The sequence below is a fragment of the Hyperoodon ampullatus genome (assembly GCF_949752795.1).
Source record: "Hyperoodon ampullatus genome assembly, chromosome: 1".
NCBI classification, from domain to species: domain Eukaryota; kingdom Metazoa; phylum Chordata; class Mammalia; order Artiodactyla; family Ziphiidae; genus Hyperoodon; species Hyperoodon ampullatus.
The window spans coordinates 141,145,838-141,434,195 of record NC_136914.1 but is presented as its reverse complement, the minus strand read 5'-3'; the positions used below and the strand labels follow the sequence as shown (position 1 = coordinate 141,434,195).

General features: G+C 35.5%; 1 protein-coding gene across 2 annotated transcripts; it reads left to right on the top strand.

Annotated features, from left to right (window-relative positions):
- Positions 1 to 89,689: 89,689 nt before the first annotated feature.
- Positions 89,690 to 261,144, top strand: FAT4 (FAT atypical cadherin 4; the record flags this gene model as incomplete). 2 transcript variants are annotated; one of them, XM_079714012.1, is made up of 17 exons in its annotated part: positions 89,690 to 96,366; positions 162,811 to 162,942; positions 173,873 to 174,134; positions 175,992 to 176,342; positions 182,521 to 183,443; positions 184,312 to 184,486; positions 210,525 to 210,705; positions 218,222 to 218,466; positions 220,483 to 224,832; positions 234,313 to 234,417; positions 238,796 to 239,103; positions 245,340 to 245,425; positions 246,643 to 246,822; positions 250,106 to 250,230; positions 252,137 to 252,354; positions 256,395 to 256,656; positions 259,280 to 261,144. In XM_079714012.1, exons 1-17 carry the CDS (start codon positions 91,192 to 91,194, stop codon positions 261,142 to 261,144), a joined length of 14,943 nt encoding a protein of 4,980 aa, XP_079570138.1. In that variant the 5' UTR covers positions 89,690 to 91,191. The 2 variants fall into 2 exon arrangements, with proteins under 2 accessions (XP_079570138.1, XP_079570137.1); XM_079714011.1 differs by having other exon boundaries at positions 218,216 to 218,466.
- Between the last annotated feature and the right edge of the window lie 27,214 nt (positions 261,145 to 288,358).

The following is a 288,358-nucleotide window of genomic DNA, read 5'->3' as shown; positions in this document are numbered from 1 at the left end:
GTAAATCTGTAATTAAAAATTACAGTGAGTATCATGAAAAAAAAAAAAGGAGTGTTATTATAAAGATTAAAGGGAAAGAATGTTAATCTACTTTAAATTGTTTGGTCTAGAATGGCCTATTTAAAACAGTGAAATCTGAGGTAATACCTGAAGTATGACAGGAAATATTCCTACAATAATTCAGGGAAACAGCCTTCCATGCTTAGGAAATACATTGAGCAAATGGCCTAAGACAGGTGTGACAATCAGAGTGATGCTCTTTTGAAGAGCTGCCCACCTGTTGGACTATTCCAACCATCAATGCCTTCAGAGTCTACCTCAACTTCAATGAGCCACCCCTCCCAAAGTCCATCTCCTTTGCAGGGCATACCATATATTGCACATCAAACTCCATCTTAACATCTACTTCTGGAGAACTCAACTTGTACCAGTTGGTACCAGAAAAGGTCCAAGAATTCAGACTATGGGTATTACTATAGCCCATATATTGGAAGACATGAAAGCTGATAGCTTTGAGTGGGACCCAGGAGCAAGTGTCTCTATAGCAAGTCTAGGCTACAGTACAAGCAATCTGTGGTTTGGGCCATAAGATACATAAGACCCTATGTTGTTGGGAAAAGGTGACCATGGGGAATTTATGGCAAACTCAGGTGAGAGAATTAGATTGGCCACTGTGATTCTATACCAAGGCCATGATATCTGGATCAGGAAATTATATATGTTTTGAACAATAGCTGCTGGCATATTACCTGGACCTGATAGCAATGGAATGTCTGACCAAGAGACATCAAGTGACCATGAATCCAGAACTGCTCTCCATATATTGGTCCCTCTCAGACCCATCAAAACATAATCAAGAAGATCCAGCAACAATCCAATGGAAGACGGAAATGGAACATTAAATAGTGAGGAAAAATAGGAATAGAGCACACAGGCAAGCTGTCTGAGGAGGAAGATGGGGCCCCATGACATACACCACCATTGCTGAACTCAATGGATCTCCCTCAGCTCATGCCTGTGGCTGTATAATGGACCCTATACAACCAGCTGGGAGAGGAGGAAAAGGTCAAGCTTGTGTTATAGATGGGTCACCTTGGCATGTGAGTACAAGCCAAAAATGAACAGCAACTACACTACAGCCTGGTCTTGAAAGCTAGCAGCAAAGGAAAATCCCCCAATAGGCCAAGCTGTGGGTGGCACACTTGGTCATACACTTCGTGTGGATATAAAAGTAGCCTGAGGTTAGAATATATATGGCCTGGCTGGATTAATTATTGCTTCAGTTCATAAAATATAATCAAATATAACTATGACTTTAAAAAAGAACATTGATTGTTTTAACCTCCAGGCTAATTCACCATTTCATATTGAGAAAGGTCTAACTTTACTATGCTATATTATACTATACACAATATATATATATATATTATACATGCTAGTATAACATATATACTATACATATGATACTATACTTACCTAATTTACTGTGTAGGTTGAGAGTTAAATTTTGCATAAAAATAAACATATACATGAGATGCATGCACAATTTAAAAAGAAAATACATGATTAAAATTGATCAATTTATGAGCCCTTTGAATTGAATAAATTCTTTGAATATGGCTGATTTGGCAGTAGAACATATACTTAACAATGTTACTTTTAATAACTGTAGCAAAATATCATTAATTTTTAAATGATTTAATGTTAAAGAAAACATTAGTGCTGATAAGTGTCATTCATTATTAGTGTTTTGCTTTGAGCATATAGTAGTATTAGCTATTACTTTTTGCACTCTCATTATATGCCAATTAGTTAGGATTTTATTATTCTTGTTTTACAAAAGAAGAAACTGAGACTTAAGAAGAAGTTTCCCAAGATTACACAGCTAGAAAATGGTAGAACTGAGACTGAAATATGGTCGTCTTTGCCAAAGCCTGTGCCCTCATGTACTGTGCTGTTCAGTGCTAGTGCCGGGAGTTTGAATGGATTTAAACTAATATAGTTTTTAGAACAATAAAGTAAATTCTCATCAAAGACCTAATTATCTAAATAACTCCAAAAATTGTAATGTTTAAACAGATGGTATAACTCTGTAATAAAATTAATGTTTTCTCATTATACTTGTAAATTTATAATTAGAAGACTAAATATATTGGTATAAGTGCACCTTCAAAAGACCTACAATATGATTAGATTATTTTTCTGTCCTAATAAAATGGGGCTTTGATAGGTTTTATTGTGGCACATTTGTGAGTTTTGTAATTTGTCATAAGTTGTTCCACATTTCTCTTTGGCGTTTGAGTCTTGTTTGTTTCAGGAGAGAATGAGACTGTACTTCACACTGACTAGAAGACTATTGTGTTTAGTTTCCCTGAAGGGCAAAGTATCCTGTACCATAGTAGTCACTGTAAGAAGGCATGGTAAGAAGATCTAATGGCTGTTTCCACCATTGTTTCCATTTAAATGGTTGTAGAAGGCTCTGATTATCCACCAGATGCTAAAAGCTGTCAAGGTGCTAATGGCTTACCTAATAAAAGCATCACATAGAAAACTGAAATATATACAAGCAAAATTCCTTGATATTTTCATGAAGGTTGATTGTTTTCTTAGCAACCTTTATAGTCATCCCTAAACTTACTTTTTTTTTGTAAGGTTTTTTCTAAGCTAAATAACATAATTGTTTCCAGATACACCAAAGACTTAAGCAGAAAACATGTCCACACACAAACTTGAAAGGTAGTAAGGAGTTCTGATTCATTAGAACATATCTGAAAACATACCCAAGACTATCTCTTTTGTACCATCTCTTCTGGCACTTCTGGAGTTTTGAAACTATGCTGATCCATCACTTCAGAGGAGAATATTCGAAGTGGTGGGTTTTCTTGATAATAACTTTTCAATGTGACTCAAAAAACCTCTAATACAAGGTGTAAAAGACATGGCTCAGTAGTGGTTATTTGTAATATAGCACAATGTCTTACAAGGAATCTTTATCTGTCCTCAACTGAGCTTGAGAAATTTGTGAATATGAATCTTATCCAAACTTTTGCAATGATATCCAACTCCTCTGTAAGAACTATGAAAACTGTGAAGGTCTACATGAAGCAAACTGTCCGTAAGACAGCACAGGCTTCTTCCCTTTCCAAACCAGAAAGAGAGATCGATTTTTTAGTGTTCACATCACAATGTTATATATGATCCCCTTTTACACTGAGTCAAGAACATCTAGAAGATTGAAAAAAATTCATTAAGGCCACGGCTCCACCTCATATCTTTTTTCATTGTTATTGCTGGAGTAGATTTACTAGAATTATGAGTTGCATAAAGATGGATTCTTGCAGTTATAACTGGGGACACAAAACCTTTGTAATAGAAGACCAGAGTAAACTTGAGTCAGTCACTAAGTAAGAGAGGGATTTTCAGGATGATGGGATACATATAAAACCCTTAGAAATATATCTGTGTACACTAGTAATGGCTTTTGATTATGCATGATGCAGTGTTACAAAAGAACTATTTCTTCTCTGATAACTCTGGGGCAAATTCTGAAAATGTAGGTACTTGATTTCTATATCTATTACTTATAACAAAGAAATGGCTTTGTAAATGTTTAAAGAGTTTGCTTAGCTAAGCAGAAATACTAGTTTACAGTACAGGGATTCACAACTAGAGCTCTTTTTGTTTTTTTGTCATGGTTACTTTGTTGTTCGGTTTACGGGTTGTTTTATAAGTTATATTGTTTTAAGTGTGGTTTATTTTAGAGTATTAGTTGTAACAACAAAGCATTTCTTTCTTCAAAATTGATCTTGTTCTGAAGTCAATTCCAAATAGTATCTATAAAGAAACATTGTTAGTCTTTTCGGGAGTGCTATTTTGTGAGTATCTTAAGGTTAAAGATTCTGAACATACCTTTAAAAATAAATTTGTGAAACTTTCACTTTGAAAAAAAATCATTTTATATTCACATCATCTGTTCCTGTGTTAGAAGCGGAAAGCCAAGCTGAGTAGAAGAAGCAACCGTTGAAAATCAACAAATTATACTTGATTTCAGAATCAGAATTTTCTCAACCCATTAGTCAAAATTCTAAGAAAATATTTGTCACATATTGAAATACTCATTGGAATTTGGAATATGTCTTCAGTTTGAAGCCAACCCACCACTTTCAATATTAATGTGTTAACAGCTGCTATAAATCTAGTAATACAGACACTGAGAGATTTTGAAATAATTTTATAAAGTTGAAATAATATTAATAACATAGAAATTATATATCTTTGGGACACAGATAAGTTTGTTTTAAGTATAAAGATAGATTAGCTTTCTTTAAATATTTTTTAAACTGAATTCAATAAAATGTCTCTTAAAACTTATCCCATCACATACTTAATTTTTTATTTATGCTGAAATCTTCATGCAGATTTATAATTCAGAAGGAGAAGTGTAACATTATTATTATGGGTCTTGAAATCCCTCCTAAAGCTTGAAATTTTGTATAAGAAAATTTCTCCTGAACAGAAAGGAATTATTCTTTTAAGACTATGTGTGCAATGCATCCAAAGAGGAATGTGTAATCTACTATTGTGCTACCATAGTCACCTGCAGGTCTTAGAAAGAGGGAATTCTAAAGGCCATCTGCTCTTCTTGATATTCAAGTTCATTTACTTAAGTATATCTCTGAGCATAAATCACATAGCCTCTCACAAACTTTTAAATAGAAAAGGAAAGGCATGAGAAAAATGTTTATTTCTCTGGTAGCCTTGAGGAGTGAAAAGTTCAATAGCGTTTCTAACTTCTGAATCTTAGTATTTTTGTTGATTTTTCTTGAATTATTAATGCAATAATATTTAATTTTATGTCTTTCTTCTTTCCCAGACTGTGTGTGTATGTTCCACCTGTACCTCAATACCAAGAAACCAAAAAGTGTTTAATTTTAGAGATAAGATGAGATACATTTCCAATCTCTATTTGTATACTTATGTCTATTTTCAACAAGTGGCTTCTAAAAAGCTATTATCACCTTCATAATATGAAGGTGTTCCAGTTCTCTATTTTTGTACAATAAACCATCTCAAACATAGAAGCTTACACAACAATGTATTATCATCTTTCATAGTTTGAAGGATTGACTGGGCTCAGCTGGATGGTTCTCACTAGAGGTCTCTCATGGTGTTATATGCAGGTGGAGGGTAGGGCTGGAGTTATTTGAAGGTGCACTGCATTAAAGATTCAAGTTGTCTCCTTCGCTCAAATGTCTGCATCAGAACTGAGATAGCCGGAAGAGTCAGGGGCTGGCCAGTCATATCTCTAAGTGGCCTTTCCAGATGGCTAGCTTGGCCTTCCTCACAGCATGACAGTTTCAGGGTGGTAAGAATTATTACATGTCATCAGCTAAATTCTCCCAAAGCTAGCTTTCTAAGAGACTTAATGCAGAAGATTCAAGGCTTCTTCTGTCCTTGCCTTGGAAATCACTCAGTATCATTTTCCCCATATTGGACTGGTAAAAAAAAAAAAAAAAGTTACAGAGTCAGCCCAGACTTAAGGCAGTAGAGGAGAGCACACAGATGAATACCAGAAGGTAAGATTTGTCGGTGGAGATGAGCTACTACACAGGATATAATAAAATTAAAATCAGATCCTTAAAAACCATTAAGAAACTCAAAATAGGGGCTTCCCTGGTGGCGCAGTGGTTGACAGTCCGCCTGCTGATGTAGGGGACACAGGTTCGTGCCCCAGTCTGGGAAGATCCCACATGCTGCGGAGCAGCTGGGCCTGTGAGCCATGGCCACTGAGCCTGCGCGTCCGGAGCCTGTGTTCCACAACGGGAGAGGCCACCGCAGTGAGAGGCCCGTGTACCACCAAAAAAAAAGAAACTCAAAATAGCTTAATTACTTTCATAATATCCAATTTGACTCATTAAAAGAAAAAAATATTACCTCTCCCTATTTTATCAGTGATAACTTGTAGCCAAGAAGATGAAGTGATCTACTGAAATCAAGGTAGAACCCAGTTTCCCACTCCTACATTAAGGATTTAGTTGAATTCACTAAAAAAAAAAAAAAGTTTGGTGTACTTTAATTTGTTTTTAATTTAAAAAAGAGTTTGTTAATATTTTGAATTTAATTTATGTATTCATGTGGCTACATGCACCTTTTTTTATTTTACAGGGATTCCTTTACAGGGATTTTACAAGGATTACTGATCATGAACTTTATCTTATTATGAGAGTGGGCAGCTGCTAGATTCAATCAGTTGTTACTTAGCACAGGAAAAGATGGAAATGTTAACGGAGATTCTCCCTCTCTTCCAGGGCTCTGGACTAACCACCACCTGCTCAGGATAAACTAAACTCACTTCAGGTTCAATTCTGTGTTCTGGTCATCAGATGAGAGAAAAATGCCAGAGTGCCAAACAGTGAAACTAAACTCTCCAAGTTGGCCATTCCATTTTCTAAAATGAAAAAGTAATGTTTTTACATAACAGAAATGTGTTGAATAATAAATTTTGAACAGCTCACTAAACACATCAATCATTGTGAAGTAAGAATATTAACTTAAGCTTTTAATAACCAGAGTAAGTGGCAGAAGTAGTCCTTTTCAAAAAAAAATTTTCCCCTCCAGGAAATCAGAGGTAATTAAAGAGACTTGAATGATAAACAAGTGAGCCTCAGTTCATGTACATGTTATGAAGGGTGGAAAATATTGGAAACTGTTTCTACATCTTCTTAATCCTTGGATGTAGATTTTCATGGGAGAGAATGATGAGCTTTACAGTTGAAAACCATAAGAGTCCACCAAGAAAAATAAAAGACTTCAGTCACCATGATCCCAGGATAATTGCATGGCTAGTGGCTTGCCTCTGAGATGAGAAGGCTGAATACTATGAAACTTTATGGTATTATGAAACTCTGCTTTCCTAATTCAACTCAAGAAGGTTATAAACTTAACCTTTCCAAGTTTTAATTTATTATTTGATTAAATGGAGCTAGAAATAATACTGCAGTTAATAAAATAGAGCATGTAGAGGAGATTCGTGCGATGACTAGAAGAGAGTTTATACTAAATAACTGGTTGTAGCAGTTATAGGATTAATTAATTAGTTCTTCTAAAAAAGAGGCTGTGCTCTTAAAGAAATATCTATTTTAGAAAGCTGTATGTTGAAGACCTGTGAAATACCCATCAGTTGTAGACCAAAGGAAATAAATTCATTTAAAAAATGTTATTCATTTGTCTAGTATTTGTTGAATGACTTCTTTGTGCTAAGCAGTGCACTTGGTAAGTAAAACAAATTCCCTTCCCTTTTGGAGCTGAAGACAATGAGTAAACAAAAAACCAGCTGTAAATGCCCAAAATCTATGAAGGATGCAGATTGTCCTGAAAGAGTAATAGAAGGAGGGTTTTTTTTTTTTTTTTTTTTACTAAAAGTGACCAAGGAAGTTTCCTTAGAAAGTGATATTTCACCTTATTCAGTGATTTGACAGTTGCCTAACAATAGTTAATTGAAATAAAAGCTTTTACCAAAGTAAAAACTGTATTTTCAAAGGCTCTAACAAGAGAAATAGCTAGTACATTTTAAGAAGTAAGCAATGTTTATGCAGAAGGAATGTGGAAAAAGGGAAAATAATATGAGATTGGATAAGTTAAGATGAGCCAGAGGAGCATTCAGGGTCCTGAATGCCAATATTAGAAATTCAGATTTTCTCTGAAGGAAAATAAAAACCATTGGTAAATTTTACTAAGATATCGTATGGTCCAATTTGTATTTTTTAAAAAAAATATTATTCCACAATTGTTTGAAGAATGAGTTAAATAAAAGCAATAGAGGTAGGGCTTCCCTGGTTGTACAGTGGTTGAGAGTCTGCCTGCTGATGCAGGGGACACGGTTTCGTGCCCCGGTCTGGGAAGATCCCACATGCCACGGAGTGGCTGGCCATGTGAGCCATGGCTGCTGAGCCTGCGCATCCGGAGCCTGTGCTCCATAACGGGAGAGACCACAACAGTGAGAGGTCCGCATACAGCAAAAAAAAAAAAAAAATAAGTAATAGAGGTAGAGTGCAGAGACATGAGAGGTGACTAGGGCCATGATGCTGGGAATGATGGAAAAATGTATCAGATGTGAGGTATAGTTTAGAGGAAGAAATTACAGGACTTGATAGATTGGACATGGGAATAAAAGTAAAAAGAAGAACAATTCCCAGGTATATTGATTTTGGAACTGAATAGATGGTGGTTCTATTTGCTAAAATACAGTAGATGAGACTTTAAGAGTAAAAGCAGAAATTCGGTTTTAGAATTTTAATTTTGAGACCCTAGTCTGACATCCAAGGAAATTTTCAAATATATATAATTACCTGGGTCTGGACTGCAGATATAAATTTGGGGATCATTAAACTACAGATGGTCTCTAAACCCACAGGATTAGGACAGCTCAGCATAGGAGAGGATATACGGAGGAGAAGAGACCTAGTACTGAGTCCTGAGGGACTGCTTGCTGTATTAGGGAGAGGGGATGAGCTCAAAGGTAAAGAATAACCAGAGAACTGGAAGAAAAACTGGAAGAAAATGGTGTTATAGGATCTGAAAGAGAATGGTGTTCCAGAAGGAGGGAGTGGAGTGTTCCAGAAGGAGATCAAAAGACAGGAGGACAGAAAGAGAAACATACCTACTGAATTTGACAACAGGCAAACCAGTGATGATGGGTGCAAGTCATAGAGGCCCCCAAATGGACTCCCGTGTGGCTCAGGCTCATTTTAATTACTCAATTAAAGACATTGTCAAGTTGCAACAATAATTAAAAATCTTGAAGCGAATTTATATAATATTAAAGGATATCCAATTTATAACCTAAAATGAAAGTTCATAAAACCCCATTTTTCTCTCCATTTCCACTCTCTCACACACCTGAACTTTCTCACATCCTCACATCGGCTGCTCATTTTCTCATACTCTCTGTCTCAGTTCTTTTTTTACTTTAATAGATAAAGGAAAAAATCTCTGAATTTTTGTTGATTTTCTTGTGTGTGTGGTTGTTGTTTTTGTTTTGTTGACTTTATGTTTTGAAAGAACAAAACTTTACTTTTTCCTGTTCTTTGTTTTCTATTCCCATTTTCTTTTTTCTTTTTCTTTTTTTTTTTTTTTTTTTTGTGGTACGCGGGCCTGTCACTGTTGTGGCCTCTCCCGTTGCGCAGCAGAGGCTCTGGACGTGCAGGCTCAGCGGCCATGGCTCACGGGCCCAGCCGCTCAGCAGAATGTGGGATCCTCCCGGACCAGGGCATGAACCCGTTTCCCCTACATCGGCAGGCGGACTCTCAACCACTGCGCCACCAGGGAAGCCCTCTATTCCCATTTTCTGCAATAAAGGAAGGCCTGGGCAATATTGCAACAAATAATACTATTATAGTCTTTCCAGCTCTTTCTTTGATCTTATCTTACCCTGATAACATGTTTTTACTTAAGGCCACCAAAAGCTTGGGGTGTAGGCTGACAAGAACAGACCTTTTCTCAGAGGACAATGGGAGAGTAGTAGAATGAAAAGCCAGAGGAACAAAGACAAAATTCATACCATTACAGAGGAGGAAAGCCTGTAAATGTGTAGAAGTTAATAAATTTTGTGATTGTCACATGACAATCATAGAGATTTGCTACTGTAGGGTGACCCAACCTGCAAGAAGCATCAGTGTCAAACTTGCTTCAAAGAGCCAATTTGTTGCCAAATTCAAGGGAAGAGGAGAGACACGTGATCTTTCCTTATAACTCATTTTAATGGAGTGCAAATTATAGCTTATTACAAGAACTCTTGCACAGTTAGTTGATGGTCTTAAGGCTGAGTGATGGCATAAGTTATTTAAGAAAAAACAAAACAGCAGTGTGGCAAGAAAAGTATAGCCTAAAACTAAGCAATCATATTTAGAGGGGTTTCATAAACTCAAAAGTTAGAAAGCCAGTATTTGAGATATATTCAAAGACTAAAAGCATCCTGGCATTCAGCTTTTCGTTTTATGTGTGTGTTCTAGAATACTGAAACTCTCGGAGCAATGACAAGCCACACACTTAGAATATGATCCACTGCTATAAAAATGGGATTTACCTGGAGAACTCCAGACCACTGCCTCTGGACACCAACTTAATCATCAAAAATAGTATCCTAATGAAGGTTATCAAGTGGAGTAAGCTGTGGGTGATTTTAGATTCAAAACTGAGATGTATCAAATATCTATTTTGACACATCATTAGAAATAACATATTCTCCAAACCAAAGATTTAAAACATTTATAGTTTTCTTTCTCATTTTACAGATAACTAAGACATATTAAAGATCAATGACTAAGAAAACAAGCTTTCAAAACAAGAAAAGTGTTAAAAATGTTCAAGTATTCCTTAACTAAAAAAAAAAATGATTAGTGAAAAATAAAACCCCAAACAGAGAAATCTTACATGATTATTGCATCCCTGCAGCCTTTATGAATGGGAATTATGAGAACTATGGAAACTAGTAGGTTGGAATTTTTGATTCTTCTACACATATGTTAATTCCTTTTTTGTAGTTAACTAAGGTAACTTACTAATGATGTTCCCAGATATATAATGGCTCTTATCATAAGTTACTTCCTAGGTGTCTACTATTTTATTATTCTAAGTATCTTAATTTTATTCCTATCCTCATTGATTAGAATTTTGAAGTTCTTTTGGCCCTGATTTTCTTCAAAAGCTTTCAGATGGCAATATGACTCTAGCACTGACAGAGATATGGATTTTATACCTTGTAATTTTGAATTTTTTCATTTAACTCAGTGAATATTTTATCATCAGTAGCCCATCATTTCCATATATAGGAAAAACACAGAGAGAGGGGATTTGATGGCAAAAGGAACTATTCTAGGAAATAAATTGCATGTTATCTGAAGTTCTGTAGTTTTTGTATTTTTAACTAAAATTTGTGGAAAGGGAAAGAGACAGGAAAATGTGACTGTTAATTAAGAGAAAAATATAAAATAAAAGCAGCTCCATGGATAATCCAGAGAATGGATTTAAAAGTCAAAGCCTTTAAAATAATTATAACTAACATATTTTTTAAATACAGAAAAAAGGAGCCGGAGGAAGATGGCGGAAGAGTAAGACGCGGAGATCACCTTCCTCCCCACAGATACATCAGAAATTCATCTACACGTGGAACAACTCCAACAGAACACCTACTGAACGCTGACAGAAGACCTCAGACCCCCCAAAAGGCAAGAAACTCCCCACATACCTGGGTAGGTCAAAAGAAAAAAAGAATAAACAGAGACAATAGGATATGGACGGGACCTGCACCAGTGGGAGGGAGCCGTGAAGGAGGGAAGGTTTCTACACACTACAAGCCCCTTCGAGGGCGGAGACTGCAGGTGGCGGAGGGGGAAAGCTTCGGAGTAGCGGAGGAGAGCACAGCAACAGGGGTGTGGAGGGCAAAGCAGAGAGATTTTGGCACAGAGGATCGGTGCCCTCTGGCACACACCAGCCCGAGAGACTTGTCTGCTCGGCCGCCAGGGCAGGCGGGGCTGGGAGCTGAGGCTCGGGTACCGGCTTTCAGTCGGAGCGCAGGGAGAGGTCTGGGGCTGGCGGCAGGAAGAGACCCTGAAGGGGTTAGTGCTAGCCCGGAGGGAGTCCGGGGAAAGGGTCTGGAGCTACCGGAGAGGCAAGAGACTTTTTTCCCTTTTGTTGCCTGGTGCGCGAGGAGAGGGCATTCCCCTCCCTCCCCTCTGCCTGAGTGAGCCAGAGCCCCCGAATCAGTGGCTCCTTTAAACCCGTCCTGTCTGAGCGAAGAACGGACGCCCTCCGGCGACCTACGCGCAGAGGCGGGGCCAGGTCCAAGGCTGAGACCCGGGAGCTGTGAGAGCAGAGACAGGGAAATCTCTCTGTGCAGCCTCCGAGGCAGCGGATTAAAGCTCCACGGTCCATTTGATGTGCCCTGCGTCTGTGGAGTGCATGAATGGACAGCGAATCATCCCAAATTGAGGAAGTGGACCTTGAGGACAAGATTTAAGACTTTCCCCCCCTTTTTTTTCCTCTTTTTACAAAGAATTATCTCAAATTAAGGAGGTGGACTTAGCAAGATTTCAGACTTTTCGCCCTTTTCCTCTTTTTACAACGAATTATCCCAAATCGAGGAGGTGGACTTGGAGAGCAAGATTTTTGATTTTTCCCCCTGCTCTCTTTTTGTGAATGTGTATGTGTAATCTTCTGTGTAAGATTCTCTCTGTATAGCTTTGCTTCCACCATATGTCCCAGGGTTCTTTCGGTCCGTGTTTTTTTTCAATAATTACTTTTTAATTTTAATAACGCTACTATATTTCATACTTTATTCTATTTTACTTTACCTGCTCTTTCTTTTTTTCCTCACTTCCCTTCCTCCCTCTCTCCCTCAACTCCTCCTTTCCTTCTTTCTTTTTCTTTCCTCCATCCCTCCCTCCCTCCCACCCTTCTTCTTTCCACTTTCTTTTTCTTTCCTTCCTCCCTCCCTCCCTCCCTCCTGTCTTTCTTTCTTTCTTTCCTTCCTCCCTCCCTCCCTCTCTTCTTCCATTCACTCTTCCTTTTGCTTTCATTCCTCCCTCCCTCCCTCCTTTCTTTCCTTTCTTTCCATCCTTCCTCCCTCCCTCCTTTCTTTCTTTCTTCCTTCCTTCCTTCCTTACTTCCCTTCTTCCTTTCTTTCAATCTCTCTTTCTTTCTTCTACTAATTATTTCTTTCTACTTTTTCTCACTGTTATTCTGAGCCGGGTGGATGAAAGGCTCTTGGTGCTGCAGCCAGGAGGTAGTGCTGTGCCTCTGAAGTGGGAGAGCCAACTTCAGGACACGGGTCCACAAGAGACCTCCCAGCTCCACATAATATCAAGCAGCGAAAATCTCCCAGGGATCTCCATCTCAACACCAGCACCCAGCTTCAGTCAACGACCAGCAAGCTACAGTGCTGGTCACCCTATGCCAAGCAACTAGCAAGGCAGGAACACAACCCCACCCATTAGCAGAGAGGATACCTAAAAACATAATAAGGCCACAGGCACCCCAAAACACACCACCAGACGTGGACCTGTCCACCAGAAAGACAAGATCGAGCTTCAACCACCAGAACACAGGCATTAGTCCCCCCCACCAGGAAGCCTACACATCATACTGAAACAACCTTAGCCACGGGGGACAGACACCAAAAACAACGAATCTGCAGCCTGCAAAAAGGAGACCCCAAACACAGTAACATAAGCAAAATGAGAAAGCAGAAAAACACACAGCAGGTGAAGGAGCAAGATAAAAACCTACCAGACCTAACAAATGAAGAGGTAATAGGCAGTCTACCTGAAAAAGAATTCAGAATAATGATAGTAAAGCTGATCCAAGATTCTATTTCCCAGATCCAAAATCTTGGAAATAGAATAGACAATATGCAAGAAACAGTTAACAAGGACCTAGAAGAACTAAAGATGAATCAAGCATCGATTAAAAACACAATAAATGAAATGAAAAATACTCTAGATGGGATCAATAGCAGAATAACTGAGGCAGAAGAACGGATAAGTGAGGTGGAAGATAAAATAGTGGAAATAACTGATGCAGAGAAAAATAAAGAAAAAAGAATGAAAAGAACAGAGGACAGTCTCAGAGACCTCTGGGACACCAACATTCGAATTATAGGGGTTCCAGAAGAAGAAGAGAAAAAGAAAGGGACTGAGAAAATATTTGAAGAGATTATAGTTGAAAACTTCCCTAATATGGGAAAGGAAATAGTTAATCAAGTCCAGGAGGCACAGAGAGTCCCATACAGAATAAATCCAAGAAGAAATACGCTAAGACACATATTAATCAAACTGTCAAAAATTAAACACAAAGAAATCATATTAAAAGCAGCAAGGGAAAAACAACAAATAACACACAAGGGAACCCCCATCAGGTTAACAGCTGATCTCTCAGCAGAAACTCTACAAGCCAGAAGGGAGTGGCAGGACATAATTAAAGTGATGAAGGAGAGAAACCTGCAACCAAGATTACTCTACCCAGCAAGGATCTCATTCAGATTTGATGGAGAAATTAAAACGTTTACAGACAAGCAAAAGCTGAGAGAGTTCAGCACCACCAAACCAGCTTTACAACAAATGCTAAAGGAACTGCTCTAGGCAAGAAACACAACAGAAGGACTATACCTACAATAACGAACCCAAAGCCATTAAGGAAATGGGAATAGGAACATACATATCAATAATTACCTTAAATGTAAATGGACTAAATGCTCCCACCAAAAGACACAGAGTGGCTGAATGGATACAAAAACAAGACCCATATATATGCTGTCTACAAGAGACCCACTTCAGACCTAGAGACACATACAGATTGAAAGTAAGGGGATGGAAAAAGATATTCCATGCAAATGGAAATCAAAAGAAAGCTGGAGTAGCAATTCTTATATCAGACAAAATAGACTTTAAAATAAAGACTATTAGAAGAGGCAAAGAAGGACACTACATAACGATAAAGGGATCGATCCAAGAAGAAGATATAACAATTGTAAATATTTATGCACCCAACATAGGAGCACCTCAATACATAAGGCAAATACTAACAGCCATAAAAGGGGAAATCGACAGTAACACAATCATAGTAGGGGACTTTAACACCCCACTTTCACCAATGGACAGATCATCCAAAATGAAAATAAATAAGGAAACACAAGCTTTAAATGATACATTAAACAAGATGGACTTAATTGATATTTATAGGACATTACACCCAAAAACAACAGAATACACATTTTTCTCAAGTGCTCATGGAACATTCTCCAGGATAGATCATATCTTGGGTCACAAATCAAGCCTTGGTAAATTTAAGAAAATTGAAATTGTATCAAGTATCTTTTCCGAACACAATGCTATGAGACTAGACATCAATTACAGGAAAAGATCTGTAAAAAATACAAACACATGGAGGCTAAACAATACACTACTCAATAATGAAGTGATCACTGAAGAAATCAAAGAGGAAATTAAGAAATACTTAGAAACAAATGACAATGGAGACACGACGACCCAAAACCTATGGGACGCAGCAAAAGCAGTTCTAAGGGGGAAGTTTATAGCAATACAATCCCACCTTAAGAAACAGGAAACATTTCGAGTAAACAACCTGACCCTGCACCTAAAGCAATTAGAGAAAGAAGAACAAAAAACCCCCAAAGTTAGCAGAAGGAAAGAAATCATAAAGATCAGATCAGAAATAAATGAAAAAGAAATGAAGGAAACGATAGCAAAGATCAACCAAACTAAAAGCTGGTTCTTTGAGAAGATAAACAAAATTGACAAACCATTAGCCAAACTCATCAAGAAAAGAAGGGAGAAGACTCAAATCAGTAGAATTAGAAATGAAAAAGGAGAAGTAACAACTGACACTGCAGAAATACAAAAGATCATGAGAGATTACTATAAGCAACTCTATGCCAATAAAATGGACAACCTGGAAGAAATGGACAAATTCTTAGAAATGCACAACCTACCAAGACTGACTCAGGAAGAAATAGAAAATATGAATAGACCAATCACAAGCACTGAAATTGAAACTGTGATTAAAAATCTTCCATCAAACAAAAGCCCAGGACCAGATGGCTTCACAGGCAAATTCTATCAAACATTTAGAGAAGAGCTAACACCCATCCTTCTCAAACTCTTCCAAACAATATCAGAGGAAGGAACACTCCCAAACTCATTCTACGAGGCCACCATCACCTTGATACCAAAACCAGGCAAGGATGTCACAAAGAAAGAAAACTACAGGCCAATATCACTGATGAACATAGATGCAAAAATCCTCAACAAAATACTAGCAAACAGAATCCAACAGCACATTAAAAGGATCATACACCATGATCAAGTGGGGTTTATTCCAGGAATGCAAGGATTTTTCAATATACGCAAATCAATCAATGTGATACACCATATTAACAAGTTGAAGGAGAAAAACCATATGATCATCTCAATAGATGCAGAGAAAGCTTTCGACAAAATTCAACACCCATTTATGATAAAAACTCTGCAGAAAGTAGGCATAGAGGGAACTTTCCTCAACATAATAAAGGCCATATATGACAAACCCACAGCCAACATTGTCCTCAATGGTGAAAAACTGAAACCATTTCCACTAAGATCAGGAACAAGACAAGGTCGCCCACTCTCACCACTCTTATTCAACATAGTTTTGGAAGTTTTAGCCACAGCAATCAGAGAAGAAAAGGAAATAAAAGGAATCCAAATTGGAAAAGAAGAAGTAAAGCTGTCACTGTTTGCAGATGACATGATACTATACATAGAGAATCCTAAAGATGCTACCGAAAAACTACTAGAGCTAATCAATGAATTTGGTAAAGTAGCAGGATACAAAATTAATGCACAGAAATCTCTGGCATTCCTGTACACTAATGATGAAAAATCTGAAAATGAAATCAAGAAAACACTCCCATTTACCATTGCAACAAAAAGAATAAAATATCTAGGAATAAACCTACCTAAGGAGACAAAAGACCTGTATGCAGAAAATTATAAGACACTGATGAAAGAAATTAAAGAGGATACAAATAGATGGAGAGATATACCATGCTCCTGGATTGGAAGAATCAATATTGTGAAAATGACTCTAATACCCAAAGCAATCTACAGATTCAATGCAATCCCTATCAAACTACCACTGGCATTTTTCACAGAAGTAGAACAAAAAATTTCAAAATTTGTTTGGAAAAACAAAAGACCCCGAATAGCCAAAGCAATCTTGAGAACGAAAAACGGAGCTGGAGGAATCAGGCTGCCTGCCTTCAGACTATACTACAAAGCTACAGTAATTAAGACAGTGTGGTACTGGCATAAAAACAGAAAGATAGATCAGTGGATCAGGATAGAAAGCCCAGAGATAAACCCACGCACATATGGCCAACTTATCTTTGATAAAGGAGGCAGGAATGTACAGTGGAGAAAGGACAGCCTCTTCAATAAGTGGTGCTGGGAAAACTGGACAGGGACATGTAAAAGTATGAGATTAGATCATTCCCTAACACCATACACAAAAATAAGCTCAAAATGGATTAAAGACCTAAATGTAAGGCCAGAAACTATCAAACTCTTAGAGGAAAACATAGGTAGAACACTCTGTGACATAAATCACAGCAAGATCCTTTTGGACCCACCTCCTAGAGAAATGGAAATAAAAACAAAGATAAACAAATGGGACCTAATGAAACTTCAAAGCTTTTGCACAGCAAAGGAAACCATAAACAAGACCAAAAGACAACCCTCAGAATGGGAGGAAATATTTGCAAATGAAGCAACTGACAAAGGATTAATCTCCAAAATTTATAAACAGCTCATGCAGCTCAATAGCAAAAAAACAAACAACCCAATCCAAAAATGGGCAGAAGACTTAAATAGGCATTTCTCCAAAGAAGATATACAGACTGCCAACAAACACATGAAAGAATGCTCAACATCATTAATCATTAGAGAAATGCAAATCAAAACTACAATGAGATATCATCTCACACCAGTCAGAATGGCCATCATCAAGAAATCTAGAAACAATAAATGCTGGAGAGGGTGTGGAGAAAAGGCAACACTCTTGCACTGCTGGTGGGAATGTGAATTGGTACAGCCACTATGGAGAACAGTATGGAGGTTCCTTAAAAAACTAAAAATAGAACTACCATATGACCCAGCAATCCCACTACTAGGCATATACCCTGAGAAAACCATAATTCAAAAAGAGACATGTACCAAAATGTTCATTGCAGCTCTTTTCACAATAGCCCGGAGCTGGAAACAACCTAAGTGTCCATCATCGGATGAATGGATAAAGAAGATGTGGCACATATATACAATGGAATATTACTCAGCCATAAAAAGAAACGAAACTGAGCTATTTGTAATGAGGTGGATAGACCTAGAGTCTGTCATACAGAGTGAAGTAAGTCAGAAAGAGAAAGACAAATACCGTATGCTAACACATATATATGGAATTTAAAAAAAAAAAAAATGTCATGAAGAACCTAGGGGTAAAACGGGAATAAAGACACAGACCTACTTGAGAATGGACTTGAGGATATGGGGAATGGGAAGGGTAAGCTGTGACAAAGGGAAAGAGAGGCATGGACATATATACACTACCAAACGTAAGTTAGATAGATAGTGGGAAGCAGCCGCAGAGCACAGGGAGATCAGCTCGGTGCTTTGTGACCGCCTGGAGGGGTGGGATGGGGAGGGTGGGAGGGAGGGAGATGCATGAGGGAGGGGATGTGGGAACAGATGTATATGTATGACTGATTCACTTTGTTATAAAGCAGAAACTAATAAAAAATAAATAAATAAATAAAATAAAATTTAAAAAAAAATAAATAAATACAGAAAAAAGATACAAAATAGATGAAAATAGAATTTCAACAAAGAATCAAAATGTACATAAAAAACAAAAACAAATGGACATCCCAGAACTGAAAAATTCAGAATTTAAAATTAAGAACTCAATGGAGGGGTTTAAAAGGAGAATAAATAAAACAAAAATTAAATTAGTAAACATATGACAGATTATAAGAATATATTTCAACTGAGAAAAGAGAAAAAGCTTTAAAGAACCAAGCCTAAGAGATATGATGATCAGTCAAATGGTCTAATGTATATTTAATTGGAATTCCAGAAGACAAAAATAATGAAAATGGGACAGAAACAATATTTGAAGTAATATACATGGAGAATTTTTCAAAATCGATGCAAGGCATTTGTCAATCCATGAATCCAGAAGTTTTGCAAACCTCAAACAGGATAATTACAAAGAAAGCAAACCCTAAGTATGTTGTAGTCAAGTTGCTATAGCCAATTGAACATGAAAAAAAAAATTCAGCTAGAGAAAAAAGAACCATTAACCTCATAGAATAATAATGGGTGATAATAGGTTTTTAATGAAAGCCTAAAAAAGTGGAATATTAGTGTTAAAATGCTGAAAGAAAGAAATATAAATTACTAGCCCCAAATTCTATTGCCAGCAAAAATATTGTTCAAAAAGTAAAGTAAAATAAATGTTTGTATGCAAACAAAGGCTTATGCAATTCATCACCAAGATCTGCAGCAGAAGAAATATTAAGGGAAGTTAATTCAGGCTGAAGGTAAATAAACCCAGAAGGAAACACAAAACTTCAAGATGGTTATGGTGAGCAGGTGAACAAGGGATGTGCTACAGAAGTCTGGTTGAAGTTGCAAAGTTGCTTGCCTTGAAGAGGAAGTAAGGGGTCATGAGTCAAGAATCTGGGCAGCCTCTAGAACTTGGAAAAGGCAAAGAAACAGAAGCAGATACTCCTGAAAGGAATACAGCTGATGCCTTGATTTAAGCCCAGTGAGACCATATCAGACTGCTTTTTAAAACTGTTAATTGTATAGTAATTTGTTAGAGCAACAGTAGAAAACCAATACAGAAAGGCAAATTGAAAATACAATAAAATACTATTACACACCCACCAGAACTGTTAAAACCATGTTTTGGCAAGAATGTGGTATGACTAAAACTGTCCCATTGCTGGTGCCAGTATAAAGATGGCACATGTACTATTGAGAAGTTTGGCATTTTTCTCCTAAAGCTAAAGTATAACGAAGTTATAACTTAGCAATTTCATTTCTGAGCATATATCAAAGAAAAATAAGTAAATATATACACAAAAAAAGTGCATATTATCAGTCATTTACAATAGCCAAAACCTGAAAGCTCATCAACAGAAGAATAGATAAAAATGGAAGTATACCCATAAAGTGGAACACTACATAGCAATTACAAAGAATGAGCTACTTATGTACACAATAACACCTCTCTCTTTATATATATGTATAAATATATATATGTGTGTGTGCATGCTTGTGTGTGTGTATATAAAATCAAGGTGAAAACTTAAGATCAGAGCACTTTATGCACCTTTTTGTATTTTATCCTTCAATAAAAATACAATGGCCTATGGAATTATAACTTACACAGCGATGAAATAAATAGCAATGAAGGAGAGTGAAATTTACCACCCACCCCCAAAAATATGTCACTTTAGCATGTTGATTATTTTGAATTAAATTTACTTAAGAAACAGCTAGTATGCAAAGGACACTCTGACCCTCCTTTGTCTTTCTGAAAGCAGGAAATAAATCCCCCATGTGAAGGTGCCCTTCCTATACCAGGAGGGTAGAAGGCATCCTTATCACCAGAGATAGGGAATTCAAGGCTGAAAAGGCTGTATAAGCAACTTTGTTACTTCTTTATTGATTTGCTACCACAAACCCAAACCCCTTTGTCAACTCTTCACAAATATTTGTTTGTCTAAAATGTATAAAAGCTTCCTGCTTTGGTCACTTCCTTGAGTTTCATAGTTTTATAGCTCCATATGTACAAAATTAAATTGGTTGTTCTCCTGTTAATGTGTCTCATGGCCATTTAATTATTAGACCAGCAAAGAACCTAAAAAGAAAGAAGGGAAAAGTTTTCCTCCCCTACACTAAAAACAGCAAAAAGGGCAAGAGACAATGCATGAATTAAATCATGTTAAGTTTCTTGCAGAAAGCCATAAAAAACATTTAAGGTAGATTGTACTATGTCAGGGGAATACATTAAAGTATAGAGAAATCATTAAGGGTAATCCAAGAATAGATTACAAAAAGGCTAGTTCAAGGAGAAAAATAGAATAAAGATACTTGCTTAACCCAAAGTAAGTCAAGAAAGGTGAAATAAAGAAACAAGTAACAAAGTGAAAAAAAATTGTCAGGTGATAGACATGAATTATTACATCATTATTATATTATTACATTGAATGAGAAGAAACTAAACAATCCAATGGATATTAAACACTTTTGAATGAGTAGAAGCTGAAAGTAGATTAAAGTTAGATATAAGCACATAGCACAGGAAAACTACTCACAACAACAACAAAAAATATCATCATCATTACAAAGTTGAAGACAAGGGCATTATTTTAGTAGTTTAGTAGGATAATGTTAAACAGTATTATCCTAGACAAAAAATACAGAATTAAAACAAGAAGACAGGAGAGTTTTCCCTCAAAAGAATCATTCAAGTGGAAATCAAATTAAGGTTCTATAAAATGGTAATTGTAACTAGGCATCCATTATAGTTTCATTTCTTAAAATAGTTTTGAATACCAGCTCTGGCTTTCAGAATTGCCTTCATTGGCCTAACTTTTGTAATATTGCTTTTTCAAGAATTAAATCTTATTAAGGATATGAAAAAAGATATTACTCCCATCTTATTCCATATGTCTTTCTTAAACAGATATTATATTTATTTTAAATTATTTTGAGAGAAATATCCCTTTGACATCATGAATAGGGCTATATCCTTTAGTGATAAATTAGTCTACTTTGAAGAAAGGGATTAATCTTAATGTCAATCAACCAATGTCATGTGTTGAGATGGGAAATTGAAACATACAATTCAGGTCTTATATACGTGTGCTGAAGGGAACCTATTTCTCTTTCTGAGACTCTTTCTCTTGGCTCTAGATTTTGAAGAAGTGGCCAGGTTTTAAATGGCTCATAAAACCTTTATCATATAAGGGAGGCTAGCATCCTATAGGAGAAATCAAGTTTAAGATAATAGAGCTTTATAGTTAAGCTAATAATCTAGTTATATGTTTGTTCTATGTTCATCTTTATGGTAGTTAACCCTACTATTCTTTGGTAATAGCCATTTTATTTCCAATTATTAGGCTTGTGTCATTTACCTCCCTGGAGTAATGTGAGTGATGGCAGAAATAAGTAGAGAAAGCCACATGAAAGCTGGGCTCTGGAAATCAAGCACTGGATCTACAAGCTTCAAATTACCCTCCTGACATGCAAATTCTCTGTCCATTACCAACCACTGAGAAACAGGATTTGATTTCAGGTAGAAATATACTGGTTTTCTTTGCAGGATAGACAAAGGAGATTTTAATTAAAGAGTGGAGGTTGATGAATGATTCCACTTAACCCAAATTGAAAATTTTATTTTTGAAGGAAATAAAGTTCTTCCTCTGAGTCATCTTGACTAAGATTTATAAAATTGTCAAAGGTATACAAAGGGAGACTCAGACACAAAATATGGGGTACCTGAAAGCACTAAGACTTGGTTCCTAACATTTCCAAATAAAGAGCAGGCACGGATGAAGAATGGATGAAAGCAGGATACAGAGACTGATTTAACTGTAAATAGACTGACATCTGTTGCTCTGTGAAAGTTAATGTTTGATATTATACCATTGACATAGAAAGAGCTGGAATGGATAGCTTTTGCTGAGATGAGTTAAAATAACTTTACCTTAAAAATTAAACATCCTGTGTGATCACACTCTCATGCCAGAAAAATCTGCCGACTCTATAAAATCCATAAAATTAATTCACTAAGAACATCTTTCTCTATTCCATGTTTTCCTAAATAAACACAGTCAGATTTAGTTTATTGAGTGCCTTTGCTGTCATGTGCAAAAAAATACGTCAGCTACAAAATTTATTAAGTGTATTTTATGATTTTATAAATGCAAGATTTTACTCAAAATATATTTTAAATTATGGGAAATCATTTCTTTTCAAAATGAATAGCATAAGGTCATTATAAGATAAAGGGATGACTTCTAGAATGAAATATAGGCTTCCATATAACATTATAAGCTTTCATTTTAAAATAAGGGACCTAAGATCTAAATAAGCTATGTGATTTATAAAAGATAAAAAACTAAATAAACTAAAATCTACATCTTCTGATTCACAAACATGTTTTTTTTTTTTTTTTTTTTTTTTTTTTTTTTTTTTTTTTTTTTTTTTTGAGGTACGCGGGCCTCCCACTGTTGCGGCCTCTCCTGTTGTGGAGCACAGGCTCCGGACGCGCAGGCTCAGCGGCCATGGCTCACGGGCCCAGCCGCTCCGCGGCATGTGGGCTCTTCCCAGACCGGGGCACGAACCCGTGTCCCCCGCATCGGCAGGCGGACTCTCAACCACTGCGCCACCAGGGAAGCCCCACAAACATGTTTTTAAAAAACGACTATACTGTGTTAACATATTAAATTGTTTTTTATAAGTAATGACAAAATATATGCTAAGACCCTGGGAATTCCTATCTGCTCCTCCTCATGGCCCTTGAAGCCTGACTATCCCTCTTAAATATCGTGCTCAGGCTGCCCTGTAACGTTTCTCAGAAATTCTTTTTACTCTCTCAACTGATTTCATCCCAGCTTGCTTAACTCACTCTTCCTTCCCCAAAATCTGAACTCTAACCCCAATGTGTTTGTCTTTAATCACCTTTCCACATGCTTTTCTCCTTGACACATCTGTTGGCATTTTGGCTTCATCTTTCCCCCAAGTCTCTTTGACTCAGCTCTAATGCCAGCATCGTTGGCTGTCTTGGTTTAGGACTCCCAGTTTCAGCCTAATAAACCCCTATGGGCTCGTGATAAACCTTCCAATCTGTGGAATGAGAACATTAAGGATAGCAGCAAGTGACTGTTTACTGATTTAGGCACAGTGCTACTTTGATAACGCAGGAATTTCTTCTGAATAGTTTGTCGTTTCTGCTTCACTGGCAAGTCCTTAAGGGCAGGGCTCTCATCTGCATTTTTTGCTTTTGGAGCCTCAGTGATTAGAACAGGGCCCAGCACAGAGTAAGCCTTCAATACGGTATTAGTTGGTGTAAATCTTCGGGTGTTATTATCTCCAGTTTTACTCACTAGCCATAGAGAAGTTAAGTAGCTTGTTTGACTTCTCCAAGTTGCCTTTGGACTATAAGCCATGCTTCCCAGGTCATTTTTGGGACAACTACTACATCCTTCTAAAGATGTCCTTCTAGTTCTTCTAGTGCTTAGGGAGCAAGCACGCAGTGGAGAATAAGACAAAGTTCCTGTCCTGTGGGGTTTGCATAAGCAACAGACAGATAAATATGTATAATATAAAATGCCACAAAGTCATATGTTATACCAGGGCAATGAAGGGTGTGCCATTAGAAATGGGGTGGTCAGAGAAGTGATGGGAAATGGTACTGTATAATTATAACTAAACCGCCGAGTTAGCAGTACCTGTAACCCATGTCAACCAGTTAATCATTTTTTTACTTTTTTGTAACTGAGGCCAAAACATAAGGATTTGATTTAAGAGCTCCATCCTACCTTAAGGCATATGCCAGAATAACTCACTTTTTGTTGACCTCAAGGATAAAAATCAACTTTCCATGAATAAAAGTTAAAGTGGTGATTAAGGAATATTACAAAAAATATTATTCATGTTTTTCAAATGATTGATTTATATACCAGTGTTATATAAAGTGAGTAGTGAATTAATTTTAAACCTACCAAATTTGTGTACACATAGGAACCACTATACTCTGAAGGGAAGCAGTGACTTTTTGTGTACCACTGAGTTTACACTACCAAAAAATGACCTACTTAGAGCATGTTTTATAAAATTATGGGTAATCAGCATAAAATTATTGACCCTAAAGTTGAAAAGGACCACAAAAGATCAACTAGCTAGAACTTGTGAAGGTCTGAAAGATTTAGCAACATACTCAAGGTGACAAGCACCTAAGTAGTTGGGAATCATCGAAGGGAAATTGTCGTAGACCCCTAGCATCTTCCCTTTTATTGTGGAGTCTTAGAACAAGCGTAATCCCATACCAGCCATATAAATTGGCAGGAAATTTTAGTTGGAGATACAATGAAAGTTACTGCAAAAGGCTAAGGAAGACACATTCTTAAAGGCTCTTGTTTTGTTTTGTTGCAGTATGTTTTTGTATTTTGTTTTTTGGTTGAATGATTACGAGAAATCCTATTTCTTACTCTGTTCAAGGACATTCTGTTCAGGTGGTGCCTGCTTTAGATTCATATCCCTTCTTCCTCCTTGCATTGTTCAAATTCAGTTAAAGTATCTTTTCATGCTTAAGCAGCCTACTTATCAACATAGCTCAGTGCTATACTGAAAAAATGCTAATGCACATTACTCACAGAGAAACAGTACTTTTATTGTTTTTAGGAATCAAACAGATCTTTTAAAAATAGGATTCTAGTTTTTATTTCATAAAAAGTGAACATTTTAGGAGTTAAATGAAGTTAGATCATAATCTTGGGTGTTACAATGTTTCCCTGGACATTTTATTATATTGATATATGGAATTTTTCCAAGCAAAATAATTTATTGTGTAGCACATTTCATGAAACTATAATATATAAATGCAAAAAAATAAGCCTTCACTTATTTAAAGTATTAGATATTATTTATGAAAATACAGAATCTCATAAATTGGCTGTTAATTAGATATGAAAAATAATCCCTAGTATTGCTTTGGCAGTGTATTTGCAGGCTATGTGGAACATTTCCTTTCCATCTCTTTTTACTGAAAACTCAGAGATCCATTTTTCTATGACTGAATGGGGTCGCTCAGCGCTGCACTGTGGTCTGGAGGGAAAAGGTTTCAGACGGAATGGCTGAGCAAGCAACAGCTGCTCCCCTGCACTGGCTCCATCTCCGAGGGTCACATGTCAGGGTCTTGAACAAATAATGCACCATTGTCCACATTTACAAAACTGAGGGTCTGGCCTTGGGAGGTAGCGGGGCATTCGAGCTTAAGGAATTGTGCTCACACACACCAGCATGCTATTCAATGCCTCACTGATGAACTTTAAGGAGGAGAAGGAGAAAGCAGTCAAATCCCTCCTAAAAGTCCACGCTTGAGCTGTGTTGTTACTTTCTTTGCTATTTGGCGTAGTAATTTTTTTTTTTTTTGTATCATGGAAGGTAGCTAATAAACATCTTTGTTTAATTGGTTTGACTTCAGCAATTTTTCTAATATTTGTAGAGTAGTTTAACAAGCACAATCTTTAAGAATGATCCAAACTAACTACTTCATTCATTCTACTTTTCTATCTAGTCCAGTGTTTCACACACAGTCACCACCAAATGGATAGCTGGAGGAGTGCGACTTCCATTCTTTTAAGGATGGCATTTAGCTGTTGATAATTTAGGAAACAGACTTTATCAATTTGACCTAAAAGTCTCTGTAGCTATATGACAGAAACTCCTGCTGACTGGCTATATGGTTTTAGAAGCGTGTGCTACAATTATTTCTTTTGTTTTCAGAAGCTCATGCAAAATTTGATATTCACAGCTGCTAGGCATCAATTTGGTTGAGAAACAATCTCACCACAAAAAAACAAAAGTGACTGATTCCAGATTATTGCCAGATCATGCATTGTAGTGCTGGAGAGGATTCAAGTTTAAGTGCTACAAAAGTAACCATGACCCAGGTGGGCTATAAGGTTTCGGTTAGTCATGCCAGACTCCTGTCTGCTGATACTGCTTGATAACATCTGGGAATTCCTAGGAGTGGAGTTAAGTATGGTAGCTACATTTTTTTTCTCCTCAGAATGACTATATTGAAGCAGACAACTGATAGAGGAATTACAAGATTGAAACTAATACACATTTGTTTGCTGAGAAACTCAATCAAAATTCCTATTTACAATATTAATAAAATTGAGACTGGACATTACAGCATGAAACCTATAAGCAAGCATCTTTTCTACAAACTGACCTGAACTAAGTTAAGAAACCACATATAGAGAGAGCCCTGAATACAAAGCAGGAACATTGTTTAAAAAGCATTTTTATTGTTATTTTAATTGCATCTCTTTAAATACATTAGTTTGAGCATTAGTTATCAGTTTAAAAGAGGAACAGTTATACGAGAAAATCATCCTAGCCTCATACAAAGGTGGAAAGTTATAATGACAAACAACAAAAAGGGGGGAAAAGTATTTACTGCACTCTTTGGTATTACAATAGGAATTCTTACCAATAACTGTTCAAGAATTAGGTTCGTTTTAGGGATTACTCATGTCCAACAGTATGCGTAGTGTGTTTGTTGTACAAAAGAATTATTGCTGTAAGATAGATTAAACATACTAAAAATAATAAATATAGTTTAAAATATCAAACTTTTAAAACTTTAAAATACGCATTAATTTAAATGAAAGCATTACTGAAAATATTTCTACATAAAAATTGTTTTGTTTTTGTTCAGTATGTGTCCCAGGCCCTTAGGAGAAGATATCTACTTCATTTTCTGTCCTTCTGTTGTTACACAGAGATTTCCAAGCACCATCATTACCATTTCCACATGTTTATGGACATTATTTACATGCATTTCTTGTGCTTCCGCTCCCCACCCCCATTCTAGGCATGTATGATAATAAATTCATTAATATAAATTATTATATATAATAAATTATTATATATAATAAATTATTATATATAATATATTATATAATATATTATATATTATATTTATATAGTATAATATATAATATATTATTATATATTATTATGAATTTATTATAAATAAATTCATTCCAAGAAAGATTTCTCTTGAAGCAAAATAAGCATTTTTAAACTCTCTATGTGGCCTTTTTTCAGCCATCTACCTATCAAATACAGGAATGCTAAAAATATCCAGAATAAGAAATATTCAGAAATGCTGAATCTAGATTCCCAAACTCTGCTGTGCTGTGTCCCTTGCTTTAATGGAAGAGTGATATTTTAAATAAAATAAAATGAAAGAGGGACTTCCCTGGTGGTACAGTGGTTAAGAATCCACCTGCCAATACAGGGGACACGGGTTCGATCCCTGTTCCAAGATGATCCACATGCCATGGAGCAACTAAACCCATGCTTCACAACTACTGAGCCTGTGCTCTAGAGCCCAGAAGCCACAACTACTGAGCCCACATGCCACAACTACTGAAGCCTTTGCACATAGAGCCCGTGCTCCGCAACAAGAGAAGCCACCGCAATGAGAAGCCTGTGCACCGCAACAAAGAGTAGCCCCCGCTCACCACAACTAGAGAAAGCCCGCGTGCAGCAACGAAGACCCAATGCAACCAAAAATAAATAAGTAAATAAATAAATAAATTAATTAATTAATTAATTTAAAAATGAAAGAGTACGTGGTTAGAGGAATAGGAAATCAGGAGCCGAATTTGCTGTGTGCTGGAAGCAAGTCAATTTCCTTACATGAATCTTCCATGACTTATATGTAAAATAAGGAAGAGAAAACTATGGTCTCTAAAGTCTTTTCCAAATCTAGGGTGCTGGATATCATTAATTCAACAAACATCTTTATTTACACAGCATTATCATGAGTTAGAGAATTCAAAGATGAATAGGATTTGGTCCTGCCTTAGCCAAGCTTTACATATAGATAGATATAGATATAGGTATAGATACAGATACAGATATAGATGATATAGTTACCTGTGTTGTTTTGCCTTTTCTCCACTAGGTTTCTATTAAACATCTATTCTCTCTTTTCTCTTTAATGAGACATATGACTGTACTCAGGTTTGTGATGTGTCCTGTTAAAATTCTTAGTTCCCAAAGCCTCCTTGTTCCTAAGGATAGCTGTATGACATGATTCTGAGCAACAAGATTTAAGTTGAAGTCAGTCAAATGGGGTTTTTTGAAAGCAAATTATTTTTTATATTAAAAAGTGACAGGTCTAGCTAGGAAATGTCACCTTTGCAATCCACTTTCCATCTGGGGTATGTAATCAATGTTTGGAGATAAAGCAGCCACCTTGCACCGATGAGCAGGGAGTGAGGTGGAGTCTGTATCTCAGTGTCTCCTCTTGGATGGCTATCCAGTCCTGGACTACCTACAATTTGGACTTCTTCTATGAAATTTAAACTTACAAGTGGTTTCTATATTTTCTATTTCTGATATTTGCAGCCTAAGCAAACCTAACTGGTATATTTTTTGTCATATTTTTCAAGCAGAAGTAGTTCACGTTCTGTGTACAAGCAACATATTAGGTATTGATAGATTCTTTAGAAAACTTAAAATCTAAGCATATACACACAATTTTTTATGCTTTCACTAAGTTAATAGCTTTTTTATTGCTCTAGAGTGTCTGTCTTCATCCTGTTAGTTGCTCTTATATTATTTGTCATATTTTCGTTTCATTCAATAATCATGTTAGAATTTCTAATTATCTTATCAAAGAACTTCATTAGGGAATTACTATTTTATTTACATGTTTATCAAGTACTATATCTGTTTCCTCAAGGAACAGATGGCTGTGAATTTCCTATGCTTTGTTATCCATCACTTTCTTATTCTATTGATTTAGTATAATACCTCACAAATGCATTTGATTTGTTTAGCATCTCAATGTACACTTTATCCTAATCAAAGAATTATTCATAATTTTTTAAAAATTATTTCCTTATGCTTTATTTCCAACCTTTATAATCCTTGGCTTTTATTTTTCCATACTGTTGTTTCTTTCCTGTGTAATTGTCACCTGTGTTCTCATTTCCCTTTGAAATTATCTCTGTGTGACTCTGATCATCTGCATATATGGCCATATTTTTCAATTTGTCATTTTGGACTGTCTTTATTATGTATATTGTGTTTTAAGACAATAGATGAGCCGAATGTACATGAACATTCTCTGTGGCTTATGTACTAAGGAGGGAGCTCTTGTCCATTATAGACCTTTGGTGAGTAGTACATAACTTAAAAGGATTGTTGTGGTTTTCTATCCTGGAACCATTCCTAAAAAATGTTGATAAGAAAGACGGGATTATCTAAGTTATATAATAGCCTAGAAATTATGTCAAATGTTAGGATACGTATCCTGAGAACTATAATAAAACTCACCAAAATTTATTAGTATGTTCTAAAGTGTAGCTATTGATACAAATCAAGCTTAGTATGAAGCAACACTTTGGAGAAGTATTAGAAATTATTTTATAGTGTATACACATTTAATTTTTAATTTAACAAATTTAATTAACTCCTCCTATCTTCCAGGTGCTATACAAAACTCTGCAGATCAGAGGGTAAGCAGGACAGATGAGGTCTCTGTCTGCATGACACTTAAGTTTAGATGGGGTATGTAAGTTAAAATGCTGTGATTGGTCTAATTCAAGGATAGGTAAACTATAGCTCACATTCCAAATCCTACCTGCTAGCTGTTTTTATAAGTTTTACTGAAACACAGCCATACTAATTAATTTACACATTGTCTCTGACTGTTTTCATGCTACAACGGCAGAGTCAACTATTTGGGACAGAGACCTTATGACCCACAAACCTAAAAATACTCAGTATCTTGTCCTTATAGAAAAAGTTTGGGGACGTCTAATCTAATCGTTCATTCAGTAATTAAATAACAGTAAGTGGCTATTTTAGTCAGCTGTTTAAAATATGATCAGCATGTGTGAAAGCAATGGCCATTGAAGGTTGAGGTAATCAAAAAGTCATACCAGCTTGTACAACAGCCTTTATTCGGTGCCACCATTGCTGCATTACTTTGCTCATAAATATGCAACATCTCTCCCAAATATGCAACATCTTCAGTCTAAGGATCTTACCAATTTTATGATCCTCCCATTGAGGTGCAGACACATTACTGTAATTAACATAACAGCTTGTACTTATAATCATTATATTAAGTATCCTGGAGAAATATCCAATAAGGTTACTGTGTCAATAGAGCATCTTAGAAGAATTCTTTTTCTCTTAGAACTCACAATTACTTTGAGGTGTTTTAATCTGTAAAGATAAGAACATTTAGGGACCTATTTTTCATTGAGCAAATTTGCTGATGTTTATGGGACCTTATAGATTCTAATTGTAAAATATGATTGACAGGAAAATAGCCCTTTTATGGAATGAACTCTAAACTCCCTCAGATTTTCAGGAAGTCCATAGACTAAAGCACATTCTTCTTCCTTCTCCTAGTAATTAGCTACTTAAATAGCACTGATAAAGCCTCCCAGGTGTCCCATCACCTCCTTATCTAATTTTATAGCAGGGTTTTTTGATAAAAGGTGTACAGGGAATAATCAATTATTCCTCTTGTTTTCAAACGAATGTATGTTTCTAGCATTATTTAATCTTATGTCACATTAGATTTCCAAAGAAGTAAACTTATTCAATTGATAGAAAACTTGCATGGAAATAAAAAATAGTTATATCTTTACCATCATTAACTAACAGGTAAAAAATCTCTACTCCCAAAATGATAAATTTGTAGTTGACTCTCCACTCTTTCAAAGATATAGCTGGTGAAATAATTTTGAAGTATGTTTACTGATACAAAAAGAAATGACCTTTCCATAAATATTTTAGAATAGCTTAACATGGTTATATTTCTTTCTTTCATCATTTAGAGTGCTGCTGTTAATTATATTATTTAAGGTCCTATATTCTCTTTGTGCACAAGATAGTATATGTGAAAGCTATAGAATTACCCTGGGCTACAAAGGCATCATAAAAATTGATGTAAGGGGGATGGCAAAAGAAACAAGAGTAGCTAACACTGACTGATTTCTACGCAGACTTCTATATCCATAATCTGTGTTATTTCATGTGATGAAGACAATTTTATCTTTCCCACATCTTCACTCGATATTTTAAGGATAAGAAAGAAATGGAGAAAATTGAGATTCAGAAATATAAATACCAATATTTTTGATTAGTAAATGGCAGAGCTAATGTTGCAACTTTTATTTTAGCACTATATTTTTCCCTCTACAGTATGATGCTACTCTAAATTAATTTAAAATACTTGAATGAACAGGTTTCAGTATACTTGTATTATATGAAAAATAAATTTGGACAATTTTCATGCAAAGAATGGGTGGTGACTTCATAAGTATATTTGCAGGCACATCTTCCTCTCTTAATTATGTGGACAAATAGAAGAGCAAATCCTCAGGGTTTCTGCTAATTACAAAGATCTACAGTTTCTCAAAAAAATTAAGTTCACAATTGAAATTTAATAACTCAAGAAGTGGAATATTGTAATTTTGATTAAAAGTGAAAAGTCTTTCACTGTACAAATGTATATTGAACAATAAAATACATATTCTCTTTACCAGTATGTTAATTATATTTTTAAAATTCCAGAAAAACTCTTCAATAATACTTTTAAACTTTATTTTCCCAGGATAGATGAAGATAAGCATGACTTGAGCAACCCAATGTCATATAACTAATATTTGATATTTGGGATTAGATCCTGCCATTTATGTTTACCATAAAGAAAGATAAATTAGTATGGATTTGGATAACATGCTTACGTTATTGATTCCAGTATTAAGTTGCCACTATCTAAAATTTATTCTATTTTCAGTTATATTCTCTGATTTTTGAATTTTAAGGACATTTTGAACTCCATTTGTGAAGTCAACTTTCTTATTCTATGATTTTCAGTAAAAGTCGATGTTCAGAATGTAAGATAACGGTAACGTAAAAACATTATTTCTTTTGCAAAATTATTAATAGTGATTTCAAATTATTTTATCTTGAAAACCACTTTTTAAACTATTGAGAATAAAACTGTTTTAAGAAAATACTACCAGATTTCAACAAATAGATAGTTAAAAGTTAAATCTACTTTACAAAATAAAATCAGAAACAATTTTAATGAAAAGATGTTCAGGGGCTTCCCTGGTGGCACAGTGGTTGAGAGTCCGCCTGCCAATGCAGGGGACAAGGGTTCGTGCCCCAGTCCGGGAAGATCCCACATGCCGTGGAGCGGCTGGGCCCGTGAGCCATGGTCGCTGAGCCTGTGTGTCCGGAGCCTGTGCTCTGCAACGGGAGAGGCCACAACAGTGAGAGACCCGCGTACCACAAAAAAAAAAAAAAAGTTACTCATCATCACTAATTATTAGAGAAATGCAAATTAAGACAACAATGAGATATCACCTCATACCCGTTAGAATGGCTATCATCAAGAAGTCTACAAATAACAAATGTTGAAGAGGATCTAGATAAAAGAGAATCCTTGTCTATTGTTGGTGAGAATGTAAGTTGGTGCAGTCACTATGGAAAACAGTATAGAGTTTCCTTAAAAAACTAAAAATAGAACTACCATATGATCCAGGAATTCCCCTCCTGGATATATATCTGGAAAAAACGAAAACACTAACTCAAAAAGATACATGCACCCTAGTGTTCATAGCAGCACTGTTTACAATTGCCAAGTGCCCATCAACAGATGAATGGATAAAGAATTATATATTTATAATATATGGTCAGAATGGCCATCATCAAAAAATCTACAAACAATAAATGCTGGAGAGGTTGTGGAGAAAAGGGAACCCTCTTGTACTGTTAGTGGGAATGTAAATTGATACAGCCACTATGGAGAACATTATGGAGGTTCTTTAAAAAACTAAAAATAGCACTATCATACGACCCAGCAATCCCACTACTGGGCATATACCCTGATAAAACCATAACTCAAAAAGAGTCATGTACCACAATGTTCATTGCAGCACTATTTACAATAGCCAGGACATGGAAGCAACCTAAGTGTCCATCGACATATAAATGGACAAAGAAGATGTAGCACATATATACAATGGAATATTACTCAGCCATAAAAAAATGAAATTGAGTTATCTGTAGTGAGGTGGATGGACCTAGACACTGTCATACAGAGTGAAGGAAGTCAGAAAGGGAAAAACAAATATTGTATGCTAACACATATATATAGAATTAAAAAAAAAAAACGGTTCTGAAGAACCTAGGGGCAGGACAGGAATAAAGACACAGACATAGAGAATGCACTTGAGGACACAGGGAGGGGCAACGGTAACCTGGGACGAAGTGAGAGAGTGGCATGGACATATATACACTACAAAATGTAAAATAGATAGCTAGTGGGAAGCAGCCTGATAGCACAGGGAGATCAGCTTGGTGCTTTGTGTCCACCTAGAGGGGTGGGATAAAGAGAGTGGGAGGGAGACACAAGAGTGAGGAGATATGTGGATATATGTATATGTATAGCTGATTAACTTTGTTATACAGTAGAAACTAACACACCATTGTAAAGCCATTATACTCCAATAAAGATGTTTAAAAAAATAGACAACAAGGATATACTGTATAGTACAGGGAATTATAGCCATTATCTTGTAATAACATCTAATGGAGTATAATCTGTAAAAATACTGAATCACTATGCTGTACGCCTGAAACTATAACATTGTAAATCAACTATATTTCACTTAAAAGTAGAAACAATTTTAGTGGTATTATAGCTGCTAATATTCATAAAATCAAGGAGAAAGTTTATAAATGCAATTTGTCTTTGATACGTTGTACTTGATATAATGTTAAAAAATATTGGGACCTTCTCATATATTAGATTTTTCTAAAACTACATCTTAAATAATTAGATGAAATAAAATTTCTATTTTGAGGTTATGAAAATGTTCTTAACACAAAAAAATTACCTGCATAATGTAGGCACTGAATAAATATTTACTGAATGAATGAGAATGTAACAAGACAGAATGGGGAAAAAATCAACCCATGCTGAGACTGCCAAGCAAAATTAATACAGACTATGAGAAAGTCACAGAAATGCATTTGAGGGAAATACATTTATCTTTGTCTTGCTTTTACAGCACTGCATATATTTTCCATTCCTCCATCCTTTGAGGATTGAGGAGTAAGCCATAAAAAAGTGTAAAGTAAAATAAAATATAAAAAAATAAAAACCTCTTTTTATCAACAACGAAAGATGACTGTTTGGAGAGGCAATCTGCCGTAGGATCTGCATGTTCTTGCTGGGTATTCTAAGAATTTAACACCCTGACAAGCTCTTTACCTGAGTCATTTCTCAAGGAAGTGACTGCAGCGAGAAACCTTGAGAGATGAGGTAGCACCTCTCCCTCGGCAGAGAGCAGGCTTGTTCTCACATGCTATAAAAGCAGTAAATCCCCCAAGTTGGGTATTCCTCTGCTATATGCAATCCACTGCACGTGCAGGAATCCATGAGATCTGGAGGGCATGGGGAAACTGACACAAATATGAAGCTCTGGTTATTGCTTTTGCTGTGAGTAATAAGGTCTTTTGTCTCTGACCCAGGAGTTTCATGTTTTCTGTCAGCATATATTAAACAGTAACAGGTTAATTTTCTAGCAAGTAGGGTAAAATCTCAGACCCTGTACAGCAGAGGATATCATTATCAAATTTGTGTGTGTGTGTGTGTGTGTGTGTGTGTGTATACACATACAATTCTATACATATAACTTCATATACACTTATATATATGTACAGCTATATCCCACGTCTAATTTTTTTTTAAGGTAGCCTTTGTAACATAATGTTAATGGCATACAATCTTTGGTCATTTATTTAAACTCTCTGCCCCCTATTTTCCTCAACTATACATTGAGAATACCATTGGTAGATAACTCACAGGGCTGTAATGAGAACTAAATGGTGTAATGAATGTAATATTCTTAGAACAATATTTGGCACTCAATAACTTTAACCATACTATTTTACCTTTGATGGATCTTTTAGAATCCATCATTTTTCAAAGATATTTCACTGAACGTAGGTTTATAATCCTTCTATAATTATTGAAGAACATTGATTTTGGGGAAAACAAATATAGTGTGAGGAGTAACATCTATATTTGTCATTTGGTATAAATGACAATTTTTAAATAAAGATTTCACATTTTGCTTTGAGTATTAAGAATCATATTTTATTTCAAATAGGCTGACTTCACAAAAGATAATATACATTTTTCTCCTATTTCTAAAATCTATTGCTTTTGAGTTACTCAGACACTGTATTTAAAGACTTCCCTAGTTACGAAATATATTGAAGAGACAACAGTGGCCTCTAGTGATACAAAAACTAAAATAACAGGATGGAAATCTAAACCATTCAAAGGAAAATAAATTTAAATGATTTACTGAAATAGTCGAATTGATGAGAGCTTAATATAGTCTTCACAGAAAGTCTCTTCCCTCAAAAAATAACTCCTTACACACTGATAAATTAATGTACACACTTTTTCACTCAAACAGAAACTGGCATCTTCACTTCGACTGTTTATAAGGGACTATAGATTCATACATAGATAAATTATACATAATCACAAGAATACTAATTTACGTGTCAAACACATTTGATCAGCAATAAGTTAGATCTTGCTTGTAAATAGTAGTATTGCACCAGCATTTGGAAACTCACCTAAGATTTAATCTAAGACTTGTTCAGAAAAAACTGTCATGGAGGTCCAATCATTAACTGTTTATATAGATTTAGAGTCAAATAAATTTATCATTATTTTGTCATATGTAAACATATGCACATGTATCATGCAGGTATATATACAAGAATCATATGCCTACATGCTATATACTTGCAGATGTACTCATGTATCATATCGATAACATATTCATGCAGAGGTATAAATATCTTTAATAACTATAAATCACTTTGTGAGAATTAAGAAATACTTTCAACTTTTCCAAGAATTATTCTATAAGATACCTGGAAGTTAACATTTACTCCTTCAGCAGAAGAGTTTCTAAAGGAAAAAAATAAATAAAAACCTATGGAGGAGAATGAATATTTGATGCATATCTAGCCAAAAACTAGACCAAAACAATGCCTAGACTAAACAATAAATCAGCATTATCAATATTTTTATTTTCCTTTTAACTGTTCTAAAATTTATTTTCCACTCACTGTCTTACAAAAATGAATTTTTATTTTTTGTCATTCTTTATTTTTTAAAACAGTAAAGTAAAATTGACTGAATCTACCCTCTAGCTAGACCTGAGAGATTTATATAGCCTGAATTTCATTTGGATAATTGATACAATAACTATTTTTTGGACACATTCTAGGCGCCAATAAGTAGGTAAATAAAAGATCAAATGGAGTATGTTCAGTGTAATGGTCTTTAATCACCCAGAACACCTGAACACACAGACTGCTAAGCGCCAACCCCAGAACTTCTGATTCAAGATGTGGTGGGGCACGAGGTCTTGCATTACTAGCACGTTCCAGAGAAATGTTGATTCTGCTGTTCTTGGGAAGACACTTCCAGAACAACTGATTGAGTGTGTTATATTGGTAGGGCTTAGCAACGGTGCTGTAAAATGGGCGTTAACCCAGACTTGGAGAAGTTAGGGAAGAATCCATAGAGGACCTGAACACTGAATCTTGAAGAATGGTGAACAAAGCCAGATGAAGCCAGGAAAATTTTACTGTTGCAAGAGCCCTATTGATAGCTGAGTTTTAATAGCCTACTAATCCAGACCAAGCCGAGTCTTCCACTGAGCTGGGAATTTTATTCACTTAAAAAGAATAGCACATCCTTTTCTGACAACTGCAGTTTCATTGAGGTTGAAAGTATGCATGATAGGTGTAAATGGAAATCTGATCTCATAAGCTTTGGCTAAGCTGGGGTATTTTTGGTCTCAAAGAAAATGTAATACTCAACTTTTCTGAGAGTTGAAGTTCCAAAGGGCTAAACAGGACATTTGACCTTAAAAGAGGAGGCTTTTATGTCTCTGAACAATAATTTGCTATGTTTCCTCAAACAAAAACATTATCAAAATAGTGTTATTAATAAATTAATTAAGTCAACCATTTTTTTCATACGTTTGAACAATGCAATGTGTAGCACATGTACAAGTCACTAAGGCAAAATAGATAGGAACTAATATAAAGGCAAATATGCAAGATACCAAAGAACTAGAAAAGATAAAAGAATTAAGATTAGCAATTTATTTGGTAAATTTCTTAGCCTGTTCTTAGCACAACTCCTAAAACCATTGGAACTTCCTGTGATGAGAGGAAGAAAGGTTTCTGTTGTTATGTTAATGAGGTGATCTTTGGATTTTGTCTAAGGATGGGGGCTGGTTGCCTGGAGAATCAACCTGTGATTAGGGGGCTGGAATTTTCAGTCCCACCCCTTGACCTCTGGGGAGGAGAGAGAGGCTGCAGGTTAAATCCATGCCCAATAGCCAATGTTCTGATGAGCCATACCTTTGTAATTAAGCCTGTACAAAAATAACAAAAAGAAGGGGTTCACAGAGCTTCCAGGTAGGTGAACATACATGGAGATTTGGAGGGTGGCACACCAGGAAAGAGCATGGAAACTCTACCTTTTCTCATTCCTTGCCCTATGCATCTCTTCCATCTTGCTCTTCCTGAGTTATATCCTTTTATAATAAACCAGTGATCTTATAAATGAAATGTTTCTCTGAGTTCTGTGAGCCACCCTCTAGGAGGGTGGAAGGGTCAGAATGTCAAGGGAACCTCTGATTATAGCCAGTTGGTGAGAAGAACCAGTAACAACCTGGACTTGGAACTGGCATCTGAAGTCCAAAGAGGGGGTTATTGGAACCGCCAATCTATAGCCAGTCAGTCAGAAGCACAGGTAACAACCTGGGTTTGCTATTGACATCTGAAGGGGGGGCAGGGAGAGAGCAGTCTTGTAGGGCTGAGCCATTCACCTGTGGGATTTGATGCTATCTCCAGTTGGGTAGTGTCAGAATTCAGTTGAATTGTAGGACACCCACTCGTGTCACAGAATTGCTTGGATGTGTGGGAATCCCCCCCCCACCCCCACGATTAGAATTGGGTGCAGAGTCCTTACCTTGTTATTCTCATGTAGTTATAGTATCCAATTCTGAGTTTCAGAAATTCAACTTCCGAAAGACCAAAGAGGAGGCCAGGCACTGAGTTTGGCAACAGCCCAGGGAATCACTGTCAGAGAGAAGTTGTACCTAACCTTTAAGTTTTTGTCCAATACTCAGAGTCCCTGATTCTATCTATTACAACTTCCTTATTTTCTATCACACATTTTTATTCTTTAATTACCCATGAAATTTCCCATGTATTTTATTAATATAATCCCTCTTTTTATCAATATAAAAGTATAAGTACCTGGAAAACATTAAAGGGAAAATAACCTCAACATCTTAAACAGAGTTCTTAGCCAAAACTAAAGTCTCAATTATTTGAGTGGCTCTGGACAAACTATACCAAAGGAAAATAAAGATGAAATGTTTTGGCATGAATTGTTGATAAATCTGAACAAATAATTTATTGAATAAGGTAACATGTGGAGTAAATACCCATGATAAACATCTGCTCATTAATATCTAATAATCTTACTGGGGAGAACTCACTAATAGAAACCATAATACATTTTTTATATATGATTTTAAAACCTCCATATATCAAATACTACAATAAATAAGCTTAAAGGGGGGGGGAAAACGTTGAAAAATGCTTATATACACAGTTAAAATTTATCAACATTAACATATAAAAAGATTTTTATTAAGCAATACAAAGATAACCACTCAATTGAAAAAACGAGCAAAGGATGAAAAATGGAGTTTCATATAAGAAAAACAGATGGCCAACTAAGATTAACCTTAATAGTAATAAAGACATACATAAAACAAGATATTCCATATATGGACATATTTTTCAAAATTAAAACTCAATGTCGGTGAGAATATAGAAGAAAGGCATTCTTCAGCCCTGTTGGTAAGAGTGAATTAAAGTGAAAAATTTTGGAGGAATTTGTCAAAGTATACTAAAAGCTAAAAAGATATATCCTTTGGCATAAGTAATTCTAATGTTAGAAATTTATCCTAACGGAAGTAATTGGACAATTGTACAAAGATTCAGGCATATTTATCATAATATTGCTTATATAAAAATAATTAAAGCATTGTAAATGTCCAGTTATAATGGATTGGTAAATAAAATTTGATGCATGCAATATAAAAAAGAATCTAATTATCTTCATTTTATATTTTTAGATGCTCAATCTGTTGCATTATTTTGAATTTTGTATACAATAATTAGTCTAAGGTTTTAAAACAGATTTCCATGAATTCATTTGAGGTATATCTGGACTAAAAAAGATATGAAAAGAATATCCTCAAAGAAGGTGGGGACTATATATTCCTCTCTTCATTGAGCAAGTCTAGTGTTGTGATAGCAAACAACCCTCTTCTTTCCTAGAAGAGACTCTTGGGATTACTACTGATAATTTACAATTGTATCATGTGTTAAATTTTCTAGAAGATCTGGGGCAAGAATGATCTCTTTAGAGTAAACCAAAATACACACACATACTTAATTTTGAAAACATGGCCTGATTTGTCTCATTGTTTTATTAAGATATGTGTTGTTTAGAAACCTGAGCAAGCACATGTTTAGTCATTATTCGTATACACTTGTCTCAAAATTTGTTATAACCTTTTGTTCTGATCTCCAGGAAGCACGTTTCTTTACAAACCTAAGTGAAATAACTAAAACTTACTTTCAAAAACCTTATCAGTATGTAAATTCTTATCTATAAAAGAATAATCTATTTTACATTTCAATATTATGAGGAAATATTTTATATCTTAAGTTTCTTCAAGTCTGTAATTTAGACATGAGATACTAACATCCATTCTAGTATTTTATTCTTTGTTTGCTATCAGCCACCTTGTTTTCAGAACAGCTCTTCTGATTTTCCAGTATTTAACAGAGATTTAAAAAATTAGTTTTTTCTTCAAAATGCATGCATTCCATTATTTATCTATACAATTATTGAAAGCCTATCTTTGTAAACACATAGTAGTATGATAATGGAGGTTTACAGATATAAACTCTATCCCTAAGGAACTTCTTATTCATTTAGAATGAAAAGTAAGACATGCATAAGTAATTTAGGACTGTAAAAGGCAGAAACTAATAAATGCTAGATGGAGATCTTGATAAAACACTGTGAGAGTTTAAAGGAGGGACAGATAACATCCAGCTGAAAGAATCAAGGACGAGCTCATGGAGGCCATGATATTTCATACTGGACTCAAAAACAATGACATTTGTATAAGCAGTTGAAATGGAAACTCCAGGTAGAGATAACAATGTAAGAAATAGCAGTAGTGAAACTATACAAAGAAAAGAGAAGGGAGCTGCATCCAGCCAGTACATTTTGGTAATTATTTTACATTCCCCATCAGCTTGAAATAATATAGTTTCAATGCCTATGGCTACAGCTCTATAGAAAGGATTCAAGTGGCAGTCAAGAACACTATATATGCCCGGAGAGAGAACTTGGCCCTTTGTCTATTCGTCTACCACTACAACTACAACTATCTGTCTGGGGCCATCTGCCTTGGGACCATCAAGACCAAGACCTTTACTCACTTTTCTCCTGTTTTTACAGATAACCTCATAATTTGCAAGTCTGATGGGTAGGGTGACCATATAATATAATTTGCGTGAGATAGTTCCAGTGTATGCTTATTATCATGGTGTAATTATTATTGGGGTTTCGTTTTAGGTTTTGATAATAAATTATATGGTCTTGTTGCAGGAAAGAAAGTGGGGTGCAAGAAGATGGTCAAGTCCCAGGTCTCAGGCGAGTCCCTGAGACAGCCACAAAGTGTTGGTTCTTGGCTTCACACAGGAAAGAATTCAAGAGCAAGCCATGATAAAGTGAAAGAAGGTTTATTCAGGGAGATACACGCTCCATAGACAGACTGTGGGCCATCTCAAATGGCAAGAGGTCCTGAAATATGGCACGGTTAGTTTTTATGGGCTAGGTAATTTCAAAGGCTAATGAGTGGGAGGATTATTCCAACTATTTCAGGAAAGGGGCAGGGATTTCCAGGAATTGGGCCACCACCCACTTTTTGACCTTTTATGGTTAGCCTCGGAACTGTCATAGCACCTGTGGGTATGTCATTTAGCATGCTAATGTATTATAATGAGAATATAATGAGGCTTAAAGTCTACTGGAAGTCAAATCTTCTGCCATCTTGGACCTAACTGGTTCTAACCAGTGTATGTGTGTACTCAATGGCTGTCATTCTCTTAAAAGTTGTGCCTTGACCACTTCCTGTCTTATTCTTGCTACTCCTAGGTTCTATAAATAACACTTCTGGCCTCATTTCCCATACCTCCCTAAACTCCCAACACTCCCTTGATACTTTCTGGTTAACCAAGGTCAATTACCTAAAATATCCCCTCAAATCTTTCTCTGAATGCTCTTTTCCTCGTTTGATCTAACTAAAACCAGGCTCACCCCTGAGTATATATTTCCAATAAAGTCCCCTCCACTGGTGTGGTGTCAAAGGCATCCTTCTTCATTGTTGTGTCCAGGCCCTTCTCTCTTATTCTTCCCTGAAACCATCACCTCAGAATTTTATGATATAGGATTAATACAACAAGACTATCCCTCATTGTTATAGTCATTTACCAACTCCTGGTTCATTTTCCCTTTTTCCTTAAAGATTTAGTGTTTTGTTTCCTTATACATATCTACAGTCACAATTCAGGGAAGGAATCCCCCAAAGCTTGACTTCTCAGTTTCTGTCCTCTCTCCACAGATAATCTTTCTCCCCCCTGCCCCCCACACTTCAGCCACATACTCTCTTAGTCATAACCTAGACCTTGTCAATTTTAGCAGCTATAATCTCTCCATAGCCATGATCTTAAGCATCCTAAACTTCAACCCAATCTTCAGTTCACTTTCCACAGTATGCTGGCTCCAATAATTTGTTAACCCCACTGGGGCTTTGACACTGCCATCTTTCATTGTTTCTTACTCCTTTCATGTTCTCATGTGCTCCTTACCTAGTTTGTCTCATGATCAAGAATTACAATCATTGTCTTACTTATACCCCAATGCATGTTCTATTTATCCCCTGCCCACACACCTATGATATTTGGGATAAAGGAAGCACACACACACACATGTTGACTTGTCCTACCTCAAATTTGTGACCACTGACTCAGATTGCACCCTAACAATATGACAATCAAGTTTTCCTAATCTACCCACTCCCCTCCCCTAAACAACAACTTCATATTTACTCCCCATTTCTTAGTTCACCAAATGATCTGGCTTCCTGTTTTGATTAAACTCTCTGAAGCCTCAGAAAAGAAGTACAACAATCAAATATCTCCATCTACCTACATCTAGCCACATTCAGTTGCTATCTCTCTTGTTGCCATATAAGAACTGTTGATGTTCCAATTTACAGAAAAACCTCCTCATGTGTACACTGTCCCATTAACCCTCATCACCATTCAAGGGCATTTCTCCTGCAATTCATGCTTTCTCCTGCATTGTGAAGTTCTCCTTCTCTCTTGCATCTCTCCATAATATGCCACAACTTCTCTCTTTAAAAGAAGAAAACTAAATAAGACAAAAACAAATCCCTTCAAATCCACTTCCGTCTTCAACAACCACTTCAATTCTCTCATTCCTTTTAATAAAATTCTTTGAATCCAGTTTTCTACATTCACTCTTTCCAATTCCTCGCCTCCCCTTCTTCTTGGAACACTTGACCAGGCTTTCACCATTGTCTTTCTCCTGTAACTGCTCTCATGAAAGTCCTGAGTGACCTCCTCATTGCCGGCCCCTCAGTCAATTCTCAGTCCCCATCTTACTTGATCTGTCAGCAGTATTTGATGTAGTCAGTTACTCTTTTCTCCTTTGAAACACTTTCTTTTCTTGGTTTCCAAGACATGACCCCTCTCATGAATTTCCTTTCAACTCACTGGCTGTGTTTATTCTTTTTCTCTATGAATGAGTTACCTCCTTCACCTGCTAGAGTTGAAATGAATCATGCCTTAATCTTAGGTCTCTTTTCTCTTCTATCTACACTCAATTCCTTGGCAATCTCATCTTCTTTCTATATGCCAATGACTCCCAACTCTATATCTTCTGTGTAAACCTATCCCCTAAATTCAAGACCCAGGTATCCAACTGTTTACTCAATATCCTCACTTGCGTAGGCATCTCAAATGTAAACGTCAAAAAGTGAGCTGCTGATTCCCTCACCTTCAAGACCTACTTCTTTTTCAGCCTATATCCTATTTCACTTAAAGTCAACTAACTCTTTCATGTTGCTCGGTCAGAACTTTAAAGTCATTTTTGATTCTTGTCTTTGTATTTCTCTCATTCAACAAATATGTGTATCATGTGCATTCTAAGTTCTAGCTATTCTATGTGCTGAAGCTACAGTAGTGAACAAATTAGACAAAAATCTTGGTCTCACAGAGCATATATACTAGTAGAGAAAATAAAATTGTAAAATATAGTACTTTATATGTTACTGGTAGCATGGAGAAAAATTATTAAGGATGGGGGATCAAAAGTGTTATGGATATAGTTTGAAATTTTCAATAGGATACCATGGAAGGCTTCACCAAGAAGGTGACAGCTGAGTAAGGATTTGAAAGATGTGAAAGATTGAGGCATGTGAATATTTAGGAGAAGAACATTCCAGTAAGAAGAAATACTAAGTACAAATGTTCTGAGTCAAGAGTGGTCCATGTATTTTCTTGAAACAGCAAAGAGGCCAGTGTGGCTAGAGCAGTGGGATCCCAAGGAAATGAAGGTAATAAATTAGCTCAGAGCTAGATCACGTAGGGACTTACAGGCCACTGCAAAGACTTCAGTGTTTACAGAGTGAGATAGGAAACTACTGGAGGGTTTTGAGCAGAAGAAAGGCATTATTTCACTTCTCTTTTAACAGAATTACTGTCTCCTCTTTGGAAAGAACCTATATGAGGGCAATGGTGTAATCAGACAGATGTGTTTCACAGCTACTGCAGTAATTTTAACTTTATATAGTTCACTTTATTGAATTATAACAACAACTTTTTGGAAGGAATATTATTTTTCAAGAATCTAGTTGAAGGAATATTCAAAACATGTAATAAAGGGTTAGTCCCAGGCACTTACTAACTGTAAGAGTCACCAGTCTTAATCATCTAACAGAGCTGTGCCATGCAAATGAGGTAAAGACCAGCCCCACTTGGCTGAATGTAAAAAGTATGGCCTCCTAAATGAAAGAGATTGGAGCTCCTATTCTGTAATACTTATTAAAATATTTTTATTGTATGGCCTTAAAATATATAGTCAACCTCAGTTCATTGCATAAAAGTTGAGCTTTCAAGACAATTCTATAATCTCTAGAAGTTTAAATGTCCCATATGTGCTAAAAAACTAAATCAATTATAACACAGAGGCAGGGCATTTAGCAAAATTATTAATTTTTAAAATTCATCAGCCACTTAACAGATTTGAGATCCTATTCTAAATAAGTTTTTAACATTTAGTTTCGTTAATTTTTTAATACTCTATGCTATTTTATATACATATCACTAAATGAGAATTTTAACACACACTGCACCATACACCATGATTTTAATGACTTCAGAGAAGGAGGATTTATTCTTCACAGGCTAAAATTCCCTCGATCTAAATATCATTTCTATATTTAGTTAAAGTAACTTATTTTGTCAGCAAAAATAGATGAATATCCCTCCTACATTTTAATTACTCTCTTTGCAACGTTAATTGAGTTAATACATTTTTGCACCTAAATGTTAATCACACATTTTGTGAATTTCTTGCCTCACCAGAGAAGTTAAAGCAACCCTAACTACATTCTTGGCTACAAACTATCTATAAATAGCGAGGTTGCTATAAACCAAGCATGTGAGGTCAAAGTTTATGACACACTCAACAAATCCTACTTTATTTTTTAATCTTCCTATTATATTGTGATGATTTAAAATTATATTTTACAGCTGTCTTTTGTGCAGACATACTTCTATACATTTTCCCATGCTTATAACAAAATAAAAAATGTAGCGATGCAGGTGATTTTTTCCACAGAAATGAGATTATACTATTCATGTTAATCTGAAAATTTATTTTTTTTCCCTTTACACAATATATCACAGTCATTTTTCCAGGTCAACACTTACAAATCTAACCTAATATTTTAAATAGAAGCAGAACATTTTCTATAGATATTCAGATTATTCCTTTTTAAAATTTACTTATAGGTTTTCAATAACTTATTTGCAATTCCAAAATTATTTTTTTTCTAATTCATTTCTTGGGAAACCTGATTTGAAGCAATATGAGGATATTTATAATCTTTAGTTAAGCTACTTAATTTGAATATTCTTACATTTTGCTGCAGAAATATAAATGTATTTGATTATGAGGAACTGCCCTAGGCACCCTAGTGGTATTAATAATATATGGGGGGCTTCCCTGGTGATGCAGTGGCTGAGGGTCCGCCTGTCAATGCAGGGGACACGGGTTCATGCCCCGGTCCGGGAAGATCCCACATGCCACGGAGTGGCTAGTCCCATGAGCCATGGCCGCCGGGCCTGCGCGTCCAGAGCCTGTGCTCCACAATGGGAGAAGCCACAATGGTGAGAGGCCCGTGTACCACAAAAAAAAAAAAAAAAAAAAATATATATATATATATATATATATATATATATTTATTATTGTTATAAAAATCCCTAAACGTCAGAATTCTTAAACAGATTTGGCCCCAAGAGTTTTAGTTAATTGTTTTTACATTTGTATAGAGAATGATGCAATAGACATCCTCTGACCCATCCAATTAAAGACTGGGATTTTTGTTTTTATAAATTAGATTTCTAGAAGTGAAATTACTGGATCATAAAATATGCACTGCTTCAATTCTTACATGCCCTAAATTGCTTTCAGAAATGTTGCAATTCATACTTATATCAAATATGTGTTAACATGTTTCTATTTCTCATGGCTTTACTGGCAAAATATTTTGACAAACCTTTAATATAAAACTTCATTGACTACCTTAATTTGTATACTGCTATTTCCCATGGTGAATCTGCCCTTCTAGAAGTACCATGCACAACATTTCATAAACAGTCCTGATACACCACAGACAATTTAAAAGAGGCAACTCAGGATGCGTAAAGCATAAAAGGTCATTTGTTTTAGTAGTTACATTACAAAGAGGTTTTTCTAACCACTTCCAACATCTGCTTGTTACTTCATTTCATTTATTTTTATGCCCTGGATTACTGTCCTTTTAATGCTGTTGTCTGTTAACTGTGAGACTAAATACTAACCCATATTAGTCGGCTGTCTCTTCTTCCCTCCCACTTCTCTCCCTTCTTCATTTCCATTTCATTTGGAGATTACCATTTTTCCAATGCACCTTAACTGTTGATGTTCCCTATTCGCTTCCCCAGTGGTCTCGCTATGTGAGCATTTTCACTTACTATGATACAGAGCTAATAAGCCCATATTTATTTCTCTAGAGTGAACTATTCTCCCTGTTTCACACAATATTGCTATAGGATGTACAGTAGAGTATGAGTGTTATCTATGCTATTAGAATATCCCACAGGCATTTCATACCCATCTTTCTCTCAGCATCTGCCTTCCAAAAATGCCCGTTTTACTCCTATGTACTCCAAGAGCTAGCACTGCCTGGCATGTAATGAACTCAAGAAATGTTTAATAAATGCATAAATAAAAAACAATACTGGTTTAAACACTTTAAAAACGATAGTGGTTTAAACACTGTGAAAACATTTTCACAGTCATAATTAACATTAAAAACACAATCCTAGGGCTTCCCTGGTGGCGCAGTGGTTGAGAGTCCGCCTGCCGATGCAGGGGATACGGGTTCATGCCCTGGTCTGGGAAGATCCCACATGCCGCAGAGCGGCTGGTCCCGTGAGCCATGGCCGCTGAGCCTGCACGTCCGGAGCCTGTGCTCTGCAACAGGAGAGGCCACAACAGTGAGAGGCCCGCATACCGCAAAAAAAAAAAAAAAAAAAAAAAAAAAAAAAAAAAAAAAAAAACAAAAAAAAAACACAATCCTAATAATTCTTTGGTAAAGGCAGAATGTAATTTCAAAGAAGTTAAGCAGCTGGAAAAAGGATATAAGATGATGCCTTTTGTGTTCATCTGCCTGTGTAGTATCTAGTGATTATGTGGATATAAGTATCAATAGATGGAATTAATTTTTCAAAGAGAATATATTTTATTGTATGCAGCATAAGCTTGCAAAGAAATACCGCTTTATTCTTATGACTGGTACATATGAATCAAAATCAGTTCTCTGAATTTTTTCAAAGAGGTCAAAATCAATCCAAGGATACAACCTTTCCTTATTTCATAATATTCCTGAACGTGTATGACCAGCAGCCATCACTGTGCCTGTTTCCACATGTGGGAACTCTGCATCACATCCAGGAACCAGTTGTTTCTTGTTTCTTCCCTACATTGGCAGAATAGAATTTTCCCACGCTGGTTTTCTTCAGATGACTCAGTAAATCTTTCAGCTCATCTATAAAGCTCTCTTACACCACCCCCTCCCCAGAGTGTACAGAATGCACACCTGTGGTGCATACATGTTAGGATTTGATCAAGAAGCTGAAAATGGCTCTGTGCCTGGTTGTATTTTATAGTCACAACAGACATTGGGCAAAACCATTATTCTGTAGACTTTTTACCTGCCTGGAGTGTCATGCCACTTCTGAGCTCACTGGAGTTCCAGCGAACTCCTTGGCCTTTCTGACTTCTTCTCAGTCTCATCCAGATCATTATTTCTCACTGCATTTTTAGAGATATTGCTTATTAACAACCTTTTAAAAAATCAGGGAACTATAAAGATCCATAATCCCTTCAGCAAATCTAACAGAAACTTATCTGAAGATAAAACCTAACCTGACTAGGCATGAGGTTACTTATGATTGTTATCCTCTTTAATGTGACTATGCATTCAGGTCCCTGCAGAAATATGAATTTGTTTGATCACGGTGCCCCCCAAGACATAATGGGAAATGCTATAATAATATACCATATGTGTAACATAATACCTTTCCAAAATTAAAAAGAAAATCTGAAATTCAAAACACATCTAGTCCCAAGGGTTTCAAGTAAAGGAGTATGGACTTACACATATATATTGAGTTACATCTATGTACTAACCTGAAAACATTATCATGATATATTAGATTTTTAAAAGTCTTTTAAATGTATGGCATAATCCCATTAAAAACAAATACATATGTAACTTTGTGTGCATAGGATGTATGTATACATATAAGTATGAACAGATAAATGACTAGAAGTACATATTATTCTATAGTATATCTTATTTTATATTGTTTTATGCAAATCAATATCTTCATACGCAAGTACAGAAAATTTCCTTAACCTTGGATCAGGTTAGCAGGGTGGTGTGCAAAGGGGTGAAGGCAGTTACACAATATTCTTTTACTACAAATATATTTCTAATTCTGCTACTGTTAGCAAAAACATTTATGAAGCACTTACTATAAGGCAGATGTTAGAATAAGCATTTGCATTGATTATTTAGTATTCAGTACAAATTTTTAGAATAGGTACTATTATTATTCACATTTCATTTATACACTTTTTACTTTCTGAACTTCTTAGAGGCGACCAAAAGGCATAGGACCTACAAACTGGCAGAAATGTCCATTTTGACTGTATAAAATTTAAAAAATTGTTTATTATTTTAAGGTGCTTTGGAAAGATATTTAAATTTTTAAATGCAACATGTGGCACATATATACAATGGAATATTACTCAGCCATAAAAAGAAATGAAACTGAGCTATTTGTAATGAGGTGGATAGACCTAGAGTCTGTCATACAGAGTGAAGTAAGTCAGAAAGAGAAAGACAAATACTGTATGCTAACACATATATATGGAATTTAAGAAAAAAAAAATGTCATGAAGAACCTAGGGGTAAAACAGGAATAAAGACACAGACCTACTTGAGAATGGACTTGAGGATATGGAGAGGGGGAAGGGTAAGCTGTGACAAAGCGAAAGAGAGGCATGGACATATATACAGTACCAAACGTAAGGTATATAGATAGTGGGAAGCAGCCGCATAGCACAGGGAGATCAGCTCGGTGCTTTGTGACCGCCTGGAGGGGTGGGATAGGGAGGGTGCGAGGGAGGGAGACGCAAGAGGGAAGGGATGTGGGAACAGATGTATATGTATGACTGATTCACTTTGTTATAAAGCAGAAACTAATAAAAAAAGAAAAAAAAAGATCTATTGTCCTGTAAGAACACATTATCTAATTTTGCAATCTATTTCAACATCTTTTATTCTTCTTCTTCTCCTCCTCCCTCCCCCCACGCCTCCTTCTTCTTGGCTTTATTTTGCTTTGTTTACTTACTTTTTTGTTTTTCTTTGTTGGACGGCAACATTCTTTTTTTCACTGACATTATATCAATCTTTCCTATTCTTTGAACTAGCTTTACCAATCTGCTGATTCTCTCATTAATGAGTTAAATAAATCTTTGCCACATGCTTATTCTACTATGAAAAAAAAATTGGGGGAGATGGGTGTGGAATTCTGCAACTGTAAATGTGGAATTGTTGGTTTCTCCATTCACTCTATCAGTTTTGCTGCAAATATTTTGTAGCTCTGTAGTTTGGTACATACATATTTAAGATTGCTATGTTTTCTTGGAGTATTGAACCATTTATCATCACATAATAATGTTCCTCTCTGTCTTTGATAATTTTCTTTTTTCTGAAGTCTGCATTGTCTGATATTAATATAGCCGCTTCTGCTTTCTTTTGATTAACGTTTGCATATTATATTTTTCCATACTTTTATTTTCAGTCTGTCTAGGTCATTATATTTGATGTGGGTTTCTTGTGGACAGCATATAGGTGGGTCATGGTTTTGAATCCACTTTGCCAATCTCTGTCTTTTGGTTGGCGTATTTAGATAATTTGCATTAAATGTGATTATTCATATGTTAAAAAAATGCAATAAATCTTTCTTAACATATTTATCAGAAAGTATTCATAAATAAGAGTAATAAGTAGTAATGTTTAACAACCAGCTTGCAGGGTGTTTGGGGAGGGGGTGGAGGAGGAGAAGGTAAGGGAACCCTTATACATTGTATTTTTTCATTTATGTGGTACAAGTACTCTCATTACGGTCAATTTCAAGCTATTTCAACATGACACCACTGAACATAGAGTTGCAATGAGATGTGAATAATCTCTTGGGACCCAGTGCAGCCTGACTCTAGTGCTCCTTAGAAGGATAACTCAATAACCCTAGAGATGATGAAGTTAATTTTACAGCATAAATATAAATGCCAGGGTTAAAATGTTTTAGATGTGTTCATTAAAAAGGAAAAAGAGATACAAGTAAGACAAAGCAAAGCAAACAAGGACAAGCAAGATTATTCTACTTAAGTTCATTATATTTTTTAACATACAAATAGTTTTTAGACAAGAGTTTTTAAAAAAAACAAACTAGGAGCTATAATTATTGAATATAATTGCATCTATCTGAAAAGTCAGCATGATTAACTATGTTAAGGGGTTTTAAGATGTGGGTTTCTTTGTGGTAACACTATATACTTCAGTTCACAGGATTCAGGGAGTGAGCACATACAAACCATGTCACTTTAACAGCATTTTCAAAGCTCTGATTCCTTAGGCTATTGCTTATAAAGTTCTGAAATATGTCACCTAGTTTATCCATAATAGACATTTGGAAGCTTCTTTCAAGTAGAGTGAATGAGAAGGTTAGGAAAGAAAAGAAATTCTGGCTGTCATATAGACTCCTTAAGGTAAACATAGAATTGCTTAGATCTTTAAAGTACTATGGGATGAGTCATGAATTTTAGAATCCAGGTAAATTTTTCAAGAGAATTGGTACATAATTATTAATGAGATACATGAAAAATAGAATTCCCTTATCCAGAAATTACTTATGAAATATCAGATTAGTATATATAGATTTCTTCTAAATAATAATTTAGATATAGAAATATTCGTAAGAAATAACACTTATGAGAGTTAACATTATGTGTCAACTTGATTGGGCCATGGGATGCCTAGGCATTTGGCCAAACATTATTCTGAGTGTGCCTTTGAGAGTATTTCTGAATGAGAATAATGTTTGAACCGGTAGAATGAATGAAGCAGAAACGGCCTAATGTGGGTAGACCTCATCCAATGAGTTCAAGATATGAACAGAACAAAAAGACTGAGTGGGGAAGAATTCCTCCTGCCTGACCCTCTTGGAGCTGTTACATTGGTTGTTCTTGTCTTCAGAATCAAACTGAAACATAATTCTCCTGGATCTCCAGCTAGCTGACAGCAGCTTTGACTTGTCAGCTTCCATAACTGCCTAAGTCAATTCACTTTATCTATGTATATATTCTATAGGTTGGTTCTGTTTCTCTAGAGAAACCTGACTGGTAAAATATTTAATTTATTTTGTTTGAAAAAATATCAATGCAGAAGATTAAAGTGAAGATGAAATCCAAAGTCCTTACTATGGCCTACAATGCCCCACATGATTACCCCCTTCCACCTTGTTAGCTCTCTGACTCCATCTCTTCATTCTTCCTTTTGTTTGTTTCACTCCTGCCACATTGGTTTCCTTCCTTTCACTCATGCCAATCAAGCCATGAAAAGACATGAGGAACCTTAAAAGTATATCACTAAGTAAAAGAAGCCAATCTGAAAAGGCTACATACTATATGATTCCAACTATATGACCTCTGGAAAAGGTAAAACTATGCAGACACTAAAAAGATCCATGGTTGCTAGGGGTTGGGGGGAGGGAAAGATGAATAGGCAGAACACAGAGGATTTTTAGGACAGTGAAGCTATTCTGCATGATACAACAATGATGGATACATGTCATTGTATATTTGTCCAAATCCAGAGAATGCATAACACCAACAGTAAACCCTGAAGTAAACTATGGACTTTGAGTGATTATGACTTACCAATGTAGGTTCATCAGTTATAACAAATATACCACTGTGATGTGTAATAATAATAAGGGAGGTGGTGCTTGTGTGGGGACAGGGGTACATGGGATTTTTTGAACTTCCTCTCAATTTTGCTGTGAACATAAAACTGCTCTATAAAATAAAGTTTACTGAAAGAGAGAGAGAGGAACTATTGAGAAACCATATATGAAAATATTACCATTCGAGTTTCAAACAGACACTCTGCTATGAAGATTGTTCTGTATTTGTTCTTTTATTCTCACTTTCCTCATTTCCTGTTCCAAGAAACCAGAACTATTTCTAAGCCTCTGTTTTGTCTTTTAGTATATTGATAGTAAACTTACATATATTCAAACAATTTCCTCCATATTTTTTCACATATTAATCTGTGTTGTATATAGCCTAGTAATTCAAACACAGCCAATATCTATTAAATAAGTATTGATTGATTTTTATAAGAGATATACACACATTCACTGATTCCATTGCTTGATACTAAATTACAAGTTCATGCTCGAGTATATTCCCTACTGTGATGGTTTTACCTTACAAAGTACATTTTAAAATATTAGATTTAAAAATAAATCTTTACCTGTATCTGAAGATCTCCTTATTTCTTTAAAACAGCCTCAAATGAGGGTCTTTGTTTAAATTTTCTAGGCCTTATTTCTAAAATTTGACATCACCAACTCCAAGTTGCATTACATGAGTTTGAAAGATACCCCAATTTCTACAATGATATAATACCGTGATAATAGAACACTTCGCATTCATTTCATTTTAATTAAGCAACTGAAAAATGATGATTTACTTCACAAGGCACCATACCACGCTTCAGGATCTGTGAATTCTAAAATCGGTTCTTCCACTTGCTAGCTGAATGGTTTTGGTGCATTGCTTTACTTTTCTCTGCCTTACATCTTTCATATGTTGGATGGGAACAGGTTATTTCTAAAGTTCCTCCAATGTTAATGCTCAATTATTCCAGCTTAAGAGAATGGACATTTCTAGGTACTAGCCTGCAAACTATGTTAAAATACCATCAACCCAACGTAATAACATGTATTCACTAGGTTTAAACAGCCCCAAGTTTTTACAAAAGTCATTTTCTTGTCTTTTGTAACTTTCCAGGATTTACAAATTCGGCCTATAGCAATGTAAAAACAGTGCCAGAGAAATTTTAAAAGTGCCTTGTAACTGAGCAATTTTCTTCCTTGGCGTGTTTGCCTTTATTTGTCTTGCTAAGAGCCTCGTTTTTCTATTTTATTACCTACAAACCCTATGCCCTCTATTCCTGGTTTACTATCATTACTTGCTAAATGTTGCTTGTTAAAATTTTTGCTGGATTATTTTTGGGGCCTTAAGGTAGTAAGAATTAGAGAACTACAAGTATGGTTCAAATAAAGATGTTTGCCTTTGTCTTAAAGAATATTTGAACCTTAAAAATCTGTAAATACTGTGGGTCTATAAACAAAGAGAAATAAGTCCTTTTCAAGGCAGCGAATTTTTTACAGAAATTTCTATTTCTAATAGAAAATACTGGTCTAACTGTTATAACCAAATGGCTATAAACAGAGACCATCATTCGTATAATCCTTATTAAAAATATATAGTGAGCTTCTTTCTTGGGAATAATGTTACTTGACAATGTATTAAACAACAAAAAACAGATATGAACTCTTCCCATAAAGAAAACATAGTCTGACTGGTTGATGGAACATTAAAAAAGTTAAGTAACAATACATGCACAATCTTAGAACAGCAAATAAGTATTAAGTACAAATGAGTATTGTAGATATGATATAATGTTAAGCATTGGGAAAGAGACTTTTCACAGTTGTCTTGACTTCGGTCCTTTAGAAAGTAGACCCTGAGGCTTAGATGAAGTGTTGACTCCTTACGTATTTGGGAGCTGTAAGCCCAGACAAATGAGGTTGATGGAAAAACAAACAAACAAACAAACAAAAAAAACAAGACAGGGAAAGATGAAAAGCTGTATAGTATGATAAGAAGCATTACAGTACCAGCCCCTCCTTTAAGACAATCTCTGGGACACAGCAGCTGCTGTCAGGCATGTTCACACAGCACATGAGACACTGGTAAAAGAACCGTAAAATGCAACTACTCCTCAGAGGGGTCCACAGGAGAGAGAAAGGAAGAGGAATTTATCTCCTATTTTCACCGGTCAAGGTTCAACCCATGGGGAGCCACTCCCTACATGACTGCCTTGCTCAGCAACCAGTATCCCAAGCTCCTAGGGGTCTACTTCCTTCACATCTGCAAGAGGAGTGACTCAGCTTGGATGGTGTGCCGACTGAGAGAGAAAAAGGAAGACATTAAAGAGATAAGCCTGAGAATACAACAGGTTTGAAAGGTCAGGGAAAATTTATGGTCTTAAATATGGGCTTTCAGATGAGAGAAATTTGGATAATTAAGGAAAAGAGAGAATGTGTTTAGTAGGGAAAACAGTTCAAACTAAGTAGGAAAGAAAAGAATGCACACATGGAACATTATAAACACACTGAGTATGGTAGAGAGAGAGTTTTGGATAAAGATATGACTGGACGGGGTGTTTGGTAGAGTTTGGACAGTATTGCGTGTTAGGCTAAAACACTTAAATTTGACTCAGGCCAGGAAGGCACCACTAATTCCTAAGTAAGCTAAGCTAAGCTAAACATGTGGGATGCTTAGAACATCAATTTGAAATAGCATATAGGACCAGTTTGAGGAGTGAGAGCATAGTTGCTGAAGAACAATGAAATGGAAATATTTTTAAAACCATCATTGATTTATTAATTTATTTATTTTATATATATATATATATATATATATATATATATATATATATTTTTTTTTTTTTTTGCGGTACGCGGGCCTCTCACTGTTGTTGCCTCTCCCGTTGCAGAGCACAGGCTCTGGACGCGCAGGCCCAGCAGCCATGGCCCACAGTCCCAGCCGCTCCGCGGCATGTGGGATCCTCCCGGACCGGGGCACGAACCCGCGTCCCCTGCATCAGCAGGTGGACTCCCAACCACTGCGCCACCAGGGAAGCCCACCATCATTTATTAAATGTGCTTAATGTGCTAGATACATGTTAAGTACTATTACACATTATCTCATTTAATTCTATACAGCAAACATGTGAGGCAATTCCTTCTTACAGATGAGGAAAATGAGGTTCTGAAAAATTAAGTAGCTTGTGCAAGGTCACACAGCTAATGATCTCACTCTGCATTCAAACCTAGACAAACTACAAAATTTATATTTTCGCTACTACATTAATGGTCTAAAATTTTTTTTTTTTTTTTTTTTTTTTTTTTGCGGTACACAGGCCTCTCACTGCTGTGGCCTCTCCTGCCGCAGAGCACAGGCTCCAGACTCGCAGGCCCAGTGGCCATGGCTCACGGGCCCAGACGCTCCATGGCACGTGGGATCCTCCCGGACCGGGGCATGAACCCGCGCCCCCTGCATCGGCAGGCAGACTCTCAACCACTGCGCCACTAGGGAAGCCCTAAATTTTTTTTTTTTTATTGCACATCATTTTTAACTTAATAAAATCCTAACATGTATACATAAAGTTTAAATATGAAATTTCCATTGTATTATGATTTCATCAAAGTCCCAAATACTGAGATCAATAAAACAATTCCTCAAAACCATCATATTCTAAAGTGAGATCATAAACCACCTACTCAGAACATTATGAATTTATTTTTGTCACATCAGCCCATTACCCACACCTAGCCTACAGAAGAGAAGGTCAAGAGTGAATGTGAAGTTCATTTGAAAAAGCCCTTTGTGTCTTGCCCTCCCCAGTCCCCTACCCACCGTGGAGAGAAGGGCAGTATGCATTTTACCCTAGGCTAAGCCAGAAGGAGAGCTTGACATGTGTGTCCTGGAATTTGAGTAGGAAAGAGACAGATCTGGAAAGTCTGAAATCAAAGGGTTGTTTCTGGAGTGAGTGTTTCAGGAGAGCTTTCTCTGGGAGTGAGCTATACTTCCACTGACAGAGAGCCAGAGGCACATTCTCCATGAGTCTTACGTGGACATCTGGATGAAGCAAGTGTGCTTGAATAGGATGCATGAAGAAAGTTTTCCTGATGGGAGGGGGGTGGCCTCAGCAGAGAGGGCATGCACATTGAGATAATGGGGCAGGGATTTGTAAGTGAGAAGCCAGAAAAGGCAGCACCCACAAGAGAGCTTCACTTGGAGGCCACAGCAGGGAGTCCCTAAGGAGCCCTGAGAAAGAGTCAGCTGTGGACCTCTGTCACCTCTGATTACAGTTCTGCCCCTCAAGAAGACTTTTTCTGTCCTTCACTGCTGTTTCTCCCCACTCTCCAAACCTGGAGATGAAGAAGCACAAATAGAGTTGAATAAAGAAACAAAGAAATTGTCAACGACAACCCTCTCACCGCACTGCAAGCACTTTTGAGGCAGGCCCAAGGTGGAGCAACAAAGGGGCTCTAAATTGGTAGAGAGTCTAAAGATTTTATATTAGACTGGATTGAACTTGAAAATATCCACACCTCTGCAACTCATCAAGATTCTATCCAAATGATTGAGGAAATAGTAGACTGCAGATGGGGTCCATGGAGTGAGCAGATATGAAAAAGAATAAAGCTGCCTTCTGCTGGAGCCCCTCAGAGACCAGTGCTTTCAGTTACTGGCTAAGATGTTTATTTACTTATACTGCAGTTACTTCTCTAGTACTTTTAAAACCAACTAACATATAAAGCATAAATAATATATGTCTTCAATATATTAAAGATAAGACTAAAAGTAGTAGAAATTCTAACATTGTAATTCCACTTTGAAAGTCCATCAGTTGTAATAATCCTTGTATATATTGAAGTATGTAAAATATGTTGTAATAATCCCTATATAAGACAAGGATATTGTATATATGCAGGGGGGTGATGTGCAATGAGAGAGAAAGAGATGGTTGTTACATGCATATGAAAGAAAATACTAACGGTTAGGGAAAATTACTTTGATGCGGCAAAAGACAAAAATCTAGGCGAGTAGTAGATTACTACTAGAATATAGTGTGATATATATCACATGTGTGTTGAGCATTTTAAAAACTTTTTAATGAAAATGAGACATTAGAGAGTATAAGTACTCAGATTAATAACCTACTAGTCTTTGTGATTTTAACCCCAATATTCATGTTTTTACACCCATATTACAATTGATCTTTCCTCTTAGGCATAACCTGTCTCTACCTGGTCAAAAGAAGAGATTCAGAGGAGAAAAACTATCCAGTGAAAGGAAAGACCCATCTCTTCCACTCTACAGGGCAGCCTTTGGGGAGAGAAAGAGGCCCCCTATCTGATACCAAAACAAAACTCTCTGATACATGAAATTATATTTCTAGGTTTTTAGACTATAAAGATGAATAAGATATAGTGCCTTCCTACGTTTAATTTTGTAAACTTTTGTCTTTTACAATTTGTCTAAAGCAAAATATGATATTGCAAATGATTTTTAAGAAACATTTGTCCCTTTTTGGTTAAAGGCTGCCACCAAGTGGCTAATTTAAAAAACAACATTTTCAGAAGTGATTTTTCTTAAGCATTTAGATCTAGAAGGGGAAATAGGAGGGTATGCAATACACAGTGTGCGCTTCTGTCTTTGTTAATCTAATTTAATCAACAGAACATCCGTTTGTGGTAATATTATTACCATGCAAAACATTCCACATAAGTTATTTATTTCTTCCTCACTACCAGCCTTTGAGGTAGATACACAATACATCTCTATAGTCTGCAAGTATTATTTCTGTCACCTCTCATAGAGTCCTGACACAAGCCCAGGACAGAACCTTCACATTCTAGATTGTTCTCTAATGTCAATGAACTGTATCTATAGCATCACTTGACTATATGTGGCAGAACTGGATTTTAACCCACTACTGTCTGACACTGGAACTATATATATCAGGACCTAAACATTTTTTCCCCATGTCTTGAAGCTTCTAGCTGTTTTTTAGAATATTAATTACATTTTTCAAATAAAAAAATATCTAAGCTTTACTTTGTACTAGGATGACAAAATTAGTAATAGTACTAGTATTAGTATAGTGTAGCACTAATAGTGAAAGGAAAAAATTATCATCTTATTAAGAATTCGTGCCTAAGTATTTCAATTTTTTTCACATTATGGCAAACAAACCACAGGGAAAAATAAAAATAACACTCATGAGCTAAATAAAAATGGTATCAATAAATACACATAGAATGCTTGTTTTGTGATCTTCTTACTGAAATGAGATGAAAAATTATTATCACTATGTGAAGAAGTGTAACTAATTTTACATAAGAGCAATCTATAACAATATACTTTGATTAAGGATTCTTACTAATTGTTGAGATTTATGTTTTGGACAAAAAAACAAATTTTGTAAAGGCAAGGTCACCTACTTCTTATCCTCATAATTATTCATACCACAATGGTGTCTCTCCTCTCGTATAATCACATGGAAAAAAAGAATCTATTTCTATACAAACTAATTGTATATGCTTTACATTTCATTGTAAAATTATTTCAGTTGTTGTATAATTTAAGTAAAGGATCAGTCAAGGAAAAGATAATTTACAATTCCAAATGCTTTTCCTTTCTTCTTCTTTATAATGTTATAGCAGAAAGGCATAGAGAATAGTTACCAGTCTGCTTCACTCCCTCTTAAAAATTATAGGTTGAGGGACTTCCCTTGTGCTCCAGGGGTAAAGACTCCACCTTACAATGCAGGTAACACAGGTTCAATCCCTGGTCGGGGAACTAGGATCCCATGTGCTGTGGGGCAACTAAGCCTCTACTAACGAGCTCACGCACCTCAACTAAAGAGCCCGCGTGCCGCAAACTACAGAGCCCACGCACTCTGGAACCTGCGTGCCACAACTAGAGAAGAGGAAACCCTCATGCAAACTAGAGAGAAGACCACACACAACGAAATATCCCGCATGCCTCAACAAAGATCCCGCGTGCTGCAACTAAGACCTGATACAGCCAAAAATAAATAATAAATAAAACTTTAAAAAAATTATGGGTTGAGGAAAGTCCAAAACGTCTTACATAAGGGTTTAGAGTTTTTTGTTGACCCCTTGCCCCAAAAAAATCATTGACAAGAACTGTGGACTCCAGAAAAAATATCTGAAAAAATTTGAATACATTTTTTCATAAGTCACAGTGAAAAATCACCAAATCTAAGACTTACTGTTCTGATTTGATTTTTCTCCACTTTTTTAAGCCTAAAATTTACACTTGAAAAGTTAAGGTACAACTCTGTTGCTGTTAGTATTTGCTATCTCAGGATTGAAGTTGATTTGGCTCTAGAGACATCAGTTGCCAAAGCAATCCTGAGGAAAAAGAACAAAGCTGGAGACATAAGCCTCCCAGACTTCAGACAATACTACCAAGCTACAGTAATCAAAACAGTGTAGTATTGACACAAAAACAGACACATGGATCTATGGATCAAAATAGAGAGCCCAGATATAAGCCCACACACCTATGGTCAATTAATCTTCAACAAAGGGGCTAAGAATACACAGTGCAGAAAAGACAGTCTCTTCATCAAGTGGTATTGGGAAAGCTGGACAGCCATATGTAGATAAATGAAGTTAGAACATTCCCTTACACTATACACAAAAATAAACTCAAAATGGCTTAAAGACTTAAATATAAAATGGGACACCATAAAACTCCTAGAAGAGAACATAGGCAAAACATTCTCTGACATAAATTATACCAATGATTTCTTAGGTCAGATCCCAAGGCAATAGAACAAAAAGTAAAAGTAAATAAATGGGACTTAATCAAACTTACAAGCTTTTGCACAGCCAAGGAAACCATAAGCAAAATGAAAAGACAACCTCTGGACTGGGAGAAAATGTTTGCAAATGATGTGACAAACAAGGGCCTAATTTCTGAAATACACAAACAGCTCATACAACTCAACAACAACAAAAAACAAACAACCCAATTAAAAAATGGGCAGAAGGCCTAAATAGCCATTTCTCCAAAGAAGACATTCAGATAGTCAATAGGCACATGAAAAGATGCTCAACATTGCTAATTATCAGAGAAGTGCTAATTCAAAACTATAATAAGGTATCACCTCACACCAGTCAGAATAGCCATCATTAAAAAGTCTACAAATAACAAATGTTAGAGAGGGTGTGGAGAAAATGGAACCCTCCTACAGTGTTGGTGGGAATTTAAATTGGTACAGTTGTTATGGAAAACAGTATGGAGGTTCCTTAAAAAACTAAAAATAGAGTTACCATATGATCCAGCAATCCCACCTCTGGGCATGTATCTGGAGAAAACACTAATTTGAAAAGATGTATGCACCCCAATGTTCATAGAAGCACTATTTTCAATAGCCAAGACATGGAAGCAACCTAAATGTCCACGGACAGATGAATGGATAAGAAGATGTGGTACATATACACAATGGAATACTATTCAGCCATAAAAAAGAATGAAATAATACTGTTTGCAGCAACATGGATGAACCTAGAGATTATCATACTAAGTGAAGTAAGACAGACAAATATCACATGATATCACTTATATGTGAAATCTAAAATGTGATGTAAATGAACTTATTTACAAAACAGAAACAGAATCACAGACATAGCTTATGGTTACCAATGGGGGAAGGTGGGAGGGATAAATTAGGAGTTAGAGATAAGCAAATACAAACTACTATATATAAAATAGATAAATAACAAGGCCCTACTGTATAGTGCAGGGAACAATATTCAATATCTTGTAATAATTTATAATGAAAAAGAATATATATATATATGTGTGTGTGTGTGTGTGTGTGTGTGTGTGTACAACTGACTCACTTTTCTGTACACCAGAAACTAACACAACATTGTAACTCAACTATACTTTAATTAAAAAAAAAAGAGTATCATTACTCTATGAATCTTATGTAAGGATTAAGTTGCATGATCTAAATAAATGATCAGTATCATGTTTAGCATAAAGTAAGTACAGAAATAGTATTGGACCATTGGGCTTTGGGTATCTGAAGATATTAAAGAAACATTTTTTTTTTTTTTTTTTTTTTTTGCGGTAGGCGGGCCCTGTTGTGGCCTCTCCCATTGCGGAGCATAGGCTCCGGACGCACAGGCTCAGTGGCCATGGCTCACGGGCCCAGCTGCTCCACGGCATGTGGGATCTTCCTGGGCTGGGGCACGAACCCGTATCCCCTGCATCGGCAGGCGGACTCTCAACCACCGTGTCACCAGGGAAGCCCAAAGAAACATTTTAAATTTATTTTAAGTGTAGTAATGGCAACTGGATATGTAAAAATGAATAGCCCTTAAGAATTAGAGATATGTATTAAATTCTTATCAATGAAATGACATATTATCTGACATCTGTACCTGATAAAACTTTAAAAAATATTTTTGAAGAGATAGATGAAATAAGATTAGCACAATGTCAATGATTTTTTTTTGAAGCTGGGTGATAGGTAATATTATCTGTATTTTTGAGTATGTTTTAAAATTTCCATTAAAATTAAGAAAAATATATTCTGCAAGCTAAAATTGAGCACAATAATTCCAATACTCATTCACATTTAAGGAGGATAAGAGCAGAATTGAAATCTCTGTAAGACAGGAGATAAAGTTCAAAAATGAACAGTTTAATATTAGCTTAAATTACATCCCTGTGACATTTATTATCTAATTGGAGGTTGGTACCTCTTAATCACCATTATCATTTTACCCCCCCTAACCCCTCCCTTCTGGCAATCACCCTTTTGTTCTCTGTATCTATGGGTCTGTTTTCATTGTTTTGTTTATTCCTTTGTTTTGTTTTTTAGATTCCATATAAAAGTGAAATCATGAAGTATTTGTCCTTTTCTGTTTGATTTATTTCACTTAGCATAATACCCTCTACATCCATCTATATGTTGTCACAAATGGGAAGATTTTATTTTTATATGGCTGAGTAATATTTCATTGTATATATATATATATATACACAATATATATATACCACATTTTCTTTATTAATTTGTCTATAGAAGGACCCTGCTTCCGTATTATGGCTTTTGTAAATAATGCTGCAGTGAGCTTTGGAGTGCATATTGAATTAGTGTTTATTTTTCTTCTGGTAAATATCAATAAGTGCAATTGTTGAATCACATGGTAGCTCTATTTTAAATCTTCTTTTTTTTTTTTTATGGTACATGGGCCTCTCACTGTTGTGGCCTCTCCCGTTGTGGAGCACATGTTCCGGACACGCAGGCTCAGTGGCCATGGCTCACGGGCCCAGCAGCTCCACAGCATGTGGGATCTTCCCACACCAGGGCATGAACCCGTGTCCCCTGCATTGGCAGGTAGACTCTCAACCACTGCGCCACCAGGGAAGCCCTATTTTTAATCTTTTGAGGAACCTCTATTCTGTTTTCCATAGTAGCTGTACCAATTTACATACCTCCACAACAGTGCACAGGGTTCTCTTTTCTCCACATACTTGCCAACACTTATTTCTTGTCTTTTTGATGGTAGCCATTCTGACAGGTATGAGGTGATATCTCATTGTGGTTTTGATTTGTATTTCCCTGATAAATAGTGATGTTGAGCATCTTTTCATGTGCCTTTTGGCTCTCTATATGTCTTTAGAAAAATGTCTATTCACGTGTTCTGCCCATTTTTAAATTGTGTTATTTGAGTTTTTTGATGTTGAGTTTATGGGGTTCTTTGTATATTCTGAATATTAACCCCTTTTCATAAGGTTTCTTAAGATGGAAACTTAGGTTATTGATTTTATATCTTCTTTTCTAGTACATGCATTTAATGTTACATTATTTGTTGTATAATGCTATAAAAGTTTTCCTCTAAGCACTGGTTTTATTGCAGCCCACAGATTTTGATGTTATATTTTCATTTTCATTGATTTCAAAATATTTAAAATTTTTCTTGAAACACTGCTTTGACCCAAGTTATTTCAAAGTGTGTTGTTTAATTTTCAAATATTTTAGGATTTTCCAGCTATCTTTCTATTTTTTATTTCAAGTTTAATTCCATTATGGTATGAGAACATATTGTGCATGACTCCCATTCTTTCAAATTCATTAAGGTGTGTTTTATGACCACTTATATGGTCTACTTTAGCAAATGCCATTTGAGCTTGAGAAGAAGTCATTGGAGAAAATTAGATCAAGCTGATTGATGGTGTTGTTCAGGTCAATTAAATCCTTAATTGTTTTATGCTTCCTTTGTCTATCGATTACTAAAAGAGGAGAGTTGAAGTCTCTAGCTACAATTGTTGTCTGCGTATTGTTCCTTTCAGGTCTATCATTTGTTTCTTCACGTATTTGGATGCTTTGTTTGTAAGTACACACATGTTTAGGATTGTTATATCTTCTTAGAGAATCAATCCTCCTATTATTATGTAATGCCCCTCATTATCCCTGATAATCTTCCTTGTCCTGAGGTCCATTGTCTCTGAAATTAATATAGTTACTCTGGTTTTCTTTTAATTAGTTTTAAAAATGCTATACTTTCTCCATCCTTTAATTTTAACTTTTCTGAGTCTTTATATTTACAATGCGTTTCCTATAGACAACATATGGTTTTATTCTCTCTGTCAATCTGTCTCTTAATTGGTGCATTTAGACCATTATCATTTAAATGATCATTGATATAGCTGGACTAATATCTCCCATATATGTAACTTTTTAATATTTCTTGTACTTATTCTTTGTTTCCATTTCCCCCCTTTTTTCTGCTTTCTATGGCTTTCATTGAGCATTTTATATAATTTGAATTTGGTCCCCTCTCTTAGCATATCAATTATACTATTATAAAATTGTTTAATGGTTCCTTTAGAGCTTGAAATAAACATTTTAAATTAATCCAAGTCACTGTCAAGTAACACTTCATGTGTAACACAGGTTTCTTAGAATGTATTCCCCATCCCTCTGTCCTTTCCTTATAACATTTCTGTCACTCATTTCACTTATCCATTTGCTATAATGACCAAATACATTGTTATTATTCTTAACAGTTATATTTTATATCTATTAAAATAAGAAAATTAAAATATCTTATTTTTATTCATTTGTTCCTTCTCCAAACTTCTTCCTTAATTATGTAGATCTGAGTTTTCTGACTTACATCATTTCCTTTCTCTCCAATTCACTTCTTTTAATATTTCCTTCAGGACGGGTCTGCTGGGGATGAATTCTCTAAGTTGTGTGTGTGTGTGTGTGTGTGTGTGTGTATGTGTGTCTATGCACATGAGAGAGAGAAACAGTCTTAATATCCTTTTGAAGGACATTCTTCTGAAGGGTAATTTCACTGGATGTAGAATTCTTGGTGCTTTATTTTTCTTTCAATACTTTAAATATCTCACTCTACTCTTCTTGTTTGCATAATTTCTGATGTGAAGTCCACTGTAATTCTTGTTTTTTTTTCCTCTATAGGTAAGGTGTTTCCCTTCCCTCCCTTTGACTTCTTCACAGATTTTTGTCTTTGTCTTTGGTCTTCTGTAGTGTGAATATGATATGTCCAGGTGTAGTTTTTATGAGTTTGTTTGTTTTGCATTTATCCCATGTTATTCTCTGAGCTCCCTGGATCTGTAGTTTGGTGTTTGCTATTAATTTTGGAAACATTTTGTCCCTTATTACTTAATATTTCTTCTGCTCCATATTCTCTTTCTTCTTGTTCTGACAATCCTAATACATATATGTTACTTTTTGAAATGTCCCAAGTTCATGGAGTTTCTATTCTTTTTTTAAAAAAAAATTCTCTTTACCCTTTGCATTCCATTTTAGGAAGTTTCTATTGGTCTACCTTCAAACTCACTGAATCCTGCCTCAGCTGTGTCTATACGGATGAGACTTTTAAAGGCCTTCTCCATTTCTGTTGCAGTGTTTATAATACTTAGCATTTCCTTTTCATACTTTCTTAGAGTTTCCACCTGCCTGCTTACATTAGCTATCTATCCTTGGATATTGTCTTCTTTTTTCAATTGAAGCACTTATATAATTCACAGTTATTTTAAATTCTTTTTTTAATAATTCCAAAATTTGTGTCATGTCCAAGTCTGGTACTGATGTTTGCTTTGTCTCTTCAGATATTATTTTTCTTGCCTTTTGGTATGCTTTGTAGTTTTTTGTTGAATGCCAGTGATGTTGTATTGGTGAATAAGTATTGAGGAAGATAGGCTTGTAGTGTGAGGATTTATGCTAATCTGAATATGAGTTGGGCCTAATTAATGTTTGCCGTAGCTGTTGGTGCCAGTGGCTTCATATTCCTCTGGAGTCCTGATTTTTGTCCCTCTTCCTCATTGTGGGTTTCCCTGAGTACTCTCTCCTCAGGGTAGGTCTGCATCTTGCAGCTCTGTCAGCTGTATTACACTGTCATTTTCCTGGAATCCAGGGTGTGGGGCAGAAGACCAATAATGTCATCTTATGATTCAATCTCAGTCTTTTAATGAGCCTGAAACTCTGGGCTAAAACACTGACTGGTATTTCCACAGTAACTGTTTAGCTTCCCTCCACCCTCTAGGCTAGGCAGGAAGGCGAGAGTGATCTGGGTCAGGCAGCATTCCCTTCTGCTGCCTGGGATAAGGCTCTGGGTAAAATTTTTCCCCTTGAAAAGTAGGCCTTTGTTATGGAGAATCCTCTGGACATATTACACAATGATTACTCATATCCCCTCCTCCAGCCAGAAGCACAAGGTTAGAGAATTTGCATGTGCAATAGGAAACCCAGGGGGGTGTTCCTGGAGCTAAAACCTGTGAAGGTATGGGGGTTGTCCAAGACCATAGCCCCCATGGGCTTTTCCCTCTCATGCTAGTTCACACTCAGCCTCCAGCAATTCATCAAAATGATTGTTTAAGTGTCCCTACCAGTTTATGGCTCCAACAGCTTTTGCTCCAGGTAAGCAGATCTCATCTGTGACTCTGAATTTGTTTGTCTCTACAGATTTCAGGGTAACAAGTTTCCTTATAATTTCAGGTCTCTGATGAGTCCAAGAAAAGTCACTGATTTTCTGTTTCTTCTTCCTCTTCTTGCAGACACAGGAATGACAGTTTACAAGTTCTTTGCACATTGGAGTTTAAACATTGGAATTCTGTAACCTGAAGACTTTTATCGTGGTGTTCATCAAGTTTCTTTTTATGAGATAGCATCTTCTCTATGAGTTCATCACATACAGACGGATTTCATGGAGAAAAACTAATTGCATAGGGTCTTCTAATTTATGTTTATCAAACAAACACACAGTGTACACTCTAATACTGTTGAGCATTTTTCTTTCATAAAGCTAACTATCTTTTTATACAGTACTGCAGCCTTTGGTTTTAGGAGGCTTGCTGTTTCAACTCTCCATGGATACATAAATACTTAACAACTATGTTTATGGTTCCACCTGCATTTTGCAAATGCTCTCTGAATATCTAGTTGACCTAAGTTGGGATCAGCTAGTGGGTGAAAGATAGAAATATCAAAGCCCCTATGGACAGTCACCATCTGGAGGATTACTAGTGATAATCACTATAGACTTAAATGTGTCATCTTGACAAAGTCATTGCCATATGAATGCTACTCTGAACCACATTAATGAAGAGCTATAAGATGGCTACTCATAGACACCAAGTAACTTCTGCTTTACAACCAAGAAAAGAATACTTCAAGAAGAGAATATTCCAGAGAGTAGGGTCTGCAAGAAACATGGGTGCCATTTGTTTTCTGCTGGGGCAGGAGATACAGTCTTAGTTATGAGGAAAGCAATTTGAGATTAGAAGGCAGCTGTATTTTCAAGCTGTTCATGGTGTTCTGGTTTGTAGGTCCCCTGTGAAAATATTCTCTTGACCACCAGATCTTTTGCACACAGTGCTTGTAGACATGCTCCAGAAAATGGTTCATAACATGTATTTCAAACAAAGAAATGAAATGATCTGTGTCACCAATTTAATTCATGTTTGGCATACATTTTCTAGTTGACCTGTGGCGCCCTTCATCTTGATGACTTCAATACAGTGCTCTCTGCACTTGACTCTTCTGGCCAAACAGCTTATCTGGCCACAGTGCAAGCCTGCTGCTGGCCACTCCCTTACCCACCATTCCATCCAATATGAATTATTTTTAACTAAGAAAGTTATTAAGAAGAATGGCCCAAATCAGGAGAGGCACATATTGAATTCATCAACAGATACCCAGAAGGATGCTGTAATTAAGGTTTCACTTGGAGCCTAAACTCTGTGTTGTAATCTTGAAATCAATATCAGTTCTACCACCCATTTTCTAGTCTGAAATAATAATAGTTATAAATATCAATACACTGTGAACTCTAAAGTGCTATGCAAACCCAACATATTATCTCCTTCCAGTGCTATAATACTTAAAAATTACAATAGAGTTCTTTTTCCTCAAATGTTTTAATTAGAACAAATTATTTCTCATAATATAAGGGCAGCAAGAAGGATTTTAATGAATTTAAACCATGAAATATAGCCACTACTTTGTAATTTTTGTTCTCATGGAGTGTGGTCAGCAGACTCTAAGCTGGCCTCCATCATCATGCTCCTGGTAGTTCATGCCTTGTCTGATACCCTCCCTTCCAGTGTAGGCGGGACTTATGAATTGCTTCTAACCAACAGAATATGCCAAAGGTGACATGATGTACTAGATTATATGTATATCTTACAAAAGATTGTAACTCATCTTGCTAAGAGACTCTTTATTTTGCAGGATTTGAAGATGCAAGCTGCCATGTTGTGAGCTGCCATGTGGAGAACAGCATGTGGCAAGGAGCAGAGGGTAGGCTCCAGGTCAGAGCAAGCAGGAAACTGAGGTCCTCAGTCTGGCAAACTGAAAGGAACTGAATTCTGCCAATAACACTGTGAGTTAGGAAGCTGATTCCTCCCCAGTTGAGCCTCCGATGGCCATCACTTGGCCAACACCTTGATTGCAACTTTGAAAGACCCTGAAGCGGAGGACTCAACTAAACTGTGCCCAGACTCCTGACCCAGAAAAACTCTGAGGAAATACAAGTGTGCTGTTTTAAGCCACTAAGTTTATAGTATCATTGTTAAGCAGCAATAGATAACTAATACACTGAGTTTTACCATGTTCTTTTTAAAGATTGAACATAACTCCTGTAATTGATTTTATTCATTTGCTCTAAATGAGCACTCCTGTTGAATTTTGCCACATGAATAGGAAAAATAGCTAATATTTATGGAACTCTTCCTTGCACTTAGTACTTTACAGACATTATCTCACTGATTCTATTTTCAATATTTTCCAGCATGGAAGATACAGCTCTCTATCATCATTCATTAAATCAATCAATCAATCTGAAAATCACAATGTACCTCCAGGACAGATAGAAAAGAAAGCCCTTAATTCTAAGAGATACGTGGTAGACTGTAAGGATTAGAATTCACTGAGAACAAAACTGAACTATTAATAATACAGAACATTGCAAACAAGCAAAATTATCTCAAACTTTGCCAAAATTATTAAAGAAATAAACAATTCGCAATGAATTGGTATGGCATTTAGATCATCTAATTCAATCTTCTTAATAGCATCAGTTTAATGTCTTGAGTTATGAAATTATATGATAAATGCAATCATCAAAAAGGGCTGAAAAACAGAGACAAATTTACCATTTGCAAGCAGTAGTCTTCAGTGAGGCAGTAATCATAATGTACCTTTCAACAGGCAAAGATGAAACACAAGTTATCAAAACAAAGATGCCTATTTCAAATCATAGTATATTTTAAAAATAAAATTCTTTAAAAAAGAAAAAAAAAAAAACATGTCACAGACCCACTGGGGATCAGAAAGAGTTTGGACTATTGCCTTAACATGATTGATGTAAACTTCTTACTACCAATCTCCTGACTCAAAAGCAACAAAACATTTTTTATAAAATATTGTTCAAATTCAATATATAGATTCCCCAAAAAACCTAGTGATAGGACTATAGAGTAGTATTTTGGTTGCAGTATAGTAATTTAGGACGTATGTGGTTTTACCGAAAGTATTAACATGACAGTGGGATTTCTTTAAATGTATTTTTTTAAAATTTGGAGCCAATAAAACTTTTAGATTTTCTGAAATATTTGTCTGTGCGTTGCTATGACTACTTATATAGGCTCTGTTTCAACTTTATATGGGTTATTGTTTCCTTTGAACTAAATTTTTGAACAAATTGTTCTGTCTGAATCTACTCCATTGAACTTATTCAAATTCATTTAAAAATAAACACACTATTAATATTGTCTTTCACACAACCATATTATAATATTTGACTTTACCCATAAATATTTCAATATATTTATTTTATATTATTTTTTGTTCCAAGGTTTTTAGAAATTTATGATAATTCTTGAAATTCTATACATATAACTATGCAATGCTGTTTTGAAATGAATAAAACTGTTTCTCTTCCATGAAAATTAAAATTATATTTTCAATTTTCCCTCAGTATAGGTATGATTAACAGCATTTAACATTTATCTAGAACTTTTTCTAATTAAATTGAGGTATGTCTCTTTCTCTGATAGATGATAATCAACTTACCATGTTACCATGTGAGCTGATTTCTCTCGTTTTACAAATGGAGAAGTCAATTGTGGAATGCTGAAATGACTTACAGTTGACCCTGTAGAGAGGAAGAAGCAGAGTCAGTAGGATTGGATCCAGTGATTGTCAGATTCTAAAACTGATCTTTCTTTAAGAGCAAAAATTAAGAGTCTTAACCACAATAATATCCTATCTGTGATTGTCTGTGTTATTTTAGCTGAACATTGTTTTGTAAATATTAAACTGTCACTTTTGTTTGTTCTTTCAGAAACCTCTCCTTGGTATAACCATACAAAGTATTTGAACTGAAAAGTAGTTCATTTTTCTATGCTTTGCTTGTTTCTTTTGTGTTTACTATTTCCTTGCGTCTTGTTATAAGTTCATGAGTAGGGTGGAAAGGAAGGGGTTAATATGTCTGCCACTCTGAAATTACTACCCACAACTGAAATCACAGCTTAGTTTCTCTCAAAACACATGTTTGCCATTTTTAATCACAGACTCAATGATTAAGAATGGAATGAAAAAGAGACATGACCAAGGAGCAATTCAAATAAACAAAGATTAAGATGTTGTGATATGTTTATAAAGACTAGAGACATCTGGAATATTCCAACTAAATAGTACGGATAATGCAGTCTTTCTTTTAATAAGGGCTTTGAGTACCATAAACTATCAAAATGCTTAAGTGCTACTGAGATCCTCTGTTATTTTTCCTTTGTCTTCTAGTATATGCCAAGTCCTGAGATTTTTCTTTATTCCAATTATATTGTGCACACTGCTTCTGACTCATTTTAGATTTTAATCTTCTTTAATTAAGGAGACTCTATATTGTGTTCAAACAGTACCATGTTAATCAAATCTCCATCAATTATGCTTGTCATATGTGTCTATTCACTTAGAACACTCTCTATCCAAAAGGAAGATATGTGATGTTAAAGAGGAGGTAAACATTCTGATTCTAACCATATAATTTCTCCTTTACTTGAAATAGAAATGAAAGTGGAATAATTTTTATCACTTGTGATTATATCAGTAAACATCCAGTTTCAGGAATTGTTAGGCAGTCCAGCTGTTTCAAGAAGAACATTTAGGGAATTAGGTGCTTTCAGAATTGTTGGGGGCATGATAATAGAAACAGAAAAGCCCCACTGTGGGCACAGTGACTTCTGCTACAATCAGCAAGGTAGAAAAACAGGAGGTCACCATTGGAATAATTAACTTCACCAACACACCATAGTAGCTGCAATTCAGGGGTTAGGAATTTGTGGCAACAGCAAATGATACAATTGTTGGTTCTCTACACACGTAGATTGGACACTTGCACACCACTGTGGAACTGCATCCACGACTGTGCTGGCTGGCAGAGAAAGGGCTAAAGTAAAATGAAGACGGCCTCTGCCCATGTTTGCCTAACAAATTCCAAGTGCTTGCATTTAAATAGAGGACCATTGCATGAAGAATCATAGATGAGAGGGTGTCTGAAGAAAAGCCTCTAGAAATGCACACTAGAGGTAGGTTAGAAGGTTTGAATGGAAGGTGAATGTCAAGCCACAACACTCACCATAGTGTTTTGATTTTTTTTTTTAATGTCTCATGTTTTTTACTCTTTCCAATACCCTCTTCTGAGCCCCCTGGAATCATCTGTGAGTACCACCCTTTACCACATTTTAGAAAACAATGTTTTAGATTGTAGAGTTTGAAACACTTATTACTGCTTTTTAAAATTATATGTATTTAAAAAATTTTAGGTATCCTATCTGGTATGAAATTGAGCAGACTTCTGTTGAATACTTCCTGAATTTCAGACATGATGCTAGATTCAGAGAAAAGAAAATTATTTATCTGCCCTGCTCTGGTGGCATTATGCCAATTGATACAACATAATTAAGACAAAGAAGTAGAAGGAAGAGCAGAAAGAGGAAACTAGAATTAAAGTTTTATGAATAGCCTCTGGATAAAGGAAATAATTTCAAATTTAAAACAAAGGCACGTGTTTATAAAGGAGAACAAATTGATTAACAATATCAGAACAACCAAAAAAATAGATCTGAGACCCCAACTGATTAAATTGACAACAAACATGAATAATTTGTTTTAAAAAAAGGAAAACGAATAGCTAATATATGAAAAATATAATAGAAATACATGTTGAAAGAAGGCACCTTTTTAATCCCCCGTAAATAGACCAGGATTTAAGACATGTTATATTCAAATGTATTTGTTTCTTTGTTTTGCTGGGAGGAGAACTCTGATATACTTTGGTTTCAGTTATAAATGGATACTTATTTATGGAAGGTGACTTGGCAATAAGTAATAAAGGTCCTTAAAAGTTTAAATTATTTTAAAAATTTCTTGCAATTTGACTAGACATGGCAGAAGCTGTGTCTGTTTTATTCATTATTGTCTTCCCTCTGTAGCTTTTAAAGTACTTGACACAGTTACTTTTCAATAAATTTTGTTTGGGGGAGTGAGGGATAATTACCAAAGCATGCATTTAATAGCAAAATAAGCTGGAAAAATCCTGAAGGTCAACATTGAAGGAACAATTAATAAATTTTGGCCTATTCATATTACAAATAGTATCCATCCAATAAAACAATATTTACAAAAAAATATTACAATGGCAATGAAATGCTCATTAGGCAATAACACAAAATAAAGGTATCTTATAATAGTCTATATTTCATCATCTCAAATAAAGTTAAAACAGAAAAAAGATAAAATGTTAGCTGTGGGTCCAGATTATTTGTTTTCGACTCCCTTTTGCAAGAGCACCAGAATCACAACTAAGTGCTGAAAAATCATCAACAGGAAAATACTGGAACTCACCAAAAAAGATACCCCACATCCAAAGACAAAGGAGAAGCCATAATGAGATGGTAGGAGGGGCACAATCACAATAAAATCAAATCCCATAACTGCTGGGTGGGTGACTCACAAACTGGAGAACACTTATACCACAGAAGTCCACCCACTGGAGTGAAGGTTCTGAGCCCCACATCAGGCTTCCCAACCTGGAGTCTGGCAATGGGAGGAGAAATTCCTAGAGAATCAGACTTTGAAGCCTAGTGGGATTTGATTGCAAGACTTCAACAGGACTGGGAGAAACAGAGACTCCACCCTTTGAGGGCACACACAAAGTAGTGTGTGCATCAGGACCCAGGGGAAGGAGCAGTGACCCCATAGGAGACTGAACCAGACTTACCTGCTAGTGTTGGAGGGTCTCCTGCAGAGGCAGGGAGTAGCTTTGGCACACTGTGAGGACAAGGACATTGGCAGCAGAAGTTCTGGAAAGTACTCCTAGGCATGAGCACTCACAGAGTCTGCCATTAGTCCCACCAAAGAGTATGGGTAGGCTCCAGTGTTGGGTTGCCTCAGGCCAAACAACCAAGAGGGAGGGAGTCCAGCCACACACATCAGCAGTCAAGCAGATTAAAGTTTTACTGAGCTCTGCCCACAAGAGCAACACCCAGCTCTCCCCACCACCAGTCCCTCCCATCAGGAAACTTGCAGAATCCTCTTAGATAGCCTCATCCACTAGAGGGCAGACAGCAGAAGCAAGAAGAACTGTAATCCTGCAGCCTGTGGAAAAAAAAACCATATTCACAGATAGACAAGTTGAAAAGGCAGAGGGCTATGTACCAGATGAAGGAACAAGATAAAACCCCAGAAAAACAACTAAATGAAGTGGAGATAGGCAACCTTCCAGAAAAATAATTCACAATGATAGTGAAGATGATCCAAGACCTTGGAAAAAGAATGGAGGCAAAGATCTAGAAGATGCAACAAATGTTTAACAAAGACCTAAAAGAATTAAAAAACAAACACCTAGAAGAATTAAAGAACAAACAAAGAGATGAACAATACAATAACTGAAATGAAAAATACACTAGAAGGAATCAATAGCAGAATAACTGAGGCAGAAGAACGGATAAGTGACCTGTAAGACAGAATGGTGTAATTCCCTGCCATAGAACAGAATAAAGAAAAAAGAGTGAAAAGAAATGAAGACAGCTTAAGAGACCTCTGGGACAAGATTAAAGGCAACAACATTCACATTATAGGGGCCCCAGAAGGAGAAAAGAGAGAGGAAGGACCCGAGAAAATATTTGAAGAGATTATAGTTGAAAACTTCCCTAACATGGGAAAGGAAATAGCCACCCAAGGCCAGGAAGCACAGAGTCCCAGGCAGGATAAACCCAAGGAGAAACACGCTGAGACACATAGTAATCAAATTAACAAAAATTAAAGACAATGAAAAATTATTGAAAGCAACAAGGGAAATACAACAAATAATATACAAGGGAGATCCCATAAGGTTAACAACTAATTTCTCAGCAGAAACTGTACAAGCCAGAAGGGAGTGGCATGATATACTTAAAGTGATGAAAGAGAAGAATCTACAACCAAGATTACTGTACCTGGTAAGGATCTCATTCAGATTTGATGGAGAAACTAAAAGATTTACAAACAAGCAAAAGCTAAGAGAATTCAGCACCACCACAACAGCTCTACAAAAAATGCTAAAGGAAGTTTTCTAAGTGAAAAACATAAGAGAAGAAAAGGACCTACAAAAACAAACATATAACGATAAGAAAATGGTAATAGGAAAATACATATCTATAATTACCTTAAACATGAATGGATTAAATGCTTCAACCAAAAGACACAGGCTCACTGAATGGATACAAAAACAAGACCCATATATATGTTGTCTACAAGAGACCCACTTCAGACCTAGGGACACATACAGACTGAAAGTGAGGGGATGGAAAATGATATCCCATGCAAATGGAAATCAAAAGAAAGCTGGAGTAGCAGTTTTCATATCAGACAAAATAGACTTTAAAACAAAGAATGTTACAAAGACAAGGAAGGGCACTACATAACGATCAAGGGATCAATCCAAGAAGAAGATATAACAATTATAAATATATATGCACCCAATATAGGAGTACCTCAATACATCAGGCAACTGCTAACAGCTATAAAAGAGGAAATTGGCAGCAACACAGTAATAGTGGGGGACTTTAACACCTCACTTACACCAACGGACAAATCATCCAAACAGAAAATTTATAAGGAAACACAAGTTTTAAATGACACAATAGACCAGATAGATTTAATTGATATTCATAGGACATTCCATGCAAAAACAACAGATTACACTTTCTTATCAAGTGTGCATGGAACATTCTCCAGGATAGATCACATCTTGGGTCACAATCAAGCCTCAGTAAATTTAAGAAAATTGAAATCATATTAAGCATCTTTTCTGAACACAATACTATGAGATTAGAAATAAATTACAGGGAAAAAAACGTAAACAGCACAAACACATGGAGACTAAAGAATACATTACTAAATAACCAAGAGATCACTGAAGAATTAAAAGAGGAACTCAAAAAATACCTAGAGACAAATAACAATGAAATAACGACAATCCAAAATATATGGGATGCAACAAAAGCAGTTCTAAGAGGGAAATTTATAGCAATAAAAGCCTACCTCAAGAAACAAGAAAAATCTCAAATAAACAATCTAACCTTACATCTAAAGGAACTAGAGAAAGAAGAACAAACAGCACCTAAAGTTAGTAGGAGGAAAGAAATCAGAAAGATCAAAGCAGAAATAAATGAAATAGAAACTAAGAAAACAATAGCAAAGATCAATAAAACTAAAAGCTGGTTCTTTGAGAAGATAAACAAAATTAATAAACCATTAGACAGACTCATCAAGAAAAAGAGGGAGAGAACTCAAATCAAGAAAATTAGAAGTGAAAAAGGAGAAGTTACAACGGACACCACAGAAATACAAAGCATCCTAAGAGACTACTACAAACAACTCTATGCCAATAAAATGGACAATGTGGAAGAAATGGACAAATTCTTAGAAAAGTATAACTTTCCAAGACTGAACCAGGAAGAAATAGAAAATATAAACAGACCAATCACAAGTAATGAAATTGAAACTGTGATTAAAAATCTTCCAACAAACAAAGTCCAGGTCCAGATACCACCACAGGAGAATTCTATCAAACATTTAGAGAAGAGCTAACATCCATCCTTCTCAAACTCTTCGAAAAATTTGCAGAGGAAGGAACAGTTCCAAACTCATTCTATGAGGCCACCATCACCCTGATACCAAAACCAGATAAAGATACTACAAAAAAAGAAAATTACAGACCAATATCACTGATGAATATAGATGTAAAAATCCTCAACAAAATACTAGAAAACAGAATCCAACAACACATTAAAAGGATCATAAACCATGATCAAGTGGGATTTATCCCAAGGATGCAAGGATTCTTCAATATATGCAAATCAATCAATGTGATACACCATATTAACAAATTGAAGAATAAAAACCATATGATCATCTCAATAGATGCAGAAAAAGCTTTTGACAAAATTCAATACTGATTTATGATAAAAACTCTCCAGAAAGTCAGCATAGAGGGAAGCTACATCAACAAAATAAAGGCCACATATGACAAACCCACAGCAAACATCATTCTCAATAGGGAAAAACTGAAAGCCTTTCCTCTAAAATCAGGAACAAGACAAGGATGTCCACTCTCGCCACTATTATTCAACATAGTTTTGGAAGTCCTAGCCACAGCAATCAGAGAAAAAGAAATAAAAGGAATCCAAATTGGAAAAGAAGAAATAAAACTGTAACTGTTTGCAGATGACATGATATTATACATAGAGAATCCTAAAGATGCTACCAGAAAACTTCTAGAGCTAATCAATGAATTTGGTAAAGTTTCAGGATACAAAATTAATGCACATAAATCTCTTGCATTCTTATACACTAATGGTGAAAAACCTGATAGAGAAATTAAGGAAACAGTCCCAGTTACCATTGCAACAAAAAGAATAAAATACTTAGGAATAAACCTACCTAGGGAGACAAAAGACCTGTATTCAGAAAACTATAAGACACTGATGAAAGAAATTAAAAATGATACAAACAGATGGAGAGATATACCATGCTCTTGGATGGGAAGAATTAACATTGTGAAAATAACTATACTACCCAAAGCAATCTACAGATTCAATGCAATCCCTATCAAATTACCAATGGCATTTTTTACAGAACTAGAACAAAAAATCTTAAAATTTGTATGGAGACACAAAAGATCCCGAATAGCCAAAGCAGTCTTCAGGGAAAAAAATGGAGCTGGAGGAATCAGGCTCCCTGACTTCAGACTATACTACAAAGCTACAGTAATCAAGACAATATGGTTTTGGCACAAAAACAGAAATATAGATCAATGGAACAAGATAGAAAGCCCAGAGATAAACCCATGCACCTATGGTCAACTAATCTATGACAAAGTAGGCAAGGACATACAATGGAGAAAAGACAGCCTCTTCAGTAAGTGGTGCTGGGAAAACTGGACAGCTACCTGTAAAAGAATGAAATTAGAACACTCCTTAACACTATACACAAAAATAAACTCAAAATGTATTAGAGACCTAAATGTAAGCCAGCACACTATAAAACTCTTGGAGAAAAACATAGGAAGAACACTCTTTGACATAAATCACAGCAAAATCTTTTTTGATCCACCTCCTAGAGTAATGGAAATAAAAACAAAAATAAACAAATGGGATCTAATGAAACTTCAAAGCTTTTGCACAGCAAAGGAAACTATAAACAAGACAAAAAGACAACTCTCAGAATGGGAGAAAATATTTGCAAATGAATCAATGGACAAAGGATTAGTCTCCAAAATATGTAAACAGCTCATGCAGCTCAATATTAAAAAAACAAACAACCCAATCCCAAAATGGGCAGAAGACCTAAATAGACATTTCTCCAAAGAAGACATACAGATGTCCAAGAAGCACATGAAAAGCTGTTCAACATCACTAATTAGTAGAGAAATGCAAATGAAAACTACAATGAGGTATCACTTCACACCAGTTAGAATGGGCATCATCAGAAAATCTACAAACAACAAATGCTGGAGAGGGTGTGGAGAAAAGGGAACTCTCTTGCACTGTTGGTGGGAATGTAAATTGATGCAGCCACTATGGAGAACAGTATAGAGGTTCCTTAAAAAACTAAAAATAGAATTACCATATGATGCAACAATACCACTACTGAGCATACACCCAGAGAAAACCACAAGTCAAAAAGACACATGCACCCCAATGTTCATTGTAGCACTATTTACAATAGCCAGGTCATGGAAGCAACCTAAATGCCCATTGACAGAGGAATGGATAAAGAAGCTCTGGTACATATATACAATGGAATATTACTCAGCCATAAAAAGGAACGAAATTGGGTCATTTGTAAAGACGTGGATGGATCTAGAGACTGTCATACAGAGTGAAATAAATCAGAAAGAGAAAAACAAATATCATATATTAACTCATATATGTGGAACCTAGAAAAATGGTACAGATGAACCAGTTTGCAAGGTAGAAATAGAGACACAGATGTAGAGAACAAACGTGTGGACACCACGGGGGAAAGTGGCAGTGGGGTTGTGGTGGTGTGATGAATTGGGAGATTGAGATTGACATATATACACTAATATGTATAAAGTGGATAACTAATAAGAACCTGCTGTATAAAAATATAAATTAAATAAAATTCAAAAATGCAAAAAAAAATTTGTTTTCTTAGAATCAACTCTTCTGGCAGGACTCTCCTAATTCTCCATACACCTATTGTTGATGGAAGTTACAGTTCAAATTGTTCTGTATTTCCAAATGTTTTCACATGTTAGAAGTCTAGTAAACCTAGAGTGAATACCATATCATGTTACTTATTTCTTCTCCTTGACAAATATATATATATGTATATACATATATATATTAGAGTTGTCTATTTTCTTAATTCTCTTTATATTCTAGCATGAAATTCAACATCAGAGAATTTTAATGTTAAGCAGCCATTAATTATTACCCATATTAATATATTTTTGTTTGAGATAAATTGTATACCTACACCTAATAAAGATTAAAATATAGTGAACCCATGATATGCATATTTCAACAAAGAGCAGCTTGTCCCAAACAGTTGTTGGACCGAGCAGTTTCTCCAAATTATGGTAGGTAATTACTAGTTTGTGGCAAATGCCACAGTATTCAGAAACCTACTCTCACATTTAGTGTAAGCAATTTCCATTCCAGTGGGTTTGCTCACATATTCACATGTGGTATATTATGAAGAATTTTAAAGCTAACCCTTCATTTTGTTTCTCCCATAAGTGTGATGTTAAAAAATATGATTTGAGTTTCCATGATGTAGTTTCAGATTTATTTACATACACTGGTGGTTCCACAATCTTTGGAAATTGAACACTGGCCAGAAAAAGATGGGTAAACATATATAGTATAATTTTATATATATACATATATATATATATATGTATATATATATGTATAAATTATAAAAAGGGGATATGGAAAATGGAAGGAGAAAGCTAAGCACCAAGTAATAAGGGCCAGAAAATTTTTATAGCGACTAGAAAAGATAAGTGTTTATAAAAAAAATAGTTTTTGCCTCTACTGTATGTTGCCTTGAGGCTATTATCGCCTGCTTCACTGCAGAAACTGGCAGCAGTAGCCAAGACTTCAGTGTTCACATGAAATAAGTGCATTCTGAAGTGCTGATCTTAGGTATTGAATATCCCATCTTACTCTCTAAAAATCCTTAAGAACATGGATTACAGTTTAGGGAGATTGTCACTTCCCAATCATACTATACCTCAAAGTTTAAAATTTAAGATTACAAAAGGTCAGATGGTAAAAAGAAAAGAAATGCAGTGTTCATAAAACAGACAGAAATTTTGAATCATATTCAAAATACTGACTCTATATACGTGTACATATATATGTAAAAAAAAGATTACAAATGGGAATGACCAGCAATGGTCATCTGGTGGAGTTTTCAGCACAAGGCTTATCTCCTATGCTCTAAAACAGTGGTCAGCAAATGACAGCCTGAAGGCCAAATTGGGCCTGGTTCCTGTTTTTGTAAATAAACTTTTACTGGAACACAGCCATACCCAAAAATTTCTGTAATATCTATAGTTGCTGTCACATTATAAGGGGAAGTTTCACTGGTATGACAGAGACTGTCTGATTTTCAAAACCTAAAATATTTACTATCTTCTCTTTCACAGAAAAAAATTGCCAACCCCTACCTTAAACTCACACACTGAGATCTGGCCTTTGATCCCTCCTCAGCACAGATAATTAATGGATAGATATTTATTGCAAATATAAAATGAGAATTAAATTTCATTTAAAAATGAGCGAAATATAAATATTTGGTCAGTACGAAAAATTTTGAGTTGATATAAAGAGAACAAAATATTAAACAGTGGTAGATTGGATATACCTGAAGACAGAATTAGTGAGTTGGACATCAGATTGATGAATTTTCCCAGAAAACAGCAAGAAAAGCTAAAGAGACCTGACTTATGGATAAGTACCGAATAATAAGATTTCCCAAAGGAGAAAAAACAAATGAAAAGGGGAAACTATTTGAAGAAATAAGGAAGATAGACTTCCTATTCTGGTAATATGCCAGGCTATTATTTGCCACTAAAAACCACTAAAATTACTGAATTTTAAAATATTTTCTTAAAAGATCAAAAAGTTGACATGATATGAGAGTTAGGAATTACCATATCTAGTGTAGATGAGAAGCCATAGAGGTAAACTCAACATTGAAGTAGTTTTTGCCTTAAGGACATTTGCCAAACTTCACAAATATGAGCTTTGACTTTTAAGGTGTGGTAAAGTGTGAGAGCTAAGAGAAAAAGCCCAGGCTTCTCTGAAGGTGTGGAGTTTAATAGGAAACTTTTCTTATTAAAATTTGAGCTCCTAAATCATAAGTCCTAAGTTAACTAGTCCTAAGATAACTAGTTATCTATGCAGGTATACCTAGTCACCCTGCCTTCTCCAAAATATTGAAAATAATATTGCCTTGGCAATGATTAGACTGAGGTGTGGAGAAGGGGGAAACCATCCCTAAGAAGTTGAAACCCCAAGGCAGCACTCAAAATCACATTACTGAGGAGGTGCAGAAAAAAAACCCCTCAAGTTGTAAATTCACCATATTTAATTATTCTAAGATTCAACGTTTTTTTGGTCCTATTTTAATATTTAGCAGTTAGGATGTGTATTATATCTGCTAAAGACCTGGCAGCAATTGTGACTTAATTATCATCGACTATATAGCAAACATTCAGTGTTAGTAGGTTAGAAAAAAATCAAAGACAAAATGGAACACTTTTTCAGTAAATGCTGTACCACTTTGAGCTGGATTTTCAATGTGAAAAAGATCTAAGATGGCCTTGTTCAATTTATTTTGCTTATAGTTTCCTTCGCATACATATAGAAGAATGACATGACAACAATCTAAATGAGGGTAAAACTGTCTTTAAATAAAACTCCAAAATGATGAGAAAGCATTTTTTATGGTTCGCTTGGCAGTGTTACCTTGTGATTCATAAAGTGTTATTGCTCTTTTGCTGTTGCCATCTTATCTTCAATGAAAACAGTAGTTGTTGCAGACCAGTAGCAACTCATGAGAACCTAATGGAAGCATACTCAGCTCTTCTTTACAAGAGCACACCAATCCCAAGCCTCAAGGAATAGCATAAATAACTTCCCAATTAAAATGACCAGTTCAGGGACTTCCCTGGTGGCACAGTGGTTAAGAATCCGCCTGCCAAAGCAGGGGACATGGGTTCAATCCCTGGTCTGGGAAGATCCTACATGTTGTGGAGCAACTAAGCCCATGCACCACAACAATTGAGCCTGCACTCTAGAGCCTGTGAGTCACAACTACTGACCCTGTGTGACACAACTACTGAAACCCACATGCCTAGATCTCGTGCTTTGCAACAGGAGAAGCCACTGCAATGAGAATCTTGCACCCTGCAATGAAGTGTAGCCCCCACTTGCTGCAACTAGCAAAAGCCCACACACAGCAACAAAGACCCAATGCAGCCAAAAATAAATAAATAAGTATATATATTAAAAATAAAAAAGATCAGTTCATATTCAAATGTAAATACTCACACAAGGAAACAATTTACTATGAGCTAAAACTAGCAATAAAAATGGAAAGCATAGGGATTCCCTGGTGGTGCACTGGTTGAGAGTTCGCCTGCCAAAGCAGGGGACACGGGTTTGTGCCCCGATCCGGGAAGATCCCACATGCCGTGGAGTGGCTGGACCTGTGAGCCATGGCTGCTGAGCCTGCGTGTCCGGAGCCTGTGCTCCGCAATGGGAGAGGCCACAACAGTGAGAGGCCCGCGTACCGCAAAAAAAAAAAAAAAAAAAAAAAGAAGCATAAACATTAAATATGCCTGATACTGGAATCTTCAGATACCTATCTAAATAACATCTAAAACTATGTTTAACATGTTCAAAGGAATGAAAAACAAGCTTGAAAATATCTGAAGGGGATAGCTAACTTCAAAACACATCAAGATGTTAAGGTATAAGAATTCAGTAATTAAATTTATAATTAAATAGATGAATTTAAAAGTAGGTTAAACACAGCTAAAGACAGAATTAGTGAACTGGAAGACAAGTCAGAAAAAATTATTCAAAATTAAGCATAGAGAAAAGAAAAGAGAAGATATTAAACTGATAATTGAGATATACAGGATATCATGAGAAGTCCTAATATGTGCCTAAGTAAAGTTCCAGAAGGAAGAGCAAGGAGAAGGAAACCAGGAGTAATATCTGCAAATACAAATATAAAGGCTGAACATTTTTCAGAAATAATGAAAGAATGATTTGCATCATGAAGACTTCAATTTCCAGGCAAGATTACAAAAACATTTTACACCTACACATATACCAAAGCAAAACTGCAAAACATCAAAAATACAGAGGCATTTCAGGAAGAATCAGTGAAAAGTGACAGATTACCTTGAGCAAGAGATTAAAAAGAAATAAGAATTAGATTGACAGAAAAATGAAAGTCAAACTTTTGTATATTAAACTGCGCTGATAAATATAGTGATGATTCTGAATTATGTGAATTAAACTATCAATGTGTAATATTAGAAATACCCTAATTTATTTCCTTTAAATACCCTTTTTCATATTTGCACTAGAATGGCATATGCCAAAAAATTATATCTAAATGACTCATTAATTTTGAATTTATAATTTTATTCTTAAAGAAAAAATATTTCAATAATGGGGCACTATAAAGTGTTTCTACCAACAGCTTCCATTCCAAAGGAAATTCAGAAAAACATATTTCGGGCAGAATGCAAGAGATCCTGGATAGTATGTTTGTGTGTTTGTGATAGAGGAAAGATCACAACACAACAAACTGCGTTAAATACATTATTGCCTTTTTAAAAATAAAAATGTTATGCAAGATTAAAATTTAAATAAAGAATTAAAAAGCAACATCAAATTAAGAGGTAAATTGAGAAGTAAATGAATGTATTTAAAAATGTATTGTTCAAGAAGTGTCATTTTTCCTTAAGGCATTGAACTATGTAAGACTTTGAGAAGAATATTTTTTTTAATTTCTTGAAGTAAAATGAAAATAGCCAAAACAGAGAATATATCACCCAAAGTAGTAGCAGAAAGTGAAAGAAATATCTAATTAATTTAAAAAAAAGGAGAGAAGCACAGAAGTAAACAAAAAGATAAAACTAGAGAAAAATAGCAGCACACAAAGTTAGATAGGAGATTTAAACAGGAATGTGAGTAGTTATAATAAATGGAAATAGACTAAATGCTCCAGTTAAGAAGCAATGATGATAAAAAAAAAATCAGTGAATGCATTTTCAAATATAATGTTGTGTCAAAAAGACTTTTAAAACATTAGGGTACAGAGAATACGAGGTGAAAGGATAGGAAAAAAATCTGTCATGATAGTACCAAAGAATGCTGGTTACCTGTACTTGTATCAGACAAAAATAGACTTTAAGGAAAATACATTATTTGGGATAAAGATAGTCACATCTTAATTAGAAAAGGTTTAATTCATGATGAATATATAAAATTATATATATGTACTTATAAATATATAAACATATAAAATGAGGAATAAATAAAATACATATAGTAAAATGCCTTAATATGCAAAACAAGAATAGCTACATAACTATAAGGAGATTTAAATTTGAAATCATAATGCAGATTTAACATGCCTCCATGTCTCTTTTAGTATCAATACATGAAGCCAACAGAAAATCAGTAATGATATATAAGATCTGAATAGCATAATTAACAAACAGCTTAATGGATGTGGACAGAACACTGAACCCATGAATTGCACAGTTCACATTCTTTTCTGAGTGTAATCAACTTATTTGAAGACTTGCTACAAGATGAGATCACCAAGAGGCAGAGTTTAGAGAATGGACGGTGACAGTTTGTCCCATGAGCCCTGAGGTGCTACATAGTAAAATATCTGAGACTGAAAAGATTAGGCAGGATGGCATCCTGGAAGGGAAATGAATAAAGTTAATCAAGGAGAAGGAAGTGATCAACTGAGACCTTGGTACGAAAAATTTCGGAGGATTTCTTTGGGTAAAACTGATTGGAGTGGGTTAAGATAAGAAGAGAGGACAGAAACTAGAAACTTTTTTTTTTTTTTATCACGGATACTTTGTTTTGTTCTGTTTTTTGATATTTAACACTTTTTTTTGTTTGTTTTGAATTTGTGTTAAAAATGACTGTGGTACACCAGCATGCTGAATTCTTAGACATGCATAGTTACTGTTCCATCTGGGATGTGTTCAGCAACCTTGCAATTAAAAAATGTTTCACAGTCGACCTTTAAGAAGAAGGAGATGCAGAAGAATGAGAAGCAGAAGTAAGTGGAAACCACTTACAAATTAAAACTGAGCACTTTTCCTTGCTATCATATATTCCTTCACATGAGTATTCCGTGCCATTTGAATGATAGAATTCTTTGAAGAAATGCCACCAGATGGCAGGCACCTTCCCTTTGTATCACAGATACTTTGAATATAACACAATGAAGAAACAGTAACAAAGGGAAGGTGGTGAAAGGCAGCAGGATTGCTGAAGGAGAGGGCTCTTTATTACTCAACACATATTTAGAAATGCATTTATATATTAAATACAATCTTGTGCCACAGAGGAAACCATAAAATAAGTTACTAAATATTTAAAGTTAAATAAAAATGAAATCATTACACGTAACATATTGTAATTAATATTTTGTAGAGTAAGGCTCACACTCCACAAAATATTAATTAATTAATACTTTGAGGGAAATTTATAGCTTTAAATATATTTATCAGGAAATAAGAAAGTCTAAAATACTGAGTTAAACATGTAGCAAAAGAGGTTGGAAAGCAACAGAGCCAGATATAAGTAAGAGAAATAACCTAAATAAGGACAAAAATCCTATCCACCTGTGTCAATCATACCAAGAGCCAGTTATAAGAACCAGTGTTAAACCCATCACAAATCATGTTAAATTCACATCGGTAATCACAAATATGAAATTTAGCCAATTTGCAAAAACTACAGTCTACTAATTTCAATTCCACATTCAAAAGTTAACCAATATCTAACCCTTCCTACTTCTGAAAGTTTGTCATCTCTGAACTCCATGCTTCCCAATCCTAGGATCAGTTGTCTTCTTGTTCAGAAACACTGTATCCCACAAACACAACTCTCTCTTGTTTAGCAAACAATCAGCTCTTCATTTCAGATGTGGAATGGAGGCCTCTTCCATTCCCCACTACATATCCTTAAACTATTCATTTCCTTTTGAGGACAATTACAAGGATGTTGCTCATTGCAGACTAATCTTTAATGTCAGGGAGTTAGAGGCAACCTGGATGCCTATAACCATGTAAATAGACAGGTTAAGAGTTATGAATACATGCCTTACAGTAAAAGGCAAAAGTCAGAAACAATAATTTAGAGGAACACATAACAACATGTGTAAACCTTAAAAATAGCTCTTTGTAGAAAGATTAAAAAAGGATGAGACACATACACAATATAACCCAAACCATTTATCTCAATTAAAAATACAGGACAACTAAATAATACATATTTTGCAAAAGTATGGAACCAAAAGGTACACATTCCACTTACTAGAATGTTTGCCTCTGGGAGTCCTGTAACAGGACTGAAGAATGAAGATAAGGAGAGAAGAGTAAAGCAGAATAAGGTAAGGTGAGCAAAGTATAATAAAGAGTAAAGTGAGGGATGGGAGGGGAAGGATGGGAGAGGAAGGGAGAGGAGGGGAGTGGAGGGAAGGGAAGGCAGGAATTGGAAGGGAAGGGAAAAGAGAAGAAGGAGAGGAGAGGAGAACAAGGAAGAGAGGGAAATGAAGGGGAAGAGAAGAACAGGGAGAGAAGGGAGAAGAAAGTAAGGGGAAGAGGAAGGGAGGGAAGGGGAGAAGAGAGGAATGGAAAGGAAGAAGCAGAGGGGAGAATCCTTTTCTGGGACGATGTTGCTAATGTGATATGAACTGTAGAGTATGAGTAACCTAAGCTTCTTTACCTAGGGTCTAAAACATGAAAGTAATTTCAGACATTTAATGAAGTAATGATGGTAATTGTGTACAGACCAGGATAACAAATTCTTACAAAAACTATTTGTTTTAATGTATGCTCTAAACTTCAAATGAGCTGTGTTCTCTAGTTTCTTTCATGCTTGGACATAAAAAAATACAATTTTCCCCTACAGTTTACTAAAATTGATGAATATCTTCTCTCTTAGAAGCATGTAATTTTATGTTTATTGAAAGTTTTCATTAAATAACCCTTTTCTTAAAATAATTAAGCTTTTAGTGGAAAAGCAAAAATAAACTTTGTCTTTTCACACATATAATTACAATGTGTCTTTATATGATTTGATTTTGTTGGGGGCATCCTTACTTTTTATCATGCATTATATTACTAGAATTTCTGAAATCCAAGGGAGAAAAATTAAATATAATAAAAGCTTTATACTTTGTCTTTTATTAAAACCATTCTCTATATTATACCTTAAATTATGTACCTATGTGTACATAGATTATAATTTTATGTGTAGGTTTTATCTATAAATGAATGTGTTACTTTAATGTAGTTATCATGGAAAGTTTCCAATTATTTGAATAACCATGCCATTGTCTAAATCATTTTTGATAGTCTTCATTCAGAATGTTCAAAATATTATTTTATGTACTGAATATATGTACATTTTTTGTATTACTTAACTTTGTCATATCTTGTTTTTTTACTTAAAAATATATATTACACTTCCTATTCCACAAAATGAATGATTTTTACCCATTTCCCCAATATTAAATTCACTCATAAGTGATGCACATTTTTTTTTTTTTTTCGGTACACGGGCCTCTCACTGCTGTAGCCTCTCCCGTTGCGGAGCACAGGCTCCGGACGCACAGGCTCAGCGGCCATGGCTCACGGGCCCAGCCGCTCCGTGGCATGTGGGATCTTCCTGGACCGGGGAACGAACCCATGTCCCCTGCATCGGCAGGCGGACTCTCAACCACTGCGCCACCAGGGAAGCCCCAAGTGATGCAAATTTAATACTATTGAGACTAAATATGAAGATGATCCCACAGGCTTTCCAAACAAACAAGAAAACAGAAAAAAACTACGTGATCCCCTACAAGTATCTAAATGTTTTCTTTCTACTGTTTCCTACCTGAATGACTGAACTGTGGCACATTAGTAAACAATATCATACAAGTAAGAAAACCCCCTTAAAATCACATATTACAGCCATGGTTTGTAAAAATTTCTGCTTTCACTTTAGTTAATCAACAAATCTTTGTGTGTTAAATTACATCAAAATAAAGACTTTAATTTATTGGCAGAGATATGAGTTTTGGGAAAATGCTTAAAAAATCTCTCTTTTAAAAGAATAGCTTCCAATGCTTTCACAAGTTTTCAAGGCCTAAAAATACAAAAATGGTGAAATTTAACTTTCTTGTCTGTTTTCAATTCACCCATTATATGTACCATATACATCAGTATCTACAGTAGAGGAAAATGCAGAAGTAAATATTCTAACCTAAACAAAGGAATTGGTGATAGGGCTTTTACCATTCATGTTTCCATATATCAGTTTTGGGCTACAGGCTGTCTAGATCAGAGGACTTGAATTTGCTCTCTGCTTTATTGCTTAAAAAAGTTTTTTTTTTTTTTTTTTTTTTTTTTTTTTTAACCATAAGTAAAGAAAGGCACTAGGAGATTCCTAAAGATCTTTTTTCTTTGCTACTATCCCTAGGCAAGAAGGAGGCATTAGCCTTGTAACCAGATCCTTCTGTCTCTGCATTTAATTTTAAGCAAGAAACCAGGCTGCTAAAAATGTAAGATGGACAGAGAACAGCAGAGGGCAGTATTTACTCATAGCTGAATCATCTCCGAACTCAGAAGTTTTAAATTTGGAGGGGTCACTGTGGCTGAATCGTATGACACATGCCCTATATTTGCATTACTTGGCTTTAATTCTTATTTTCTAAACGGTTGTCCTTAAAGGGGAAATAATACTGACCTGATTCCTAGTCCCTTTTTTTTTCTTTGAAGAATACCACAAAACTTAGCTACAGTAATCTGAGTGACTTGTGTGGCACGTGGGTAATTTTAAAATTTAAATTTCATTCTATTTATTTCTATTTCCTCATATCTGTCTTTTCCCCAGATAAAAACCAAACCAAAGCAAAAAGAAACAACCCTTCATCAGGATTCCTTTGGCTTTAAAATGTCTAGGGGGAAATACTCCAACGGAGATCAAAATTCTAAACTTTGCAATAGGAAGAGACCTCCATCTTTCCAAAGGGCTACCATTGTTATTGTTGAAACTCTAAGGTTTGGCTACTGGCACCTGGGATCCATTTGGGACAGGAAACAAAACAGAGTTCCCCTGGCTTTTCCTATAGGAAATCCAAAGTGCAGTCGGTACCGAGGCCTTGGTGTCCCTACTCACCTGGAAGTGGAGACAGGCTTAGGGTTAGATCTGGACTGCAATTAGCTCGCTCTGTAGACAGAGGAGGAATGGGGAAGATTTGGTTTGGATGCTGCCGGATCATACTGTAGAACAACTCCCTCCCTTCTCATCGAAAGAGAAGGGGCAGGAAACGGTTAAAGCAAATCTGCGCTCTGCATTCCCAGACAGGCTTTGCTTAATCCTTCTTCCAGCTCTAATAGACCTTCACCCCCTGCCTTTCTTTTATTTCCCTCGACCCCCCCTCCCCTTACCCCTGAGTTATTACTAGCATAACAACCTAACGGTCTTCCCCCAGAACCCATCACTAAAGTTATTTATCTGCAAACCTGACCCCACCCCCATCTATTCGGCGGCAGCTTTTTGCTGTTATTGCTCAGATGCCGGCCAAGATGTGACCAAAAAGAAAAAAAACGGGGGTGGGGTGGGGGTGGGGAAACCCTACCCCACCCCCTTCTCAGCGCCTCCTACTCGCCGAGCTCCCACACCCGACAGCCTACAGTCCTCCGGGAGGCTGGAGTGATTAGCATCCCGAGAAGCCAGTCGGAGGCGGAAGAAGTCGGAGAGCGCTCGCGGTAGGAGTGCCAGACGGGGCTGCTTTAGCTCCGGCCCAATGGGGCTGGGGCGAGGGAGGGGCAGTAGGTGACAGCCCGGGGAGCTAGGGGGAGTCCGGGCAAACTAAAGTGAGGGGATCAATGAGTGGCGAGCAAAGTTTCTGAGTCCTGCTCCAGCTCGCGGTCTTCCCTCCCCCTCTGTTTGTGTTTCGACAACGCGGTGTGTGTGTGTGTGTGCGAGCGTGTGCGCGTGTGTGCGCGCGCGCGTGCGGCGGGGAAGGGGCGGGGAGAGTGTGAGGGAGCAGCCGGAGGTTGAGAGGGGCTCGCGGAGCTCCAGCTCCACAGCGGTACAACCTTCAGCCCGGGCAGGCGAGAGGGAGAGCGCTGACAGCCGCCGTCCCGAGCTGCCGCGGGCGCCGCCAGAGCCCAGCGCCGACTTCCCCGCCTCCACCGCCAACGGTGAAGGAGAAAGAGGGACCCACCATCCCCCCGCCCCAAACCAAAAGCCTTGTGGATTACAAAGTGAAACTGACACGGGACAATAAAAGCAAAGGGCACGAGGTCAGGGGCGAGGCGCACTAGAGTGGGCTTCTGACTGGGGCCGCCGGAGAAGGAGCCCCCTGGCATGGTGAGGGGAGGGGACTCGGGGACAGCGCGCTGCTCCTGCCCGACCCCGGCGAGGCCGAGAAGAAAGCGGGACCTGCGCTCGATTTGGATGTACAAATAATGGGTCGGCAGGCGTCCCGGCAGAGGTAAAAAAAAAAAAAAAAAAAAAAAAAAAAAAAAAATGCTGAGGAGCGCTGGATTTTGCCTGTGCCCGACTAAGGGCTCGAAGCCGCAGCAGGGGCGGCGGCGGCTCCTGCTGGAGGAGAAGGGACGGAGCTGAGCGCTCCCGGGTACCGGAACCCTAGCGGCAAAGCGAGCGCTTGGAACGCAGTTTGCTAGCTGCCCGCGCTCGGACGCCGCCGCCTGGGCCTCAGCGGCCACTTCTGCAGTCTTGTTGGAGGGGCGTTAGGGCCTCGTTCTTGAGGAGAGGGGACTCGAGGAAATCCCTCGTCTCCAGCTTTTGGGAAAGCTATTTGATAATCTCCAGGTTCCCCATCGCCCCCTCCCCAGTGCGCAGTTGTTCTTTCCACACACCGCTACGGACGTTTGTCCTTCCCTCTTCAGTTTCTTCGCCTTGGGTAAGTTCTAGAGGTTCTGAAGACAATTGTTTGCAATGATTCCTCATATACCTTAAATACAGGCAACCTCTCCCAACTCACATCCACCAGCCGAAAGCGTTCATACTTTCTGGATTCCAAAACAAAGTGAAGGGGGAAAATATAGGAGGTTTGAGAAACTTTTCTGGGGACTCGTCAACAAACAGGAGTGCTCCGAGGAATGCCCTGCCGCTTTTCCTCAAGGCATCTCTCCCGCGCTAAGCGTCCAAATGGCTACCTGGAGCCTTTTGCTGATGCGACTTGCTTCTGCTGGACTGGAGGTTCTTTGAAGTAGCAGAGCTCCCAGACAGATACATCGGCTGTATGTTTGCTGGTGCCTACTTGATCCCTGTCATTATCCCTCTTTTTTGCCTCACCTCTTACTTCTCTTTATCACACCGTTCCAGGGAGCCAGGACCATGGACTTGGCAGCAGACAGGGCTCCTGGCCGCCCGTGGCTCCCGCTGCCCACTTTATCATTATTTCAGCTCCTTCGCGTCTTTTGGCTGCTGTCACTGCTACCGCGGCCGGCCCGGGTCAGCGGGGCCGAGCAGCGCCAGGTGTTTGAGGTGCTGGAGGAGCAACCTCCCGGCACGCTGGTGGGTACCATCCAGACGCGCCCGGGCTTCACCTACCGACTCAGCGAAAGCCACGCCCTGTTTGCCATAAACAGTAGCACCGGGGCCCTGTACACCACTGCCACCGTCGACCGCGAGAACCTACCCAGCGACGTGATCAACCTGGTGGTTCTTTCCAGCTCACCCACCTACCCCACCGAAGTGCGAGTGTTGGTGCGGGACCTCAATGACAACGCCCCGGTCTTTCCCGAACCCTCGATTGTGGTCACTTTCAAGGAGGACAGTAGCAGCGGGCGGCAAGTCATCTTGGATACGGCCACCGACTCAGACATCGGCTCCAATGGTGTGGACCACCGGTCCTATCGCATCGTCCAGGGCAACGAGGCGGGTCGCTTCCGCCTGGACATCACCCTGAACCCGAGTGGCGAGGGCGCGTTCCTGCATCTGGTGTCCAAGGGCGGGCTGGACCGCGAGGTCACGCCGCAGTACCAGCTACTGGTGGAAGTGGAGGACAAGGGAGAGCCGAAGCGGCGGGGCTACCTTCAGGTAAACGTAACTGTGCAGGACATTAATGACAACCCCCCAGTTTTTGGTAGTTCCCACTACCAGGCGGGGGTGCCTGAGGACGCGGCAGTGGGCTCCAGCGTCCTCCAGGTGGCGGCAGCGGACGCGGACGAGGGCACCAACGCGGATATCCGCTACCGGCTGCAGGACGAGGGGACCCCCTTCCAAATGGACCCCGAAACTGGGCTTATCACGGTGCGGGAGCCCTTGGACTTCGAGACCCGGCGCCAGTACTCGCTTACCGTGCAGGCTATGGACCGAGGCGTGCCTTCCCTCACTGGGCGCGCCGAGGCGCTGATTCAGCTGCTGGACGTCAACGACAACGACCCTGTGGTGAAATTCCGCTACTTCCCTGCCACTTCACGCTACGCCTCGGTCGATGAGAATGCTCAGGTGGGCACTGTGGTGGCTCTGCTCACCGTGACGGACGCAGACTCCCCCGCGGCCAACGGGAACATCTCTGTGCAGATTCTTGGGGGCAACGAGCAGCGCCACTTCGAGGTGCAGAGCAGCAAAGTGCCCAACCTGAGCCTCATCAAAGTAGCCAGCGCCCTGGACCGGGAGCGCATCCCTTCTTACAACCTAACAGTTTCTGTCTCTGATAACTACGGGGCGCCCCCTGGCGCAGCGGTTCAGGCGCGCTCTTCTGTGGCGAGCTTGGTGATCTTCGTCAATGACATCAATGACCACCCTCCCGTCTTTGCCCAACAAGTGTACAGAGTGAACCTGAGCGAGGAGGCACCCCCGGGAAGCTATGTGAGTGGAGTGTCTGCCACTGACGGCGACTCTGGTCTCAATGCTAATCTGCGTTACAGCATTGTCTCTGGGAATGGACTAGGCTGGTTCCACATCAGCGAACACAGCGGCCTGGTGACCACTGGGCTTGCTGGGGGCTTGGACCGTGAACTCGCTTCCCAGATTGTATTGAATATCAGTGCTCGGGACCAGGGGGTTCACCCCAAGGTTTCCTATGCCCAGCTTGTAGTCACCCTCCTGGATGTGAATGATGAAAAGCCAGTATTTACCCAGCTGGAAGGATATGATGTGTCTGTGGTTGAGAATGCCCCAACAGGGACTGAACTACTGGTGCTTGGGGCAACTGATGGGGACCTGGGTGACAATGGGACGGTGCGTTTCTCCCTCCAAGAGTCTGAGACTGACCAGAGGTCCTTCCGCCTGCATCCTGTGTCGGGGAGGTTGAGTACTACCTCCTCCTTGGACAGAGAAGAGCAAGCTTTCTACTCCCTGTTGGTTCTGGCCACAGATCTGGGCTCCCCTCCCCAGTCATCAATGGCTCGAATAAATGTGAGCCTCCTGGATATTAATGACAACAGTCCTGTGTTCTACCCAGTCCAGTACTTTGCTCATATTCAGGAGAATGAGCCTGGAGGTAGCTACATCACCACAGTGTCTGCCACTGACCCAGACTTGGGTCTCAATGGAACTGTCAAATATAGTATATCAGCTGGGGACAGGTCTCGGTTTCAGGTCAATGCTCAGAGTGGGGTTATTTCTACAAGAATGGCCCTAGACAGAGAAGAAAAAACTGCTTACCAGTTGCAGATAGTGGCTACTGATGGTGGCAATTTACAATCTCCAAACCAGGCAATAGTAACCATCACTGTATTGGACACTCAAGACAACCCACCTGTATTCAGCCAGGCTGCCTACAGCTTCGTGGTCTTTGAGAATGTGGCTCTGGGATATCATGTGGGTAGTGTGTCTGCATCCACCATGGATCTCAATTCCAACATCAGTTATCTCATTACTACTGGGGATCAGAAAGGTATGTTTGCTATCAACCAGGTCACTGGGCAGCTTACCACAGCAAGTGTGATTGACAGAGAAGAGCAATCCTTTTATCAGCTGAAAGTAGTAGCCAGTGGGGGCACAGTGACTGGAGACACTATGGTTAACATAACAGTTAAGGATTTAAATGACAACTCTCCCCATTTCCTTCAGGCAGTAGAGAGTGTGAATGTGGTAGAGAATTGGCAGGCAGGTCACAGCATTTTCCAAGCCAAAGCTGTGGACCCTGATGAAGGTGTCAATGGCATGGTACTCTACAGCCTGAAGCAAAACCCCAAGAACCTCTTTACTATCAATGAAAGGAATGGTAATATTAGTCTGCTAGGACCCCTGGATGTTCATGCCGGTTCCTACCAGATAGAGATCTTGGCATCTGATGTGGGTGTTCCCCAGCTCTCCTCTAGTTTCATCTTAACAGTTTATGTCCATGATGTAAATGACAACCCACCAGTGTTTGACCAGCTTTCTTATGAGGTCACCCTTTCTGAGTCAGAACCTGTGAATTCTCGATTCTTTAAAGTGCAAGCTTTTGATAAGGATTCAGGAGCAAATGGTGAAATTGCATACAGCATTGCTGAAGGCAATACAGGGGATGCTTTTGGCATATTCCCAGATGGTCAGTTGTATATAAAAAGTGAACTGGACCGTGAACTTCAAGACAGATATGTTTTACTGGTTGTTGCTTCTGACAGAGCAGTGGAACCCCTTAGTGCTACTGTGAATGTTACTGTAATTTTAGAAGATGTAAATGATAACAGGCCTCTTTTTAACAGTACCAATTACACATTTTACTTTGAAGAAGAACAGAGAGCTGGGTCGTTTGTGGGCAAAGTAAGTGCTATAGATAAAGACTTTGGGCCAAATGGAGAAGTGAGGTATTCTTTTGAAATGGTGCAGCCAGATTTTGAGCTGCATGCAATTAGTGGGGAAATTACAAATACTCATCAGTTTGACAGGGAGTCTCTTATGAGGCGGAGAGGGACTGCAGTGTTTAGCTTTACAGTCACTGCAACAGATCAGGGGCTCCCTCAGCCTCTCAAGGATCAGGCCACAATACATGTTTACATGAAGGACATAAACGATAATGCTCCCAAATTTTTAAAAGATTTTTACCAAGCGACAATATCAGAGTCAGCAGCCAACCTGACACAAGTTTTAAGAGTATCTGCCTCAGATGTTGATGAAGGTAATAATGGACTTATTCATTATTCTGTAATAAAAGGAAATGAAGAAAGACAGTTTGCTATAGACAGTACCTCTGGTCAGGTGACACTTATTGGCAAATTAGACTATGAAGCAACACCTGCCTATTCCCTTGTAATTCAAGCAGTGGATTCAGGGGCAGTTTCCCTCAATTCGACTTGTACCTTAAATATTGATATTTTAGATGAAAATGACAATACCCCTTCTTTCCCTAAATCAACACTATTTGTTGATGTTTTGGAAAACATGAGAATTGGTGAACTCGTGTCCTCTGTTACTGCAACTGATTCAGATTCAGGTGACAATGCTGACTTACATTACAGTATTACTGGGACTAACAATCATGGAACTTTCAGCATTAGCCCAAACACTGGGAGTATTTTTCTTGCCAAAAAATTGGACTTTGAAACACAGTCTTTGTACAAATTAAACATAACAGCAAAAGACCAAGGAAGGCCTCCTCGTTCATCTACAATGTCAGTGGTTATACATGTGAGAGACTTTAATGACAATCCTCCTAGCTTCCCTCCTGGGGATATTTTCAAGTCTATTGTTGAGAATATTCCCATTGGAACGTCTGTCATTTCAGTGACTGCACATGACCCTGATGCAGACATTAATGGGCAACTCTGCTATACGATCATCCAACAGATGCCAAGGGGCAACCATTTTGGCATAGATGAAGTCAAAGGCACTATCTATACAAATGCTGAAATAGATCGGGAATTTGCTAATCTCTTTGAGTTAACTGTAAAAGCCAATGATCAAGCTGTGCCTATTGAAACTAGACGGTATGCTTTGAAAAACGTGACCATTTTGGTTACAGACCTCAATGACAATGTTCCAATGTTTATATCACAAAATGCCCTGGCTGCCGACCCTTCAGCTGTGATTGGTTCTGTTCTGACAACAATTATGGCTGCCGACCCAGATGAAGGGGCAAATGGAGAGGTGGAGTATGAGATCATCAATGGGGACACAGATACCTTCATTGTGGATCGTTATAGTGGAGACTTGAGAGTGGCTTCAGCGCTGGTGCCTTCTCAACTGATCTATAATCTCATAGTTTCAGCAACAGACCTTGGCCCTGAAAGGAGGAAATCAACCACTGAATTGACCATCATTCTTCAGGGCCTTGATGGACCTGTTTTTACACAACCCAAATATATAACTATTTTGAAGGAAGGAGAACCCATTGGCACCAATGTGATATCAATAGAAGCAGCTAGCCCTAGAGGATCTGAAGCCCCAGTGGAGTATTATATTGTTTCAGTCCGTTGTGAAGAAAAAACTGTGGGACGTCTCTTTACTATTGGACGACAAACTGGCATAATTCAGACTGCAGCCATTCTGGACCGCGAACAAGGAGCCTGTCTTTACCTGGTGGATGTTTATGCCATAGAAAAATCAACTGCTTTTCCCAGAACACAGAGAGCAGAGGTAATGATTTTGTCATCCCTTATGATTATTTGTTGATGTGTTTTTTAGGAAGATCATTCTCTTTATATTTACTTTCTATAGTAATTTACCTTTACTGTTGATTGTTCATTTTACTGACAGGAGCATATAAAAATGTTCTGTCACACAGACTAACAAGAATTACATGCAATTTAACTTTAATCCTGATCAAAACCAAACAATGAACAGTTTTTACCTTATATTTCATCTCGTACCATCATATGTGTAAGGCTAATGAGAACTCTTTAGCCATTTCAGAAGTGCAAAAAAAAATCATTTATCTAAGTTACATCATCACACTAAACTAAACACCTCACAGTAAGGAAGTCTACCAGAGAATGAGCAATTTCAGACTTAAGACATCCTTATTCCAAAATGAAGAACTTTGGTAGAAATCAGCATTATAGCATGGCTTTCAAGGGGGAGTGGCTGTGGACTGACAGTTTACATCAGGACGGTATTAACTTTCACATCCTCAGCAGTCTTGGCAGTTTCTTTATAGACAATGACTAATCTCAATGTGCTGGGCCAAGTTTGGGGAGATTCCTGATTTCATCTGCCTTCATATTTTAGGCACTATCTTCTGACTTAGATTAATCCTCTCTCTTCCCTCTTGAACTAAAGCATGTAATGTGCTGTGAATGATCAGAGATTAGAAGCTGTTTCTTGTGACAAAACTGTGTTGTTCAATGCCATGGTATAGGTACAAGTTGTTCTGTCTGCTGATGGGCAAGAAACTAGTGTTTCAAAGCATAAGCCAAAAGATTTCAAGCTTGGCCTTTCCCGGGGTATATTTTTGGCTGTTACTACCTCAGTGTTTCATTGATTTGATTTTTAAATGAACTACTTCCAAAGTTGTTTTGATAATCAACTAGAAATGATATAGCTATACTCTGGAAAGCTCGTTTGCCATTTCCTAAGTTCTCTCTCTCACTCCCTTCAAAGAGATTCTGGTGTCACTCAGCCAAAAACACAAAATATCAAATGTGGTTTGTTATACTCGGCAGTAATCCAGACACAACATGCTAGTGAAATTGAGGCTCATGTGTTTGTTTTCTTGCTTTCTTTTATTTTTATTTTTATTTTTTACAGAGGTGAGGGGTTTTCTTCATTTAAAAATATTCATTTATTATTATTATCTTTCTGAATCCCCTGTGATTTTTTTCTCATGTTAGCTAGCTATGTCTATTCTGTGGATGGAACAGTATATTCATGGCCTAGAGGATATTAGAGATATAATTAGAGATATAATTCTTAATAGAGATATAATTCTTAGACATAAAATATTAAGTGGAATTCAGTTTTATCTTATACACATAGCCCTGAAGAAGCTTTTAACCCATATGTCCTCTTTTACCTAATTAGTTTTTTAAAGATCTTAACATAGGTCTCACTTATTGAGCTATTTGGTTTAACTCAGGCTATGATTTACATGTAATTTTATTTTGATTTGGGGTTATTCCTCCCCTAAACCCACTCCCTGGCTCTACCTTCCTTCTCTGGAATTATTTCTTAGGTGAAGAGATTTAAGGAGCTATTAAAGACAGGCAATTAAGTCATTCTAGACTTTAAATTTGTTAAACTGTAAAACAAATTATATTATTGGTTGTTTAGTTCAATGCATTACATTTGCTCTGCAATGAGAATAAATGCCCATTGTTTTCATTAGAAGATTTATTTAGTCTTATTATTTATCCATGAGATATGCAAAGATTAACTTAGCTTAAATTTATTAAATAGTGCTGTTTCTGCATTAGGCACGAGGACTAAAAAATAATGATTATAAACCATTTTGTCAGTAATAGGGGATTATATGTCTGTTACTTTTATTAACCTCAAATAGCACCAATATGAAAAGTTATTCATATTTACTGTAGCCTATTTAAAAATCTGGAGAGAATTCATCATGATGATTTTTTTATGAGAAAAAAATTGTTTGTCAGGGTACCTTCTGTGAACTGAAGTGCTGAAATTGTAAACCGAGTTTGTTCCCAAGCTCCAACCACTCCTAAAATTAAAAGCAAATGTGTTTCTCCAAAGAATATTGAAAGCAGTAGTTGGGAGCTAGAATTTCATATTATTATTGGTTGTATCTTTCAAGTGTATACAATAAAATTTTTTTCCTTCTGCTCAAACAGTTAATTTACCATGATTCTGCAAAAAGAAGCTGTAAATTACCTCTGGTTGTCAGAGGTGATTTTTCAATTGTTTGTTTCTAAGTGTAAACTTTGCTCCAGTGCATTTTTTAACAATTTATTCATGTACACTGATAGGAGTCTGGGTTGCTTACTCAGGTTTCTGGCTAGAGTCATGGCTGATCACATGCCATGGACAAGCAGAGGGTCAGTGGGTAAAAGAGAAATGATTTAATCTGCATTCTTTTTCAAGCTCTGACACTTGTGTATGTGTGGGAAAGGGGCGGTGCTGGGGACTTGGCTCTGATACTTATTCCAGAGCTCTCTCCAGTTGTACACCTTCTCTGCCCCTACCTGTCATAGCTAAAACTTTGGCATGGATGAGAGTGTCTTTGAAGGATGGCTTTTGTGTTGCAGACACAAGGTTTATTATCCTTTTATTTTATATCTTTGTATTCTAAGAAGAGTCTTGATTATGTTAGAATAGCTCATATACATTTTGTACCACTTTTTTAGGTTCAACAAAAAAATTGGAGATGTAGCACATTCATAAACATTTCTCTTTTCATATGTGTTTTATGGGAACATGCAACTTAGGGACTGGGTTGGACTTCTTGAAGATCAAAGACTTTGTCTCATTGGTCTTTATTTCTTTTATTTTTATTCTTTACATCTTTATTGGAGTATAATTGCTTTACAATGTTGTGTTAGTTCCTGCTGTACAACAAAGTGAATCAGCTATGTGTATACATATATCCCCATATCCCCTCCCTCTTGAACCTCCCTCCCACCCTCCCTATCCCACCTCATTGGTCTTTATTAGCTCCTAGTATAATGTCTCCTTGATAATAATATCTCCTAGAGCCTGGTGTATAATAGGTACTCAGTACATGTTTGCTGAATGAGATGGTAGAAGAGCTAAGACTGGTGTGTGCATTCTTGTGCTTCAGGAATAATCAGCAGAGAGAAGCTGGGGGAATAAAGGAGGTTAGTAAATTTGATCTTGATCATTATTTGAACTAAGGACATAAAGACATACCAATTATGTCTGTTCTACAAATGAACTGAGAATTGTCAGAAGACTCAAAGAGAAAAGAGGAATTTAGGTGGGTGGTCTCACATGGAACTTAGGGTTTAAATGGAGAGAAATACTGTATATGCTTCTAGGTTGCAGTTCTCAAATTTGTTGGTTGCAGGACCCCAAAGAGCTTTTGCTTAGGTGTGTCTTATCTATTAATATTTATATTTTAAACATTAAAACTGAGAAAATTTAAAAATGTTTATTAATTTCTTTAAAATCACATTAACCATATAACATATTTTTATTTTATTTTATTAAAAGAACTTAATTTTGCCAAACTTAAAAAATAATGAAAAGAGAGACATTATTTTACATTTTAATAATTCCCTTTAATATCTGGCCTAAGAGAAGACAGCTGGATTCTCAAATCTTCTTATTCCATTTATTGCAATATGTTCTTTTGGTTAAAGTACATGAAGATAATCCATTCTCACTCAGATAGACAAAGCTGGTTAAGGGCAAGATATTTTGATATCCTTTTCAGATAATTGATGATTTTCTTTTGATACTACACTGGAATTCCACAACTGGCTGTTTCTTAAAACTTACTTGCAATTAGGAATCTGAAACCCTACCATTGAATTTTTCATACTTTGTTGCATGAAAATACTGATCTATCTTGCATTCTGAATGGAAATTTTACCTATGTGTGACTTAGAAATATCAGGCATTGATCATTTGGAAAATACTGGTTATAACTGATAAGGATCTTATCAAAAGAGTCATTAAATATGTAGACTCACAACCTCATGGTGATGGTTCGAAGCTTTCCAAATTTGAATTTTCACCTGAAAGCTCAAATTTTATCATTAGTAACATATATTGTTAGTTGTTGTCCTGATGTATTAGGGTCGCTTTGTTCCTTTTCAAACAAACAAACAAAAAATGTCTGTCACATACCAAATCTAAAAAAAGCGTAGTTTCTCTGTCTGTTGTTCTTTCAAGTAAAAATTGTATTCTGTAAATAGAGCAACTAGTTCAGCCTTCAACTCAATCCATCACACACATGCTTTTCTTTGAGACTACTTACAGTGGTACAGAATAATGGTTCTTTGTGCACATTTCACTATTTGTCACCCAAATATTGAAAAGACATCAGGATTTAATGGTCTAGATTTAATAACATTAATCATTTTACTGTTTCTTCAAGGAGAGTTCTTCAGTTTTTAAGTGAAACTGACATTTTATTTTTACTGTGCCTAGTAAGTGAAGAATACAATTAGAGCTGAATACTTTGGAACTACTGCTTTGCTTTGTGCTAAGGCACCAACAGTTTTACCTGCCCTTTGCTTTTGCACCTCTAGTGTAAATGTCAACATAGTGAAAAGGCAAACAATGTTTTGTATAATTATGACCACAGTTTTTATTTCCCAGGCATCTTTAATGGGTCTCTGTTATGCCTAGGGCCCCATGTTCCACAGTGGGAGAACCATTGGTCTAGGCACTGAGATTTTTGCAATTCAGTAAAAAAAAAACAACAACAAAAAAGCAACTAGAAATATTCTACTAAAAGTGTGTGAACAAATTATGATTGCATTTAGATTAGAAATGAGTTTTAGCAATTGATAATAAATAAATTTATTTTTACAGTGAAACCATCAAGAGTTCCAGGAGAAATGATGGAGACGTTTGTAATATCAATACTGAATATCAAGTTTAGAAATGATTTTCTTCCAAAGAGTTTAGAAGAAGAGTTAGTGCACCTTATATTAAATGTCTGTATATCTTGTGTGTCATTCCTCACAGCCAAAGTATAAGCAACAGAACTGAATATTTAATAATAATGATAATAATAATAATTATTATAAAATTTATTGCATATCACTATGTTCAGTCATTGACCTGAGTGCTAAGTGCTTCTTTAGGGATTTGTATTATTTGAGCCTCACAGCAACATTAGTCATATCACTTCCACTTCGTAGTTGTGGAACCAGTCTCAGAACAGTTAAATGATTTGCTTAGGTTCAGATTGATAGAAAGAAAAATCACATCCAGACTTGCATAATCCATTATTTGTGTTCATAGCTACTGTCCTATAAAGACAGGGTAATCTGTGGCCTTCGTTAAGAGATGGGCTTTTTTACTCCATAGATAAATGTATAGATGTATGCTTTTGATAATCTTGTTTTCACACCCTTACTGGTGTTAAAACTCTTTGAAAAGTAGTATTATGTATTGTCTGAACCAAGAGGAGCATGCTTTTTGCTGCCTCAATCAAGGCCATCAGCAGATGCTGTACATTCCTATGGGTCAGTTACTGGTAGCAGCAAGGATTCCAAGTTGAGGAACTGTGGAGGTGTTTTTGGAGCAGGGAAGAAGGGTGAGAATATGAGAGAGGGGCACTGGAGACAAAGGAAGGGCACACGTATATGCAGTGACTCTCTTAATTTACAGTACTGTACAGGTTGGAAACAGTTGCTGTACTTTATTTGTGGAGAATCCATTTTTGGATTTTCAGATGATAAGTCTTACTCTCCTAAGGAATAATGATGAAATTGTGTGGGTGGAGTGTGAAGATTATATTCAAAGGAGTAAAACATTTTCTTACTTCCTCGACTTTTGACTTCCACATTGTTGTTTTTTTTTAAACAATCTATGATTATTTTCTGATTCTATTTTTTCCCTGTTGGTATGTGTTTAAATTTATTAAATTTATTAAACTGTGACTTAAAGGCCTCTATAAGTTTTTAAGACATGTACAAATGTGTATCACAGACAGGAATATTGGTGGACAATTAAGCTCATGCTGCATATTCCATATATGGCTTCAGGATGTTTGATTTGGTCTCTCTCTTTTGTTGATATATTTCCATAGATATAGTTTATTTTCTGACAAAGTTATTGTTTATTTCTTTTTTTGCCTTTATTAAAACCCAAATTATTTTAATCCTTTATTGTTCTATTAGATTTTGAGGCAACTACTCTAGGAATAGTTTTGAAAAGATATTTATGTACTTCATATTTTGTGGAATCAATTTTTCATTGCACTGTCTGCAGCTTGCACTTTGTCATAATTACAATGAAAAACTGCCAAAGAACCTCATTAGCTGTGAGGGACTGTTGAGTTAGTGACTATAAAGGATTCCACAGGCCCTGAGGTATGTCCTCTCTTCCAAGAATTAATATTTCTAAGGTTCAGCTCTTGATGAATACCCATGAAATTAGGTAGTGTTCAGAATAAGGCGATTGGGAGTGGAAACTGAAGAAGAGTAACTGGCAAGTGACATAGCCAAAATGAATTAAAGTGTTTCCTAAAGTCTCCTAGATATGGAATATGGTAAATATATTCTAATGCTTAGAGGCTTTAAGTAGTCTGTGACAACAGCAGCCAATTTTAGTAGTACAATAAATAAGGAGGAGAGCGTATGAAGAAGTACTATATATATATAGAACCACATACTAACATGTATGCAACCATTGTACAAAGATTACTGGATTTTCCCTGGTGCTAAAATCCTGAGACAAAATGGGACAATAAAGTCATGAAGATGACAGAATCTAACTGGAAGATAATTTACATGTGGCAGTCAAGAGTTGACTCTAGGGATGCAGTTTCCAGATATGTATGCATATTTAGGAAACAATTAGAGAATAAAAACCAAGTTTTAAGGTATTGAGGAAATGTTGAGAGACATTTATAAACCCTGTTTGACAACTGGCAACTGGGAGCCAATGGCATTGTTATGGATTATTTGTTTCAGATTATTGACATTTTTCTGGAATGTTTTATCATGTATAGATTCTAACATATAAAGTGTTTACATTATGTCAGACACTGGTGAGCACTGGCCATTGTCTTGCCTTCACCATAATCCACGACATCTCACCATTTGACAGATGAGGATACCAAGGCTAATGGAGGTCAAGTTTATGGAGCTGGTTTATGGTGGAATGGAATTTGAACCTAGCAGTCTGACTTGAGTATGTATGTCTAATCTCAATACAACATGTTATAAGAATGGTTGATACTTTCTATACTCTCATAGGCATACAAGTTTTACTGTGTAAAAAGTTGTTTTCATATTTTTATATTTCTTCATACTGGTGACTGAAGAAATATAGGGTAAAGTGAAGTTTAGTTAATGACCCAATAGTAGGATTACTTTAGGTCCCTATTAATCTGTAGTTAGGTTAGGCTTGAATAAATGGACCTATAATGTCAGTTCTTCATTTTATTTTTCGATGTGCCGTGAGAATATATTTCCATTCTTCCAGTTACTGGCTCATTTACTTTCTTCCCTTTTCAGCAAAATTTTTGAAGGAGTTGCCTCTACCTGTCTTCTTTCTTCTCATTATCTCTTAAATCCACCCCCATAAGGCTTGGTTTCTGCCACTCTAGTAAAATTGCTCTTACCAATGCCACCATGATAGCCACATGTTTACATCCACTGGGCAGGTCTCAGTGCCCATTTTATATATACTTCTAAGTAATCAAACTCTCAGGATTTTTATTCTGTTTCTTGGACCAGTTCCTTTTCAGCCTCCTTCACCAGCTTCTCTCCATGCCCTCAAATTTGAACTGTTGGAATATCCCTAGAATCAGTTCTTGAAAACCTCTTCCTTTTTAATCTACACTTATTCCCTTGAAGATCTCAATCAAGCTCATGATTTTAAATAACATATGAACAGATGAGTCCAAAATTTTGTCTCCACCTTGTATATCTCTCCTGAATTCCATATTCATATAACCAACCACTTACTCATTACATTTGATTAGTTTCTTAATAGATATTTTAAATTAACATTTCCAAATCTGAGCTCTTGATATCTTCCCCAATAAAAAATGACTCAAGAACCCTCAGCCATCTCCTTTTCAATTGATGGCAACCCCAGTCTTCTAACTGCTCGGGTCAAAAACTTGGTGGTCTTTGACTTCTCACTTTCACACCCTATGTGCACTCTGTCAGTTAATCTTGGCTCTCTCTTAAAAATATATCTAGGACTTCCCTGGTGGCGCAGTGGTTGGGAATCCGTCTGCCAATGCAGGCACACGGGTTCGAGCCCTGATCCGGGAGGATCCCACGTGCCGCGGAGCAACTGAGCCCGTGCGCCACAACTACTGAGCCTGCGCTCTAGAGCCCACGAGCCACAACTGCTGAGCCCGTGAGCCACAGCTACCGAAGCCCGTGTGCCTGGAGCCCATGCCCCACAGCAGGAGAGGCCACCGCAATGAGAGGCCCACCCACCGCAGCAAAGAGTGGTCCCTGCTTTCTGCAACTAGAGAGGGCCCGTGCACAGCAACAAAGACCCAACGCAGCCAAACAAAAACAACGACAACAAATATATATATATATATCCAGAAATTTATCTTTTCTCGTCACTTATACTGTTACTCCCTTTGTCTAAGACGCCATCATCCTTCCCTTGGATTATTGAAGACAGACATCTTCTTACTGATCTCCATCATTCTTTCCCACTCTTCTCTTTCCTTGCTCATCTTCTTTACTCATACTGGCTTCTTGCTAGTCCCAAAACTTGCTAGGAATACACCTGCCTCAAAGCTCTTGCTCCTGGATCCTCACTCTGCATAGAATGCTCTTTCCTCCAGAGCACCTACTTGGATAATCTCCTCCCATGCTTCAAGTATTTGCTCATATCTCACATTCTAAGTGAGAACTAACTTTCCTTTACTGACTTATTACTGCAGCTCCCCACCCCCTCATCCTGCCTGATCCATTTCTCTGCTATAGTGTTTCATATTCCTCCCCCATAGAATTGATCATCTTCCTTCACCAGCTTCTTCTCATCTCCCGAAATGCTAAATACTGGGATGCCCCTGGAATCAATTCTTGAAATTCTTCTCTTTCTAATCTACTGTATTCCACTGAGGTGACGAGCCCAACCAATCTCATTACTTTGAATAATATATATATACACTATACAGGTATAAGTGCATGTGTGATATAATTTGCTGATCTGTAATTTTGATTATGTTTTATCTGTCTTCCTCCTGCTAGAATGAAGTTCCACAAGGGCAGGTGTATTTATCTGCTATGTTCACTGATGTACCTCAAGAACCTAGAACATTATTTGGAACATAGTAGGCACAAAGTAAATTTTTGTTGGATCAATGAATGAATAAATGAATAACTAATGAATGGATGAATTGATTTCCCTGCTTCTGTCCTTCATCTCTTTGATTTAGTCTAGCAGGTGGAGTGATCCTTTAAGATGTAGGTCAGATCATTTCACTCCTTTGCTCAGAATCCAAAGCTTTCCATTTAACTCGTGGTAAAAGCCAGATCCCTACAGTGAGCCCCAAGGCCCTATGTGGCCTGCTCTCATCAGTCAGTCATTTCCTGACTTCTCTTCTTCTTGGCTCTCCCTCCCTAAGCTTGCTCAGCAGCTTCACTGTGGGCTGTGGCCCAGCCTCGGGAGTTCCTGCCTCACAGCCTTGGGCTGCCTGGGCTCTCAGCCTGGGCTGCTGGCTTTGTGCTTCTCTCACATCTTTTCTCAAGTCACCTTGCAAAGTTCTCATTCCCTCAACCTTCCTTCTTCTCTTTTCTTCTTTTTATTTCTTCTTAGTCCTTATCATCACCCAACATAACACATATGTTACTTCTTTATTTTGTTTATAGTATGTCTTCCCTCTAAAATATATGTTCAACCAGGGGAAAGGTTTTCATCTGTTTATTATTGCTGTATTCCCATCACCTTCAATAGGGCTGGATCAATGCAGATGCTCAGTAAATCTTTGATAAAGTAAGGAATTACTGGTGAACATGCTGCAAATATGCTGCTTAAAGGCCAGAAGCTCAGTCAGTGATGCGTGCTGAAGGAAACGAGTCATTTTTCATATCTCAAGCCAAGCCATGGAGCTTCTTCTGAAATCAGTGAAGCTAGCTAATTGGCCAGGACTGATTTTCCTGGGTAGAATGACCATGGCTGCGTGACTTGACTGGCCAAGAGCCTGTAACTCAATATCCAGAAATCTGTATTGCCTAAAGTACAGTGAGATCACTAATGCTTATTTTATAGACAATTTGGTAAAGTAGAACAGTTTAGAGTATATATAACAATGTATGCTACTCTATTACCATGTCTTCTCATTTCCTTAGAATTTATCAAATTTTGCTTTAGAGAACAAATCTTAACTTATTGTAAACCATGTTTTTCTTTCTGCAAAAAAGCAGGATAACAATATTCTACTTTGGATATTGATACGTTTAAGTACTGTCATTCCTTTTTCAAATTTACACCATTGCTCAATATTTAATATCAATAGTATTAGTAAACTTTATTAATAAAACACAGCAAATAAAATATTGTTTAACATTTCATTCTGACTGATGTTTATGTGAAATAGTGCATGCTTTTGATTTGGAAGAAACTTGATTCAAACGTTTTCATGGTTACTCTCTGAATTTCATTTTTCTCATCTGTGAAATGGAAATGATTACCTGTTTCATGGCTTCTTGTGAGGGTGGAAAAACAAGGTGCTCACTAAAGTTTGTTAGTTTCCTTCCTTTTTCTCCAAAATGCAGATATGCACAGAACTATTAACATTTTAAAAAACGCTTTCTATTTTCAAAGTGTTTTAGAACTCTATCCCTCCTTTTTTTTTTTTTAATTTCCCTAACAAGTCTGTAAAGAGGCATATCAGGTGTTTTTTGCTTCATTTTAAGGAAAAGGCACAGAGAATTTCATGATTTGCATGTGATCACAAATCTAGAGTAACATTTAGTTTTTTTCTGACTTTGGTCCACATGCTTGGCACTAAACCACACTGCCCGTCTGTGGTTAAATTGATGCTATTTACCTATCCATCATTTTATTATTGTTGACATAATTCAATAATAGTTATAGTCTCTTAAAGGAATTAATTTACTAATCCAGAAACTTTGAGAGGCTTAGTTGCTTATGAAACAAGCAAATTAAAATAGATTATTCAGTGTCTGTTTCATTTTAAAGCCTTCTCTCTCATTTAGATGAGAAATGTTCATCTCTCAATTGTCAGACATTGACTACCATGAAATCATGTGTGTTTATCTGAGAACCTAATTTGAAAAAAAAAATTTTGTCAATTACTTAACGCAATTCTATTAGTTGAAGTCAAATTGGCTGGTCCCATCAAATATAGGTAAAACTATCTTTTCTTCAAAACTACTTTGTTTTTTACAAAACATATAAATTCTGGTAACTTCTTAAGTGAGAATTTTCTAATTCATATTTAAAATATTTCCCTGAAAAGAATGTTTTATTATTTTCTGAAATTGTTCAAAAAAAGAAAATACCCAAAGAAGATGTGCTTCCCTTCTGCTTGACATAATGTTCTATAGTATGTAACTTTGTTTTTTAGTCAAGATATTTACTCTCTCTTTCTGTCTGTCTGTCTGTCTGTCTCTCTCTCTCTCTCTCTCTCTCTCTCTATATATATATATATATATATATATATGCGTGTGTAAATATATATATGAAACCACTTCATGCTACAGTGGGTTTGAAGAGGTTACAAAAACATATATACAATGAAAGGAAGATAAGATTGTTAAATTAAACTATAGGAAGTAAAAATAAGTGTAGCTAAAAAGTAATCCTGGAATATGTAAGATTAGCATACAGAAATGTATGTCTTAGGTAGTCCACTAAGTTTAATTTTCTAAATGCCAAATCAAACAGAGAAATAAAATCAGGTAGATAAGTCATGGTGTCCTAGACTAAACAAGTACATACATAAGACAGTTAACAAAAGAAATATAGATTTTCTAAACCTTAAGGACCTAAGAGGAATTTATCTCACAGATGCTCAAAAGAGATGTATTTTTAAGTGATGATTTTCTCAATGGTACTTTTACTAGTACAATGACAGATTTTCAATATCTCCTATCGTGATGTCTTTTGTTTATTTATTTTCCCCCGTTCTCTCTCTCTTTTTTTTTTTTAACATCTTTATTGGAGTATAATTGCTTTGCAGTGGTGTGTTCGTTTCTGCTTTATAACAAAGTGAATCAGTTATACATATACACATGTCCCCATATCTCTTCCCTCTTGCATCTCTCTCCCACCCTCCCTATCTCACCCCTCTAGGTGGTCACAAAGCACCGAGCTGATCTCCCTTTGCTATGCGGCTGCTTCCCACTAGTTATCTATTTTACGTTTGGTAGTGTATATATGTCCATGCCTCTCTCTCGCTTTGTCACAGCTTACCCTTCCCCCTCCCCATATCCTCAAGTCCATTCTCTAGTAGGTCTGCATCTTTATTCCCGTCTTGCCCCTAGGTTCTTCTGACCTTTTTTTTTTCTTTTTTCTTTTTCATTTTTAGATTCCATATATATGTGTTAGCATATGGTATTTGTTTTTCTCTTTCTGACTTACTTCACTCTGTATGACAGTCTCTAGGTCCATCCACCTCACTACAAATAACTCAGTTTCATTCCTTTTAATGGCTGAGTAATATTCCATTGTATATATGTGCCAAATCTTTATCCATTCATCTGTCGATAGACACTTAGGTTGCTTCCATGTCCTAGCTATTGTAAAGAGAGCTGCAATGAACATTTTGGTACATGGCTCTTTTTGAATTATGGTTTTCTCAGGGTATATGCCCAGTAGTGGGATTGCTGGGTCATATGGTAGTTCTATTTGTAGTTTTTTAAGGAACCTCCATACTGTTCTCCATAGTGGCTGTATCAATTTACATTCCCACCAACAGTGCAAGAGTGTTCCCTTTTCTCCACACCCTCTCCAGCATTTATTGTTTGTAGATTCTTTGATGATGGCCATTCTGACTGGTGTGAGATGATATCTCATTGTAGTTTTGATTTGCATTTCTCTAATGATTAATGATGTAGAGCATCCTTTAATGTGTTTGTCGGCAATCTGTATATCTTCTTTGGAGAAATGCCTTTTTAGGTCTTCTGCTCATTTTTGGATTGGGTTGTTTGTTTTTTTGATATTGAGCTGCATGAGTTGCTTGTATGTTTTGGAGATTAATTATGATGTCTTTTAGAATGTACTTATGACAAATTGTAAAACTGCGCTTCTAACAAATAATTTATTTATGGATCAAAAGAGATTCCCCCGTTGGTAGAGTGCTCTTGTTTGGCTTTATTTCACGTAGTGGATTAATATTTTATAATCACATGATGAACATTCCTATTGAGGCTTTCACATTAACGTATCTGCAGCACATCACAGGCGTAACCGGATGATAGGGGTTTCAGTAAGATTATAGCTTAATCCTTTGGTAAGATTTTAGCTTTACTTCTATTTTTTTTAAAAGTTCATTTAAAGCAATTGGTCAAAATATTTGGCCCACATCTAGCAACCTGTGTCTTAGATTGTGGCCATTTCTTAGAAACATAATTGAGTTACTAAATTCTGCTTGAATTAATTATATTGCTTTATTGTAGCATTTTCCCTCACCAGTAGCTGTATGGGAGTCCTTTAATTGCTACAAAAAGTTGACTCAGTCTCTTTTTTTAAGATGGTAACTTCAATTCTCCACTAAAAAGATTAAAGTACTAATTCATGTATATGACTAAATGGGACAGAACTGCCTGTGTTGCAAGTACAGCTTAATATTTTATTACTTTGCATAATAAAATAGGGAAAGTTATTTATTTATCCATTGAGGTTGTAATTAATTACAAGTAACTAATGAATCCTTAGTATTTCATGTCCACAGCCTAGCAGATTTAGAACACACTTGACCCCAGACTTGCTGGAAAATGAAGGAAGTGGGAGTAAAAATTTTCTTTATAGGGCAAGATGCTTTGGGATAGGAGGGACCACATAAGCTTGCCAAAACCTTGGGTCAAACTGAGCACAGATGGCCATAGCTGATAGAGGTGTCTATTATTGTATTTTCTTCTAGGCACTTTTCTGCCTGTGTGTCAGTGTGTTTATACTTAAATGAAGAATTTTGGTTGCTTGGCAACCAAGAGAATATACATTTAGAGAAAACATTTTTGCTAAGGAAAAAGAAATTGGTAGTTTTAGATACTGGATAGTGGAGGTTAGGGAGGTGTTGCTTTGAGCAGTATTAACATTAAGCAAAGGCAATTTTCCAGGAGAAAGGTGTTTGCTATATATGTCTAAAATTAAATAATTCACATTGTACATTTACTTCTTAGCTTGTCTCTACCTTCTACCTCAAATACTATTTGAAAAAATAATGGCCTAAGTAAATGCATTATGTTAGTTAATCTAACTTCTTATAGTGCACAGGGTAAACATTTGATGAAGTGAAACTCTAATTGAAATTTTATTTTCTGACTTTATTTTTTTCTAAAATTAATTATTTTAAATCCTCAATTAAAAGATTTAATATGTACTTCAATTTCTGAAGGAGTTCTATGTTATTCTCAATATTGAGTATAGTTGTGTACTGCATGAGTAAATACTGAAATAAACATAAATTTGAAAGTTAGACTAATTTTATTCAAATCCTGTCTTTACCCTTTCATGATGTGTGACCTTGAAGCAGAAGTTAAACTTCTCTGAGCTACAGTGCCTTCATCTGTTAAAGGGAGAGAATTCTAACCATTTATCTTAACCACTGAACATAGCAGTGCATATTTTCCTAAAAGTCTGTTTGGTTTACTTTTTTTGATGCTGCATTCAGTTATTTACTCCTTGTGTGGTCAAGAAGGCAATGATTAAAAAGAAAAAAAATGTAAACAGCTACTGGGCATGTAAATAGCTACTGTTTATATAGGAACTCTGATGACATTTCTAATGATACCATGTAGATGGTAAACAAAACCAAGCTTACAAATTACATTTCCTAATTTTAGGGAAATTACTCAGGAGGCACATTGAAAAATACCTCTTTGGTTATTTTCTCATTCTACTATATCAGGTAGAAAAATAACTTTTAAATGATGGTGACTAATAAGCTGAAAGACATAACTCAGAAAATAAAGGTTATTAACTAAGATAAGGAAATGGGTGTAATGTTTAAATTGTTTATTTGCATATAATTTAATTTAAGTAAATTTCAGGATTCTTCTTTTAATTTTAATATAATGTACAAAGAGATAAACAGTTTATGGACTGTGTTCTTTTAAAAGTGTCAAATTTTGAAGTCATTTTAAAACACAGCCAGCTTACCTGGGGAAAACAATTAAAATAAAAACTTTGTTGAAAGACAGCCTGTTAGAAATTGGACTTCAGAAACAACTCTAAAACACCTTTATTTCAATTTAATACCATATTTGAAACATCTAGAAGAGGCAGTTTTAAATATTCCAACAGTGCATTGTAAGCACTGCAACTTTACAAGTTTTATTTCTAAGAAAAATTATGTTAAAAACTGTTCATTTTACGTGTGCTTTTCTGAATAAGGAGTCTTTCTGTTTTAAAAGAGGAAATGAAACATGGTACTGCTCTCTTAATGTGTTAGTTCTGATGTCAAGGCACTTTTATTGGAACAATTTAAGCGTACTCTGATTACGAAGGCAAATAAATTTAAGCAGACCTGGAGTGATAGGAAGATTCCAGTTTTTGTTGATTTCCAACTTGTGTCATACACTGTATCATATACTTTGCAAATATATCATTTACTCCTCTTGAAAATTCTTTGAAGCACGTAACAGTATCTCCATTTCACAGATGGAGTATCAAGGACCATGACAATTTGAGGAAATTGTTTTGTGGTACAGCTGGATTTGAGTTCATTTGGTTTCAAAGCTTTTGTTCTTTCCACCACACTCTATGGCTCTTTAATATTATAAGTCGTTGTCTGTTAATGTAATAGAAAGAATGGGATTAAAAGAAAAAAACCCATAAATATAAAAGAAAGCATTGGTTTGGATCCTGACCTATATCATAACCAGATCTTACTTTTTTGTTTGGAATTTTTATATACTGAATATTCACTTTTTAAATACTGAAAAATACAATCAAATAATATTTTTTAAAGAGTTAATAATCTTGCTTCAAAGAAGTTTACTTGCTTCAAAGATTAACCATGAATCTCATTAAAAGGCAAGACATGCTGAGGAATCACAGAAAATTTCTGTTTGCTAATAGTTGAACTTATGATTAATTGAATTAAATTAGATGTTAACTATCTTTGATATACCTAAACCGATCTCCTAATTAAATAATTTAAAATGAATGAATCCATTTTTGCTTTTAATAATGGATCTAGAAGAAAGAAAAAATAGGATAATTAATGTCAACTTAGTAACTGATAATTAATATGGATTTAGTCATGGAAGAAGGGGTAATATGGAGCCTGCACTTATAAATACATTTATATATTATAAAACACCTATATACATATAACCAGGTATATTTATATGTGGGTTGCATTGAAGATTAGTGCTATTTCATGTGTAAAGTTTTCCTTATAAGAGCAGGTGAACAGGAAAAGACTGTTGAATTCAAATTTAGGAAACAGTGGGAAGAGCAAGGACTTTTGGTATAGACACAGTAGTACAATTCATGATCTTAGGGGAGCTGTTTAATACACTAGTGTGTCAGCTACCTCCTTGTGAAGTCTATTTCACAGATCTGTTTTGAGAAATAAAATAAATAAGTGTACCTAGGATGTTCACCCCTAATAAGTATTAGTTCACTTCCTTCTCACCATTTTTCATTTGCATAGATGCTAATTTTGTCATTAATCAGGCAAGATAGCAACGTTACAGCATTGAGAGATGCATAAACAACACCTCAGTTTTTCATACCTGCTTTTAAATGAGACCAAGTTTGAGATCTTTCTTGCAGTGCTTCTCAGTGGAGAATTCAAGCAACTTAGGATTTCCAGTTTTCTTCTGAGGTGGTAGATGGGCACAGAAACAGAAGAGTTGTTAATCTTTTTCCTGGCCATTTGCCCAGATGTATATGTTCACCTTGCTAAAATCTTGTTTCTCCACATTGTCACATAGGCAATAATCAAGGACTTCTAAATTAGAAGGGATAAGTACTAGGACTTTGTTCTTATGTTTTATTGTGAACAATTTATTTGCCTTTATATTGATTCCCATCCTTAACTTTCATCCCAGTATTCAATATGCCAGACAGGGTGTTTCGTACTGGAGATTCAAATTTGCATTTTACAGATCTGTGCCTTTGAGGGACAAACAGTCCATCAAGAAGACAAACATCACATACACCATTATCAGAAAATGTAGAAGGTTGCTATGATGAAATAAAGTTTTACCAATTGATTATAGTAACTGGTTTCACACAATTGAGATGATTTATCTTACTTAAGAATTCAAAAAAAAAAAAGAATTCAGTTATTGTACTTCATAAGGGTTTGTCTACATATTTTAAATTATTTGAAGTGCAATCATTTTCTTGGTCTACAGTCTGAGAAGACAGCTGTAAAACAATACTTATTTTTCATATTTTCCTGTTTTTAAAATATTTGATATGAGATATCATTGTGTAACTAAATAGAGTTTGACTTACAATATATCCATCTTGGGCCTCATCCCAGAGATATTCTAGTATGTAAGATACTCTTAGATAGTTTGAGGCTGCCACTCAGTCCTACTGTGCCTTTCCTTTCCTGCTAGGACACTGGTCCATTCTGGGCTGCATCTCTGCCCTTAGGAGCTACCTTTGCCCTTAGATGCCTCTATCCATGCTTACATTTCATGAACGTGTGTATCTTGGTCAGGAACTATATTTATTCATCTGTCTTCAACATTATTCTTATCTCTGATAATGGTTATTAAACAATAACAGCATGGTTATTAAATAATAATTATTGAACAACAATGGCAATCACCCCTAAAACAATACAAACTATTTATTAAGAAAAGATGGCTATCTGTGCTTTTTAATTCAGATCTCAAAATAATGTTGTGAAATAAATGCTGTTACTACCATTTTACAGATGAGAAAACTCAGGCCTAGGAAAAGATAAATTCACTTCCTTTGGGTCATACAATTAGCAAGGCATAGAGCCAGGACTGAAGCCCAGGCACTAGTTCCAAAACTCATCCCTACCAATAGCACATTCTCACAAAGTTTCTGACAAAGATATCAGTATGGGAAATTTAAATAAGTAATTCCTGTTTTCACTGTACATGGTATATTATTTGTATAATTTTATATGTGTATAGCATAGATGGCTTTTTAGATCACTTTAAGTCTCTTTTGGAATGAGTCATAAATTAAAAAATAGATTGAATGTGGAAGCAGAATTTTAATCAAATGAATCTGGAAAAACATTCTTTAAAATATCACTGACTCATACAAAATATGAGAATGTATGAAAACATTTTCTTCAACATATTTTTTCAAAGGCTTTTATTGTTTCTGTTTTGTATATCCAATAAGCAAAATTCAAACTTTTGAAAATATTCCATTTTCATATGGTGATATGTTTTAGTTTGATTAGTTCTCAGAACAATGCTTGTGAGGATTCCTTACGTGGATGCTTATTTAAAATGCATATTATTTTTAAGAAGATTCAAGGAACATCCTTGAATCATGTCATTTTAACAAGTTGCTCAAGTGATTCTGATGCAAATGGCCCCCTGATCTTGTTGTAAGAAACCTTTCTTCTTTAATTGGCTAGGATTTTTATGAGATTATATAATTATATATAATTATATTTTTGCAAATTTGGAAACTTCTCTGAAGTAATACTAGTGGTGGTAATCGTAGTAAGCTCAACACAGGGAGCCCCAGTGGATAATTACCTTTTCCCCCTTGATAGCGACTCAAAAATATCAGAACACTTTGGCTTTAGTTGACAACAAATATCTGGGGCAACTAATGAAATACTAAAATGTAAATTGAATAAATAAAAATGTACACCGTCCTAGTTATTGATTAATTAAGCTCCTGTAAATGTGTTATAAATAGCTATGTAGCATTCAGAATCCCCTCCCTGCCTTCTCAGAAATTACCTTACACAAGATAGCTTTTATTTATTTATTTTATTTTATTTATACATTTATTATACATTTAGAAAGAAGATGAGAGTAATAGATTTTTGTTGGTATAAGCCAAACTTTCAGAGATTAAATCTTCTTATGGAAAGCAATATTTCCCAGAGAGATACAGGAAAAAAGAACAATATGAAAGAACTAAGTAGTGTTCCAAGTACAAGGGGATGGCTCTATGAGTCAACCCTGGGAGAGTATATTTAAAAGGACCTGAAATAAGGACATTTTGCTTTGAACAGAATCTATGGGGTGTTTTTAAAAATACATGAGGTGGCCTGAGACAGTAACTATATGTCAATTTATGCTAATATTAAAGATTTACATTTAATAACAAATAATATATTATGCACTTTACTGACTTATTTAAGAAAGACCTCTTAGTTTTCATAATATGGTTCTATAACTGTGGAATTACTATTAGCATAGAGGCCCAAAGTATTTCTTATTTCTGAAGTCTTCTGAGACACTGAAACGCAAGGTATAGTAATATCCACTTATGAGAAAATTGATTAATAATTAATAAAACTTTAACATTTTAGGATCCCTCATTTGCTCAGTTATATTTTCTAAATTTTGACAGTATACTACACATTGTCTTTTAATTCATGTATACTTTCCCTTATCCAAAAAGCATTTACATTTACAAATAAGAGTATTTTTACCTGCCCACTCAAGATACAATCAGTAACATTCTAGATGTAATAGAGTAAGAGGACACTTGAAGAAAACTGCAATTTAGCGTAATTGAAACATGTGCCTAGCCATCTGGAGCACTTCTGCATAAAATAAAGACATTTGGCATTCTAAATAAAGGATTTTGAATTAAGCCAGAAATCTTTTGTGTCTTCCAAAGACATTGATTTATTGAGACTATGTGTGGCTTTCCCTCATATCCAAAAGATTAATGATTTCCTAAATGTTCTTTCATTCCTTCTTTTTATAAAGTGAATACATACAGTTAAGCAAAATGACATCTTTGAGGTTGTATGCACAAAGGTGACAGAAATATTGCAAAGTATTTTGTTTCAACAATTTATCAACGGATACAAAATATATATTTTTCCAAAGTAAAAAAATGAGCTGGGCATTATTGAATGTTGATTGAATGAAGGAATGAGTAAATATATGATTATATTCATATTGCATAATATGTAAGTGATTTTTATGAAACACGTTAAAGATACTGTAAAATAAGTCAACTTTTGATCTAAAATTTTCTAAAATATCAGCCTGTGGTGATTGGGGTTGATAAACTTAAGGCATCGAACAGATCTGGTCTTACCAATATGAAGTAGTTTACTTCTATAAAGGAATTTTTAAGAGTAAAATATTTATTAAGTTCAAATAATTCTAAATCTTATAGTTCAAGTGATTAAAATACCTTTTATATTATGAAATCGAAGTTGCTATAGCTTTATTATAATAGCTCTTGGTATTTTGATTTTTGAAAATTTAAAATTTTTATTGAGATTACATAACTGATGTTATAAATTTATTATTTACAGTCCAAATTAGAACTGAGCTACTTCTTCAGTGGACTATATTAATGTAAAATGTTTATGTGGAGTGGTCACCAACGAGATAGATTTTTGTTATTTCTTGTCCAGTACATATGCAAATCTCCATAGTTAAACAAATTATATAGTTTTATATAACTACATATACACAGGTTTGAGCAAAAGGATTAAGCCAAGAAAAACAGGAAAAAAAATTTAGGACCACTAACAAAAACCTGAAAACCTACTTGAAAGTGAATGACCTTTGTCAATTCTTTCTTGGCTGATCAGAGCTCCCTTTCACTGATTGACATTTATATATTCTGAATAAAAAGTAGAACGACCATATTATTATGTTAAATCAGGGTTTTTAAACAGAGAAATGTTTTATCTGTGTGCAGTTCTTTTAAATAAGTATTCTGAAGTAAATAAATCAATACTATATGATTTTGAAACTGCACAATGGGTTGTAATTAATGATACAGGCCAATATTAGTTGTATGAGTGTTATATTTACTAGATAGCAAAATTTCTGCCAGACTTTAACATAAGTTAAGTAGAACATACATAAGCTTTAGGTAATCCATCATTTTGCAGTTTTAAATCCCATCCGGTGGATTCTTTGTAAAGAAATGTGTGGTTTTTATAATCGGGCCTCCATATTTTCCTTTGTAAGCTGACACATGTCATTAAATTCTCTGTGTCTACTCTTCTGCATACTGAGAACATACTCTCCTTTGTCAGTGCAGACATTTTCAGAAACAAATCAGTGTTTTATCCCAGTTGTGTTGAACTATCTTTACTGGTTTAAAGACAGTGATGAATTAGGCACCTTCAGTTCATGGGCCTGGTTACTTTCCAGCTGCCAGGGCTGGAGACTCCCCTACTTCACCTCTAGAATGTTACCATCTACTTACTGTTCTATTTTGACCCCTAAATCAGTCAAGAATTTTCATCTCATTTACAATTCCAATTGTTTAAAAAAATTGATGAAACTTTAATTTTATTTCTTGATATTGTTTTAATAGCAGTTCTTCATAGTTTTATCTCAGACTTTTGAACTGATTTTTAAAAGTCTGGGTTTGAGTATTGACTATCTAATATGTGAAGAACTTCACTGCTCAAGAAAATAAATTGAAAGTAAATATTGGCCTTGATCTGACAGAAAATTTGAGAAGCCACACTATAGAAAAAAAAAGAAATGTAGCGAAAATTGTGTGAGTAGATGGAATAACTTAGTTAACATATTATTAAGCAGGTTAATTTGAAAGGGCTTCCTGAAGAGAAGTTTGATCTTGGGCTTACATGGATTGCTAAACATAAATGTGCAGGTAGGAAACACCAGGAATTTTCCAAGGGTGAATTGACCCCAGGACTGTGTAAAATGAGGACCAAGAACAGTTAACTGAGCTGGTCACAGGACCATATGGTGTCATAATGGAGGAACTGATAGAGGTTTGGTTTGTGATGTGAGTTAGGCAAAGTGAGCAGAAGTGCATTAGGACGGAGAGATTTCCTTGCTACGTTAAGCAATTTATACTTTTTAAAGTTGGAGGGATTTCTCATAACTTAGTTACTACAGTGCAGAAAGTTTCTGATGAACATTGAACAGTTCTATAAATTTTGCAAGAGCATATCCAAGACATATTGTATGTGGACTTTTAAAAAGATTATTTGCTTTATAAATTTATTATTTTAATGTATTTTACCCTTCCTGTGATGAATGAAATTCCCAATCACCTTGAAAAATTCAGAAGCAAATTTATTAGGTAAATTATTTCATTTTTGTTGTAACTGAACAAGTAGCATGTGCATAGCAAGAGTAGGAGACCTGGTACCAATTTAATTTACTTTTATTTGTGAGCTTACTCAAGTGGAGATGCTCCATTAAAACCAAAGGTTTCATCCTGGAAACTTCAAGAGCATACCCCAAACACCAGTCCTCAGTTCAGGAATACCTAATTGCTGCTGTTGCTTCTTTGTGTGCTCTAGCTGATGGACATTACTTACCTTTCCCGTTTGGAAGATTCCTTCTCATCATTCACTGTTTAGGTTAAGAACACCTCTATGAAAAAATCTGCTCAGTTGCCCTCCAGGTAGAATTAATTATCCCCTTCTAAATTCCTTAACATTTTAGTCACGCTACACATGTAATGCTTACCATATTGAATTACAATGACTAGCATTCCCAATTGCCTCCCTTTCCAGATTATGATGTCTCTGTGCCTGGTCCATTCCTCACCCATCCCTGGATCTTCATGTCTATAGTGGTACCTGGCATATGGCCATGATCAATAAATGCCAAGAGAATGAATTCATTGAAGTGAGTTGTATGAATAACTGGGTTTAGTTTTCTTGGTACTGTTGTGCTATTATTTTCAGATTATTTCCCTTTTACTTGACAGGTACATTTGTAATGTGGTCATATGTAAATTGTTAATAGAAAAAAAAGACTCTTCTTTATTTAAAGTCCTACAGTAGCTGACCCTTTCTTTTTCACAGTATAAGTGATCAATAAGTGTTTGTGAAATTGGTGAACTAGGTGAATGTCCAGGTGCCCCTGGAGGAGAGTGAATGGAGCAAGTCACTGTCCTGCTTAATCACCTCAATGTATTTTTTCCATTGGAGTAGGACTCTGGAAAGAATCTCTCTAAAAGAAAAATATTGGGCAGTGAAGATGATACTAAGTTTGACCCTTCTGCGTTTTTGATTTGAAGGCTATATATTTGACATGACACAGTGCACTTCCAGTTTCTTCCCTGTCAACCTTCTGCTTAAGGCCAAAGAGAAATATCTAAGAACCTCTTAGGAACCATTGGAAAAGAAAGGGAAAAGTGATACATATTGTTTCCCTTTTAGTAAATTATTTTCCTTCAATTTTTTTCTAGTCCTTTTTGATGTTGTTATTATAACCATTTAAATATAGCTAATATTAGAGATAACCTTTGATGCCACAAAAAGAAAAATTATATATCACTTATTTTTTTCTTCACTTTCTTTCTTTCTTTCTTTCTTTTTTTTTTTTTTTCGGTACGTAGGCATCTCACTACTGTGGCCTCTCCCGTTGCGGAGCACAGGCTCCGGGCGCGCAGGCTCAGCGGCCATGGCTCATGGGCCCAGCCACTCCACGACATGTGGGATCTTCCCGGACTGGGGCACGAACCTGTGTCCCCTGCATTGGCAGGCGGACTCTCAACAACTGCGCCACCAGGGAAGCCCCTTCACTTTCTTATTTGTAGGAGAAAGCCTAGCTTTTAAAAAAATTCTTATCTCTTAAGCCAATAGCTAGGGTGTAGACTTTTGGTAGCACTCCTGAATATTATTCTAGCATGCATTATTAATGGACTGTGATTTGCATTTGCATGTTGGAATTTCTTTTTGGCTTATAATTAAATTAGAATGCACTTAGAGTTTCAAAGTGTTGTAGTTTACATAACTTACATTATTAGATACAAATGAAGTTCCAGATTTATTCTTGAAATGAAGTCTTACTGACAGCTATATTTTAAGTAAATCTATACATAGAGTGCTTTAAAAGTTAACCAGGCAGATTTTCCCAGCTGCCCAGCCAAGGAGCACTGTACTCAGTGTCACACAGTTCAGCTGAACTGTCGTTATCTGTATGAAATCAATCTTTCGGAGAAGGCGATGAAGGTTTTTTTCTTGTTTAATTTGCTTTCAACCAGACCTTCTTCTTTTTTTTTTAATTTTAAGAAATGATCTTGGTAGGTCATTAGATTTTGAGAGTTATTCACTTTTAGTTGAAACACTAAAACCTTCTGTCTTTTAACTCTGATTAGTGACACTTTAATAAAGTCATTTGAAGTTCAGTGAGCTGAATTTTCCAACTTTTCTGATGTTTCTATGGTCACAGAAAAGCAACCTGTATTGAAGCTTGTATACAATCTTTTAAATGCAAATCTTGGAAAACTGCATAATCTTGTATATCTGACTTCAACGCTGACCGCAAAATGTGGGGGATTAAAATAAAAGCGATTGCAGTGTTTTCCTTCTTTTTGTTTTCAAGTTGGGGTACAGTAAGTGGTGGGAAATAGAGAGGTTGTCACTCGACTAAACTTGAGTCTTTGTAGATATAAAGTTTGTAGGTAAAACTTTTATGGCTATACTCTTTTTTTTGACAAACTAGTAGGACAAAACCTTATTTCTTTCCCACATGATTAGATAATAAAGGTAATGCAAGACTATTGAATGAAAAATTTCTTAGAGCTAGAGCCTTGAATTATTTTTTTAGAATAAATAAAGGAAACGTATATCCAATTGGCTATAATTAAATCATGCACGGTGAACTCACTTTGGAGGAATTAATGCATTTTGTATTGGATTGTGGACTTGAGTGAACATTTACAACACATGAGAATGGAAAGGATGAAAAATTATGGTTGTCTTTTGGTTCACAAGAAGCCAAGGAGGCAGGTCATTGACTTGATTTTCATGGGAAGACTGATTCTTGCCAGCTCGCATATTCAGGGCCCGAAAAACCTGGTATTGACAGCCGCAGTTTGGGAGGGGAACATGCAGCAAGCATTGTGCCATGGTTTGTTGAGGAAAAACAAGGGAAGATTTAAAACAAAGCTGTGAATAGGAACAGTAGTCCTTGTGTCCTGAAGCTGACTGATTTTCCTCTGTAGTGCTTCATGAAAGTGTTGCCCTTTTCTCTAAATAAGGTCTATACTGTGCTAAGAGAAATACTTAAGTTATAATTCAGTGATTCTCAGGAAGTGGAAGCACTTACACTCTTTGAAGGAAATAAGATGGGAGAAATTAATCGCAAATGCTATAAAACAGCATGAGCCTGAGAGGTAGGCTCAGGGCTAGTCAAGGAATATATAAAAATACTAATACGAAGAGGTTATTTTTTCCAAACCAAAAGAATTTGTAGCCTTGAATATTTTTGGGGGGATTTCTAAATCTTGACATTAACAAATGTGAATATTTTTATTATATATTCAACTGTACAGGAAATATGGCTCAGCATTTAGTTATTGCCTTAGTGAATTTTAAAAGGCATTTTTTTCTTTTACACCAACTTAATCTATGGATATTTTCTATGAATTAAGTTTATGGAAACTCAACAGAAATGTTATTATGTAGGTGAGATCTACTACCAACAATATCAATATATTCACTAGGGACTTAATGTTTGTGTTTAATAAGTGAGAACATCAATAAATTATGACAGGGTAATGGAGAAAGTAGTGGCTAACAGTGAACATAGAAATTTGTCGCATTTTTAATGAGTAATAAAGTATATTGTGCAATGATGAAAATGAATATTTATTTAGAATGAAGCAGTCTTCTGAAAACTGATAAAAGAACAAAGGTGTTCTTTGAATTGATATCTTGTGAGAATAACTGATAAGGAATGCTTTACTTTTGGTTCCTATAACTTCAATTAATGAACATCAACTATATATATATATTACCAACTTTATATAATATATAGTTTATACCCTATACATATATAACATACAACATATATTCTCTCTATATATTTCAATCATATGAGTTATTTTATATAGAGAGATATAGACATATAGATGGGATGACCTACCAATTAATGGTACTAATTAAAAGTGATAGAACAAAAGGTAAAAGAAAAAAGATAAGAAATGCTAGTTTAGTAACGTTTGCACATTTGCAATATCTAGGGTACGTGCTTTGGAAACGTGGGGGGATTCTTTCTGTCCTCATTTGTCCTCTCATCACTGTATCCCCTGCAGAGTCCAATGCCTCACAGCTAGAGGGCAATCAATAATGATATATTGAGGAAGTGCATAAAGAGCACAGGATTAGAGTGGGAGAAAATTCAATAATGTGAAAATTATATTCTTAACCTAGATTGCACACTGGAAGGGCTGTATTTTTATTGTGTAATTATGTAAAGTACTAATCCCAGAGAATATGTATATATGATCTAAGCTAATATTCAAACTTGGAACCATATAGTGCTCTCTACATGGATAATCTCAGCCAAAATGACATTGATAATACTATATTTTACTTGTGATTGAAGGCATTTTTTTCCCTAAAAGAGTGTGCTGTTTATTTGAAAATTGAGGATAATTTATCTTAAAATTATCACATCCAAGAGAAAACTGCATTTGTATTTTATGAAGTTAAAGAATATGAGAGAATCTGGGAGTTCTATATAGATAATTCTCTGATCTGAAAATGTAGTTATTTTTCCAAACTTCCAACTAAATTCAGAAGAAGATTAGAAACTAAATATATCATCATATAAGTAATAATGAATCTGTGCATTAAGAATACTGTATATACTTCTGGTTGCTATAATTGAGAAAGATACAATGATACTGAAAAGGGGACATAAATTATCTAAGCAGGTTTAGAAAAGTATAATAAAAATATAAAAATTAGGGCTCTTAAGTCTAGGGAAGAAAATAAAAGGCATTTTTGTTGAAATTTATAAAATGATGTAAAGTATTGCTGAAACTGGCATTTGTTAAGAGTTTCCCAATATATTAAAGATGATGGCTAATTCTTGTAGCTTGAAAGAGATGTATGGAGGAAAAGTAATATAATACACAGTATTCTATTATATATACTATATTAACATGTGTTATAGATTGAATTATACCAATATCATGAGATGAAATGGGTTGAAAGTATTGTATAAGTTTAAAAGAAGTTTAAATTAATTTGTGAACGGCTTTCACACTCTTTCACAAATGGCCCAGTGCTCCCATAGCCAGAGGTAGAATATTGGGTCTAGTGCACTGAAGATCTGATATGCTAGGTTAACGTCATACTTAGAGAGGTTTATGGGGACTTAAGCAGGCAAATGACACAAATAGAATTATATACGTAATATATGCAGTGGCTCGATTTAATATATATGCCCACTTTTAAACTTCTAAATATACCAGCAGTGCATTTTGGAATATAATAATGAATTCGTTTAGAATATTGTAATTTTGTTTGACATTCATATGTCACATAAGCTGGGTTCAAATCATATGAAGATGTACAAAGGCTCATTTCAGAAATAAAATAACAAATAACATTAACTTTTACAAAGGCGAAGGACAATGAAAACTGATTAAAATCCACCTTAATTCAATTCAGAGTGCTTTCACAGGACCCTAAACTCAATGTGAAATTTCAGGCGTGTGTATTGAATTTACAATTACTGACTACACTGCATTTATTTTGCAAGTATGGTCAAGTTTTCATGTGTGAATCCATTAATTTCAATTAAATTTGGATTTAGTAAATTTCTGGTTGTTTGGCACTTCATAAAAATTCACATTTCACATAATAAGTGAATAATTTTCATTATGATCTCCTTTGGTTAGGACAGCTTTTTTGAAGGAACACAAAGGAATTGTAAATTTCGACTCCCACAGTTCACACACTTTAGAACCAGTTGAATGCCTAAGTAACGTGGTTGTGTTTATCTTTGGTCACACTCAGTGTTTTCTTTCTTCTCCTCAACGAGATGAGATAATTGAAGGTTTTTCTGTATTTGGGCCATGTAAATTCAAAAAAACCTGAGAAAACTATAGACTTTGAGTTGGCCCTATAATCTCTTTATCTTTATTTTCCAAGTACAAAAATCAAAACTTCATCCTACTTTATTTAGATGATCTTCCCAAGTTCTGTTCCTTAATGCTGCTTAAAAAAATATATATATATAGATAGATAGATAGATAGATATAGATATAGATATCAGTTTAATGACTTAGTTTCTTGTGTACAACAGAAAGAATCCAGTTTGGTCTTTGTAAGCATTGGAAGAGTAGGGAAGAAGTATGTGTGGTATAGCCAGTGTTTTGAGTTGGTAGTTTTTGCTTTTGTTTACTGTGTTTCTCATTCAGTCCGAATGTCCCTATCTGTAACAGCTTTGGAAAAGCACCTTTGTCCCCAGAGCTGGCCTCCAGGAAGGCTTGGATCCTTACAAGTTTGGAGAAATGGGTACTGGCTGTCATCCATAGGAAAACAAGAATAAGTTTACAGAGCTCCTGCTGATTTCCTTGAAAGTTCTCTCTCTTCATGCACTGCAGTAAGCCATTTAATGTTACTAGGGACAGACACTAAGCAGAGATTTCTGAGGTATCTATTTATCCTTCCCAGCTAGGCAGTCCATTAAACTTGAAGAAGAATGCCTGTCCCTTAAGGCAGGATGGTTCATCATGTTTCCCTCTGTGACCATTTGGAATGAAAAGACCCTTAAATGATTATTGGTATTAGTATTAGTGTTTTCGTATTAGGGCATGGGGTTGGTGACTGAGGTTTCTTAGTGGAAGATTCCTTACTCCAGGCCTTGCATCAAATGGTAGCCAACCACAGCCAATACTCAGTGGATTTGCATATGGTCATCTGATATGGTTGATTGGTCAGATGGTACCAATTCCAATTTTAAATTCTGTTTTACATCATTTTTATTTAATTAACTTAAATGCAAAGGCAATTAATCATAAATTTCTAATTTTAAGATTAAAATATTTATTAAATACACTTGGTGCCATCAATTTGGAATTTAAATGTACAGATGAAACACAAGCACTGTTGCTGATACAGTGACTAATTTCAAAGGCTTCATAACTTTCATTTCCTGTTGATTTTGGTCCACGTGCTTTTTTTTTCACATTTAGTTTGGCAACTTTTAGTTCTAGCAGTATTGGTCGTAAATAAATGAGCAAAACATTATTTTACATTTTTGAGAAACCATGACTAATGTGATTCATTTTCTTTTGTTATCTTCTACTGTCTTGACTATTTTTTCTAGTCATGTTATTTGTATCAGCCAGTCTGCAATATGATGAATCTTCACACTTCACTTTTTTTATCAGGAAAACTTCAATTTTATTGTGTGTACAAGAGCTCTTGTTCGTGCCACAGCTTCTTAGCTGTTTCAGGTGACAACTTGATTGGGCTAATATATAGACCTGGACTGCATGTAAAGTTAGCAAGCTCATAATGAGTGAAAGGGCAGAATTTTGTTATGATTTTTCAACACTGGTCAGAGAGCATCAGAAATATTTGTTCAAATTTCCTTTTGATCATGACTGATAACTGAATTTTTGTATTCACAATTCTCCCTACCATGAGATATTATTCTTCATTCTGAGAAAGATGGGCTCTTCAGAATTCTTTGGAATTCCTCCACTTCCTACAGAATTCTAGACTCTTCCCAACTCAGGATAAACTTGTTTTTGAAGGGTACCTCACTTTGGACACTGGATTTTGTGCAACAATTCAAACCATTTCAGAAAGATAGATTCTACCTGTTCAGACATTTTATATTGAAATTTTACCAGTAGCTATATTAAACTTTTAACTTTATTATAGTGTAACTCTTATTTTCTCTAACAAAACCTTTTAATAAAGGAATTTGGATTGTTGCAGAAATTTGTTTAATTTTCAGGATTTGTATAACATATAGAATAGTTATGATGATGACTCATATATTGAAGTGCTGCTCTTAAATATAGTATAATTCTAACTGATTATATGAAGGGAAATTAAAATATTCTGGAAGCAATTTTGATTGCCTAATGCAGTGATTTCCGAACTAGAGCTGAAGAAGCCTCACAGGCTGGGCAGAACTTTGTCACAAACATTTCTCTTGCTCTTCATTATTTCAACCAGAGTAGCTTCAAGTATAACTGTTTCAAATGTTTTCTTCCACCTACCATTTATTTTTAATATTACAATTCATTTTTCATGACCAAAAAAAGTTTGAACAGAATAGGTAATCACTAAGTGTTTGGTTTGAAAATGTAGCAGCACACAGTTTGCCAACAGATTTGGGAAATACATCTCCTCTGCTTGACTGTTCCTCTTGAATAAAGAATTCTCTTTCAATTGTTGCTTTTTATGTCTATCTGTCAGTATTTTCAAGTATTCCATTTGTTACAGTAAGGACATTTTTAAAAGTGGGATTTTGAGATCCCTGATTTCAAAGAGTGGCTTTTCAGATCACTTCCCCATATAGGTAACTAATGACAGGGGTGCTTTCTTCAGTGAGCACTGTCAGTCTTCTCCTTTGCATGTTCAACATGTATAAATTGTCCTGCTGTGAAACAAAACTGGGGCTTTCCTATGCTTCTCCAATACACTGAAACCTTGACACTAAAGGAAAAAAAGCTAGCATCAACTATATAGGCCAGAAGCCTATAATAAGTTCTATAAGATGCAGTGGTGGTATTAGAAAAATGATTTATTTCTATATTTCCCTGTCCCCAGAAGAGTGCTTTGCACATAATGGGCCTTTGATGAATGTGTTTTTAATTCATAATTAGCCCTCTTCTGTATGGTAATGTTAAAATATGATTCCACTCTAATTTGAAGATGTTTCAAATCCTTCTAAAATTTTAGAAGGATGCAAAATTGAGGATGCAAAATGTGCATTCTTAATGACTAATAAAGGTTTTAAATGAGGTGAATCAGACCTCATTTTTCAAGAAATGTTCAGTTCTATAGAAAGTTTAGCATTCAGTTAGAATGACTTATTTATTCAAGCAGTTTTACAATAATTTGAAAATGAAAACCAACCAGCATTTAGTGATGATAGTCTACAGAAGTTTCACCAAAACATTATTCATCACAAACGAAGAAACTATTCATTGCCTGTTAGGCATCATCTCAACATCTGTCCACTATTGACTTGTCCATTTATATTGTTTGAGAATATGATGTAAATTAAAAATTTCATTGTTTTCTTTTTAGTTTAAAATTGTATTTTGCCCCATTGGAATTGGCCCAGAAATGAGATAAATATGTTTTAAAGTAATCCTTTTCATAATATGTTTACTGTCCTTTGTCAATCTGTTAGTTGATAAAGGACTTGATATTATCTTTAAAAACAGAAATTAATATGTCTTTAGAATACAGCAGTGCTGTAACACAGCTTATGGTTACATAGATTTTGGAGGACCATGAGTCAAATTATATATATCACTAAATAAGAAGTCTCAGTGATGGTGCTGTGTTATAAAGGCAGTCTGTTGTTTCTGTGATATGAGTTACACACACACATCTTTACTTATAAATGAACACTTGATACATTTTATTCTTTAGAGCAAAATATTTAATGACTGAAAACTCCAAATGAAGGCTAAGAAAAATATGCATTGGTTGAACTGGTGTTTGAGAATTTGCAAAGCCATCATGTTTGAATTGATCCAAAGGTCTCAGAAATGTTATTTAATCAGTCATCCTTTCTTCAGACTGAATTCAATTTTAATTACCATAGTTAGGTATATATCTATGCTGTTACTCAACAAATCTTTCCAAAGTGTAATTCATAAGGTGAAAAAGTAAATACTGAAAATATGCTATTTTAAAAAAAAGGCATGTCTGTGTTTCAAAGACAAAGATAGGAAATTAGTTGCATCTTACAATATTTTAGAAAAATCCTATAAATCACTATAACTAAAGTGGTTTTAAAAGATTTTGTACCATATTTTCACAGGTTTTAAATGAGCAAATAAATCATCATTTTCTGTAATCAGCTGGTGTTAAAATTAACAGAAAATTTTAATTTATAAGGGATTTTTATTTAATGAACACTTCTGTTTGTAACCCTCAACATATATTTTATTTGCTTTTAGATATAGTTTTTGATTCAAATGAAGAAAGGAATAACCAAGATACTTTGGGATTATACGTAGACAGAATTGACTTTCAAAATCCTGCACATAGACTCTTTCTATTGTGGTTATCTATAAATTAATTGTGATTATTTCTTTGCTGACGGAATACTGAGCAAATTCTCACTCTTTTTTCTTTTCCAATGTGCAGTAATAGCATATGCCAAATAAGAAAAGAGAGTCTCAGGCCAATTTAAAGAGTGATGGAGTTTACCATTCTTAGTCCTAAGAAGCCAGCTCAGGGAGAGAAATGAAACCACAGTTTGGAGGGTCAAAGGCCGTAGCTGGGAAATTAGTGTCTGAAATCCAACAGGAAAATGCAAATCAAAGAACAAAAGAAAGATTGGTAGATGGGAGAATAGTGAACAAGCCATTCAGGGTTTAATGAAAATAACTTATTGGAACAATTCGGTAAGAGGGAAAATAAATTTAAAGTTTAGTTTTTTACTTGATCAGGGTCCTGGATCAAACATGGTGTCCTAAAGGAACTGGTCAAAACAGTGTTCTTAGAATGGTTTCTGAGACTTTCTGAATTCTTGGATTCAAGAACTGGGGAGAAAATCATAATAGTTTAGCTTCAATGTACACTTATATCATGGCAGCCTTTGCTATGATCCACATATTTTTCCATTCAGAGATGCATATAAATAAATTTCATATAACCTCTACTTATTAATAATGTTGATACTTCACTTTTTCCAAATGATTTCCTGCATATCAGCAACAATATATATTTTTATTCCATTAAGTTATAGAGGACCTTCATATGATAAGAAAGTTAAAGACCTTTTTAAAGAAATATTGATTTCCAAGCAAATGATTTATAAATGCATTTATTAATTTCCTCTAATCCTAAAACATACTTCTTTACAGTAAAGTTAAATAGCTTCTGAACTATCTATTAGAGTTGGCTAGCTGTAACAGAATACTTGGAAGGTACTCTCAGTAAATTGACAGCCTCCATATATTTTAATATAACAAAATATAACAAAAATAAAAATTCCTTTGATCCATCTTTTTACAAGATACATTCCAGATCCGACTCCAAATGCATTTGGGTAAATTAAAACAAAAATTTGATCCTGGTGTGGTGATAGTAAAATTATTATAGATTTTTTTTTTTTTTTTTGCGGTACGCGGGCCTCTCACTGCTGTGGCCTCTCCCGTTGCGGAGCACAGGCTCCGGACGCGCAGGCTCAGCGGCCATGGCTTACGGACCCAGCCGCTCCGCGGCACGTGGGATCTTCCCGGACCGGGGCACGGACCCGTGCCCCCTGCATCGGCAGGCAGACTCTCAACCACTGCGCCACCAGGGAAGCCCTATAGATATGTTTTGAATCTCAGCTTTTTAACAGCTCTACGCTCTTGGTCAAGTTACTTAATTTTGTGAACAATTTTCTTATCTGTGAAATGAGGAAGACACCTGCATTTAGGGTTTTGTAAGGATTAAAGGATTTAATTTATGTATTGCACATATAACAATGCCCTTTACGTTATATGTTAAAATATTTTACAGCTTTATCTCACTTGTTTCTGGTGATGTGGAGATGGTGGTTCAATTCTTTTTTCCTCCACAATCAGTGGACTCAAGTGCATTGGGATGCATGGTGCTTTCCTTTGTAAGAGAGAGAAAAATATGTGATAATGATGGTGATGATGACGAAAGAGATTTCCAGGACTTTTAAAATACAGATCATCTTGCTACAGGGTCATTGACAATTTGCCTAACACAGATATATAGAAGCACAAATAGTCTCTTCCTACCCCCAAATATATTTGCGTTAGAGGATTTTCTCTATCACAGCTGCATCACTTGATTGACATAATAATGTCCTTTGAGTAGCAGCCCTGCTGTTTGGATCATGTTTTGTTTTCTGTCAGCAGTGTATCACAAGTATTTTCCTCAGTGGGCTAAACAGACCCCGAGTGGGAGGCTGATAAAAGCAGCCTCGTCCTCATGCATCACTTTGAATGATTTCAAAGAGAAAAGGAGCAGCTGTGTCAGTGTTCATACGAGCCACTCAGGGTGGTCTTATCTTTGTAGTCTAACAATAATAGTACACCCTGGTTTGCATTCCTCAGCTTGAGAAGAGCAAAGTCGCCTAAGAGTCATACATTTTTATTCCTTGACATGTCTTAAAATTGGATCTGTGATAAAGGAACTGACATCTTTACTTCCCTGGGTAATTTGTCTTCAAAGTAAATGCAGAGAAGTGCTGTTTATGAATTTATTGCACGTCTGAATCAATATTTATTTTAAACAGATACTTGAACTAATATGTAACAGATTGGTATGTACATTCACAATCTGAAGGTTTTTGTTTTATTTGATTCATTAAAGGGATATGAAAAGAAGTCTTCTACCTATGTAGAAGATCATTAGAGTAATAATATTCTGCTCTAAAATTGTAGATCTATATTTTTTTGCCATCTTCTAGATCATGAGCCATGTTTACATATTTGGAAAGGTCCTATGTAAGAATTATTTTAAAAAGTGACTGTATAAGACAAGTGATAAGACCAGACAGTAAAGTAAGATATAGTTGAGTTAGAGAATATTTAATAAATTTAGCCTAACACACATACAAATGAAAGTCATTCACCAAAGATAGATGGTGGGACATTGCATTCAATCTTTAATAGTTCCATTTTGAACATTCATGAATCTAGAAATATGAAAATTAAGTTTCCTGAGGGTGTGACTATGTTTTTGCATTTCTTCTATTTTGTCTTCTCACTCTAACCACTCACCCCAACAGCAACATCTCCCATTGCCCACTGTTATATAAAACACATGGCACTAATGATGAATGCCTAAAATAAAAAATAAATACACCATATGATGTGCTATATAAAATACAGTATAAGGCCATATTCAAATAAATGTAATAATTGATCATAAGTGTGCTCAAGTGTAAAAGTTGCTATTTTTGAGCATCTATAAACAAAAAGAAACATTAAAACCTCTCAGGTGTGACAGGTGATCATAGAGTAAAACACTAAATTTGCTTCTAGTGAATAAGTATGTCTGAATAAGATGTTCTTGATTCCAGTTTTTATGAATTTAGGCAGATGTACAATCTCTTGCTCTATAATAAAAATAGTCAGTTGCTCACTGAAATTGACACAGATTCCTATAGAGCAAAAAAGACCTATAAAACAAGATCCAGGATAGATTTATATTTTCACTCAGACAATTTTTGACCTTTAAGTAATAATAACCAAACTAAGGAATCAAATGGAATTTTAATAGAAATTATTTTACCAATATGCCCACTGGCATTTAACTAAGTGAAATATATCAAACATTCCAGCTGTATTTGATCACATTAGGTTTTCACACAAAGACATGGGAGATGTTATTTTACTGCTCATTCTGGTGGATTTTACTCCTCTCACTGAAGAAAAACAAAATATTTTATCTCCTTGTTGCAGCTCAGATCTGAAGTGTAACAGCTAAAGCATAAATCGTTGAACACGGCTGGCATGTGCTCTGTGGGTATGTTTGAATCAAGGGATTTTACAAAGGGCTCAGACCTTCCTCCTAGGGGGCTGTCATTTACCACAGACACTCTTGTTCATTGTGGGGCATAGCCTCAGAAAACCTCTCAACATTGTTTGTCAAATCCTACAGACTAATGAACTGGGCCATATATCCCTTCCACTTATGAAGGGAATAGCTAACTGCTTCGTAGAGCTGTAAGATAATTTCCTTTTGCCCTTTGGTATTGGTTTCTTTTGTAGTTATTTAAGCTTTAAATACATCAATCCAACTAGAGTTCTTTCAAGTGAGCCAGCAAGGGGGAAAAAGCCCCACTATTATTATGAGTGTGTAGTTAGGAAAAAGTAAATGGAATTTCCATTGACTGACATTAGTCATGTTTTTTTTTCTTTAGAATAATTGTGTTTAATTTTACATCTTTATTTTGAAATAATTTGGACTTGCTATTATAAAGAAATCACCTGTTATGTTGTGAGATATATGATTTTCTGTTACCATTTACATCCACATGTTCTGTCTTTTGTGAGGATTTGGTGTTGGTTATGGATTTAGAGCCAAAAATTACAAAAAGGAAGTCAACTCAAAGTGGAAAGTAAGGCCATGTACGTTGCCCTTTGTTTAGAACCCACATTCTAGGTATTATAAATCATACACACTTCTTCACTATACAAAACGTGATTATTTTACCATTGTTTTATTTAGAAGGTAGTTAATTGTACATGAGTAATAATCACCATTGTTGATTGGTCTATATTACGTTTATGATCAAACAGAAGTTAAATGTTCAACAAATAATAGAAGTAGCGGCACAAACATCTATACAGCATTTACCAGGTTCTGCTCCCACATGTTGACACATACTAGCAAATTTAATGCTCCCAACAGTCCTGTGAGGTAAGTACCACTATTCTCTCCATTTTCCTGATGAGAAAACCATCATAGACAAGTGGAAGTAACTCACCCAAAGTTGTTAAGGCCAAATGAAAATTCTTCTTACTGTAGTGACTTAGGTTATTTGTTAAGTATTCTTGATTTTAGGGATATTATTGTTTTCCTAATAAGTTAGTTATCTGTATTAAAACACTAAACTGGCAATACATGCTGAAGACCAATATATCCCCCAAATATATTGTATTCATTCATCTTTGCTAAGTGGGATATTTTAAGACAATACACTGTTTATTTTTCAATGCAATAATTTATTTCACTGTGGCTTGTCATATTACTCCTCAGTAAATCAACTAAGGAGTAGTGTAAGATTTATCAGTCCTGAAAATATAATTATTTATGAAATCATTATATATAATTCTATCATTGTCTAATTTTCCTTTTAAATCAAAAATATGTGCCTTTTTGTTGATATAAGCATAGTAATGCAAAAGGAAATAGAGGCTTCAAAGGAAAAACTGAAATAGTGGAGAGTAATTGTCAGAAGAAAATAATAATTGCATATAAGTTAATATTGAAACATAACTGTGATATTAGCATACAGGGAATGAAAGCCATTATATTTTACCTAGTTTTGTGTATTGTTTTATTTTCTCATCTGTTTATGTTTTTTTTTTTTTTACTCATGGGCCCCAGCCTGAATCTCTGTGGAGAAATAATCCAAAGTTTGTGCTTCTTAACCTTACTGTGAAAACACTATGTATTGACTCTCCACTGGAATCCACTCACCTGTGTATTCCAAGATGGATTTTCCCTTGGAACACAATAACCTAAATTTGAGTGTCATAAAGCTCTCTCTTTCTCTCCCTCTTGCCATGGGCTTTCCCTCAGTTTCGCCACTCCAATTCAACTTATCTTTTATTCTTTTCTAGTAACCCTCTGACATTCACAAAGCTCTCCTATTCCTTTAAAATGTTTCCCCTGTACGAATTACCAGTATCAGCACTTCTTTCACCCTGGGAATTACCACCTCCTTCCCTCTTTCCTAAGCAGTTAAGAGATATGGTGTCACAATATCTGTTTTCATATCCCACTTTCAAAATTTATTGGCTTTGTGACCTTGGCAAGCTAACTAACTTCACTAAGCTTCCATCTCTTCATCTTGAAGACATGGATCACAACATTCCCCTCCTAGGCTTGTAAGGAGGATAAAATTATGTAATGAATACAAGGTGGTGCATAGATTCACATGTTAGCTGCTCTTATTATTGCTCCCACAGTACAACCCCTCTGTTAAGTTGTTATTTCTAAAATAATTAACTAATTCAGAAACTATTAATTCAAGTCTATTATGTCCAAGGACCTGAGTAAACAGGTACTGTCCTCAAGGAACTCACAGTCTGGTAGGGGAGGCTGATCAACTCAGGGATAATTATAATGCACCTATACTTTTTCCACTGAACTGCAGTACATGCACACTCAATTGTAGTCATAGCCCTGAATATACTTACAAAACTCAGCATACCTTTAGAGGCAGAGGATGGATCACAGATATGATGTGGGAGGCATAGCCATCTTTATTTCATTAAAATTTGAACTTACTAAAGATGAGGAACATGCAAACCATGGTTTTGCTTAATTCTGGAGTAAATATTTGTGGATATAAATATAATAATGTGTATTACTTCAAATACTTTTCCTTACATTCAGTATCAAATTGCTAGTTACCGTGAGGTTAAATATTGCATTTTTTCCCTTTGGGGCCAAGTTCAAATCAATTAGCTGAAATGAATATGCATTAGATCTCAACTCTCTCACAGAGGTACTATGTTAGATGTTGGAGGGAATTCAAAGATAATGAAAAAATAGTGTCTCTGTTCTTTGGGGTTTCAGTCAATTATTAGCTAAGCATATAATGCAGTTACACACATGAAGCAGGTCAGTATAACATGTACAATGAATGAAGTATAACAAGGTGCAGTGGGAATAAAGGTAATGAGATCCATCAAACTGTGGTAATCTGGAAGGCATTGTGAGGGAGATGGCATTTGACACAGTAAACAAAGGATGATGTATTTTCAATAGTTAGTGATGGAGTAGGGACCTGCATGCCCAAGAGAGGTTTGGAAAATCTTGTCATTGTATTTGCTTTAAACCTAGGATGGTATGCAGGCACTGCTGCTGAGAGGTGATCTAACAAATGCTCATTCAAAACCTGCCACCTTGAACAAGGGACCATGTTAGAGGATATAAAAAGACATTAATTTTGCCTTAAGAGAGAGGACAGACAAACAATTGATTTTAAAGCTGTGATACTTACAACCTTTGGGAAATTGTAAGCCACAAAGCCACACAGAGAAGGGGTTATTCACTTCGTTGGTAGAACAGGATGTGACAAGGAGGACTCGGCTGGAGTCTAACCTGGATTTTGTGATACAGAATAGGGAAATAAAGTAGGGGAGATGTTGTGAGAAGCAAGAACATCCATACAGACGAGTGATCATTTTCTTCCTTTTAATTGTTGCTGGTCGCCCGTCCTTCTCCGCCATACATCAGCCATGAGCTTGATTCATTTATCCTCATGTGCACGTCCCAGACTCACTGGGATGAACTTCAGTTACCCTTGAATCACAGGGACTCCCACAAGAAATGGGAGAAAAGGACTGTTGGGTTCAAACCAGACTTCGATTGCTAGGGTAAAATGTTGCCCTGTTTATTTTGAGTTTTACATTCTATTTTATTCCTCACTAAGCATGAGTGAACTTTGCAGTTTTCTGACATTCAGTTGCTGGCCCAGTCCTGTCTCTCACTGGAAGCTCTTGGTTGTTGTCCCCTGGATTCATGACCTGCAGACAATACCATTTACACTTCTTTCCAGTGTTATTCCATAATATTACCCCCTCTATTACCAAGGTTACTGATTGAGTGTGTATAAGTGTGTGTTTGTGTGAGTGTGCACACATATGCATTTTCCCCCTTTCTCAACTCTGTAGGGAAATGCAGTCTCTATATTTCCTTTCAAGAAGACAAGAGTCAAACTCTTGGAAGGCAAGCATTGGATTCTTTCCAGTGTAATAGTCTGAGGACCTCAGGTCTATATTGAAAGATATTAGTTGAAGGAGTAAGTAGAGATATCATTATGACAAAAGTAAGGAATATTTTTTGAAGTTTGGTGAAAAGAAATGATTCCTCTCTTTTGATAAGAAGTAAAAAAGGAATAAACTTTTCCAAAATATGAAAGTGAAGAATCTGTAAGCAGAATCCTTCAGTTTATGAGCATATGTGGAGATGAATAGACTTACTATCTGATCTTTATTACATGGTTGAATACAATGTGAATTTATTAGTAAAATATCCCAAATTACTATTGATAGAAGATAATGTATTGAACTACATATTCTTTGACCAGAAAACTCTGTCAAGTGAAAGAAGAATAAATACAGCAAAACTTCTATTAAATATATAATATTCTAAGCCTGTGTGAATGGATCTAGCTATTACAACCAAGTCAAAAGAGAAGATAATTTTTTTCTAGATTAACATTAATTGGATGGTTTATATGAAGGTTGTAAACCTCTTAGCACTCATTAGAAAAAATGCTTCAATTAAACAAAAATAAATTTCTCCTTCAGTTAAAAATAAATAAGACCAATTATCAAACTAAATTTCACAGTAATTGAAATGCTGGACAATTCAAACTATATATATATATATATATATTAGTTATATCTCGGCTGCACTAAAGCAATATATTAATAAAATTGGATATTTATAATTATACATAACTTAATTTGAAAGAATAAAAATAGAAGCACCCATGTAAGTACTTTTGCAATATTCATATTCAACTATAATTTCTTCTAATTTATTCTTTGTTTTAGAGTGATGTCCTGGGAGCGGGGTCTGTCAGTTTTAGGGTTATCCTATTACTTTACCCAGTTAAATTGAGACTTGCTTTTTCTTTGGTTACTTCTCTGAATGTTTTCATTTATATTCTTTCTCTCTTTCCCTTTCTCCCCTAACCTCCTTCCTGCTACAAATTAAATGGAGGTTTTCTCAAAGACTTTTCCTTGGACTTGCCCTCCTCTCTCTCTACAGTGTCTCCTTAGCAGTCTCATAGTGTCAGCTGTCACATTTATGCTGGTCACTATTTACCTCTCTCTCTTTATTTCAAGAGCATCACATTCTGAATATTTGCTCTATTTCTACCTGGAAATTTAGCCACCAATCCACTTCAAGTTCACTCTGCTCATTGAGAAAAATAGTTATTAATAAGGTAGTTTAATAAATTACGATGAGTGTGTGATAGAAAAACAGGGCACTTTAAGAAACTATTGGAAGTGAACTGAAACTAGACTATGGATCACTGAAAGAGTCACCATGGAAGTGATATTTACACTGTAGTTTGAAGGATCACTTGCAATTAATTAGGCCAAGTTCAGTGGTTAGGAGGCAGTGTTCCAAGCAAAAGGAATAACATGCATAAATGACCTGAGAGAGTACAACTCTGAGTAACTGAAAAAAGAGAAGTTTATTGAACTGACAGAGCTGAAAGGAAAGAAGTGAGAGATGACCCTGGGGAATTAGCCTGGGTATGAGTGTAAAGAATTCCAGAAGTCAGGTTAAATGTTTGGTATTTTTCATGCCAAAAGGAGAAGCCATTGAAGAGTTTTCATCCAGTTATTGATTTGATCATATATGTGTTTCATAAAAAGCCTTCTAACTGAGTGGATGTAAAGAGACCAGTTAGAGGTCAGGGGCGCTGTGGTCTTAGTAGTTCAGCATAGAGAACATGGAGCCGTGGAGTAGGAGGTGACAGAGATGTTGGAGATCGGGCATTGGTTTGAGATGCATTGACGTGGTGGTACTGGTGTTTCTTGGTGATGAATTGGATGTGAATATGGAGGATGATGGCAGGATGTTGGGAGTGGCAAGATGCTGGCTAGGTTTCCGTCGTGAACAGCTAAGTGGTGAGTTAGGGAACATGGGAGGAGGGGCATTACCTGGAAGGTGATGAATGTAAAAGTGAGTTTACTCTGAGACACCCAATGTAAATATCAGTTTGGTGGATATTTGCATCTGGAATGCAACAGAACAGGCTGGGTTAAAATTTAGATCTGGAGTTCAGTATTCATGAAAGTAGCAGATGACAGCAGATGTGTTATCCAAAGGAGAGTAGACTCTCTTTTGATATTAAACACCATCACTGCAAGTTCTAAACCTCAACTGTATCCTGAAACTCCTCTTCCTTTTTCTTTCTTGCTTTCTATATGAAATCAACTGTCAAGTCTTATCAGTTTAACTCTCTATTTTCCTTCTTGTTCATACCACCATTTCTATTTCTAATAGTCTAATTAGGTTATTTTTTATTTCTCACTATAACTATTACATATTTGAGGGTAGCAGACTAGTGCAGGAGAGTTAGGAGGCTAGGCTAGGAGAGTTATGACCATCATTTGAAGAAGAATATTAGCTGTGGGGAAGGAGGAAAAAGGATAGAGTTAATAAATATAGAATATGGAACAGAGGAATGGAAAATGAATGTTTGATTAAAACTAGTAGGGGAGACATTTGAAATGCCTCAACATGTATGTATACAAGAACTTTTTTCCCTTTCATTTTTAACATAGCAAATATGAATCAAGTGATATCAATTTATTTTACCACACTGCTCTACACAAGACTTATCTAGCAATAACAATTCTTTCAGGTAAAATTGATTCAAAGCAATTTTTGACAAAGCTAGGAATAAGTATTTACCAGGCATTTTTTTCTAAACACTTCACATATATTAAAGCATTTAATATTTATACAAATTCTATGAGATGCTTACTTATAGTACACATTTAACAGATGAGGAAATTGAGGAACAGCAAGATTATGGTGTTTCTATCCCAAGGTCATACAATTTGTAACTGTCAAAAATAGATTTAAACTCAGATGTTCTGGTTCCAAAGTCTGTATTCTTATCCAGCAGAATAAAATATTTCATATGGTTAAAGAACCTGCTATTGTGCTAAGGAACAATGGGGTATATAAAAAATGCATAACAGTATTTAATTATACATAGATATCTAATAGATATTTTAAATACCTATTGAAATATGCATAATATTTAAAAACTCAGAAACAAAGAGTAGAAAAGTGGTTTCCAGGGACTGGAGTGTGGGGAGAATAAGGAGAGGTTGGTAAAATGATACAAACTCTCATCTATAAGATGAATAAGAACTGAGGATCTAATTTAAAACATGCTGACTATAGTTGATAACACTGTATTGTATAATTGAAATTTGCTAACAGAGTAAAAGCTAAATGTTCTTATCAAAAACAAAAAGATAAACACGTGAAGTGATGGATGTGTTAATTAACTACATGAGGGGAATTCTTTCACCATGTATACATATCTCAAATCAGGACAATTTATCCTTTAAATATCTTACAATTTTATGCCAATTATACCTCAGTAAAGCTGAAATTTAAAAAAATAGCTTAAATATCAGGTTGGGAAAAAAAGAACATATTCTGTAACTAGTTTTAAAACGTATATCATAGAAAATTAAGAAGTTATTTAGTTGTTCAAAGTTAGTTGAGTTCAATGGAAGATGGTTGAAATGAAAAAGGTTTCCTGTAGGGAAATTCAAGGGTGACCATTACCATTTATACCCAAACATCCACAGCATTCACCTTTCCTTAAGTAACACATAAGGAACAGCTGCAAACAATATATACAGAAATGGGTTTGGAGACTTTTGCCAACAAATCTACCACAGTTTTAAACAGGAGAAAGGGTATCTGTGTGTGGAAATTCCACCCTGTCTCAGGTAGGTAGATATTATGAACAAAAGAGGAAAAGGCAATTTCCTATCTGATGGTGTAGAACTCTCTAAATCTGCCAGTCCAGTTTTTTACCCCTTCTGTTTTAGGTTTTATAAGGCTTTCTGAATAGTCAATTTAGTATTTGTCACTAGTTTGGAAATTATTTTTCTGAAGCCAATATGAAGTGTTAAGTATTTATAGACAGAAACTTTGGCAAAGACTATAAGAAAATCTTGAAATGGCCTTTCACTGTGGCAGAAGAGCTTGAACATATTCAAGCGCAAATCCTGATTTGTAGAGAGTAAGTGTAGGTTTGTGGAAATAAAGTATATGACTGAGAAAGTCGGTTTTTCCAGTATGACTGACTGATCATTAAAAGGCTTGTTTTTTATCTGAGTCGCTTGGAGGGAAGCTCCATAGCATCCGTAGTAAACAATTTATGCAGTTAAAATATGAAAAAGACAAAGAAAAGCAAACTAAAAAGACGTTTTAGAGTAGAATGGGAATTGAGCCAATGAGCCTGACTGGTAGAGTTTTTGGAGGGAAGCCAGGAAGTCTGTGATATTTCTCTAGTTAGGATATATATATGTGGTATTGGCTAAAAAATGTTAACTCTTTCCATTGAATTTGAGACTCCTGATTCTGAAACTGAAAACTCGAGGAAATTAAGATGTTTTTAAAAACATAATTAAAAAAATACCACATACACACATGACATTTGACAATGCCTTAGATCTCTCTAAAATGTCAAGATAGGAAAATGGTCAAAAGGGCTTTTTTTTTTTTTTTTTTTGGAGAAAAAGAGAACTTTGGATTCTAGCCAAATGCCTGCTGAGGAATTCTTATGAGAATTTCTGGAAAATGTACTTTTTAAGGTAATCATATTCTCCATGCTTGCATAGCCCCAAATGTTCCTTGAGTGAATTTAAAGTCTCATCTATTTGTGCCTTTTTGTTGTACATCTTTTAGACTTCAGTGGTCAAGTTTCACTTTGGCGAAGGGACGAAATAAAAATATTGTGTTTGACACTACACAATCTTAGAATACTTTAAGAATAAATATGCCAAGAGAGAATCATATTACGTAGCTTGAATTATATTTTTCATGTATGATATGTATGTCTCCTTATGTTAGATAAATCGATATCAGCCTTTTGCTTTTCCATTAAAATAAATGCAAATACCTGATATACACATACTGTGGTTGGAGGGCATAAGTGAGATATGATTTCAGGTAAATAATGTAAAATCAGCAGAGCTCTTATCTAAACGTAATGTTTTAAATCTTATCGACATAGTTTTTTAAGGAATCGGGAACAACTATCTACAATGAAAAATGACCAAGAAGAAAAATGCCAAACTTTCCTGCAACAGTTTGGGAGATTACTATCACCTGTATTAATTAATTCATTCTGTTGTATGATATAAATGGTGAAACTGAGGCCATACAATTGAAGGCCTTTTTTATTTTAATTCTGATAAAATGTTCATAACATAAAATTTATCTGTAACTCTTTTCAAGTGTACAGGTCTGTTATCATCATCCACCTCCAGAACTCGTTCATCTTCCCAAACTAAAACTCTGTATACATTAAATCTTCACTCTCCATTTCTTCCAACTCCTAACTCCTGGCAACCACCTTTTTGTTTTCTGTCTCCGTGAATTTGACCACTTTAGGTAATTTATATAAGTAGAATCATACAGTATATGTTTTTCTGTGGTTGACTTATTTCACTGAATGTAATGTCTTCAAGTTTCACCCATGTTGTGGAATGTGTCAGAACTTCCTTTTTAAAGCTGGATAATATTCTATTGTATGTATATATCACATTTTGTTTATCTATTCATCTATCGATGAACACTTGGATTGCTTTTATCTTTTTTTATTGTATGCATTGAGCTTTAATATTATGTGATTCTTAAAGAAGACAGGTACGGGGCAATAAAATCCATAGTAGTTTGGAAACAGAAAAGTTAGACTTAGTTATGCTTCAATTAGGTAAATTAGTTAATTTCTCTCTGACTTAGTTTTCTCATCTGTAAAATAGGGATACAATTGAATGTTATAGTATTATAGTATTATTGTTATAGCTAATAATTATTAAACTTTCATGTTTTTTTAATGTATTCTGACAGAAACCGTATAAAGCAGGGACAGTTCCATTTCCCAGAGTTGTGAAATTGTGACATATGTGAGAAACTTCCTATTAAACTGTAAAGCACTAAATTATGCAATAGTTTATTCTACACAATGCCTGGCATACAGAAAAATGCGAGATATACTATTGGAGAATAAAAACTGTTCTGTTTCATAGCCATAAGTGGCACACTTGGCAGGCATTGGAAAAACGTGTGCCTTGATAAGAGATTATTGCATTTGGATTAATATAGATAATCACCATGACTAAGGACTAAATGAAAGCAAAAACTACAAAGCATATATAGAGAAAATATTCAAAATGTTTATAATACTAAAATTGTGTAAGGTGAATCTTATTTCCCAATACAATCAAATTTTTCATGGTGATGGTGGGACTAAGGGGGTTGGGGAGAGGGTGGGTATCATCTTTCTAATGTCAAAATTTTATAGAAATCATTACAAGTCTTTTTATTAATCAGCAGTTGAAAAATCTACTGATATGTTTTTGAGTTGTTTTATAGGAACTTACATTTTTTTCTACATATCAAATATGTAAGACAAATACTGGGTCATGTGATGCATATTCATTATATTAATAAATCTTTTAAAAAATACTGCACATGCCTTTTAAGAGACTTCCTTCCAAAAACCAACAGTGGAGAGTATGGAGAGCCATGAAATCTCCCAGGATAGCTGTTGTGAAGGATGGCAGGAGACTGAGGGCTAGAGCCTTTTGGGATGGGGTATACTTAGTAGAGTGCATCCAACTGAGAAACTGACTTGATTTCCTGCTGTCTGCTGTAAGTACCATAAGTAATAACACAGAAATAGTTGGCTCACAATTTCATTTATTCAGTGAATAATGAGAGAGCCTCTAGTATTTGCTAGACTTAGTCCCAGAGGCTGGGAACATAGAAGTGAATATGATGAAAATGTCTCTTTTGTGGGGAGGATCAATTGTGGGAGAGTTGTAGGATGATTCTACAAATATATGTATAAGTTGGATAATTATGGATAGTGACCTGTTTTATGAATAAAACTAAATATAGTGATGTACTGGAGAATGATGGAGGTATGTGGAGAATACCCTTTATATCAATATAAGGTCATTTAGAGAACTGCCTCCTGAGAACAGGGCATCATAAATGTCAATCATTCAACAAGTATGTTCCATCAGCATGAGAATCATGTTTTCCTTGTTGGTTAGTACATCCAAAGTGCCTAGTACAGAGCATGGTCCTTGGTAAATATACTATGATAATGCTCTATAAGTGTAAATTACTTTTAAAAAATATTTTAATAGATGTCATGTTATGTAATTTTTAGAATGACCTGAGGTAGTGCGCCAAGAATTATTAACTACATTTGGTGAGTTTGAGATACTTAGATCACACAAATAGTAAATGGCAGAACTGACCAAAAAAAAAAAAAGATACAGAAGGAGCTTTCCAAACAGTCCTCTTCTTAAATATATGTCACAATGATTAATGATTAATCATGTTGTTAGTACTGAGTATGGAATTTTTATGAGTGAAAATCACATTTATTTACATAATAATAGTGGACTGATTTCAAATCAGTTTTGATATGCTTGCACCATTACAATGGCCCCATAAGAAAGACAGTATTATCATATCCATGATTATAGACATAGAAATAGTAGTTAAGAAAAGTTGTCTTGATCAATATCACATACACTAGCAAGTGGAAAACCCATGCTTTTAATTTAAGATCGAATAGGAGCAATCTTTGCTTTTATGGATTTCTTTATGTATTAAAATATTTTTATTTTAAATTCTAAATCTAACACATTTACTTTTTAAATAGTATATATTTTTTCCCTTTTTACAAAATGTTAGCTCTTCATTGTATTGAATTTAGAAAATATCCTAAAGAACAAAACAGAAATAACCACAATTAATAATCTGGTATGAGTAATTGAACTCCTTTTGTCCTAAAAAAAATTACAAATGTGAAATATGTTTTGAAAATTGTGTAAAAGCTAGAGTATTATTTGATTTAAATCTATTATTTAAGTTTAATTTAGTGAAGTAATGGTAATTTTATTAGTTATTCAAATCAGAATTATAGTGATGTGGCCTCACATATATGAAGTAAGTCAACATGAGGAATATTTTGCTTATAGTTTCTTTTTATCCTGATTTTATCTTAATTGTGCTAACAAAGGCATGTTTTATCTAAAAAGATATCTGAATAAGGGTCAGATCTATAAAAAATGTTGACATTTTTTACTGTGAACCTAAAATATGTTCCTTCTAATAACTGAAGCTTTATTTCTATAACTAGAATCTACATTTCTGTGTGTGTGTATTGAAAGTTTGTGCTCTCTTGATTACAAACAACACTTCAGCAGTGCACTATTCAATACTAGTACTAACATCCCTTTTCTTAATGAGCATTAAATGTGTGCCAGACACTATTCTATGTGTTCTACACCCTTTACCTCATTTAATCATCACAACAACACACTGAATGTGGTACTTTTATTATCCCAAAGTTATTGATGAAGAAACAGGGGCACATGCAATTTAAATAATTTTCTAAGTTCATATAGATAAAAATGTCAAATCCAGGATTTAAACCCACTAATAGCATCCTTGTCTACCTTTAGAAATAAGTTGTAGGCAAGGAACAACCTTTGTTTGATATCTAATTTTAAATAGCTTCTAGATGAAGATAGCAAATGTATTAGAAAATAATGGGAATTATATGCATTCTATTTCAGACTGTTTTTCCACTTTAAATAAATTAAGATAAATGGAATATTTGTTAAAGTGTGGAGTGTTAGGAAAAAAATCTCAGTTCTAGTCATAGATCTCTACTAACCCTGAAATTAGGGATACCACTTTAACTCTTTGACCTGGAATTCTTTATTCAAAGGAATCAAAGGAGATGATTTCTAAAGTGTTTTCCAATTCTAAAATTCTAGTAAATCACCTTCTATGTTATCATTTGATTGTCTGTGAGTCAGTGAATGTAGTCATGGCTTCAACCTTCTCCACATGTTTCTCTTGCATCCTTACTTGTAAAGTGAAACTGAGTGTAATGAAAGAATGATAAACCTAGTCACACAAGCCCCTATTTTCAAAACTATGAAGCATCAGTGTAATTTAACAAGTTTGATAGTATTCCATGACACATAACTAAAACTATTCTTTAGAAAAACTCAGAAAGGAAGAGACTGTCTATAAACAGCCATCTTTGTTGGCTTCAGTACAAATAAATTATATTAAATAGGCATCACTTCCTTATTCTGTAGATTCACTGATTTCAAAGGCCTCTTACCTACTTTTTAAGAACTTTAGTACATTCACAGAACTGTCCAGATTGACCCGTATTTTCTCTCTTTGCTTGTTGAAGAGCATGTATCCCCACAAAGTGTTCGGTAGTGGCATTCTATCAGTACTTGCTGAATAAACCACTTCATGGATATAAGGGTATAGCAGAGGGAGCCGGATAATCCTAGCTAAATGCAGATGAAATAGCTTGTAAAAACACAAGGAGTAATTAAGTATTCAGATATAGATTCCCAGAGGCATGCAAATAGATGATTAAAATAACATGTTTATTTGTAATTTTAGTACCTAGAGAAACAGTGTATGCTTGTTAGCTTCAGATAAGTTGCCAAGTATGACATTTGTCTCATATATTTGGAATCATTTTATGTGGGACTTAAATTCATAGACATATCTTAGCATCTTCAGAGCAAAATGAATTAACACTCAAAAGTAGTTTTTTTTTTTTTAATAGATTATCACTTGAGAAAGGGCAACATCATAACATCTAGTGGCAAAAGTTGAAATTTTTCTATGGGCCCTAGTGATTTAACAGCTCATAAAACCAACAAAAAGAAAGTTTGATCCTTATTTTAGGTTCCTTCTTGTTGATTCTAAGTTGAAAGCATAGCAAGAACGTTTTCACTGGCAGTTTCCTTTATCTTAAAATTTAATGGCACAACATAATTGTCAAAAGCAGCTAAATTATTTCTCATGTGCACACTTGGTTGAGGCAGTTATTACTATAGAAAAGATGAAAAAGAAAATGAGATTTTATTCCCTATCTTGTTTCACCCGTAGCTCCAATGAGCATTTGCCTGAGTGTTCCTCTTCATTTCACTGAGTGATTATTCTTTATGTTTACTCAGTCCTTGGCCACCCGCTTGGGTGCCCTAACGAGTGGGTTCCTTGGAGTTTGGGCCTGGAACTGTGTATTATGAAAATTCTGTCTGGTGATTCTAATTTGTAAACCTCGTTAGAAACCACTGCATTGAAAGTAAGTAAGCTCTTTTTTTAATCTCTGCCCTGGGTTCAGTAGTTTTCATTATCCAGTAGATGTCTTTGTAACTTAACTCAAAAGATTTTCCTGACTTTTGATGCCATCCACAAAAACATTTTCAGGAACTACTTAGTCACTATTTTTAACTGATTCTAAGATTTTATTAAAAAATATTTTAATGTGTGATGAGTACTAATAAGTTTTTCATTTTAATAAGAAATTACTAAGATTTATAGTCACTGGCACTATGTGATAACTCTGTTTATAGTCACCATCATTATATGATGACTTTATATTTGTCTGACATTCTGCAAAACTTCATTACTTTTGCATTTGGAAGCTTCATGTTATATGTGAAGAAGCTGAGGCTTAGAAAAGGTGACAGGTGCCTGGATAACAGCATCAAGATTAAAACCAAGGAATGTAGAGGTAACTTTGCTAAATCTCACCCTGCTGATTTACAGAGACCTTATTTTCAGCAAAACAACATATACAATTATTGCTATTAATTTGAATTTTATTGAGTATACATTTAATTTGAAAATTTTTATTGGTTTCTGATTTATAAATACATTTACAAAGTTTTTACCAAGTTTATACTTTTACATATTTAAGAATGTACTGTTTCCACACCAGATTATGCTGTTCTTCCTACATTTATGTTTTCTTGCCTTACACTTAATGTTATTTCTGAAAGTAGACCCCAAATAAGCTAATTTTGGTTTTGCTAAGATTTTCTTAAATATAAACCACTAGTAACTCTTAAATATATTATTTTATGACTATTAACTAATACATACTTGAGTGGTTATTTATTCTTTTCTTACATATGTTCTGAGTAATCATGCATATTTTATTTTATTTTTTTTTTTTTGAGCTGGTTTCCTTTTTTAAAAAATTTTATTGGAGTATAGTTGCTTTACAGTGTTGAGTTAGTTTCTACTGTCCAGCAAAGTGAATCAGCTATATGTATACATATATCCCCTCTTTCTTGGATTTCCTTCCCATTTAGGTCACCACAGAGCACTAAGTAGAGTTCCCTGTGCTATACAGTAGGTTCTCATTAGTTATCTATTTTATACATAGTATCAATAGTGTATATATGTCAATCCCAATCTCCCAATTTATCCCACCTCCCCCCTTGGTATCCATGCATTTATTCTCTATTTCTGCTTTGTGAATAAGATTGTCTATACCAATTTTTTCAGATTCCATATATATGCATTAATATACAATATTTGTTTTTCTCTTTCTGACTTACTTCACTCTGTATGATAGTCTCTAGGTCCATCCATGTCTCTACAAATGACCCAATTTTGTCCTTTTTATGGCTAAGTAATATTCCATTGTATATATGTACCACATCTTCTTTACCCATTCCTCTGTTGATGGGCATTTAGGTTGCCATTGTTACAAAAAGAATGAAATACCTAGTAATAAACCTACCTAAGGAGGCAAAAGATCAGTACACAGAAAACTATAAGACACTGATGAAAGAAATCAAAGACGACACAAACAGATGTTCTTGGATAGAAAGAATCAATATTGTGAAAATGACTATACTACCAAAAGCAATCTACAGATTCAATGCAATCCCTATCAAATTACCAACAGCATTTTTCACAGAACTAGAACAAAAAACTTTACAATTTGTATGGAAACACAGAAGAAATTGAATAGCAAAAGCAATCTTGAGGAAAAACAAAGAAACAAACAAACAAAAAAGAGCTGGAGGAATCAGGCTCCCTGACTTCAGACTATACTACAGGGCTACAGTAATCAAGACAGTATGGTACTGGCACAAATACAGAAATATAGATCCTGCACATTTTAAAAGACAAGTTATTAATCAAATTAAACTTTTAAATTTTAGATTTTTATAGGTAATATTTGCTTTTCCTGAGCACTGAACTGCTAAGAATTAAAATATACTCTAATTATGAATAAACAGATTAAAAAATGTTGGCAAAACCTTGCAAACCAAGGCAAAATTAGAACATTTTAGTTGATTTTAATATTACCTTAGCAAATAGAAATAAGAAGTTAGATGTTTTAAAAATATTCATTAAAAGTAGAGAAAACATTGTTCATTTATTCACACAACTATTGTCTCTAGTAGGCAATTGAGTATGAATTATAATTTGTGGTTTCCTTTAATGAACAGTTTGCTCAAGCAGAAAACCTGAAAAAATATTACACACAGGGTTGTGACAGCTTATTGAGACCTAGAGCATAAAACATGAACACTCCTCTCCTCAAACACTTACAATTTTTTAAAAATTCATAGATGTGAGAATAGCCATTGCCATACAAAAAATATACCTACTCTGTTCCACACTTACAGATATATTTCTGGTTGCATATATTGTATTGAATTGGATATAAAGACCAATGAATTTAGGAATATAATCTTTAAAACCTAAGCTGTTTGCAGCAAAATGTCATTGTAAGAGCCCAAGATAAAGGATGACTTTAAGAATGTCATTAGGTCGATGAGGTCAGAAAAGATGGTTTTGATCATTGTTACACATCTACCACTTAAAATAGCACATAGTAGGCCTTAAGTAAATATTTATTGGATAAATTAATGAAAAACAACTACAGAAGTATAGTTGTTGCTCAGAAAGATAATATATGACACATCAGTCATTTTTAATATAAAAATAAGCTGTAATTTAATATTATTTCTTGAGATGGGTATTGGGTCAGAAACTTTTTTTCCTTATCACAGATGAGTCATAAAACTAATTTGAAAATCACAGAGAATCTCAAATTAGGTCCCTGAATAGACAATTATTAATTGTAAATTATCTTCTTTTAAGGAGGTAATATTTGTGTTACAGATTCTTGGCTCCAGGAATTCTATCCATATCTTCTAATCTTTGGTTTTGCAAATTTATTTTTTCATGTGACTAAAAAACTATTTATCATTATTGCTGCTTACCAAATATTGCAGTGCAATCCTCTAAATTTAACAACATTCAAAACACTATGCAATAAAATAAGAGAAAAAATTTCATGATCAGTGTTCACCATTGTAATATAACTTAGATTACTTTCTCAATTGCTACTATGAAAACTTTAAATGTAGGAAGTAAACTGCACTGTGAAGATTAAGTTTTCCTAAAGGTGGTTTCATTGGCAATGTAGTAACTTGGAACTATGTTCCCTATTGTAGAATGTTGATGAAAATTGCTTGATTTGCAATTTCATTGGTTTTATTGAAAGCTCATGATGTACAAAAAAAAAAATGTGCTTTGTGAATAAGAACTGTATCTACACAAGGATAAACAGAAAAAAACCTTGATTAAATGAAGTGTGGAAAATGGTTTCAGGCTCATTCCAATATCTTTGAGTTTGCAGTTACTTGGAAGCATAAAGTTTGTCGTGCCTTAGTTTTGACACGGAATATACTTTTTTAAAAAAGTGAGAACAAATTTTATTTTATTGCCATGATTAAAAACATGTTAAAGAGAATGAAAAATGTTAATATATTAAATCAACTTTAAAAAAGTGAATTAATAGATTGTAGAGCTCCAAAACAAACACATCAATATTTTCTAGTAAATACATTTTATGTATTTAATCTTTCTCTTCACTGAATTTTGAATTTAATTCATACTTGTTATATTTTAAAGAAGGAAATTTCCAACTTGTATTTCCCATGCTTTTATTGAGTTTATTCTTAGGGAAATTAGGTGGGTGAAGGTGGTTTTCTACCACAAAGACACAAATTGAAAGAGGTAAACTTAGCTGTTGTAAATACTATTACTACATTCAAATAAGAATATTAACTTGCAAGGGTCTTTTTTTTGTCACAATCAATAGTCTAATTTGAGGGTTTTGTTTATGTTTTTAGAAAATACTTTACAAAGAAAGACTATGCAGTGTAATGGACAAATGTTTTTGGTAAAGGGGAATTTTATATGAAAATTTGCACAATGATTTTTCATATATATACATAGAATATTAAAATTGTCAATAAAAATATGTTGACAATGTTTAATCACACTTTAGTATTAATAAAAAGTTAATAAAGACTATTAAAACTGTAATTTATTCTCAGAGAATATTAAAAAGTATTTATTCTCTGATTAACTGAAAAAACACTCATAGGCTCTAATATCTAAATACAATCACTAGAGGAAAGGGATAGATTTCCTGTAACATTTATTAACATAAGCAGACTGTGAGAATTGTATTAGTCTAGACAGGAGAACTGCAATGTTTCTTTTGTTTTTCTTATTAATTTTGACAGACTTGAAGTGCTTGCAATTCTGCACTACCAGGTTTCCATGAATCCCCTACTCTGATATAGTTTAATTTTTGCATACTTACCATGGGTTTAAAAAATGCTTTAAAATGGGTTTTAAAAAGTTACTTAAATATGAGTGCAGAGAAAACTAATTAGTAATGGAAGATTACATGAAACATTTTTCTTTTGTTTTGGTTTTAGTGAAAAGAATATGCCTTTGAAAAATAAAATCAAAACATCTATTGATGTCATCCTACTCATGGTTATAGAGTCATAAATTGAGAAAGAGTGAGAGTATATTTGGACAAAATAATCAAACCATGTTATTTCATGGAGATGATTACTTGTAGTCAGTAAGTATTTATGATTGGCATATCTTTTTCATTACTCTTGAATCTAATCTCTTAAAGTATAGAGATGTTTTATTGTATTTTGCTCATTTTTTTCTCTTTTCGAGAGAGTACACTTCTGTAGCAGTTCAATGATTTCTTTAAAGTGAAATGCTTTTTTAAAAATGTATTAATCTTCTTGTGATACTATTATTACACTAAAAAATTTGGTACTTTGGCTTTGACAATGAGAAATAGAAGACAACCTTCCACACTGAAATATCTGTTTAAAGAAAATGTATTTTGCCATTTCTTTCTTTTTTTTTTTTACATTTAAAAATATTATTTCCGATTAATTAGTTTTTACTTTGCTAAACATCAGGGAATCATTCTTAGGAAATTAGTTTTTACTTTGATAAACATCAGGAATCATTCTTAGGACTTTCGCTACTCAATGTAATTGTTACAGTTGATGGTTCACCCCAGCTGGTGTCCTCTGCTCTTAATTTTACATATAAAATACCATTCCCTTCATTTCTATGTATATAACTACAAGATGTTCTACTGCAATAATCATACTGGCTTTTAAATCATAGAATAAATGTAAATTAAGTGTCTACTGTACACTAAACACTATGCCAGAAACTAAATATTCCATATTCCACTGAAGCTTAGAAGAGAAAGTCTTTCTTAATTCATTGAAATAGACTTTCTAAATATAATTAAAGCACAGTGCATTGCAAAAATTTTATGCTTTGACAGTGAATTCAAAGTTTTCAGAAGATATATTTTATATTTTAGATTAAAGTTATATTCACTACTGATTATTGATGAGCTAATGCTTTTCATATGAATAGAAATTTTTACAGTTTTGAAGTTAAAAAAACACAAAACTATAAATGGGACTTTAATTTTAACAGTGTGAAATAGTTGTTTAAAATATATAAAGAAGGCTTCCCTGGTGGCACAGTGGTTGAGAGTCCACCTGATGATGCAGGGGACATGGGTTCATGCCCCGGTCCGGGAGGATCCCACATGCCATGGAGCGGCTAGGCCCGTGAGCCATGGTCGCTGGGCCTGTGCATCCAGAACCTGTGCTCCACAACGGGAAAGGCCCACGTACTGAAAAAAAAAAAAAAAATATATATATATATATATATATATATAAATATAAGCAGTATAAACTAATAACCAACTAAAATAAGATAGAATAGCTATAAATCAAAACATGATGTCTTTGGTATTGAGTAATCAAAATTTCTTTAAAGGTGAAAGCTAATGTGCAAAGGTGAAATGGGGCAGAGGGATCTTTTTGGCATTGTAGCAATTCCATAAGAAAAATCTAGCCAGGCCTCATGTGGGCACTAGAAAACCACTAAAGGTGGGGCCACTTATTCATAGGAGTTGCATTGTAGTTGTGCCATTATTATTTTCTTGTAGTGTTTCCTATTTTTTTCATAAATTTCACTCTTAAGAAAGACAATTTCATTGACTCAACCCAGTCATAATTTGTTCCTCTTGGGTCAAGTATTCCCACCCTCTTGCTCTAATTTTTGGATTGTGGGAGGGGCAGTGGAGCTTGATCAAAACTTGATCATATCTTGTTTTCCACTGTCCTTCTAAAGGGGCATGGTGTGTTAAGAATGGAAAATTATATAGGGTAAGAAGATGTTAGTAAGTTCAGAGCATTAAAAATTACCTCATAGTATAAGGTATACTACAGCTATCAGTATACATTAACTTTTTCTTTCTTCTTTTTGCCCCTCATTTTAAACAGAACAGTAATCCATTATTTAAAACATAATAATTAACATATTCAATAAATGAATCCATTTGTTTTGCCTTAACATATCTGTCAGCTATTGCCACAATAATGTTGCATAATAAAGAGCCACACAATCTCAAAGCCGTACAACAATACACATTTATTCTCATGCATATTTGTGTAGGCAGTTGGGTTGATCTAGGCTGGGCTCAACTGGAAAGATCTGCTTCAGGCTACAAGTCTCTCCATGTCCATGTCTCCTCTATTCAATGTCTGTTGTCCTCCTTCTGGTACTAGTGAACTAGCAGGGACATAGTATTCTAGTAACTGTGGCAGATGTACAAGAAAGCAAATACATTTCAAACCTGTACTTGGGTCATATTTGTAAATATCCCATTGACTGAAACAGTATCATGGATGAGCCCAAAGTCAAGAGGCAGAGAGAGAAACTCCACCTAAAAGTGGGAGGGACTGTGAAGTTGCTTATAGGGATGGGTGAAGAATTGGGATCAATATTTCAATCTAGGGCTTCCCTGGTGGCGCAGTGGTAGCGAGTCCGCCTGCCGATGCAGGGGACACGGGTTCGTGCCCCGGTCCGGGAAGATCCCACATGCCGCGGAGCTGCTGGGCCCGTGAGCCATGGCCGCTGAGCCTGCACGTCCGGAGCCTGTGCTCCGCAACGGGAGAGACCACAACAGTGAGAGGCCCGCGTACCGCAAAAAAAAAAAAAAAAAAAAAAAAAAAAAAAAAAAAAAAAAAGAAAAAAAATATTTCAATCTACCACAGCTTGTATCTTTAATATAAATCAAACTGCTTTTCTATTTTTCAGCAGTCTTAAGAGAAGCCTTTTCTTTTAAAAAAAATCCAGGATCTATTAAGTCAAAAAAAAAAGTGAAGAAAAATTTGGTGGAATATTTTTATTTGTTTTTCTTATACTACATTTTCCTTTTGATGTGTGTTTACCACATTCAGATGAACAACTGTTGAAAAGTGTACTCCAGGATGCTTTTGCAGGGTGTTTGTTTTGAAGAATAGTATAAAAATTTCCATAAAGTTTCATATGCAACCACAGATATTTTAACTTGATCCTTTATTCTGCATTTACTTTTAGGCGTCCTTAAGAATCTGTTAAAATGCAGAAATTATGCAGTATTGATTTCAGGAAAAGTTGAAGTGGTTACACATGATTGCCTTTGCCTTAAAAGAAATCCTTATTTGGTTCTAATTTGAACAATATTGAAAGCACAACAAAACTAGCTTTTTATTATGTCACCACACATTTGGTGAGTTATGGAAAGCATTTTATTTCAGGAATGGAGTTAACTGTGTCTTGTCTGCACTTCTAGCCATTCTTGTCATTTCTGGCTACTGTCCAAGCCTGCCTGTGACTCATACATACTTCTTTCCTGGTAAGAAATGCATTGAAATCCCGGGAACATATGCTGCTGACTGCTAGAAGAGTTTTAGTGGTGAGAGATTAATGTAATTGCTTTTGTTTGAGAAATATAATTGGTCACAGTTACATACATGTAGCTTATATGTAAAATATGTTCTATTGTAAAACTCATGACAGTCATTTTTACTTTGCTTTTAAAAATGATGCTGAAAGGAATCTAAAATGTATATGCTCCCTTCTTTCCTCTTATTCCAGAATAGTTGGAAGGGAAAAAGTACAAACTTATGTGAAATAAATGCACAGATATCTAAATATACACAAAACTTAATTTAAATTTCAGGTATAAAGTTTGAAATGACAAAGTATTTGTTAGCTTAAAATTCCAAAAAGAGGAGTATTCTAATTCCTAAATTAAATATTACTTCCTCAAATATTATCATTATATCATGTTTCTCTTATTAAAGTGTTTTCTCTTTTAAAATATAGTAAAATAATGTTTACTATATAAGGTAATATTTTAGTGCTAAATATCTGTGAAACACATGATTTTTCTATTTTCTTGTCATTCTGAAGAAACACTGTACCTAAATGCAAAGATTTCCTTTCTGATAATCCCTGAAGCTTCAGTAAATTTGGGGCCTGCAACAGACCTGTGTTCTCAAGAATTTCTAGTTCATGTATACGTGTAGTAGTGGTGCTATTAATTTTCTCTAATAGGTCACATCTAACCCCTACTGGTCTTCCATTGTATGGGATCATAGGTCATTTCTCCATAGTTTTATTTCCCCCATTTTCTTCAAGATTTCAGTTTCAAAAGTTCAGAAATACCATCAAGATGAGACAGTACACTATGATTACAGCTACCACAGACTCTTGTGAATAAGGTTGGTTATACATCATAAATAAATAAATACCTCAAAGCATTGTTCACAGAGTATGATTGGACCTTCCACACCTATGCAGTCCAAACAAGACATTCCTGACATTTAGGGACTTTTAGATGTAAACTGTTCTTTGCTAGGGCTCTCTCATAACTAAAGTATGAGTCACTTTCAAACCGTAATAGATTTTGGCTCTGCAACATGATGAAGTGTTCTGGATGTAGTGAAACACTTCACCCAGACTTATGGCAACAGAATTCCCAGTGGTCACCCAAAATAGGGAAAGAAATGAAGAACAAAATTAAAGGAAATATGCAAACCCTGGCACCATCCCTTCATGGCAATACAGCTCTTTATTCTTGTTGTTAAGAGATGGAAGTACTTGGAGTTTAAACCCATAAATTATAGTACAAGTAGGAGTTGAATTTTCTTGTTCCTAATGACTGAACTTAACCTCATACTTGAAATTTTAAAAAGGGGTAACATATATGCCCTACCAAATAAAATTATTTGGTTAATTCTTCTACCAAAAGGCTAATATAGAATGTCAAACTTTCTGCAGAAATGTAATTAGACTTTCTGCTATGTATTCTCAATATATATAGGCTTTGACATAAATTTACTAAATAAAGCCTTGTTATTGGAAGCCAACATAGCATGCAAAATGCGTCAATCCCACTGAATTGGGTGAATCACATAGTATTTGGCTTCATTTGAAGAGAGGGAATGGGAAGTTATAGCCAAATATTTAAAATATAAATTTGATTATTTACTTGAGCCATGGTTTCGATATTTCTATCTTGATGTCTTTGGTTAATGAATGTTTCTCTCGATTCCCAAGTTTAATGTCAAGTCATAGAATGTTTCTTTGCACACACCACCCTGACGTCCCCCAGCACGAAGCCGCTCACTGCATTGCAGGCAGACTCATACTTCACACAGCCTCATCTCAGACAGGAAAGGTGGAGTTTTCCTTTTCAGAGCCAAAGGAAGTGACAGCTCAGGCTTGATAGTTGTGTTGATCCTGGTGTGGATTTCAGTTTGGTTACTTTGCATTCAACTTCAACTTCTCACTTGAACCTCCATACAGAAAATTAAATGCTGGATTTCAGCATTTTCTTTCACGCTGATGAAATAAAAATTGTTTTGAGTGTAAGATTAGATTTTATCCTCACTGAATTTCAGTAGCACCTACACAGTATAAACTAGGGCATCGTTTAGCAAAGTATTATTGGAGTGACATCATAATGACCTATTAAGGGTAATGCACATTTGAATGACCTCAGTTATTTTTTCAGGTTTATTCATGACTTTTGTGGCATTTAGTGTAGTTGTTTCTGAAGCAGTGATGGGCATTTCATAGGATCTTATATTCCAATCTCCCAACTGGGAGATTTCCTGAGTTGTTATTTTATATGCTTATACACAAGATGCTTTTCCTGAAGCTCTTTTAAATCATTCTTCTGAGTATAAAGTTATTGAATTATCATCAAATATAATGTCATACCATAAAAATTATACATGATGGCATCATGGACACACAAGAACTAGGAAATCAATGGAATTGGATTGGTTCTAAATATTATTGTAATATAGGGAAAATTTGATGAATACATTCCTTATATACCAGTAACATATCTAATTTATTAAACTTGCTGAACACGTGACTCTAATAAAAATGTAAAAATAACCTGATTTTGCTTTTAAAACAAATATCTCTGGAGAGAAATTTACATGCTAGAGATGGGTAAGTTGTGAGAATGCAAAAATGAGCAAGACAGTTTTTGCCCTCAAAATTCTAGAAGTTACAAATTTGAGCAGTATAAATTAACTGTTAACCTTTGCAACAACCAATTTCTATAATATATAAATGTGTTAAAGATTTCAGAGCAAAAAATACTTCCCTTGAAATAAATATTTTTTGGCAGAATTATTAATTAAAAAGGAGTGTTTAAATACAATCTGGTGGCATTATCACAATATCTTTGGAGGTAATACATGTGAAACCTAAGCATTATTTTTGGTGCAATGCTTTGTCACAATTTATGTGGTAATAGTAGTATTTGAGAAACTTGGAGTGTCAGTTTCACAAAAATAAAAAGACAGTAATGTAAATAATTACATTTGGCACTAAAAAAAGCAACTAATCAAGCACTATTTGCTCTGATATGTCTTCTTTTACTCTTTTATAGTTTATGTACTTTATGTCTGTCCCACCAACCATTTAGACTTTAGTCATTTCTGAAAATGAATATTACTGCATCTTTTGAGAAAAAGAAATAGCTTCTTTGTAGACATTTTAAAAGCAGTAACTTTTACTGATATCTACAGAGAATTTAGCTATAGTTTCTTTACTTGTAATGTATATCCACCATCTTTTTGCTGAATGTTTAATAGTCTTCCAGTGACATCGATAAGGCAAACCTTCACAGATTATTTTCCCTTTATGTAAATATATATAAAGGAATTTAAAAATGAGCAAGAATGTGGATAAAGTAGTATTTTTAGGGTAGATAATCAAACATTAATTTCTTCAAACATTATTTTCCTGTACACATCAAATGCATATTTTGTTTGAATGATCTCTGTCTTCATGCAAAGATTAAAGACAGTGGTCTAAGGCATATTATGCTGCTTGCTCCCTAGCCTGGTTCTTTCCACAGATCTCTGCAAAAATTAGTGGACTAGAGGTAAGAGGCTGACAATAGTTTTTCTTAGATAAATCACTTGACATTTCAATGCCTTGCTTTTGATTAGGAGATGAACTTGATATCTAAGATTCCTTCTAAGAATTTTAATATTTCTTCTTGCAAATGAATGGATTCCTAAACCTTTGTTGTATTATAAATTTTACAATCTTTCAAAAGAAAAAAAAGATTGTTTTTCAGAATATGTCATGTAGGTTGCAGGAAGATTGTGAATTAAAAATATGTTTTGGGGCATTTTTCATCCTGATTCACTAAGAACCTCTTTATTTAGCTTGCAGAGAGATTGTGTATTTAAGAATATGTTTTTAATTGTGGTTGAGATAGTGATCACAATGCAATTATCAGTTTATTAGCTGGAGAATGAGCTCATAATGGACCTTGATATTTTAGTCAATTCCTTAGCCTTGAATATAGTGTATTACTTCTGGAATATCAACTTAATTTAGTGAAATACCATATTTTATATTTACACATATGTAATGATTTGATAACTGCTATTGCTAACTAATAATAATAGCAATTTCTCATTTATTATGTAGCTGTATTCTGATTTATTGACTTAAAAAATTAAAAATAAATCCCCAAGATATGACATCATTCCTGATGCAGTGCAGAATAAAATGATAAATTGCATATAATAGGAAAAAAAATTTAAAGAGAAAAGCATTGTACACATTTCATAGCAACTATTTGCACAGTAAGAGTTTTAGTTTTGAAATATCCATTTGACTATCCAGCAAGTAGAATATCAAGGATTCTATTCCTTCAGCATAAATAAGTTTGGTGACAATATTTAAAGCCATATTTTTAATTAACTTTTACTTTTACAAAACTACCAAAAGACAGACCAATTTTTAATGAATTGATCATTAGCTCCTTAATCTCGGTCATGTTTTTGTCTTTAAATATCATCATTTACCAAGGTTTCACTGTCTAGGGATCAGGTGTCTCAGCTTAGAAAGTCATTATTCTGAAGGTCCCTAAATGGTAATGGAGTGATGGCCGTACACAATACCTATGGTTCAGCCGTTAGCTGTAGCTGATGTTTTTGCTATGAATAAGTCAACCACAAAGCTACCAACTGCCTTTGTAATTGTAGCAGGTGAAACCACATATGTTCCTTAAGGGTCAGATATCTAAGCACAAAGGTCAACATTTGATAGGCAGGCATAAAATATGCAAGTACCTTATCTTAATGGTGTAATGTTTCTTTCATCTTTGAGGGTCAATTTTCACCAACTTACAGAATTGATACCTTAAAATGTCCCCAGACTTAAGTTATGGAAGCCACTGGCAGTTTGTATTTGTTTTGTTTTCATTTAAAATACAGCCACTTGTGAAGGGAAGCTTCTGAGTTCAAAATGTGATATTTTTCGGACTTCCCTGGCGGTCCAGTGGTTAAGACTCTGTGCTTCCAATGCAGAGGTCATGGGTTTGATCCCTGGTCGGGGAGCTAAGATCCCACATGTGCACAGCTTGGTCTAAAAAATAAAAAAAAAATTATTTTAAAATGTGATAGTTTTTACAAAATAATAATTAAATGCAATTATTTTGCTTATTTCAGATCCAAACAAATATAAAAATAGATGTAAAACACTAAAGGGGCATAGCTGGCACTAAAAGCTTAGTTATGCTGTAGTTTTTGGTGTGTCTTTTAAAAGAATGGGATGTATTTGCCAACATATACTTTTTTTAGTTTAGGAATTATATTTTAGACAGTTTTTAAATCTCAGAATTTTAAAATAAACCACTAATAGCCATTATCTGTATTATTTAAAGTTATCTAATTTGTACAGAAAGAAAGGACTCTTTAAAAATTATAATGTCTTAATTCTTATTTCCAGATATCTTCTCTAAATTTTAATGTTTGACTCCTGTGTTTTATATGATAATATTTCAAAACAAATCATACCAAATCTTAGTCCAAAGAGGAGGGAGTAATGGAATAAGATTCTCAGGTTGGTTGCAGATCCAAGAGAGTGAGCCAAGTGCATGTTAGGATCTGGACTCATCAAGAGAGATGGTAACTGCCAAGGACAAGATGCAGGGCGGTTCAAAGAATTATCCATGGTGTGGGGAACTAACTTCTTGGAATCAAGATATCAACAATATGTTTTCCCGGAGGTAGTTGTAAATGTTTCTATTTGTACATATTTACATGATCAAACTTCATTTCTTCCCTGCAAGGGATGGTGGCCTGTCTTATTTTCATCTGTATTTTTTTTTTTCTTTTGCGGTATGCGGACCTCTCACTCTTGTGGCCTCTCCCGTTGCGGAGCACAGGCTCCAGACGTGAAGGCTCAGCAGCCTTGGCTCACGGGCCTAGCCATTTCGCGGCATGTGCGATCTTCCCGGACCGGGGCACGAACACGGCTCACGGGCCTAGCCACTCCGCGGTATGTGGGATCTTCCCGGACCGGGGCACGAACCCGTGTCCCCTGCATCGGCAGGCAGACTCCCAACCACTGCGCCACCAGAGAAGCCCTCATCTGTATTTTTAATAACTAATACATACCCATTCATGTGATAGATCCTAAAATATTACATGAATAAATATTGGAATCAATGACCACCTCATAGGTAAACAGGGTCCATGATCTTGGAATTCTTGGTAGTAGAAACATGGCACACTGAATCAAAAGTGAAGGGATTTCAGGATGACACCTACTTACGCCAATGAGTTCAAATCTCCTCTCCTAGGTAATTCGTACCCCAGGCAATTGAGGGAATCTAGAGGAGTCATGTTGAAAGCTTTTCAGGAATACTTGAGGAAGTGTGAAGTGGAGAAGAGAAAATCTCCAGATTTTTCTTTAAAAATGGATATAAAGTTTCAATTTTTTGATTGGCAAGCTGACACTGATTTGGAAAAAGCATAGTCTGGCTTATTAAATGGATGACCTATTGTATCCTTAACCAAAAATATAACCTTTGCATATATCAGATCCAATGATGAGATGTTCTAGATCTGTGTCTATAACTGGTTGATTCTAGATACATTCAGAAATGTTTAGTTTTGAACTCATTAATATTTAGCTAAATTTATTCTTGCTAATAAAAAAGGAAATACTCTTCTGTACCTGAAGTGATGGAGTGGGCCAAAATTTCATAGAGAATACATGATCACAGACTTTCAGAGCTGTATCTAGGAATCACCTAGTTCATTTTTTTTTCTTTTTAATTCTGACAAAGATTTATAGGCTGACCCAAGATTATATGACTAGTTAGTTCATATGTAAGTGTTCCAAATTCCAGACAGGAATAATATGCACATTTGTAAAAATATATTTATATAGCTGTGACATACTTTTCAGATATGATTCATTATGTTTATTGAACACACACACAAGCAAGGGAGGTATGTGTGGAGAGAGAGAAAGACAGGTTTGCATTGTAGTGAAGAAAACTTACTGACTTACTAGATCTTAACCTACGTACCTTTGGTTAACTCATTTCTCTAATGGAAGATAATAGTACCTGCCTCATAGGTCTCTTTTGAGGATTTTATATGTATATGTGTGTGTGTGTGGATGCATGTGTATATGTGTGTACACATATACATATACTTTAAAACCGTGTTTGCCATGTGCATGTTAGTTATAACTATTAAAATATAGAAGGGTCCTGTTCAGTTCATTCACTCATAATGAAGAATCTTTCTATTATATCCAGCATGCTTCTAGTGTGTGGTACAGGTCCTGATGTATCTTTGATATCATGTTTAATTAGTGCAAATCTGGATTCTCTTTACCCTCAATTTAGTGTTCTTCCTCCCCCTCACAGATATGCACATATACTTACATAAACACACACTCACATATACATATTCTGTCACATGTGCAGTCTCTCTCTGGTTCTGAGGAACACCTAGTTCTGTCCTGGTAGGAAGTTGGAAATGCTCCTTATAGACTGCACTTTTAGCCATTGTGGATCTTTTCTAAAGGAAGTGGTGTAGAGGATGATGTCAACCAAAAAAGAAGTGGCAGATTTCTAACTACTGAGGCTGTCTTAACCACTTCCTAGACTAATTTGAGCCACTAGCTATGATCAAAACTGTCCTGTTAAATGGTGGAACTATAATAATTATTTAGTACTGTATTTTGTATATTGTTTTCTGGGTTTTTCTTCTTTATCAATTGCTCATCTGTTTACTTGCCTAGCTTTACTGTATTTCCCACTCATTCCTTGCCAGAGAATAATGACAATCCTACCTATTATTTCTCCCTACACCCAAGCCCACCCTCCTTTCTTCCTGGAAAAGAAGAAACCAGAATTCTTTTGCTCTCTCCTAATATTCATACTCATCACTCTTGGATCTGATGGAGTTTTTACAGTATAACTATAAAAGATGACATTTCATCCTAGGAGAAAAATGTCCTGGTTATATCTGAGCTAAATGGATGGATGGATTTTTCTCCGTGACTTGATTTTGTGACCCAACTGGGGAAACTTTCAGTTTTATTAGCAGCTGTCTCCCCTTTTCTTATCAGATATTCAGCTTTTAGCACCTAGCTCAAAAAAGAAAACACATGGTTTGAAGTTATTATTTAAACTTCACAAATTGTTATTTCTAAACAATTTTTCTTAGGGAGGGAAACAAATAACTCTGACAAGGATCTTTCAAACAAAGCTGTTAATATTTGCAATTTATATGAATGCTACATCTGAATGGAATGATTGTTTAGCTTTAGTCACCTTAAGATGTGTTGAAAGGAGTGGAAATAGAAAGAAAAGATGTGTGTAGTTTTCTTCCCCCAAAGATTGAGAGTTGACTTTAAAGGGAAAAATGCTGAGTGTTTTTTAAAACAAAATGTGAACTTCTTTATTTCCTTTGGACATTAGTTGCCAATATGTAAACATTTCAGAAAGAAATTTTTTACAACCTCATCTGTGTTAGGCAACTTTTAGTGGTTGAAAGACAGACAGTCCTAAGTCTCAACAATTCTTCACTGGTGCACAAATCTGGGGATTAAAATGACAGTTGATCATGGACCTATTCTATTATAAACTCCAGGTTGATCAATTAAAATCAATTATGATCAACAAGTCAAATGATCTTTATTTGGCTTTTATATTTTCCTATAAATATTTCACAACTTTCTCTAGGGTATTTTCTGTTTTTGATGTCGTATATGAAGGTTCTGATTCTTTTTGGAAGGACTATTTGAATAGACTCTTGGTATACAATTTAATTGGTATCTTGCAGACATAGGCAATATTCATACATTGTTTCTTTCTCTCCTTGTAGGTAGAAATAACACTTCAGGATATCAATGACAATCCACCAGTGTTCCCAACCGACATGCTGGATCTCACAGTGGAGGAGAACACTGGAGATGGCTCTAAGATTATGCAACTAAGAGCCATGGATGCTGACGAGGTAGTTCAGACACTCTCTCTGAATTTTTGAAACCTAGTATTCCAGTGATCTATCGAATTTCTATTGTATGTTGACAACATTTATTTCCTAATAACTAAGGTTAAGCGTTGTGTGCTCTTTTCCAAAGAAATTAAGTAATTCTTGAAATGTGATATAGGAATGCTAAAATAAAGACTGTCTAGTCATAATTTTCCTTTGATCAGCAATTAACAACTTAGTTCATTGCTGGCTACATTTTGGATTTCTTAGCAAAATTATTTTAATTTCTCAATTAATAAAAAATACCTACAGAAATATCTTCTTTTTTAATGCCAGTATCACTCCCATTTGCTATTTTATAGCATATATAGCTAAGAATTTATTTTTTATTTGTAATTCAAAAAAGCAAATTATTTAAAATTAAAAAAATTAAGGATACCTTGCAACTTTTCATTTAATTTGCATATATACATATATGCAAATATAAATATATATAATTTAATTATAGCCTTATATATTTTAAGGAAATTATCTAGGTAGCTAATGAGTTTTCAATTCCATTAATAAAAAGAAATTTCTTTCCTAGTGGTAAATTGAAATTTGGGGGCACAATCTAGATTTCTATCTTCTGTATTTATATTTTAAGTTTAGCTAATGCTCCAAATGGCATGGCAGCTTATATAATTTGTAATTTACATTTTTCCCATTAAAAAAATAGTATCACTTGTTTTGTCCTTCTTGCTAAGTAAAGGGTTTAATTAATGTTTTAGAGTTTTGGAAAGAGGAATAATGTTCCCCTACACTAGTATCCCCTTTCCCTTTAAGCTAAGCCCCAAACAGGTCAGATAATTTAATTTCCTTACCCTCAATTAAAATCCAGAAGTATCTGAAAATTTGATTTTTGGATTATTTCTTTGACTTTAAAAAGGTAAATAATTCAATAGCAGACTAATATTTAACAGCCAGTACAGAAATATAAAGACTTAGTCATTTATACATTTTGCCAAATTTCCTTTTCTTAAGGAAAAAGAAACAAAATAAAGCAAGGGCATTTAGGTAATTGTATTTGTCTACTGAAAAAGATTTGGTGTTTCAAGTTTAGTACCTCCTACTCAATTTTATATAGAGAAAAGTTTATTCCCAACTCCAGCTACCATTAAGAGTTGTGTGCAGAATATTTCTATTATTATTGATATATATGAAATATCATCAATTATAATTTACTAAATACTGCATTTCCTTAAAGCTCATCATTGATAATATATATATGGATAGCTCAATTCATAAAATTTCATTATCTCTTATTTAGCAAAATAGCTAAAAAACAACAGAAAAGAAGCTCATGCAATTGCTATAAGCCTATGCAATCGATACATCAAATAATTGTAATTGTAACAACTGCTCTGTTATCTATACTCTCTGTAGAAAGAGAACAAATAAACCTCATTTATTTCAAGTGATTTATCCAAGACAGGAAGCAATAATATGTTAATTATAATATATATATATATATTCTGATGGGATACACTAGTCTCAAGAACTGATTGTTTGAAAGAGATGCCAACATTCAACCCTTTTAATACTATTATGTTAATACTGTTATAATTTTATTTTCTTCTCTACTTTTTCTTTTCACGATCTGACAAAGAAGGGTTAATACAAATGCAATGCTGCCTGCATGTTTATTTTTCTCTCTTTAACTTTTCTGTGTGTGTGTATGCCCGCACACACTTGCATTGTCTTCAAGTTCATCTTTTGAGATGTGTTTATATTTATGATGAAATTGGAAGAAGGCTGGAAAAGTCCTTATGTCTCTAGGTATTTATGTCAACACGGTTTTAGTGTACTTTGCTTTATTTCTATTGAACTTTGTTTTTTAAGTTAAAAAAAAACATAAGTAACCATGCTGGTGTTATCCTTAGATGTTCCAGTTTTTTTTTTTTTTTTTTAATTACTAAATGTAAGGTGATGATAGCTAGGATATGCAAGAAGTACATTTGAGGTGAGAAAGGGTGGGGAGTTAAAGGGGCAGAAAGGGGTAAAGTTATAAAGCAGGAATAATTAGGGAAAAGAAAGGAGAATTGTTTGCAATCCAGGGGGCAGTAGGGATGTTGACAATTTGTGCAGGATGTGACTGCACCTGAAGGCATAAAAATCACCACTGAGTATCTTGTAATAGGACCTGTATGCGGGGGTAAGGAGAGGGGAGGTGGAAGGAGGGAAAGACAGCAGAGGATGGAAGGGAGGAAGTGGTTTCACCTGCAACTTTAAAGAAAAGAAGGGGAGGAGACCTTCAAGATGGCAGAGGAGTAAGATGTGGAGATTACCTTCCTCCCCACAAATACATCAAAAATACACCTACATGTGGAACAGCTCCTACAGAACACTTACTGAACGCTGGCAGAAGACCTCAGACCTCCCAAAAGGCAAGAAACTTCCCATCTACCTGGGGAGGGCAAAAGAAAAAAGAAAAAAAAAACAGAGCCAAAAGAATAGGGATTGGACCTGCACCAGTAGGAGGGAGCTGTGAAGGAGGAAAGTTTTCCGCACACTAGGAAGCCCCTTCGCAGGTGGAGACTGTGGGTGGCAGAGCGGGGAAACTTCGGAGCCGCGGAGGAGAGCGCAGCCACAGGGGTGCGGAGGGCAAAGCAGAGAGATTCCCGCACAGAGGATCAGTGCCAACCGGCACTCACCAGCCCGAGAGGCTTGTCTGCTCACCCGCTGGGGCGGGAGGGGGCTGGGAGCTGAGGCTCGGGCTTCGGCGGTCGCATCGTAGGGAGAAGACTGGGATTGGAAGCGTGAACACAGCCTGAAGGGGGCTAGTGCGCCACAGCTGGCCGGGACAGAGTCCAGGGAAAAGTCTGCAGCTGCCGAAGAGGCAAGAGACCATTGTAAACAAGCTCCAGAGAGGATGGCGAGCTGCGGTTACCAGCACAGACCCCAGAGATGGGCATGAAATGCTATGGCTGCTTCCGCCACCAATAAGCCTATGTGCAAGCACAGGTCACTTTCCACACCTCCCCTCCCGGGAGCCTGGCATCCTGCTACTGCCAGGGTCCTGGGATCCAGGGACAACTTCCCTGGGCGAACGCACGGCACGCCTCAGGCTGGTGCAACATCATGCTGACCTCTGCTGCCGCAGGCTCGCCCGGCATCCGTACCCCTCCCTCCCCACGGCCTGAGTGAGCCAGAGCCCCCGAATCAGCAGCTCCTTTAACCCCGTCCTGTCTGGGCGGGAACAGACGCCCTCAGGCGACCTACATGCAGAGGCTGGGACAAATCCAAAGCTGAACCCCGGGAGCTGTGCGAACAAAGAAGAGAAAGGGAAATCCCTCTCAGCAGCCTCAGGAGCAGCCGAGTAAATCTCCACAGTTAACTTGATGTACCCTGCATCTGTGGAATACCTGAATAGACAACAAATCGTCCCATATTGAGGAGGTGGACTTTGGGAGCAAGGATATATATATTTTTTTCCCTTTTCTCTTTTTGTGAGTGTGTATGTGTATGCTTCTTTGTGTAATTGTGACTGTATAGCTTTGCTTTTACCATTTGTCCTAGGGTTCTGTCTGTCCATTTCTTTGTTGTTGCTTTTTTTTTTTTTTAGTATAGTTTTTACTGCTTTTTATCATTGGTGGATTTGTTTTTTGGTTTGGTTGCTCTCCTTTTTCTTTCTTTGTTTTTTAAATTATTTTTATTTTTTTAATTTTAATAATTATTTTTGATTTTAATAACTTTATTTTATTTTATTTTTTCTTTCTTTCTTTTTTTCTCCCTTTTCTTCTGAGCTGTGTGACTGTCAGGGTCTTGTTGCTCTGGCTGGGTGTGTCAGGACTGTGTCTCTGAGGTGGGAGAGCCAAGTTCAGGACATTGGTTCACCGGAGACCTCCCGGCTCCATGTACTATCAAATGGTGAAAGCTCTCCCAGAGATTATAAGAAAATTATAAGAAATGAAAGATGATACAAACAGGTGGAGAGATATACTGTGTCCTTGGATTGGAAGAATCAACACTGTGAAAATGACTATACTACCCAAAGCAATCTACAGATTCAATGCAATCCCTATCAAACTACCACTGGCATTTTTCACAGAACTAGAACAAAAAATTTCACAATTTGTATGGAAACAAAAAAGACTCCAAATAGCCAAAGCAATCTTGAGAAAGAAAAACAGAGGAATCCGGCCCCCTGACTTCAGACTATATGACAAAGCTACAGTAATCAAGACAGTATGGTACTGGTACAAAAACAGAAATATAGACCAATGGAACAGGATAGAAAGCCCAGAGATAAATCCATGCACATATGGTCAACTTATCTTTGATAAAGGAGGCAAGAATATACAATGGAGAAGAGACAGCCTCTTCACTAAGTGGTGCTGGGGAAACTAGACAGCTGCATGGAAAAGAATGAAATTAGAACACTTCCTAACACCATACACAAAAATAAACTCAAAATGGATTAAAGACCTAAATATAATGCCAGACACTATCAAACTCTTAGAAGAAAACATAGGCAGAACACTCTATGACATAAATCACAGCAAGATCTTTTTTGACCCACCTCCTAGAGAAATGGAAATAAAAAAAAAATAAACAAATGGGACCTAATGAAACTTAAAAGCTTTTGCACAGCAAAGGAAAACATAAACAAGATGAAAAGACAACCCTCAGAATGGGAGAAAATATTTGCAAATGAAGCAAGTGACAAATGATTAATCTCCAAAATTTACAAGCAGCTCATGCAGCTCAATATCAAAAAAAACAACCCAATCCAAAAATGGGCAGAAGACCTAAATAGACATTTCTCCATAGAAGATATACAGATTGCCAAGAAACACATGAAAGGATGCTCGACATCACTAATCATTAGAGAAATTCAAATCAAAACTACAATGAGGTATCACCTCACACCAGTCAGAATGGCCATCATCAAAAAATCTACAAACAATAAATGCTGGAGGGGGTGTGGAGGAAAGGGAACCCTCTTGCAGTGTTGTCGGGAATGTAAATTGATACAGCCACTATGGAGAAGTGTATGGAGATTCCTTAAAAAAACTAAAAATAGAACTACCATACAACCCAGCAATGCCACTACTGGGCATATTTCCTGAGAAAACCATAATTCAAAAAGAGTCATGTACACAATGTTCATTGCAGCGCTATTTACAATAGCCAGGACATGGAAGCAACCTAAGTGTCCATCGACAGATGAATGGATAAAGAAGATGTGGCACATATATACAATGGAATATTACTCCATAAAAAGAAACGAAATTGAGTTATTTGTAGTGAGGTGGATGGACCTAGATTCTGTCATACAGAGTGAAGTAAGTCAGAAGGAAAAAAACATGTACCGTATGCTAACATGTATATGGAATCTAAAAAAAAAAAAAGTTATGAAGACCTACCTAGGGGCAGGACAGAAATAAATATGCAGATGTAGAGAAGGGACTTGAGGACATGGGGAGGGGGAAGGGTAAGCTGGGACGAAGTGAGAGAGTGGCATGGACTTATATATACTACCAAATGTAAAATAGTTAGTGGGAAGCAGCCGCATAGCACAGGGAGATCAGCTCGGTGCTTTGTGACCACCTAGAGGGGTGGGATAAGGAGGGTGGCAGGGAGATGCAAGAGGGAGGAGATATGGGGATATATGTATATGTATAGCTGATTCACTATTTTATAAAGCAGAAACTAACACACCATTGTAAATCAATTTTACTCCTCTAAAGATGTTTAAAAAGAAAAAGAAAAAAGTAGGACATTTTTGGAAAACTGCTTTTGGACTCTTATGTTTAAAAGATTAAGCCCCTGAGGTTGTTTTCCTTCTTGGATATGTTTTCTCATAAATTTTTTAGTAGCATTTTAATGACTACTGACTATTTCCAATACTGGCTTTAGCAACCAATTTCTTTGTCTGTATGCCATGCATAATGGACACCTAGGCTTCCTATGGCATTCAGAATTATTGGCTGTTTCCTTTTTTGAGTTTATAATAAATTAATATTAATGCTTTTAGGCAAACCTTCTATCTTCTTCTCTATTGTCAGCTCCTTACCTATTAGTTAAATTTGAAAAAAAAAATATATATATGTTTTCTCTGTTACCAAATAATGGCTCTGTTTTCTTTCTTCATCTAATTTTGAGTAGGAATCAATATTGAAAGCAAGGAGTTGCTTTTACTTTGTGGCCAGCATTAAATTGTCACACAACTATCCAGTAGATTGATTTTGCAAGATTAATAGAATTATTTAAAATGCTAAGATTATGTAGGTAATCAGCAAATTATGTCCATGCATTCTTAAGTTTATACACTTGTCCTTAATTACTAAATTGAACATAAAATTATTAGTATGTTAGAGAAACTAGTAGGTCACTGAAGAGTAATGCCTGGGTAAAGGAATCAGTTTTAGAAAGCAACATATACATGTTGAACGTAATTTAAATATCTTTTGAAACATGTGTTGGATCAAGATACACATCTCTCAGAAGCATGTGACTTTGTCAGTCTCTTGTTTCCTTCGATAAACAGAATTATTATGCTTGTAATTGGCCAGGATACTCAAGCTTTGTTCCATGGTACCATATGTGTTTTTGAAAATACTACTTAAGTTCATAAAATGCATTTGTAATTTATAGCTATTTACTTTTAGAATTCCTTCCACTTACTTTTGTCTCTGTGGTTCCTCAGGAGAGTGGAGTATTTTTAAACAGCATTATTTCCACTGGGCTACAGCTGAAATACGATATTTGTTTCTTGTAGCATTGCTGATACTGCATATTTGGAATATTAAATAAATAGACTTTTCAAAAGACCTAATTAAATCATTACTCTTGGCTACACATTTTCAGACATTCACTAGAACTAATAATGCACCACATCATCTGATTTTGAAAGTGAAAAAGATGGTTTATCGACATAGTCTGATGCCTTTGCTTCTGTTCCGAAGAATTATCATAAGTTTAGGAGTATTCATTATTATAGTCATTTTGCAGACAGGACATTTCTAAATTTCAAACCATTTATACAATATCTTGAAATATGTTTTTGTATCTTGGCTTTCCCCTAGTTTCCAAATTCCATTTTAATAGGTCAGAATTGAGTGTAGCTGTTTTTCCCTGGACTGTTTTACCAGAATAATCGAATTCCTTGTGAAATAGAACAAATGGTACAGAATGTGGTCAGATTAGAAGTCTAAAATTCTTATTGAATGTTTTTGTTAAACCATACAATTACAATAAATACATTAGATACTCTATGTACACCTGAATATACAAGATAAATGTGCATAGTATGTTAAACCCAGCTGTTCCATTACTAAATTAAAATGTTCTTTGAGGCATTCACATTACTAAATTTTAAGATCAGCTTAGGGAATGCAGTACAAATATAGCAAATGCCACTAAATGTATATTTTTAAAGAGTATTTTTGCCTTCAACTGTTAGAAATCATCCCCTTATATGTTTGGTCATGAAGATAAAATATATTTAATTTGTGATGGAAAAGATGTATGGAAACTTCAGCTGCTGAAATTTCCCAGCATGTCAGCTTTATAGTCTAAACACCCTAAATTTATGTTCTTCCTAATATCTTCTGGAGAGTTCTTAGCCTGTATATTTTAATAAATACCTTGCTATAGCTTAATATGGTAAAAAAAAAAGTATATTTGTTTTATGTGAGTATATTTAAATCAAAAAGCAATTTTTGAAGTTGACAGTTCCAACACTACTTATACCTCAGTGTCAAGTCTCAATACTACATATTAACAGGAAATCAGAAAATATTTTCCCTGGGATATGTAGCAACTCTAATCAAATTTTTACTTAAATTATTTATTTGCAAACAACTCAGTCATCAAATACATTTAACTTGTATTCCTTTTATAAGAAAATAATTAAAATAGGACTAAAAGTAACAATTAGCATTGTCATACACTTAAAGCTTCTCAAGGATTATTCTAGGTCCTATACACGTATGAGCGCCTTTAATCCTCAGAGCAGCCCTATGTGGCAGGTATTATTACCAACCCGATTGTCCAGGTAAGGAAACATTGGCTCAAAGAGGTTATGTATTGGCCCAATGACACACAATTAATAAGTAGTAGAGCAAATATTCAAGCCCAAAACTATGACCCCAGAGCATCAGATCTCAACCAGTACAGTGTATAATATTTAACTCAATATTTGAATTATAATATACATATAAGTAAACATATCTAAAGCAAACTGCTCAAAATTGAAACAATATATAGGGTAAGTTTATAAGAGATTTTTAAATACTGTAAAGTTAGCATCCCCCATCATCAAATCCAGATGGGTGCTTAATTTTTTTTTTATTAATTTTTATTTGAGTACAGTTGCTTTAAAATGTTGTGTTAGTTTCTGCTGTACAGCAAAGTGAATCAGCTATACATATACATATACCCCCTCTGTTTTGGATTTCCTTCCCATTTAGGTCACCACAGAGCACTGAGTTCCCTGAGCTATACAGTAGATTCTCATTAGAAAAATATGGAACACTTCAAGAATTTGTGTGTCATCCTTGCACAGGGGCCATGCTGATCTCCTTTGTATCGTTCCAATTTTAGTATATGTGCTGCCAAAGCGAGCACTGGGTGCTTTAATTTTAATTTCCCTTAATTTCTTTATTTTTGACTCTGCTAAAATCTGTTCTTTCTTGAAATCTTCCCTTTAACCTCTGTGGCAGGCTGTCCTCTGGGTCTCCTAGGTCTCTCCCCCTCTTCCTCCCTTAGTCCCTGCCCATTTTTCCCATTCTCTAAAAGTAGTATTCAATCTTTATGCTGCTGTTCCTTTCTTGATTTATTCTAATTTAAGTCCTCAACAAATCTTGTGGCCTCAACTGTGACCTACATATATCGACCTTCAGATAGTTTTATGAAACCCCTTTTCAAATCTCTGACCACACAACCATTTCTATGGTTATGACCATTGCCACATAACCATTTCTATGAAACTATCCTTCAATTGCTTAACATACTATACATAAAATTATAAAATTTCACTGCATACTTTCTCCTGTGTCAAAGCAGATCCTATCCTGAGATGTCTTCAGCAAGAGTATTCTCCTAATTCACAGCCAAAGTAATTTGAAATTAATTTTTTTTCCTTCTGTTTCACTTTTACACCCATTGCCTGGAGTTGTTAAAAGAAAGATATGAGACTGAGTGAAGTAAGTCAGACACAGAAAAAAATATATCATATTTTTTATATTTGGAAACTAAAAAAAGGGTACAAATGAACTTACTTACAAAACAGAAGTAGAGTCACAGATGTAGAAAACAAACTTATGGTTACCAGGGGGTAACGGCAGGGGAGAGGAATAAACTGGGAGTTTGGGATTGACATATACACATTACTATACATAAAATAGATAACTAATAAGAACCTACTGTATAGCACAGGGAACTCTACTCAATATTCTGTAATGGCCTATATGAGAAAAGAATCTAAAAAAAGAGTGGAGATTATATATATATATATATATATATATATATATATATATATATATATATATATATATATATATATATATCTGATTCACTTTACTGTACACCTGAAACTAACACAACATTGTAAATCAATGGCAATTTTTTAAAAAAGAAAGAAATGAGAATATAGGAGAATGTTGAACAAATGAGAGATATTGTTACTGTTACTTCTATATCCAATAACGTATCAGATCTTACTAATTTGTCCTGTGTATTATGTTTGGTACATAATAATTGAGAGTCTCATTTCTAGAGCAAGATAACCAGGGTTCATATTTCTTTGTCTCAGTTTCTTTATCTTCAAAATTGGATAATAATAGTACTTACCCAACTGGATTACCTTTAAGTATCTAAACAATTAGTGCCCATGAAGTGATGTGCTCAGAGCAGTGCTTAGCACTTAATAAACACTTAAGAAATGTTCTATTTTTCTCAACTTTTCCATTCCTTCTGCCAAATTCCTAGTTCATACCTCAGATTTTGAGTGCTACAGCTCTAAGATCTGAGCGAAAACAAGAATGGATCCCTGCTTTCATTTTACAGAACAGGGACTTGGAACCAGAAAATAATACAGATTGTACAGAGTTTCATCTTGAGGAAATAAAGCCCCAGTCTCTTGGGGCCAAACTTTATTCACTATCTCCCTTCTCTGGCCTCTCCTCATTCTAGTCCATCATACACTATCGAGAGCCTAAAAAGACTGTTTTCAATTAAAACAAGATTAGTGGTTTCTTGGCCATACAATTCAATGTGTGTTACAACTGAGATTCTCCAACATATACTCATAATCTAATACTTTAGCTTGATTTTTCTTCTTTTATTTTAGATTTAAACTCTCCACACTACCAAATTGGTCAAAATAATCCCTGTCTTTAGTTCTTACAGTGCTTATTGCAAGCCTCCATTTAGTGCTTGCTTTGTTTAATACCTTTTCATGTTGAACCAGAAGGAACATGAGCTCAGAGTCAGGCAGACTAGGGTTTGAAATCCACGCTCACACTTACAGCGTGACTCTGCATAAGTTAACTAGCATCTCGGAACCCCGTGTCTTCATTTGAGAAATAGTATCTCACAGAGCTGTGAATTGAAGCGAGATAATGCATACTTAGTGCTGTCACTAGGCCTGGCACAGAGCAACAAGACTTTAGCAAACCTCTGGTTATGTGGTTAATAGTATTAGCATCATTCGTATTTTCCATGTGTATATTTTAAGAATTAAAAAACATATAAATACTGAAGGCTGCGATTTGTTGTTATTTAATGGAGTGAATGGTGAAAGACTAGGTAATATACTACTCTGGCTGGTTACCTTTTGAAATCTTACAGTATCATGTGAAATTAAACCCCAAAGCTTCACTTTGTCAAATACATATTCAGCACAAGGAATGGTACTCTTGGTGTTCTATTTCTAGCACTTCAGATACTCATCATTTTTTCCTAGGGTGCAAATGCTCTTGTCACATACACAATCATTAGTGGAGCCGATGACAGTTTCCGAATTGACCCTGAATCTGGAGATCTGATAGCTACCAAGAGGTTGGACAGGGAACGCCGTTCCAAATATTCCTTGCTGGTTCGTGCAGATGATGGTCTTCAGTCCTCAGATATGAGAATAAATATCACTGTCAGTGATGTGAATGACCACACACCCAAGTTCTCCAGGCCTGTATACTCTTTTGACATCCCAGAAGACACTACCCCAGGTAGGTGGCATGCCCATAAGTGTATTGGCAAGGATCACCTTTGACTACAGTTATGGACTACGTTTTGGCTACTCTTAAATTGTGACTAGTTTTTACCATATGCTACTAGATATAAATGCTGGATTTGAAATATTTTAATTAACCATCTTCACTACAATTCCCAAACAAATTTGTAGACTTTTGAGAGCAAATGAAGTTAACCAATCATCTGATTACTAATTACAGATATTTCTGTTTCTGAAAGTATCTGTGACATGCATTGTGGATTTTTCTGGCACCCATAGTTTTGATAGCATTTTTCCACTTTAAAAATATCTGATGCTCACTTTGTTATAAAGCAGAAACTAACACACCATTGTAAAGCAATTATATTCCAATAAAGATGTTAAAAAAAGTCTGATGTGATTATGTTGCTGTGCATAGAAAGAGCAAAGAAAAGCACATGAAAACCTGTCAATACTGGTTCTAACACTTACTAGCTGTGTGAACCAGGGTAGTGTATTCATTTCTCTTAGCTTCAGTTCATTCTTCTGTATATGGAAACAATTCCTGTTAGAATTAGGGTAAAACATATATGAGTTTGCTAACATGGGGTTTGAGTATTAGCAGATACTCAATAAATGTTAGTAAAATAGGAATCCTGAATTCCCACCTTGTCTATTTGAACATATTATGCTGTGACTGTTGAGTTTGAGTACCCAAAATCCATGTAATTGGTGTGGGTATGCTTCCTTCCCACTATTGGAAATTCTTATCTAAAACTGAAATTGTATTCTGAATTACATTTGGAGTGAGTTTGGAATAAGGCATATGTTTTAGAAACTCATTTGACAGAGGAGTGAAACATTTATAGAAGCCTACTTCTCACTACAGTCCCCAAGATGAGTTATGCATGTCCTTCATGTAATTCCCATTATATTTCTTTCTCGCCTTAATTCTATCAATGGTCATGATACTGACCAGGGTTCATGGCCTTCCTCAATCAATAGAAATTGACTAGAGGCCAGATAAGAAATTCAGGCTAGGCTTTATTGGGGCCCCGGCCGCAGCAGAAAGGAGCAAAAACAAGTAACATGTTCCTTTGCTCGCTCCGCAAGCTTGTTCCTTATGTGGGGTCAGGGTAAGGGTGTGCCCAGGAGTTGGGCCAGATGGGTGGCTTAGGTGTTCTGCCCACCTGTTTGTGGTGCTGAGTGCAGGGGGCATGCAAAATACCCTGCTTTTTCTCCCAACACCCAGTTTTTGCTCCTGGCTCTTCAGAAGTGGCAGTTGTTTTTTTTGGTCTTTTTTAATCTCTTGGTCCAGAATTTGCCCCAACTGGGCATGCACACAGTTATTTTTAGTCCCATATAGTTTCTCTGTATTTGTTTTGCTTGAGGAGAGGTGTGTGCCGGTGTAAGCACTGCAGCACTGCAGCAAAGGGCCCCAGGTCCCAACCTGTCCCCGTCATATGATCTGTCAAGTGGTATCCCCTCAGCATAATTTTGTATTATTGCTTGGAATCCCCAGTTCCTGACACTAGCAATGGGCCCCAATATATGCTCATTGAATTCATCAATATGTTTATGAATTGGTAGTGCCAGGTAGAAAAATAATGTCCGAAGTAGTGTTCATTCCCCAGAACATTTACATTGCAACATAAGATCTACTGGATATCTAATATGCTATACATTTTGATACTATTTGGGAATGTTGGTATTGGGTGTTAATGTAGAAATCTACAGAATGTTGTGTTCATTATATTTTCATAGTAATTCTCTAGTTAAAATACTTTACTGTAGAAATAAAGTTTTTGATATCATAAGTATTCTCTTAGCAATACCCTGTCCCATTAATTTTAGATTCTTATTTTTCTGATAGGTTCTTTGGTAGCAGCTATTTTAGCTACAGATGATGACTCTGGCGTGAATGGAGAAATTACATATATTGTAAATGAAGACGATGAAGATGGCACATTTTTCCTGAATCCAGTTACCGGAGTCTTTAATTTGACTCGAATATTAGATTATGAAGCACAGCAATATTATATTCTCACTGTTCGAGCTGAAGATGGTGGGGGACAATTTACTACCATTAGGGTTTATTTCAATATACTAGATGTAAACGATAACCCACCCATTTTCAGCTTGGATTCGTACAGCACATCTTTAATGGAGAATCTACCTCTAGGATCTACTGTTCTTGTGTTTAATGTTACTGACGCAGATGATGGTATGTACTTTATTTTATATACTTAAACTTTATTAAAAAATTCATCAGCTTTATCTCGTATTTCTTTACTGTGTGCAGCTGTCACAAAATTGCATTTTGTAAGTATAGGTCCAACGTTGAGGAATAGATTATAACTTAACTATAGAGGATGAAAAGATTAAGTATTTTATTAGTTAATTTCTTATTTATAACAGTTACACAGCATGCATTGTTATCATCTTATAAGCTTTTTAAACCTTATCTTTCTTTTTTTCTCCTTAACTGTATGACACTATTGCAGGTTGGCAATGTAGAAGTCATAAAACAGCTTTTTGGTAGGTTTATGTCAGATAAATAACTATTTGCTTACATATATTCTTTTAACATGAAAAGGATAAAATATGGATGCAAAAGGAAAACCAAAGTCTCAAAAAATACTTAAGAATGCATGATTAGTTCTATATTTCTGACTGAAAATTGCTCAGAGTATTTTAGCAAGCTTTCATGCTTTGTCTCAAAGGACAGTCTCAGATCTCTTTAATTTATGCTATATAATCCAGTTGAGATTTTAGATTAAATCTAGACTTTACAGTGTTTGATTTTTGCTTGATTTTTATTTATTTATTTGAAAAACTTTATTTTAAAATAGGACTCCCTTGGTCTTTCTTCTAAGACTAACTTGTATATACAAATATTAGATAATATAGGCTCAGAGATAACATTGTATAGATTATCAGTCTTTAACTAAACTGTTTGGACAGTTAATACCTTGTTTTCCCTTCCACTGGATGCAGCTAAATGTTCGTTCAGTTGAGAAAACAAGGGACATTATTTTAAGAGGAACTGGGTCTCTAGCCCAAGGATATGCCTCGTGACATAGGCATATCAACCTTAATTTAGAATTTCCTGGTTCTTGCTGACTTAAATGATTTATGTAATCTCAGAGTACCATTCTATCTCAACATTCTGCTCTATACTTAGTTTCCTTTCAGAAGTGTCCAAAATTGCCACTTAGAAAGATATGAGAGGCAAAGAGCACAGTATTTTAATTCATGAGAATGTTTTCTTTAGAATTCATTAAGTACATTTTGAAGTTTTCCCCTCTTATTTAAGCACAGTTAATATTAGACACATAAATATACCTAAAATAGAAGTGCCTATAATGTTAGTTCTAGAAATTGCTAATAATATTAGTAACAATAACCGACCATTGTCAAATACAGGTTATCCCTTGGTATCTGCAGGGGATTGGTTCCAGGACCCCTACTGGTACCAAGATCCAAGATGCTCAAATCCTTTATGTAAAGTGGTGTAGTATTTGCATATAATCTATGCACATCCTCCCATATAGATTACTAGATTAGTTATAATACCTAATACAATATAAATGCTATGTAAATAGTTGCCAGTGCATGGAAAATTCAAGTTTTGCTTTTTGGAAATTTTTGAAATCTTTCTTTCCCAAACATTTTTGATCCATGGTGGTTGAATCCGTGGATGGGGAACAAGCAAATATGATGGGCCACCTGTCCTTAGTATGTACCCAGTCCTGGCCTAAGAACATTGCTCAGTCTATTTCATGTACATCAGCCCAGCTCTGTAATTGTCTACCATTAGCCTTTATACACAACTGAGGTTAATCTGTATTTTGGATGTTGATTTCTCTATTATTATTGATATAAACTTAATTAATTTACTTGATCTCTGGATATGAACTTTTTTTATTGGTTCCAACTTTTCTGTAGTGAAGAATTTTCTGCCAGGTTTCATTGTGACTTATTTATTATGTATTAGAGAGAGTCCATTGTATCATAGGATTGTGTGCAGCTCTAAAGTAAGTTTAATTTATCCTCACACCTTGATTGTAGGGAACTGGGAAAATAGCAAATAAGACACCTTTTTTGTGAAAGCTGCTGGAATAATCCATGCAAGCATATGCACAGAAATGTGTTAACCATTGACTTCAAGTTACTTTTTATGGATTTTTTTTTTTGCCTTTAATTGTGTTAGGTAAAAGTTTCAAGCTACATTTTCCCATTGTTTTAGTTTAGAATACTTTTATCAGTGTAATTTCCTGTACTTTGACCTAAAATATGGGACACAGTTTCTAATCTCTCTGAATTACAAGGATCATGATAAGACTGTCCAAGGGTAACATTCTTTGTTTAAAACTGCCAACTCAGTTATACTAAATAGTTCTCAGCATATTTCACAAACAATATTATTTAGACTTTTCTAATTAGCAAATTCATTTTAATGTCTGATCGAGAGTTTTCAGATGAGAGAATATTGTCATCTTAAATGAAGATATTTTATATGGAAATAAATTTAATATTTTCTGTTACTTATATCTAAATTCTCTAATTTTAACCTAAAATTTTAGATTACATACCATTTAATAAGAATAAAGCAAATATTTTACTGTGTTCACAAGATAAGTAGCACATGTATTAATCTCAAGGCTTTCATTCATACAGTTAAGAAAGTATTATATTGAGGCAAAGTATTATAAAATGGAAGTTTCACGGAAATATTCTGGTTTTGATAATTATTACATTATCCTAGAAATAAATTCATAAACTCTTAAAATATTGGGGAGTTGTAGAGTCATAAAGCAATTGTAATTATTTCTGAATAAATTTACTGATATATGCTTGGTACACAATGCAGATCATTTGACCTGTAAATGGTTTTCATATTCCAGTGACCTGATGACCTTGTTGGAACTGCTTCATAAAAGTGAATGCTATTTGCAAGAGTTCCATGTCTTACAGCTGTATGATAAGTTGACAAATACTATTTCATCATAGAAATAATTAGACAACATTTATGGATTGTGAATAAATATACACATTTCATAGCAGAGCTGCATACCTATAGTTATATGCTATATTTCCTGGAACTAAATTATTCTTAAGATTGAAATAAAAATCAACCAAAAAAAAAAAAAAACCTAACACAACCACACACACACAATAAAGCTTCCAGAAAGAAAGAGTCATGTAAATAAACTGCTTTCAGAACATTGAACACAAATGGTTAGAAATATGAACTTTTCTAAGCTTAAAAATCTGGTGCTATGAAAGCCCACTAAATTCAAGTCCCAACACATATGAATAAATTATAGAATGCTAAAATAATATATTTAGTGATTCATGATTGGGATATTTGATGCAAGGAGCAGAGAGAGAAGAATGGCCTGAGCTCTCTATTTTTCAGAATAGTACAAAAGTTCAGGGAGAATTTTGAGTTTCAATATGCCTACATGTATTTTCTAGATGTAGAGCAAATGCCCAGAGTCACTTAGACTTGACAGGAATGAAAAGTCGTTTTCTTTACAGTAAAGTCCATATAGATGGCTTCCATGGCCTGTAATTGCAACTATAAGGTCTCAGTTCCTGAGATGAGAGCTGTTTCTTAGATGATGCTGCAATATTTTGTGCAAAACTAGTTGTATTTCTATGTTTATTTTTTCAAAGATAATGATTGTTATCGTCAGTTCATTTTTAATGTTATCACCTGATACATTTGTCATTATGAATTTGAATATAAAACCAAATTTTTCTTTTTTTCATAATTCTAGCTAAAGTTTAATATTTATTACTTCCACCATCCACCTAGTCCACTAAACGTTTTTCCTAAAAAGGAGGCTGTCCTGCTGTTTACAAGGCTATAAAATCTTGGTATCATGTTCTACTTTTGCCTCTGCAAGTTAATTGTTTACTCCAGGAAGTAGCATACACAGTGGACCAAGAGTGTTCAGATCCTTGATTTAATTACTTGCATTCCAGTTGATTTATGTAGAAGTGTTAGGCCATCACCTTGTAGCCATCTGTAATTTTGTAAGTATTTTATTTCTTTTGATCTTGGGCATGAAAGGTTTTATATGCTTACATAGAGCTATATCTCTGCTTGTTGGTATTTTTATCCAGATGTCTTCATAACTTTTTTCTCAATAATAATTGTGTATGAATTTGTGCCTCAAAGAATAGGAATTTTTTTAAAAAAAGAATAGGAATTAAACATTTACTGATGGAGTTAACCATAGGAAATGCAAAAAATTTCCTTAGAGAGTAATTCTATTTAAAAATATATTAAATATATATATATATTATATGTATATATATATATATATATATAAAATATATATGGGTGTATATATCTTTAAAATCAAATTACTTTCTAAGTAATATATACATATATTGTACCAGTTGATGAAACTTTTTTTCTTTACATCAGTTGATAGAACTTTTCTTCCCCCAAACCTGTGGAATTTTAAGTCAAAGAGTTGAAGTAGGCTGTTGTCCTTGTTCTATCCAGATCTTAAGCTTCTCTTTATCTCCTGCTGGTGAATTGAGCTGTGGCCTCCGTTAGCTTATTTATTCATATTTTTCCTGATCCTCAGACTCCTAAGTATTTGGAACTTTATAACCTCTGCTTTGTTCTCTTGTGAATAGTCTTAAATAAACTACAAAGATTAAAAGCCACAAGTCTTAAATGAGTAGAAAAATCCTACCTTTTCAAAGATCTACTCAATCCTTGTTTATCCTAGAAATTTTTGTGAATAAGCCAGTTCCCGAAAGTTATCTCCATAAATATTTTTCTCTGCATCAACATATTGACAAAATACATTAGATAAGAGACTATTAAATCACAGGAAATTAATAATTCTAACATTTTTTTTAAAAAAAGAATAATCAGACTTTACCTTTTAGAAAAAAAAATCCTGTTACTCAACTAAACTTACCTTTATAAAGATTGTAATGAGTTTAAAGAAAAGGCAAAAGCAAACTCAAATATTCACAGAATCTTGAGAAAGAGTATTTTTCAAGAAATAAAAGAGGAAAAAGGTGATCAAATTGTTCTAGAAGACTTTTGGCAAAGAGTGGACATGATTTCTGACACCTGAATATTTAAAATTAACTTCAGAAATATAGGAGCTGTTTGTAAGCAGTTTATGTAACTCAACAGATTTTCCCTAGCAGAAGATCCCAGAGTATAGTATCTTTATTAAGGATGAATTATCAGATATACAATATGTTTCTTAGAAATTCTTATCCTATGGTTGCCCAACAGCTTTATGTTAAAAGTACACATGACATTGTGCACCAGTGAAGAAAATGCTATCCTGGGGCAGAAAATATGATTTTTCTTTCTGTTTGCACTGATTATCTGTTGTTTACCTTTAAATTATTTACTAAACTAATAGGTTGATCCATTCTTCATATCATCTTTGTTAGAAGAATCTCTGCAATCATTTTATGAAATGAGGATTTATATATAATTTTTTTTTTTACTTTTTATTTTATATGAGACTATAGTTGATTAACAATGTTGTGTTAGTTTCAGGTGTATAGCAAAGTGATTCAGTTATACATATACATGTATCTATTCATTTTCAAATTCTTTTCCCATTTAGGTTGTTACATAATATTGAGCAGAGTTCCCTGTGCTATACAGCAGGTCCTTGACACATGTTCCTGGGAAAGTTAAATAAATTATTATCTAAAAATAGCCCAAAAATAGTGTGAACGTTTATATTTGGAGCCTTTTACTGATAATATTTCTTTCAAAAATTACTTTTAAAACACGGTACATACACATAATAAAATTTGAAAGAGAATTATTTTCTCAAAGGCCACTAGCCAGATGCTGAATAGGAATTAAAAAGTATTTATTGGTTCTGACAAGAAATGTAAAAGTAGACTTAAAGCATCCATGACTAATGCCATACATCAGAAAATTTTATTACCCTTCTCTGAAAATTGGTGTCGGCCTCAATAAATTACTAAAGTGATAAATGTTTGGCTAGTAGTATAGTGTGGCACTGTTAATGTTGAACTCTCAGTAATTATGTGACAGAAATAAGTAAATGTATAGAAAAATATCCGCTCTCTGGAATTTTTTTTCCTCTTTATTTTTGTAATTTAGCATTTCAACACCATGGTAAATAGCCCGCAGTATATAGATCATTTGTTCACCAGGTTGTAAACATCTTTTCAGATCAGACGTTGACAGAAAAAGGATTATGGGTTATGTATTACTTATAAAGAAAATTAACTGTGGCTAAATCATCTGTAAGGTGTGTTTGGAGGCATCATATATCAAATGTGCAGTTTCATATCATGAAAATTTTTGTGCAGTTTAGTTTGCAATCAGCACATATTTCAGAAAATTTAATTTTTCCCTTCCATTTCAGGCATCAACTCCCAGTTGGCTTACAGCATTGCTTCTGGTGATAGCCTTGGGCAGTTTACAGTTGACAAGCATGGGATACTGAAAGTCCAGAAAGCTTTGGATCGGGAAAGTCAGTCCTTCTACAATCTGGTCATTCAAGTGCATGACCTGCCACAGTTTCCAGCCTCCAGATTCACAAGCACTGCTCAAGTCTCCATTATTTTGTTGGATGTAAATGATAACCCACCAACATTTCTTTCCCCTAAATTGACATACATTCCAGAAAACACACCTATTGATACCATTGTTTTCAAAGCACAAGCAAATGACCCAGACAGTGGCCCAAATAGCTATATTGAGTACAACCTACTGAACCCTTCGGGAAACAAGTTCAGTATTGGGACCATTGATGGAGAAGTGAGGCTCACTGGAGAACTGGATCGAGAAGAGGTTTCTAATTATACTCTAACAGTAGTGGCTACAGACAAAGGTCAACCATCTCTCTCTTCATCTACAGAGGTTGTAGTTATGATACTTGACATCAACGATAATAACCCTGTTTTTGCACAGGCCATGTATAAAGTGGAGATTGATGAAAATACACTTACTGGAACGGATATAATACAAGTATCTGCAACAGATGGAGATGAAGGTACAAATGGACAGGTCCGCTACGGCATTATTGATGGTAATGTCAATCAGGAATTTCGGATCGACTCAGTCACAGGTGCAATCACTGTAGCTAAGCCCTTGGATAGAGAGAAGACCCATACTTACTTTCTAACAGTTCAGGCCACAGATCGGGGCAGCACCCCCAGAACTGATACCTCCACTGTCAGCATTGTTCTACTGGATATTAATGATTTCATTCCCATGTTTGAGCTATCTCCATATTCTGTAAATGTCCCTGAGAATTTGGGGACACTACCCAGAACAATTCTTCAGGTCAGTATATTTAAATAAAACAACTATTGTGTTCATTATAAGACTCTCATTTAATTATAATGTACATGCTTCCGCTACTATCTTCCTCCTTCTCAACCAAAAATGCTTACTTTCAGGTATAGCAAATCTTGAAAAGGACAGTTTTATGAAAGTTATACCTAAGGACTTATTGATTTCCTTGTAGATTAAATATTGCATTTCAGTTATATTTTTTTTTTTTTTTTTTTTTTTTTTTTTTTTGCGGTATGCGGGCCTGTCACTGTTGTGGCCTCTCCCTCTGCGGGGCACAGGCTCCGGACGTACAGGCCCAGTGGCCATGGCCCACGGGCCCAGCCGTTCCACGGCATGTGGGATCCCCCCAGACTGGGGCATGAACCCGTGTCCCCTGCATTGGCAGGCGGACTCTCAACCACTGCGCCACCAGGGAAGCCCTCAGTTATATTCTTTTGTGTTTACTCATGTTGCACATATTTATGCATTTGTGTATTTTTGAATTTTGTTTCACTATAACAGTAATATCTGCACATGGTAAGAAAATAAAATGATGTAAAAGTTTGAAAACTATTACAAATGTTGTTCTCCCTTCCCTCTTTACAAATCCAACTACTTGGATGAAACTACTGTTAAATTTTTTTGTGAAGCCTTCCAAAAATTCAATGTATGGCTTTTATGCCTAGTGTTGCACAAATAATGCTAGTACTCTGAAGCTTTTTAATTTTTTGCTTGAAACTTACAAACATGTCTTTGAAACCTTTTAATCTTGGAACATATGGCTCTACCTCATTATTTTTAATGATACACTTTATTTCATGATATACATTTTGTTAGTTTTACTCGCATTCATGGTGTGTATTATTCTCTCCTATAGGTCGTGGCAAGAGATGACGATCAAGGTTCTAACAGCAAACTCTCATATGTTCTATTTGGTGGTAATGAAGACAGTGCTTTTACTCTCTCATCTAGTGGAGAGCTTCGAGTGACACAGAGTTTGGACCGTGAAACAAAGGAGCATTTTGTCTTAGTGATCACAGCTACAGATTCAGGTAAGTCTGTAATAATCTTGTTCAACTGTGAAGAATATCTTCATAACATAAATAAATGGAAGTATTTTTGTCTACCATTAATTTAAATATTTGTTGAAATTTACTAATGCTTGGAACTCCAGTTGTATCTACATCATTTATAGAGCATATATCACTTTATGAAATTTATATGTAAGTGGTAAGAGTTTAAGCACATTACAAGCAAAGCTCTATTCCTGTAAAACAAAATGTGTCCTTGCCTGGAAGGATGCCCCAGTACCTCTGGGGGTGACTTGATGCTCTACCACTTGAGCTGCGGGACATTGCTAATATTGGGTTGGCCAAAAAGTTCTTTTAGGTTTTTTGCAGAACAAAACCCAAAAGAACTTTTTGGCCAACCCAATACTTTAGCTTTGAAAACATCCAAATTGTTCTAACAGGTCATAGAGATAAGAGAGTGGGTCCAGAGTTTTACTTCATTAGTCCTTTAGGTTCTGCAAAATTGTAAGTAGCCATAATAAGCATTTGATAAAGCCTCACAGAGCTCCAAAAAGAGCAGTGAGAGCCCCGGGTTCTCACTGAGATAGCAGTGTAATGGACTACCATGGAGAGAAAGAAAAGCAGCATACGTTAGCTTTTACTGTTTGGAAATAGTCATTATATACAATTGTATAGCAAGTAGCATAAAATACAATTTATTCAAAAAAGGAACATTACTGTTTACCACTACATTATTTTGCATATATTGACTCTATTCATAAGTGTTGATAACTTCTAATTAAAAACTGAAACAACTAAAAATTTGTTAAAGAACCATTATGCCTCGAAGAAAGTAGATATTGCTTAAATATTTTTTAAATGAATGAATGGATGAATGAACCATTGATCCACAAAAGTATCAGGGAATTATGAAACATTGTCTTTATGTAACACTCATTTATAAAAATTGTCACAACTTAGTATTTTAAGTATTGAGGAATTTAGTAATGTTGACATATTTTAAAATTTTGTTGAAATTGTTTTAAGCCAAGGCAGATTTGTTTGAACCTCAAAGGACTGACTTTTTTTGTATATGTATATTCATGTAAATATGTGGCTCCTGCTATAGGAGAACAATTCTGAATGTTCAAATGAGCTGTTTTTACTGTGGTTGAAACGTTTTTGATGAATATAATATATCAATTTTTTATATATATAACCAGTTTCGAAGTATACAATTTCATGTTACCACTTCTCATTAAAAAAGGAGATTTTAAGATTGAGTTATAATAAATGTATGTTAAGTATTCAAATGATAGTGGCATTGTTTATTAATCAAGGTGGCTCTGTCTATATATTATTTGCCATTTGCTTTTGGAAGTGTAATCACCTGAGACTATTATTTTATGAAAGAAAGAACTATTCTCTATATTTTTTAATGGTTGTGTATGACCATATTACACTTCATGCAAACTATAAAATCCCAGAGAATGATGAACAGAATGTAGTGTGGTAACCACATAAAACTTAAACAAGTTGATCTGAAACATGTTTCATTATATGTGTAGGCAGTGCTTCTTGGTCAGTAGGTAAGCATTTTCATGTGAAAAATGCAGTCACTGCCACACTGTTCAAATCAATCCAGTGTTGATTCAAATCAATCCAAGAGTCACCTAGAGGGAAGAGAGGATGAAACAGAGTAGAAACTGGTAGAGGGTCAGATATTTAGAACCAAGGTTTTATTACAAAAACACCCCAGTCTCAACTCTCCTCTCCAGTTCCTGGATGTGTGCAGTCAATTCTAGGCATGCACAAAAACATCCTTAGTGGAGGTCAAGTGGGGGAGGAGAAACCAGAACCAGGAGTCTGGTCGCTAAGGCATCAGTCACTATAAAACTTGCTGCAAAAGATGGTGTGTCACAAGTAGGTCATCCCAGAGTGAGGAGCAGATTGTGACTGTGAGAATGCAGTGCAGGGCAGGGCACAACCCACAGAAGTTCTCCATCAGAGGATTTGTACTTTGGAACATTCTAAAGTCAAAAGCCATGGTAGAGAAAGAATGTAATCATTTAGACAAGAGTGCCTGTTTTCAATCAAATCATTCTGAGAATTTAAAAATCATTTTGTGTGCCTACAAAGCTAAGGGGGGATATTGTGAAGGGGAAGGGAGTACTTTTTTTTTTTTTAATGCTTATTTTTTTGACATTTGGCAATCTGAGTCATGCAGTTTGTCAGGTTTTACAGATATTAACCCATTTCTGCACATTACTTTTCTTTATTATCTCAAAGACTTTGGCGCTTTTATTTCCACCTTACTTACAGTAAACCCCACCTCACAGTGGTTAAATAATTTACCCAGGATTACACCTCCAAGAAGTAGAAGAGCAGGATTCAGACCCTAACATATCTGACTTCCAAGTTTAGTGTATATGAAGGTTTTAGTGTGGAGGTAAAGTAAATTTTGAAAAATATATTCATTTTCAAAATCATTTTAATTGCAAAGTAAACCCAATACTATTCTATATAATATAATATAATGATAAAAGCTTTGAATATGAATTGATCTTGATTTGAATTCTGGTTCTGTCATAATTTTCTCCATGATTCAGGCAAAAAGTATCATCTCTCTCAATCTCAGTATCTTTCTCAGTAACATGGGGATAATAGTAATTACAAAATATTTTATTACAAGGTTTAATTGATACAACATATGTTAAATTGCTAAATATGCCTACCACATCATGTATATAATAATTAAAAAAAATTATGATCCATGCACTTTAAACATTTTAAAATTCTTAGAAATATTTGCCCTGTTCTTTACTACATAAGTATTCTTATTAGAAAATATGTGAATTGCTTTTAAAAAGCATTTTTAAAAATTGCAGTTCATATTTTTACATTTTATACATTACTACATTAAAATTTTTTATTGTGGTATCAGATTTTTTTTCAAACTTCCAAAGAATATATTGCATAGTAAGTGAGTGCTTAACCACTTAAAAACTGTAGTTCAGCCAAATTATGGTTAAGGTGGCCTTTGTGGGCTAGCCAGCAAGCTTAACCATGACTTGTAATGCTGTTTCTCCATCAATATGACAGCACAAAATGGACATTTCATTAGGAAAAAAAGAAAGAATGAAAGAAGAAGAAAGAAGGAAGGGAGGGAGAGAGGAAGAAAGAGAAAGAAAACTTGAAATGATAGAGTTAAAATTATTCTCTTCTAATACTCATGGGTGAGTCAGCCTGTTGGGAGGAACTATCGCAAGTAGGAGGTTCGATAGAGCCTTGGTCTAAGTGAGCAGACTGCATAAGAACCAAGTCCTGGTTCCAGGGAGCTGAACTGTGTGCATTCCTGATGCCATCAGTCTCGATCCTGGGGAAATTTGGGGATCTAGAATTCTTAATATAAGGACAAATAATGCAAGTGCAACTCTAATTTCTGTGAAGGACTCTTGCCATTAAATGAAACACGTGAAGACCAAGTGTGTGTATATTCCACCCAATATTGAGCTAGGAGAGTTAGAGTTATAGAGAGTGAAAATTCATATCATCAGTAAAATGAAAGTATCTGGGAGTTTGTCATTCAGGACTTTAAATATGGTGCTTAGGAGCATGGTGGGAGACATAAATGAGATTCAGGGACACTGGTGCCTTGGTCACAGTATTTTGACAGTCTTGGAAATTAAAGAATTGCTTGAATTTTGCCCCAAAGCACAGATTTTTATGAGTGCTTTTTTGGGGGTTGCCTTGAAATGGACTGGTGTTTATGAGGCCACAGGAGTATAAGTATTCAATTAGGTGTCTGAAGGTCATTTCATACAGATCACATGTAAAGCAATCAGAAATTGTGAAGTAAGTTGACTAGATGCTTTTACAGTTATTAAAACTCATATGTGACCATAATTTTATAGTCAATTCCTTTGTATACTTTTGGCATCATTGATATCCACTTGTATGGAAGAATGCGAGAGTTTCAGATATTGGGCTTCAGAATCTGCAGTTTAATCCTATACTCCAGGAATGAAGTCTCTAACACAGGATTTAGAATACTTATTCACTGCTATGATTTAAAAGTCAAATTGGTAGATGACATGAGAAAATTTAGAAAAATATGGCAGCTTTTTGGTCCCAGATGCGATGTTATTCTCAAATTTGCAGTGTTCTAAGAACCAGGGAAATATCCGTGTTCTAAAGAAGGAAAAAATTTGACAGTTTTATTCCTTAGCTCACAAATCACTTTTGCTTTGCTCTTTTAAAATTCTTACCTGATGGCAGCCCAAAGATGGGTCAACTTTGGCAATATGGCAGCGATTGAAGCAGCAGCTTACTTTTATCAGCAGATCTCTAAATCTTTGAATATTTTTGGAGAAAATACTAGCATTCCACTATCATATTTTTATTTACTGACTGCATGGCTATAGAGTAGGACATCTGGAAACTCTCTGACTACTCCTGTCTACTGCTTAAAATGAGCTGCAACCACGCTATACTATGTGTGTGGGACCGACTGTTACAATGTTAAGTAATAATACTAGGACAGAGTATAATAATTCTACCTCATTGTTTTTCCTATAGGATTTACTTACTAAAGATTAACTTAATGACTACAACTCAAAGGTGATATTTTGTTTAACTGGTGTAATGAAAAGTATGGATATTCTGCCTTCAGTCTGTATTACTCATTGTTAATTCTTCTAGAAATGTGTACCAAGTGGAAACTCCTAGGAGGTTGAGGCTTCACCTAGGTGTAGTCATGCAGGACCTGCAGAGAACCCAGCTCTCCGTGGCTCCTTCTAAGAGGGGAGCTGGCCCTAAAGCAGTTAATGTCCTTAACATGGTTTGGCATTCTGTTCCCAAGGACCCTTCCTTACAAAAGTTTTCTTTACCATTTTCTCATAAGTGCAATAAATAAAAGAATATGTTTTAAATATAGTAAGTAGCAGGGAATTATCAGGGAACCCAGAGCAGTATACTTTCAAAAATTAATTCTAAGAATTAATTACAAAATGGAAGTATATCCTAAAGGTAAATACATAACTTTATAGTTAAAAAGAGGCTCAAATCCCACCTCCGCCGCTTTCTAGGTACATGACCTTGAAGAAGTTACCATTGTGTTCATATCTATAGAATGGAAACAGTAATTCCTATGTGAAAAACATATTGGAAGGAATAAATATGGAAATGACTTATTTTAGCTAATAATATTAGTCAACATACTTGCTGGACATCTTAAGCTCAGTAAGGCCAAGTAAAATTTTTTGACTTCTGTCCACCCTAATCTCCATAAATTGTTCTCTGTCCCTGATTTCACAGTTGCTAAGGGCAAATATTGTTATCACTCTTCATTCCTCTTTCTCTGTACTCCACATTCAACAGGTCCATTGACAAGTAGACTCTACCTCAAAAAATGTCCTGAATTTATCCACTTTTCTTCATTTCCACTACCACCACTTTAGTCTAAGCCAGGGCTAATGTGAGAGCTTCCTAATTGCATTTCTCCCCACAGTACCTTCTCCAACAAGCAACTAATTAAACTTAAAACCATAACTTAAATCATCATGCCCTGTTGCTTACTTAGACGCAAGAGGGAAGAGATATGGGAACATATGTATATGTATAACTGATTCACTTTGTTGTAAAGCAGAAACTAACACACCGTTGTAAAGCAACTATACTCCAATAAAGATGTTAAAAACAAAAACAAAAACAAAAAACGCTTCAATGATTTCCAAGAAGAAAAACTATATTTCTTACCATTGACCACATGGCATTAAATGACCTGACCTCTGCCCACCTATTTTATCATGTGCCACCATTGGCCATTGTCACCTCCCGACTTTGTGTTCAGTATCTTCATGTTGGTTTGGCTGAAATTGGCCAATGCAGGAGTATTTACACCACAGAAGTCAGCAAACTTACAAATCAGGTGACTTGCTTCTGGAGAGCAGTTGCTAAACATTTATTGCAAATTGCCAGTGCCAGTTAACCTGGCCCCTTTATAAAGGCTAACCTTTTCCTGCCCTTGGCCCTTTGCATTTGCACTTGTTTTCCATTCATGTCTTGGTCATTTTTTCATTACCTCTAGGTAAAATGTCAACTTCTCAGAGAGGACTTATCTGACTACCAATCTATGGTCCCACTTCCCATCTCTCCAGTGTCTCTATCAATTTAGCTTGTTGTGATTTCTTCTTAACACTAGTTGCTATCTAAAATTATGTGCTCATATAGAATATAATTTATCTGATTATGTATAGTTTGTTTACCCCATTAATAGCTGCCATCCTTCCAGTAGCATGTAAACTTCCTAAGTCTTGTTCAAAACTGAATTCCCAGAAACACCCTGAACAGAACCTGTCACATAGCACATGCTTGATAATATTTATTGAATGAATGAATGACTTAATGAGTGAAAAGTGATGATAATTAGTTATCAGTTAATCACCATCCTGTTATTTTAATATGTAACTATTATTTCATATTTATTTGCCATACTTATATTTATTTTGTTATTATGTATTTAATCGCTTGCAGATTTTTTAAAGGACCTACCAGAAGGAAAAGTGCCAATATTTTTTAACTCACGACTGAAATTCCAGAAGTTTTTGCTACATTGGTTGTGGTCATTCAAATTGACCCCTGCTTTGAAAAGCAGTGCAAGTGTTTTAAGGCTGTGTGGTGTTTAGTGTGATATGATAAATTGCAGTCATATGTAAGGACCCGCTGAAGCATTTTATGGCTTTAATTCACTTTCAAATGCTTAAAATACTGCTTGAGCTATATTCTCATGACTCTCCCCTGAACCTTCTAGCTCTTATTCAATTCTGTTATCTTATAGTTGTTTCTAGGTAGGTCTTATCTCTACTTTGTGCTTTGTGCTGTGCTGCCTACCTTTTCTTAATCTGGTTCACTAACTCAAAATCTGCATAAACAGACACTGTGCTTTTGAAACATTTCAGCATTTGGCGATTCTCTTAAATCTGGGCTTCCCAAAGCAAAAAAGTGTGAGCCTTCCGTATCTCCTAAATACCCAACACCTTTTTAGCTACAAAAAAAAATATCCTATATGTGGTATTTGGCTTCACATAGCTTAATACTAAAGTCCTATGATTCTTCACATTAATGTAATATGAAAACTTTTGCTTGTTTTGAGTTTTGTTATGAAGATTTTGGTATTTAGACAAGCTATTCTAACAGATATGTATCTATATATGTAATTTTCCAGGTCTCTTAGAATTTTTTTTAACCTTCCATGATCTTCTGCCCTCACCAGTAAATTCAGAGTCTGTGAGCCATTAAAATTTGCTAGTACTCTTGCAAGGAACTGAATTATATACAAGAAAGCAGTAAAACAAAATGATGTGATAATAAGGGGTTATTGCAGTTGTAACACAGTGTGTAATATGGAAGGATTTTAAAATAGAACTAGAAATGAAAAAATTCTAAACTAGAAAAATCTGACTTAAAATGATAATTTCATAGCCAGTAGACTTCTTGGAGATGAGCCAGTCCATTTCCTTTATTTTTGAGAAACAGAACTGAGGCCTGTGATAATTCAGCAGTTTGCCAGAGCTTTGCACACCCAGAGAGTGGCAGAGTCGGGAGCGATATCCAGGACTTCTGCCTTTCCACCGAGTTCTTGCTCACTTATACTGTATCCAAAAAATCAGGATCTTATGACTGCAAAACGTAGATTTCCAAAAACGCGATTTTAAGAAAACTTTTGTTCTTTGCATCTTCTATGCTATTCATTTTACTCTAATGAACAAAACGTTCTACGGTCATTTTTCTTTTTCTGAGTACATAAATAAATGTTTCAAAATATTTTAAGTGAAGTCAAATCAATTGGAATCAGTAATTTCAATAGTGATTGTTTGAAAATGAGCTTCAATTTAGGCACTGTTCAAATTAAATTGCTAAGTAGGAGAAGATATAAAAAATTCATTAGACTTTACAGGTAGAAGATGATAATATTGCCAAATATCCCTGCCAATTGTCATTTTGTATGTATTAAAACCAAACTATGATGGTAATTTAATAGACCTTATGAGTGAATTATGATTAGAGTCAGTGAGACTCATATGCTTCTATGGGTTGTATTGATGTGTAAAAAGCATCTTGACAATCTTTTGTCAGAAAATATTTATGGAGCAGTCTCTCCCAGGTTTTCTTCTAGGAACTGCAAATACAGTGGTGGAAAAAATGACAGTCTCTGTCTTCACAGAAGTTACATTCTAGTCAGTAAGATAGACAAAATATAATATGTAGGCCTAGAGTTATATGAGATGCTATGAAGTTAAATGAAGCAGGTTAAGTGGCTGGCAAAATCGGAATTGGAGGTATTATTTTTGATAGCACAGTCAGGACAGTGAAAGGCGAAGAACTGGGTACACCTGCAGATGAAAGAGCCCGGAGGCAGAGATCAAGTTGGCTATATCTAAAGAAGAGCAAGAGGGCGTAGATGGCTGCACCAGAGTAAAAGAGAGGAAGAGTCTTGGAAGATGAGGTAGGCAGAGGCTGGATCATCTAAACTTTTTAGGCCAGGGTAAGGAGCTTTAATTTTATTCAAAGAGTGAGGCCAAGTCTCATTAAAGCTTTGGACAGGGGAGTGACAGGGGATTTTGTAGAGATCTGGCTTTGTGGAGAAGAGATCTGGTTTTGTGGCAGTGGTGAAGACAGCAGTGGGAATAGAAATGGTGATTTAAAGGCCATGACAGCAATCTCTGAGAGTGATTGAAATTAGAGACAGTGTGGAGGTGCTGTGAATGAGCTAATATTTTATCCATTTTGAAGGTTGAGCCAATAGGACTTGATGATGAAACTGGAGGTACAGAACATTAGGAAAAGAGACAAATCAAGCATGAGTCCTAGAATACTGGCCAGAGAAATTTGAGGATGTTAAAACAAAAGTTTTTTTTTTTTTTTTTTTTTCTCCGCGCCACGCGGCGTGTGGGATCTTAGTTCCCTGACAACCAGGGATGGGACCCACATCCCCTGCAATGGAAACACAGAGTCTTAACCACTGGGCCACCAGGGAAGTCCCACGAATGTTTTTTAGGGTGGATTATCCTTAATTATTTTTTGGATATATTGTATTTTAGACATTATGAGATCTCCAGTGGAGATGTCAAGTAGATAGATATAAAAATTTAGTTCCCAGAAAAGACGTTTGAGTAGAGATACAACTTGGGCAGTCAAACTTTAGAGGATATTCATTCTGTGCATGCTGAGTGCTTGTATATACCAGAGTTTATACTATAGTATCTCATTTAATCTCATAACTGCCCTGTAAATTGGATTCCAATATTAGGGATTAAAAGTAAAACAAAAACAAAACTGAGAAGGTTTGCAACTTGATTTAGGTGTTCAGCTGTTAATCAGTGGAAATAGGATTTGAAGCCACTAAACCTGATCAAGGAGACCATTTTTTTTTTTTTTTTTTGTGGTATGCGGGCCTCTCACTGTTGTGGCCTCTCCCGTTGCGGAGCACAGGCTCCGGATGCGCAGGCTCAGCAGCCATGGCTCACGGGCCCAGCCGCTCCGCGGCATATGGGATCCTCCCAGACCGGGGCACGAACCCGTATCCCCTGCATCGGCAGGCGGACTCTCAACCACTGCGCCACCAGGGAGGCCCAAGGAGACCATTTTTTTAACCATTACTCAGTTTCCCACAGATTAGCTTATTTACCATATTACGTTTTATGTAAAACATGTTTAAAGAGTTTATTCTCTTTGGGTTAAATATTATTTTTATATTAAAAAGAGCACTGGTTTTTGCACCAAAGGGGGAAAAAAAAAAAGGAAAGAAACAACTTTTGGCTCTCTTTCATTAAGACAGCAAGTAAAATAAGAATATTCATGAATTCAAAATCAAAGGATTGCTGTTCTCATCAGATCAGGAAATGCATATCCAAGGGTTTTATAGAGTGCAAATCAAATGTTAAATATTATACTAATAATATACAGTATATACAATATGAACATACATGCACATACAATAAGTCAAATGGGCTGTATATGTATTTGCATTTAATTTGGGGGTGGGAGATTAATCTGTGTACCAATTAAATACATTACCTTTATTTATCTGTTCTCAGTCTAATATACTAAAGGAATATAGAGATATTCTGGCTATAGATTTGGCCAAAAAGTCTGGTAATGAACTGTCTATGTGTTAGCATAATTAATAGGTCTGAGGGGAAAAGTTCAGTTATTAACATTCTTAATTAAAGGCATTTATCATCTGACTGAAAGAGGGAATAAACTTCATTCTTATGCAGGGATTGGAAATTACTTTTTGATGGAGGGGATGCATGATGCTTTTGCAAAAGTTAATCCTAAAATCTAAAAGGGCTAATCACTATGCTTTATTTTCTTGGTGAGGATATGATGACATTTAAATTAATACTATCTGTCACACTGTTCAGCTGAGAGGGTCACAGCATTGCAAATGTCTCTATAATCAAAAGAGAGGTCAGAAATGTGGCATATCATATTTTAGATCTGAAGAGAGTTGTTTTTTAACTGTTCCAGGAAGATTGCATTTTGTCAGTGTTATTTGTGGGAAGATGTTGAAGAAGAGCTTGCCTTGTCTGTTATGAAGAACATTTTTAATAATGAAAATTGCTTGAGAACTTTCCATAAGGCACCAATGATTTCATAAATCAGATTGTGCTAGGGTAATCTTCAATTACCAGAAATCACTTGCATTTCACTTAATTATATATTTGAGTTGAAGGAAGTTTTGGTTATTTCCATTGGAGTATTTGTCTTAGATGAGAATTTTGTTTCCAAGGTTGATAACTGGTTATTGTTTTACTTCCTCTTATTTCTAGTAAGTTTTTGTATAAAATCTTTTAGCAACTAAGTATTATCATAAATCATTTATTAAAATAATTTTCTTTAAATCAGATACTCTTTAGTAGGAACAGTTCTTCCTACATAGAATTTCATTTGTATATTCATAAGATAAAAATACAAAAAGAAAGATGATCTAACTTCCAAAACTCCACTAAATAAGATCTAGAATTGCCATCATGTGGCATAGAATTAAAATTTGATAATTTCAGTCTACTTTTCATTTACTCAATTTAAGCTATAAATCTGAGTAGACAAAGGAAACCCAAGTTTGAAATGGAAACAAACAATTTGAAATATTAAAGAGAATGTTTATATTACCTAAAGGATAAATATTAAATATAATACAAAATAATGTCAGCTTATTATGAGGAAATTTTTTCTTTTCAAAAATCTTCTAAATTTTATCTTGTTAAAACTTGGTCTTATTTTGTGGCCTATTTTGATAATTATTCCATAAGTATATTAATTTGATATTTTCAGTAGGCCAGTAGGCAGGAAGCAGGTTGTATTTCAAACTTGGTGGTAGCCTCTCGTATTTCAGAGTTTCAACGTGTGTTGAGAGGTTGTTTTTTAAAATGTTCTCCAAAAAGTAACTCCTCATGACATGCTTTGTGTGGGGGATAAAATATTTAGTTTCCATTACATTTTATTACTTTATAAACTCTTTTTATAAATAGATCTTTATTGGAGTATAATTGCTTCACAATACCGTGTTACTTTCTGTTGTACAACAAAGTGAATCAGCCACATTCATACACATGTCCCCATATCCCCTCCCTCTAGAGCCTCCCTCCCACCCTCCCTATCCCACCCCTCTAGGTGGTCACAAAGCACCGAGCTGATCTCCCTGTGCTATGCTACTGTTTCCCACTAGCTGTCTATTTTACATTTGGTAGTGTATATATGTCAATGCTGCTATCACTTTGTCCCAGCTTCGCCCTCCCACACCGTGTTCTCAAGTCCATTCTCTACATCTGCAGCTTTATTCCTGCCCTGCCACTAGGTTCGTCAGTACCATTTTTCTTTTTCTTTTTTATTCCATATATATGTGTTAGCATTCAACATTTGTTTTTCTCTGTCTGACTTACTTCACTCTGTATGACAGACTCTAGGTCCATCCACCTCACTACAAATAACTCAGTTTCATTTCTTTTTATGGCTGAGTAATATTCCATTGTATATATGTGCCACATCTTCTTTCTCCATTCAGCTGTCGATGGACATTTAGGTTGGTTCCATGTCCTGGCTATTGTAAATAGTGCTGCAATGAACATTGTGGTACATGGATCTTTTTGAATTATGGTTTTCTCAGGGTATATGCTCAAATTTATATATTCATGTAACATAAAATTTACCTTTCTTACCATTTTTAAATGTACAGTTCAGCAGTATTAAGTACATTCATATTGTGGGCCACTTTTCAGTCTCATTTTCATAACATTACTAAGTTCTTTCTTTAGTTTTACTTGTCGCCTCTATTTAGTATAGTAATTTATATTAAGGAAATACAGTGTTTTTGATAAAGATTCCTGAGAAATGATTAAAAATAAAATGTTACCTACTGTGTATATACCTAATTTATATAAACATATTTATAAAACTAATATATATAATATATAATATAATATATTTATAATATAATATATCATAAAATGAAATTTTTAAGATAAAAACTGATGGTCATATTTAAAATGTTACATACTTACTTGCTTCAAGTATTTTCTGGATTTAAATCTAACCACATAATTTAATATTAATATTGAATGGCTGCTTTCAATATATTTTCAGGGGATGGCTTACTTACTGTGAGAAATATGCATTTACTGCATGGGTAAAAAAAGAAGCTAATACCTTATTACAACAAACAAGCACCCAGTCGGGACCCTTTCACCAAATGTTTGATGTCAAGAACAAATCGGCTTTGTTGCAAAGCAACAGATTTCAGTTAAGCAAAAATACTATTTCGGCTGAATAGTTGTTCAAGTTTCAAGAAAGTATGCTTAATTTATAGGGTCTAACAAAAAATGTAAAATGTCTGCAGTTTGAACATTAATTAGATGGTTAGACTCATTCATTACACTTATTAAAGATGTATTTTCTGATACAACATTTGCCTGAAACATTTTCTTTAAAAAAATTTTTTTAAACATCTTTATTGGAGTATAATTGCTTTACAATGGTGTGTTAATTTCTGCTTTATAATAAAGTGAATCAGCTATATGTATAGATATATCCTCATATCTCCTCCCTCTTGTATCTCCTTGCCACCCTACCTATCCCACCCCTCTAGGTGCTCACAAAGCACCGAGCTAATATCCCTGTGCCATGCGGCAGCTTCCCACTAGCTATCTATTATACATTTGGTAGTATATATAAGTCCATGCCACTCTCTCACTTCGTCCCAGCTTACCCTTCCCCCTCCCCATATCCTCAACTCCATTCTCTACATCTGCGGCTTTATTCCTGTTCTGCTCCTAAGTTCTTCAGAACCATCTTTCTTTCTTACTTTTTTTTTTTTTTAAGATTCCATACATATGTGTTAGCATACGGTATTTGTTTTTCTCTTTCTGACTTACTTCACTCTGTATGACAGACTCTAGGTCCATCCACCTCACTACAAATAAATCAATTTCATTTCTTTTATGGCTGAGTAATATTCCATCATATATATGTGCCACATCTTCTTTATCCATTCATCTGTTGATGGACATTTAATTTGCTTCCATGTCCTGGATATTGTAAATAGAGCTGCAATGAACATTGTGATATGTGACTCTTTTTGAATTATGGTTTTCTCTGGGTATATGCCTGGTAGTTGGATTGCTGGGTCGTATGGTAGTTCTATCTGTCGTTTTTTAAGGAACCTCCAAACTGTTCTCCATAGTGGCTATAACAATTTACATACCCACCAACAGTGCAAGAAGGTTCCCTTTTCTCCACGCCCTCTCCAGCATTTATTGTTTGTAGATTTTTTGATGATGGCCATTCTGACCATTGTGAGGTGACACCTCATTGTGGTTTTGATTTGCATTTCTCTAATGATTAGTGATGTTGAGCATCCTTTCATGTGTTTGTTGGCAATCTGTATATCTTTTATGGAGAAATGTCCATTTAAGTCTTCTGCCCATTTTTGGATTGGGTTGTTTGATTTTTGGATATTGAGCTGCATGAGCTGCTTGTGAATTTTGGAGATTAATCCTTTGTCAGTTGCTTCATTTGAAAATATTTTCTCCCATTCTGAGGGTTGGTTTTTTGTCTTGTTTATGGTTTCCTTTACTGTGAAAAAGCTTTTAAGTTTTATTAGTTCCCATTTGTTTGTTTGTTTGTTTTTTTCATTTCTCTAGGAGGTGAGTCAAAAAGGATCTTGCTGTGATTTATGTCATAGGGTGTTCTGCCTATGATTTCCTCTAAGAGTTTTATAGTGTCTGGCCTTACATTTAGGTCTTTAATCCATTTTGATTTTATTTTTGTGTATGTTGGGGAGTGTCCTAATTTCATTCTTTTACATGCAGCTGTACAGTTTTCCCAGCACCACTTATTGAAGAGGCTGTCTTTTCTCTATGGTATATTCTTGCCTCCTTTATCAAACCTAAGCTGACCATATGTGCGTGCGTTTATCTCTGGGCTTTCTATCCTGTTCCATTGATCTATATTTCTGTTTTTGTGTCAGTACCATACTGTCTTGATTACTGTAGCTTTGTAGTATAGCCTGAAGTATGGGAGGCTGCTTCCTCCAGCTCCGTTTTTCTTTCTCAATATTGCTTTGGCTGTACGGGATCTTTTGTGTTTCCATACAAATTGTGAAATTTTTTGTTCTAGTTCTGTGAAAAATGCCTTTAGTTGTTTGATAGGGATTGCACTGAATCTCTATATTGCTTTGGGTAGTATAGTCATTTTCACAACGTTGATTCTTCCAATCCAAGAACATGGTATATCTCTCCATCTGTTTGTATCATCTTTAATTTCTTTCATCAGTGTCTTATAGTTTTCTGCATACAGCTCTTTTGTCTATTTAGGTAGGTTTATTCATAGGTATTTTATTCTTTTTGTTTCAATGGTAAATGGGAGTGTTTCCTTAATTTCTCTTTCATATTTTTCATCATTAGTGTATAGGAAAGCAAGAGATTTGTGTGCATTAATTTTGTATTCCACTACTTTACCAAAATCTTTGATTATTTCTAGGAGTTTTCTGGTAGTATCTTTAGGATTCTCTATGTATAGTATCATGTCATCTGCAAACAGTGACAGCTTTACTTCCTCTTCTCTGATTTGGATTCCTTTTTTTTTTTTCTTTTTTCTCTGATTGCTGTGGCTAAAACTTCCTAAGCTATGTTGAATAATAGTGGTGAGAGTGGACAACCTTGTCTTGTTCCTGATCTTAGTGGTAATGGTTTCATTTTTTTCAACATTGAGAATGATGTTGACCTGGTTTTGTCATATATGGCCTTTATTATGTTGAGGTAAGTTCCCTCTATGTCTACTTTCTGGAGAGTTTTTATCAGAAATAGGTGTTGAATTTTTTCAAAAGCTTTTTCTGCACCTATTGAGATGATCATATGGTTTTTATCCTTCAATTTGTTAATATGGTTTCTCACACTGACTGATTTGCATATATTGAAGAATCTTTGCATTCCTGGAATAAATCCCACTTGATCATGGTCTATGATCCATATAATGTGCTGTTGGATTCCGTTTGCTAGTATTCTGTTGAGGATTTTTGCATCTATGTTCATCAATGATATTGGCCTGTAGTTTTCTTTCATTGTGACATCTTTGTCTGGTTTTGGTATGAGTTTGATGGTGACCTCATAGAATGACTTTGGGAGTGTTCTTCCCTCTGCTATATTTTGGAAGAAGTTGAGAAGGAGAGGTATTAGTTCTTCTCTAAATGTTGATAGAATTTGCCTGTGAAGCCATCTGGCCCTGAGCTTTTGTTTGTTGAAAGATTTTTAATCACAATCTCAATTTCAGTGCTTGTGATTCATCTGTTTATATTTTCTATTTCTTGCTGGTTCAGTCTCAGAAGGTTGTGCTTTTCTAAGAATTTGTCCATTTCTTCCAGGTTTTCCTTTCTTTTTTTTTTTTTTTGGTATATAGTTTCTTGTAGTAATCTCTCATGATCCTTTGTATTTCTGTAGTGTTAGTTGTTACGTCTCCCTTTTCATTTCTAATTCTATTGATTTGGGTCTTCTCTCTTTTTTTCTTGATGAGTCTAGCTAATGGTTTATCAATTTTGTTTATCTTCTCAAAGAACCAGCTTTTAGTTTTATTGATCTTTCCTTTCGTTTCCTTCATTTCTTTTTCATTTATGCCAGATCTGATCTTTATGATTTCATTCCTTTTGCTAACTTTGGGGTTTTTTTTGTTTTTCTTTCTCTAATTGCTTTAGGTGTAAGGTTACGTTGGTTATTTTAGATGTTTCTTGTTTCTTGAGGTAGGATCGTATTGCTATAAGCTTGCCTTTTAGAACTGCTTTTGCTGTATCCCATAGGTCTTGGGTCGTCATGTTTTCATTGTCATTTGTTTCTAGGTATTTTTTTATTTCCTCTTTGATTTCTTCAATGATCTCTTCATCATTAAGTAGTGTATTGTTTAGCTTCCATGTTTTTGTATATTTTACAGACTTTTTTTCCCTGTAATTGGTATCTAGTCTCATAACATTGTGGTTGGAAAAGATACTTGATACAATTTCAATTTTCTTAAGTATACCAAGGCTTGATTTGTGACCTAAGATATGATCTATCCTGGAGAGTGTTACATGAGCACTTGAGAAGAAAGTGTATTCTGTTGTTTTTGGATGGTTGTCTTATAAATATCAAGTCCATCTTGTTTAATGTATCACTTAAAGCTTGTGTTTCCTTATTTATTTTCATTTTGGATGATCTATCCTTTGGTTAAATTGGGGTGTTAAATTCACCTATTATGACTGTCTTACTGTCAATTTCCCCTTTTATGGCTGTTAACATCTGCCTTATGTATTAAGATGCTCCTATGTTGGGTGCATTAATGTTTACAATTTTTGTGTCTTCTTCTTGGATTATTCCCTTGATCATTATGTAGTATCCTTCTTTGTCTCTTGTAATAATCTTTATTTTAAAGTGTATTTTGTCTGATATGAGAAGTGCTACTCCAGCTTCCTTTTGATTTCCATTTGCATGGAATATCTTTTTCCATCCCCTCACTTTCAGTCTGTATGTTTCCCTAGGTCTGAAGTGGGTCTCTTGTAGACAGCATATTTACAGCTCTTGTTTTTGCATCCATTCAGCCAGTCTATGTCTCTTGATTGGAACATTTAATCCATTTACTTTTAAGGTAGTTATCAATATGTATGTTCCTATTACCATTTTCTTAATTGTTTTGGGTTTGTTATTATAGGTAATTTCCTTCTCTTGTGTTTCTTGCCTAGAGAAGTTCTTTTAGCATTTGTTATAAAGCTGGTTTGGTGGTGCTGAATTCTCTTAGCTTTTGCTTGTCTGTAAATGTTTTAATTTCTCCATCGAATCTGAATGAGATCCTTGCTGCATAGAGTAATCTTGGTTGTAGGTTTTCCCTTTCATCACTTTAAATAAGTCCTGCCACTCTTTTCTGTCTTGTAGAGTTTCTGCTGAAAGATCAGCTGTTAACCTTATGGGGATTCCCTTGTATATCATTTGTTTCTTTTCTCTTGCTGCTTTTAATATTTTCTTTGTATTTTATTTTTGTTCGTTTGATTAATATGTGTCTTGGTGTGTTTCTCCTTGGATTTATCCTGTATGGGACTCTACATTTCCTGGACTTGGTTGACTATTCCCTTTCCCATATTAGGGAAATTTTTGACTATAATCTCTTCATATATTTTCTCAGTCCCTTTATTTTTCTCTTCTTCTTATGGAACTTCTATGATTTGAATGTTGGTGCATTTAATCTTGGCCCAGACGTCTCTGAGACTGTCCTCAATTCTTTTCATTCTTTTTTGTTTATTCTGCTCTGCAGTAGTTATTTCCACTATTTTATCTTCCAGGTCACTTATCCATTTTTCTGCCTCAGTTAGTCTGCTATTGATTCCTTCTAGAGGATTTTTAATTTGATTTATTGTGTTGGTCATCATTGTTGGTTTGCTCTTTAGTTCTTCTAAGTCCTTGTTAAACATTTCTTGTATTTTCTCCATTCTGTTTCCAAGACTTGGATCATCTTTACTATCATTAGTCTGAATTCTTTTTCAAGTAGACTCTCTATTTCCACTTCAGTTGTTTGGTCTGGTGGGTTTTTACCTTGCTCCTTCATCTGCTGTGTGATTCTCTGTCTTCTCATTTTGCTTAAATTACTGTGTTTGGGGTGTCCTTTTCACAGGCTGCAGGTTTGTAAGTCCTGTTGTTTTTAGTGTCTGCCCAGTGGTTAAGGTTGGTTCAGTGGGTTGTGTAAGCTTCCTTGTGCAGTGGACTCATGCCTGTGTTCTGGTGGATGAGCCTGGATCTTGTCTTTCTGGTTGGCAGGACCATCTCTGTTGGTGTGTTCTGGAGTGTCTGTGACCTAATTATGATTTTAGGCATCCTCTCTGCTAATGGGTGGGGTTGTGCTCCTGTCTTGCTAGCTGTTTTGCATAGGCTGTCCAGCACTGTAGCTTGCTGGTCATTGAGTGGAGCTGGGTCTTACCATTGAGATGAAGATCTCTGGGAGAGCTTTCGTTGTTTGATATTACATGGAGCCTGGAAGTCTCTGGTGAACCAATGTCCTGAACTTGCCTCTCCCACCTCAGAGGCACAGGCCTAACACCTGGCTTGAGTAACATGACTCTGTGAGCCACATGGCTCAGAAGAAAAGGGAGAAAGAAAGAAAGAAGAAAGAAAAAATAAAATAAATTTTTGAAATAAAAAATAATTATTAAAAATAAAAAAAAAATTAAAAAGTAATAAAGAAAAAAAATAAAAAAAGAAAGAAGGGAGTAACCAAGCCAAAAATGAAATCTACCAATGATAACAAGTGCTCAAAACTATACAGAAAAAAAAAAAGTACAGGAAACAAAAATGGACAGACAGAACCCTAAGACAAATGGTAAAACAAAGCTATACAGACAAAATCACAGAAAGAAGCATACACATACAGACTGACAAAAAGAGAAAAAGGAAAAAAAAATATATATCCATATATAAAAAAAGGAGGAAGAGAGCCACCAAATCAATAAACAAATCAACCAATGATAATAAACTCTAAATACTAAACAAAGGTAAACATAAAACCAGAAACCAGTCAGTAGCATACAGCAAACCCCAAGTCTACAGTTGCTCCCCAAATCCACCACCTCTATTTTGGGATGAGTTGTTGTCTATTCGGGTATTCCAGAGATGCAGGGTACATGAAGTTGATTGTGGAGATTTAATCAGCTGCCCCTGAGGCTGCTGGGAGAGATTTCCTTTTCTGTTCTTTGTTTGCACAGCTCCCGGGGTTCAGCTTTGGATTTGGCCCCGCCTCTGTCTGTAGGTCGCTGGAGGTCATCTCTTCCCCACCCAGACAGGACAGAGTTAAAGTAGCAGCTGATTAGGTGGCTCTGGCTCACTCAGGCCGGGGAGAGGGAGGGGTACAGAACGTGGGGCGAGCCTGCGGCCGCAGAGGCTGATATAAGATTGCAACAGCCTGAGCAATGCCGATTGTTCTCCCGGGGAAGTTGTCCCTGGATCACAGGACCCTGGCAGTGGTGGGCTACATAGGTTCCTAGGAGGGGAGGTATGGATAGTGACCTGTGCTTGCACACAAGCTTCTCTGTGGCTGCAGCAGCAGCCTTAGCATCTCATGCCCATCTCTGGGGTCCATGCTGATAACTGCAGCTCATGCCCATCTCTGGAGCTCATTTAGGTGGTGCTCTGAATCTGCTCTCCTCACACACCCTGAAACAATGGTCTCTTACCTCCTGGGTGGGTCTAGACTTTTTCCTGGACTCCCTCCCATCTAGCTGTAGTGCACTAGCCCCCTTGAAGCTGTGTTCATGCAGCAAACCCCAGTCCTCTCCCTGGGAACTGACCTCTGAAGCCCAAGCCTCAGCTCCCAGCCTCTGCCTGCCCCAGTGATCAAGCAGACAAGACTCTCACGCTGGTGGGCACTGATACTCTGTGCAGGAATCTCTCCACTTTGCCCTCTGCACCCCTGTTGCTGTGCTCCCCTCTATGGCTCCAAAGCTTCCCCCCTGCCACCCCCGTCTCTGCCAGTGAAAGGGCTTCCTAGTGTGTGGAGACATTTCCTCCTTCACAGCTCCCTCCCAGAGGTGTAGGTCCTGTCCCTATTCTTTTGTCTCTGTTTTTTCTTTTTTCTTTTGCCCTCCCCAGGTACATGGGGAGTTTCTTGCCTTTTGGGAAGTCTGAGGTCTTCTGCCAGCGTTCAGTAGGTGTTCTGTAGGAGTTGTTCCACATGTAGATGCATTTCTGATGTATTTGTGGGGAGGAAGTTGATCTCTGCATCTTACTCCTCCTCCATCTTGAAAGTCTCCTCTTTTTAAAATCTTATTTTAAGTTTCCTTGAACTTTATTTTGATTTTTTTTTTTTTTTTTTTTTTTTTTTGCGGTACGTGGGCCTTTCACTGTTGTGGCCTCTCCCGTTGTGGAGCACAGGCTCTGGACGCACAGGCTCAGTAGCCATGGCTCATGGGCCCAGCCACTCTGCGGCATGTGGGATTTTCCCAGACCAAGGCATGAACCCGTGTCCCCTGCATTGGCAGGCGGACTCTCAACCACTGTGCCATCAGGGAAGTCCTATTTGGATATATTTGATCTTTTTAGGCCACTAGTGTTAAAAGGCAATACCAGTTTAATCATTTCCCAAATAAGAGTATAAAATATGACTCAGACAAGGCTTGGAACTTCCCAGTTATAATGGACTATCAGAAGATTAAGCTGTGAACAGTCTGTGTGCGTGTGTGTGTGTGTATGTGTTTGTGTGTGAGATATGTTTTTGCACATTTAAAAAAATGCTTTTCAGAATCATATGTATTTTTTTCTATTTGCTCTAAAAATTTCAGAAGGTTCCTATCAATTTACCTATATTTATTTTATTTTTATATATGTATATACATATATACACAGATTATGCTGTATACAATACATATAATTTCCACAAAATTAAATTTGAGGTTCTTTTTATCATCTGACGTCTAATTGTATTTCAAATGTCCACTGTACCCTCCTAACATCTACAATTATAAATTTCTGAGATCTTGTCCTTTTATTTCATTTGTATATTCAACCCCTTTCACTGGCTCACTGTCTTCTACCAACAGCCTGTGTCATTACATCCTACCTCTTCTTTCTGTTTGCATCTGGTTCTCATAAATCAATTCCAGATGAAATTGAGTAATCTTGCCCTAGTATGCCACTACGTATATAATTCAACCTTATCAGATCTATCCAAGCTAAACATTGGCCCCTGGTATTCTGATTCTTCTCATGGGATTCAGGATTAATTGGGACCCTCTGTTATAAGTAGTAGACTATCTCCAAAACTTTGACCTTTGTCGACAGTCTTGTTCTCTGACCCTGGCTATAGGCTAAAACCTATATTCCCAGATGTATATTTCTAGAACTGTTCAGCTTTTTGAACTTTCAGCCATGTAGTCACTAGATCAGATTTCCATATATCAAGTCAAAGGAGAAGTTAATAAACATTGAGGACAAGGTCTATTGGTATGCATTATTGTTTTATATAAAGATGAATTAAACAATTATTTCTGCTTTCAATTAGTTTGTAACTTAATAGAGAATATGGCAGAAGTACATTGATAAGAATAATAATACAGAGTAAAAATGTGCAATAAGAGTGGCATACTTTTATCTGAGCCTAATGAACTGAGAAAAGATATTTTTTTAAAGAGTTCAAAAGTGATTTCCTTCTGCCACTATGGCTGAATGTAAATAAGTTGCTCAAATTCTTTGGGTCTAAAGTTCTTTATTTAAAAAAATTAAATGGTAATACTTACTTCATGAATCTGTATATTAAATGAGTAATACATATATAAGATACTCATACATATATCTGTTATCAAATAAATGTTCAATAATAGGTATCTATAAATATATATGTGTATATGTATTTGCACATATGTTTTTCAATTTATATATAAATATGTGGACTAAGTTTACAAAGAATAACTAAGATTTGAGTTTTTGACATACTCTGGAACCAGCAGAAAGTTCTGGACCAAAGATAAAGTAATAGTGAACATCATGCAGCACTCCACATGGGCTGTAACCAAAAAGATGTTGGGAAACAGGAGCATAATAAACAGGAGCATAAGCACCAGGACCACTTTTTCACATAGTTAAGAGGAAGGGTTCAAAAACAAGCAAACAAACACAGAAAAGCAACAAGAACAACAACAAAAACAAGACTTCATCATTCCATTAGGAGATGAGGAAGCACTAAAATCTGTGTGGACCAAAGACTAGGCAACTTTTGTCCTTCATCTGAGAAGAGTGTGTAGAGATTAGGCTTACTCACTTGAAATCCAGGGGCATTGCTGCATTTTGTCCCTTGATTTCATCTCCCTGCCTAAAGCTGAGAGGAAGGGCCTTGTGGAGCTCCTGCTATAGTGGACAAGTCTGAGGCTGGAGTGAGGTGTGCGATGGAAAGCCCCACCCCCAAGAATAAATGAAAAATATTGGAGGCAGAGTTCGGAGTAAGTTAAATCTCAGTAAAAGACTTAGAAATGTAGTCTTTGTGAAGTTTCCTTGTAAAACTTTAAAAAATAAATAAGACCTTCGTGCCCATCCCCTGGGGCAAGAAGAAAGTGAGGCCGCTGTAGAGATTGTGCTTCACTCTATCAATTCTTGAAGAAAATAAGAAGAGAAGAACCCCCAAGTGCTTTGAAAGTGGGCTGTGGCTGCTAATAAGAAGAGAAAAGGGGACTCTGGGCATGGTTCTTGTCTTAAGGAGATGTCCCATGTGGATCTGGGATTACCTATGGGGCCATTTCTCAAGCCAGGCCCATCTGTTGTTGCTGGTGCACTTTTAAGATCTTGTGAAAAAGTTATTCTCTGGTATGGAGATTGAACTTGCTGAATATTTTCCTGGGTAAGTTTTGTTCTTTTTGCTTACTAATTCAGAAAACACATCAGCAACAATATTTATGTCATTTATAGACAAGGAAAGAAATCACATGTTCCTGACCAAACGAGCTAGTCATCATTTTATGAGGTTTTCCGTATGTGTGTCATCAGACACTCTAGAATACCAAAGATGAAACCTTCGTTTGACAGTACTGTGTTATTTCTTAACAAGTTTAAACACTGTTGATTAGAGAGCATAGCAGACATATTCAGGTCTTCTTTAAACTCTCACTGTAAATTTTTAGATTTTGCATTTTTAAACTTTCAGTTCAACATCTTCCACAAAGCTGTGAAAGTTTTGAAAGCTAAGTATCTCATATACTTATAACTACAAAAAAAAATCATTAAAAGAAAAGAATGATTCAGAATCTTTTCCTGAATAATATTATCATAGGATTGACTTGAAAGGTTTGTGGAGGAACAAAAATCCTGAGAACTATGACACAGAAATCTGTAGGATTAAAAATGGACCTTTTAAAGGTCAGTGTTCCAATTTTTGTTTCTAAAACCAGTACAACAACAACGAGTACTATAGAATACGTTTTAACTATGTACCAGGCACTATCCTAAGCATGTTACACTCCCCTCAACACCTCTTTTGAGGTAGGTTCTATTTTCATTATTCCCATTTTGCATATAAGGACACAGATTTAGTGAGTGGAGTACAATGTCAATAAAAGGGATAAAAGAGCCCTTCATGTCCTCTGGGACATTGATTTAGTTATCTCTTCTCTCAATTCATCAGATGTACAGCCTCCTTCCCATGATGTCCCCTTCTGTCCACACAAAAGCACAGATATCCTCTAGTTAATTTTTTTAATGCCGCCAGTGGGAGAAATACTAACATCATTCACATCATTAACTTCCATTTCATCAAACTGTATGTAATTAAACACATTCAAGAGCTTTAGGCCAAACATTGGCCAAAAAGAATACCTCAGAAAAATTGATTTTGGTTTTAACATGTGCTATGAAAAATTCAAAATTCATGACTAGACTGATGTCTCCAAATGCTCCACTAACAGCCTCGACAATAGCTAGGGTCCCTCACAGATGGACCTTTTTCTCTAGCTTGTGCCTCGTGCTGTTCTCGGGGATCGGCTTGCCCAGGGTCCCAGAGCATCTCACTGAGCAGTACCTGTCCAGCTGCTAACACCTTATGGCTTTTTGCCAGTGGTTAACAGCTTTGCATTCAAGTCAAATCCCAGCTCCATTCCTCACTAAGTCTGTGGCCCTAAAAACGTTGCTCAGCCTTTCTCTCAGTTTACTTATATATAAAATGGAGATAAGAGTCTTACTAACTTATGCAGATTAGACAATGCAAGTAAACTTCTTCAACCAGTATTTGAATACCTAAAGATTCACTAAATATTTGCAATTATCATTATTAATATGTTGAGTGAGATTTTAAAAGTATTATTTTAATGTGCTTCTTCAGTGTTTATAATACTTCCAGATCTATTCTGGGTGTGAAATGTTTGTGACATCAGCCTACCATTGTTTAAGTGACTAGTAAAAAAGCAATTACAGTATTTTAACATTTGTAGTCGATTATACAAAAAAAAAGCAAAAAGTGAGAACTAGTTTTCCTTCCTTTAATGTAAAATCAAACACCTAAAAAGTAGGATTTCTGCAGTCATGAATTTAAAAATATGTTAATGTAAATGGAATGCTTAATATAAATTATGTCATGGAGAAGGATATATATGGCAACAAAGATCAGCTTGCAGCCTAAATTTAATTGCATAGGTTTCCGGGAAGTATCATGCCTCATTACACTGCCCAGTTCAAGTGGTCTTACACATTTTTTATCTAACGTAGAATTTGAGCTTCCTTACATAGAGCACAAAAATACCAGATGACCAAAACCACTGCATTCCGTAATTTTCTAGTCTGTTGATTTTGGTTCCTATACATTTGAGCATAAAAGCAGATTGGTACTATGCCATCAGTAATAACAATCTAATAGGAAAAAGTTTGAATAGTAGTAAGGATATACTAGCAAATCACTAGAATATTATTATGAAAAAATTATATTGGAAGGCTGTGAATCTCAACACCATTCTGATACTAAAGAGTTAATCCATAAATATTTTACAGAGAAGCAAATGAGCGAGTGAATGAATGGTTTTATTTACAAAATGTTGAGTACTGGAAATAAGTAGAATTTAAACTTCATTTAACAGGAGATAATTTTATGGGAGAAAGAATAGTATCTTCAACAGAAAGTGAGAGTATCCAGGGCTTTATTTTATTGTATATAAATACAGTTAAACAGACTTTCATTATTTCTATTTAGAGAAACTAAAGTTTGAAAACTGATTTTGAAAACACAACTAAGGACAGATGATTTGCCATTTACCTGTGGGACAACCCACAGAGTCTAACCAAATATGTCATCTGATCTTCACCATAAAGAGTCTGTTAACCTTGTGTAGTACAGACCGTGCACTCCAAGATTTTGTTAAATGCTAGGTTTTCACTATATGCTGATAACCGAACTGGAACAGGAAATAAAAATGAATTGTTTCACATTTACCTTAAATATTAAATACATGCAATAAAAATGATTTCAAGTCAACTCACTGACATAGTGTTATTTCCAGCAAGTGGAAGATAAGAGTTTTGATGTTAACTTGAAGCTTTCTTCAAACAAATATTGGTTAGCACAGAAAAGGGGATTTAAAGGCCTCAGAAGCCCGGTTGAATTTTGTTGACAATAGCATTGAGAGTCACATCTAGGAATACAGTTTTTAAGTCTGCCCTGTCAGCTGGCCAGTTATTCCAGGCCCAGTGGTATTCTCCAAATCTGGCTTGAGCTATTTTACTGTAAGTGCCTCTTTTGTGGCATTTAAATGATATTGTTGTGTTCTGCATTGCTGAATCAGCACCTTTAAAATAGAATAAGAGGTTGACGTATTCCTTTTGTGCAGTATCACTAGGAAAGAGTTGGAATACTAGTCCCTGAATAAAAATATTTTTTTCTTGTAACAACACTAAAAATCACTCAATCACTTGCCTATGTGTTCACAAATTTTACTTTGGGATGTTTTCTAAATTCTCTTCCGTAGTTCTGTCCACAGCTAATTGTTAAGTTTGCTATTATTTTTGTTATTTATGAACATTAAGACTTGATTTTCTTTTCCTTCTAGGATCCCCTGCCCTGACCGGAACTGGAACTATCAATGTCATTGTGGATGACGTCAATGACAATGTCCCCACTTTTGCCAGTAAAATGTATTTCACAACAATTCCTGAAGATGACCCAACTGGGACAGATGTTTTATTGGTAAATGCCTCAGATGCTGATGCTTCAACAAATGCAGTTATCAGGTCAGTACATTTTCCTTTGTAAATTTTAATTATTTTTCTCATTAAACATTAGTCGTTGGACTAAATGCACACAATGCTTCATTTTGCTGAAATTCTGTAGCATTAACTCATAGCCCAATTGTGGTTATCTATTGCTGAATAACCAAGTATGCCTAAAATTAGGATTAAAACAATAATGATTTTATGTATTGTTCTAAAATTTTTTCTTATTAATTTTATTTCTATTTTTATTGTATCTCATTATTTTGTAGTTGAGGAATTAGGGCACAGGTCAGTGGGAGATTCTTCTGCTTCTTGTGGTTGACTAGTGTCACTTATGGTATTTACCTGGTGACTGTGTCTTAGAGGGTCCAAGATGGCTTCACTCACATGCCTGGTGGCTTGGCAGGGATGGCTGGAACTTTAGGCTCAGTTGCACCCCTTCTCTGATCATGCGGTCTCAGAGCTTCTCAGTGTGGTTCTTCAGCAGGGTAGTTGGACTTCTTTATATGGTAGAAGAACCTCTGGGTTACAAGGACCTCAGGTGAAAGCTGCTGATGCTCTTAAAGGCCAGGCCTTAACACGGCATAGGATCACTTCCATAATACTTTCTTTGTCAAAGCAACCATGGCCAGTCAAGAGTCCCCAGGCTAAAACCCATCGGTGAAAAGTCTTCAAATGACTGTGCCATCATATAGTCAGATATGATAAAAATACATGCCATTTTTATCTTGCAAAAAACTATTATGTTCACTTTAAATTGACAGACAATTATTACAACTTAAATGAAAAATATTTTCACAGAATAGTAAGTTGTTATGCCAACCTAAATCTTATTTACTCTGGCTTGATATATTTTTAATGGAATATATATTTTGGATGTTAATCACTCCTTGCTATTCATGGAATCCTGGAGAAAATCCACTTTTTCCTCTTGTTAACAGAGCTTTTATGTATTAATTTTTATACTGACTATTTAAGTATTACATATTTAAGTCATTTACCCAACTACTGATGGACTCTCTAAAAGCACAACCTTTTATATGTGATGTTAATTTTCCCATATGGTCTAACATGATCTTTTACACAGCAGCTACCCAAAAAATATTTATTTATGTTCTTCTTTCTACGAGTTTGATCAAGTTATGCATTTTAATGGATGGAATACTTATTTTGAGTTAAACACTTTACATAACTTTTAATATTTTCCCTTCTAGTAAACCAGCCTGCATTAATTACTAGCTTATCTAGTTTATATCTTTATCTAGTTTATATCTTTGTTTCCCAGACACCCATTCCAGAATTTAGCTCTTATAGAAATATATTCCTTTTTTTCCCCAACTGACCAAATCTCCATTCAAAACCTCGCTTTTAATTCTTTTATGTCATAACATTGGAGAAAGTCACAAAACTCTATCAACAGGGTTGACATTCAAAGGCAAATCCCTTTCTCTGTGCTCCTAATCCCATCCCATTCGATTTCCCTCAAATCATTAATTCAACAGTTACTATATTTTGCTCTGGATCTTCAAGTAATCCTTCTTTCCTTGATCATACCTTTATCCCTATAGAAATGCTCAGAATATCTGGCATTGAGCTCTGGTTCCTTTATTTACTTGCATGACTTAGGAAAGTCATTTTAGTGTCTCTAAGGCTCAGTGTATCCATCAGTAAAAGTGGAGTTAAGAATTGCTACTTTCAAAATCTGTGAGAATTAAATATATATTGACCAATTACTAGGTGCCAAGTATCATATATGGAATCAGGTAATATGTGCAAATGTCTCTAACACATTATTGGGACACGAAGGTCACTAAATTTATACTCGTTTTTTTTTTCTTTTCATCATTCTAATATCTATTTTATTTCTAATAAAATTTTTCCTTGAAAAATGTCTACAACATAATAGTGACTGGCACCTAAATAAATGCATTAAATGAATGACCCTAGTATTCTTTACAACTGCTGCTTTTACGCACATTTTTCACACCATATTTTTGAGAGGGTGGGTTACTGCCTCAAAGTTTTCTCTGGCCATTTATTCTTGAAAATCTCTCAGTCTTTCTCCTCCATTGATTTACCAAAAAAGACTATTAGAAGATTCTACTGAAAGTTATCAAGCCCAGTGATTTCTGAGTCTTTATTTTCCTTTGCCTTTTGCAATATTTGCACCACAGGTCAGCCTTTCTTATTGGCATCTTTTTTTCTCCTCAGTGTCTGTGTAAATGTTATTTCTTACTTCTCATCCTACATCTCTGACCACACCTTCTAATTTGCCTTCTGTATCCCCTCTTTCTATCTCTCCAAAGAAATTTGGACATTCGCCATAGCATTTCTTCTCAGACCTTTTCTTTCCTTTCTTTATTTTCCCACATGTGTGTGTATGTGTGTGTGTGAGAGAGAGAGAGAAAGAGAGAGAGAAAGAGTAAAAGAGAGAGAGAGTAGAGAATCATCCATTTCCATGGCTGCAGCCATGATAAAACTTACTCAGAAAACTAGACAGAAAACCTCTAAACCTGTTGTATTAACTCTGACTCCATCCTGGAGATTCCCACCCATCTTTAAAACTCTCTAGGAGGCACTTCTATGCAGAGGTAGAAGTCACAAGGACAATATATCAGAAACTCCTAACCTTTTCTGTTTCTCATCTTGATGTACTGCTCTCTTTTAATGATGTTGCCTTGCCTTCTTCATCCTCCCATCTTGATGGCTAACAGTCATCCTCTCTCCCTACGCTCATTCAGTGGACAAGTTTTCATGTTTCTTCTTTCCTAATGCCTCTGGCACTCATTCTTTTCTGTGCATCCCTCCTGCCAAGACCCTAGTTCAGTCCATAATTACATCATGCCTGGACTATTATAATAAAAATTAACTTACTTCCCTGACTCTGGTTTCTAATCCTTCCAATCTATATACTACACGATCCTGTATAATCTTGGAGCCCTTACAATGTCCCAGATACCTTGTTAAGTTCTGAGGAGTTAAGCACTTCAGTTCTAATAAGTACACTTTAATATAGAAGGTAATTTTGCAATATTGCAATTATAGTACCTTGTAACAAGTATAGTTTAAACACAGAATATGTGGAAAGAACAGCATACTCAGTGATACCTGAGGAAATAAGTATAGGCTTCAAGTAACTGATGAATTTTGGAAAGACAGAGGAGTTGCTTATGGACAAACAAGGGATGAAAGGCATTCTAGGCAAAGACAGTAACAGGTGAAAAGCCAAATCTTTGCAAAAGCATAGCATCAGAAAAACAAAGCTCTTCAGTATGGTTGTTGTGTGTTAGGAATGGGCCTTGTATACCACAGGAGAAAATTCACATTTCTTTCTGTGTCTAGTGGGAGAAACAGCTGAAATGTTTTAAGGTGGGCAGTAACATGATTAGTTTACATTTTATGATGATTCCTCTCTCAGTGTTGTAGAAAGTGATTTGGATAAAGCAAAGCCTGAGTTAGTGAATGAAAGGAAAATGGCAGTAACATGAAACAGCTAGCTCAGTGGCTCAGCTTTAACGATACTCCCCCCTCCTCAAAATCTTTCAACTTCCAGTTTGCCTAGGGCATAACGCCCAGTCTGCATATTCCAGCCACTCCTTAAACAGCCCCAGAATCTTTCCAAGCTTATGCTGTACAAATGTATAGCCAAACTTTCAGCCTCACTGGATCACTTTCTGCTCCTGGGAAAAGGACCTGTGCTTTTCCAAGCATTATGGCTCTGTTCAAATCCTTCTATATCCTAGACCAGGTTTCTGCAAACAGCAGCCTGCAAGCCAAATAAGACCCAGTGCCTAGTTTTGTAAATAAAGTGTTACTGAAAAATAGCCATGCCCATTCAGGTACGTATTGTCTGTGGCTGCTTTTGCATTAAAACAGCAAGTTGAGTGTTGCAACAGAGACCTGACGGCCTAAAGAGCTGAAAATATTTACTAACTGGTCCTTTACAGAAAAAAAAAATGTTGACTTCTAGCCTAAAATACCTTCATTCTCCCTTTACGATACTATTGTAAGGTGGGTAACCTCTTTAAGATTTAGCCTAAATTTACATTTCTCCAAGAAAGGCTTTTCTACCAAAAGTGATCTCTTTTTCTTCTGAATTCCCGAAACAATGTTTCTGAGCAATTTCATAGCACTTAAACATACTGCCTGTTTTTTGTTTTGTTTTTTTTTTGCGGTACGTGGGACTCTCACTGTTGTGGTCTCTCCCGTTGCGGAGCACAGGCTCCGGACGCGCAGGCTCTGCGGCCATGGCTTATGGGCCCAGCCGCTCCGCGGCATGTGGGATCCTCCCGTACTGGGGCACGAACCCGTGTCCCCTGCATCGGCAGGCGGACTCTCAACCACTGCGCCACCAGGGAAGCCCCTGCCTGGTTTTGTATTTACTTTTCCACGTGTCTTTCTTCCATCTAGGGTATAAGCTTGAGCACAGAATTTTTTTACCTACTTATCCATGTCTCTATTAGTTCATCCATTTATCTAAAGATGGATTATAAGAGATTATATATAATAGATTATTATAATTATGTACATATATATACTGTTACGTGTATAAACCTAAACTTTGAATTGTTGTCACATACTAATTACTCTGCCAAGTGCTTTTCAAAAGAAATTACAGTTGATGCTCAAAACTATCAAATGAAAGGAATACATATATGTATAATACTTTATAGATAGAGAAGACTTAGAAAGGCTAAGAAACTTTATGAATTTAAGTACTTGAATGAGATCAAAATTCATGTCCAAGGGAACTGTGTTCCAAAGTCCAGTTTCTAAACTATTACTAAATCACTGTATTTTAGCAGCCCACAGTGTAGTGCCTTATGACCATAACAAATCTCAGGAAGAGGTAAAAAAGTTTCAAAAAATCAAATGGGGATATTTCAGCTTTACACATGCAACAACAGTTGATTTAGATTTTAGAAATAATGATCAGTTTATGCCAGTAATTTGAAACAGTAATTTCTTGAGTCAGAAAAAAAATTAACACCTTGGTGATTTGCCTTGAACTAAATCATTGTAAACTGATTCTACATCAACAAACCTGAGCAAGAGTCCCTTTTGGCCTTAGCAAGAGCTACAGTGTGCCTTGTCTCACCCACATCCCCCCAGGCTGTGTCTCACCTTCCATCTACTGTAGGATAACGGAAAAGGTGCATGTTGAAGTCATAAAGACAGAAGTTCAAAGTCTCCATGTACCATTTATAGATTTCATGTTTCTCTGTGCAACTAGATTAGCCTCCCTTAGACTCAGATTCCTCATCTATAAAAAATGTAGTACAAAACCAAACTGTTAGGATTGTTCTGAGGCTTAAATGAGAGCGTATATAAAATGCCTTGTAGTCTGCTAGGTGCACACTAAGAACACAGTAAGATGCTGCAAAGTTGTAAAGAACAGTGTAGGTGTTTAGCTGTTAAGAAGGTAGCACAAGACTTGATCTAAGTTCATAACCTTAAAAGAAATTAATGTGGACCAGAGAAGCAGGAGAGAGATGCATGAAAGGATGAGAAGTGAAACAAGACTCAAATAATACAAGTGGGGAAAACCTGGGCATGTGATCTCAGCAGTCCATCCATTTATATTGTCCCCTATGTTTCTTTTATCTCTTTCTTTTTGTAACTTACAAGAATAAATTTGATTGAAACTGGTATTATAGATATTGTGAGATATTAAAGAATATATCATTTAAAATACACTATTGATACACTTTTATTCTTTAATTTTTAAAAATAATAAATATATTACCTACTTTTAAACAGACAATCATATGTGGAATAGCATAAAATAAAGAATAAGAATTTATAGTACAGAGTTCCTCTATGGATTATTTAGTTCAACCTGGGCCAGAACTCACATCATTTGCCTTTCAACACATTGTTCATTCTAATATACCATGGTCTTCTCATATACAAAGCATCCAAATCAAATTTACATACATTTTGCAACCTTCTTATTTTTATTTGTGAATGCTTAAGGGAACAAATATTTGAGTGAACCCTGACCTTTGCTGTCATAAAGCTGTAAGAAAGCTTGTGGCACTATGAAGCACTTGTTCCAACCTCTGTTAAGTTATTTGGTCATTTCTACACCTACCGATAGAAGCAAAGTTTCCCAAAGTAAAATCACATAATTCTCATAATCTAGGTGTCTACAGACTTTCTCCAAAAGGTAAGGCAATATGATTATTTCATGAGTCCTGAATTTCTAACTTTGAGAAATCATTTACAAACCTTTGTTATTTTTATTTTGATAAAGGGAATAGATATCTTCTACTGTGTAAGCATAGTAATTACACTTTGTAAAGAGTCATTTCTGGTCCAGGAAATATAGTCAGTGCTGTTCTCACTCCTGATCGTGGCATGTGGGTGTGTCAAAGGGTGTTCAAATCTGAGTGATACCGAGTAGTTTATCAATATTAAAATCATTTCTCAACCAAATTCCTTCTTTATTCTTTTTCTATTTAGCTCTCATTTTATAGAACCTCTATTTTTTTTAAAATAGCTCCCAACGGTTCATTATGTCTATAAAAAGGATGAAGATGCTGAAATGTTTGTTTTAAATGATGAACTTCATAGGAGAAATGTACACTGGCTGCAATGCAAGGTTTTTCCTGCTGTTTCTATTAGGCACTTGCTGTTGCTATGTTTTTATGGACACAAACCAAACTATAGGAACACCAGTTAGTTCCAACAAAGGCACTTCTTTGTTGGCATAAAGGAGAAAACTTTGAAAGATGTCTATTATCTCGCTACCCTCCAACTTAAAAAATTATGGACCACAGCCAGCTTCTGAACCTTCAAGCTTAGCTACTTCTTTCCTAGCTGACCTCTCAGGAATATATACAGACAGCTTTTTTCTTCAGAAAGAAGAGAGAAGCTATTCTCAGTGGAAACTCCTCCCCACTAACCAATCTGGTTAGCATCAAAATATCCATTAAGATGTCATACGTCTCCTTACAAGAAAGCAAAGCAGCATGGCCATATGAGGAATAGCAAATGAGTGAATTAGTAATTAGGAATGTCTCTGTATAAATTATCAGTTCTTGAGTTGTTCTGGATAGTCAGTATGTGTCAAATACAGTGTTTGGTCTTTAAAGAAAAAGATCTTCCACTGACCTTTCTGGTATATTGTGGTGCACAGCAGAAAAAATAATTTTTAGATTCATTTAACAGATGTTCATTTGTGATCCTGGCCACTGACCACAATATTAGAGCAAGGCCCTGATTTATGCTCTCAGGCTGGTTTATTTAAAACACACTAGTCTTCTGGGTATATTCTGGGGACTTGCATGATTTAAGAAACCCACAAACCTTGTGAGGACCTGCTTGAGGTCATGGGATATCTCACAATAAAGATTGTTAATGTGATGTTCACATAAAATTTGAACTCACCATATCCTTTCGTTGTTGTGTGATCTTACTTGTAATGTTTTTCTTGACATTTCTGCCTCAGTCATTAAATTATAGTAAATAGATGTTGAAGCATTAAAACTGGAAGAAATATGCCCATGTCTGCTCTCTGCTTTAGTTATAGGATCATTGGTGGAAATTCTCAGTTCACCATCAACCCATCCACAGGGCAAATCATCACCAGTGCGTTGCTAGACAGGGAAACAAAAGAGAATTATACTTTAGTGGTTGTTGCCAGTGATGCTGGATCCCCGGAGCCTCTTTCCAGTTCCACCAGTGTGCTCGTCATGGTGACTGACGTCAACGACAACCCACCAAGGTTTCAGCATCACCCGTATGTCACACACATCCCGTCCCCTACTCTTCCAGGTAACCAAACCAACTTGGAGGTATCATAGATAAATAAAAACTATACATTGGACACTTTCTATAATTACATTGCTGTTATTTTTACGTGTATATTTCTGATATAGCCAAAGTTGGCAAATCCTCTAAAATTCAACTCTTGCCTAAATAACTTGAAGGAACATAGAATCTTGCAAATTAATTCTTTCTTCCCAGACCAATTGTATTTAAGGTTTTATAATTGCCACACCTTTCCTAGTGCTGTTTCTTAATTTTACTTGAATATTGTTAAAGATAAGAATAGATTTCACTTTGTAGTCAAGGAGAATTCTGTCCTGAGATGTAATTTGTGTGTTCCTTGATAGGAGGGACATTATCTCTTTTTCCGTGCCATATCCGAGCACCTGAAACATTATCTGGGAAGTAATAGGCCTTCAACTGTATTTCTTAGTAGAAAATGAATATTTTATTCAATGCTTCATAGATCAGTTTTCAAAAGGTTTAATGAAGGAATCCTTCTAGTTAATTATTACTGTAAATATTTTACTCTAGTTTTGATGAGTGAAGTTTGTCTTCTGTTTGTATGACTATGAAGCTGTTAATGAACCACTTTCATATTGACAATATGTATTTATCTTTCTGCATCTCTTTTAAATTTAGTTTGATTTTGTTTGTTTCTTTGCAAGGAATGGCCTACTCTCTTAGGCACTACACAAATCATCTGCCATTGGTAATTTTTGAAATGAATTTTGAAACAGGAAAATATACAAATAAAGGCCATAATTAATTTTCCTTGCTTTAAGATATTTTTAATTAGAAAAACAACAAAAAAAAGGATACAGGATTTCTCCTCTAGTCATCTTTGATCTATTCACTTGAGGTCTAATTAATACCAATTGCAAGTATAAAATCTATAAATTATTGTGCCAAATTTCTATCAAAAGGAAATGTCAATAGTGAAGTCATAAATCCCTGATGATGGCCTTCAGCTGAAATGATGCTGGCAGGCATGATTCTAATCACACCCAATGTGTGGTGATGCAATATAACATCTCCTGTACAAAGTGAGTAAGGCTTAAACATTTTTTTACTCTTTAGACATATTATAATTAAGCAGAATCACTGGCCTTTTTTAAATTAGAGACTTTTCACTTGTGTCACAAACTCTTCTGTTACGGGTAGGAGCGCAGGTTTGGGAAAGGTTTCTGAATAAGTTTATCGAAAACACATCCTTATGGCAGCTTTTCAGCGTATCTCCTCTACAATCTGTCCAATTGGCCCACATCCCAAGCATTGACTTTTGGAATCCAAATTGAGTCCATTCTTCCTCAGTTCTTATTTCTTACTACTTTATAATTGTTTATATATGTGTGTGTGTGTGTGTGTGTGTACTTTATAATTGTTCATATGTGTGTGTGTGTGTAATTTATAATTGTTCTAATATATATATGTATGCACACATACATATATACACTTCAGTTCCATATGAGAATAGTTCACAGATAAGAGAATTTTGCTATAAAACAGTGGGTATAAGGAATCAACAGTAATTTTTTAAACATATTATTTTTGTTGACATGATTACATAAAAGGTAATTCAATAATATTTTAAGACATAATAGGACAATTATTTTTTCCCCCATAAACATAGTTCTTAGCAGAACTCCTGTATTATTGTGTTTTTGGAAGTTCTGTTATGTACAGATTTTTCTCCTAGGAACTATAATTCAGAAGGATTAGCCATTGCCCTTCCCTGTGCTTCTCGCAAAGGCATACTGAAAATTATTAAATTCATTAGACTGTATGGGCTTTAGGTAGATAATGGCAGGTCAGTTCCTGAAGACTATTGTTAGATTTGACTGGGGAACTTCAGAGACAATATAAGAGGTACTGTTCTCCCCTAGTAATCATGGGGAAATAAAGTTATGTCAGGTAGCAATATAGTGTTTTATATATAGTTTTAATATAGTGTTTAAACTTACTATCAAATGTTTTATTGGGGTTCCATGAGATTATAACTGCACACTCCCTCTTTTATAGGTTCCTTCGTCTTTGCGGTTACTGTCACAGATGCTGACTTTGGACCCAATTCTGAACTACATTATTCTCTTTCGGGTAGAAACTCTGAAAAATTTCACATTGACCCACTGAGAGGAGCTATTATGGCAGCCGGACCACTAAATGGCACTTCAGAAGTGACATTTTCTGTGCATGTAAAAGACGGTGGCTCATTTCCAAAGACAGATTCTACAACAGTGACTGTTCGATTTGTGAACAAAGCAGATTTCCCTAAAGTCAGAGCCAAAGAACAAACTTTCGTGTTTCCTGAAAACCAACCAGTAGGCACTCTTGTCACTACCATAACAGGGTCCTCCTTGAGAGGAGAACCTCTGTCCTATTATATTGCAAGTGGGAATCTTGGCAACACATTTCAGACTGATCAGTTATCAGGGCAGGTGTCCATTAGTCAACCTCTGGATTTTGAAAAGATACAAAAATATGTTGTATGGATAGAAGCCAGAGATGGAGGTTTCCCTCCTTTCTCCTCTTATGAGAAACTTGACATAACAGTATTAGATGTCAATGATAATTCCCCAGTTTTTAAGGAAGATCCATTTGTATCTGAAATATTGGAAAACCTTTCTCCTCGAAAAATACTTACTGTTTCTGCAGTGGACAAGGATAGTGGACTCAATGGACAGTTAGACTATGAAATTGTTAATGGCAACAGAGAACATAGTTTCAGTATTAATCATGCTACTGGTGAAATTAGTAGCATTCGACCTTTAGACCGGGAAAAAATATCTCAGTATGTGCTTACCATAAAGTCCTCAGACAAAGGCTCCCCTTCTCAGAGCACCTCAGTAAAAGTCATCATTAACATTTTAGATGAAAATGATAATGCCCCTAGGTTTTCACAAATATTCAGTGCCCATGTTCCTGAAAATTCCCCATTAGGGTACACAGTTACACGTGTCACAACTTCTGATGAAGATATTGGTGTAAATGCAATTAGTAGATATTCTATAATGGACACAAGTCTTCCATTTACGATTAATCCCAGCACTGGGGATATTGTAATTAGTAGACCTTTAAATAGAGAAGACACAGACCGTTACAGAATCCGAGTTTCTGCTCACGATTCTGGGTGGACTGTAAGTACAGATGTCACAATATTTGTGACAGATGTCAATGACAATGCTCCAAGATTTAGCAGACCATCCTATTACTTAGATTTTCCTGAACTTACTGAAATTGGCTCCAGAGTGACACAGGTATCTTCAACAGACCCTGATGAGGGATCAAATGGACAAGTGTTTTATTTTATAAAATCTCAGTCGGAGTACTTCAGGATTAATGCCACCACAGGAGAGATTTTCAATAAACAGGTCTTAATATACCAGAACATCAGTGGCTTCAGTAACGTGAACATCAACAGACATAGTTTTATAGTGACATCTTCAGATCGAGGTAATCCTGCATTACTTAGTGAGACAACAGTTACAATCAACACGGTGGACAGTAATGACAATGCACCACAATTTCTTAAAACTGCATATTTTACTCCAGTCACCAAACATGTTAAAATTGGTACAAAGTTAATCAAAGTTACTGCAGTAGATGAGAAAGATTTTGGATTGAATTCTGAAGTGGAGTATTTCATTTCGAATGAAAATCATTTGGGAAAATTTAAGTTAGACAATAATACAGGGTGGGTTTCAGTAGCAGCTCCCCTGATATCTGACTTGAATCAAAACTTTTTGATCACTGTCACTGCAAAGGATAAGGGAAACCCTCCACTTTCATCCCAAGCAACTGTTCAAATAATTGTCACTGAGGAAAACTACCACACACCTGAATTCTCTCAAAGCCACATGAGTGCAACCATCCCTGAAAGCCATAGTATTGGGGCCATTGTCAGAACCATTTCTGCAAGAGATAGAGACACGGCTATGAATGGCTTGATTAAGTACAGTATTTCCTCAGGAAATGAAGAAGGCATCTTTGCAATCAATTCCTCCACAGGTGTATTAACACTAGCCAAAGCTCTTGATTATGAGCTATGCCAGAAACATGAAATGACTATTAGTGCTACAGATGGAGGCTGGGTTTCAAGGACTGGTTACTGCAGTGTGACTGTAGATGTGATTGATGTGAATGACAATTCTCCAGTGTTCCTCCCTGATGAATATTTCCCCAATGTTTTGGAAAATGCCCCCAGTGGGACGACAGTTATCCACCTAAATGCAACGGATGCCGACTCTGGAACCAATGCTGTGATTGCATATACTATACAGTCATCTGACAGTGACCTCTTTGTCATTGACCCCAACACAGGAGTCATCACCACTCAAGGTTTCTTGGATTTTGAAACCAAGCAGAGCTACCACCTTACTGTGAAAGCTTTCAATGTCCCCGATGAAGAAAGGTGCAGTTTTGCCACTGTTAATATACAGTTAAAAGGGACAAATGAATATGTGCCTCGTTTTGTTTCCAAACTTTACTATTTTGAAATCTCAGAAGCAGCTCCTAAAGGTACTATTGTTGGAGAAGTGTTTGCCAGTGACCGTGATTTGGGCACTGATGGGGAAGTGCATTATTTGATATTTGGTAACAGTAGAAAGAAGGGTTTCCAGATCAACAGGAAGACTGGACAGATTTATGTTTCTGGACTTCTTGATAGAGAAAAAGAAGAAAGGGTATCTTTGAAGGTACTGGCCAAGAATTTTGGCAGCATTAGGGGTGCAGACATCGATGAGGTCACTGTAAATGTCACTGTGCTTGATGCCAATGACCCACCCGTTTTTAGTCTAAACATCTACAGCGTTCAGATCAGTGAAGGGGTCCCAATGGGAACTCATGTGACCTTTGTCAGTGCCTTCGACTCAGACTCTGTTCCCAGCTGGAGTAGGTTTTCCTATTTTATTGGATCAGGGAATGAAAATGGTGCCTTTTCCATTAATCCACAGACAGGACAGATCACCGTTACTGCAGAATTAGATCGAGAAACCCTACCCATCTATAATCTCACGGTTTTAGCTGTGGATTCAGGGACCCCCTCAGCTACAGGAAGTGCCTCCTTATTAGTCACCCTGGAAGATATAAATGATAATGGGCCTATGTTGACCATCAGTGAGGGAGAAGTTATGGAAAACAAACGCCCAGGAACTCTGGTGATGACCCTTCAGTCCACGGATCCTGACCTCTCTCCAAATCAAGGCCCCTTTACCTATTATTTGCTGAGCACGGGTCCTGCCACCAGCTATTTCAGTCTGAACACTGCTGGAGTTCTGAGCACAACTAGAGAGATTGACAGAGAGCAAATTGCAGACTTCTATCTGTCTGTGGTCACTAGGGACTCCGGTGTTCCTCAGATGTCTTCCACAGGAACTGTGCATATCACAGTGATAGACCAAAATGACAACCCTTCACAGTCGCGGACGGTGGAGATATTTGTTAACTATTATGGCAACTTGTTTCCTGGTGGGATTTTAGGCTCCGTGAAGCCACAGGATCCAGATGTGTTAGACACCTTCCACTGCTCCCTGACTTCGGGAGTTACGAGCCTCTTCAGTATTCCAAGGGGCACTTGCAATCTGAGTTCCCAGCCAAGGTCCACAGATGGCACGTTTGATCTGACTGTCCTCAGCAATGATGGCGTCCACAGCACGGTCACGAGCAATATCCGAGTTTTCTTCACTGGATTTTCCAACACGACAGTGGATAACAGCATCCTACTGCGTCTCAGTGTACCAAGTGTAAAGGACTTCTTGACGAACCACTACCTTCATTTCTTACGCATTGCCAGTTCACAGCTGACTGGCCTCGGGACCGCTGTGCAACTGTATGCGGCCTATGAAGGGAACAATAGAACATTTCTTTTGGCAGCTGTGAAGCGAAACCATAATCAGTATGTGAATCCCAGTGGTGTAGCCACCTTCTTCGAAAGCATCAAAGAGATCCTCTTCCGGCAGAGTGGAGTGAAGGTAGAATCTGTGGATCACGACTCCTGTGCTCCTGGCCCATGTCAAAACGGAGGGAGCTGTGTAAGGAGACTGGCCGTGAGCTTCGAATTAAAGAGCTACGAGAGCCTTCCAGTCATCATCGTGACAAATGAACCTTTGCAACCTTTCTTATGCAAGTGTCTGCCAGGCTATACTGGCAGCTGGTGTGAGATAGACATAGACGAATGCCTTCCGTCCCCTTGCCACAATGGTGGGACCTGTCACAATTTAGTGGGAGGATTTTCATGCAGCTGCCCAGATGGCTTCACTGGCAGGGCCTGTGAGAGAGATATCAATGAGTGCCTGCCTAGTCCCTGCAAGAACAGTGCCATCTGCCAGAACTTTCCAGGAGGCTTCAACTGTGTTTGCAAAACTGGATACACAGGTATGACAATGTTTGGCTTTTTTTTCCACCAAAACTTTAGCCATATCAAGTATAATAGAAAGTCATGAACTTTGTCATTTTCAAATGATTTTCCCTAAAGAATAGGCAGAATCACAGCAAATGCTTTAAGCATTTACTATTGGCCAGACACTGTTCTAAGCACTTTATCTGTAGTTATTTCACTTACTTCTCACAAGAAACCTATGAGGTAGGGATAATGATTTTCCAGGTTTTACAGAGGAGGAAGATGATGTAGAGAGAAGTTGAGTGGTTTTCTAAGGTGACTCAGTTGATTTGTTGTAGAATCGGGATGTGAGCTTGCACAGTTCATTCCAGAGGTTAAGTTCTTGTCTTGTACAAGAGCAAAAAGAGCATCTTATCTTCAAAAAAGTGTTCTAAAGTTAAAGGACATGGTGTATTTAAAGTACAAGACCTGGACTATTTTATGTCCTAAATACAGTTATCAACTATTGTTCTTGGTTCCTTCATTTTATCATGATCATTTTTATGATTTTTTATCATAATTATTGTTAGGATTTTTTTTTTTTTTTTTTTTTTTTTTTTTTTTTTTTTTTTTTTGCGGTATGCGGGCCTCTCACTGTTGTGGCCTCGCCCGTTGCGGAGCACAGGCTCCGGACACGCAGGCTCAGCGGCCATGGCTCACGGGCCCAGCTGCTCCGTGGCATGTGGGATCTTCCTGGACCGGGGCACGAACCCGTGTCCCCTGCATCGGCAGGCGGACTCTCAACCACTGCGCCACCAGGGAAGCCCTTGTTAGGATTATTGAAATTTGACCCACACTGTGAGGAGAATGAAGCAAGAACTGTGATTTAGATTGAGATTAAAATGCCTTGTTATTTGTAGTAGTTGGTTAGAAAACATCATAGGCTGATTTGTAAGGTAACTGAGCCACAATGTACCTTGACATTTTAGAAACAGAGTTAAACATATTGAGCAAATTTGTTTGACTAGGCTTTGGAATCCTAATAGGACATGATGTATGTTTATAAATATATCTCTGTTTCTATCCCTATCTATCTATCACCTATTTATTTATTAGCTGATCTGTAGTTAGTGCACCTTCAAATGTGTATAAATTTATGCTGTTGATAAGTTTGAGGAGAGACAAATTTCTCTGCTGTAATTTGCACAGTATACATTTTTAGAGCATATATATTACATTGGGTTGCCTTGTAGTGTTTATGAACACAAGTTAAAGTACAGTGAAATGGGTAAAACCAGGATATATTTTTAAAATTTTGGTAGATGTTTTGCGGAATACTATTTTAAAAGAAGTTTTTCAGAAAATGTATTTGGATATCATATTTTAAAATGATGCCCATCGTGTATTCTTATAGTTTTATATTTGGAGAATTGAATAGCTTGATGATGATATAAAGCAAGTTTGAATAAGCCAAAGCAGATCTCATAAACTTTGCCTTTTAACAAAATAATGTCCTTGAAATGTAAAGAAAAAAGGGGCAGCAAACATATGAATGAAAGAATCAAAGGATTTGACAGAACTTGATTTATCTATAGCTTTTGGGAAGTCACCTTAGCTTGCTGACCTTCAAACCCCCCATCTGTAAAATGGGAATAATCATACTTACTTATCTTTTAGGGTTGTTGTAATGAGTAAAAATAATGTTTTAAAAACACCTAGTGCACAGCCCAGCTTTCAATAAGTAGCAATGCTGATTAGTAGCGTTAGTAGTAGTGTTAGTATAATGGTAGATGTAGAGGTATGCCATAGGATTTCTATAAAGACAAACCTCAGTGGCACAAGGTAAGTGTGAGTCTTACCAGAGTTGTACTTGTAGGATCATGAATAACAGGCTTACATACATGTTATGAGTTCACGGTTTCTAGAAAACCTTCCTCACTCTTTCCCACCCTTCTCCCCCCACCAACCCCCCCACCCCATTACTTCCTCTATTGGGAATTCAACAATAAAGATTATTTATTTGTCCCATTTTAGTATAATACACTGATTCACACTTAGAGTGAGTTTACTCTTAGTTCTGGAATGAAGAAAGTGTGACTGCATTGGGTAGTAGATGGGGAGGAGGGAAAGTGTGTTATCAAGGCACCCTATGCTGATCTCAGCCTAAATGTTACTTACTGCATGAAGGGACACAGAACTATCCCCTTCACTTCACTTCTCTGTAGTTTGTTTCTTTATTTGTTTAAGTTTATTTAAACACACACCACATCCTTTTCTAAATGTAGTTGCTGAAACTTTTAAGCATACTCTTCTTTCACCATGAAATTTTAATAACATCAAGTGACTATTTAAAACACTACTTAAAGCTGCTTGCATCACAGACATTGGTATTCACTTAGTTATTTATTCAGCTCTTCTCATAACTCTATTAAATGAATATTTTTATCATTCCCATTTAAAAACAAAACAATTTGCATCTTAGAGGGATTGGAGATGAAATAACTTGCCTCCAGCAGGGCACAGAAAGTGATCTGAGTTTTGACTAAAAGCTTTACTCCGGAGACTCTGCTCTTTATATGCCTGTCACGTCTCATCACACTTTGATCTGCACTTGCTAGAGAGTATTGCTAGTGGGCCTGTGATATCTTCTAAGAATTTTTTTTCCATTATTCTACTTAAACCACACAAAAAGCCTATGAGATAGGTATTGGAATCCTCAAACTGGATAAGAGTGAAGGTCAGGAAAATTCACCCATAACCTCAGCAATAAAGACATTGCGGGTATTTCCAGAAACCACTACTGATCATCACTGCAGTGCTGCAGTGAGTGATTCCCAGGAGAACAGTCCCTGCTCTGCTTTCACCCTTCAGATATCATTCAACTCTCACCCACTGGCAGAAGCTAAACCTGAGCCCTGCTGGAAGGGAGTCTGGAAAATTGATACTTTTCCAACTTCCAGTCCCTACAATACAGAAGGATGGAACGGAGCTGGGCATCAACAGAGAATATCTGACATAGAAAGATCCTCCTATTGCTCCTATTTTATGTTGTAGGAAGCTGAGCCTACACTCTGGTGACTCTAGGCTCAGAGCTGCCAAAAACGAGATCATAACCTCTTTCTCTAAGGGACATCATTTGAAGTAATGTATTAATTTCACATGCGGCCCCTCCTCAGAGCTCACTTTAGTCCCTGTTTGCATAATTTGAGATAATCCAATTGATCAGGAATGATATAAACAAACATATAATTGAATGCTTCATATAAATCTTACATTTTTAAATTAATGTTATTCTTTTTTTCCAAATTCTATATGCAAAGTCCATCCAGTAAAACTAGCAGATAATTAAAGTCTGATAGTTTTATTTCTTTGTTTTGTTTTGCAGAAAACAGTATATGAAAAACCAGGCTGACAAATTGTTAACCCACACACTAAATTAGGAATTCATTGTTTAAATGTCTGTAAATGTTTAATGTTCTTTGGAAAGGTAATCGCTCAAGTATCATTTTGAGCTACTTTTTTCCAGCTAGTCTTTACCAGGTAACCTGACTCAGGAAGGTGGAGCTAATGCACCAAAACATCTTAAAGAACCAATCAGAGCTAATAAGTCATAAGACAAAATTCATACTTAAGCACAACTGTGCCTCACAGAATGAATTTTTAACTATTCATTCTGGCTAGATTTTACTTCTGTTAACAATAAGTATTAGTGCCTTAGTGAAGCCTTCTTCAAAGTCTATATGTATTGTATTCAGATTTTTTTGGATCGTCACAATTATTTCAAAGCACCTATATTTTATACTCTATTTACTATTGTGGACTTTCACTGCAGTTTTTTTTTTTTTTTCAGTGATTTTTAAAGTCGGTGGCATTGCAAATTGGAGCTGTGAGAGTTTATAAACTTTCTGATTAAAATAATTCTCAGCTGCTGCCCCCCCATCACACACACACACACACACACACTACTGAATATTTCATGTGAAGCTAGAGATTGTGCTACAGATTAGAAGAGTGTTTATGAATTGATGCAAGTTGAGAGACTTTATCCTAAGAACACCCCACAGAGAGTGGTTAAATATTAGCTCAACAGGAAATCTTTGTGGAGAACATCCTGTAAGGATGCAAGTAGAAAAATGAAAATTATGGAATGATTACAACAAAAAGATATGAAGAGGTATAGTTATTATTAATTGCTACCATATTCCTGATATATTTATTTTTTTAAGTTTATTTTCAAGTTTGTGGCTATAGGGTCACATAATAGATATGGAATAAGAATATTTTTTATTTAATGACTTTAGAGAAAACTAATTTGTTTGTATAACTTATATTTTGGGTGGGTTTTTCTTAGTTACTAGAAAAAGAACGAAAAAAAAATTGAGAAAAAAAATACTGAGACTTCATTTTCTGTTATAATCACTTCATGTTTCACTGTTAAGAACATTTTCCTATAATTTAATTTTATATTAATAGCACTAAATAAAGCTTTGATTAGCTATATGTAGAGTATATTAGAAAAGATGAATAAATTTTAATATAGTCTAGAACATGTGAAAAATTAATGTCTAGATTTTCACAAAGTTTAATAGTGTAAGAAATTGCATCAACTGTCAATATGCCCCAGTAAATTAAAAGAAAACATCTTCCATATTATTCATGCCTCAGAAGTTCAGGGAAACCTGGAGGAAAACACCAGCCTAATAACTACAAATCTAATATTTCTTTTCCTATACAAATGAAAATTTCTTGCATTTAATAGAACACTAATTAGAAAGCACAATTATAGCCAGTAACCACACAGCATTTGTCTTCCTGCTCCCAGCTTTTCTGTTTGCAGTACACCCTACATTAAATCCTTCATAGTAATGAATGGTGTTATAAAGGGCAGCATGTATATGGAACTTATTTCTAAATCCTGGTCTCTCATAACAGAATTAGTTCATAGCACCTTTAACCTTTCCTGTTCACTCTCACACATCTGGATGCATTTTAGGTGTGGTATTTGTAGTAACGCCAGGAGTGTAGTCCCACAAGGAGAAGTTTTCCTGTGCTCTCTAGTAAGTCCCAGTATTTCAGGGGAGGATGAGACTTGTCCGTTCATCACTTTTATGTCACTTGACAGTACAAAAAAGCCCATAAATTTATTTACAGGTTGTGCATAGTAATTTTACCAAGAAACTTGGCAAACATTTGCTTTCACGAAGATGGGAGTTGTAACTAAGAGTCATTCTTTTAAAATCACAGCAGTCATATATTAATGTTGTCAATGATCATGTGATCAGGAAACCAAAGAATATAAACACATTTTATTTCCAAGAGTGGAATTACACAGTTTGCCTCAAATGATACATTAATTCATTAAAGCATTAATAACAGGTTCTAGTAGCTTACAACCTTCTTATTTCTGTGGAAAATAAGCGTGTATTTGTAAGCTATTGTAGATATTATGTGTATCATTATATATAATCATTTGTAGTCTCGTTGAGATCGTATTTGTGTGTGTTTTAAAATACGAAGGTAAGACCTTTTTTTTTTTTTATTATTACTAGTGACCCTCATTTAAGCATAATACTTTTGCTTTGTTTCCATGTGAAAAACCATAATGCTAATTGATCAGGATATTTAGATGAGCTATCTTCATAGTGCCTTTCATTTACATAACAGGCAAAAAACAGCTAATTTCTATTAAAACAATAAAAAAGCCTATAAGCATAAACATTCAGAATATGTAGTGTATATGTATTATCGAATTATATTTGCTAATAAAATAATCAATTTAGATATGAAATGAACTTTGTTAATTCCACATGGTCTTCCTTGTCCTCTGTGTATAAACACAAGAGATACAAAAGTATTACTTGTGGTGATCTAACATATATATGATCTAAGCTATTAAATTGAAGCCTACACAGACTATGGGATATCAGAAATCATCATATCCCCATAGGATGGCTGAATTTAACAGGCAAGAATAAATTTAGCACAATTATACCTAACTTAACATTAAAATGTGCTATTGAAATGAGTGAAACTTGAATATACATCCTTCTTGAAAAGATCATAGATGATCACATCAGATTCGATTTATGTTCAACACTTCATCACACCTTCTTCCCCAGAACATGAAGACACATGCTAAATTTCTCCTGTAAATTTAAACTGTAATTTTGAAAAGTCTGGATTTACCTTGGCCTCCTATTATGCACTTTCATCTTCACCAATTCCCATTCTCCATGTGCTAGGAGCTTACACTTCCGAAAGCATATCTCCTTCTATCTATAATAAATAATGTATATCAACACTATTAATTGATGAATGTCAAAGCAATGAGATCACTTTATTCCTCTAAACAGCTGCTCTGACAGTTAACAAATCTTAATAGAAAAAGGCTCCTTGAGTTCAGGAGACATAAATGCCTTTGTCTGTGCAAGCCCTATCAGCATACTTCCAAGCCTCAAGGCACTGACAAATACTGTTAATTGACTTGCAGCATTAATTAAGTTAATGATGCAAAATTTTGTTTTGCGGTGCTCCAACACATCAGATTGTTTGTACCAGAAGCATGTTAGAGTAATTCAAACTGCTGCATTCTCTGATAATCATTATGCCATTAACATAGATGTGTGCAGAACAATACAGAATTTGTTGCTGACTTCTAAGTGGGTAATAGAGCATAAACTTTCCAAACCCTAGAAATACTCATTTAAAGCCTTTTTGTTTCTAAGTAAAATTATGACCTCTATCTCTCACATGTAAGAAAAAATGTTCTTTTAATAATAACTTAAATTGCAACATTGAGTTTTCAAACTGTATCTTGGAATCTAGTATGGCAACCTCTTTGAAATTTACTAATTGTAAAATAAAAATATTGCTAAATAAATGGAGTACTCAAACTAAAGTTTTGAATGGTAAATAATTTACATACTCTAACAACAACAAATAATACTATTTTACCCAAACTCAATGAAAAGTTCATTTGCATAACACCTAGAAAATTCATTTCTTAAATTTTTGACAAATATGAAGATAAAACTCTGGCTTAAAATAAAATGTCAAATGAAAGATTGAATTTTCTTTCTCCTTAAAAGAAGTTCATTCTCAAACTAATATTTTCTTAGTTTGTAGCTGCTTCTATTTATGTAGTCACTGTATGTTTTAACACATGAGTAAGCTGTATTTTTTTGGGGTTTCTTTCCACCTCTTGCTTTGGACTAACTGAAATAGCTCATAGTTTGTATTTGAATTAAATTCAGATGTCTGTGTTAAAATCTTATTTTGTAAGGGGTAAATAAAATAACCATTTTATGTAATTATTTTTAAAAAACCCTAAATTTCTTTGCTGTTATTCCTGTAGAAACCAAGATTCAAGGTGGTCTTTTCCAACAAGATTCAAGAAAGTAGAGAGTTGAGATTTACAGGATCAATGATTTGGGTTTTTATAGTCATACATTGTTCTTGGAGAGCACATAGGTCCAAATACTGAGTAAGTGTACATGACCACACCCACTAAACTGATTAGCCTTTGTTCCCCATTTCCAGTCTTCAAGAAGTGAAGTTTGTGATTTTGTAACCTACATATATGTGTTCACAACATGAAGGTTATACTGACCATACCTGTAAAGAATATTAGTCTATATTCTTAATACATGCTACTTTTAACACAACTCTAAAAGAAATTTTCAGAAAAAGAAAGGAAAAGAAGAAAATAAAACCTTACTTAGTACAATGGCACATGTGAAAATTATGCATAATCTTACAGTGGAAAAAATGGAAGGACTGGGATGTGACTTTCCTGATACTAGGTAAATAATCAATAGTATAGTCAATAGGTCTTATTTCATTCTCTATTGAACAATATCAGTATTGTATTAAGGGGAAAAAAGTACACTTCTCTAGAACAATCTGTCACAAATCCAGTTAGAAAACACCCAGAGAAGAGAGTTCTCCCATGGCACAGCATCTCTCTGGTGTGATAGTTTGTATGGGCTTAGAATAAATTTGTCCTGCCTGTTTCTCTAGTATGACTCATTGCTAAAGTACTTAAAACTTAATTTCTGTGCTTCTAGATTGTTAACTTGTTTATTTTCATTATTTCCTCTTAGAATAGAAAGGTATTCTGAAATTGTACTGTTTTGCCTTGTAAGGAGATTCCCAATTTTATTTATAAAGGAAAAAATTTTGTGTTTATGACCGTTAGCAGTGTCATGAGATCTGACTCACACTTATAATTTCAAACAAACCAGCAAGTGTGGCTACAAAATCAAGCCACAAAAGCAGAAATAAATTAAACAAAAACTTTGACTATGTTTCAAGCATAGTTATTATGATGAAATGGATTATCTATGCACAACATGGTCTAGTTGTGCATATAAAACTTACACACTTTCATGAGACATTGAATAAAGGCATTAGTGCAGTCATGCTGGGAAGTAGGTAATAGCTTTACAGAAATAAACTCTCCTTCCTGTCAATGAATGGAAATTAAGAACTCTAAGAAATGTCTTAATTTCTTAGGAAATTAAGAAATATCATGATTTCCTCAAATTAGAAAACTAAAAACTATTCTAAAAAATATGTTAAATTATTACAATATTTATTATAGAACAGTGATATCAGAACAAATTTACATTTGCATAAGAAACCACACAGCATCACAACGATAATAGTTATAATAGATAGTTTTATAATTTCATTGGCAAGAGATTACCCTCCAAAGGCTTCTTCTCCACCATCTGTGAAATATGTTTCCTGTTGTGTGGATCAGTTTCCCCCACTAAAGTGAAGACACCATATAAAGACACTTGTCTGCTTTTTAACTGTCAGACCTTCATCTTCTAGCATGCCTGGCCCATAATAGGCACTCAGTCAATATTAACAGATTCAATTAACAAGATGATGTATGAGAAGTCTTCATACACTGAAATATATGCTTGCTAGGTATTATTGGTTTAGAAGAAAGAGCATACATAATCTATAGTCAAGAATAAATTTTCATAAATATTTGAAAATGTGTTTGACGTGTCGTTTTATTTCTTACTCTACAACAGGTAAATCAAAGGTAAGGAATATTTCTTGAGAGTGAAAGGATTGTAATTTGGCAAATAAGGTAATGAGATTTGTTATTACCTTTGAGAATCTGAGTTAAGGATATCTCGAAGGTGAAAATTATACTGCAGAAATCTTAACTTTCCAGTTATAATACATGAAAAAATTGGCATCGACAAGAGAAAATAAATTCAGTGAAAATATTTAAATATATTCACCATTTGTGATTTCCCTGAAAACAGTAGTTCCTTCCAAGATGATTATGTAAATTACTTCCTAAATTTTATAATGCACATATTTACAATAGGACAACTGAATAAGACTTTGAACTCAGATATAATATTCCTATGTCCTCATGTCAAGTAAAATGTTCTTGTATTTCTTTTTTCCAAAGATAGGCTCTCTCAGGATAGACTATTACATATGGTCATGCAGTAATGGTGTTAATATATTTATGTAAGGATTTTTTTAATGAGTTTGATGCTTTTCAGGGAAAATCTGTGAATCTCCAGTCAACTACTGTGAATGCAACCCCTGCTTTAATGGTGGTTCCTGTCAAAGTGGTGTGGAGTCATACTACTGCCATTGTCCGTTTGGTGAGTAAAACTTAGTGGTTGATATAAAATATCAATCTATTTTGGTGCACAGTTTAGCAATTTTGTTTTATCGTGTCTTGGAGTGACTAAGAAAATGTTAGTCGTTTTACACAGGAGGTTTTAGCAAAATAAAATCTCAAAGGTTTAATATTTTCTAAGTTAATTATGGAAATTCCATTGAATATATTGTTTTGATCATTAGTAGAAAATAATCAACCAAAGATAATTAAATTTGATGTTGTCTCCTGAGGACATTTCCTCTCAAAAACTTGTGTATGCCTTCTTTTTAGCCTAGAACCTATCAAATGAAAAACCTTTAAGAACTATTTGACATCACTTTCTACTGAAATCTTTAAGACTAGTCAAAACGTTTTTGTTTTGTTTTGCTTTTGCTTCTTTATTTTTGTTTTTTTGCATTAATTCAACCACTTCACTTCAGTTAGAACGATTTGGTAAATTGACATGCAGTTTTTATATAGGCTTTGTAGATAGTGTCGTGTAACTAATCAAAATTCAGAATGATATGTTCTGTTAAGGAAGAAAATTGTTAAAATAATTTTTTTCATATGCATGCATATTTATTCATCATAGTGGAATGAATTAAAAGATTCCTTCCAGCTCTCACCCAAATATTACCCTACACTGGGACCGCCAAGAACTATGAGAACAGCTTTGCAGGAAGCTTTTATTTTAACTTGGTTTGTTTCATAGGTTGGTGATTATTCCATTTATTTAAAAGCTGCTTTACTCCACAATATAGTATTCTTCTCCAGAGGCCCTGCAGTATTTAGAGACTCTGTCTTTCTCCATAAGCAAGAGAGGAGAAGGATTTTTTTTCTAGTCTTTCCTTGAATATATTTATTACAGTGCTACATGGACCTAAAAAATGAATCTCAATGTATAGTAGAGAATAGAACTTAAAAAGAATTTCAGGTTTCTAGTAACCAGTAAATTTAACATTAATTCATTTTCAAGTAATTCTATGACTATCTAGTTTTGTTTTTCTAAAGCACAATATCAAAAGAATGATAAAGAAAAACAGAATATAAAAATATCTAATTGTGAGCTTTGTATTTTAGCAATGGTTCTGAGGCCCAGAAATTGAGGGCTTTGTCTACAGTCAAACAGTGAAAACAAAACAAAACAACCTCAAAATGATATATTGACTAAAACACAATTTTATTTTCAGTCCACGATGATATTCACAGTACCTCTCTTTTTTAAACCTTCTTCAGATTCTCACCAGCAATACCCTCGAAGCAGTAAAAGGTAGATCAAGGTTGAAATAACCACAATGTTAGATCTCCTAAAATGTCTTTCTTTCAATTATCTCTGTTTTTTTTTTTTAACTTTTTATTTTATATTGGAGTATAGTTGATCAACAATGTGGTGTTAGTTTCAGGTGTACTGCAAAGTGATTCAGTTATACTTGTACATGTATCTACTCTTTTTTCAAATTCCTTTCCCATTTAGGTTGTTACATAATATTGAGCAGAGTTCCCTGTGCTATACAGTAGGTCCTTGGTTATCCATTTTAAATAAAATAAAGGGTGCTGCTTTCGACCGATAACCACAATCAAGTTTCATGGTTTTAACTTGTGTTTTAGAAGGAAAGATAAGGGAATTGGAGTAAAAAGTGGAAAACTTATTTTCAAGGTGACTGAACCAAAAGTTTTTATATTTTTAGAGATTCTTTTGCATTCCATTTGTACATATGAGGATTTAAGATAGATAGTTGATAACAAATAAGAGTAAATAGTTACAGCATTGTAGCTGATACAACAGTGATTGCCTGTTGGGTGGAAGTGTTTTGATGTCCAAATAAACCTTCTCCTCACCATACCAGAGGTCCTCAGGGGTAGGGGACTAGCATAATAACATAAATTAAAATAGAGACAGATTACATGTAGCCAGTGGAGCGCATTTACCCCCCTATTCTTTCCAGTGGCAAAGGCAAAAAAACATTATTTAGACTTAGACATTGTTAGTTGGGAACAGAAGCCTTAAAAAGAAAACAAAACAGAACAAAAAACCTTGAAAAAATACAGATTTGAGAAAAGAGAGATAGAATTAAAAGGAAAAAGTATTGTCCTTTACAAATTGAATGTGGGTGAAACATACAAAAAATGGCAGATGGAATGCCTCAGGCAAATAGCTGGAGATAGTTACACATGCATCCTGTAACAGAACATCTTAACTATAATTTTGAAGTTGGAAAAACCTTTACACCGTTTCCCTTCTCATCAGTGAATGATTTGCTGTTTTGGACTAATTTTTTTTTAATTTTTAGATTTTTTTTAGCTTATGTTTAATAAAAAACATAAAGTGTTTAAGACTTTATAAAGAAGAACTTATATAGCTATAACATTATATATATGTATAACTTCATATACACCCACAAAAATTTCTTATTAAAGTAATTTAAATAATTTATTTTTACCTTTATGTAGATTTATTTCATGGCATTCTATTTGGATGGCAGTTTTGAAATTAAAATTTCAAAAAAATTTAAATTATTTTTAAATAATTTAAAATTATTTCAGAGACAGAAGTTTACATTTCTCTAGAAGCAATAACAAAAACCCTTAGAAAGATAATATATTCTATAAAAATATTAACATTTTTGAAAGTGAAGTGTCAATTTAAATAAAATGTAGAACATATTTCCAGTATATACTTTCTACATATATTTATATTCAAATTTTAAATATATTTTCATAGTTATTAAAATTTAATCATAAGAGACCTGAGGGAACACACAGTAAAAATTTCTCTCTAATAATGTGTTTCATTTGTATGCTTTATTTTTCCTTTCTATTTAACTTTGATTACTCTTTCTGCATATATAAATAATATATATCATAAAATATATGTTTAATATATACTTGAAAATTTATTACATATAAATATAAGTTTTATATAAAATATAAATACTATATGATAGATATATTTATGATATATAACATATGCCATATATAATATATATGATATGTAATTCCTATAATTTCTTTATCTTTTTGTTAACTTTAGTTAATGATTAAAAATAAATCATATAGATTTCCTACTCATTTATAATGAATATTATCTAAGCCTTTACAGAAAAAGGAAAGATAAATGACACAGGAAATTCTAGGCCATTTTAATTTAAAGAACATTTAGATTCGAAAAGTGGTGTAGTCAAAACAACTAGACAATCAGTAGATCTGGCCTCAAATTTTGGCGCTGTCTCTCATGGTTCTATGATATTAGACAAGTTTTAAGTATTCTCTAAAATGATGACATTGGTTTCTTCTAGCAGAACAATTCCCTGCATCTATATTTAATGCATTTACATGAGATGTACAGACAAAATGAAACCTTTGCAAGTTAATAAGAATTATGGTGTGTTGGCATGGGTAAATTTTCTGATCATTTGCTACAGGGTACTAATATTTGTGGGAAAATAATTTTGGCATAGAATTATAACATCAGTAAAACTCACTTTTCAGGTTTGAAAAAGAACCAGCACACACAAGTGGGAATGCTAGATTTCAGAAAAACAGAAAGCAATTTCAAAGTAGCTGCTGTAAATCATACTCAAAGAGGGTATAAAACAAGAAAGAGATAAAAACTTAAGACATTTATTTTCTTCACTAAAGGCAGTGTATTCCTTTCCTTAATTTTGTGATTTGAAAATACCACAAGCACAGGGACTGATTTTTTTAGGTCAAAACAAAAATTACTGTCCGTAATTAATTAAAATTGTTTTCAGGAATTGTTTATTATGAAGGAAATAACTTGGTTGAAAATTACAGCACATTAAACTTTAAAAAAATTGACAAACTCACTTTGAAAGTTTTCCAGAAAAGAAACCTCTTCAGACCTACTCCATTCTACTAATTCTAATTTTTTAAAATGAGGCATAGTTGGGCTTCCCTGGTGGCGCAGTGGTTGAGAGTCCGCCTGCCGATGCAGGGGACGCGGGTTCGTGCCCCGGTCCGGGAAGATCCCACGTGCCGTGGAGCGGCTGGGCCCGTGAGTCATGGCCGCTGGGCCTGTGCGTCCGGAGCCTGTGCTCCACAATGGGAGAGGCCACAACAGTGAGAGGCCCGCGTACCGCAAAAAAAAAAAAAAAAAAAAAAATGAGGCATAGTTAGATATGTTTCCATATTGGTCGAAGAAAAATAATTACACCAGTTTATCATTTCTTATATGCTTTAGAGATCATCATTTTTTTTCTATTTCAAATAAATTTAGACAGTATTCTTTGGAGAGTAATAGAAAGTTTTGTTTTTTTTTTACGTGACATTATTGTAATTTAAAAGTATTTTAATCAAAGTCATTTAATAAAACTTTACTTGAATGTGATGTGTCAGTTTGTCAATTTTCTCATTTTCAGGTGTCTTTGGAAAACACTGCGAGCTGAACAGTTATGGATTTGAGGAGTTATCATACATGGAATTTCCCAGCTTGGACCCCAATAATAACTATATTTATGTCAAATTTGCAACTATTAAAAGTCATGCTTTATTGCTTTACAACTATGACAACCAGACAGGCGACCGGGCTGAATTTTTGGCCCTTGAAATTGCTGAAGAAAGACTAAGGTTCTCTTATAACTTAGGCAGTGGTACCTATAAACTCACCACCATGAAGAAGGTGTCAGATGGACATTTTCATACTGTGATTGCCCGGAGGGCAGGAATGGTAAGATATTCATTCCACATTAAAACTTGTTTTATTGAATATCCAGTCAATCAGGCTGGAAACTTGAAAAGTTAAAGCATGAATTGTGGTGCAAATTGAGTGCAATTATATGTACTCATTATTTGTCCAATTTTGTAAGGAACTACAGCAGCAAATGGGTAACATTCTTCTTTTGCTCATGACAGCATTGTTTGACTAAAAAACAACTCATCTCAAAAACAAAAAGGGAACGAAGGAAAGAAAATATCCTAGTGCATAAACATTCCATTTTATACTTTCTTATATTGAACACATTTTTAAGGCCTTGTCAGAACTCTACTTAAAATGGCTCCTTTGCTTTTCTAAGTATCCTTGCCCAAATTGAAGAAATGACTTAAAAACAAACAGGGAAAACTTTTCTACAAATAAATTACTGGTAAAAGATGATACTTAGCACAGATTTCCGTATAGTAGGTAATAATCCTTATTATACCAGCACTTCAGTATACTGTCATCTGTGAGGTCTATGACATGAAATTGTGTTAGGACGAAGTATTGGTTTTTGACTATTAAAGTATTCTCAGAATTATAGCTCAGTAATATCCAAGATTTCCATATTATATTCCACTTCATTATATGGCTCTCATAACAAGCAGGGTACATATTTAGCACTTGTGTTCATTAAGCAAGTATTTTTCTTTATAAAGGGAAATGCGTCATATCTTTTCCATGTTAATGTTTGAAAACATTTGACACAGAATAATAGAATGGAAGGATTTATTTATTTATTCATTTATTTATTCCAACTCTCTCTCCATAGTTCCCCCTATCTTCAACAACTATCAAAGATTTTGGAAAAAGTAATTTGTAACAGAAACTATTTTTAAATATTTTACGACTTTAATGCTGACCTTTTAAAACCATAACCACTCTTTAAAATGTTTATTTCACCCTAAAAATGGAATAGAATTGTTAAAGTATTAAACCAACTATTAAAAGAAAAATTAGCCAAAAGAACAAAATAAATATTCTGAAATATTTTTAAATGAAGAAACTGGGATCTAAATGATTATAATTTTACCTCTTGGCTCTATGACAAGCTAGAAAAATATGAAAAATATGTTAATTATATAGTTCTGAGATGGATGAAATGAATCATATGAGAGAAGTATTTTTGCCACTAAACTTCGGGAATACTTTTTATTGTTGTACTACACGTAAGCAACTTGAAGAAATGATATTGAAAGTGTTTTTACCATGTTTTTGCTAGCTTTTTCTGTGCTCCATAATTAATTTTAAAAGCAAAAATTTTGTGCCCTCTATAATTACCAACTTCATAAAGCTATGAGACAGAAGCTACCTTATAACATTTATTTTTTTCTGACAAATATGAATAACAAGTTGTCTTTATCAAAGTATAAAATTCTCCATTTGTGTCCAGGAATACTATAAATCTACGTTGAATTGGCATCAGATACAATGGCTTTTCTCTCCTCCACTCTAATTTATTACATTAAAGAAGATCTAAACAGCTTTAAAATACAGAACTATTTCCAATTATGGAAAAAAAGATAATAGTGATTAACCCTAAAACGACCAAATGATTGTGTCAGCATGATCAAGGTTAGCTGTTCAGATATTTCATCAGGTATACTCACCACATCCATTGTGTTGCTTTCAGAACCCTACTAGATTATTAGATGTATACTATTTGAATATAATGAGAAGTGAAAAAACAGAAAAAGGAGTGCAAATTTATGAATTATTTTAATTCTATATTGTCTTCCATTTCCTTATGAACTTGGTGTTAATATCTGTAACTATAACTTTTTTCTAATACATTTAATTTATAAAGTGTTTATAAAATTACCCCAACATTTTGAAAATGAGAATGAAACAAAAATAAAATTTAATAACTATAATTATGATTAAGATTATTTAGATTCTAAAAGTAATATATTGGAAAAAAATCTATTGAAAAGCACTCATTGGAAGCCTGATTTGATAGTAATTCAGGTGGCTTTGTTAATTGGACCGAAAATCAAAATGTGAAGATAATATCTCCACATTTTTAGCATTATCACAAATAGTAATATAAATTATATCTAAAATTGCATACATTTTGTATGAAAAGGTGCTTAATAAATTTATTAGAGGTATAACAAATACATCTTGGAAATAATTTTTCAAATTAGTAATAGGTTACTACACTCATTTCTGCCTGAGATTTTTTACACCAACATAATATGAAACCAGTGTGCTTAGAGGACGATCTCTAGGAGAATAGGGATTTAGAAAATTCCAGTGTCCCTGATTATTGATGTACCCAGTCATATTGAATCTGACAAAATTAGGACAAACATGGAGTCTGGTGTGTATATGTAGATTGGTGCTTTGTTAGCCATAATGATTTTCTAATACTGAAAGGGAAACCTAAAGGTGTTGGTAGATACCACTCACCACAACCCTCCAAGCATACGTAAGGTAACCATATTGCTAAGATGTTGTCAATGGGCTTTTATATAGAATAAGGGATTTTACGTGGTGACCTCTAAGGTCCCCTTAAACTTCATGAACATTTGATTTTATCAAAGAAGGGCTTGGGAGCAAGAGGGAGAACAGAGAAAGAGGCACCATGAAATATGCCCAAAGGGAAAGAGAAAGAAGTTATTTCAGTTCACTTGTAATATGTCACCATAGTCATAAGATTTTGAATAATACTAAATGTGGAAAAAATGCCCTTGTCATTATTACTTCAGTCAGAGGAAAAATCTCTCCCTATTTCAGAAAACATCCAAAATAAAGCCCTACTGGATTTTGAATCTGTTGTTTTCTACGGTTCAAAAGGATTTTTTTGGAAACTGGCAAAATCATTAACTTCTCAGGTTTGAATCATTGTATAGACAGGATAAAAATATCTCAATTTTCAGTGGTAGTGGTAGAAATATTCAACAGTAAAAGAAGGTACATTTAACTCTGAAAATTAAATTGAATGAGCTATTATTCAAATGGAACTTTCCCTCAGGTATTTTTTCCTTTGAGTTGTATCACTAAGCTTTTAGAAAATAAGAAAAAATATATTAAGTATTAACATTCAGGAAAATATGATACCATTATGCAAGGTTTTTTCCCTAATTAAAGCATTCATAAATATCCATGTGATGCTCTCTAGCTTGTAATAACTTTAAGTATCTCTAGAATGGATGGATAGCTTACATAGTATACATAGAGATGTGTTAACATTTTGTTTTAGAAGTAAATTGAAAGGAATTGTGCTTAAATTAATAGTCAACATAAACATACATTGTATTATGGAAACCTAATACCTCTTTTGAGATTGAATGTCCCTCAATTTTATAGATCACTGGGAAAAAAAAAAAAAACTACTGAAAGAGTTAACTAAATAGGACATGAAAGTCTTGATACAGAATTGGAAGTGTAGGGCTTCCCTGGTGGCGCAGTCGTTGAGAGTCCGCCTGCCGAAGCAGGGGACATGGGTTCATGCCCCGGTCTGGGAAGATCCCACATGCTGCGGAGTGGCTGGGCCCGTGAGCCATGGCTGCTGAGCCTGCATGTCCGGAGCCTGTGCTCTGCAACAGGAGAGGCCACAACAGTGAGAGGCCCGCGTATCGCAAAAAAAAAAAAAAAAAAAAAAAAATAGAATTGGAAGTGTAAATGTTCCCTAAAAATATTAGTATTTATTATAAATTCTTTGAGAAAGTGGCAAAAAAAAATACATGGCTTATGAGAGTTTGTTGTATGGAGTTTATAATCAGTTATAATAATTAACTTATAGAAATATTTTTAAATAGTTTAGACACTAATATTCTGAAGCACAGTAAGTATAAATTGGCCCTATTTATTATTTCTGAAATGTGAGACATTTAAGGTATACTTTTACAAATCCTAAATATATATTTTTATGGACAATCCCTTAAAGTCATATGCAATATCAATAAGAAGGTGATATTAAGGAAACCAATCATTTCCATACATAATGAAAGAAGATAGAAAACCTGATACTTTTGCATTTAAGTCAAAGGTAATGTTAACTTGCTTAACTTCCCTGTGCTGTGTTTCCTACATTTGCTTTGCTTTCATTAAAATTAACCTCAAATGACAATTATTCTCTCTTTTTTTGTTGTTGTTACTGAAGAAACTTTATTCACAGAACAAGTGTGAAGATGTCTTTTTATTGGTACTAAAAGGGAATTTTAAGGCTGTAATACCAGCTCTTTATTCCTTAAAGGAAAGCAGTTACTATAATGATGTACTTGGAGCCACAGGGCTAGTTAGCACCTCCCTCTTCATTGGGGAACCATGAAATCTGTTATGTTCTCCCAGGAGGGCAGTTTTCAATGAGAAATTGCTACATTTGTAAAGTACATATTGACAATGATGAAAAGATTTATCCAAATCTACACGATGATGACAAAATTGGACATGACTAAAAGGTTTGGGCAGCCCAATTCTCAGGAGCAAAACCTAGAAACAAATGTCATGATACCCATAAAAATGCCTTGATGTGTCACAGGACACCAATCTAAGCCTTTAATTCACATTCCAGTGCAGATGGCCTCAAAGGTGTTTGGGATCAATGTTTTTTTAATTTTTTTTTAACAGACCAGCCCTTTTCTCAAAATTTTACATGGAACCCAAATATGTAAACAAAAACTATATATTGCTGGGCCAGTCTAGGTTGAAAATCATAGGATGGCAGTTATACCCAGCAGTGGTCCCTGAGCTTCTCAAAGAATTTTCCAGGCACCATGAGATCTCATGAGCCGCCCCCCCACCCATAAACTCTGATACTAAATTGGAGAAGATCAGGAAAAATGAAGGAGGGGGTATGGCAATAGAAGAGACTGTGCAATTATCCCCCAAAGACTGATCACACTCTAAAGGGACTTTACAATGACTGGATGCTACCAAGTTCTGAACAACATTAGACTTAATAGTGTTATTTTTTTCCCTTCAACCTGGTAAGTGGGGCTTTTGAGGAGCCCCAAGACAATTGTCCTCAAGACAATTGTTCTTATAAATGCTTTCATATTATTTATTTTTCTGCTATACAAATGGACAAAGTTGGATTAGTCTTGTCCTGTGGTACTCAAGTAAATTAAGGTAGAACCTTTGATTTTCTGCATTAGGAGAAACCCTCAGTCCTTCTGTGTTTCTGGATTTGGGGTTAGGCCTCTTCCTATGAATTACTGACCATGTTCTGAAATACCACATTCTGAATATCAGCTTTATAATCTCACCAATTAAAATATCCAAAGTTTTGCAGAATTTCACTGCAGTCTGGGAAACAAATGAGGGGAATCATTACAGCCTTGTAGAGCACAGAGTAACTTGGTTATGCAACAACCATGGTCTTAAACTGGACCACAGCCATCCCTAATGGCTATTGCCCAATATAGAGAGCCCTGACTTCATCATATTCTTGGTCCTGGTGACCCTGACTTGATGACTTTGTTTATTGATCAAATGGAGTGTTAATCTGTCCTACTAAACAGAAAGCTTTTGTCTCATGGGAATATGCATCCCTTAGGATACAAAAACAATTACTGTTAGTTGTGGTTTAAATATTATTGGTGAGTTTCTACTGTATAGCAATATATAATAATGCATTCAGATTATACATAGATATGCTGTAATATGGCATTTATAAACAATGATTCTTATAAAGGAAAAGAGCATCTAATCGACTTGTTTAAATTATCTCAAACTCTATCTTTAATATAAGTATTACGGTCTTCATAGTTTGCAGTAATAGTGTTTATATTATACTTCCAAAATCTTTTTGTGAATATGCCTGAAATATTATTGGAAGTAGACTTTTGGAAGTTAGGAATCTAATTTTTTTTAATTTGTTGGAATAGTTGGATAGTAGGATAAACATTTTTCTTAAGATTGTAATCCCAGGAAGCTGTCCCAGGCCTAATGTATGATATCCTAAGAGACATTAATAACATTTTTATTCTTTCATCTATGAAACAAAGGCACTGGAGATTTTTAAAAGTACCCTCCCACTTCTTACATGCAATAATTTCACAATTTTAGCTTTAGATATATCAAAGAAATATGTACCCCTTATTTGAGCATGTATTATAATTATATAATATTATACTACATCAAAAAAGTATTTCAACTTTAAAATCATGTCCATATAGAAATGAGTCCTGGGTAGTGTTGGCTGAAAAGGACAACAGGGTCACTAGAATCCAAACTGAACATCTCTTTCTTTTGCTTTATAGGCAGCTTCCTTAACTGTGGACTCTTGTTCTGAGAACCAAGAACCAGGGTACTGCACTGTCAGTAATGTGGCAGTTTCAGATGACTGGTAAGTAAAAATTTTAGTTTGATATTTATTATTACTTGACATTCAAAATGAAATTATACCATAACAATCGTTTTATTATGCTCAGTATTATACAAAAGTTTAAGATATTTTGTATTCTCCTAAGGGATTTTCGTATTGTAAAATATAAAAGTTAATAATTAGTCTACAAAATGTGTAAAAAGGGTGTAAAAATGAAGTGGTACAGATGAGGATATTTAGAGAAAGGGAAGATGAACATAGCCTATCCTCTTTGAGAAGCTTCATGAAATAGCGGCACGTGACCTGGGTCCTGCAAGAAGGCTAGGTTAAGGATCCCACCTCTTTTAAATGTATTTTCTGAAAGTTGTATGTGACAATGATTGGCAGATATTTTTCAATAGCACCTGAAGGTGAAATACAACATTACCTCACCTAAAACATAAGTGATTTTGTTAGAAATAGTAACAAACAGAGAAAAAGAAATAGTGACACATCATTCATTTGCTTTAATCAACTTATTGGCATTCCTTATCATCTCTGTAGTGAAGGAAAAACGTCATCTGACATTAATATTAGAGTTGTCAATTCTACTGCATTTTATTTTCTTTCGATAGTATGCTCCTTCTCTAAGACTCAGCATTGTTATATACATCTCATGTGACTAACTGAACCTATTATTTCCATTAGTTTTGTTATTTTTCATACCCTGAAAATCCAACAATCCTGTAGGTATCTATTTAGAGGACATGCATCCATAGGTAATGTTTCCCCTTCAAATATACCATGCTTTACTACATGCCAGAAAAAGTTATAGTCACCTCTTCTTTTATTTATTTATTTGTTTGTTTGTTTATTATTTTTTTGGCTGCATTAGGTCTTAGTTGAGGCACGTGAGATCTTTCTTTGTGGCAAACTGACTCTGCGCTGTAGTGCACGGGCTTCTCTCTAGTTGTGGCAAGCAGGCTCCAGAGCACATGGGCTCTGTAGTTTGTAGCACGCAGGCTCTGTAGTTGAGGCACGCGTGGGCTCAGTAGTTGTGGCATGGGGCTTACTTGTCCCACAGCATGTGGGATCTTAGTTCCCCGACCAGAGACTGAACCCATGTCCCCTGCGCTGGAAGGTGGATTCTTTACCACTGGACCACCAGTGAAGTCCCTAGTCACCTCTTCTTAAGCTAAACATTCTATTGAAATCTATTGCATTGGTACTAATACACGCACCTTTCCTTTCTTATGCAGGACTCTTGACATTCAGCCAAATCGAGTCACAGTTGGAGGTATCAGATCGCTAGAACCAATCCTTCAGAGGAGAGGACACGTGGAAAGCCATGATTTTGTCGGGTGTATAATGGAGTTTGCAGTCAATGGAAGACCTCTGGAACCAAGCCAAGCTCTGGTAGCGCAAGGCATCCTAGATCAGTATGGCAACCTTATTTCTTATCATTTTAAAGAAAGACACCAAAAGTGTATGATGATTGAGCATCAAAAGATGAAATTCTTGTGCCCAAAGCCCTAAAAATACCAAATGTATTATGCTGTTTTGAATTTCAATTTTTTACTTATAGCTGTGAAATTTGGGAAAAAACAAATGGATGTGTGCATATATGTATGCATATACCTTTTACCTTACATAGTTGTGAAGAATGTATGAGTTAAGTAAGTAAATCACATAGAAAGGAACCTGGCACATAGTAATATATAAGTGTTAGCAATAATATGTACAAAAACTATTTGAAATTAAATAGTTTTACATATAAATATACGTATTCCCTTGGCCTGGCCCTAGGCTCAAATAAACGGACGAGGCAGATCCTTGCTCTTGAGGAGCTCATAGTCTCTTTAAATTCCTGATTGTTAGCCTCTAGTGCAGCCATAATTATTGCCTGGCAATATATTATATTCTCCTAGTTTAGTCACTTTTCACTTCCTCAGTAATTATTTCACGGCTGTTCTTTCCATAAACCACAAACATCATCTCCTGCATCCTTTTTCCAGCTAATGAATTTGCTTCCTAACTTGCACAGAAAATTGGGGCAATCGAAACAAAACTCTCCAAAGGTCATTCCTCCACATCTGCCCATGCAGCCTATAGTCTACCCTGTATACTATTATTGAATGAACTGTTCTTATTCCCACAAAGACCAACCCCTTTTTATGTGATAGACTCCACCCCCGCAAACCTTCTTAAAACAGTACTCCAGCTTTCTAAAGTGTTTCTTTTGTCATTTCAATTCAGGCTGCTATTTCTCCCACCCCCCTTTTTTTTAACTTGGTTAATCCCATTTTCACATTGTTCTGTCTCTGTCGAGTGATCAATAACCACTGTGTTGCTAAAATCAATGGTCAAGTCTCATCTTACTTGAACTTCAGCAACATTGAGAACAACGTTATTAGTTTGTCCACCAGCACACGGTATGCCCCCGGTTTTCTACTCTGATTCTTCTTCTCATCTCCTTAACATCTTCTCTTTTGTATCTATATTCATTTTTTAAGTCATTTTTTATAGTCCTTGCCTTTATGTATTATCACTAAAGCTGATGACTTTTAAATGTATATCTTAAACTTGACGTCTCCTCTGAACTTTAGACCCTCATATCCAACAGCATATGGAATATCCTGTGTGTATTTCTAACAAGTATTTCAAACTTAAGTTTAAAACTGAACTTCTGGCCTTCCTTCCTGACTTCTCCCAAACCCACTCCTTCCAGGTTTTCCCATCTCAGGTAATAATAACTCAGTCTACCCACCTGGTCAGCCACAATTTGTAGACCACCTTTGACTCCTCTCTTTCTGACAAACCACATTCAATCCACCAACAAACAGAAGTCATGGCAATCTGCTATATTTAAAATAGATAACCAACAAGGACCTATTGTAGCACAGGGAACTCTGCCAGTACTCTGTAATAACCTAAATGGGAAATGAATTTGAAAAAGAATAGATACATGTATATGTATAACTGAATCACTTTGCTGTACACCTGAAACTAACACAACATTGTTAATCAACTATACTCTAATATAAAACAAAAAAAATTTTTAAGAAAAAATAAATAAAATAAAAACAGAGGTCAGTTCTTACCCTGACTTATAAGGCTGACCTCCCTATTGTCAACCAAATGGACCAGGAACTGTAAAGAGGCATAAAGGCATTTTATTTGGGGTCTTAGAATTGCAACTCAGGGATCACAGATTCCAGCGGAAACCAAAGTAATGTCCCACCAGAAGAAAATGGGCAGGGTTTATTAATAGGGAAAAGAGGGAAATCAATGCAGAATTTGGACTGGAGGGTAAAATTATTCTATCCGTTTGATTGGGTTATGGAGCACATCTCGTTTGTTACTGGGGAAAGGTATGTTTTCTTTAGTCCAGAAAAAGTCCAGTTCTCAGCATTATTCTTTCCTTTTTGCAACTTAACAACTATTCAGCAGTTTTAATTTAGAGTGTTCAGCAGACATCCAGCATGGGTGGCAAACGTGGAGGTCCTTAGGTCATGTTCCAGCCATTTCTTTTTATTTATTTATTTATTTTTGGCTGCAATGGGTCTTCATTACTGCACACGGTCTTTCTCTAGTTGAAGCGAGCAGGGGCTACTCTTCGTTGTGGTACGTGGGCTTCTCATTGTGGTGGCTTCTCTTGTTGTGGAGCATGGGCTCTAGGTGCGTGGGCTTCAGTAGTTGTGGCACGTGGGCTCAGTAGTTGTGGCTTGTGGGCTCTAGAGTGAAGGCTCAGTAGTTGTGGTGCATGGGCTTAGTTGCTCTGTGGCATGTGGGATCTTCCCGGACCAGGGCTCGAACCCATGTCCAATGCATTGGCAGGAGGATTCTTAACCACTGTGCCATCAGGAAAGACCAAGTCCCAGACATTTTTGAGATAGTTCTTTCCACACCCTTGACTTCCTCACCATTACCTACCTGCTCTTCTCCTTGTTCACGCTGTTCTGACGGTATTGGCCACTTGATGTTCCTCAAACATGCAAAGGACACTTTCACTTCAGGACTTCCTCACTCGGCTCTTTCCTCTCCCTGGAATGATCTTCTATCAGATATACTTTGCTCTCTCTCCCTTTGTTTAGGACTTTACAAAAACAGATCCTTCCTTCACTCCCTAACCTAGAGATCTAGCAATCCCCTCAAAACTCCTAATCCCCTTTTTCTGCCTTAATTTTCCCATAGAACTTCCTTCTTTCTAACATACTACACAATTATCTATTTTTTTGTTTTTTGTCTGTGTCCCCCACAAGGAAAAAGAAATATTCCATGAACACATGGATTTTTTTCATCACTTTATCTCCATGCTTAGAACCATGCTTGGTAGCCATTCAATAAACATTAGGTGCGTGAGTTGTCTGGTGGAGGAGATGGGTATTCAGATAAACATGTGGCCCTGAGAGCACATGAACCAAAGTGTTTATTTGACCAAGAGGCTTTGCTCAATTAAGAATTAATTAAAAAAAGGAATGATCACCTCTTTTCTTTATTGTGTAAGCTGTTATTTTGTTTAACCTTCTCCATTATGAACGAGACAGGGCATGTGTTACAGGACACCTTGTTAGATTAGATGCTCTGAATATAGTTGTAACCTGAGTTTCAAAGATTTGAGTTCATGAAAACTAAGCAGGTTAATAAAAATTTATATCTAATTTTAACAAATTCCGCCCACCTGATTTTGTGCTTTATGCCTCTTTATTCTGTTTATTTTAGATGCCCTAGACTAGAAGGTGCTTGTACTCACAGTCCCTGTCAACATGGTGGAACGTGTACAGATTACTGGTCGTGGCAGCAGTGTCATTGCAGAGAAGGACTGACTGGGAAATATTGTGAAAAATGTATGCAAGCTGTTTCATCTTCCACCAGAAATTATAATAACCATTAAAAGTATAAATATATGCACCTAAATATGTAATTGAAGTAAAATAATTATGTTTTTTTGGTTTTGTTTTGTTTTGTTTGCGGTACGCGGGCCTCTCACTGTCATGGCTTCTCCCGTTGTGGAGCACAGGCTCTGGACATGCAGGCTCAGTGGTCATGGCTCACAGGCCCAGCTGCTCTACAGCATGTGGGATCTTCCCAGACCGGGGCACGAACACACGTCCCCTGCATCGGCAGGCGGACTCTCAACCAGTGAGCCACCAGGGAAGCCCAAGAATTATGTTTGATTCTAAATATTGAAAATATTAAATGGGCAATATTTGGTAAAGCACAGTGACATTTTTTAATTCATGTTTTAACCTGAGAAATAGTGAAATCCTTTTAGAATTATTTACTAAATATGTTCTTCATTTCCATTTTATAAAATATCACTTAGTTATTTTTGTTTTACCTATAGGAATGCTAGACAATTTACAAGGCCAGGGGCTATATTCAGGCCTTGGCTTAATATTATCTGCATTTAAGAGATATTTCTCTGGTGAATATGTTGTATTTGGTTGAAAAGTATAATATTAAATCACCAAACACTGAGTTCAAAACATGCAATGGCAATAAAATCTGTTATAGTTCAAGGTGATACTTAAATTTTTAATTGCAATTATTGGAATTGGCTTTGAATATTACTTTTTAAATTCTTTTATTAGTTATTTGTTTCTAAAGCCTAATTTTATTGTTATTAAGACATTAATGATGTTCAAGCCATCATTAGAACATGGCATTCTCTAATTTCAAGTTGTATATCCCACTAACTAACCCTAATGGAGTCTCTTTTATAAAAATTGCTTTATTTTCAGGTAAGTGGTTACTGGTTAAATCATTGCACCTATCTTATCACTTTTTAAGTAGTCATTTGATTCTATTATAATATGAGAATTAATAGAAAGTTATGATTAAATTACATATATACTACCATCGAAAAGATCTTAGTAACAGAGTATAATTGTGTTTATTTAGGATAAAATCAAAACGTGGGAAAAGTACATTGTCACATGATATTTTTTAAAGTAATGAGTATTTAGTAGGTAGGAATCCAACTATATTTGGAAAATAAAATGTCATTCACTTGAGCAATGCCTGCAGTTTTTTTTTTTTTTAGTTGAGATATAATTCACATACTACAAAATTTACCTTCTTAAAATGCACCATTCATTGCTGAAGCCCATTTGAGCTCATTTTCTTTATGCCCTTTCTTTAGCTCTATTAGCTATAACACAATTTTATACTTCAGAAGTGTGAACATTTTATCAGAGTATGAAAAATTATAATTACATATGATGTTTATACATGATGACAAATTAAATTCGATGTGATTATTGCTACTAATAAAGTTACTTACACATGTGAATGTTTGTACAAATCTTTGTTCGAATTTTCCATGTTAGAGGCTTCAAAAATTACAAATCATTATAACTGTGAAAACATATATGGATTTATTAATTTTAGAAACACAGTGAAACTTATAATCAAATTCTTCAACTGTATATTTTTAACATGTGGCTATCTCTCGAGGTATTCATAATGTATGTAGCATGTATCAAATATTTTAATGAATATTTTCCAAATAAATAATTATCATAAAATGTTTTATATTTCATGGTTCTGAAATGGATTTAAGCATTTGAAATCAACTTACACAATAATTCACAAGTGGGAATTATTTTTTCAGAGGAGGATTAAGTGACAATAATTCCAAAAACTTAATATTTTCATTGCTTTTTTAAATAATATTTTTGTCACCAAAGAAACTCTTTAAGAAATGCCTATTGGATGCATTAATGTTTCCCTTTCTTCATTGGCTTTCAGCTATTACTCCTGACACGGCCTTATCATTAGAAGGTAAAGGGCGCTTGGACTACCACATGAGTCAGAATGAGAAGCGGGAGTATTTGTTGAGACAGAGCATCCGAGGTGCCATGTTGGAACCTTTTGGTGTGAACAGTCTGGAAGTAAAATTCAGGACAAGAAACGAGAATGGCATTTTAATCCATATCCAAGAAAGCAGCAATTACACTACTGTGAAGGTAAGATAAAAGCTAATGGTGACTTCATTTGATTAGACCGCCTGCTGTGTCATGGTTTAAATCACTTCTCCCATAATTTCTATCCTTTTCTTCACAACCCATTAGAGTTCCGACTGAGGCTGGGCACTATTCCAATATCATCTATCTTAACTATTCCTCAGGCATTGGCCAGAGTAACAAAGAACTGAATGGTTTGGTTTCTAAACACTTTTGTTTAGAGTAGAGAGCACTGCTGTGTAGGCCAGCAAAGAAAGAATTTGTTGCAATCTATTTTGCCAGATAAAAATTTATATTGTTTTTACCCTACTTTTAAACAAAGTGAAACAAAAAGATAATATGTCTTTGAAATGGAAAAATATGTTTTTCCAAGAATTATTCCAAACACTATTATGTATATATTAATTGGAATGACTAGAATAAAACATTTTTTGAAATTTTCTGGCTTTATTCTGGAACATATATTCAATTCACTATTCAGGTAAATCCTGTGAAATTAAATACCTTTGGAATTTATAGTAAGTAAAATTTCAGTTAACTCCTCCAAATAATTTCTAAACAAATATTTCTGAAACGTTATATTTCATGATTGATTTATCATTAGGCTTTTACACATTTTTTTTTCTCATCTATAAATGGGATGCTAAACTGGTGAATAATTTCATTACATATGCATTTCCTGTTAGCTCTTAACTTTCTTAATTTCTAAAATGATTATTCTGCTTTCCTTCCCACAAATAAGACTTCATCTTTCAGACCATCATTTTTTTAAGTTGAGTTATATCAACTGCTTTTTTATTAATATCATTCAGTCTATTAGAAATCTGCTAGTAATTTTTATATGAACTTTACTTAATTCTTAAGAAAATAAATCCAGATTTCCTGAATTATTTTCACTTATAACTCAATATTTTGAAAATTACTGAAAGCTTAGTTCATAAAGAAAAGATCAATATCCATAGAAAATTACTAGGTTTAATTCATGTAAAATACTAAAAATAAAAACAGACATTCACCTTTAAACTTCAGCTTCTTTATTCTCAAAATTTCTCTCTGTCCAAGCCAACTTGGTTGTTATGTGGTCTGTACATAGCTTTAAATAGTATAAAAAACAATCTTTTTAAAATTCTCATAATCCCCCTAGTCCAGCCATTCTCAGCTGGGGGTGATTTTTACCACCCCTCCACAGGGGATATTTGGCAAAGCCTGGGAACATTTTTATTGTCCTGGTTGTTGGGAGTGAGGAGGGTACTGCTGCCAACATCTAGTGGGTAGAAGTCAAATATGCTGCTAAACATCCTTCAGTGCTCACTACAACACCCCACAAGAAAGAATAATCCAGTCTGAAATGTCAGTGCTGAGGCTGAGAAACTCTGCCCTAATCCAGATGGAGAATATCTTCAGGTTATAATTTTACCTCCATTGTTGAAACAAAGAGCCCAGATCCAGAATTAATAGAGTAACTGCTGCAAAACGAAACACCTACGTCACTGTATAACGTTATTATTCGGTGTTTATGGTTTTCATTGAAAAGTGTATTGGAAGTAAAGAAAGTAAGGAAAGAAGTAGACCACCATATTCTACCAGAAACATTTTTTTATATGCATTGAGAGGCTTTGACATTGAGGTCTGTGCGTTATCTGTTAGGCTGCTTCCAAGTCCTCGTGCCATTTAAATGACATATGAAATATTTCTGTATGTTATCTCTTTAAGCCAAGAGATACAAAAACAATGTGCTTGAAGAAATTGGAGACAGAATAGTTTTCTTCCGCAAGGAAGAAGCTGAATGTCGACATCCATTTTTGTCGCCATAAAATCTTGCATTTCCAACAGGACAGCAGCATGCAGCTTCTCCAGATTTCATTGCATTGGTAGCAAGCACTTAGAAAGATATTTCTTTTTCCCTGAAGGGAAGATGAGTAAAAATAATGACTTAATGCAGACCAAAATGCACATTTCTTTTGTATGAAAATTTTGAAAGGCGGTTTTTCAGAGATTCAGGGGTTTGGCAGGTGGAGTAAATAGATTAAAAAGAAACAGTGATTAAGAAGAACTGAATAGACAAGAAGAGAGTGACTTTTGTAAGTAAGCAAGTTACTTGCATGACAGGAATCCGATCTGCTTATCCAGGCTAGGAAGCAAGTTAGAATGGACTGTTACTTATCAGTTAGCTTATCAGTGACCAAGGCCCCTGGTTTTCTTCTGTCTTTCTTTTGGCTCAGTTTCTGACAGTTGCTTTCTCTCTCTCTCTCTCTTTTTTCCCCTTCTTTTCTTTCTTTCTTTTTTTTTTTTAATTTAGATTAAAAAAAGAAACTAAGGAGAGAAAATTTCAGAGAGGAAAACAAAAGAAAAGCATTCTTGTGTATAACAGCTTTTGAACTGTATTTAAAGTGTTTCACAAATCTCTCTTTCACGGCACATTGTGTATCTCCATATTTGGAAATGTAATAATGCCAGATGATGGGCTTTGTTTATACTCCAAATCAGTTCTGGGTTTTGGTGTATTGTTTGTTTGTTTGTTTGTTTGTTTTTCTTTTGAAGTGAGGCCAGGTATGCCGTACAGATTTAGGATGATTCCGAGCTCTATAGAGTCAAAAATAAATAAGTGAGCAAATCAATCTATGAATAAATAAAACCAAGCAAAAAAATGAGCATGCCGTTTCAAAAATTAGGGTGGGTAAAAGAGTAAGGCAGAGTATTATTGGGGAGAAGGAGAACATGAAGAATGTTGTAATGGAAACATATATTCTTACTCATCCTACTCCATGGCATGTTCCAAAGACCCTGTCATCAGAATGTCATCGAATGAAAGGATGACATGGTGTGATCAATTAGGAGAGAAACACAGAGCTTACGGAAAGCTCTTCTCAAGGCTTCTTTCCAAAAAGGACTCTGGCTATAACCAAAGAGGAGTTGCTGTTTTCACTGTCTGTTTCATGAGACATTGCCCATTCGATGAAATGTTATTGTCATTTAACCACAATTTTCTTTTTTTTTTTCCCCTGCGTTCAGTACTGGAATATATTACTATCTGGAGAAACTGCTTTAATAAAATATTACATTATGAATAACTTATGTAAATGTGTTAGGCATATTTTCCATAAAGTAAAAATGAACTCATTTTTAATTCTACCAGATGTGTTTGTTGCATGTAGAAAAAGCATTTGATCTGAGTGACAAAATAAACGGATCCATCCTTTCATTCCCGTCATTTGATACACAGTGCCACTTTATCCCCCGGCCGAGGCACCAGCTCTGTCTGGCAGTAGTGATGGGATTATGCTCTTTTCATCCTGCCTTATAAATTATTTCATTTTCTTAGTGTCTACTTAGAAAACTGGAAACTTGGGAGCTGGAAACTGGAGTAAGAGCATCCTGTTACCCAATGTTCTACTGGGCAAAGTAAAAGAAACCAAATATCCCTTAGATAAATTTTAAAAGACAGCCAAAATAAAGACTTGTCCAGATGCCTCATTATTAAGAACTCACCCTTTATTCATCATAGTGGTCATCTTAATAAATAATAAGCATGATTTTTAAAGATAAAATCCCAGTGTGTAATAGATGACAGGTAAAACAATTTTTTATGTCTTCACTTTTCCAACTATGCTTCATTTATAGTTAATCATTGATTTCTCTTTTTGGATATAGTTTAAAAAATTTTGATAACTATGGGCCATTTACAAAACATTTTTTTTAAACTTGCAATTGCCATTAAAATATAAGTACTCATAAAAATGTGTGATTTACTTATCTTAAGATTAGTATTCACCCTATTATTTATCTCAGTTGCATTCTGGAAAATAAATCTATACATCTTGAAAAATTAGTTATAAATATAAGAATATCTTGAAAACTGTTGAACCTATTATATGTGAAGGTATATGTTACCGAAAATTGTAAAGGCATACTCTAACACAACCAGACTCCTCAACTGTTCTCTCTGCTTTAAACTGATCAATGTTTTAAGGTTTCTTGACACTTTTATTTTTATTCAAGCATACCATAGTTTAATTGTACAATATTTTTAATATGTTTTACAGATTAAGAACGGCAAAGTACATTTTACGTCAGATGCAGGAATTGCTGGGAAAGTGGAGAGAAATATTCCTGAAGTCTACGTTGCTGACGGCCACTGGCATACTTTTCTAATTGGAAAAAATGGAACAGCCACAGTATTGTCCATCGACAGAATTTATAACAGAGATATCATTCACCCTACACAGGATTTTGGTGGCCTTGATGTGCTCACTATATCTCTTGGAGGAATTCCTCCCAATCAAGCTCATCGAGATACTCAAACAGGTAAATGCTTGTGTTGAGTAGAGGCACAAAAGAAAGGTAAAATCGCTCCTCTAAAAGTAGTTGGATATCTGATAATGTCCATTATAAATATTCTAAGACTATCATAACTACCTTTAGAAAGTTGGTAATAAATTATTGGTCGTCACTTTCTTTAGGCATTTTCTACCAAGTTCATAACTCAGCCCAGGGTGTTTTGATCCTTTCCTTGTGTACCAAATATTTATTTATACATTCATTCATTTACTCATACATTTGTTCATTCACACAACATATATTTATAGAGGCCTGTAGGTACTTGGCATGAACTACAATGGTGGACTCTTTCCATAGAATACATAGTCCTGTAAGGAAGACAAACATCAGTCTAATCATTACACAAGTACTATATTATTTTAACCTATGATAAATGATGTGAGGAAGGATATAGAATTCTAAGAGGTTGCCAAAGACATGGAGAAGAGGGAACGTCTCTGGAAATTGACATTTGTACTTAAATCTGAACTATGAAGATGAGGATGGGGAAGTATGAAAGTTAATTTATATTGATGGGAACTAAAGGGAAAGAAGTAGATTACGTCAGGATCACAAAACCCAGAATATTGGGGACTGATGTCACAGATGAAAGATGAAGTTGGAGAATGAAAGTTCTCCTAGACTATGTGGCAAATTTTATCTCATTCTTGGAACAATGGGAAGTTACTGAAAAATTAATCACAGAAGTATCAAAATCAGATATACAGTGACATTAAAGATCTTTCAGGCTACACCATGGGAAATACATTGGAGAAGGACAAGAGAGGACTTGCATAAATTAGCTGGAAAGATATTGTAGTGATCTATGAAAGGTATTGTGTGAGCTTGGACTTGTTTGGTGGTACAGGAGTTTAAAAGTAGTGGATAGGGAAGAATATTTTAGGAATGAAAATGAGCCAAAGTGTTGATGCTTTTGGTAAAATTCAGGAAGGTTTCTGACATTCCAACTAATGGGTAGTGCCACTAAGAGAGGAAACTGCAGAAGTGTGCTAAAAAAAAAAAATCTATGGGAAACATCAAGATTTTGTTGGAGATTTCTGAGTTTGGAGCACCTTTGAGAAAGACCTTTGGGTAGATGGGTTAGAAATCAGGAGTAGACCAGTTGGAAATACTTATTTAGGAGTTATGAGTGTCGAGCAGGTAACTGAAGTACCGGGCATGGATATGATAAGCAAATATGAGGGTGTAGAGTAAAAAGAAAGCCCAGGGCCTTACCTTGAGTAATTCTAAGAGCCAATGGCTGTCTAGAGGAGAATGAGACAGAAAGGGGACTAAGCCATAGAAAGAAAATCAGGAGAGGAGGAACAAAAGCAGATGTGCCAGGAACTCATGGAAAAAGAGTGTATAAGGGATGAAAAAGACACTAGGGTGGAATGATGCACCAAATAAGAGGAAATTTGAAAAATGTGTTGCAGAGTAAAGGAGTCAAAGCATAAAAGTTAAAGCCTAGGTAATAATTAGTTCTTATGTATTTAGCTTGTTTTAGAATATGGATGCTAATTCATTTGGATGTTGCAAGAAAATAAGCCAATGTAAATTATGCCCTTTTTTGTTAGTGTCAAGATATATTCTTGGGCTTTGTGACTGGAGCATTAGCAATATTAGCACACAAATATTAGTGTAACAAAGTCTTTCTCAACTTTTTTAAAAATCATCTCCCTCTAAGGAGCTGTGTTAGATCTTCTTTTCCAACCCCTGCCATCACTATCGCATAAAATGTTAATTGAATGAGTATACTCCATTTTTTTATTGACGTGTAATTAACTTACAATGTTCTATTAGTTTCAGGTATACAACAAAGTGATTCAGTTATACATATGTATGTATATATATATATATATATATATATATATATATATATATATATATACACACACAGATATGCACATACAGATTCTTTTCCCTTATAGTTTATTACAAAATATTGAGTAGAGTCCCCTGTGCTATACAGTAGGTCCTTGTTGGTTATCTATTTTATGCATAGTAGTGTTTATATGTTAATCCCAACTTCCTAATTTATCCACATCCCCGCCCCCTCTGTCCCCGCCACAAGTATACTCTATATCTGCCCTTTGGAGGCCCACAAGTCATGGTAATAGCTAAGATTTTTCTTTTGCTCCTTGAGAAGCTATGTTCAACTCCCCCCTTGAGAGCAGTATCACATCCATTGAGAGTGCAAGATCTAATGTTTGAAGCTATTGGCCTATTTTGGTTCTTTTTAAGTAGTTTTAAAATAAAATTTGTTTTTATGTATGTAATTCTTGGTACCTAGACTATAAAAATAAAACCTACAGATAATTAAAGGAGGGATAAAACGAAGATGCAGCCTGTTAGAACCCTTCATGAATGTTCAGAAAGAGCAGGATGCCAGCAATCTGCTCCACGTTCTGTTATGGAAATCTTACACATTTTGCTAACTTCTGTTGTAAGATGCACAGATTTATTCCCTTCGGACGGGGTGATGGCGCTGGGACTGTGGTGTCTAAACTCTAGTGATGTGATTGTGAAGCTTCTCTTCGGCAGATCTGTGCAGCCTGTTAAGCCTTTGGTTTTCCCTAAAACGCCTTACTGCTCCTTCTTGCCCCGGCAGGGTTTGATGGCTGCATCGCTTCTGTACTGTACGGCGGAGAAAGTCTTCCTTTCAGTGGGAAGCACAGCTTGGCCTCCATTTCGAAGACGGATCCCTCAGTGAAGATGGGCTGTCGTGGCCCGAACATTTGCGCCAGTAACCCCTGCTGGGGAGATCTGCTGTGCATCAATCAGTGGCACGCGTACAAGTGCGTCCCCCCCGGGGACTGCGCCTCCCACCCGTGCCAGAACGGGGGCAGCTGTGAGCCAGGCCTGCACTCCGGCTTCACCTGTAACTGCCCGGAGTCACACACAGGCAGGACCTGTGAGACAGTGGTGGCCTGTCTTGGTGTCTTCTGTCCTCCGGGGAGGGTGTGCAAGGCTGGAAGTCCTGGAGGGCACGTCTGTGTTCTGAGTCAGGGCCCCGAGGAGATCTCCCTGCCCCTGTGGGCCGTGCCTGCCATCGTGGGCAGCTGTGCCACCGTCCTGGCCCTCCTGGTCCTGAGCCTGATTCTGTGTAACCAATGCCGGGGGAAGAAGGCCAAAAATCCCAAAGAGGAGAAGAAACCGAAGGAGAAGAAGAAAAAGGGAAGTGAGAACGTTGCTTTTGATGATCCAGACAACATCCCCCCCTACGGGGAGGACATGACCGTGAGGAAACAGCCCGAAGGGAACCCGAAGCCTGATATCATTGAAAGGGAGAACCCCTACCTCATCTACGATGAGACCGATCTTCCCCACAACTCAGAAACCATCCCCAGTGCCCCTTTGGCTTCACCGGAGCAAGAGATAGAGCATTATGACATCGACAATGCCAGCAGCATCGCCCCTTCGGACGCAGACATCATCCAACACTATAAGCAGTTCCGCAGCCACACCCCGAAATTCTCCATCCAGCGGCACAGTCCGCTAGGCTTCGCCCGGCAGTCCCCCATGCCCTTAGGAGCCAGCAGCTTGACTTACCAGCCTTCCTACAGTCAAGGTTTAAGATCCAGCTCCCTGAGCCACTCGGCTTGCCCAACTCCCAACCCTCTGTCTCGACACAGCCCAGCCCCTTTCTCCAAGTCCTCCACTTTCTACAGGAACAGCCCGGCCAGGGAATTGCATCTTCCGATAAGGGATGGAAATACTTTGGAAATGCATGGCGATGTGTGCCAACCCGGCATTTTCAACTACGCTGCGAGGCTGGGAAGGAGAAGCAAGAGTCCTCAGGCCATGGCCTCTCATGGTTCTAGACCAGGGAGTCGCCTGAAACAGCCAATTGGGCAGATTCCTCTGGAATCTTCTCCACCAGTAGGACTCTCCATTGAGGAGGTGGAGAGACTAAACACCCCTCGCCCTAGAAACCCAAGTATCTGCAGTGCAGATCATGGGAGGTCTTCTTCAGAAGAGGACTGCCAAAGGCCACTGTCCAGAACGAGGAACCCAGCAGATGGCATTCCAGCTCCAGAATCTTCCTCTGACAGTGACTCTCATGAGTCTTTCACTTGCTCAGAAATGGAATATGACAGGGAAAAACCAATGGTATATACTTCCAGGATGCCCAAATTATCTCAAGTCAATGAATCTGATGCAGATGATGAAGATAATTATGGAGCCAGACTGAAGCCTAGAAGATACCACGGCCGCAGGGCTGAGGGGGGACCTGTGGGCACACAGGTAGCGGCGCCTGGGGTTGCTGACAACACACTGCCCTTGAAGCTTGGGCAGCAAGCAGGGAATTTCAACTGGGACAACCTTTTGAACTGGGGCCCTGGCTTTGGCCATTATGTAGATGTGTTTAAAGATTTGGCATCCCTCCCGGAAAAAGCAGCAGCAAATGAAGAAGGCAAAGGTGGGACAACTAAGCCAGCCCCCAAAGATGGGGAAGCAGAACAGTATGTGTGACCTTTGTGTGCTGGCATTATAAAAATATAAAAAACAAGAAACACTCAAACCATCGTAAGTTTGCCGAATAGGGTGGGTCACATTTGCAAATCAGGCCAGTATGAACTGGTGTTAGAGGAAAACTTAAAAATAATAACCACAATGCTGCTGAAACAGACTCAAAACAACTCTTTAATTTAAATATGTTTGGTTGAATTTCTTTTCCTGCATGCATTGTACTTTGTAACTAGTCATGTGGCATGCAGCATTTGGAAAGGTTTTTCTTATTTACCAATGTTTGATTTGTGACTTTTAAAATTAATACCATTGCCATTACCGAAATGAACTTGTGCTTTCACAGTGAGGTATGTGTATTGTTTCCATTGTATTATTATTGTCATGTTTTGTATTGCAAGATCCTTGAGGTTTAACCCATCTTTGTAAAGTGTAGAAAGAGCCCTCCTATCCTTGAATGAACAACTAAGTATTAACACTTTTCAGAATTATGGATTCCGTATTCGATGTTGCTCAGAAATGTCTGAATATTTGAATATGTTTGTCATGACAGTGGGTACTAAAATTAAGTCATTTTGTTCAGCACTTTAGAACTTTCTTACAAAGTTTTGTTAAAAATTCCGAATCTTTTTTGTAAACAATTTTGGTCTTCTGACTTTCATCAGGCTTCCACTTGGAACAAAATGTTGTCCCCAGAACTCTGCCGCTCTCCTGCTGTGGAATGATGTCCTAGCAACACTTCTCAGAGACACTTTTAAAAGTTATTTATTGAAAAATGTTCTATGCTTTTAAAATTTTAAAGAATCAACCTAAAGAAAGCCTATGATTGGACTTAGTTTTCAGCCATTTAACATTTACCCCAAGTACCCAGTTTTTATAATTTATATAAAGTCAAATTTCAACACTTCTTACTTTCTGTCATTTTGTAGACCCTTTTTTAATACTGTGTAAAAACTTTTTTTTACACTGAAGCTGTGTTTTTGATACTGATATTTTCCTATGCTGAATGGTTTTCTTACTTTCAGGGAAGGTAAGAAAATACCTTTTTTTACATTTGTTACTTATGTAACGTTCATATTTTTCACAGTTTGATATTTGTAACATACAGTATGCTTTCTACTTTTAAATGCCAATGATAGAATTAAAATATTTATTTAAAATACTTTGCATTCATAGTGTACTATTAATTTTTCATTTTCCCATACTCTTTCCATGCCCAATTGAGAAAAGGCTTTACTTGTCAATAGGGTATGACAAGTTGAATGATAAATGGGCAACATCATTTTCTTTTAAAAAACATGAGTATGGATAATTGCCAGAACAGATATTTTAAGGTCATGTTAGTGCATTCCTACCTGTCAGAGTTCTTGGACTTCCCTAGAGCATAATGAGTCTAGACTAGGTTGGACGTTAGGAGACTAACTTTGTTATGAGCCTGGTTTAAACATTCTGGCAAAAAATGCTTGGAAGTTCCCCCTAGATATGTTCACTAAAGGCCAGCTTTGGACCAGGCTTATAATAATAGGAGTAGCAATGAATTAAAGCTAATTATGGGAAAATGTCTGGGTCTCATTTTCTCCAAGGATGCAGCCCCAAATTTTCTAAATCCAATCGTGGGTAAGAAGAATGACAGTGAAAGATCTGTAAAGCATACCTGTGTTTAATTTATTGATCGCTCTGTTGCATAAATTCTAAACAAATTTTACATACTACCTTAGCCAAGACAAACCCGTGTTTTCACATAGTCACCCAAGAGTGAAACAATCCAGGAGGAGAGACTAGCCCAGAAGAAATCCAGTGGTGTATAAACAGTTAAATCTGAAATAACAGGACTTCTGCAAATTATGTCACAACCTCAGCACTTTTTGTAATTAAATACCTGCCCCACACCTAATATTTGCTGAGAATATTATCCTCTACCACTGGTTGCCCCATAATGAATAGAGATTTTAACTGTATGTAAAAGTTCTCAGTACATAAAATATGAAAAAGCTTTTAGTAAATAAAATATTTTAACTTAATAACAACAGATTGAGATCTGTGCCAGAATTATTGATAGAAAATAAAATGTGGGTATAATCTAAATTATAGTATTCATATAACACAATTTAGGGACTGAGTGTAAGATGCTAATCTAATTTGGGGGGATTTTTTTGCTCACCTGCAATAAGCCAACATATTTTAGTATTTCCCTATGAATTTTAGGATTATGAATCTATGCACCAAATATGGGAACATGTTGCTAGCTTTGCATAACTCAAAACAGGATACATTTTTCTTTCTGAGAAACTCTGAAGCATCTCAATGTCTTCAAGAATATAAACTCTATATTGAGAACAGAGCTAAAAGTAAAATGATAAACGTGATTATAGCTAAGGGTTAAGGAGAAGGAATGTGATGCCGGGATTCTGTATTCTAATTCTCTAGGAATTCTTTGTGAGATAGAGAATTACTATTCCCTTGATTGATTAATCCCAGTTTTGGCATAAGATAGAATTTTTATTGGAAAATTTCTAGCCTTTAGTTCTTCTTTAAATCTTTTCCACTGAAGCAAAAACAATACTTATATAACAAAACAAATCAGAAGTGTATGCAATGAAATTTTCACTCAAAATGGAAATTAATCCTTACCAAACAGTGACATGACATAACATTACTGTAGTGGAATGGGGATTGAAGACAAACTGACAAGGTAACAATCGCACAAATTAATTGCTAGTGGTGACCTGCAGTTTCGCACATAAAATCATGCCTTCAGAATTTTAATCCAGCCCTTGAAAGGGTATATTTGATTGCCTGGAATACAGTCACTCTTTGGGGCTCTTCCTGCATTGTCTATTGTGGAGGAAACATGACTTTCCTTCAGGTACACATAGAAAATACCTTAGTGGGCATGTTGCCAGGAAAAGCAGCTTGTGATCACTCAGCCACAAGATCTGTGGGCTTGGATGGGCGACATGGCACAGGACTCCAATCACTCAGCTCTTAAGGAGCCCATTGCTGTTTCTTTCAAGGCTATTTCCAAAATTTTCTAAGTTCGCTGATTTCATTGACCACTTGTTCAGATATGTTAAAATCATTTGAGGAAAACAGAGCGTCAGAAGGGAGTAGAGGACAACTTCTGCCTCACATGTTGCCCTTAAAATGTTTACCCACAAAAGGGTGAGGAGAATGATAACTGACTTAAACTATTGAAAGCTATGTTCTATATATTTTATTTATAAGAAAAAAAAATCACCCTGTGGCTTTATTACTTCCTGACAACACATCTAAGAAATCACTACTTTCATGCAAATGCATTTTTATTCACTTGAATTCAACATTATAATAACATTAATGTGTAAAAGGTGAAAATGATTTTTAAATTTTGAATCAGTAATTTGGCAATGCACTTTTCCTTTTCTCATTATTTTATGTCATAGATTCAATTTTAAAAGGACTAACATTCTAAGATGACTAAATTTACATTCCCCTTAGGAAAAATAAGCCTAGAAATGAAATGTATTTTGGGATACATTTATTAGAGCTTTCAGTGTGAAATAAAATATTAAAGTCTGTGATTAATCTAGTATATATTCCTTAAAGGTATTTTGAGTGAAATGTCACATTATTAGTAATTTATATGGTTAGCATTACTGAGCCAGCTAGCAGTTTTAATGGTTTATCAGTCCAAGAGTTATAGATCAGTATTATACATGATTCAATACTTTCTTTTATTGTTAATGAGTCAAAAGGCACTAGGTTCTAATAAATTTTGGTGCATACAACTTTCATGTATACAGATAAATATCAGTGATTCAATTCTAACATAACCTATGCATCTATGATAATCATTGCAAGCAAATATATTCTAGACCAAAGTCCATGAAGTACAACATTCTCCATCAACAAAGAAATAAACTGAGATATAAAGAAGTTCAATGTCCTGGGTAAATCCATTTAATCACAAACAATATCATGCATTCTTTATATGTCAGGCACTCTTCTAGATCATGTGATAAAACAGCAAAGAAAATAGACAAAGACCTTCCTCAAAAGAACTTACATTTTGGTAGAGGAGCTAGACAAACCATCAATAAGTAACAAATACAGTAATAACTATGCAGTGTAATATCTAGTGGAGACAAATTCTTGCAAGCCAACTAAAGCAGTGTAAGGGCTAGATGTTGACTTGGGAGTGTGCCTGCTATTTTATTTTATTTATTTATTTGGCCACGGAGCATGCAGCATGGCTTGTGGGATCTTAGTTCCCCGACCAGGGATCGAACCCAGGTCCCCAGCAGTGAAAGCACTGAGTCTTAACCACTGCACCACCAGGGAATTCCTCCATACTACTTTAGATGGGTTGGTCAGGGAGGCCCTCTCTGGGTAAGTGACATTTGAGCACAGCACTGAATGAGGCAGGAAAACAAGCCACAGACACGTGTGGGTGATGCTGTTGCAGGCAGAGGTGGTGGCATGGGGACTCCCCAAGTAGGAGAACATTCCATGTTAGAGGAACAGCCAGAGAGTCAGGGAGGCAAGATCATTGTCAATACACCAGCAAAGACTGCACAGAAACCTTAGGGTCGAATGGATGTGAGGATAAAGAGTAAGAATGGTAATTCAGAACAGGCCCAGAAACAGAATGATTGTTGAAGCAAACGTTCATTTATGCATATTCTCTTGCAAAATAAGTGCATCTCCAAATGCAAAGGAAACCCTGAGAATGTGGATATGCGCTCACTCTGCATTGATGTCTAAGATCCCGAAGACAAAAGGAGAGATGTTTTCAACTGAGATGAACGTCTGTGCTAACACTGATTGATTCATGCGACACTCCATGACCAATCCAAACCTGTACGTGTATTAATAGGAAGCATGTTAAGATATATAATAGTAAAGCAGTCTCTTTCCTTACTGCTGAGGCAATAATATATCCAAAGTATGTAATTCCTACCTTTTAGAAGGTTGTATAAATTTTAATTTTAAAAATTGACTTCTATTTTTATGAAGTAGATCATTTGCGAGGAAAATTTTTCAAGTGGAATGAGATAGATTAATATTGGTAGGAAATGGTGGCAAACGAGATATCTCTAAGACATGACGATAAATCTATGCCTAAATTTAAGGCAACTAAATCATGTCCAAATATCTTATAATGAGTCTTTGTTTGTGATGAATGTAGTTAACCTCCATCTTTGCAGCACTAATAAAACTTTTCCAAAGTATGTTAGAATTTTAATAAGGATCCAAGTTGAGTGTAGTGAACTAGGATTAAGATATAAAGACAGGGGCTCCCCTGGTGGTGCAGTGGTTAAGAATCTGCCTGCCAATGCAGGGGACATGGGTTCGATCCCTGGTCCGGGAAGATTCCACATGCCACGGAGCGGCTGGGCCCATGCGCCACAATTATTAAGCCTGCTCTCTAGAGCACACGAGCCACAACTACTGAAGCCCGCACGCCGAGAACCGATGCTCTGCAACAAGAGAAGCCACCGCAATGAGAAGTACGTTCACTGCAACGAAAAGTAGCCCCCACTTGCTGCAACTAGAGAAAGCCCGTGTGCAGCAGTGAAGACTCAACACAGCCAAAAATTAAAAAAAATAATAATTAAATAAATAATTAATTTAAAAAAAGATATAAAGACAAACTTTAGGCATTTACTAAGAAAACTCTTGGAAATCTTTTTTTTTTATGCACATATGACATACGTACAATGTATACATGTCAGACCCATAATTATGTTAGAATTCACATAGACAATTCTGACAAATGTGTAACTGACATCATATAGGTAACTTAACTACTCTTTGTGTCTCTTAAAAGAATATGTTGAATGGATGGACAGACTCATCAAATCCTCATATATCATGTGATATATTCAAGGTAGAAATACTGAAAATATTTGTGAGAGAGTCTCCATATCTGAAGATATATAATTAAAATGAAAAGATCCCAGAATGTTTAAAAGAACACTGCATAAAGGCAGAAAATTTCCAGCTGACCCATTTGGATACTTCCAATTGTATTAGTTTATGAATCAATTTGCCAAAGACCCCAATCAGTTTGGAAAGTACAAAGTGCAGTCATCATGGTATTCTGGCAGAAAGTTGGGATCTTAATCTGTGTACCATTCTAGCCCAAATAAAATAACCACCAATGTACAAACTTCTTTGGCAATGTCACTGAGTTCCCCGTTTCCAATTAAAACCATATTGTGTGTGGTACAGATATTGATCAAAATAAGATTCTGTTTTGCCAGAGCCGACTGCTCACTTAAGTCATCCTTTCCTTACTGTATTCACACAGTCTTGGGCCAGAATGCTGCGGAGGATAGAGTTATTAGTACTTGACTTTGATGTCGAAAAGTAAGACATCTAGGGAATTATCTCTTCAGAAAAACAGTATGATTAAGACAATAAGTGCAGCATAACCTGCTCCAAAAATGTGCTAATTCTTTTACAGCTATGAGTCTGTAGAAAGAGATGCTGTACTGAATGAGGGGTAATGCTCATCAGAAAGTCAGATCATGAGATGGACTCTTTAAGAGAAACTGATAAATATGAGAAATGCCTTTAGATAAGTAGAAACTGAAAAGATGCCTGCTCTCTTTTGCTTTGGGAGAACTGTCATCATGAAACTTGATTTGATGATCTCTACTAACAGGAAACCATTCATGTCTTTAACATGTTTCTTCTAACTGATGCAAAAAGCTTATGATAGCACGAGCTGCACACACTGATACATGGATCTGGAGAGTGAATCAAAACCAGAATTTTTTTTTTCCTTTAAGTTTTATGGATAGTGATTATAGAATAGTGTTTCCTGAAAGAGGATGGTTTGGGCTGTCAGCATTGTAAGATAGCAAAAGTACATTCTCATTTGAAATTGTCTTAATTTATGCAGCTTCAGATCAAGAACAGAATGAGACCAAGAAATATTCAAGAGATTTTGAAGTGGCAAAGTCAATTATCTATAATTCATAGGGAGCTTTCTATCCACATTAAAGCAAAATTCCTGGCCACTCTGCATTTAATGGGCCTTTCTAAATAGATACTTGTGGGACATTGAATTAAAGTTTAACTATTCCCTATAAATTAGTTTGTAAGTGAATCTTGGTAATGCACACTTTTTAAAATTTGCTCAGCCTTGTCTGCCAAGTGCTGGGAAGAACTTGGTGAATAAAGATGACTTTTGCCTTCAAGAGGTTTGTGATTTTTGGTGACTAGACTCTTCCTTTCCCAACATACCTTAAAATTTGCATTGCTCTGTTTTCAGAGAATTATTTTGATATTTTCAAAGACATTTCTGTTTGTACTCATGTATGCTCCACGTGCATTCTTTTGGACAATTGATGTAATCAATAACTCTCTAAACTTTGGTAATCTACTGCATTTCTAAAGTAACAAAATAGTAGGTTTAGTGAGTTTTAAAGAGCACAAGTTCTTGAAGTAAGGCAATTGGCTGATATTTTTCAGCAGTTCCTTCATAGTCTAATTATGTAAGACTTAGTTAAAATTCCTGGCAGTTGAGAGCTTTTGCCCTGAACTAACTATTATCAGCTTTGTCTTATCCTTTACTATTTATTTTGAAACTGGTTAATTTGGTTTCAGGATTATACTTTTTCACAGAATTTGGTGTCATCCATCCCCAGCAAAAAAAAAAATATATATATGTTATCCAGATTCATCATGGTTTGTTGAGTTTGTGAGAAATAAAGCTGAAGTATAATTTGGGTAAATTTACTGAATAATTAGCTCTGACAAGTTGTCTAGTTATCTCAAAGTTCCATTTGCCTTCCAATTCCAATGATTTTAATTTTCCATTTTAATTTCTCTGGACTCCATTCAAATTGTTATAGGATCCATTTGTGGCTGTATTCTGTGGAAAGAAAACATTCAAAACTGTGAAGAAGAAAAGAATAACCAAATGGTTCATGCTTTTTTCTGACATTTTTGTTCTTCCAACCATATATTTTTCTAATTATTCATGAGAAACTGAATAAAATATCTCTACATGTCCTGTTTTTTTTTTTCTTTTTCTAAATTTCCCCTGGAGTATTCAATATAATTTCATATTACATTTTAAGTCTTTCATTTAAGCAGATTGCATATCTCCTAAAAGGTACTGCATGAAACACCTGGCAAAAAATAGCTTTATAGACTCAGTAATCATCATGAGATAACTTGAAAAATATAATCTACTATTGTCAGAGTATAAATGATATTATCACCATTAATGTCACAAAACAAAAGAAGTATATACACTGAATTCTACTCTGAATGCATTTAAGATAACAATTCATTGCTGATTTTTTTTATAGTATTAATCAGAAAACTTAGTTTTACTTTATGATTCTACCAAACTTAGTTATATTTTGTTTAATAAGTACTAGTAAAGGCCAATAACAAAGTAAAATACTGTAATAGTTTAACAGTAGTACTCTGTAACAAAGACAATATCAGAATAATGAATGGGGCAACCTGATGTAGAAAAACATTTTGCCTATAGTATCAAACACTGCAAAATTTTTTTGAAGTGTTTAAAATATTGTCTCTCATAAAGTCCCTCATAGTAAAGTCGTTTAATTCTGGGGATAATTGAGAATTTTGGAACAATTTCAGAGATAAGTACCAGAATATTAATTTCTGGTTTCATTAAGCTAAGGTGACCTCTTTAATATTTCCCCTAATATTAAAATTGGTTTTAAAACATCAGCATACAGACAAGATTAGTTAATAAAGGAAGTGAAAGATAACAATAAATCTAACAGTTGAGATTATACTTTCTTGTGACTACACTCTTTGATACAGACACATGTTCACACACAGCTTAACAAAGAAAATTGTGACACTTTTTAAAATCAAAGCTTCTTGAGTATTTTTGCCAATTTGATACTGTAGAGACTTGAGGAAATAGTCTAACTTTCTCAAACAAGGATTTAAAAAGAATGAATTTGCAGCCAATATACTGAGTGTTCTCTTAATTCTAAAAGGATATGATGTGGTTAGTAAGTCACAGACAGGGGTGGTTCAGAGCGACTACTGAAGTTAAGGCTTAGAACAGGCGCCTGTCAGGTGAAGAGCTAGACCGAGCATCTCACACAGATGGAAGGGAATGAGCAAAGTCATCACAGTGCGAGGAGTTGCTGTGTTCCAGGACTTGAGAAGGGCCAGGGTGTTGCCATGTGGTGAGGGAAGTCTCAAAATGAGGAGTGAGGAGAAGCAGCCTTCAAATCACACAGATACTGGGGTGATGCATTTCCATCTTATTTTAAACTCTCTTAAATGTTCCCCACAAAACAGTCCAGTTAATCTCATCTATATCTTTGGTTGCTCAAAGTAACTTTTTTTTTAATCTTAGAAGCTACATATAAGATTTTGATAACAGAGACTTCTGCCATTTGACTTACAAAAAATTGGACAAGCAGGCAATACACGAATCCAAGTTACCTATATATATCTTTTATTTTATTTTTTATTTTTTTTGCGGTATGCGGTCCTCTCACTGTTGTGGCCTCTCCCGTTGTGGAGCACAGGCTCCGGATGCGCAGGCTCAGTGGCCATGGCTCACAGGCCCAGCTGCTCCGTGGCATGTGAGATCTTCCCGGACCAGTGCACAAACCCGTGTCCCCTGCATTGGCAGGCGGACTCTCAACCACTGCGCCGCCAGGGAAGCCCATGTATATCTTTTTTGAAGAATGAGCACTAAGAACCCTTACGGCGAGTATCTTTCTTCCACACACTGAATATTCACTGATCACTTCAGTTGTGTAAGCTACAACACCATCAGTCTAAATCCAGGCTCGTTACCCAGCACTTGATTTCTACTACAAAATCTGTAAGACACATGAAATTAAAATGTATCTCTAAATTATAGTTAATTCTTAATTTGCCTTTGTAATTAAGTTTTTTTAAATAAAAATTTATTAAAGAATTAATGACAAAACATAATAATAAGCATAAGTAGTAAAACAACGGACATAGAATTACCAAGAACCCAATCCCTATATAACACTGTGTACATTCTTACTGTTAAACATGATCTTATCCAGTGTGATTTAGTTTTGTCAATAGTTGAAATAAATCTCTTCTCAGTAATTGCCATAGGTGTACCCATGTGATAGTTTAAAAAATAATAACTTTCTTACAAAATTTACCTTAAGATGTTTCTTTGATAAGCAATTGTGAGTCACGGCTCTTCAAGCCAGTCATTATCATCATCATCTGTGACCCTGCCTTTTGCATTCAGCATCATTAGGGATTCTTCAGTGTCAAGTGGTGAACTAATGTCTTCCTGCTTCAAACCAGGCCAGCTTGTCAGCTCTTTTTATTTCTCTGAAGTCTATGGCTAAGCCAGTGTTTGATGCTTGCCCTCACCGCTGGCAGCCAGCCCATTTCTTCCCATCTTATGACAGCTGTCTAGGCCTTACTGTCATCCATTCTCTACACAATTCGAATGCAATGAAATCATGTCATGGTAAACAAATTTCACTCTTTATAATCGTGCTACATAATTAAATCGTCATGGACTACAAAAGAATCCCCCTTTCATTTTTATTTAAGACTCCAGTGAATTTCCTTCCTTTGGAATCAGGAATCTATTAGAATCATGGTAAGCTCTGGCTAAAAGTTTGGAGAACAATGATCACTATCCTATCAGGGTTTTTTGTTTGTTTGTTATTTATTTTTGTTTTGTATTTGCTGTATTTTGTGCTGATCATAGTGGAGCATGTAAGAATGGTATAAAATAATGTCTAAGTACTAGGGACAATGTGATTTATTAATAAGACATACTTATGTCAAAAACTACAAAAATCCCACAATATTTAGCAATAGGATTTTCCTTTGACAGTAGAGATTATTCTTCCCAATTTTATTTCTAAATACTGAGTATCAAAGAGGGTAAGTGGGGCTTCCCTGGTGGCGCAGTGGTTGAGAGTCTGCCTGCCGATGCAGGGGACACGGGTTCGTGCCCCGGTCTGGGAAGATCCCACATACCACGGAGCGGCTGGGCCCGTGAGCCATGGCTGCTGAGCCTGCGCGTCCGGAGCCTGTGCTCCGCAATGAGAGAGGCCACAACAGTGAGAGGCCCGCGTACCACAAAAAAAAAAAAAAAAAAAAAAAGAGGGTAAGTGACCTCTAATCTCCACAAGGTTGATAAGGGTCAGAGCTAGAATCTGAACTGGGTTTGAACTAGATTTCAAAGTTCCTTCTTTTTCCACTACTAATACTTGTATGTGTCTTTTCAGCTTTTAAAGAGTTTTCAAATGAGTTATCTAATTTGAACATTATATCACACCTGTGGGGTTGATCAGACGAAAATAATGATCACATTTTACTGAGAGGAAAACAGACACTTAAAGAGACTTGCTCAAAGTCACAGTTAATAACTGACAAAGTTAATGCTTGTCTCAAAATAGACATTAACCCCCTCTGGAGTATTTTTTCCCAGTATATTATGATAAAATGTGGAGAGAGTGAAACACTTGTATGATATCTTTGATATTAAACTGCAACTATTTGAGAAATATTGAGCCAGGAATGATCATACTAGAAATAGCAGTGTTGGAGTGTGAATCTGGCAATAGTGAATATTATTGGAAATTAGGAACCAATATTAAAGAATCTATAAAGAAAATATGACATCAAAAAGCTAAAAATTCAAAGCTATGTATAGAGAAGATCACCAGAACATGTTAAACACCTATGCACATTATTCTATTCTATTTAACTTAATTAATTGATTTTACTTAAGTCTCACAACTACCATACGAAATTCATTCTCTAATTTACGTACAAGGAAATAGAGGGTTAGGGCTTTGTTCAAAGTCATATAACTGATGAAGAGTAGAACTGGAATTGTTTTTTAGATTCTTTTCAATTATAGGTTATTACAAGGCACTGAGCATGGTTCCCTGTCCTATACAGTAGGTTCTTTGAGATTAAAATATGCATACTACTATGTATAAAATAGATAACCAACAATGACCTATTGCCTGCATTCCTTAACATGGTGTGTCTTTGCCCTGTTTTCCACAACAGGGCTTATAATACAGTTGAACATTCCTCCTATTTCTCTTTACTTAAGATGTTGATCCTGAACCAATGTGCTTTGCCATTACTTCCTCTTTACTATTTCTCTATGTGCATAATGAGGGTGATAATAATACCTACTCATAAGATGGTCTGAGATTAAATGGATTAATTTATGTAAAGTGATAAACCTTAAAGTGACTCACATGTAATCAGAACTCCATTAGCATTGAGAAGGATGAAACTGATCATTTTTCTCCAAACTGTTAGTGAGCACCTACAATGATTTTAATCCTGAAGTTGAAGTTTCTGTCATCAAACTAGGACAGTCTGATCTGGCCTCTAGTCAAATAAATAGAAAAGATAACAAACTCATCTAATATTCCTGGTATAAAAGTATAAGCTCTTTACTGCACAGAAGAGGCAAACAAATTTGAAAGATCTTTATGATATTATTATGAGCTTTCAAGTCAGTTCATACAGAAGATTCTAAGTGGACAAGCTTAGGGGTTTGTATGTAGAATACAGTGTGAATGACTGTGAGATATCGCTAAGTCAGGACAGGCAGACCTTGTTTTATTGAGCTTCTCTCTCTGTTATGCTTTGCAGATGTTGTCTTTTTTTTTTTTTTTTAACATATTGAAGGTTTGTAGCAGCCCTGAGCTGAGCAAGTCTTATCAGCACCATTTTCCAACATCATTTGCTCACTTCATATCTCGGTGTCACATTTTGGTAATTCTCACAATATTTCAAGCTGTTTCATTATTATTTTATTTGTTATGGTGATCTGTGATCACTGGTCTTTGATTTTACTATTGCAAAAAGATTATGACTAACTGAGAGCTCAGATAATGGTTAGAATTTTTTATCAACAAAGCATTTTTAAATTAAGGTATGTGCATTGTTTTATCAGACATAATGTTACTGCACACTTAGACCACAGTATAGTATAAACATAATTTTGTATGCACTGGGAAACCAAATATTCTTGCAACTCACCTTATGGCTATGTTTGCTTTATTGCAGTGGTCTGGAACTAAACCTTCAATATCTCCAAGGTCTCTCTGACGTTACATTAGACCTGAGGCAATGAGTTCAAATTTTCCAATATTTCTTGTCAAAAAATGTATTCTTTTCAGAAAGCCACTGTGGATGCACTGTTTCACCTTTCTAAATCTAACGTTTCTCTTATACTGATATGAAATTTTTTGCCCTTACAGTTTGCAACCAGAAAAGTCATACTCCAGGCATAAATAGCAAGCCAGTTCAGTTAACAGAATCATTTCTAGAGCAGCCAATTTAGTATTTTTCTCAAGTAATTGAGTTAAAAATCGTCACATGGTCCCTGGAAGATTCGTTGCTCTTGTGAAAGGGAAACATGTGTGTATAATATTATTGCTCATCAATTTTTATTGTGAAATAATAGAATAGTTTTAAAAAGCTTCAAGTGAAACAAGTCAGACAAAGGCAAATATTCTATGATCTCAAATGTGTGGAATCTAAAAATACTGAATGCATAGAAAAAAAGAACAGATTGGTGGTGGCCAGAGACAGGGGTGGGAGGATGGGGGAAATAAGTGAAGGTGATCAAAAGGTACAAACTTCCAGTTTCAAGGTAAATTCTGGGAAGGTAATGTACAGCATGGTGACTAGAGTTAACAATACTGTGTTGCATACTTGAAAGTTGCTAAGACAGTAGACAGTAAAAGTTCTCATCATAAGAAGAAAATGTGTTACTATGTAAGATGATATGTATTACTCAACTTTTTGTGGTAATCAATTCACTATATATATATAGTGAGATACCTATATCAAATATATATATATTGATAAATATAACATATATGTATATCAAATTATTATGTTGTACACCTTAGACTAAAACAATGTTATATGTCAGTTATATTTAAATATAACTGGAAAAATAATATAATGCCTACAAAACCTACAAATGAATCTCCTCTGAAATATAAAGCCCTAAATGGTTTACAGGACCTTTTCTAGAAAATAAAAAACTGTAAAAGAATCAATTACTCATGAATGTATAAATCCTTCACCTTTAAGATATTTGATGTGGATGTAGCCATCATTCAAAAATTTACTTTTTAACTTAACTTTTAAAATCTAAGAATGCTGATTTTTTTAAATGCTGTTATAAGAATACATGATAAGAAGGTAGTGGCAGTCTCAAGACAAAAATGTTTCCTTGAAGTTATTTATGATAAGTAGGTAAAGAGAGAGGGGGGAAGATAGCAGAAGAGTAAGACGTGGAGATCACCTTCCTCCCCACAGATGCATCAGAAATACATCTACACATGGAACAACTCCTACAGAACACACACTGAAGGCTGGCAGAAGAACTCAGACCTCCCAAAAGGCAAGAAACTCCCCACGTACATGGGTAGGGAAAAAGAAAAAAGAATAAACAAGACAAAAGAAGAGGGACAGGACCTGCACCAGTGGGAGGGAGCTGTGAAGGAGGAAAGGTTTCCACACACTAGAAGCCACTTCACAGGCGGAGACTGCGGGTGGCAGAGGGGGAAGCTTCAGAGCCACGGAGGAGAGCACAGCAACAGGGGTGTGGAGGGCAAAGTGGAGAGATTCCCACACAGAGAATCAGTGCCGACGGGCACTCACCAGCCTGAGAGGCCTGTCTGCTCACCCCCTGGGGTGGACGGGGGCTAGGAGCTGCGGCTCAGGCTTCAGTCGGATCGCAGTTAGAGGACTGGGGTTGGCAACATGAACACAGCCTGAAGGGGCTAATACACCATGGCTAGCCGGGAGGGAGTCCAAGAAAAGGGCTGGAGCTGCTGAAGAGGCAAGAGACGTTTTCTGGACATGCTATGCCAAATAACTAGGAAGACAGGAGCACAACCCCACACATTAGCAGAGAGGCTGCCTAAAATCATAAGGCCACAGACACCCCAAAACTCAATACCAGACGTGGACCTGCCCACCAGAAAGACAAGATCCAGTCTCATCCACCAGAACACAGGCACTAGTCCACTCCACCAGGAAGCCTACACAACCCACTGAACCAACTTTAGACACTGGGGACAGACACCAAAAATAATGGGAACTACAAACCTGTAGCCTGCAAAACAGAGACCCCAAACACAGTAAGATAAGCAAAATGAGAAGACAGAGAAACACACAGCAGATGAAGGAGCAAGATAAAAACCCAACAGACCTAACAAATGAAGAGGAAATAGGTTGTCAACCTGAAAAAGAATTCAGAATAATGATAGGAAAAATGATCCAAAATCTTGGAAACAGAATAGAGAAAATGCAAGAAATATTTAACAAGGACCTAGAATAACTAAAGAGGAAACAAGCAACGATGAACAACACAATAAATGAAATTAAAAATACTCTAGATGGGATCAATAGCAGAATAACTGAGGCAGAAGAATGGATAAGTGACCTGGAAGATAAAACAGTGAAAATAACTACTGCAGAGCATAAAGAAAAAATAATTAAAAGAACTGAGGACAGTCTCAGAGACCTCTGGGACAATATTAAACACACCAACATTTGAATTACAGGGGTCCCAGAAGAAGAAGAGAAAAAGAAAGGGACTGAGAAAATATTTGAAGAGATTATAGTTGAAAACTTCCCTAATATGGGAAAGAAAATAGTTAATCAAGTCCAGGGAGCACAGAGAATCCCATACAGGTTAAATCCAAGGAGAAACACGCCAAGACACACATTAATCAAACTGTCAAAAATTAAATACAAAGAAAACATATTAAAAGCAGCAAAGGGAAAAACAATAAATAACACACAAGGGAATCCCCATATGGTTAACAGCTGAACTTTCAGCAGAAACTCTGCAAGCCAGAAGGAAATGGCAGAACATATTTAAAGTGATGAAGGAGAAAAACCTACAACCAAGATTACTCTACCCAGCAAGGGTCTCATTCTGGTTTGATGGAGAAATTAAAACGTTTACAGACAAGCAAAAGCTGAGAGAGTTCAACACCACCAAACCAGCTTTACAACAAATGCTAAAGGGACTTCTCTACGCAACAAACACAAAAGAAGGAAAAGACCTACAATAACGAACCCAAAACAATTAAGAAAATGGGAATAGGAACATACATATCGATAATTACCTTAAATGTAAATAGATTAAATGCTCCCAACAAAAGACACAGACTGGCTGACTGGAGACAAAAACAAGACCCATATATATGCTGTCTAAAAGAGACCCACTTCAGACCTAGAGACACATATGGACTGAAAGTGAAAGGATGGACAAAGAGATTCTATGCAAATGGAAATCAAAAGAAAGCTGGAATAACAATTCTCATATCAGACAAAATACACTTGAAACTAAAGACTATTACAAGAGACAAAGAAGGACACTACATAATCATCAAGGGATCAATCCAAGAAGACGACATAACAATTGTAAATATTTATGCACCCAACATAGGAGCACCACAATACATAAGCCAAATACTAGCAGCAATAAAAGGGGAAATTGACAACCCACTTTCAACAATGGACAGATCATCCAAAATGAAAAAAAATAAGGAAACACAAGCATTAAACGGTACATTAAACAAAACGCACTTAATTGATATTTATAGGACATTCCATCCAAAAACAACAGAATATATACTTTTCTCAAGTGCTCATGGAACATTCTCCAGGATAGATTACATCTTGCATCACAAATCAAGCCTTGGTAAATTTAAGAAAATTGAAATTGTATCAAGTGTCTTTTCCGACCTCAATGTTATAAGACTAGATATCAATTACAGGAAAAGATCTGTAAAAAATACAAACACATGGAGGCTAAACAATACACTACTAAATAACAAAGTGATCACTGAAGAAATCAAACAGCAAATCAAATAATACCTAGAAACAAATGACAATGGAGACACGACGACCCAAAATCTATGGGATGCAGCAAAAGTAGATCTAAGATGGAAATTTATAGCAATACAGTCCTACCTTAAGAAACAGGAAATATCTCAGATAAAGAACCTAACCTTGAACCTAAAGCAATTAGAGAAAGAAGAACAAAATCTCCCAAAGTTAACAGAAGGAAACAAATTAAAAAGATCAGATCAGAAATAAATGAAAAAGAAATGAAGGAAACGATAGCAAAGTTTAATAAAACTAAAAGTTTGTTCTTTGAGAAGATACACAAAATTGATAAACCATTATGCAGACACATCAAGAAAAAATGAGAGAAGGCTCAAATCAATAGAATTAGAAATGAAAAAGGAGAAGTAACAACTGACACTGAAGAAATACAAAAAATTATGAGAGATTACTACAAGCAACTCTATGCCAATAAAATGGACAACCTGGAAAAAATGGACAAATTCTTAGAAATGGACAACCTGCCAAGACTGAACCAGGAAGAAATAGAAAATATGAACAGACCAATCAAAAGCACTGAAATTGAGACTGTGATTAAAAATCTTCCAACCAACAAAAACCAAGGACCAGATGGCTTCACAGGTGAATTATATCAAACATTTAGAGAAGAGCTAACACCCATCCTTCTCAAACTCTTCCAAAATATAGCAGAAGGAGGAACACTCCCAAACTCATTCTATGAGGCCACCATCACCCTGATACCAAAACCAGGCAAAGACATCACAAAGAAAGAAAGCTACAGGCCAATATCACCGATGAACATAGATGCAAAAATCCTCAACAAAATACTAGCAAACAGAATCTAACAGCACAATAAAAGGATCATCCACCATGATCAAGTGGGGTTTATTCCAGGAATGTAAGGATTCTTCAATATATGCAAATCAATTGACATGATACACCATATTAACAAATTGAAGGATAAAAACCATATGATCATCTCAATAGATGCAGAGAAAGCTTTCGACAAAATTCAACACCCATTTATGATAAAAACCCTGCAGAAAGTAGGCATAGAGGGAACTTTCCTCAACATAATAAAGGCCATATATGACAAACCAACAGCCAACATAGTCCTCAATGGTGAATAACTGAAACCATTTCCACTAAGATGAGGAAGAAGACAAGGTTGCCCACTCTTATTCAACATAGTTTTGGAAGTTTTAGCCACAACAATCAGAGAAGTAAAAGAAATAAAAGGAATCCAATTCGGAAAAGAAGTAAAGCTGTCACTTTTTGCAGATGACATGACACTATACATAGAGAATCCCAAAGATGTTACCAGAAAATTACTAAAGCTAATCAATGAATTTGGTAAAGTAGCAGGATACAAAATTAATACACAGAAATCTCTGGCATTCCTATACATTAATGATGAAAAGTCTGAAAATGAAATTAAGAAAACACTCTCACTTACCATTGCAACAAAAAGAATAAAATATCTAGGAATAAACCTACCTAAGGAGACAAAAGACCTGTATGTAGAAAATTATAAGACACTGATGAAAGCAATTAAAGATGATACAAATAGATGGAGAGATATACCATGTTCTTGGATTGGAAGAATCAACATTGTGAAAATGACTCTACTATCCAAAGCAATCTACAGATCCAATGCAATCCCTATCAAACTACCACTGGCATTTTTCACAGAACTAGAACAAAAAATTTCACAATTTTTATGGAAACACAAAAGACCCTGAATAGCCAAAGCAATCTTGAGAACGAAAATTGGAGCTGGAGGAATCAGGCTCCCTGACTTCAGACTATATTACAAAGCTACAGTAATCAGGACAGTATGGTGCTGGCAAAAAAACAGAAATATAGATCAATGGAACAGGATAGAATGCCCAGAGATAAACCCACGAACATATGGTCACCTTACCTTTGATAAAGGAGGCAAGAATATAAGTGGAGAAAAGACAGCCTCTTCAGTAAGTGGTGCCCAGCAAACTGGACAGGTACATGTAAAAGTATGAGATTAGAACACTCCTTAACACCGTACACAAAAATAAGCTCAAAATGGATTCAAGACTTTAATGTAAGGCCAGAAACTATCAAACTCTTAGAGGAAAACATAGGCAGAACACTCTATGACATGATTCACAGCAAGATCCCTTTGGACCCACCTCCTAGATAAATGGAAATAAAACCAAAAATAAACAAATGGGACCTAATGAAACTTAAAAGCTTTTGCACAGCAAAGGAAACCATAAACAAGACAAAAAGACAACCCTCAGAATGGGAGAAAATATTTGCAAATGAAGCAACTGACAAAGGATTAATATCCAAAATTTACAAGCAGCTCATGCAGCTCAATAACAAATAAACAAACAACCCAGTCCAAAAATGGGCAGTAGACCTAAATAGACATTTCTCCAAAGAAGATATACAGATTGCCAACAAACACATGAAAGAATGCTCAACAGCATTAATCATTAAAGAAATGCAAATCAAAACTACAATGAGATATCATCTCATACTGGTCAGAATGGCCATCCTCAAAAAATCTAGAAACAATAAATGCTGGAGAGGGTGTGGAGAAAAGGGAACACTCTTGCACTGCTGGTGGGAATGTAAATTGATACAGCCACTATGGAAAACAGTATGGTGGTTCCTTAAAAAACTACAGATAGAACCACCATATGACCCAACAATCCCACTACTAGGCATATACCCTGAGAAAACCATAATTCAAAAATATACATGTACCAAAATGTTCATTGCAGCTTTATTTACAATAGCCAGGAGATGGAAGCGACCTAAGTGTCCATCATTGGATGAATGAATAAAGTAGATTTGGCATGTATATAGAATGGAATATTACTCAGCCATAAAAAGAAATGAAATTGAATTATTTGTAGTGAGGTGGATGGACCTAGAGTCTGTCATACAGAGTGAAGTAAGTCAGAAAGAGAAAAACAAATACCATATGCAAACACATATATGGAATCTAAGAAAAAAAAAAGAAAAAGGTCATGAAGAACCTAGGGGTAAGATGAGAATAAAGACACAGACCTACTAGAGAATGGACTTGAGGATATGGGGAGGGGGAACGGTAAGCTGTGACAAAGTGAGATAGTGGCATGGACATATATATACTACCAAACCTAAAATAGATAGCTAGTGGGAAGCAGTTGCATGGCACAGGGAGATTAGTTCCATGCTTTGTGACCACCTAGAGGTGTAGGATATGGAGGGTGGGAGGGAGGGAGACTCAAGAGGGAAGAGTTATGGGAACATATGTATATGTATAACTGATTCACTTTGTTATAAAGCAGAAACTAACACACCATTGTAAACAATTATACTCCAATAAAGATGTTAAAACATAATTTAAAAATTAGGTAAATAACAAAGCCTTAGAAAAATTAATTTTAATTTCCCAAAGTGGTTTTCCTCTTATGACATTCCAGATTTTACAATCAAGTTCTAAAAAATAAAAATGTGCTGAACAAAGAAAAAGAGCATTTTCAGGCATATCACAAAAAGAAAAATTAATAAGGATTAAACATTTTTCACACGTTGTTCAAAAGTGCATATTTTGATTTTGTTCTCACTTAAGTAATGCTAAATTATAGTATGAAGCCCACTTTCATAACTACTCTTCAAAAGCCACATTATCCATAATTACTGGAATTAAATACTAAATTAGCATTAGCTGACTGCTATTGTATCTAAATTAATTATTTTTTTCTGTTTCTCTGAGTTACAGGAATTACATTGTATAATCTCCTTTCTCTCATGAGACAAAGGGTGTTACAGTGAAAATAACTGTGACTTAGAAACAAACAAACAAAGCTTTAATTTATTATAGAGCATACTGATTTAGGGAGCTGTATTGTTATTAAATCCTGAGTTTCCTTGTGCCCAATATCTGCAAATTGAAAATGTCATTGAATACTAATTTCAGTAGGCACTGAGGTTTCTAAATACAAAGCAACATTTATCTTCCATGAATTCTTATAACACTATTAAAATGTTGTACTGGAATTCTCATTTCTTTCTCCCTTATTTGATTACCTGTGTACTCAGTGTTTCATTTATTTTGTTCTTATTTCCTCCTGAGCATGGTTCAGTCAATTGATATTTCACAGTAATTACAACTACACCTGAGAAGCCCACTATGGGGAAGAACAAAAACAGTTGGTTCAAATGATATTTGAAACACAGTATATAAAACACATGAACAAAAATGCCACAGCTTCTGTTGCTGAAGCTTCTCTCTTGGGTGTAGGTGACAGTAGAAGGAGACTTGGGAAACTGGAGAATTGGGAGGGTTACTCATTTCACATTGCCTATTGGACCCCTTTTGAACCCAACACAGCCTCTTATGAGTCCGGGCTATGGAGCAAACCCTTAGCTTGATGTCTGCTCTCATCTCACATCTTTCTTTAAAGATATCTTTGCCACTCTACCAAGTTGCTCAACTTTTCTGAATGATAGTGTCTTTAATCCTCCAAATGACTGAGAGACTTCATTAAACAGAATATATTAAAACACAAATGTACACTGTAAAGCAAAATACAAATATATTTAGAGTTGCCTCACAGATACCATACTTTCAACACACCATTCTTGCATGTGTGGATACTTTCTTCTAAATGTTTCTAAAGACTAGATAAATCATTTCTCAAGGGAAAAGAGAATAATTTATAATATCTAATTAGAATTTGCTTCAAAGTAATAAATTATACTCTCCTATTTAGATTTTTGTGTGTGTAAGGAAGAGTCTAGTATAGAAAATGTACAATATAATTCTTACTGAATCCACCCTTTCATGACATAATATGTGGTCCATACGTACAAGAGGGAGAAGATATTTTGAGATGTAGTTACTGTATTTTTTTCTTTTTGTTTTGACTAAAGAATATAGATGATTAGGGTATAGTGTCCTCAGACAAGAAATAAAGCAGGTGGAGATAAGATAGAAGATTTATTGGGGTATTAAAGTGGCTTTGTTGTACATGATGTGATATTAATTAAGACACTAATAAATGTTCTTCTTCTTGTGAGTTTAAAGACTCAGAAAATGTTGCTCTCAGGCATTGGGAATGAGCTCTTGGGGTCATACTCTGACTTTTACAACAGCCAATTGCCAATCCCACGGCTTTGGCTTAAAGCTAGTATTGATTGCTTTGGGTGATTAATCGGTAGACTCTATGAATGACTTCATAGTTGGAGCAGTATCTTTCTGGTCTGACATTGCTTTGGTATTTAGTAAACTGTGAGCTGTTCTTAAATTATTGCCAATGATTCTAAAGAAGCCCAGTGCTAGGAGTAAAATATGGGTTTAATATAAAGATTTTTTATAACAATTTCTTTATTTACAGTAACAGGAGAGCCAGATCATTGACCCTATTTCCAAAACTTTTCACCCCCTGGTACATGATACATAAATTTATTTGTGTATTTATCCATGCATTAAGCCATGCTACTGGTTAAATTTCACAATAGGAAGTGAACTGATTCTGATTGCAATCTTTTCATATTAGCCATATAAATCTGATATAAATCAGATTTGATATAGATCAGAACCACAAGCAGAATAGTCTAATGAAAATACCTATCCTTTTATGGAAGATACTTGTGTGATAATATCAGGTTCTTCTACATTTTAGCCAGACTTGGAAACATGTAAATAAATGGCAGCATATTTTATAATCACCTATAATATTTCCTCAGTTTTCTGTCATGTCTACTCAAAGTCTTTCTGTCAGAATTAAGAACTTAGTTTTAGGACTGGTAAAAAGTGTTATAAGTTTACTTTAGAAAAAATAATTATAAGACAGATTGTGTTATCATCCAAATTTCTGTTGCATCTTTTGGCAGGGATGATCCCTGCAGGAAAACTTTCTCATCTTACTGACATCAGGCTTGGTCATGTGAGCTCCCTTTGCCGATTAAATGTGAATGGAAATAATGACACTTCTCAGCAAATGTTTTAAAGTAACCCATAGTTCCACCATCATTCCTTTCTTTCTGCCATGAGAACAGCTCATTGGAGATAGAGGCGGCACCTTCCACCAGGTATTAGAATGGTGAATATGGAGCAGAGCTGCAAAGAGCATTCATGAGAGTGAGGAGAAAAACAAACAAACAAACAAACAAAACCTTTCTTTGTTGTAAGCCATTGAGATGGGGTGATTTGTTACTGTAGCATAGTGTACTGAAACTGACAGATACAGACAAGCTCATGAAACAAAGACGAATAGTTCTGAACTTCAAGTTTAATAATGTAAGGTATTCTTAGAACTAATTGCAATGAGGATATTATATAGTATAGAAGTTGCAGAATAACCCTTTATACTCTTTTATTGCTTATATCAGATTATTATTATGAAATATCTTGCATATAGGTAATGTAAATATATTGATAGAAAGTCATAGTTCTACTTTTACCTCCCAATAGATGAGAGCAAGTGAGAATTAATTTGTCTGCATTTTTCAGATGTACACAGCCATCTGTTGATTGAATTATTAATACTCCCAATGAATCCGTGTGTTGTTGTTACTTTTCCTTTGATGACAATTAAGAAGCACCAGTTTGTAGATTCTCTTTCTTCCTGTAATATAAGTTTAATTTATTCTCTATCATTAACAATTTTATTGCAGAGGAACATATTAAAATATTCAACAGAGGGTAATTAGCCTTCTATGTTGTATATGCAGTAATAATGCTTGAAACTACTTTGAAATTTAGTAAGTAAACTCAGGCTAGAGCAAAATAAACTTGATTGTCATAACAGTTAATTCAGACAAACCAAGAGGCTTACAGTCCCCTATAGACATTTTGTTTTCTCCTCTCATATTGTTCAGTTTTCTAATTAATAACAGAATAAAAATTACGGAATTGTCTTTTGCTGAGATAGAAATTTCCCCAGTGGCTCTCAGTGGAGGGTAGAACAATCAGAAATGTTCCAGAAAATCTGATAACAGATATTACCATTTTAATAAAACAGAATTTAAAATTACTAATTAATGTTGTTACTTAAAAGTCAGGGACATTACAGTGTCAAAACTAAAAGGCTCAGAACAAAACTTCTCCAAAAGAGTAACTTCAAAATATTTTGATTAACTAGTCTCTGCCTTCTTTTTATAGAAGAGAATACATGGAGCAAAACACACAATCCTGTTGCCAGCTGATCTTTTTACCCCCTCATTTAGTGGCAAATTAACCTTCTGACTATTTTATTTCCAAGGCACAAATATAATCTGTCAGCTGAAGTTGTATAGCTTGGCAGCAAGCTAGATAAATTTTAAATGAATAATTGTACATTTGTTATAATCTTTGAAGGTTTTGGATTCTAGTATCTTACACTCAGCTGGACTTCCTGTAGAGAGATGAAATCTTTCTTCCTCCAAACAATTTACAAAGGCCAAATGTTTCTAAGGAAAAAGAAAATAAAGCTAAAGAAAACCCGATATTTTGCACAACACTGGTGGAGCATAGAAAAAAAGTTTAGAACAGAACTGAAAATCCATTAAATGATTTGTGTCCCAGGGGATAACTATGGCTAGTCTTGAACACTCAACAGACTTTTCCATTACAGTTTTTTTGGGATGAGTATTTTATCTTAATAGTAAAATAGTTCTCTGTGTTCCTGTGACTCTCATTAAGCTACTCAAAGAAAACACTTGTTCATTGACCTTTACCCTCCTTAGGTAGAAAAGTCTGGATTTAAGTTTTTTGTTGTTTGTTTGTTTATATATATTTTTTGTTTTATAGTCATTTTCCATGATCAAGAAGTCATCATAAGTCCCTGTGAACTCTTAATAGAATTTTTTTAAAGATTATATTGTTTTTAGATGGGGGAATTTCTGGGAAAATATTATTTCTGCAAGACTAGATCAAGCAAAAAGAGGATCTGAGATTTTATGAGTTCATGAGCTTTCATAATCCTGAAGAAAGCTATTCCTAACTTTTAGTTCATTAATAAGAAATAGTATAGTGTGACTTTAATAAATGTAAAAGATTTTAATGCTAGCAAAATTGAATGGTATTTTTGTGAAATTTTAATATAAAAGTATTGCTTTTAAAACAAGAAATATGTTTCATACTTCATTGTGAAAGAAAAAAGTCTTAACGCTTTTAAACCTGGCATAAGTATTACTCATCAAATAAAATAATGTGGCTTTACTATATTCATACTTTGCTTGAAAATATATTTAACTATTAAAATTGTTTCTTTGCACAAAGTATTGTTCACATTTTTAAAATTACCAAATTTATCTATAAAATCATAGTTTAAAAAACAACAGCAAATGAAAATTATATGAGAACATATTTAATAAGAAATAGTCAAGATCCAAAAGTTTGTCTCTTCCTAATATATTGCATAAAAAAGAATAGCATATACATTTCCATATAGGCACTCATACTTGGATATGTTAAAATATAGTTTGTAAAATAAGAGAAGCTCAAATTCATCACCTTCTGATAGTGATAGTATATGTTAGTAACGTTTCTAGAAAGAGTTTTGTATAAAAACATAATGGAGAAGACCAATATGTTTTCTGATGGAACTAACTGAACAACAGGAATTTATTTTATTGGATATAATGTGATTGTAAGAGGAGGTACAAGAGAAGATCCTGGCACAGGTTGGTCAGTTGGTCCTAAAACAATTGGGATTAATTTGCAGTGTTTCTGAAAAACATGAAGTAATTTCTCCTTGTAATATTTTCCCTCCTCAAAGGGATATTTGACAGAATAATGACCAGTCAAATCCTCTGAGAGGTCAGCAGTTAGTGATATCATGGTTAGTAGTAGAGGTGGGTTGCTTGTGTTTGTAGTACGGTAAGTCCCCTACACACGAACCTCCAAGTTGCAAACTTTCAAAGATGCGAACGTATATTCTCATTCCCATTCACATAAGTTCACATGTCTGGCGCACATTGTCACACTCGTGCATTCTCTACAAGTGGTTGTAATTCTGTGTACTTTCTGTATTGTGTTTGTTTTTTATTTATTGTCTATGTGAAAAGTATTATAAACCTATTATAGTACAGTACTATATAGCCGATTGTGTTACTTGGGTATCTAGGTTAACTTTGTTGGACTTACGAACAAATTGGACTAAAGAACGTGCTATCGGAACAGAACTCGTTTATATGTAGGGGACTTACTGTAATCAGGAGCTTAGTTTTCACTTTTGAAGAAAGATGAGTGATTCATATCCCATTGTTTTCATCACTTCCTTTCTATGTGCTTTCAGTAAAGGTCCTTATGTATGGAACAGAGTGAGGGGAATAAAAGCTGAGAATGTTTCCTGTATACACTGGTTACTTAGTACTTTCCTGCTTACCCTTTTCTAATGGATCCTATGTGGAACAAGAAAAATCACACTCCTGAACCAGTTTCCGAGTGTATACATTCACCTTCTGACGTTCTATTTCAATCATTCATTTATCTAGCACATTTCAGTTCATCTCCTTGTTTATGCAGGAGACAAGGATGAAGAAGAGAGAGAGATTCTCCTTCATACATCTTAGAGTCCAGAGATGCTGCGAATCCCCGAGTTAAGGAAGGGTTTTACATATGTGAGAAAATGAAAGAGGGCACTCTGTCTGCATTCATTTCCTATTGCTGCTATAAAAAATAACCACAAACGTAAGGGTCTAAGATAACATAAGTTTATTATCATATATGTACAGAGGCCAGAAGTCCAAAATCAATTTCCCTGGACTAAAAATCAGGATGTCAGCAGGCCTGTGTTACTGCTAGAAGTTCTGAGGGTGAATTCATTTCCTTGCCTTTTCCAGCATCTAGTGGCCTAAGAATCCCTGGCTTGTGGCCTCTTCCTCCATCTGTAAAACCAGCATCATGACGTCTTCTCTCCTCTCTGACCCCTGTGTCCACTTGCACATCTTCTCCCTCTGACTTGGTTCTCCTGCTTCCCTCTTATAAGGATATATGTGATTATATTGGACCCAACTGAATAATCCAGAATAATCTCCTATCTCAGGATCCTTAACTTGATCACATTTGTAGAATTCCTTTTGTATGTAAGGTCATGTGCTCACTGGTTCCTGAGATTAGGATGTGGACACCTTTGGGGACCACTATTCATCTACCACAGTGACCAACGACCTCAGATTGAGGAGTGAACTGTGACACAAGCAGAGGTTGATGACTGAGGCAGGGATCAGGTCTTCTAAATTGTTTGGACTCCTGTATAAAGTTTGGATTTATTATTAACACCATGAGGAACCCTTGAAGTTTTTTTCTTTTTTTAATGAAGAAATTTATATGGCCTAATTTATGTCACATGTTCTGTGAACAATGGATGGGAGTGAAGCA